The sequence below is a fragment of the Erinaceus europaeus genome, chromosome 1 (assembly GCF_950295315.1).
Source record: "Erinaceus europaeus chromosome 1, mEriEur2.1, whole genome shotgun sequence".
Taxonomy (NCBI): Eukaryota; Metazoa; Chordata; class Mammalia; order Eulipotyphla; family Erinaceidae; genus Erinaceus; species Erinaceus europaeus.
The window spans coordinates 97,992,050-98,240,152 of record NC_080162.1 but is presented as its reverse complement, the minus strand read 5'-3'; the positions used below and the strand labels follow the sequence as shown (position 1 = coordinate 98,240,152).

The 248,103-nt window shown below is 40.1% G+C and overlaps 3 protein-coding genes and 1 pseudogene across 16 annotated transcripts; 1 reads left to right on the top strand and 3 right to left on the bottom strand.

The window, feature by feature from the left end:
* Window positions 1–11,842: 11,842 nt before the first annotated feature.
* LOC103116593 (olfactory receptor 13A1-like) lies at window positions 11,843–12,829 on the bottom strand. Its single transcript, XM_007526510.2, has one exon. It carries the CDS (start codon window positions 12,827–12,829, stop codon window positions 11,843–11,845), a length of 987 nt encoding a protein of 328 aa, XP_007526572.2.
* Window positions 12,830–26,083: 13,254 nt separating this feature from the next.
* LOC103116580 (olfactory receptor 13A1-like) lies at window positions 26,084–26,902 on the bottom strand (annotated as a pseudogene).
* An 18,301-nt stretch (window positions 26,903–45,203) lies between these two features.
* On the top strand, window positions 45,204–90,729 carry ALOX5 (arachidonate 5-lipoxygenase). 2 transcript variants are annotated; one of them, XM_007526496.3, is made up of 14 exons: window positions 45,204–45,428; window positions 53,198–53,396; window positions 59,323–59,404; window positions 67,005–67,127; window positions 74,389–74,495; window positions 76,505–76,677; window positions 79,637–79,783; window positions 83,879–84,082; window positions 84,801–84,887; window positions 86,853–87,031; window positions 87,298–87,419; window positions 87,940–88,040; window positions 88,311–88,481; window positions 89,737–90,729. In XM_007526496.3, exons 1-14 carry the CDS (start codon window positions 45,279–45,281, stop codon window positions 89,914–89,916), a joined length of 2,025 nt encoding a protein of 674 aa, XP_007526558.1. In that variant the 5' UTR covers window positions 45,204–45,278; the 3' UTR covers window positions 89,917–90,729. The 2 variants fall into 2 exon arrangements, with proteins under 2 accessions (XP_007526558.1, XP_060047766.1); XM_060191783.1 differs by lacking the exon at window positions 67,005–67,127.
* An 8,114-nt stretch (window positions 90,730–98,843) lies between these two features.
* On the bottom strand, window positions 98,844–237,099 carry MARCHF8 (membrane associated ring-CH-type finger 8). 13 transcript variants are annotated; one of them, XM_060191693.1, is made up of 9 exons: window positions 236,955–237,099; window positions 191,838–192,017; window positions 126,814–126,864; window positions 109,877–109,975; window positions 105,669–105,751; window positions 104,583–105,425; window positions 102,983–103,169; window positions 100,690–100,837; window positions 98,844–99,940 (listed from the first exon to the last, which is right to left on the bottom strand). In XM_060191693.1, exons 2-9 carry the CDS (start codon window positions 191,937–191,939, stop codon window positions 99,636–99,638), a joined length of 1,818 nt encoding a protein of 605 aa, XP_060047676.1. In that variant the 5' UTR covers window positions 191,940–192,017; window positions 236,955–237,099; the 3' UTR covers window positions 98,844–99,635. The 13 variants fall into 13 exon arrangements, with proteins under 13 accessions (XP_060047676.1, XP_060047693.1, XP_060047683.1 ...); XM_060191710.1 differs by having other exon boundaries at window positions 236,998–237,099; XM_060191700.1 differs by having other exon boundaries at window positions 236,498–237,089.
* Window positions 237,100–248,103: the final 11,004 nt, after the last annotated feature.

Below are 248,103 nucleotides of genomic sequence, written 5' to 3'. Positions count from 1 at the left end.
GTTAGTACTTGAGATGTATATTGATATTTTGATAGCTTGTGTCATCATTTTCATTGGATCCTAAGAAAATTTTAATTTCTTCCTTGTGCTCTTCTTTGACCTAGTAGTTGTTAAGTAGTATACTGTTGACTTTTCATGTTTTGGGTCTTTTACTAATTCCCTTTTTGCTTTCTCTAAGTGAGAAAGTGGGGTGTTGCGTTCTCCTATTACTACTGTGTTTTTTTGTTTGTTTTTTTTGTAGATTTTTCAGTATGTTTTTGACGTTTTTATATGACTCTTAATTGAGTGCATAGATTTAATAGTTGTTAAGGCTGCTTGGTTAACTGATCGTTGAAGCATTTTGTAATGCCCATGTTTATCCTTTATTACTCTATTATTTTAAAGTCTATTGTGTCAGAAATGAGAATAACTGTTCTTGCCCCCCCCTTTTGTGGTCCATTAGCTTGTATGATAGTTTTTCATCCTTTCACTTTGAGGCTGTGTTTGTCTTGTTGAGGTAGGTGGGATTCATGCATATGATTGGGTTGTGTATTCTAATCATCTTCCTACTCTGTCCCTTTTAGTGGATGAGTTTAGGCCATTGACATTTATTAACATTATGGATTGAGATATTTCAATGCCATCATTGTTATAAAATTTTTTAAAATAGGTTTTTTTAGCCCCCAGAGTTATGACTGGGGCTCAGTGCCTACACCACGAATTCACTGCTCCTGGAGGCCACTTTTTTTCCCTTTTGTTGCCCTTGTTGTTCATCGTTGCTGTTGTTATTATTGTTGTTGTTATTGCTGTTGTTGTTGTTGTTGGACAGGACAGAGAGAAATTAAGAGAGGAGGAGGAGATAGAAAGGGGGAGAGAAAGATAGACATCTGCAGACCTGCTTCACTGTGAGGTGACCCCCAGCCAGGGCACTAACCGGGATCTTTGCTCTGGTTCTTGTGCTTTGTACCATGAGGGCTTAACCCACTGCACTACTGTGCAGCACCCCTGCAATCTTTTAAAATAGAATCAAGAGAAAATAGATAGATAGAACAGGTTAATAATAAGCACACAAATTAAATAGTAAACAAATTTCCCTTAAGAACAAATGCCTGAGGCCAAATGGCTTTAAAAGTAGTAGATACATAGATCAGTGCAACAGAACTAAAAGCCCAGAAATAAACCCTATACCTATGTATATCTAATATTTTATAATGGGGTTCAAAATTTTAATTGGAGAAAGGAGGGTCTCTTCTATAAATGGTGCTGGGAAAATTGAGTTGAAATGTGCAGAAGAATGAAACTGAACCACTACATCTCACCAGAAACAAAAGTAAACTCTAAATGGATCAAAAACCTAGATGTTAGACCAGAAACTATCAAATACTTAAAGTATTGGTGGAACACTTTCCCACCTAACTCTCAGGGACATCTTTGATGATACAAATACAAATGCAAGGAAGACTAAAACAAAAATAAATCAATGGGACTACATCAAATTGAAAAGCTTCTACAAAGCAAAGTGAACCCAAATGAAGAGACTCTTCACAGAATGGAAGAAGATCTTCACATGTCATACATCAGACAAGAGTAATAGCCAAAATATATAAAGAGTTCACCAAATTTAGCAACAAAAAAGCAAATTATCTCATTCAAAAGTAGGGGAAGGATATAACAAAGTATCACTACAGAAGAGATACAAAAGACCAACAGACATATGAAGAATTGCTCCAAGTTATTCATTGTCAGTGAATTACAAATAAAGACAATAATTGTGGGACTATGTGAAAGCTTGGTAGAGCTTAGGAAAGCTCTCCCCATCCTTAGATGGAGGTCTGGAAAGACACCCCGCTTGTTAGCCTCTCTCATAGAGATGAGCCAAGAGGGAAAAGTCTTCAGACTCAGCTTTCCCTTGTTAGATCTCAAGCTCACAGAAATCTCACAGTTTCTCCCTACTAGCAGCAGGCCACATGGCTGCCTGCTTTAAGGTTCATTTACTCAAAGTTCATCTCACCTTCTGATCACAAAGGAGAAAACACTCCTAACAGTGTCCTTGATGTCCTTAACTTACATCGAGTCTTGTTCTTCCTTATCTATCTCACCTTACTGGCTTAACCCCTGTTCTTCTCTCAAATGCCTTTGGGTAATTAAATGCCTGCATCAGGAGACTAATTGTCTTTACCTTTATGTATCGCATCAATTCTTGTCATACCAGCCCCCTAACATAGGGGCAAGCTGACCTTTAAGAAACCTGTAATTTCTGATGTATTTGAAAAATGTTCTTTGTTTAACTTTCTATATATACCCAAGACCACCCCTGAATAAATCATGTGTTTGTACCAAAATGCTCCCCGATGTCTCTTGTCTAGATCTTTGAGCCCCTTAGAGCCAAAGAGGGAGAATCGGTAAGCTTACCTCCTGGCCAGAGCCACCCCATGTGAGCCCCAGAAAATAATGATAATTACCCCTGTAATGATAAATTGTAATGATAATTACAAATAAAGACAATAATAATTATTATCCCTGTGATAATGTTATATATCAGAAACAATAGCAACAACAAATGCTGGAGCAGTTGTGAGGACAAAGGAAACCTCCTCCCTTGTTAGTGGTAATGTAATTTGGCCCAAGCCCTGTGAAGGGCAGGCTGGAAAACCCTTACAAGGCTAGGACCTTTGTTATGACCCAGTAATGTCTCTTCTGGGTTTGTATCCTAAGGAGTTAACACACTCATCCAAAAAGATATGTTTATACCTATGTTCATAGCAGCACAATTCGTAATAGCCAAAACCTGGAAGCAACCCAGGTGCCCAACAACAGATGAATGACTGAGAAAGTTGTGATATATATATATATATAAACAAGGGAATACTATGCAGCTATGAATCATAAAGATTCCACCTCCTCCCACCCATCTTAATGGAGTGTGAAGGAATTATGTTAAGTGAGACAGACCAGAAAGAGATACAAGTATGAGATGATCCCACTCATAAACAGAAGTTGAGAAAGAATAACATAAAGTAAAACATGAAATAGAATTTGACTGATTTGGGAGTATTGCACCAAAGTAAAAATCTCTGGGGTGAGAGGAAGGGTGGATTTTTAACTCCACTGTATGGGGGAGGGGGAGGGACACAGACCTTGGGTGGTAGGAATGGCTTTAATATATACTCTTGCTAACTTATAGTCTTATAAATCACTATTTAATCAATATGACAATTGAAAAATCAAGTCAAATTCTCAAATATTTTAATCCATAGACTTCAGTTCTGAGTCTATATTTCTTCAATCTAAGGACTTAATGTTTCAAATGAGTAAATGGATTGAATTTTAACACTAGACTTAAATTATTAATGCATTTCTAATAATAGCTTTTTTGAAATATTAAATTGCCTATAATCTTTGAACAAGGACACAAGAAGTAACCCATCTTGTCAGTATATAATATATATTTATTTGTAAATAACTTTAAATGACATAAATCATGGTTATGGTCTTATATGGTACAGTAAATCCTAACCATGGGATTTTCAAAGTGAACCAAGTTCCCAAATAACTTGGTTTTAATATTAATTTTCTATTGCCCTCTTAAACTCTAAGGCACCAAGGAGACTTTCTCATTCTCTATAAAACCCATATTTCTTTCAGTTCAGGAACCTCTGGGGCTTTGCTTGTTTCCCTTTATACTTTTCTTGATTCAGACCATTTGATACTGCTTCTACTGATCTCAACCAACTCAATGTAACCAGTGCCACCTCGACATGTCTCACTTAGGACTGTGTCCAGAGATTCTAGGCCTGGGATGTCAAACCTTCAGTTCCAATACTCTGGTGAGACATTTTATAGCTCATAGGACTCCTTAGTTCCATTTCAGGTGATGCACTTCCTAACAGTTATAGAACCTAGATACAGACCAGGGTCCATAAGATAGGTCACATGGGCACACGTATCCATAAGCTGGGGGAAAAAATATACCTTAAAATAAATGTGTGCAATCTTCTATAGTGACTCAATAGATGCAATAAGCAGGTACAAAGACCTAAAAATGACACCATAAAGTACTCAATCAAATATTTTCTACTTAGACATAGATACCCTACTCACTTACTTTCTATTTTACATCCCTCAATCACTCTAAGTCTAACATTGTCAAATAAAGTAAGGACCCTAAAATCTGGTAAAAGACTAGAGACTGGTACACTCTGATGACCATTTTGGTCACTACCAAGCCACCCCATCATCCAGGGTTCTATTCAGAACTATTAGCAAACATCAAGCAGCTCAACAGAAAAAAAAATGAGGAAAAGGTCTAGGTAAACACTTATCCAAATGAGACATACAGGAACTAACAAACACATGAAAAAGTGCTCAGTGTTACTAATTATTATGGAAATTCTAATTAAAACTACAATGAGTCACCACCTCAGACAGGTGAAAATAGCCTAAGTCAAAATTATTGCAAACAAGTGCTGATGATGATGTGGTGTGAATGAATCTCGGATTCATTTGTGCTGGGAATGCAAACTAAATGCAGGCCCTTTGGGGAAAAGAAATGCAATTAATTAAAAAATAAAATGAGGCCAGGTGGTGACACACCTGGTTAAGCGCATGCATAACAGTGTGCAAGGACCCAGGTTCAAGCCCCTGGTCCTCACCTGCAGGGGGAAAGCCTCATGAGAGGTGAAGCAGAGCTGCAGGTGTCTCTCCACCTTTATCTATCTGTCTCCTCTCTCAGTTTCTCTCTCTTTCTCTATCCAATAATAAAATTAATAAAAATGTAGGTCAAGGTGATTCTGTTAGTTAAAGAAGAAAGTGAAAATCAATAGTTTCCCCCTCACAAGTAGAACATAAAACAAATGAATATGAAATAATAATTATAATAATTAAAAAATTAACTCATACGGGGGTCGGGCGGTGGCGCAGTGGGTTAAGCGCATGTGGCGCAAAGTGCAGGGACCGGTAAGGATCCCGGTTCCAGCCCCCGGCTCCCCACCTGCAGGGGAGTCGCTTCACAGGCGGTGAAGCAGGTCTGCAGGTGTTTATCTTTCTCTCCCCTTCTCTGTCTTCCCCTCCTCTCTCCATTTCTCTCTGTCCTATCCAACAACGAATTGCGTCAACAAGGGCAATAATAATAACCACAACGAAGCTACAACAAGGGCGACAAAAGGGGGGAAAAAAATGGCCTCTAGGAGCGGTGGATTCATGGTGCAGGCACCGAGCCCAGCAATAACCCTGGAGGAGGAAAAAAAAAAAATTAACTCATAGACTATGGAAATTAAAGGGTTTTGCTGGGGTAAGAAAAAAAAGTTACAGGGAATGTAGAGGTAGGGGGTTAATTTTGGTGTACTAGTTCCATAACTTTGGTGAGGTATGTGACCAGTTTCATAAACATACATAAGTGTGAAACTATACCTGCAATTTTTTTTTATAAAATTGCAAACAATGTTAAATTAGTTTTGTTAAAGATCAGAACATTCTTACTGTGTTTCATAAGGAGGGTATCAACAGGATGAGCCAAAAATTATGCAAAAGTTGAATTTCAGAGTCCAAGGGCAACAATAAAGTACATTCATGTAGAAAGAGCATTACAGTGATCAAGGAAGTTATTTTTTGTGATACTTTTAAAGGTTTATATTTCTGTGGGGAAAAGACCAGACCACTGCTTTGCTCTAGTTTACAGTGGTACCAGGAAAGGAGTCAGAGATATGGGGACCTCAGGCATGTAAATCATGTGCTTCATCACAGACTCCTGAGGCCTCTGTGATATTTATATGTATAAGAGTATTTAATTGGATTGATTTATATTAGAGATGGTCTTCTTATTCTAATGTGTTGTCATAATAATGTAATTAAAATAATTTACATTGCTTGTTTCATGACTTAAGTAACACTGATCATTTTTAGGAATGAAATATCAGAGTAACAACTTTTGAGAAATATTTATTACTCTAACTATCCCCATTCAGAGATAAGCAAACAGAGACCCAGCAAGGGAAGCACTTTAGTGATGACACAAACAAGCCTCACTGATAACTGAATCATGAAGAATGATAAGTTATCTTCTCTCCAGTATCAACAAACGTAGTCATTGAATGTGTCAGTTGAAAAGAATATTGATAGTAAACATCTGAGATTGATAAATCAATATATCATTTAAAAGAAAAGTGAAGACTGGGGTTTTTTAAATGTTACAGTATGATTATTATAATCCCAGTAGCACTGCAAAAGAAATATTCTATTTAAGAGGAAAAAAATTAACAATTTTCTGTCATTTTTAGTCCAACACTTAAATATATTTAAAACACCCTCAAGTTCCAGTCCTAGAACATGATGGCAGAGGAGCACCTTGGGAGGGGGGTCAGGTTGATAAATGGAAAACTGAGAAATGTTACATATGTAAAAACTACTGTATTTCACTCTCAACTATAAGCCATTAATGCCCCCAATAAAGAAAAACAAACAATCAATAAATATGTCCTCCTTTCTAGACTTCTAGTCAGTCCTCAGTATAAGCAGAGGGTTTTAATGTAACTTTCTCCAGTAGGACCCACCTCATGTCATTATGAGTCCCATTAGTGACAGTTACTGCAACTGTGTTCCTGACACAAGTTACAAGCCACTCTCCGAAAACAGACTGAAATATTTTGATGGTAATGATGCCTTACAGGTATCATGGATGTTTGTATGGGAGTGGCACTGGTAGACATAAGTTGGGGATAAGGGGTAGGGATTTGTACCTCATGGGCAGACACATGGTACATTGTCCATACATAAGTAGTAAGGCAGGACTCAAATATCCCAGATGTTTGGGTTCCAAATAAAACTCTAATGTTCAATAGCTCTTAAACATGAAGTATGGCTGCTTTGTGCTTCTTCTTCCACTAAACTAGAGGACAGGTAAACAGAAAAAGGGTATACTGGTCCCTCAGTCTGCCCTTAGAGTCTATAGGTCCTGTGCCTTTATCTGTGGGATTTGGGAAATCCACTGCCTTAACACCCAAATGAAGTTGAGTAATGATGGTGAACTCAACTAGGCCTGCAGCGCTAGCCAACAGCCAGGGTTCATGTAGGGAATTTGCAGGCTGGGGATTGAGGGTGGTGAGAACCGCCTGTGGAAAAACGGGTGCCTGGAGGAACAGTCACCCCATCAGCCTCCCCCACCCAGGGTAGAGCAGAGGGGCGTTGGCTCTCCAGGGTTTCGTCCTCCCTATTAACCTCCCCTGCCTCACAAGGGCCCCACATTCTCCTTATGTTAACATACTAGTTCTCTTCTTTATTCTCAGACCATTGTTCTGTTCAGTCAAGCAGTAACCAGAAGCCCCCTCAAGGCTTTCCTGCTTCCCGCTATTTTGGCCACACATGGCTCCATTCCCTCCTGCTCACACAAAGACCCCCTCTTTTTCTCCCTCTCTCCCTGTGTACCTACTGATAATCCCACTTCTTCATTTCCGACCAGCTCAGCAATTACTGGAAAAAACCCTTGCCCATTCCTGACTACCTGGCGCCATAATGTATAAGGTGAAACAAACTGCTTCCTTCTACTGCCCTCTGCATCCCCCTACCACCCTTTATATTCTCTGTTCTGCCGTTCAATAAATGGGCTGTCCACTGCCATAAGCCCCCTGGGGTGATCTCTGGTCTCCTCTCTTGCCGCAGGTCTCAGAAGTACCCCAGTCATGCTTGCCCCTGCTGCAGTCTCAGGACAAGTTCTCATCTGCACCCCTCTGGTGGCCAACGGGGACGGTCACGCAGAGAGAGCTGACCCGAGATAGGCCCCCCACGAGAAACCCGGCAGGTTCATTGATGCTGTTTCAAGTAGCAGAATTTCCTGTTTGAGTATCAATATTATTTCAAATGTATATTCTACATTTTCCTTTTTTAATATTTTTATTTATTTATTATTGGATAGAGACAGAGAAAATCTGAGAAGGGAGGGGGTGATAGAGAGGGAGAGAGACAGAGAGTCACTTGCAGCCCTGCTTCACCACTCATGAGGCTTTCCCTCCTGTAGGTGGGGACCAGGGGCTACACTGTAAGTGCACTGAAATGTGAGCACTTAACCAGGTGCACCACCACCTGGCCTCTTATTCTACATTTTCTTTATGGAGTTTTTCATCAATACACATGCATGATGTTTTCATATATTATTATAAATAATGCTACAGTAAATATGGAAGTGCAGACATCTCTGGATCACCCCTGCTGCCCTAAGCTAACGTGGTCAGAAGAAAACATCATAATGGTTATTCACCAACCACTCAAATGAAAGTCCACCTCTAGTGCTATTCTCACAGCATTTTGTCTCAAAATCATTGTCTTTCCCCCCCAGAATATTAATAGCCATTCATCTGCCTGCATTTTGTAGGAATTCATTTTTTTCTATCTTGTCTTTTTATTATTTATTTATAAAATGGAAGTATTGACAAGACCACAGTCTAAAAGGGGTACAATTCCACACAATTCCCACCACCAGAACTCTATATCCCATCCCATCCCCTGATAGCTTACCTATTCTTTAACCCTTAGGGAGTATGGACCCAGGGTCATTATAGGGTGCTGAAGATGGAAGGTCTGGCCTCTGTAATTGCTTCCCTGCTGAATATGGGCATTGGCAAGTCTATCTGTATTCCCAGCCTGTCTCTCTCTTTCCCTGGTGGGGTAGGGATCTGGGGAGGTGGGATTCCAGGATGCATTGGTAGGGTCATCTGCCCAGGGAAGTCAGGTTGGCATCATGATAGCGCCTGGAACCTAGTGGCTGAAAAAGAGTTAAGATGTAAAGTAGAACAAATCGTTGACTAATCATAAACCTAAAAGCAATAATATTGCAAATGAAGATTTGGGGTCTCCATTTTGGAAAAAGCTAGTAGATCTATTTTAGGTATATTCCAAGGGCCCCATGACTTTACTAGTTTTTGCCTGAGATTGACATTTAACATGCAGGTGACCTAAGTCATTGTATGGGGAGATGGTGTTATAGTTGGAAAAGGGGTGGGAAAGCTGGATCAGGGGAGTAGCTTCCAAATATGGGAAAAGTATATAAATATTGTTAACTATAGATGCCACAGATTTGATCTGGGGCCCATAGTCAGCACAGGAGCCTATGTAACCTCAGCATCTCTGGAGGTCTGATATGGCATTCTGTGGTCATGGCTAGGAACATTCCAGGCTGCATTAATTTCAGAGCCCATCATCTTCGGGTGGTAGATAGAATATGTTGTCTAACCTCCCTTTGGAGAATGGAACATTCCCTGCCCTTGTTGATCCATGTTAAGTGCAAGGTCCTATAGGGGCCCATGAAGGGGTCCATTATGTTTTTCCTGATGGAGATGACCAGTGACAGTGGTGAGATGGATCCACTAGAGGTCTAGGCCCACCATGTCTGTACAGGAATCCCAGGACTCCCTGACCAGGGTCCCAGGTAATGGGATGGCCTGATAGTGACTAAAGAGTCATCATTAAAGTATGCCAGTCTCTTGCCTTTATTCAGCTTTTGTAGTCCTTATTTTGTATGACAAGGTTAGCTTTGGAGTGACTGAAGGACATACAGTAGGAGGTAGGTGAGGAAGGTATCAAGGTCTAAGTAGCAACTATTTCATTAGGTACTTTAAGGTGTCTTTTTAGGTCTTTCTGCCTGCTTGCTACATTTATTGACTCACTGCAAACTATTGTGCACTTCTGCTTTAAGGTATATGTTTTCCCCCATCCAAATCATTTTCTATCTATCACCATCAGTGTAGCCCTATCTTCCTTCATCACCACAGGAGCTCTAAATTCCCCATGTGCACTCTCTCATGGGAAGAGGAACAGGGGCAGTGACTGGCCTTCTCCCTTACCTGCTCATCCCCTTTCGCAAACACAGACAAAATGACAACAGGGGGACCTGAACATCTGGAATGGTGAATTGACATCTCCAAGGTTCAGACCCCAAGCCCAAGACCCAGAAAGTACAAGATAATGGAAAGTAGTGACACCTAGCATAGCAACTGCCTGAAACCATTTCTCAGTCATACTGGGATGGGCTGATCTCTGCAAAGGGACTCTGCCTTTTATAAGAGCAGTAAGGCAACTTCCCTGAGTGACAAGTTTTATATTTAGTGGTGGTAAGGCACCCAAAGCCATCTCTAACTACCCAGGTGAAGTGGGCCTTATCAGCTTTCTATTCCAGGAGAACTTTTGTGGAGGTAAAGTGAGGGAAGATCAGAAGAAGCTTGAAAACCAGTATCTGCATCCTAAAGTCATCAATGACTCTTGCAGTGAGCTATCTGGTGCAGCCTGAAGACACTGTTGTACTCCACAGTGAGATAACCTTTTGCCAAACCTACCAGATAGCCACTTCATCAACCCAGAACTGTAGCCTCACCCAGCCCTCAGCACAGCAGAGACTCTTAAATGCAGAAGCACGTGCAACACCAGTACAGTCACAGCCTGCCCACTTTTATTTTTATTTCTTTATTGGGGGATTAATAGTTTATAGTCAACAATAAAAAACATTAGTTTATACATGCATAATATTTTCTAGTTTTCCACATAAAAATACAACCCCCACTAGGTCCTCCTCTACCATCATGTTCCAGGACCTGAACTCTCCCCCACCCCACCACCCCCATCCCAGAGACTTTTACTTTGGTGCAATACATGAACTCCAGTCCAAGTTCTGTTTGTGTTTTTCCTTCAGGTCTTGTTTCTCGACTTCTATGAGTGAAATCATCTTATATTCATCCTTTTCTTTCTGACTTATCTCACTTAACATGAGCTTCTTCCCACATGAATATCCTTAGTTTTATCTGCTCTGATTCTGACTATAATGATAAGCAATATCTTTTATTTGACGGAAAAGATTCAGATAAATATTTTTAACTTGGTTCAGTTTCCTTTAATTAATCATGTTAGAGAAATTGCTTTTCAGTCCAGTTTTTTCAATAGCACAGAGCACAAGCTCCAGATCTGTTGTAATTACAAGTTGAGGACTGGTGACATTCTATTCTGAAACTATGAGAGATTTCATTGCTGCTTAAGGTGCTGCATACTTTTAAGAAGAATCAAATTAGACATCACAATGCTAGATCAATGAGTTAGGGCAGATCCTTATGATTTGAAAGTAAAGAAGGAGCAATAAGTCTTGTACATGTTTATAAAAGCACAGCCTATGCATCACATTTTACTGTTGGAATTAACTGTACTCTAACCAAAGCCATAATTACATTTGCCCCTACTCATCAAACTGTATGAATAATATGTAAGCAGTCCACAGAGTTCTATACAGGTATAAAAACAAAGTCACAATTATAATATAACTAGTTTATAAGAAAAGGAAAGCAGAAACCAGTTTTTAGAATCAGGAACTAATTTTATGAAGTCTAACTGACCCCAAACAAATACTTGAGGTATGATAGTAGGAATGGAGGATTATTGGGAGTCAGTGGTCATCTTAAAATATTTTAATCTCTAAATGGTGTAGGGCACATTAACTCTTATCTGGCACACTTAAATACTAGGAATGATAAATACTTGCAGTCTAAACATTGTACATCCAAAATAATATGGGAAAAAGAAAAAAAATCTCATACAGTTGCATATCTAAAGGAAAAAAATTTTGCCAGAGTGCTTTATTTCCCTCACAACTTGGTATTGACCTAACTTTGCAGTGAGACGCATAATCCTACTCTTGAAGACATGTACAACCAAAGCTTTCACACCAACTATCTTCAGGGGAACAGAACTCCAAGCTCTTCCATGTATATGTTCTATTGGGATGGAGAAGACAAGTCTAACAACCTTCCAGTACAGATACCTGCTCCTACATACTTACAGAAATGTCAGCTCTTACTAAATTTGCAGTCTCTGAAAGAGCACTCAAAAACCAAAATTACTTACTCAAGAGGGGTAAAATCTTCCTGACACCTACTATGACTGCCTTGTTTCTTAAAGTGTAGATGAGGGGGTTGAGAGTGGGGCTCAACATGGTGTACAGCACACCTGCCAACTTGCTCTTCTCTGCATTGTAGCTGGAGACAGGACTTATGTAGGCATAGAATACAGCAGTGTAATACATGCACACCACAATGAGGTGGGAAGAGCATGTGGAAAAGGCTTTCTTCTTCCCTTCTGTGGTTCTCATCTTTAGGATGCTGGAGATGATGAAAACATAGGACAGGATAGTCAACAGGAAGTTCAATATGCAATAAAATGCATCAGCCAGTGCAATCATGACGCTGTTCACATAGGTAGAGCTACAGGAGAGAAGTAACAGGGGAGGGGCCTCACAAAAGAAATGAGTGATGACATTGGGGCCACAGAAATTCAAGCGCAGCATCAGCCCTGTGTGAATTGATCCATTGAAAATAGAGAGCACCCATACAACAGTGACCAACATGATGCAAAATGACTTGGTCATTATGGTGTTATAATGCAGTGGGTAGCAAATAGCAGCATATCGGTCATAAGCCATGACTGTGAGGAGGAGCAGGTCAAAAGAAGTAGCCCATGTGAGAAAATACAGCTGGGCCATGCACTCTCCAAAGGAGATGTTGTTTCTCTCTAACATCATACCCTCCAGGGCTTTGGGCATGATGGATGAGGTACAGATAATGTCCAAAATAGCCAAGTTGAAGAGGAAGAAGTACATGGGGGTGTGGAGCCCAGGGCTGAAGGTGATGGCTAAAATAATGAGGATGTTACCTGCCAAAGCCACAAAGTAGATGAAGAGTAAGCAGCTAAATAAGAGCACCTGGAATTCTGGGTGTTCCGAAAAGCCCTGCAGATTAAACTCTGTTACCAGAGTCTGGTTACTCATGGTCCTCAGGTTGAGAGGGATTTCTAGTGCTGTCAGATGAATTTCCACCCACAGCTTCATGTGATTTCAGTGCTAGGAAGAAAAATAAGAAATGTTCTAAGAAAAGCTGCTACTATATTTCATTCCTATTTGGTATAATATAAGCAATATTGTATCATTGTATAGCTGTCAAGTCATATTAATCAAAGCAAGCCATTGGAATGACAATAGGTAAAAGATATGAACATCCATTTCATCAAAGTACAATTTTGTTTGAAACAAAAATAGTAGCTTTGACTTTGCAGTTAATTTGAGGATATTGAGACAATTGCTGCTGTATATATTTATTTGGTCCTATTATCTATTTGGTACCTATTACCCTACAGTCTTTTGGGTAACTCTTGGTTAACTGAAGAGACCACTAAGAGGTTCAAAAGTGGAGACTGACTAAAAAGGAACAGAACTGGGCCTGCTATCTTATGTCTCCATGCAAGTTTCTGCACTTGGTCCACGGAGATATTTCAATGAGTTGAACACGGAACTTGCCTGCTTGAGACTTTGAATTTGATTCCTAAACACTGTCTTACAATACTGCTGAGCAGTGCTCTGGTCTTTTTATATTTCTCGTTTTCTCACATAAAAATAATTTTGTATTAAAAAACATTTCCACACTTTCTGAAAGAAATACGCTGAGGTCTGACCCCTACTCTCTCAGAAAGAACCTGTCTCCTTGAAACAGATGGAAGGGAACTGCTAGGAACAAGTAGACCCCTCATCCATACAGGAAAAACTTATTCTGTTCCTGCCTGCATGGGACACATCTGAGAACAGCCAGAAATATCCCTGAATACATTAATAAATCTAAGACTACCAGGCTTCCCTAAACTACTAAAATATCACTGAGCCCAAACCCTATATAAGGCCCTCCAGCATGTCCCAGCCTGGTTCCTAAATTTCTTCTTGTCTGGACTTTCTCACTTCCCTAGGGCTACTAGTCTCTCCCTGGTTGACCTCACTCACTTCCCTGACCAGAGCTCCTAAGATCCTCTGGCTACTAAAGCCTGGCAGTTCAAGCTCTCCCTTGCTTACTACATTAAAACTTTCCTTTGTCTACACATATGACTCTGCTTATCCCATCTTGTCTAACATCTCCAACACTTTCCACTAATAAATTTTCTATGATTTTAACCACTTAATGTTGCCTGTATTCACTTATATAGTCCCTTCCACAGTGGAAAAAAAAGACTCAAATGCTAAGTGAAACATATGGAGAGAGAGATACCTATAACCAGACACTGAGAAATTGTGTATGAGTCTATCACCAACCATTACTAGAGCACCAAGGAAACATATTATGAAGAGAAACTTAAAACCCATTTTTCTCTTTGATTTGCTCCAGAGTGAGCACAGAAGAAAATAAACTGTAATATAATGGAAGTTTTGAATAGGTGCTGAGCACAAAGAAGTGTCAATAACCTCATTCACATTAAGAGAACAAATAAATTATCCCTCATATAAAAAATTACCTTCGTATGAAAATTTCCAGAGCATAGTCTTCTCACCCAAATGGTCAATAGGGAAATTGAAAAGTCAGATGCCCTAAACTTCCTATCAGAGTGACAATGAAATTCAACAATATTGCCAGAATTTAACCAAATATATGAGGAGAAAAGAAAACAAGTCCAGACTTAATTAACAAATTTAAACACCCATTACACTAAAAGAACATGGTTTCCCACACATAAGGTGATAGATGTTTAAGCAATTTCAATTTTTCATACCTACCAAATGCTTTAGCATTCTAGTTTTAGAGAAAACCAGGGCAATGTTCTTGTATAATTTTATCATGTTAGAGAAACAGCACAAAGTGTTGTTGAAATCCATGAAATCAAAAAGTTAATTTCATTGCACTTCCATAAAAACAGGTTGAATTCTCTATAGAAGAAATTTTTTATTAAAGTTTTAGTTTAAGACCAATTTACTGATCATAATTTCACAAATGGAGGTCATTTAATTAGCAATGAAGAAGTTGACTACTTTTGTTATTTTTATTTATGAAGACATTCTAAGATTTTCAAAGACACCAGAGTTTAATGTTCCTCTATTCAATAAGAAGGTGAATATTCTTAATGATACCTACCTCAAAAGCTGAAAAGCAAAAGTCAGAAAAAACTGGCATGTGCTCTTTACAGACTTACTCTGAAAAATACTTTGAAAATGACAGAGTCCTAACTTTTCTATTTATTGTCAAGTCACAAAGGCTCAGGTGACTTAGCCTCCTCACATAGAGCATTAAACAAAGTTATGATCCAGTTCAAGGCTTTTGTGATTCCTCCTTAAAATACTAGCTACACAATTTAACCTTCCACATCCAATAAAGAACATGCCAAAGAAAACAAGAATGTGGTTTCTCTCCTCTCTTCTCCTGGGTCAACTAGGAATACCAAAAGAGACCACCTGGGACAGCAACAAGACAGGACTAGAAAGACTTCAGGAACCCACCAAATAAATGGTGAGTGCAAATACATGTGGCTCGTGGACAGAGAGGAGCCTAGGGAGAAATTAAGTGGCTGGTAATAGTCCGGCAGTTTACAAGTTGAGACACCACCTCCAGTCTGTTTCACCAACAAAAAGATGGCTGAAGGAAGGAGAGGACTCTCCTAAAACTCACCAAATGCAGCTTAGTTTGATCATAACATTGAATAAATGTCTTTTAAAAAATAGAAAAAAAAAGAAAACAAGAATGGGTTTGACCATTTATTATGATTGATGTATAGAAAGCAAACCTTAAACTTTGAGCCAGATTATTGGCTCTTTATTCCATTTGTTCTCAAGTAACAACAAAACACTCTGAAAGATCCACAAACATTATTCACTCAAGGTCAGTTAAAAGTCAAACCTGTTTTATAATGAATGATTCCAATTAAGCTGATTTAAGAGTTATAAGCAGACTATTCTTAATCTATAGTATCAATTAAATGAGCCATTTTCAGAATTATTTAATTACCAATATAAAAGTAGTTCCAAGTACTTCTTGGTGGAGCAAATAGATTTTAATGTATAGCCATCTGTTTTCTGTCACCCACAACTGAGCTTGGAAACATAGTAACAAGGAAGCAGCAAGCAATCCAAGACAAGAGCAGTTTATACAGGGTGAAGGCTTTCTTCCCCTGTTTAAACTGATTGTGTCATGACTATGTGACTCATCCTTGGAAAAGTTTGTCTCTCTCAATGGGAGACACTTGGGAGAGATGTTCACAGTTATTACCCTATAGGAGAAATTAAATTAAGTGCCTCTTGAGAGAAGTGAGCCAGAAAAGTGAGCCTCACTCTAGAGGTTCCAGGACTAGGGAAATATAGGCTCTATAGAGGAAGCGGGAGGTTTCTGCTGTCTTAGGGTTTAAGAAGGCAATAGATAGTATTGCTATAATCATATTATTTGGCAATTGGGTTGACTTTGAAAAAATCCCTTTGTTGGGATTTGCTGTATCATACACAGCATCACCATAATTTATGTCTTTGATATTATTTGTATATAGCTGTGCCATCAGTTGCTTCTGTTCTCCCTGGTCTAAGCTTTTAAGAGAGTTACCATATCAAAGACTCAGCCTATGGTCTGACTAGCATACTTTAATGATGACTCTTTAGTCACTATTAGACATTAAGCCAGCCCCCTTCTACCCCCCCCCTGCAGCTCCATTGCTGACACTATGGCCTATTTAAACAATCATTGTTTTGCCTGAAAGATTCCCCACCCATTCCTTTGATCTATCTTCTTTCTACCTTGAAACCCACCCTGCCTGCAGGGTACATTAATCCTGCCAGTTAAAACCCTAGCAACTGTTGCTATGGAAGCTTTCTACCTTCCCACTCTTTCTTTTCTCCACCCTCTTTCCCAGCCATCTCCGTTCCCAACTCATGAATAAAGAATTGTATTACCACAACACCACGAGTTCCTGGTCTCTCTCCCATGATGCTAGCCTGGCATTTTGGTGCACCAACATGGGACCTACCCCCTGACTTCTACAGACATACGAAGGTGCCCCAGCCCGCAGATAAATATATGGCCACTTGGATCTTTGCAGCCTCATGTTTAATGAAGGCACTGTGGTTCTTTTTCTCCCTCTTCTTATTTTTCTGAGACCCCTCTGTCATGGACAACCATCCTCCTTATCAAGAGGATTCTAAAACCCTCTACTCCTTTTTCACTAGACAGTTTCTCTGTCATGGGGACATTTTGCTCTAGGCCACACCTTGGTTCCTCTTGACTGTGATCATAGCACTTGGGAGATGTGCAAGCCCCCTCCCGTATCTCCTGTGGAGAAGGGTGACTAACTTGCAGAGCCTTCTCCAGAACCTTGGTACTCCCCAAGACTGGAGATGCACGGTTTGTTCCACCCTCCTGAGTCCATTATTCCTTCAATTGGAAACCATTTTTGGGAATGGGTGCCTGCAGCAATCCCATAGGAACAGTGAGAACCAGCCTAACTGGGATTTTGACGCCCTTTTTGAAGTAGGATGTCCTCCGGGACTCATAATGCAACATAGCAAGATCTAAAAAATCTGGTTCACAGAGCCCAAAAAACAAAACCTCCCTACTGCTTCTCTTCCCTCGCTCTCTCTGAATATCTCAAGCTTGCTGTCTGCCCCCTCTGCTTTCAGTTGTGTTTTGTAAGAGAGTGATTTGAATGACTGAATTTTTTGTACGACCCATTTTGCTCAGAGTACTCTGAAACTTAATTGACTTTATATAAAAATGCTGGACACAGCCGTGATTTCTTTTTTTTTTAATAATTTATTTCTTTATTGGGGAATTAATGTTTTACATTCAACAGTAAATACAATAGTTTGTACATGCATAACATTCCCCAGATTCCCATTTAACAATACAACCCCCACTATGTCATTCATCATCCGCCGTGATTTCTGGAGACGTTCAGAAACAATCCTAAAAAAAATTTTTTTTTCCTCTTGATTTTTTTTAAGTCTTGGAATAAATGTGAAATGCTTAGTCTTGAAAACTGTAAAGATGGTTCAACTAAGACCATACAGATCTAAATTCGTGTTTGAAATGATATGTCTTCATAACAAAAGTTTTTCTTCTCTTGTGTGTTAAAGACTACATGTTTATGTGTGTGTTTGAGGTTTGGTAAACATTAACTTTAAGGTTAAAATTGTAACTTTGGAGCTACATTCTTACCAGGCAAAATTAAATGAAGGAGTTTTCAACACGATTCTTATAAAGGTAAAATTAATTTGCTAAAGTAACTGAGTATTTAAGGTAAAAGTCTAAATATTTAACGTGACAATTTATCATCTCCAAATTAAAATACAAATTCCTATACAGGACACTTTTGGAGGGCCCTCCAAAATGCCCTGTGAACTAATCTTGTGGAAATTAATCCACAACAAATCTGGCATTATAAATGTTCTAAGAAAAATTGTCACTGACATGTGTTAACTCTCTAAGTAACCTGAGTTTGTTTAAAGTCTAAGGTAAAAATTAGTTAAAATCAATATATTTTAACTAAATTTGGTCTGAAGATCCTGCTGTACAGAGACTGCTACACGAGGTCACATAGGATGACCTTTAAACAAAATTATAAAGATAATTAAACCAATTCTAATCATCCAGTTATCAATTATATTCAATGTCTAACTTGTTATAAGTTTTTTTCTTCACAAGTAAATGATTACAGCTATGCCAGGCCTTCACATGAAGAAGCATCTGTTCGTATGGTAAGATATTAAACTATATAAGAAGTCCCTCCATATACAACTTATGTAAATTAACAACAACATTCACATATTTTCTACACTTAACTGATGTATCTCATTTTGCCACTATAGGCCTGCCTTTGTCAGCCAACAATTTAAAGACTTTTCCCCTTTATAACATCAACCATACTACAGACATCTCTTACAACCCCCACAGACAAATGGTTGTTGAGAAGGCCCACCAAACACCTAGGCCCAATTAAAAAAAGAAAAAAGGGGATACATCCCCCCAATATTCAGTAGGCTAAGGCACTAACTACATTAAACCTCTTTTAATATCTATAAAAATTCAAACCAGATGCCCTTCTAACCATGGGAAGCAGATTTGTAGGTGTTTCTTTCACAGGAATCCCCAGAGATCTATTTGGACACCTGTCCTCTGACATTGCCCACAAGATGGCATGACTACAATGCCCCTCCTGAAACCAGTGATGTGGCCTGGCATGATCTGGAGAACCTGATTCACAGACTCCAAAGGACAGAACTTTCTTACTGCCTTTCTCTCGCCCATCACTGTCTGCCCTTCCTGTTTCTGCTTTACCTGTCACCTTTTGGCGGTTACAGCTCACTCTCTACAGAAAAGCAAACTTCCAGTGGCTGTCCTCCCCCATTGAGATAGATGTGCTGCATTTCTTCCCCTGGTCATTGGCATTGGACTGACTCTTTTATTGGACTTGCTGGTACACCTCTTGGACACTCCCTTTGCACTGCTGGGCTTCTCAAGGACTGACTGCAGCAGTCCGTGGACTTTGCAGCCAGCTGTCTTGGGACTCTACAATGCCGAATAGACCCTTTGCCAGACAGGCCACAAGCCCCTTCACCTGGCAGGCCACAAGCCCCTTTGCCTGGCAGGCCAAACACCCCCTTGCCATCAGGCCCTGCCCCTCAGAGGCAGGAAACACCCCCTCTCCATTAGGCCTTGCCGTTTGCCGGCAGGAGATGCCCCTTTACCATCAGGCCCCACCCTCTCTGACCATCAGGCAGCCTCTCTCCGCCTACCAGGCCTCTTTTCAGTCTCATGCTATCCCTTGCTACTCTTTTTATCACTCCCTGTCTTATTCCAGTTCCTTCTAAAACACCTGCATGATATAGGTTTCTGTTCACCCCTACACTGCTATTCCTCTGAAAGAAATGGAGTCTTTTACAAACATTCATCCATTTAAATATGGCCATTAGAAAGAGGAAGATGCCGGAAAATTGTGAGGATGTGGTTGAGCTTGGCAGGGCTTGAACCTGAGGGGTGCATCTATCCTGCTAGTCTCTCTCTCTACCAAGAGGTTAAGCAAGGAGGGGCAGTAGTAACCCCAAAGGTGTGCCTCGCCCTATCAGACTCCCTGCCTCAAAAAGCACCCTGTATTCTTGATACTACAGCCATTAAATAAAAAGAAAAGGGAAATTTTGGGGCCTTAAGCCAGCCCCCCCCCCCTGCTCTGTTCCATCCTCCATTGCTGATACTATGGACTATTTACATAATCATTGTTTTGCCTGATCTATCTACTTTCTACCTTGAGACCCACCCTGCCTACAGGGTACATTAATCTCACCAGTTAAAACCCTAGCAAACATTGCTACGGAAGCTTTCTACCCTCTAGCTCTTTCTTTTCTCCACCCCTTTTCCAAGCCATCTCCGTTCCCAACTTGCAACTTCAAGTTTTACCCTATAAAGCCCACTTCTGCTCCTGGTTTTGCTCTGTTCTCTCTCATGTCCCGACCTGGAGAAGGGCTGGTGTGCAGAGTGGGAGGTGGCCATTGCGGTTCGGCGTCATGTGGCTTAACCTGCTGTGCTGACACCCAACTATGGAGATCCCGCATGAATAAAGAATTGTATTACTGCACAACCACAAATTCCTGCTCTCTCTCCCGCCTGCAACACTAGCCCAGCAAGTCACTATCAGGCCACCCCATCAGCTGGGGCCCTATTTGGGGAGTCTTGAGATTCCCAAAGAGGCATGATGGGCCTAGACCTCAAATAAATCCCTCTCTCTACTTAATTACCAGTCATCTCTATCAGGAACAACAAAACAGACCACTTTGTGAGCCCCCATAGGACCTTGCCCTCAACTTGGATCAACAATGATAGAGAATGTTCCATCCTCCGAAGGGAGGATGGACAACATACACTATGCTACACCTGAAGAAGATAGGTCCTGATATTGGAGTATCTTGGAATGGTCCTACTCATGACCACAGAATGTGAGCTCAAATCTACAGGGATGCAGAGGTCACATAGGCTCCTAAGCTGAATAGGGGCCCCAGATCACGTCAAATCAATGGGGTTTACAGTCAACAATATTTATACACATTTTCCATATTTGGGAGATACTCTCTTCCCAGATCCAGCTTTCTGGTCCTTTTTCTAGCCATGACATCATCTTCCCAGACAATAACTAGGATCCACCTGCATATAAGATTTCAGGCTCAGGGAAAAAAAGCTAGTATAGCCAAAGGCCCTTCAGAATATAACTAAAATATGCCTACCAGCTATCTACAGAACAGAGACACCCCCCCCAACTCTTCATCTGCACTATTCTAGCCTTTATGTTCATGATTAGTCAACAACTTGTTTGGCTTTATATGGTAACTCTCTTTTCAGCCACCAGGTTCCAGATGCTAGCATGATACCAACCAGACTTCCCTGGACAGACAGCCCCACCAATATGTCCTGGAGCTCTGATTCCCCAGAACCCTGCCCCACTAGGGAAAGAGAGAGACAGACTGGGAGTATGGATTGACCTGTCAACACCCATGTTCAGCAAAGAAGCAAAACAAAAGCCAGACCTTCCACCTTCTGCATCCCACAGTGACCTTGGGTCCACAATCCCAGAGGATTAAATAATAAGAAAGCTATCAAGGGAGGGAATGAGATAGGGAGTTCTGGTGGTGGAACTGTGTGGGGTTGTACCCCTCTTATCCTATGGTTGTGTCAGGATTTCCTTTTTATAAATAAATAATAATAAAATAATATAATAATAAAAAAAAAATAGTGCCTCTTAACTAGGTCCTTGATTCTCAGGGGTATACATACAAAGGTCAGTTCACACCTCTGATGTAAATGTGTGTAAAGGATGCAAATCTGAGCAAAGTCAAATGTTAACTTCCAGTTTGAAGAACAGAGTGGTTTATTGGGGACAACAAAAATGCACAGTGGATGGAGAAGTAAGGGGTTAACTTTGGTACACTAGAGCCATAACTTTGGTGGAGGTATCGTGAGTTTTATACACTTAGGTAAGTTTGAAAATATTCCTGCATAATTTTATAAAATTACAAACAATGTTAAATCATTTTTTCTAATATAAGAATATAATTACTGAGTTTCATAAGGAGGGTATCATCAAGATGAACAAACATTTATACAAAAGTTGAATTTAATAATATTGAATGAAATTTTAGCCAACCGGATACAGCAGTATATCAAAAAGATTGTTCATCATGACCAAGTGGGGTTTATCCCAGGCATGCAAGGTTGGTTTAATATATGTAAAACAATCCACATGATCCACCACATCAACAAAAGCAAGACCAAAAACCACATGGTCATATCAACAGATGCAGCAAAAGCCTTTGACAAAATATAACATCCCTTTATGATCAAAACACTACAAAAAAAATGGGAATAGATAGAAAATTCCTGAAAATAGCGGAGTCTATATATAGCAAACCTATAGCCAACATATTACTCAATGGTGAAAAACTGGAAGCATTTCTACTCAAATCAGGTACTAGACAGGGATGCCCACTATCACCATTACTATTCAACACAGTGTTAAAAGTTCTTGCCATAGCAATCAGGCAGGAGCAAGGAATTAAAGGAATACAGATGGGAAGAGAAGAAGTCAAACTCTCGCTATTTGCAGATGACATGATAGTATACATAGAAAAACCTAAGGAATCCAGCAAGAAGTTTTTAGAAATCATCAGGCAATACAGTAAGGTGTCCGACTACAAAATTAACATGCAAAAGTCAGTGGCATTCCTCTATGCAAACACTAAGTTAGAAGAAGATGAAATCCAGAAATCAATTCCTTTTACTATAGCAACAAAAACAATAAAATATGTAGGAGTAAACCTAACCAAAGAAGTGAAAGACTTGTATACTGAAAGTTATGAGTCACTAATCAAGGAAATTGAAAAAGGCACAAAGAAGTGGAAAGATATTCCATGTTCATGGGTTGGAAGAATTAACATCATCAAAATGAATATACTACCCAGAGCCATCTACCAATTTAATGCTCTCCCCATCAAGATCCCAACCACATTTTTTAGGAGAATAGAACAAATGCTACAAATGTTTATCTGGAATGAAACAAGACCTAAAATTGACAAAACAATCTTGAGAAGAACAGAACTGGAGGCATCACACTCCCAGATCTCAAATTGTATTATAGGGCCATTGTCATCAAAACTGCTTGATACTGGAACATGAATAGACATACTGAGCAGTGTCATAGAACTGAGAGCCCAGAAGTAAGCCCCCACACCTATAGATATCTAATCTTTGACAAAGGTGCCCAGACTATTAAATGGGGAAAGCAGAGTCTCTTCAACAAATGATGTTGGAAAAAATGGGTTGAAACATGAAGAAGAATGAAAATGAACCACTATATTTCACCAAATATAGAAGTAAACTCCAAGTGGATCAAGGACTTGGATGTTAGACCACAAACTATCAGATACTTAGAGGAAAATATTGACAGAACTCTTTTCTGCATCAATTTTAAAGACATCTTCAATGAAACTAATCCAATTACAAAGAAGACTAAGACAAGCATAAACCTATGGGACTACATAAAATTAAAAAAGCTTCTGCACAGCTAAAGAAACTACTACGCAAACCAAGAGAGCCCTCACAGAATGGGAGAAGATCTTTACATGCCATACATCAGACAAGAGGCTAATAACCAGAATATATAAAGAACCTGCAAATCTAAACAACAAGACAACAAATAACCCCATCCAAAAATGGGGGGAGGACATGGACAGAATATTCACCAGAGAAGAGATCCAAAAGGCTGAGAAACACATAAAAAAAATGCTCCAAGTCTCTGATTGCCAAAGAAATGCAAATAAAGACAACAGTGAGATACCACTTCACTCCTGTGAAAATGTCATACATCAGAAAAGGTAACAACAGCAAATGCTGGAAAGGGTGTGGGATCAAAGGTACCCTCCTGCACTGCTGGTGGAAATGTCAATTGGTCCAACCTCTGTGGAGAACAGTCTGGAGAACTCTCAGAAGGCTAGAAATGGACCTACCCTATGATCCTGCAATTCCTCTCCTGAGGATATATCCTAAGGAACCCAACACACCCATCCAAAAAGATCTGTGTACATATATGTTCTTGGCAGCACAATTTGTAATAGCCAAAACCTGGAAGCAACCCAGGTGTCCAACAACAGATGAGTGGCTGAGCAAGTTGTGGTATATATATACAATGGAATACTACTCAGCTATGAAAATCGGTGACTTCACCATTTTCAGTCGATCTTGGATGGACCTTGAAAAATTCATGTTAAGTGAAATAAGTCAGAAACAGAAGGATGAACATGGGATGATCTCACTCTCAGGCAGAAGTTGACAAACAAGATCAGAAGAGAAAACAAAGTAGAACCTGAAGTGCTGTTGGCATATTGCACCAAAGTAAAAGACTCTAGAGTAGGTGGGTGGGGAGAATACAGATCCAAGAAGGATGACTGAGGACCTAGTGGAGGTTGTATTGTTATATGGAAAACTGGGAAATGTTATGCATGTACAATCTATTGTATTTACTGTTGAATATAAAACATTAATTCCCCAATAAAGAAATTTTTTAAAAAGTTGAATTTAAGAGCCCAAGAGCAACAGCAAAGTACTGCCACATGGAAAGAGCAATATCTTCTTCAGTGATCAGGAAGTTACTTTACATGATATGTATAAAGGTTTATTTTCCTGAGGGAAAGACAAAGACCAGATCTCTATTTTGCTCAGGTTTGTGGTGGTACCAGGAAATGAACATGAGCTTCATGGGCCTCAGGCATGTAAATCATGTGCTTCATCACTGACTTTGATATTTCTACATCAAAGAGAATTTCACTAGATTAATTAACATTACAGCTGGTCTTATTCTAATATATTGTCTTAACGTAATTAAAATGATTTTCATTACTTCGTTCATGATAAATAACAGAGTATTTTTAGAAATGAAATATAAGAGCAATAACTTTTGTGAAATATTTGTCACTCTAACTATCTCCACTTCAAAGATAAGCAAACAGAGACTCAGCAGGGACAACACTTTCATGATGACACAAATAAACCTCCCTGATAGCTGAATCATGATCAAAATAGATAAATTATCTTCCCTCCGACACCAAAATATGTATTGTTTGAATGTGTCAGTTGTAAAGAATATTGATACTTAATATATATTTGTGACAGATAAATTAATATGTCATTTAAAAGAAAAGAAAAGTAAAGAATCAGAAGAGTTTTAAATGTGACAGAGTAATTACTATAATCCCAATAACACTGCAAAAGAAATAGGTTATTTAATATCCAGAAAAAATCCATATTGTGTTGTCACTTTCAATCCAGCAAATATATCTTTTGAATCTGTTGTTTGTAACAAATATTGATATTCCATATACATTTGTGATAGATAAATCAATATGTAATTCAAAAGGAAAGTGAAGAATATTCAGAGGTTTTTGTTTTGTTTTGTTTTTAATGTGACAGAGTGATTTCTATAGTACCAGTAGCATTGTAAAAGAAATGGGATATTTAAAGGAGGAACAATCCACAGTGTTCTGTCATTTTCAGTCCAGCACTTAAATTGGTTCAATATCTCAGTGACTGGGTCTTCAACAGGAGACATTTGAGGTCAAAGTCAAGATAGCTGCATGAAGATAGCACCTTGGCTGACTCTTCTCAAAAGTGTTTCTTCAAATACTGGCAATTCTAAATGGAAGCAGCATTTCCAGACCAGTAGGAAAGTATAGTGGAGGGGACAAAGAGAAACCATGGTGGAAATTTATGAATTGGCTAAAGGGTGCTGAAAAGGACAAAGGAGAGCTGAGCAGTGATTCTCCCATTGCATCCCTCAAAATCCACTGACTGGCCAGAGGTGGTTTATTTGGGAAACAGGAGTAACCTGAGAAAAAGTGTCCCCTCCCATCCTGTGGAGTCAAACTCATCAAGCAAGAGTTCAAGGCTGAACCTTTTGTCAGAATGTGGGGTGGGGCAGCGTTGGGACACACGACTCAACTGAGGCACAGACAATAATAACAAGAAAGCTGACAGGCTGTTGGGTCTGACCACTGAAACAATCAGATTAAACTTTATCAAACTAACACCCTCCCCAACTATGAGTATATATATATATATATTCTATTAATCTGTTAGTTCCTTCCCTGGTTCTCTGTGTAACTCCCTCTGTTGGTTGCATTTTTCTTTCCTTTCCTTTCCTTTCCTTTTATATGAGCAGCTGTGCTCCCCTGCTAGAACCTACCTTATGTTTCTGTTCATTAATCCTTTCTTAAATAAAAAAATTTTAAAAATAAAAATAATAATAAAAAAAAGAATACAGCAGTGTAATACATGCACACCACAATGAGGTGGGAAGAGCATGTGGAAAAGGCTTTCTTCTTCCCTTCTGTGGTTCTCATCTTTAGGATGCTGGAGATGATGAAACCATAGGAAACGATGGTCATCAGGAAGTTCAAGATGCCATAAAAGGCATCAGCCAGGACAATCATGATGCTGTTCACATAGGTGGAGCTACAGGAGAGAAGTAACAGGGGAGGAGCCTCACAAAAGAAATGAGTGATGACATTGGGGCCACAGAAATTCAAGCGCAGCATCAGCCCCGTGTTAATGGATGTGTTGATAACACAGAGCACCCACACACCTGTGGCCAACATGCTGCAAAATGACTTGCTCATCATGGTGCTATAATGCAGCGGGTGGCAAATAGCTGCATAGCGGTCATATGCCATGACTGTGAGGAGGAGCAGCTCAGAAGATGCAGACCATGTGAGAAAATAGAGCTGGGCCATGCAGCCCCCAAAGGAGATGGTGTTCACCTCTGACAACAGACCCTCCAGGGCTTTGGGCATGATGGATGAGGTGCAGCTAAGGTCCATAGTAGCCAAGTTGAAGAGAAAAAAGTACATGGGTGTGTGGAGCCCAGGATTAAAGGTGATGGCTAAAATAATGAGGATGTTACCTGTCAAGGCCATAGTGTAGAGACAGAGGAAGCAGCTGAATAAGAGCACCCAGTATTCTGGGTGGTTTGAAAAGCCCTGCAGAATAAACTCTGTTACCAGTGTCTAGTTACTCATGGTCCTCAGGTTGAGAGGGATTTCTAGCACTGTCAGATGAATTTCTACCCACAGTTTCATGTGATTTCAGGGCTATTGAGAAAAATAAGAGGTGTCCTAAGAAAAGCTACTACCGTATTTCATTCATATTTGGCATGAAACAAACAATATTAAATAGCTGTCAATAAGTTTTATTAATCAAGGCAAACACATAAAATTACCACAGGGAAAAGACATGAGCATCCAGTTCATCAGAGTACAATTTTTTTAAAACAAATATAGTGACTTTGAGTTTTGCAATTTTAGCTGAGGATACTGAGTCCATCTGCTGCTCTGTCACTTTATTTGGTTCTCACCATAGTCTTGTGGGTAATTCTTGTTTAACTGAAGAGACCACTATGAGGCTCAAAAGTGGAGACCGACTGAAAAAGTACAGAGTTGGGCCTGCCATATTATGTCTCCATGCAAGTTGCTGCACTTAACCTAAGGAGATAATTCTACGGGCAGAAAATACAACTTAACTGCCTGAGACTCTGTTTGATTCCTCCACACTGTTCTAGCATACTGCTGAGCAGTGCTTTGGGCTTTCTATCTCTCTCACTCTCTCCTATAAAAATTAAAAGTAAAAAGTATTAAAAATAAAGACTTCCTGGGCGGGGGAGACAGCATAATGGTTATGCAAACAGACACTCATGTCTGAGGCTCCTAAGTCCCAGGTTCAATCCCCCGCAGCACCATAAGTCTGAGCTGAGCAGTGCTCTGGTGTTCTCTCTCTCTCTCTCTCTCTCTCTCTCTCTCTCTCTCTCTCCATCTCTCTCAAAAATAAAATTAATAAAAAAATTTTTATTAAAAAAAATAAAGACTTCCACACTTTCCACTATTAATTTTCTAGGATTTTAACATAAGAAGTGAGATACCTATAGCCAGACACTAAGCAATAGTCTGCAAGTCTATCACCAACCACTAACTGAGCACTAAGAGAAACTATTATGAAGAAAATCTTAAATCTTATCTCTTCAGTTAGCTCCAGAGTAAGGACAAACAGTAAATAATCTGCAATATAATAGAAGTTTTGAATAGGTACTGAGCACAAAGAAGTGTCAGCAAACTTATTTACTTTAAGGTAACACATTAGCCCTCATATAATAAATTACCTTCCTATTCTAATTTCCACAGCACACAGACAGTCTTCTCATCCAATTGTTCTATAGGAGATCAAAAAGCCAAGACTTCCTATGAGAATGACCATGAAATCTCTATTGAACTGTTGCCAGCCATTTCATCCTCTGGAAAAAAACAAAGACATTGTCTCCTGAGATTTTTGGAACATGGATTTAATTCAACAATATCACCAGAACTTTACCAAAGATACGAGGAAAAAGAATAGGATTTGAGGTGTAACTGACAAACAAACACATATTACGCTGAGACAACATGACTTCCTACATGCAAAGTGATAGGGCATTTTTGAGCATTTTGAACTTCTCATACTTACCAACTCTTTTAGCACTCAGGTTTTAAAGAAAATTGGGAGAAAGATCTAGTATGGTTTAGTCATATTTGAGAAACAGTACAAAGTGTTATCAAAAATCTCTGAAACCACAAGTTTATTTCATTGGGTTTCCATAAAGATGGGTTGAATTCTCTATAGAAAATAATTTTATTAAAATTTTATCTGATGTCCAATTCACTGATCATAATTTCACAAATGCATTATTATTTCTTCCCTAAGTCATTTAATTAATAGTGAAAAAGTTGATTTGTTATTATTATTTATACAGCAGTCAAAGATTTTCAGACACTTTAGTTTAAATCTAATGTTCCTCTATTATATAAGAAGGTGAATTTTCCTATTGATGCCTTACCTCAAGAGCTGAAAAGAAAAAGTCAAAGAATTCTAGCATGCATTCTATACAGACATCCTCTGAAAAATACTTACAAGATGACAAAGTCCTGCCTAGTTTATTTATTGTTAAGGCACAAAGTCTCAGGTGACTTAGCCTCCTCACATAAAGAAGTAGATATTAAAGTTAGTTTTCAAGCCTTTTATCATTCCTCTATAACTCTTCTCCCATCCAATAAAGAACATGCTAAAGAAAACAAGAATTTACATGGTCGTTTATTACGACTGATAAATAGAAAGCAAACCTTAAACTTCCAGACAGCTTATTTGCTCTCTATTCCATTTGCTATCAAATGACAACAAAACACAATGAAAGAGCCACAAACATTATTGACTCAAGGTCAGTTAAAGCACAAATATGTTTTACAATGAATGGTTCAAATTAATCTGACTTAAAATTGTAAGACATTTTCTTAATCTGTTAGATGACATAATAACATGGGCCATCTTCAGAATAATCCTAATTACCTTTATAAAAATAATTTACCACATCAAAAAGGACAGCAGCAACAAATGCTGGAGAGGATGTGGGGACAGAGGAACCCTTTTACATTGCTGGTGGGAATGTAAATTGGTACAGCCTCTGTGGAGAGCAGTCTGGAAAACTCTCAGAAGGCTAGACATGGACCTTCCATATGATCCAGTAATTCCTCTCCTGGGGTTATACCCCAAGGACTCCATAACACCCAACCAAAAAGAGGTGTGTACTCCTATGTTCATAGCAGCACAATTCATAATAGCTAAAACCTGGAAGCAACCCAGATGCCCAACAACAGATGAGTGGCTGAGAAAGCTGTGGTATATATACACAATGGAATACTATGCAGCTATCAAGAACAATGAACCCACCTTCTCTGACCCATCTTGGACAGAGCTAGAAGCAATTATGTTAAGTGAACTAAGTCAGAAAGATAAAGATGAGTATGGGATCCCACTCATCAACAGAAGTTGAGTAAGAAGATCTGAAAGGGAAACTAAAAGCAGGACCTGATCAAATTGTAAGTAGGGCACCAAAGTAAAAACCCTGTGGTGAGGGGTAGACATGCAGCTTCCTGGGCCAGTGGGGGGTGGGAGTGGGTGGGAGGGATAGGTCACAGTCTTTTGGTGGTGAGAATGGTGTTTATGTACACTCCTAGCAAAATGTAGACATATAAATCAGTAGTTAATTAATATGAGAGGGGGAAAATCAGTTGTACATCTCAAAGTTTCTCAAAACACAAACTGAGTCTTTTTAATATATAGGCTGTGTATTTGATATGCGGACTCTCTCAAAAGCCTAGACCAAGTAGATTAGAAGCATCCAATAGCACAGCTATATACAAGATACTGGATACTGTACAGCAAACCATAACAAAAGAACTTTTCAAAGTTAACCCAATTACCAAATAATGTGATGATAACATTAACTATCGATTGTCTTTTTGAACCCTAAGACAGCAGGAACCTCACATCTCCACTATAGAGCCCCTACTTCCCCCAGTCCTGGAACCCTTGGATAGGGCCCACTTTCCCGTATGCCTCTCCCAATCCATACCAAATAACATTGCATCTGCCGATCACAACCTAACCAACGCAACGATTGCCACCTCAACATGCTTCACCTCAGACTGTGTCCAGAGACTTCACATGTGGAATGACAGCCCTTCAGCTTCATTACTCGGGTGAGACCTTTCCTTTTATAGTACACTCTAATTTCATCTCAGGTGGTTCACCTTCTAACAAAGTCCCATAACCTAGATATACACCAGTTTCTGTGAGAGAGAGCTTATGTTCACACGTATCCATAAACTACTGCAAAATATATACCCGAAAGCAGAAGTACACTAGAGTTTGCAGTGAGTACCTCCCTAACACTTCCTCTCCACTATTCCAAGCTTGGGATCCATGATTGCTCAACAAATTGTTTGGCTTCGTATGTTAACTCTCTTTTCAATCACCAGGTTCCAGATGCCACCAGGATGCTGGCCAGGCTTCCCTGGATTGAAGACCCCACCAATGTGTCCTGGAGCTCAGCTTCCCCAGAGACACACCTTACTAGGGAAAGAGAGAGGCAGACTGGGGGTATGGACCGACCAGTCAACGCCCATGTTCAGCGGGGAAGCAATTACAGAAGGCAGACCTTCTACCTTCTGCAACCCACAATGACCCTGGGTCCATGCTCCCAGAGGGTTAGAGAATGGGAAAGCTATCATGGGAGGGGGTAGGTTAAGGAGATTGGGTGGTGGGAATTGTGTGGAGTTGTACCCCTCCCACCTTATGGTTTTGTTCGTTAATCCTTTCTTAAATAAAAAAATTTTTAAAATAATAATAATAATAATTTACCTTTTGGGGCAAATAGACCTATTTTCTGTCACCTACAATTGAGGTGGGAAACATAGTGACAGGGAAACAGCAAGCAATTCAGGGAAAGAGTAGTTTATACATGGGTAAGGCTTTCTTCCCCTATTTAAATTGATTTTTACATTGAATTTGTGAGTAATTCTCAGTAAAGTTTGTCTCTGTGTATGGGAGACACTTGGGAGAGATGTTCATAGCTATTATCCTAAGTGGACCCTAAAGGAGCAATTAAATTAAGTGCCTCTTAACTGGGTCCTTGGTTCTCAGTGGTATGCATATAAAGGCCAGTTCAGACCTGATGCCAATGTGTGTAAAGGGTGTAAGTCTGAGAAAGGGCAAAATCTGACTTCCAGTCTGCAGAATATTGGACAGGACAAATGGAGGTCATGGTTCTCCACATAACCTGCTCACACACAGGGAGTGGGGAAGGTGTCCTTCAGACAAATTTCATGAAATAGACTTCTCCATGGTCTCCTGTATTAACCACCCTGACCTTCCGAGATGGTTTGCTTACCAGCATCACTATTACCTTGGTTCCCTTAAGAAGCTGAACCTTATGTTTGAACTCAGTGGGGAGCCATCTGAATCTGCCTTACTGGAGCTTATAAGAAAAATTACATGCCACCAAGCTGGATGGAATGGAAGAATTCTTAGAAATATATAACCTGCCAAAATTGAATCAGGAGGAACTACAAAACATAAATAGACCAACCACAGAAAAAGAAATTGAAACAGTTAACAAGAACCTTCACAACAATAAATGTCCTGAACCAGATAGATGGCTTTACAGATGAATTCTACAAACCTTCCAGAGGGAGCCAGGTGGTGGCGCTGCAGGTTAAGCACACATGGCACAAAGGGAAAGGACCAGCTTAAGGATTTTGGTTTGAGCCCCAGGCTCTCCACCTGCAGGGGAGTCACTTTACAGGCAGTGAAGCAAGTCTGCAAGTGTCTGACTCTCACTCCTCCCCCTCTCTGTCTTCCCCTCTTCTCTCCATTTCTCTCTGTCCTATCCAACAACAACGACAGCAATAACAACAATAACAATGATAAACAACAAAGGAAACAAAAGAGAAAAAAAAAACCCAAAAAAATTAAAAAAGGTAAAAAAAAAAAAAAAACCTTCCAGAAAAAGTTACCTCTACTTTTAAAATGCTTCCAAAAGATTGAAGACAAGGAATGGAGCTTCTGCCTTCTATGAAGCCAACATCACCCTGATACCAAGAGCAGATAGGGACATAACAAAAGAAGGAAAACTAGAGAACAATATATCTCATGAACATAGATGCTAAAACACTGAACAAAATCCTAGCCAACCATATACAGCAGTACTTTAAAAAATATTTTTCATCAGGAGGACCAAGTAGGATTTATTCCAGGGATGCAAGGCCAGTTCAATATACGTAAATCAATCAATGTGATTCACCATGTCAAAAAAAAAAAGAAAAACCAAACCATATGATCATATCAATAGATGCAAATAAAACTTTCAAAACCCAACATCTTTTCATTATCAAAATACTACAAAAATAGGATTAGATGGAAAATTACTTGAGATAGTGGAGTCCATATATAGCAAACCTATAGCCAATATTATATTCAATGGGGAGAAGCTGAAAGCATTCCTACTCAGATCAGTTACTAGACAGGGCTGCCCATTGTCATCATTACTCTTCAACATAATACTGGAAGTTCTCACCATAGTAATCAGGCAAGAGAAAGGAATTAAAGGGATATATACTGGACAGGAAAAAGTCAAACTTTCACTATTTGCTGATCATAGGATAGTATACACAGAAAGACTGAAAGAATCCAGTAGAAAGCTCCTGGAAATTATTAGGCAATATAGTAAGGTATCAGGCTACATCATTAACATACAAAAATCAGTGGTACTCCTTTATGCAAACACTAGGTCAGAAGAATAAAATATCCAGAAATGATTCCCATTCCCTATAGCAACAAAATCAGTAAACTATCTAGGAACAAACCTAACCAAAAGGTGAAAGACGTATATATAGGAAACTCTGAGTCACTATTCAAAGAAATAGAAAATGTTACAAATAAATGGAAAGATATCTCATACTCATGTATTAGAAGAAGTAATGTCATCAAAATGAATATTCTCCCCAGAGCCATATACAAATTTAATGTGATACCCATCAGGGTCCTACCTTTTTTCTTCAAGAGAATAGGACAAAAATTACAAACATTTATTCTGAACCAGAAAACACCTAGAATATAAAAATATTGCTTGCTACAGGTGACATGATAATATATAGAGAAAACTCTAAATTTTTTGCCCTAAAAAAAAAACTACCACAAACAATGAATGAATTCAGTAATATGGCAGAATATAAAAATCAATACACATAAATCTGTTCCCCTAAGGTTGTAGACATGAGCCAACCATCTTCTCTATAACTATCTGTCCACATTTTTACAATAGTTGCCCCTTCTTTTTCTGATTCAATCCTCTCTTCCCCTCTAAACCACTCATAACATCATAGCTATCTCGATATGTCCCTCTCCTTTTCCTTCTCTCTCACTGGGTGCTGATGGAGCTGAAGTTCAGAGTCCTCTTATCTTCATCCTATCACTTCTCCCCAGCTGGGAGTGCAAAATCATTTTCAATGAAAGAAGTTACCTGGATCTATTGAACAGGACTAAGTCAGATTCAGACAATTACTTATTGCCAGGACTATAGGAAAATCAGGGTTTGTTTTCTCCTAAATTTGTGAGACTATTTCTATTCTCATAAAACTTCACTGAATGAATTGTACCAACATAGTTATCCCATCTCCACTTTTTGTTTATTTGTTTATTTTCACCAGTACTGCTCACCTCTGGCTTATGGTAGTGCTGGGAATTGAACCTGGGAAGTTTGGTGCCTTAGGTATGGAAGTTTCATTTATTTTTTATTTTTGTATAATCACTATGATATCTCTCCTGTCCTCAGTATCTTTTTATTGTCTGTTTTATATATTGATCAACACTGCTACAAACCAGAATTATCATTAAGGCTTGTGTACCTCTACAACTCTACTATTCCAGACTCTTTTTTTTTTTTTGATAGATGGTGACAGACAGAGAGATGGAGAATGTGAGAGACAGACTGATAGAAGAGATAGTAGAAGCGCTACTCAGGCTTTCATGAAGCTTCTCTGTGGGAACTGTGACTTGAACAGAGATACTTGTACATCATAAAGTGTGTGTTCCACCAAGTAGACAACTACCTGACCCCTGAATATTCCCCTTCACTTTTGAAGTGTGTACACGCAAATTATTCTGAAGTTATACTTCTAGAAGTGAAGTGCAAACAAAGTCTTCCTAAATGAACTCATACATTAATAGCTAACAATATGTTTTAATATTTTATGTTTATATATTTATTTATTTATTTTCCTTTTTGCTGCCCTTTTTGGGTTTTATTGTTGTTGTAGTTATTATTGTTGTTGTTGTCCATGTTAGATAGGACAGAGAGAAATGGAGAGAGGAGGGGAAGACAAAGAGTGGGAGAGAAAGACAGACACCTGCAGACTTCACTGCCTGTGAAGTGACTCCCCTGCAAGTGGGGAGCCGGGGGCTCGAACCCGGATCCTTACTGGTCCTTGCGCTTTGCGCCATGTGCACTTAACCTGCTGCACTACGATCCAATTCCCGCTAACAATATTTTTAATCATACAAGCTAACTTAAAATTCAAAATGGTCAAATGAAGTAATAATAAATTCTGGTATCTTTCTTTTACTCTATCATGTAGCTACAGTAAGTAAAACAGTTTGATAATGAAGCAGGAATAGGCAATCATGAACTGAAACTCTCATTATAAACCCAAAGAACTGTGGGAATTCAAAGTAAGATAAATTTTAAATTTCAAAGCAGAAATGAAAAATACACTTTCTGATAGGTAGAGTAAGAACAATGACTTCCATCCTCTCACCTTAATGCCAAATGAATTTTTTTTTTTTCTGGGTGTATGGTAAAATATATACAACACAAAATTGGTGACTCGGGAAGTAACAAGTGACTGGAGTAATGGATTTGAAAGCATGAGGTCTTGAGTTTAATTCCCAATACCACATATGCCAGAGTGATACTCTGATTTTTCCCTCTCTCTCTTTCTCCCCCATCCCTCTCCCTCTTGTTCATGTTAGTAAATAAATACATCTTGACAAATAACCATCTTACTTTTAGGAGCATAGCTGAGTCACTTAATTCACACTGCTGTACAGCCATCATCAACAGAGTGTTCTCTTGTTCTAAATCTGAGTCTACCCTGCTTATGATAAACAATAACTCCCATTTCTTCTCTCTTTTCAGAACTTAATAACAAATTTTTCATTTCTCTATTTATGAAATTGGATGCTCTAGATACCTATGTATGTGATATCACATGATATTTATTCATTTGTGACTGACTTATACTCAGCATAACTAATCTTTAAGGTTCATCCAGGTTTTAGCATGTACCAGAATTTCTTCCTGTTAAAAGCCTGAATAAAGTCACATTGTTTTGCATATATATTACACTATCTATCAATGAATGTTTGGGATGCTGCAATCTTTTGACTATTGTTATTGGTAGCATGAACATGTGTGTGCACATCTTTTTTTTTTAATACCTGCTTTTAATTGTTTTAGGTTTATTCTCAGAGTAAAATTTACTAAGGAGATGACAACCTGACAATCTTTTGTTAAAATATTCAGGATCTGCTGATTCAGAGTTTTAGTTATAAAATGTCAGACTTTCAAACTAAGGAAAAGACTAAATGGGATAACATTCTAGAATCTTAATGGTTTTCCTTAGCAAGATGAAACCCCTAACAGGATAACAGGAGGGACTTGTTAATTTGACTGCATAAGGGGCTTGTGGTGGTACACTTGGTAGTGCATACACAGTGGATTTGTAGTGCGGTCACCCAGCCTCAGCAATAACCCTGGAGACAAGAAAAAAAAAAAGAAAGTTGATCACATAAATTTTTCTACAGAGATATATACTCTCAACAAAAGCTATTTGCACTGTATGATAAACAAATAAGTAATTTATTGACATAGCAAGGGTTCATGAAAATAATTGAGGAAAAGAATGACCACACAAAATTAATATTTAAGAAAGGCCATTCAACTTTCCAAAAGACAAGAGTGTATTTTTTACTTAGTAAAGATGAAATCTCAAAATAGTGTGGGTGTAGTTATGAAAACATTTCCTTGGTTGGCAATTAGGCAATATTTGTCAAAATCTCTTGACACAGTAATTTCACTTCTAGGCATTTATTTTCTATTACTATGTTTATCCTGTAACCACAGATTTTACAGTTCCTTAGTGATAGTTCTATATTTAAATGGCTTCAATGCTTACTAACAGTAGTTTCTTTTAATCACAGCTTCTTCATTCTATATACTTTCTTTTGATTTCTTTCTTTTTTAGAATATTTATTTAATATGAGAGAGAGGATAGGAAAGGGAACTGGAGCATACTTCAGTATTTCTAGTGTTAAGGATCAAACTCAGGACCTCATGAGAATCTTGTGCTCTACCAACAAGCAAATGCCTTTCTCACTATTGACATCGCCTCTCAAATGACTGAATTTTGCTGCATCTATTTCAAGTGAACAGTATTTAAGATTTCGGCACATATGAAGCCATTATCACAATCAATAATATTTACAAATTTATCACTCTCAACAATTTTCTAATGTTTTTGGTAGTTAACTTTTTAAAAATATTTATTCCCTTTTGTTGCCCTTGTTTTTTATTGTTGTAGTTATTATTGATGTCATTGTTGTTGGATAGGACAGAGAGAAATGGAGAGAGGAGGGGGAGACAGAGAGGGGGAGAGAAAGATAAGACACCTGCAGACCTGCTTCACCAACTGTGAAGCGACTCCTCCGCAGGTGGGGAGCTGGGGGCTCGAACCAGGATCCTTACGCTGGTTCTTGTACCTTGAGCCTCTTGCACTTAACCCACTGTGCTACCACCCAACTCCCTTGGTAGTTAACTTTTTAAAATTTTTTTATTAAATGTTTTCTAATTTTTAAAAATATTTTATTTATTTATTCCCTTTTGTTGCCCTTGTTGTTTTATTGTTGTAGTTATTATTGTTGTTGTCGTCGTTGTTGGATAGGACAGAGAGAAATGGAGAGAGGAGGAGAAGACAGAGAGGAGGAGAGAAAGATATACACCTGCAGACCTGCTTCACCACCTGTGAAGCGACGCCCCTGCAGGTGGGGAGCCGGGGTTCGAACCAGGATCCTTATGCCGGTCCTTGTACTTTGCGCCACCTGCGCTTAACCCGTTGCGCTATAGCCCGACTCCTGGTAGTTAACTTTTAATATGTAACCACTGATCTGCTGTTACCATCATAATCAGTTTGAGCATTCACTGCAAGCCCTTTAGACATTTGCACTTATTATAACTCACTTCTGACTTTTCCAGGTATTATATTATCATTATATTGGAGTCCATGTTTTAAGACTTTTCTTCCCCTGGGGCTGAGTGCCTGCATGACAAATCCACCACTCCTGGTGGCCACTTTTTCCATTTTATTGGCTAGAATGGAGAGAAACTGAGAGAGGAAGGAGAGACAGAGAGGGAGGAAAGAGACAAAGACACATGCAGATCTGTTTCCCTGCTTGTGAAGAATCACCCATGCAGGGGCTTCGAACTCAGATCCTTGTGCCAGTCCTTGTAATTTATACTATTTACACTTAACCAGGTGTGCGCATCCTGGCCACCAAGACTTTTGTTCGAGTGATACTTTCTTGGATGTTGATTACAGTCATCACATACTCGAAACACAGAAACACATATGTGTAATGCCACTCAGATCTCTAAACCTGGGGTTCCTTCTCTATAAAATTGAGTAATGACTTTTACTTCCTGAGGATGTTGTAAAAATAAATGAATGTAAGTACAGCATCTTAGCACAGAGTGCTTAGAAAAAAAATTACTTCCCCCTTTCTATGCCTACATGTCACCACAAAGTCCTGTTGCGAGGAGCACATGTGAAAGTGAACAGAAGTGGCAAGGTCTCACAGTTCTCAGTCTCCAGTGGGAGATAACTGTAATAAGTAAGAGAAGACATAAGATGTCAGGCAAGGGTAAACACAAAGAATAAAGTTGATGAGACAGGAGGATGGGTCTTTCAGATGGGTCTTAGGGAAGACTTCTTTGAGAAGGGATGAAGGAGCCAGGAGGTGGTGTACCTGGTTAAGTGCACACATTACAGTGCACAAGGACCCAGATTTGAGCCTCTGGTCCCCACCTGTAAGAGAAAAGCTTCACGAGTGGTGAAGCAGGGCTGCAGGTGTCTCTCTGTCTCTCTCCCTCTCTAGCTCCCCCTCCCCTCTCCTTATTTCTGACTCTCTCTATCCAATAAATAAATAAAGACAATAAAAAATAAATTTGAAAAAAAAAGAGAAGAGACGCTATTGCCCTAGTCCCTGGGAAAGAAATTTTTCCTTATGGTTGTACCATCAGGGCTCTCAGAGATAATCTTTTATAATGATCTAAGAATAAAAATGTGAGTTAAATTTCAGACTTCCTCTCCTTTTTTGAAAACAAATATCCTAATAACAAATATAATAAGTCAATCTGAATCATTTTTAAATTTATTAATTTTCTTATTTACTTTTTATTTTATTGGGGGTTTCATAGTTTACAGCACAGTTGCCTACACATGGGCACAGATTCCCAGCTCTATGTGACAGGTGTCTGTAAAATACTCTCATTTTGGGGTCAGGTGGTGGCACACCTGGTTGAGTACACATGTTACAAAGCACAAGGACCTGGGTTTGAGCTCCTAGTCTCCATCTGCAGGGGGAAAGCTTTGAGAGTGGTGAAGAAGGCTGCACCTGTGTGTGTGTGTGTGTGTGTCTCTCTCTCTCCCTCTCTATCATCCCCTTCCCTCTCAATTTCTGGCTGTCTCTATCTAATGAACAAAGATTTTTTTAAATTATAAAAATTGCTTAAATTACAAAAAAAAGGACACAAAAATTGAGAAGGGAAGTGGAGACAAAAAAGGGAGAGAGACAGATTGACACCTGCAGACCTGCTTCACCACTTGTGAAGCATCCTCACTGCAGGTGGGGACTGGGGGCTGGAACTCAGTCTGCATAATTCCTATGTGCCCTTAACCAGGTGAACCACCTCCCAGCCCCTGAAAAATGACTATTAATATAAACCTGAACTCAGACCCTTCCCAGTTAGCCAGAATATCAAGGCCATGTTGTTCCACTGGAGTGACACACCTATTCTGATTCATTTATGTCCTGTTGCCCAGCAGTAGCTACCGGGCTGACATACCACAAGATGAGTTCCATGAGTCAGTGAATTATGAGACCAGCTAGAAGGAAGTTGGAACTGCATTCTTGCATCGAGCTCATGTGGCTTGTCTATTCGCTAACCACAACAGCATGCTTTCCTAGCAAGCCACAGACTCTCCAGTAGCTTAACCCACCAGAGATACTTACAGTTTCTCTGTGCCTAGCAATGTGCTTGAAGACCAAGGAATGAATAAGATATTTTCCCTATCCTCAAATACTTCCAAATACGGTGAGGAGGTGGAGATGGAACCAAGAAGTGAGGGGAAAGAGTAAATATATGCTTAAAAATGGAACAAATCAAAGTTTGTGGGGGCTGATTTAGAAGTATAGAGAAAAAGGAAGAGTCAAGGAGTTGAAGTTTCTGGTATTAGAAATCTGAAAATATTTTTTAAATTCTGTTACTGAGAATGTGACTAAGTGGCAGAGTACAAGACTTGCATGAAGGGGTTCTGAGTTCAATGCCAGAGTGATGCTCTTGATTTTCTCTTGATTTTACAGTGCAACAGGAAGAATGAAATACTTGGGAATAAATTTAAATTAGGTAGAAGATCTTACACATGAATCTATAGGGTACCAATAAAGTTAATACAAAAATAAATAGGAAGATATTCTTCAAATGAGATCTTATAAGGATATAACCTTGGTGTAAGTTCTTGTAGATCAAGAAATGGAGAGGGAGAAGTAGAATACTCTAGGCCAAGAGAAAAAAAAAAACATAAGTAGTTTGCTTTCATGAACTGGGTATAATGGAGGAATGGAATGAGGTTAAGGTTTAAATCCTATATAATCTCACTGTTTCTACTGACATTAAAATAGTTTCTGGCATGAGTCGGGCAATAGCGCAGCAGGTTAAAGTGGCATAAAGTGCAAGGACCGGCAAAAGGATCCAGGTTGGAGTATCTGGCTCCCCACCTGCAGGGGAGTCGCTTCACAGGCGGTGAAGCAGGTGTGAAGGTGTCTTTCTCTTCGCCTCCTCTCTCCATTTCTCTCTGTCCTATCCAACAACAATGACATCAATAACTACAACAATAAAACAATAAGGGCAACAAAACGGGGTAAATAAATACATATAAAAATAGTTTCTAGGACAAGTGTTCATTTGTCTTATGACTTTAGGAAAATTCCTAGTAAAAAGTTATTTAAATAAATAAATAAATAAATAAATAGAATTCAAATTTGCCTGAAAGGAAAACTTCCTCTAGATAGCAGCAACATCTCCTCACTGATGTTTTCTATCATTCTGCCTCTCATCAGAGCCCGACTTACAGACTTCAGGCTTACTTACCATGTTGCCACAGCCACATTAGCCAGTTTCTTACAATAAATCTTGTCAAATGTACGCATACTATTCTGTTTCTGATGGGACCCAGACTAATACCTAGGATAAGCAGAGGAATTATGAGACTCTCAACTTTTCTCTGTCCTAATAAAATAGAAAGAAGGGGGGAGGAAAAATGGTGATTGGGAGCCATGATTTCTGGTATAGACAACAAACCCCAGATATAACCTGTATGGCAATAAAAAAATTAAATATATATATGTATATATATGCTTAATAACATCATTAGCCACTAGGGAAGTGTGAAACAAAAACTACTAACCAAAACCACAATGAGACATCATATAAATATAGTTGGTTAAGGATATGACAAAAATGAATCTATTATATAACTAATGAAAATATAAAATGGTACTGCCGCTTTGGAAAATAATCTGACACTTCCTCAAAATGAAAAATGTCAGGCCTTAAAGCCAGCACCACCACCCCCACCCCCCCCACCCCGGCTATGCTTCATGTTCCATTGCTGACACTATGGTCTATTTACATAATCATTGTTTTTCCTGAAAGATCCCCACCATGTTATCCCCTCAGGGTATTGCTAATTCAGTTAAAACCATTGCAACAGTTGCTAAAGATGCTTCCACATTCCCAGCATGCCTTGTTTTCTCCACCCCCTTTACTATCCAATCCCATTCCATTGCCACTTCCATGTTTACCCTATAAAGCCCACTGCTGTTCCTGGTTTCCTGGTTTCACTTTTTTTCTCTTGTGTCCTGACCTGGAGAAGGGCTGGCATGCATAGTGGGAGGCAGCCATTTTTCTAGCTCCATGTGGCATAAACCCACTGTGCTCACACGACTCTGGGGCATCTGCATGAATAAAGATTTGCATTCCCGCTCCACCACGAGTTCCTGGTCTCTTCTCTCTCCAGGACGCTAGCCCAGCAGCAAAACACAGAGCTACCATATGATTCTACAAGTCCATGCTTAATTTTCTTCCCAAATGCAAATAAAGCATGTGTCTACTCAACAATGTATTTGTTTCATCATTATTCATGATAACCCCAAATTGAAATCAACTCAAATTTATATCATCAGATGAAAGGATATACACAAGAACACGTCGATGAATTGGATATTATTCAGCAATAGAGAGAAGCAAATAACAATGGTGCAACATGGATGAATTTTGAAAAACTTCAACTACATGAAAGACACTAGTCACATGTTACATGATTCCATTAATATTGAATATCTAGGATAGGTAAATCTGCTTGAAGTACTTTTTTCTGGCTGGAGAGGTAAAAATAAAAATCAGAAGAGACTACTATATGGGGTATGAAAATGTTCTAGGCTGACTGTGGTGATGGTCTCACAACTCATTTAATATAATTAAAAACTAATAAATTGCATACATTTTAAAATGAAGGAATTAGAGGCCAGGCATGCTGCAACTGGCTAAGTACATGTGTTACAGTGCACAAGAAGCCAGGTTCAAGCAAGTGCAGGGGTAAAGCTTCACAAGGAATGAAGCAGTGCAGCAAGTTCCTCTCTGTCACTCTCTCTCTCCCTCTCTATCCTCTTTACCTCTCAGTTTCTCCCTGTAATATCAAATAACATTAATAAAATGAGTGAATTTGCAAAACCTCTAATTTGAAGAGTTGTATTCATTCCTATCTTTAATATATCATTATTTACAACAACCAGGAACTGGAAACAATCTAAGTGTCCAGGGATAGATAAATGTACAAAGGTGTGATATATATATTTATATATTTAAATATATAGTTATATATGTGGGTATTATTCTACTATAAAGAAAGTGAAATCCTACCATTTGAAACATGACTGGACTTAAAGGATATTGTGATAAGTAAAATAAGCAAGATGTAAAAATAATAATAAGTAAATAATAAAAATAATAATAAGTTTAAAAAGCAGATATAGTATGGTATAAGAGAGAAAAAAAACTAAGCTAAAAGACAATAATAAAGTTTGAGGCTTTGTGACCAATTACTGGCTACATAAAGAGAAAGAGGAAGACAAGGCTAAGGGGAAGGAAGTCTTAAATGAAGACAAGGGAACACTCATTGAGAAATTATTTCAATGATGTACACCTGAAGTCTACATGATGTCATAATGCAATGATATTTCAATAGAAAAAGACATGACTTTAAATAATAATTATATTACTAACTCCAACTCTGTGAAATTGATAAGAATTACAGGAAGGAACAGAGAGAGGGTGGGAGAGGTAGATAGAGGAGTCTCTGGTATACTAGCCCCAGAACCTTGGTGGTGGGTATGGTAAACATACATAGGGTGTGAAACTATACTTCTGTAATTTTATCATATTGTAAACCACTTAAATCAATTAAAAAAAGGCCAACTCATCATCTATTCTAACGTTTAGTTTCATGATTAATCAACAATTTGTTTGGCTTTATATGTTAACTCTTTTTTCAGCCACCAGGTTCCAAATGCTAAGATGATGCCAACCAGACTTCCCTGGGCATATGAGCCCACCTGGAGCCCCACTTCCCCAGAACCCTGCCCCACTAGTATGGATCGACCTGCCAATGCCCATGTTCAGCGGGGAAGCAATTACAGAAGCCAGACCTTCCACCTTCTGCATCCCCATAATGACCCTGGGTCCATACTCCCAGAGGGATAGATAATAGGAAAGCTATCAAGGGAGGGGATGGAATATGGAGTTCTGGTGGTGGAAATTATGTGGAGTTGTAGCCCTCTTACCCTATGGTTTTTGTCAGTTTTTCCTTTTTATAAATAAAAATTAAAAAAAGAGAAAAATAAAATGCTCAAAGTCAATGATTATCAGAGAAATGCAAATAGAGATAACAATGAGATCCTACTTCATTCCTGTGAGAATGCCACATATCAGAAAGGACAGTAATAATGCATATTGGAGAGGCTACTAGGGAGATGGGGGGAAGGAGCCCTTCTACACTTCTAATGGCAAAGGAAATTGGTCCAACTCCTGGAGAATATTCAGAAGGCCAAAACTGGACCTACCCTATGACTCCAGAAATTCCTCAGTTGGGGGATGTATCCAAAGGAAACAAACGAATCCATCAAAAGAGACCTATGTACACCTATTCTCATAGCAGCACAGTTTATAATAGCTTAACCTTGGAAGAAACCCAGATGTCCAACAACAGATGAGTGGCTAAGAAAGTAGTGGTACACATTCACAATGGAATACTACTCAGCTGTTAAAATTGATGAGGTCACCTTCACCTCATTTGGGGGGAAGCTTAAAGGAAACATGTTAAATAAGAGAAGCCAAGCAATGCTGGACTATAAATGAGGCAGTAAGATGATCCCATCTGTGTCAGAGGGGAATAACTTTAGCTACAGAATTAGATAGACAGTGCAGATATGGCAATGGAAGCAGCCTACCTGGCCATCAATTTCTCCAGCCTTGTTATGAATGGTGATGCTGGATCAAATATTTCTATATTCTCTACAGTGATAATTCATTATATAATTTTGTTTCCTTTTTAAAGAAAACCAGTGGCTATTTTGTTCTTAACTTGAAAGGCAGTTCTAATGTCATTTTTATTTAACTTTTTAATTTATTTATGTAATTGTTTTATTTTGTATAGTGACAGCGAGAAATTGAGAAGGAAGGGGAAATGGGGAGAGGGAGAGAGAGACAGGAAGATTAGAGAGAAAGAGAGGGAGAAATAAAGAATCAGAGAGAGGAAACTGTGGCACTGTTTCACCACATATTAAACTTCCTTCTTGCAAGTGGGGACCTGGGGTTTGAACCTGGGTCCTTGCACATGGTAATATGTGTGCTTAATTAGGTGTGTCAGCCTACCACCTCCCATCAGGGTTATCTTTGATACCTTCTTCATGGTGTCCTGGAACATACTGAGTTCCCTTTTGGTGCTTTTTTCATTCACTAAACCTCCACTATGTCCAGACACTTCCATATCCTACAATTTGCTGAAAATCCTTTTGGTGCCTTTTTTTTTTTTTTTGGAGGAGGAGGAGGGGGGAGTGGGGAGTGTGGATGTCTTTTGATGAATAAAAGCCAAATCCATTGAAGTCTGACCTTTTCTCCCACCTAGAGGTGGAATGGCTGATATATTCTTCCCACTCAGAGTAACAGTCTTATCAGACCATGCAGGAAGCAGGACTGGATATCAAGTGCAATCCAGGATCCCAATATAGGGATGCTTATCTCTTGACCCACTGCTCAAAATAAAGCTAGTGACTGGAGGCACAGCACCTCTCATGCCATGAATAATACATGATAACTCAGTTCATTGTTGAATGTATAGACAGCCAGTGAATGGATGGATAGATGAATGGAGGAGAAGGTGGAGGCTGAGAATGCTCCAATAGGCTGACAGCTAAAGCAAATACCAAGCTTAGCAGACTAAATGCAGGAATGGGTGAGTCCTACTGAGCTGGTGGAAATCTGGGCAGCCGAAGCTGCTGGAGGGCGGGGCCAGAGGCAGGGGTAACCTCAGCAGTTGGGCCTCCAGTGGTGGGAGGAAGTGTCCATTCCAGTAACTGCAGAAGCTCTTTGGACCTGCTGCTGGCTAAGGCTCCCAGCATTAGTACCTCTAGTTGCTAGTCACTATGCCTTCCTACACCGTCACTGTGGCCACTGGCAGTCAGTGGTTCGCAGGCACCGATGACTACATCTACCTTAGCCTCATGGGCTCTGCGGGCTGCAGCGAAAAGCATCTCCTGGATAAGCCCTTCTACAATGACTTTGAGCGAGGAGCGGTAAGAGATCCCATTCCTTACCATCTGTGTGCATTCAAGGCCAGGGGATAGTCCAGCTACTCCTTCTAGGGCTAGGGCTGTGTGGGAGCATGCCCAGGACCCTGTATTTGTGGCTGGTAGTCCAGTGTGCTATTAGAAGGTAGGGGAGTCTTCTTTGTTGAGCTCTACAAGGCACAGCTGGGAGGAGTTCCATTTCACAAAACAGAGTCTGAGAGGTCCCTTAGCTGAAGAAGCACCCATAGGCAGCATTATTTGTGTCCTCATTTCTAGGCTTCCTCTCAAGAGTCTTGGGGATGAGGTTGTGCACTGTTCCCTGCATATTTTTGCCCTGCTGTGAAGCACAGACGGGATTTCTGAGCAACTGTAAACAGTGGGGAGAAAACACAAGAAGGGGAATGCAGTGGAATGAATTTTTTTTTTATTTAAGAAAGGATAAATTAACAAAACCATAGGGTAGGAGGGGTACAACTCCACACAATTCCCACCACCCAATCTCCATATCCCACCCCCTTCCCTGATAGCTTTCCCACTCTCTGTCCCTCTGGGAGCATGGACCCAGGGTCATTGTGGGTTGTAGAAGGTGGAAGGTCTGGCTTCTGTAATTGCTTCCCTGCTGAACATGGGCATTGGCATCTTTTTTTAACATTGGGCATCTTTTCTTAAAAGATTTTATTTATTAATGAGAAAGATAGGAGGAGAGAGAAAGAAAGAGCCAGGCATCACTCTGATACATGTGCTGCCAGGTATTGAACTCAGGATCTCATGCTTGACAGTCTAGCGCCTTAGCCACTGTGCCACCTCCTGGACCACTGGTGGAATGAATTTCATCTGTGTTTGACTACTAACTCAGTCTATCCCTTTCTGCGCCTCCGTTTTTCCTCAGTGTTGGCTTCAGACTGGTCCTGGAGTCCTGAGGGAACTAGGCTCAGCTTCTAGCTAGTGTCCCCAAACCAGAGTAGTTTATATTGGAGGGAAAGAACAAAAAAAAACCCAAATGAAGAGAAGCCTTTTTGCAAATCTTGAGATATCACTTGCTCTCAGCATGTTCCAGCACCAGAACATTTAGCAATGTGTCCAACTCAATTATGAGTATATAGGAAGTGTTCAGTAGGTGCAAGTTTAATGGTTCTGACAGTGTAGGTGTCCAGAGAATATCTGTTCCCTTCTACTAGCACCATATCCTGAACCAAGCCAAAATAATGTACTCCTCAAAACTGTCTTCTTCACTGCCTAGTTGGTCATTAGGCCACACTTTATGAAATTGCTTAGCTGAGTATTTTTTGGCACACAAACTAGCAATTTCTTATGGTTCAACCACAGATCTCTGGATAAAATCCATGCAGTTATTTTTAGGTCTGCATAGCCTAACATAAGTAAATAATAGCTCACTTCTTTTTCAGATCTAAACTCAAACTGCACTAAATTTCTATCCAGATATCTCAGAACCTTTCTATAGGTCAACTTAATACATAGCCAGGTTCAATATATTAACCTGATAGGGCTCTCATCAAGAAAGGTTATGTTCTGGGTATAAAAACAACCTCCTATTGCTTGGTTTTTCTAATCAGCATTCTGGCTATGAACATTAATGCATCAGGATTAATGGGACTTCTATCGGGAATGAGTTTCTGCCACTTCTAAAGCACTTTCATTTAATTTCACTTATTCCAATTATTTTATAGATGTAAGTGGGGAGGAATATTGGGCACAAACAACTTTCACTTTGTAGGTGGGTGCAGCAGGGGGACTATTTTCCTTCTCACACAGTGAAAAGTCTACATGCAGCACAGGGAACCCTAGCTAAACCCCTTCGAGGAGGAAGCACAGTGGTGTGTGGTCATAATAGGTCATCACAAGAGGGATGAAAGCTCTGTTCTGTTCATTGTTCTCTGCTTTATTTCCTCTACCCTGAGAACTCATTCAAATAATATCATGATTAAGCATCTCAGTAAAACTAAAGGCAAATTTCAGGAGAGCTTTGCATGTTGTATTTCCATGGCAGTGAGGGAGTATTCGGGAGTGGCTACTCACAGTAGGGAATTCAGCTGGGCCCCAAAACTTTTTTTTTTAATTAGCTTTTGAGAAAGTTCCTGTTGGTGCTGTTACCTCACACAATGTCTTTCTCCACATGACAGGCCACTTCCTCATTCTCCAGTCAGTATTTCTTCAAGATTAAGGTGAAATAAAGCTTAGAGAACATATACTGAGAAGATAAATCTATCCCATTTTACACAGAAAGAAAGTGTTAAAATCATCTTGGGGAACAATGATACTGTTTCCAGGCAACTAGACTATTTCTACTTCATTCACTGCTATGTCACTGGCAGACAGGAACAACATAATTTGTGGGCCCTTATAGGACCTTGCCCTCATTGTAGAAGAACAATGGTAGAGACTGCCCCATTCTCTGAAGAGACACTGGACAACATACTCTGCCATTCAAGAAAGATGGGTCCTGAAATTAGTACAGCCTGAAATGTTCGTAGCTGTGACCATAGAATGCAAGCTCAGACCTACAGGGATGCAGAGGTTACACAGGCTCCTGTACTCAATATGGGCCACAGATCAAATAGATGGGGTTTACAGTTAACAATATTTATATACTTTCCCCATATTTGGGAGCTACTCTCTTCCCTGATACAGCTTTCTAGTCCTTTTTCCAACTAAGACACCATCTCCCCAAACAACACCTTGGGTCCACCTGCATGTTAGCTGTCAGACTCTGACAAAAACTAGTAAAGTCATGGGCTTCTTGGAAGATACCTAAGCTAGACCCACTAGCTTTTTTTTTTTTTAAATGAAGACCCCAAATCTTCATCTGCAATATTCTTGCCTTTAGGTTCATGACTAGTCAGCAATTTGTTCTGCTTTATATCTTAACTCTTTTTCATCCACCAGGTTCCAGATTTTACTAATACCCCTATGAATCATGCATATTTCAGTCAAATAAGGGACCAGAGTTATTTTTCTCAGTATATTAAGTGATATATGCCTGGTTATTCCTATCAGAGTACTTACTGTATTGCAAATCAGTACAGGACTAGGAAGCAGAGTTCTTTGCTGGTGAGATTGTCCTGTAAAATGTCACTCTTTGGGGACTGTGTGGTGATGGACCTGGTTAAGTACACACATTAAAGTGCATAAGAATGCAGGCTCAGAGGGGGTCGGGTGGTAGTGCAGTGGGTTAAATGCACATGGTTCAAAGCGTAAGGACCAGCATAAGGATCCTGGTTCAAGCCCCCGGCTCCCTACCTTTAGGGGAGTCACTTCACAAATGATGAAGCAGGTCTACAGGTATCCATCTTTCTCTACCCCTCTCTGTCTCTCTCCATTTCTCTCTCTGTCCTATCCAACAACAGCAATAACAATAATAACCACAACAATGATAAAACAACAAGGGTAACAAAAATGGGAAAAAAAGAATGCAGGTTCAAGCCCATGGTCCCCGCTTGCAGGAGAGAAGTTTCATGAGTGCTGAAGCAGTTCTGCAGGTGTCTCTCTGTCTCTTTCCCCTCCCCCTCAGTTTTTCTGTCTCTATCCAACAGTCAATAAATAAATATAAATAAACTTAATTTTTTAAAAAGTCATTCTTCCATTGATTCTTCACTATCTGCTTGGGAAACTCAGAATGTGGACCCAGAGCCCAGCTAAAGCCTAGACAAATGTAACAAATTGACTTGTTTCTTTACTTCTATCAATTTAAAGTTTGGAGGATATTTCAATAGATCTGAAAATTTCTGGGAAGTTTTTGTTTTTAACCCATTTTTCATCCCATGACAGAAGTTCTAGAAAAGCTAAGGACAATGGAGTGATATTGTCATTGAATAAATTCAGAAAGTGTAATAAACCTTACAACTACATAGTTCTCTTTTCCCAACATCAGTATCACTTTCTTTGGAGAATATTAATTTATAGGATTATTATTGCCAGTAGAGTACATTTCCACATTTCTCCATCAAACCATCATAATGTTCCACCATAGGGATTTGCTCCCCTATCTCCCCTTACTGTCCCTCCCTTCTCCCTACTGAGTCCCCAGATCTGCAATAAACCATCCCCTATTAGAACTTAGCTTGTGCTGTCCTTTGTCTGGTTTCTTAGAGCTCATCTATGAGTAAGATCATATAGTATTCACCCTTCTCATTCTGTCTTATTTAACTCAACATGAATTCCTTTAGTTCCTGCCATGTTGTAGAAAAGAATATTTTTTTTGTCTTTTATAGTTGTACAGTATTCCACTGTGTATATATGCAGACCTTTCCCACTTCCCCTCATATCCCATCACACTGCATATTCAGCCTCTGTAAGTCTTTCCAGTGATTTCATCCTGAGTGAAACTCCAGGGCTGTCCACCATACACCTATAGAAATGGGGAAAGGTGGAAGATGTGGAGGATCTCATTCTCCTAGGATTTCATATACCATGGGTGTATGAAAGGTGGCCTTCCTCTCTTTCTTTTTTAAATTTGTATTTTAGTTATTTATTATTGTCATTATTATTATTATTACTATTACTATTACTATTTTGGCACCAGGGTTATTTCTGGGGCTTGGTGCCAGCACAAAGAATAAACCACTTCCAGTAGACAGTTTTTCTTTTTTTTTTCTTTCAGTTTTTTTTTATTAGATAGGACAGAGAGAAATTGAGAGCAGAGGGGGAGATAAAGAGATGGAGACAAGACCTGCTTCACCACTCCTCAAGCAACCCCCCTGCAGGTGGAGAGTGGGGGGCTCAAATCTGGTAAGATAAGCATTTGTGCTTATATTGTGCCTCGTAATATAAGCATTTAACCCAGTGCAACACAACTCACCCCCCTCCACTTCTCAAAGAAGATGTGCTATCTATTCCTTGCCAGACTTACCCCAGATGGAAACCTGGTCTTCCCTCTGAGATTCTTCCTTCTAATACCATCTCCCTACCCCTTTGTATCCAAGAGGTTGAATTACTCCTTCCCATGAGAGTGTCCCATCTGTTACATTTGAATGGCCTTCATTTTCTCCTTGTTACTTTAGGATAGCTATAACTCAACCCCCACTTCAGCCTTCTTGGCACTCCCTCTGGTATGACTGTCCATCCTTCCGCTTCAGGTGCCTTAGAGCCACAGGAACCTCTTCCCCTGGAGCAGCTGCCACAGGCCCACCCCAGGCTCACCACATGCTGACTTCCTTTTGCTTGCCTATGTTACTGGCACCCAAAGTTCCTCCCATTACCTGTGCTCCACCCCCACAGGAATCTCCTCCAGGTTTTGATCCAAGAATACTAAACTCACAGACTCCATTTATTGCCTGCCACATATACTTCTGGATTCTTGATTTGAAACTGGGATTCTTGATTTGAAGTCTGGGATAGATTCCCTAGTAGAGACAGGGATATGCTGCTTCACAGCTCCTCACAGCAAGGTGGGGACCACTGGCAGGTGCATTCATTCCCCAGAGTCCTCGTGGAAGAATCAGGTGATTCTCATGATAGGAGCTGGTGGCCTGATATTCATATCACTGCGATTTCTTAAGTCTTGCCAACTAGGAACCATCTCCCTTTGTCAGGTGCAGAAAGAGAGCCCCAGAGAATAAAGCAATCTGACTGTTCCCATGATCAATGGCTTTGACTCTGGAATGTGAACACTGGGTCTTGAGACTGGTCATGCTACATCCCTAATTACCCATTACCCAATATTCAGTAGGCATATCTGGCTGAGATCTCTGCAGATCCCCATGTCAGATGGAGGCCAGAGTAGGGAGTAGATTGAACAAATGTCTTGTCTTGGATCACCAGGTCCAAAACAAGAATGGGGGTTCTGCTTCTCTGGATAGAGATTGGGTTACTTATCCAATCAGAACCTTTCTTCTCTCGCCCACTGATGCTTCAGCTTGGGTTCTTCCTTTTCTCCTTGCCTCGAGAAAACATTCAACAAAAGCTGCTTCCTTCTTACTCCCCTTCCCCCAGTTCCTCAAGTTGCCTAGCCATTCAGTGGGACCCCCCACTTATTTCCACACCTAAAGCTGATGGCTCATTCCCAGGCCTCTACACTATGTTGTATGGACAGACCTATACCCTCAGTTTGAAGACCAAGTGGCCTCACCTGAGACCCCTGCTTTCCTGCAAGATACTGCCAGACAAGAGTGTCCTTTCACCCTGCAGGACAGAGCATTCTTATAGGACAGATGCACGTTCATGTATGTATGTACAGGACTTGAAAGTGGCACCCTAGCACACAGGTGTGGCTCCCCTGTCCTCAGAAACTGTTTCTAAATGAGTGAAGAGCAGACCACAGGCACAGGTGGCAAGCTGCTGCTGTCTGGCCACAGGTGTCTGTCATCAGCAGCAACCACAGCATGCAACCTGCTCACCATGCACAGAGGCAAGAGGCTTGCTGAAAATGCCCAACTTCCCATTCTTCCCATGGAGTCTTCCAAGTAATTATCTGGTAGCCTACAGGGTGAGGAGCAAAAACACTGATGTGTGTTATAAACGTCCCTCCACTTATGCCACTATCACACTGAGAACTCTAAGATCTGCTGCCAATGACAAAGAGAGAAAGAAAGAAAGAGAGAAAGAAAGAAAGAAATGGAGGGAAGGAAAAGAAAGGAAAGAGAGGAAGAAAAGAGAGAGAAAGAAAGAAAGAAAGAGAGAAAGAAAGAAAAGGAAGGAAGAAGGAAAGAGGGAAATTTGGCTTGACAGTATCCAATCTAAAGCTTCCCAAACTTGCTGACCTTTAGAACCCCTGATGCTGTGTTTGAGCCCTTTGTCATTCTTTGCCCCCCTGCCATGAAGGTTGCAGATCCAGATCCAGATCCAGTGGCTGTGAAAGGGCTGCAGGTGATGGTCAATGCAGAGTTCAAGTTCTATGCAGCTTGAGATGGTGCCTTCTAGTGGCAAGGCCAGCTTTTACCCACCCCTATGCCACAGATATTTGTGAACTTTGTGTCTGATTCTATTTTGTTGGCATCACATCGACTTAGTGCAATTCAGGTGCCCCCGAACAACTTGAACTTGTGTGACTTCTCTTGAATCTGGTATTCCCCATTTCCACTCAGTTATTTACACTGATGAAAACCAGGGTGGGAGGGGGCAGTGAAACAGCTGTGCTAGGAAGTATTGGATTGGAATACATTTCTGTTGATAAATAATTGAACAAGAACTTGTTAAACCTCACTATGCAAGTCATAACTGCCTCATGCCTCCCCCCAAAAAGAAAAGTTACAGGCACCTCTAACAATTGTCAGCAAGCCCTTTGCAAATAATAAAGGGCTGCCCCTGTGTATTGCTAATTTGATCCTGCCATTTTTTTCAGGGCTTTTTTTTTTCTTTCTTTATTGGATGGTTGATGGTTTCTAATTATAACCTATAGACACATAGGTACAATTTCTCATCTCCCTGTGATAGGTGCTTACAAAACACTCTCAACTGATTACTGATTTTAACCTCTGACAGAAAAGATCAGAAGCCCCACTATCCTTTTAAGTAGTGGGTAGCTGAAGCAGACCATCACCAACTACGGCCTAGCTGGGAGCATGGGGGACTCCACTTGATTCCTATGCAGATAGCAAAATGCCACTCTCAAAGCAATGCCATCCCTCATTGAAAAGATTTCCATCCTTATAAGGAGCAGGCCCAGGACCTGGTCACCTCTGCCAGCCAGGGTATAGCACAAAGGCTGGCTGCAGACAGGCACTCTGCAGGTGTCTTGGCTGAATGAACTAAAGGATAATTTCAAAAATCTAACCCCCAGATGGCCTGGTGTAGTGTGGCTTGCTTTTTCTCCTTCTCAGGTTGATTCCTATGATGTGACAGTGGATGAAGAACTGGGTGACATCCAACTGGTTAAAATTGAGAAACGCAAGTACTGGCTTCATGATGACTGGTACCTGAAATACATCACCCTGAAGACTCCCTGTGGTGATTACATTGAATTTCCCTGCTACCGCTGGATCACAGGCGAGGGAGAGATCATCCTGAGAGATGGACGAGGTGAGCAGTGGCTCAGGCCCCTTGCACTTGGGCTTCCCAGAAGCCAAAGGGACTTTCAGTGCCCCCTCCTTCCTCAGAAGTTATATTTGTGTGTATACTATCAATTCCAGCAACAGTTGAGCACCAATTTTCTGCCTCCTTGCACCTGCACGAGGTATCACCTCCATGGAGTAGTACTAAGCTCCAGGCCACATGACCACCCACTTCTTCCTCCCTGTGATATAAGTCATGAGGGGAAAGATTCTGATTTCACTTTGACACAGGACAGTCCCTAGTAGCAAATACCTCAGGGCCATGTCCTAGAGAATGGTTCTCCAGATGTCAAGTTCATGGCATCAATTTCCAGATTCACAGACATACAGTTGGTCCATACTATCAACTGTGAGGTCCCAGTAGAACCAGGGCTTCAGAGCAGCCTCCATGAAGGCCTAGGAAGAAATGGCATTGACCAAGAATGCCCTCAATGCCAGCTAATAGGGACCATAGGTAGACCTATAGTCACCTATTATTAGACCTGAGTTCAACTTTTCACTGAAAAAGAAAAGGACTAAATTCTGCTCTCTACATTAAAATCCTTAAATGTGTAGGCATTAATGTGGAATTTCCTTCTGAGGGTATTTTTAATAAGAGAAACACAGTTGACCTGGTATCTAGAGTAAAAGAGAAGCAGATGGCAGAGGCCAGTAAAGGCCACTCTCCGAGTGACTGTCCATTGCAAGCCAGCCTCTTAACATGAGTAAATCCGTGATTGTTAAAATGCCATTTCACTTCAAGTCTAGCATGATAAATTTTTGGATGCCACACATCTGTTAGAAAAATGAGAGAAAGAACCCACACATACACATACACATACAAATGACAGTGACAACATTTAAGACTTCCTGTTGAAAATGTGTTCCCTGGAACTAGTTGTTTGTCCTTCTGAAGTTTATCAGGGTAAATAACTAAAACAGGGATGACTATCAACTTTTCTTTTTCTAGAGCACTGCTCAGCTCTGGCTTGTAGGGGGTGCATGGGATTGAATTTTGGATTTTGGAGCTTTAGGCATGAAAGTTGCTTTCATATTCATTATTATCTCCCATGCCCTCAACCTTATCTTTTTAAGCTAATAAAACCAACAGGGACTGAGTGGTGGTTCAAGCCCTTGGTTCCCTACCTGTGGGGGGTGGGGGGACATCTTTACAAAACAGTGGGGTAGTGCTGCAGGTCTCCTTCTCTGTCTCTCTCTTCCTGTATGCCTCTCTGCCCTTCACTATCAAAAAGAAAAAAGTAATAAACAAATAAAGAAGAAAGGAGGAAAGGAATGAAGGGAAAGAGAGAAAGAAAGAAAGAAAGAAAGAGAGAGAAAGGAAAAAAGGAAGGAGAAAAGAAAGAGCAGAGAAATTTGATTAATAAATGGTTGCTCTGAAATGGTGGTGGAGTTATGCAGACACTAAGACCCAAGAATAACCCTGGTGGGGAAAAAAAAGAAAAGAAAATACAAACATCAAAGGAAGAAAGTTCTTTCTCTATCTGGTGTTCTTAAAAACCATCAGTCCACATCCCACTGTTTCTGGTATGAAATTTAACTTAAATAAACAAATTCCTGTGCAAGGATACAAGTTCAAGCCTCTGGTCCCCACCTGTAAGGAGTAAGCTTCACAAGCAGTGAAACAATACTGTATCTCTCTCTCTCCTCTCTCTCTCTCTCTCTCTCTCTCTCTCTCTCTCACCCCTTCCTTATATGCCCCCCTTCCCTCTCCCAATTTATGTCTATCTCTATCCAAAATAAATATATAAAATACAATAAATATTTTGTGAGTGACTTTTAAAATATTTAAAACAAGGGGAAAAATTCCAAGAATATTTATGAACTAAATTGCTGGGGCTAGGTGAATTTTTGTTACCCCAACCCCATAACAAGAAAGAGATCATAAAATTTCAACTTGTCTTGTAGTGACCAGAATGTGCATAACCAGGATCTCCCACTCCTCCTCCTCCTCTCTTTCTCTCTTCTAGAAAATCATTATTTCCACATCTCTTGTCTGCCTCTCCTATACAAAGTCTCAATTATAGCCCTTTCCATAGACTCATCTTTCCAGGAAAGCAAACAAACACATAGTAATTTCAAATTAGGATATGTAGAATGAAGTATGAATATGTGATGGGGTGAGGAGGGAAAACCAAAATCATCCAGAAAGGGAGAAATCTGGGGACAGAACTCCCTCTAGGACTTTTGTGGGGTTAAGGGGTCTGTGATCCTCAGTCATGCTGCAGATAGTCTCTGAAGACACTGCAAAGAGGACCTGGGAAACACATGTCCTCTCTTCATTTTTCCATTACTCTCCACTCTCTAGCCATGACTCCCAGTGGCTGAGTCTAACGAAAAGCCCAGTGATGCAATTCATTTCAGTCACAAAATATCAGGGACCTTCAGGGACAGGTAAAGTTGCATCATGCTTTAGGAGGGACTCACTGAAGTTATCCAGCCTCTTCCACTTACATATTGTGCAATGATCTTGGGGACTATTAAATATTCTTTTGTTGTTCATGATCTTGTGGGTAAGGAGTTTAGGAAATGTTCACTTGAGAACTCCCTTTGTGAGCCATATGGCATCAACTGAGTAAGGCTAAGAATATAGAGAATTTACTTCTAAGATGCTTATTTTTCCTTAACTTATTTTTATTGTTTTATTAATTGTAGAGAGACAAAGAAAAATCCAGAGATAAGAGGAAATAGAGAGGGAGGGAGACAAAGGGAGGGACAGTTGTAGCCCTTGATTCTACAATTTTGAACTTTTCCCTCAACAGGTGGGGCCAGGTGGGGTACTTAGGCATTATAACATATGCTCTCAGCCAGGTGTGCCACTGCCTCTCTTTTGTCTTTTTTTTTTTTATACTTACGTATTTATTCCTTTTTGTTGCCCTTGTTGTTTTTTATTGTTGCAGTTATTGTTATTTTTATTGATGTTGTTTGTTGTTGGATAAGACAGAGAAAAATAGAGAGAGGAGGGAAAGACAGAGTGGGGGAAAGAAAGACACCTGAAGTTCTGCTTCACCGCCTGTGAAGTGACTCCCCTAGGTAAGGAGCCAGTGGCTTGAACCAGTGTCCTTTCAATGGTCCTTGCGCTTTGCGCCACGTGAGCTTAACCTGCTGCACTATTGCCCGACTCCTCTCCCCCCCTCTTTTTTCTTAGTATGTTGCTTGGAGTTCCTTGGCCTCTTTCTCCACATGCCATCTCATCCTTTAAATATGCTCGGTGGGGCTTAAACTTCTCACACATGGTAGCCTCTGGGTAGTTGCATGTTTTAGGTGGTAACTGGCTTCCAAGATCAATTACTTCAAGAGACAGAAAGTAGAATCTGGCAGTCTTTTCATATCTGGACCTGGATACTGGTGCATGTTAACTTCCGCTATATTTTACGGGCCCAAGTAGTCACAGAGCCCAGCCAGCCTGAAGGAGCACACAGACCCAAGCTCTCAATGGAAAGAATGTCAAAGAATCTTTAATCCACCACATTGCACAACAGTTTATCCTTAAGACAATCTGTAAAAGAAGAACAAACTATTCAGTTACTTTCTGAATTATTTAACTTCCTCAGCCTAATATCTCACCATTGCACTTTGAGTGAACACAAAGGGGAAGGAGTCTCCCCCTAAAGCATTAATAAGAGTCTTTTGCAGATTATCTTGTGAATCTTGCTGCAGTGAGTTCAGACACTGTTACCCACCATGTTTTTAGAGTTCCACCAGTAACTGGGACAAAATGTTCTTGGGATGGGGCCAGGAGAAATGGAGCTATATAACTCCCTTTGAAACTATTGATCTGTAAGGAGGTAAGGTGAGGGTCAGCAAGGCAGCTCACCTGGATAGTTCACTGTTTTGTCATGAGTCCAGCCCCTACCATACAGGAGGAGTGTTGGTACTGTGATATATTTCTCTGTCTCCCTCTGTCTTTGTCTTGTCTTTCTCTTACTATCTGAGAGGAGGAGAAAGGAGGTAAGATGAGGAATTTATAGTAAAATATTTACAGACTTTGATGGCAGTGTGCCATCCAATTATTCTATGACTGCTGCATAGAATAATAAAAATAGAACTTGTATTTTGATCATCTTTGGTTTATTTATTATACTTACTTATAGTTCATTTATCATAATTTACAAAAATATCAGTCTTGAAAATTGTTAAGTTTTAAATAGCAGCACATGTACCAGAGTTCTTGGGCACAAAGATCTTTAGCAATCTTAGACCTCCCTTTTCATAAGATGCTCTGAAATCCTGCTGCTCAGGTGACCTTGACTGTGTCCACTGGCTTTAACCTTACACTGAATGATGAAGGGTAACTACAATCTGATCTCTCCTCCTCTAAATGCCCTAAGAAACATGATTCTATCCTTAAACACACCCACTGCTGAAATGAGAAATGAGATGCCTTCAAATCTTGAACACTGTCAGAGAGGTGGCTCTGTGGTAGAGCATATCTCTTGCATGGGTGAGATCCTTGATATAATACCTGACACCAAACAATGAAAAGAAAGAAAGAAAACATCTAAACTAGAGCATCACCAGTGGTGGAACAAGATTCTGGTATCTCTTTCTCAAAAACATGTATGACGAAATTAATTAAGGACAGGCTTAAATACAGAGATTCCCTCAAGACGTTCAAAAATACAGATTTCCAAGGGGGTCCATGAGTTTACTAGTTGTTCAGCAGAGAAGCAATTACAGAAGCCAAAACTTCCACCTTCTGTATCCCATAATGATCCTGGGGCCATAATCCAGAAGGATAAAGAATAGGGAAGATATCAAGGGAGGGGATTGAATATGGAGCTCTGAGGGTAGGCACTGTGTGGAAATGTACCCCTATTATCCTGTAGTTTTGTCAATGTTTCCATGTTATAAATTAAAATTAAATAATATATATGCATTTCATATAATACAATTAGCTCACTTTTGGGTGTTTACCTTAAGAATTCTAAACACTAATTCGATGACATGTAAGCTTCCATTTCATCAAGTATTGTAAGACCATGTGAAGAGTTTAAAACAAACAAAATGCTCATTTACAGATATATAACTAGTCAATTTGGAAAAATGTAAACTTCCATTTCATCAAGTATTGTAAGATCATGTGAAGAGTTTAAAACAAACAAAATGCTCATTTACAGATATATAACTAGTCAATTTGGAAAAAAAGGAAAGGTAAAATCCCACCATTCACAACAACATGGATGGACCTAGATGCCCACTAAGAAATGGGCACCACTGTGCCTTCCAGAAAGAGAAAGAGACTCATCAGCCAGCTCTATAAAACCTGTACATGTTACTTCAATAACTACATTGTGCATTTAGACCTGATTTTCTAGTCCTGAGGTACAGGCTCCATGCTTGCTGAGTAAGGAACTGGATCTATCTTTTATAAAGGGAATAGATAAGAGTACGAAATTTAAGTCTTGTGTTAAATATTCACTAATTAGATGTGTCATCTTTTTTAAAAATATTTATTTATTCCCTTTGTTGCCCTTGTTGTTTTTTATTTTTTATTGTTGTAGCAATTATTGATGTCATCATTGCTGGATAGGACAGAGAGAAATGGAGAGAGGAGGGGAAGACAGAGTAGGGGAGAGAAAGATAGAAACCTGCAGACCTGCTTCACCGCCTGTGAGGTGACTCCCCTGCAGGTGGGGAGCCGGGGGCTTGAACCAGGATCCTTATGCCAGTCCTTGCGCTTTGTGCCACATGCGCATAATTGGCTGCACTACCTCCCAACTCCATAGATGTGTAATCTTCTATTCCTCCTTCCTAAATTCCACTTAATTCACTATAGCACAAAGGGATCTTATGGGGCTTAAATAAGACAATGCATGATATAAAGCATTCATCAGGGGCAGGGTGTCTATTTTGGAAATCATTGGGCTGTTCTCACATTTTTCCTTTCCTCACAGCAAAGTTGGCCCGTGATGATCAGATTCACATCTTGAAGCAGCACAGACGTAAAGAACTGGAAACACGGCAAAAGCAGTATCGGTGAGTTATGAATCAAATTGAATAACTAAGATGTCTTCTCTTTATTTTCTTTCTTCAATATTTTGTTTATTGAGAGAGATACGAAGAGATACACAGAGAGTCCAGAACACTGCTCAGCTCTGGCTTGCTGGGAATTGAACTTTCAAAGCCTCAAGTGTGAAAGTCTTTTGCATAGCCATTATGTTATCTCCCCAACCCCTAAGATTTCTTATATTTGGGTAACACTATTTTTGTGGCCTACTGTTAATGATCTACCGTTGATGGTAAGTGATGGCCAAGCCTACAATGAGGCTACCTGTGTTCCTCCTCCATCTCTAAGCTCCACCTCACACAGACCAGAAAGAATGAAGAAAGTTATGAAAAAAACTTAGAATCAACAATATTGGCATTTGGTAGGAAGAGAAGGGTAGTAAAATCTCAAATTTACCTTGATCTCCCATCTCCCTTTGTAGGGATTGCCTTACTTTTCACAACATTAGTACAAAATTCAGTCTTACTATACTACGACTGTAAAACTGACACATAAACTATAGCAGTATTGACAAATAGCTAGCTAACAGACCAAGAAAAGAGGAAATTCAAGTTATGAAGTTAGACATCAAAGCAGATCATTAAGACTAACCTCACAGAAAGTGAAATGAATGAAAGGAAATACTAGGAATAGATAAAATTCCAGACATTAGCTAATTCAAGTGAAATGGACAAAGAGAAAACTGGCAATATCATAATGTAAATCATAATTCTTCAATAAAAGGAAAACATTATAAGCTACTCACAAAGAGATTAATTTAGCAATTTTAAAAGTTTCCCACAAAGAACCATCTCAGGTTCAGATGACTTTATTGACCACATTACTAAGACTAAACACACACAAGCACACACACACACACACACACAAACACACACACACACACACACTACTGGCAGGATAGATCTTACAAAACAATTTGGGGGGAGACCAGGCAGTAGGGCACCCAGTTGAGCACACATGTTTTACCCTGAACCAGGACCCAGGTTCAAGCTCCCAGTCCCAACCTGCAGTGAAGCAGGCCTGTAGTTATCTTTTTTTTTTTCTCTCCACCTCTATCCCCCTTCCCTCTCAATTTCTCTTTGTCCTATCAAATAAAATAGAAAGAAGAGAAACAAAGAAAAAAAATTACAAATGGGAGCTATGGGTTTGTAGTGAAGCCAGCACCAAGCCTTAGTGATAACCCTGGTAGTAATAAAAAATAAACATAAAAATAAAACAATCTTTCAATGTCTAGTAGCACTGAAGTTGTATCGTAATCTACAGCCTAAGTAGTAGATTCCTAGATCCAAATCTGCGTGTGTGTGTGTGTGTGTGTGTGTGTGTGTGTGTGTGTGTGTGAACCTGAATACGAAGATGTACAGAACAGTATTATTTGTGAAAGAGAACAAAAGAAGGAGGAGAAAAGAAAAAATTAAGGACTTCTGGTCAAGTTGGTAGTAGACTACAAGTCCCATTTCATTTTGCCTCCACCGCCATAACAAAAACTACAAAATACATAGAAAAGCCAGCAAAGAAACAACTTTGGAAGTTCAGATAAACTAACAACAAAAGAAAAATTCCAAAGCATGGGGTAGAAGATAGCATAATGACTTTCATGCCTGAGGCTCTGAAGTCCCAGGTTCAATCCCCTGCACCATCACAAGGCAGAGCTGAGCAATACTCTAGCAAAAGAAGAAGAAAAAGAAGGAGGAAGGGGAAGAAGGGGAATGAGAAGGAGAGGAAGGAGAGGAAGGAGAGGAAGGAAAGGAAAGGAAAGGAAAGGAAAGGAAAGGAAAGGAAAGGAAAGGAAAGGAAAGGAAAGGAAAGGAAAGGAAAGGAAACTGCATATAGTACCAAACCTTCATGGCCAGGCAGTGACGCACCTGGTTAAGCACAAATATTACAGTGCACAAGGAGACCCAGGTTCAAGCCTGTGGTCCCCACCTGCAGAGGGTAAGCTTCACAAATGGTGAAGTAAGGCTGCGGGTGTCTCTCTGTCTCTTTCCCTCTTAATCTCCCCCTCTCCTCTCAATTTCTCTCTCTGTCACTATCCAATGAAAAAATAAGGTGTTAAAAAAGAGAAGAAAAGAAAAATCCAAGGATCCAGACAATGAGAACAAAAAAACCTTCACAGCAAAGGTAAAGACCCACTCCCCATTCAGTTTTATACTACCCAGCCAGGTTCCCGCTGCAGCAGTCATCCATCCTACTGGGCTCAGTACTGCTGCCCACCAGGCTAGCTGGCTGCTTATGCTGCTGTTACCCTGGATGGGCTTCTGCCACTGTTGGTCTTAGCAGCCTGCCTGCCGCCACTGCAGACACCCAGCCTCTGACACTAACCAGCCTCCTACACTGACTCTACTACCAGCACCTCCACTGCTGATGCCTACTACGGTCCTGTCCTTGTTGTCTTTGTGATCCAGATACCTCTGCTGCCTGCCCAGCACACACTACCTCTATTACAACTCTGTGTCCGCAACTTTACAGCAGTGAAGAAAAAGAAAAAGGGAAATAAAGGCTACGAGTCACACAGCTATTGCAGGTTACAGAACTCGGCTTCTAGATCAATGGGACCCTGCCAGTGAAGCCACAGAGAAGCACCCATAGGTACAGACTACTAGAGTCCTCTCACTAGGTTATCTACAGCTGCAACCTCAAACTTCTGACTTTGTGAAATCATAATTATACTGTATTAGCCAGGCACTTGTGACTCTGAATCCTTGGTCACTGCTTAGGCCGGCTCAAACAAAGACTATTGACCCTGTTCTCCTCAGAAAGTCAAAAATAATGGGAACATTATGAAGAGAACACCTACAATGATGAGCCAAGAGAGTAATTTGAAGAAAAAAAATCCCAAATTGAGCACAGCTAAATAGACTTCCTTATGAAGACTTCAAAGGTATGGCCCTAAGGATGGTAACCAAATCAAGAAGATCAATGCAAGAGAACTGAAATGTATTTAAAAAAAATGACGAGAGAAATTATAGAAAGTTTTAATGAAGAATGCAGTACCGAGTTCAAATAAATGCACATCAGAGTGAAAACCTACAGGATGACAGTAGAAAATAGGAAGAGAAGGTAGAGGAAACCACCCACCCCTATAGGGAAAAAAAAAAACACAACACTAAATCAAATGAAGATAATATAACGGAGTTAGAGGAAAACATCATGAAGAACAATGTACATATCATAGGAGTAAAGAAGAACTAAAAAGGCAGAGAGGGACAGAATTTATATTTAAAGAAATACTAGCTGAAAATTTCCCTCAAGTTAAAGGAGACAGACCCTCAGATTCAGGAAGCTCTACAAACTCCCAAGAATAATGAATCCAAAGTTTACCAAGGCACATAACTAAAATTGTAAATATCAAAGTCAGAGACAAAATTCTGAAGACTGGGGGCCAGGTGGTGACACACCTGGTTGAGCACACACATTATAGTGCACAAGGACCTGGGTTTGAGTCCCCAGGACCCACCTGTAGGGGAAAAGCTTCATGAGTGGGGAAGCAGTGCTGCAGGTGTCTGTGCCTCTCTCGTTCTCTACCTCCCCCTACCCTCTCAATCTCTGGATGTCTCTATCCAATAAATAAAGATAATTAAGGGGACCAGGCAGTAGCACAGTGGATTAAGCGCACATGGAAAGAAATGCAAGGACTGGCTCAACGATCCGAGTTCAAGCCCCGGCTCCCCACCTGCAGGGGGGTCACCTCACAAAAGGTGAAGCAGGTCTGCAGGTGTCCATCTTTCTCTCCTTCTCTGTCTTCCCCTCCTCTCTTGATATCCAACAACAATGACAGCAATAAGAACAACAATAACAACAACAATAATAAACAAGGGCAACAGAAGGGAAAAAATAGCCTCCAGCAGCAGTGGATTTGTAGTGCAGACACTGAGCCCCAGCAATAACCCTGAAGCTATATATATATATATATATATACATATATTTTTAAAAACTTTAAAAAATTATTCTGAAGACTGCTAGAGAAAAACAGAGTAGCCTCTAAGAGAAAACTCAGAAGACTATCAAGTACTTTTTCTATAAAAATTCAAAATAAAGAATAGGAAAGCTATCAAGGGAGGGGATGGGACATGGAGCTCTGGTGGTGGAAACTGTGTGGAGTTGTACCCCTCTTATCCTATGGTTTTGTCAATGTTTCCTTTTCATAAATACAAAATTTTAAAAAACAGAGTATTAAAAATTCAAAATGCTATCATTAAGAACTGGCAGAGTCTATTCAGTTTTAAATGGAAAATATTTTCACCAAAGAGTACTTTATTCTGCTAGTTCATCATTCAGATTTGAATGAGCAACAGAGAGCTTTCAGATGAGCAACAAAAGGAATTCATTACCACTAAACTATATTGATATATTAACTGTGTATATGATTAGTGGTTGATAGTACAGTTATTGATATGAGTGCAATTCCTCATCTCCTCATAATAAGTGTCTGTAAAGCATTCTCACTCCCAACTGAAGCAATTAATTTTCTGCCATCATGTACTGGACCCCAGAGCCCCACCACAAGTTCCATCCCTTTGCCTCCTTTCTCCAGAGTTCTTTGCTTTGATGCAATACACTATACCCAATCCAGGTTTTACTTTCTGTTTTCCCTTTCTGTTCTTGCTTCTTAAGTTCCACTTATAAATGATATCATACACTATTCATTCTTCTCTTTTGGCTTATCTCACTCACCATGATTCCTTCAAGTTCTACCCAAGAAGAAACAACACTGGTTATTTCATCATTTTTAACATAAAAAATATATATATTTTTATCTAAGTTGCTGAAATTTGGGGGCTATTATGAAGTGTGATGTTATGAACATAGGTGTGCATATATCCCTTTGGATAAGTGTCTTTATTTATTTGGTTATATCCCCAGGTGAATTGCCAGGTAACATTGTAGGTCCATTTCTAAAGTTCTGAGATGTCTCTAGACTGTTTTCCACACAGATTGGACCAATTTGCCTTGCTACCAGCAATATAGAAGAGTTCCATTTTTTCCTCATATCCTCACAAGCATGTGATGTTTCTATTCTTTACAATGTGTGGCATTCTTACAGGTGTCAAGAGCTATCTCGTGTTTGTCTTTATTTGCATTTCTCTGACAATAACTTTGAGCATGTTTCTTGTGTATCTGTTGCCTTTTTGGATTTCTTATTTCTTCTTTGGTAAAGAATCTATTCATGTAAAATCATGCGGGGCTTGATTTCACTGCTCTGGAATGCTCTACAGTCAGATAGAGAAATAGAGAGAGAGATTCCATGGCACTGAAGCTAAACCTGGTGCCATAGTGCCACCAGGTGTTTCTGAGACCTGAACATAGGCTGTGCACATGGCAAGGCATACACTCTACCTGGTGAACTAACTCCCTGGTCCCTTTTTCCCTTTTGCAATGTAATTCTCTCTTAGCTTCTGGAAAATAATTCTTGTGTACATTTATTTTCATAAGTGATTTAATAATGGTTTAAAAGATCATAACGTTAGAGGTACACAGTCCCATTACACCTCCCACAATAGTTCTGTACCCTTCACAACCCCCATTTTGCCACTGCATTTGATAAGTTATTTATATATGTTGGTTACTAGCCCTATGTCTGATTTATAGCATGTAGAAATCTCCTGTTCTATAGGGAGTCTCTTGGTTTTGTTGGGGTTTCCTTTTATTGCATGTGTATATTATTAGCCGTTTGTCTCTGAAGAGGCAATTTGCTGCATTTGTCTGTTAATGTATGCCTCTTCATGTCCTTCATGTCTTACCTCTCTGTAGCACCTTATGGGAAACACCTCCTCTACCAGGGAGAGGTGAATCCATGCTGTGTCTTTTACACTGTATTATGACTTTTAGCAGAATCTAGGGAGAGGGGCTTTCTGGTGAGATTGTCCCTTTCTTATATGTAATAGTTATTTTTCTTTCTCACTCAATGTATTTGTTCTTATCAGACCCCTCCTCTTTTTTTTTTTCATTCAGGAAACATTGAAGTTTGCCCTATCTTCATTGTCTTGGAATTCCTCTTTCAAATGAACTCTCAGACTTCCAGATACTAATTTGGAAGTTAAACTAGAACTAATAATAGGCTGCAATGTGTCAGGAATCTGGTGACTCCAGCTGGTCCTTTTCACCATCAGCCAAACGAGAGATAGAAACATGTTTAGCATCAAAGCAAGGAACTCTAGGGAATGCATGTACTAATCCTTCAGTGGTATTCAATATTTCCATCCAATCACACAATATATCTTTCTACCCATCCAAATCTTTTGTAATGTTCTTCAATAGAGTTTCTTTTCTTCATAGAAGTCTTTCACATTTTCAGTAACTCTATGCCCAGGGAAATCAGAGCATTTATTATTCAGAGTAGGATATTTTTATGTTGGTAAATAAGTATTACTGGGACAAAGATAAATTGCTTATCTTTTAAAATTCTTACCTGTTTATATATATTATTTAACTTATTATTGACTCTGATTGTTTTACCTAATCTTTTTAGTCACTAAATTATATGATCACATTACCTAAATGATAGTAATTTAGACTACATTTATTTATCTATTAATCTTTCCTTATTACATTACTAGAATTTCCATAACAAGTAATGGTGGTAAAGATAGGAAACCTTTCTGAGTCCTTGCATGAGTTTTCACATGCATCTGATATTTGTCTACCTAAAAATATACTTGTAGTAGTACTACACAGTTTTACTATGCCCCTGTAAATTGACACACCAATAAGTGGGATAGAACTGAGAGCCCCCAAATAAATTCTCACACATATGGATAGCTATTTTATGATATAGAGGCCCAGAACATAAAATGGAAAAATACAGTCTTTTTCAATAAATTTTGTTGGGAAAATTGGATAGTTTTATATATATATATATATATATATATATATATATATATATATATATATATGAATAAAACAGGATTGTTACATCTTATCATGCACCAAAGACAATTCCAAGAGGATTAAAGACTTGGGTGTTAGAAAAGAGAGTATTAAATACACAGAAGAAAACATTGGCAGAATACCTGATGTCAACTTCAGTAATGCCTTCAGAGACTGGAGTCCAATGACTAGGAAAACAAAAGGAAAAATAGACCAGTGGGACTATATCAAACTTAAAAAAAAGAAAAAAGAAAAAAACTTGTGGGCAGCAAAAGGAACCTCACAGATAAAAACCTACTGAATGGGAGAAGGTAATTATGCACCACACATCAAAGGGTTAATAGCTGTATTTATAAGAATTCATAAAACCTCTATCTTTTGAAAAGCACCAGTATGTGTTTTAGCTTGAATTTTTTTAGATTGATTTCTCTGTTTTAGGGAAATGACAGTTCTATTGGTATAAGCAAAACAAATAAAACATGTTTATTAAAAAAAAAAAAAGAATTCATAAAACTCAAAAACAAAAACACCCCAGAACATTACTCTATCTCAGTAGACCCAAGAATTAAAAAGTGGGAGGAGATAGAGGGGGGCTGCAACTTATAGTGGAAGGAAATAACAATTTGGTGGTAAGTGAGGTGTGCAAAAACCTCTCTGGAGGTGGTGTGAGACTGTACCCCTCTAACATTTTTTTTTTATGTTCAGGTGGGTGGAGTGGAACCCTGGATTCCCTTTGAGTATTGATGCCAAATGCCACAAGGATTTGCCCCGTGACATCCAGTTTGATAGTGAAAAAGGAGTGGACTTTGTTCTGAACTACTCTAAAGCGTAAGTTTGTAGAGGGTTAGGAATCCTAGCAACTTTCTAGAGGCCAGGAACAGAAGTGGGACCCTCACTGTCTTCCACTCCTGGAGCTGAGGGGTACATGAGAGAACTCTGTGGCCTGGTGAGAGATGATAATAAAAATGCAACTGATTTCTCTGAGCTTCAGTTTACTTCATCTGAACAACAAAGCCACAGCTTCTATTCATAAGAGAAGCTTCTCTCTAAAGACAGTATTGGTCTTCACCCATTCTTGGCAATGAGGGTCAGGCTGGCCAGGACCCACTTCTCCATCATCATAATCTGTGGAGCACCTGCTTCCTCTAACCAGTCCCTGCCCTAAAGGGCTCATACAGAAACTCTCACTGTCTAGGTGTCTTCTTATAGGGTTTAGAAGGCTTCATATAGAAGGACATCTGACCTGGCTTTGCTGCAGTCCAGATGAGTATAGACACTGGTGGGGGGGGGGGGCTGGGGAAGCAGATTCAGGGTGCTCTGAGAAAGAGACTACCAAATACAAAGGTATGACATGGTTGAGCCTGCTCACAGAACCAAGTGAATTGTGAAATTTCCTAATGTTGCCAAAGGAGCAATTTTTTTTTTTTTTTTTTTTTTTTTTTTTTACTATGACTTACTTTTTGTAGCCTGGAACTTGACTGTGGGTGGTTAGTGAGGATGATAAGGGGATTCCTTTCTTCAAAGGAAATTGTGAAAGAGTGTTTCTTCCTAATAGAGTGTGAAGAAGGGGGCAGGCTTATTCAGGGGTGCTGGGGCCCCAACCACTGCAGCTTCTTGAGGGGCCACCTTCCTCCCCCCCCCCCGGGGGGCACACAGAAGCATGCTGACCACCCCACCACTGATGACTTGCTGTTAAGGCAGTGTCAGAAATGCTTTCACAGAGAACAGGGGTGACAGCTGGCTTCTGTGGACCTGGACTTGAAATGTTCACTGAGAAACAGTAGGTGCAAGAGGAAGCAGAACTGCACTGCAGAAGTCTGATATGGCAACCTCTGAGGATCAGATAGATTACAGAACCCAGAGGCTAAATGAGGACAGAGAACCAGAAATCAGGGGAGGCTGAGGCATGTGATATGGACAGACTTGAGATCCAGTCTTAATTTAGTCACAGAAGGGACAGGCTGAGGGGAAAACCCAGGGCATCCATGACCTTGTGCATCTGACTTAGAAAGAAAATAGGCTGATCATTAACAGGGGAAAGTGGGGGAGAAAGGTTTTATAGAAAAAATGAGTCTAGTTTAGGGTCAAACTGAGGTTGAAAACAGCCTCTAATTGCAGGGTTGGTAAGTGAGGTGGGACATGCAGGCTCAAGACTAAGCAAAGAGCCTTCAGTAGACTTTGAGGCCTGCCAATAGTGGGGCAGAGGAAAAGGGCATCTGGCCAGAAGGCAATTCAGACAGGAAGGATGGAAGAGCAGTGTCTTATGTCAGTAGCTCCCTACCACCACCACCCTGCTTCATTAATGTATCATCAGCTACTTGTTCCAGTTTGGACAAAAAAGAAATTAAATATATACAGGGTAAATCCTTGAGAGCAGTTGATGGTAAAGGGAAGGAAATTGCAGGCAGGCCCCTGAGAAATGCAGAAGTCTAAAGAGAGGAGATCAAGGGTGTGAATGGGGGGGTGGGATCAGAGTTCTTCTGCAGAAAGGAAGAGACTGAAGCTGTCTGGTGAGGCCTGGATGGGAGAGGGGACTTAGAAGCTGAGAAGCAGCAAGAGAGGGCAGGATAAAATGGTTCTTGGCCCCAATAAAGGAGTTCATAAATCAATATTAAATCATTAGCAAAATAAAATAAAGAAGAAGATCACAGTCTCATGGAGATCAAACTATGTCTATCTTATCATGGTAGCATGTCTAAGATAATCCTTGGGGAAAACCTGATGCAGGGGAGGACATGACTTTGGTGAGGGGTAGCATTGGAAGACAAAAAAGTTTTCTAAAGGTCCAATATGGGTCTTGAAGGTCACACATTCACCATACTAACTGGATAAATGAAAAGATGCCATTAAGATATTAAAGGCAGTGAGCTTTGATAGTCCAGAAACACTAGACTGGGAGACCTGTCTAGGGACGTGGTTCTGAGGCTACCAGGGTAGGGGGGTGGGCAAAGGTCCCAGGGTTTTTAGGAGTTGAGGTCTGTGCTTCAAATCCTCAGGACCATGAAGGTTTAAAGCAAAGACAAGGTGTGAGATCCTCTATTTTAGTGTCAAGAAAGGGGTTCGCTGTTAGATGCTTTTGATCACTCTAGAAGAATCCGGCTTTTGATCACTCTAGAGAATCCGGCATGAAGCCCAGCCAGTCTATCTTGGCATTACTCTCGATCGCACTCTGTCATTTCACGAACATCTCATAAAAACTGCAGCAAAGGTGGGCGCGAGGAATCACATCATTGCAAGACTGGCCAGCTCCTCATGGGGCGCGAGCGCTTCCACACTACGATCATCATCTCTGGCATTATGCTATTCCACTGCAGAATACTGTGCCCCAGTATGGTTCCGTAGCCCCCATGTCCACTTGGTCGATTCCAAATTATATTCCTCCATGAGGATAATTTCTGGAACCATCCGTTCCACCCCGGTTCCATGGCTGCCAGTTCTTAGCAACATCGCCCCGCCAGAAATTCATCGGGATGCGGCATCATCTAAGTTCATTTCCCACCTCTATGCTCGACCGGACCTGCCAATATACGCGGATATCTTCGCCCACCCTGTCCAACGCTTGACGTCTCGTCATCCAATCTGGTCCCCTACGCCTACACTGAACTTCTCTGTTCCAGACTCTTGGAAACAGAGTTGGCAGTCAGCTGAGGTAAAGAACAAACACCTCATCACAGACCCCTGCAAGCGTCAACCCGGCTTTGACCTAGCACGTTATGATTGGGCCCTCCTCAATCGCTATCGAACAGGCCATGGCCAGTGCGCCGCTATGTTCCATCGCTGGGGAGCCAGAGACGACCCGAACTGCCCCTGCGGCTCCAGACAGACTATGACCCACATAGTCAATGACTGCCACCTCTCCAGATTCAAAGGAGGTCTTGAAACTTTACATCAGGCTCAACCTGACGCTGTTGACTGGGTACGGAAGAAGGGCAAACACTAGAAGAAGAAGAACTCTAGAGGTTTAGGGCTGACCAGGGCCCTTTGGGTGCAATGACTCAGATGTCACCAGTGCCATGGGTGATGGCACTTGCAGTGACTTGAGAGGAGAGGAAATTAAGGAGAATCAGAGTCTACATAACAGTGGGGTTGGCGGTGGGGTGGGGCACAAAGCCAGCATGGGGGTGAAGATCTTCCTATGAACTGAGTGCATAGGATAAAGGGGAATGAATGAACTTGGCAGGAGGCCCTGGGGGAGCAGGGGAAGCCAAGTGCTAGGCTACTGACTGAAGTGTGAATTTAGCCACTGGAAGCCCCAGAACTAGAGCCATGGCCAAGGCCAAAGGCTACAGACTTTAATATAAACAGTAAATAAAATCATGATACTGCTTGTCAGTATCTGTGGAACTCTTCTTACATACCAAAGCTTTCTATACATCACAACAAGCCTGTGAGGCAGGGACAATTGTTCCACTTCACAGATGAGTTTAGAGATTTGCCCAATAACACCTGGATAGCAAGTGATGGGACTGGGATTTGGCCCAGGCCCCTAACTCTCTGTGCTGACCAGCACCCACCTCAGATGCCTTCTCTTGTCTCGTCCTGAACTTGCATGTGGACACCCAGTCTTAGCCAGGATTTTTGTGTCCAGACTCCAGAACACAGAATGGGGCTCAGAGACTGAATATCTCATCCCCTAGTAGTCTGATGGGGAAACAATGCCCACCTCTGCTGGACAGCCCCCTCTACACTCATAGACCCTGACAGAGATAATCCACATCTTTAATAGCTAGTTTGCAACACCAAGTCTGTAGTTGTCACAACAATAATAGCAATGGCAATAATAACAATAATGACAACAAAAAGTGGGGGGAAATGTCCTCCAGGAGCAGTGGATTTATCGTGCAGGCATCTGAGTCCCAGCAATAACCCTAGAGGCAAAAAAAAGAAAAAGAAAGAGAAGAAAGAAGAAAGAAAGAAAGAAAGAAAGAAAGAAAGAAAGAAAGAGAAAAGGAAAGAAAGCAAGCTGAAGCCTAGTGCTGAGGCATCAAAGAGATCTTCCTCAGTGAGCCTCTGGCTCTGGGCAGCTCAGTTTCCATACCACTTTAGCAACTCCCTTTCTCAAAGCCATCTGCACTGCCTAAAATGATGTCAACTCTTCTCAGTAAGATCTGTCCCTATGGAAGACAGTAAAACTGTGAAATGGAAAATGGAGAAGCTGCTAGAAAAAGCAAAGGTCAGGAAGGCAAAGGAAACAAGAACACTCCCCTAATACTGGCACAGGGCTAAGTGAATTCACACTTGACTGTGTTTTTCTGGCTGAGTAACTACTTGGTTGTGTCTTTATCTGGCTATGTCTTTGCCTGAATGTTCCTTTAACTTACTGAGTCATCTGGCTCTGTGACCAGGAATGAGTGAGGAGTTCTCTCTGGGTTAAAAGTTTTTCTTTGTGCAGTTACAGAATGTGGAAGCTCCTATATCCCAGTTATCTATGGGTGTGTAGAAATAGTTCATCTCTAGGTGACATGCAAATACTTTCCTCCTAACGCCATTCCTTATTATTATTATTATATTTATTTCTTTACTGGGGGATTAATGGTTTACAATCAATAGTAAAATACAATAGTTTGTACATGTATAGCATTTCCTAGTTTTCCACATAACAATACAGCCCCCACTAAGTCCTCTTGTGCCATCATGTTCCAGGACCTGAATCACTACCACCCCCACCCCAGAGTCTTTTACTTTGGTGCAATACACCAACTCCAGTCCAAGTTCTGCTTTGTGTTTTCCCCTCTGATCTTGTTTTTCTTTTCTTTTTTTTTTTAAATTTTTTATTTAAGAAAGGATTAATGAACAAAAACATAAGGTAGGAGGGGTACAACTCCACACAATTCCCACCACCCAATCCCCATAACCCACCCCCTCCCATGGTAGCTTTCCCATTCTCTATCCCTCTAGGAGCATGGACCCAGGGTCATTGAGGGTTGCAGAAGGTAGAAGGTCTGGCTTCTGTAATTGCTTCCCCGCTGAACATGGGCATTGACTGGTTGGTCCATACTCCCAGTCTGTCATTCTCTTTCCCTAGTAAGGTGTGTCTCTGGGGAAGCTGAACTCCAGGACACATTGGTGGGGTCTTCAATCCAGGGAAGCCTGGCCAGCATCCTGGTGGCATCTGGAACCTGGTGATTGATCTTGTTTTTCAACTTCTGCCTACGAGAATACCACTTCTTCTTGGATCTGTAGTTTACTCTGAAGACATCATACCCAACCCTGTTTTCTTTAGTTTTTGTATGTGTGTGTCTGTGTGCCAGTCTTCTGTTTAGAGACACAGCAGGAAGGCTGTGACCCTTTTGGGGCTATGTCTCACTCCCAGTTTCCCCACAAGTTCACTTGTAATGGGAGACACAGCACAAAGAAGAGAAGCGTTTGCTAAATTGATAGAAGACTCAGAGGAGAAAAGGGGTCTTCTGTCAGCAGGCAGCATGTGCTGACTGTTCTACCTGATGCTTTTCCTATCCCTGGTGGGGCCACCAGAGGGCAGAGCAACTCCTGTTTGTCTGTGGGATTCCCACCTTCGGTTAGAATTTACTGCTTTCAAGCATGCTTGATGACTGTGTCCCGAGTTATCCAGATTCACTGTGGACAATGCACCAAGCCTTGGGCATTGAGAGAGATTGTTCACCATGTAGGGTGTGCCACTTATCATGAATGTGGTCCAGATTTAAGTCCCAGCACCCTATGGGAGTTCTGTAGTACTGGGCATGGGGGGGGGGGGTCCATTGCTGTGGTTTTTCTCCTATTCTCTATCACTCAGTCTCTGTCTCTGTTTTCAGTCTTTTGGCTTTGCTGGGTAGGAGAGGGTAGGAAGAGGCTTCATAGATCCCAGATAAGGTTGCCAAAGACTGGGTGCAAGGTGGACACTGGGTCATTTTGGGTTTGGACTCCTTCCAGGGCGAGGGTCTTGACTATCATCCCTCACCTTTGGAGGAGAGAACTGGACAGGAAGGGCAGTCCAGTATCAGATCATCTCAGCATGTTCTCCCAAACATCTACACTATACCTCTCAGGCTATGATCAGTGCTACCTGGGTCCTCAGTGCCCATCAGCTGCATACACCTTTTCTCTCCTGTGGAGTACTTCAAACAGCAGACACAGATGGTTTAGGCTCATCAGCATTGCAGATATAACATCAGGGTCTTGTCTGTGGGATCCCTACCTTCTGGGGATGCAATGGCAGAATCTGAAATTAAAGGAGGAGTCAGAGTTCTAGGATATACTCTAGACATGCTCACCCTACATGCTCAGGAGAGGAAGAGAGGTATGAGGCATTCCTGGAGGAGGGACCCCCACATACAGAGGTCCTGTGTCAGGATGCGCAAAGACAGCACATGTGGGGGAGGCCTGGACTTTGGAGGATCTGCTAGCTACATGCTCACAGCAGGAACAAAATACGAACCTATTATGTGCACTGACCCAAATTCCCAAAGCTATGCCCTGTGCCATGCTGGGGCATGTAGCAGTCTCTTTCTTCTTTCTCTTTCTGGGAAGTCTCTTTCTTCTCCACACCTTCCCCCAATCAATCCAGCCTCCTCCAGGAAGCTTCTGAACTTGCCAGGCCACTCAATTCTCACTCCTTATTACATGCAACCTGAATTTTTTAATTTATCAACCCCTTAACCTAGGTTATTCTACTATCCTGAGGAGTGAGCATTTGGGCCAAGTTTGGGCAGAAAGTAAATAGAGGGTTAAACTCAACTGAACTGTTCATGCCACTCCAACCCCTAAAACTTAGGGGAATCTCCATAGAGTAACTACATAGAGGACATGGTCCTCTGTCCCTGAAAACTTGCAACTTGTTGAATGAATGAACACACAGAGCACAGTTTGAATGGAATTAGAGACATGGATTGAATTAGAGACACCATAGACTGTTCTCATGGACAAACAGCTGGTCTCTTTCATAGGGGAGTTGCAGTGGAGAAAGTGAGTACTTATTTTCTTCCTGGCTCAACTAAACCATCAGCTGTCCTCTGGGTGCTGCTTGCAGGGGTGGGGGGGTATCCTGGTGAGGACACACTTTGTGAAGAGGCTGTGCAGAGGGAGGTGGGCTTGAGTATGGATGAAGGATAACACTACATCCTCTTGGCAGGATGGAGAATCTCTTCATCAACCGTTTCATGCACATGTTCCAGTCATCCTGGAGTGACTTCCATGACTTTGAGAAAATCTTCGTCAAGATCAGCAACACTATATCTGGTAATATATATATTTATTTATTTATTCCCTTTTGTTGCCCTTGTTTTATTGTTGTAGTTATTATTGTTGTTATTGATGTCATTGTAGTTGGATAGGACAGAGAGAAATGGAGAGAGGAAGGGAAGACAGAGAAGGGGAGAGAAAGACAGACACTTGCAGAAGCGACTTCCCTGCAGGTGAGGAGCCAGGGGGCTCGAACCAGGATCCTTGTGCTGGTCCTTGCATTTTGCGACACTTGTGCTTAACCCACTGCACTACCGCCCCACTCCCAGATCTTAACCTTTTTTTTTTAGCAATTACAAAAAAACAAACAAACAAACAAAAACATTAGCTTCTTTTAGACTAGGATGTATTTGTCAGGTATTTTCCAAAGATGTCAAGGAAGAATGAAACAGTGACAGAAAGAGAACAATACAGGAATGAAATCAACACATGAGAGAAAACTGCCTTTGCCTACTCCTCTGACCTCCTCCTTCCTTCTCAACCTTCCTACTCTTCCATTCTAGATGAAGGCCCCTCTGATAAGTACAGTATTCTGTATCAGATCTCTAGAACTTACCCAGCTTACTGAACTGAAACTTTATTCTCATTGATTACAGACCTCCAAATTCTCTCTCCCTAAATCTCTAGCAGTCAGCCATCATTTCTCTGATTCCATACGTTGGACTATTTTAAGTATTGATCTTTCTGTGGTTTATTTCACATAGCACAGTGGCCTCCAGATTCATCTATGATGTCACATTCTACAGAATGTCCTTTTTTAAGGCTGAATAGTATTTCACTGTGTGGACATATTATATATCTTGCCCAATGTAGATGGGCTTTTACATTGCTTTCTACATCTTTCCTGTTATGAATTAATTCTGAAATGAACATAAGAGTAATTATCTCTTCCAGATCCTGATTTCAATTATTTTATAAATATACCCAAAAGTAGCATTGTTAGATCATAGTGGTTGTTCTCATTTTAATTTTTTAAAGCACCTTCATACTGTTTTCCACAGCAGCTGTATATCTCTATCCCATCCACAGTGCATGAGGGGTCCAGTTTCTCCACATCCTTGCCAACATTTGTCACCTTTTGTTTTAATTTTCTTTTTTCTGTTCTTTATTTGTTATTTATTTTTCTTTTTTTAAGAACAGCTATCCTGGAAGATGCAGGGTGTTCTCTCATTGTGGTTTTGATTTGCATTTCCCAGAAGATAAGTGATGTTGAGTTTTCTGTAAATCTACTGATCACTTGCTTATCTTATTTGGAGAAATGTCTATTCAAGCCCTTTGCCCCACTTTCAATTGGGTTATTTCCTATTGAGTTATGAGTTTTTTTAAATTTTTATATTTATTTCCCCTTTTGTTGACCTTGTTGCTTTTTATTGTTGTAGTTATTATTGTTGTTGTTATTGATTTCATCATTGTTGGATAGGACAGAGAGAAATGGAGAGAGGAGGGGAAGACAGGGGGAAAGAAAGATAGACACCTGCAGACCTGTTTCATACACCACTTGTGAAGTGACTCCCCTGCAGGTGGGGAGCTGAGGGTTCAAACCTGGATCCTTAAGCCAGTCCTTGTATTTGGGGCCATGTTTGCTTAACCCACTGTGGTACCGCCCAGAGTTATAAGAGTTTTTAAAGTAAGTTTAAAGATAGTCCCCTGGTAAATACATGATTATTTCATAAGCTACCTTTGCCTTATTGCTTTGTTGACTCTGCTTCTGATGGACAAAAAGCTTTTAAGTTTTGTGCAATCCTATTTATCTGCTTTTGCTTTTGTTCTGATTCACTAAGGACCAGCTCAGGAAGGGTAGGGTGCTTCCATGACCTGACCCTTTTATGGACAGGGGAACAGATCTTTAGGCTGAGTGGGTGGGACCTGTGGTCAACCAGCTGTCCCGTGAGTGCCTAGGGTAAGGGACCCAGCAGATACTCTAGTCCATGGTCAGGGTCAGGAGGACCATGTTCTGGGCTGTCTGCATCCATTGCTCAGACTGAGCCATTGTTCTCTCCCTATAGAGCGGGTCATGAGTCACTGGCAAGAAGACCTCATGTTTGGCTACCAGTTCCTAAATGGCTGCAACCCTGTATTGATCCAGCGCTGCACCAAGTTGCCCAAGAAGCTCCCAGTGACCACAGAGATGGTGGAGTGCAGCCTGGAGAGGCAACTCACTTTAGAAGAGGAGGTTGAGGTAGGATCTTGTTGACTGGGAACATTGGCCAAGGCCTGAGGCCCAGCTCAGATGAATTGGTCCATTCTTTTAGGTGGAAATCACTTCCTGCTGACTAGTGTTCATGCCCCCCTCCCCAGGTCACTTACTTCCAGGCTTATTTGTCTGGCTGATAGTGAGATACACACTCCTCAGTGAAATGACCTCTTTCCTGTTTCTGAGCCTTTATGAACACTACAGCAGCCCAATGCAGGAGGAGGAACTGAAGAAAACAATTTCCCATGATGTTAAAGCATGGGAGAATAACACCAATATTTTCCATATTGATAAGTAAAAGAGCAGAGGTCAGGTGGTGGCATGTTGAGCATACTTGTTACCATGCACAAGGCCCCTGGTTCAAGCTCTCTGTACCCCACCTGCAGGAGCAAAGCTTCTAGAGCAGTGAAGCAGTACTGCAGTCTCTCTCTCTCTCTCTCTCTCTCTCTCTCTGTCTCCCACTATCTCTCAATATCTATATTTCCTATCAATAATAATTTTTAAAAGGAAGGTAAGATGACTGCTAGGAGTGGTAGACTCATTGTTCAAACACTGAGCCCCAGCAATAACTCTAGTGACAATAAAAATGATAAGTAAATAGGCATATAGATAGATAAAGAAACTAAAAGAGCTCCCTCTGACTAGATATTATTGAGGCAGGCTGTAGACACAGGGCCTAGCCTTGCAAAGGTAATTATTCTGGAAAAGAAACAAGCACAGGCTTTCTGGTTTTCAGGTCTAGGTTACAGGCCTCCCTTCAGTCCCTATATTGGATCCTCTCAAAATGTGGAGATTGGGTTATGGGAATTGTGTGGAATTGTACCCCTCTTATTCTATGGTTTTTGTTAATGTCTCCTTTCTTAAATAAAAAAAAAAATTGACTGCTAGCCATTTCTTCTGCACGTTAATCACTAAAGGTTACTTCCACTCTGAATGCCCAGTATTCCAGCCCATACCAGAAAGCCATTCAGTCTTGTAACCCACCAGCCTGGATGTCTCCACTTTCTTGACAAGGTAGTAAGGAGCCCTGCCACATATTCTCCTGAAACTTGCTTCTCTCCACCCTTCATACTCATCCCTATCCCACAAAAATCATGGACTGACTGCTAGAGCACATCATAGGCAGCAAGTGACTGCTTGGACCTCTCCTGTCTGAAAAGAAGGGATGGCGCTGGCTGTTATAAGCTAACTTTTGTCTTTGGTCTCTGCAACCAGGAATTATACCAGTGTGAAGTGGCTACAGTTTTCCCTCTACCGTCAGAGTTATGAATATGGCACTCACTTGAGCACCAAATAACTGTCATGTCACAAACAAAATTCCCCTATTCCACCCCAGACTGCAACACCTGCCTCTGTTACATAGTTAAAAGACTTTAGAAGAATGGCCATTTGCCCGCTACTCAGAACCTTCAAATTCTGACTTGGTCCTTGCTAAAGGAAGCCTCTGTGATCTGAGTGGGTTTTCTCTAGAAAACTCACAGAAAGTTGCATAGAAAGGGCAACTTTCTAACTTCCTCAAGTTCCACACACATCCATTTGTATATTGAAGTATAACAATTACAGAAAAGAGCAGCAATTAGGAGTGTCAGCAAGTTCAGTTATTTTAACCAAGTGATCCTACTCAGCCATCAGCCTCAGACCAGGATATAGAACATAAAACTTCTACAGCCCCCAGCCCCCACAAGCACACCAGAAAATTTCCCCTCCACCCAAAGCTCCTCCCCCAACCTTGTAGACCCTTGTATCTTCCACTTATGTAGAGACCCAGGCCTTTGTGGATTCTACCCCTGCAAACTCCCTGCAGAAACTCCTAGTCTCCTGTCCCTATTCTGTCTCCCCTAACAACAGTGACCCTTACCCCTGATTCTGACCTTACAGCTTGCTTTGTTTTGAACTTTATTCCTATGGAAACCTTCTATTTCACACTCTTTGGTATTTATTTCCTCTTGTGTATTTCATCTAAACTCTGTCTGCTTCCTTCTTATTGAATCGTTCCTTCAGGTTGTCTTTCAACATCGTTTTTATCATTTTATTTTACTGCTACCAGAGTTATGACTGGGGCTCAGTGCCAGCACTAAAAATCCACCTCTCCCGGTGGACATTTTTTTCTCTTTTATTTAATTTTAATAGGAGAGAGAGAAATTGAGAGGGGAGAGGGAGATAGAGAGGGCAAGAGGAAGAGAGACACTTGTAGACTTGCTTCACCACTGATGAAGCATCTCCCCTGCAAGTGGGGAGTGGGGGCTCAAACCCAGGTCTTTGTGTATGGTAATATGAAGCCTTGCCTTCATCTTTCAACATCTTTTAGGATGGTGATGCAGATTTTAGATACAAATATATATATATATATATGAAATTTGTGGGGGCCGGGCAGTAGTGCAGCAGTTAAGTGCACATGGCACAAAGCACAAGGACCGGCGTAAGGATCCCATTTCGAGCCTCCAACTCCCCACCTGCAGGGGGGTTACTTCGCAGATGGTGAAGCAGGTCTACAGGTATATGTCTCTCCCCCTCTGTCTTCCCCTTCTCTCTTGATTTCTCTCTGTCCTACCCAACAACAACAGCTATAACAACAACAATAAAAAAACAACAAAGGCAACAAAAATGGGAAAAATGGCCTCCAGGAGCAGAGGATTTGTGGTGCAGGCACCAAACCCCAGCAGTAACCCTGGAGGCAAACACACACACACACACACACACACACACACACACACACACACACACACACACAATTTCCACTGTCTTTTTAAGACCTTATCAAAAGAAAATCACCAAAACCTTGTGAAAATGTAAGTTGAGTCAGAGAATGAAGGAGTTGTAAATTATAAATTTCCCTGAATTGTTGGAGACTTTTAAATCAATCTATTCCTCCCTCTAGAACTGCTTGTTAGATCCCTCCTGTGGCTGAAATTGACTTGGAAATATTTGCTCTTGTGCCCTGCAGCAAGGAAACATTTTCATCGTGGACTTTCAGCTGCTAGATGGCATTGATGCCAACAAAACAGATCCTTGCACATTGCAGTTCCTGGCTGCACCCATCTGCTTGCTGTACAAGAATCTGGCCAACAAGATTGTGCCCATTGCCATTCAGGTAGGCTGCCTGACCCTGCTGCTTTCAGGAATGACATACAGCATGAACATCCAAGAGGAGGAGGTAGCTGAACCTCACAAGTACTGTAGGGGATGTTCAAAGCTGACGGCCTGCCAAGTGGACAGGAAAAATAAGAACTTAGGGCTTTCTGCCAGCTGTCTATGAAGAGCAGAAAGGGCTCCACTTCCCAGGATGCTCTTGAGAAATTTCTGGTAAGGTAAAGTACCTCACCTAACCTACTGCACTACCTAACACGGCATCCTGGCAAGGGGCCCCAAATCAACATGCTTTTATGGAATAGGCATAAGTAGGCATAGGTGGTAGATACATTGAGGTCACCATGAGGACACAGGAGCTATGGAAGGCTCAGATGCTACCTTCACAAGTAGACTAGTTCTTGTTTCCACTAAGGTCAATGGAGGAAGAGAGGGACAGTTTAAGGGAGCAGCAACACATTTACAAAGCTAGAGGGTGAGGGGTAGATAGCACAATGGCTGCACAAACAGACTCTCATGCCTAAGGTTCCAAAGTTCCAGGTTCAATCCCCTACACCACCATAAATTAGAGCTCTAACAAAAAAATAAAATAAAGTAAAAAGCTAGATGAAATGGATAAAAGCCTAGTAGTATATAGCATAGAAGAAACTGTTTTTAAAAAATCAGTTTCCAAATAAACTGATAGATACTGGGTCCTTATGATAAGCATATATGCAACTTTAGTCAAGCTTTACACATCACACATTTCCAGATACAGGTGTATTGGCCCATGAATTAACTCAGTGAGGATGAGATGGTCTTAACGCTGAAATCTGATACAGGCAGACTTCCAAATAAAATTAAAGACCAGGGGCCCAGAGATAGCCCACCCAATAGAGTCCACACATTACCATCTCTAGAACTCTTGAGTTCAAAGCCCCCACTTCACAGGAGCATTCCATGGATAGCAGCAGGGGAGCTCTAGGAATTGTAGAGCAGTGCTAAGGAGTGTCTTCTCTCACCCCACTCTATGCCTTCCTCGTCTCTGCCTCAATAAACTAAGTGGGACTCTGAGCTGCTTCATAGTATCACACATGCGTAAGGCCCTGAATTCATTCCTAACTTATAAAAATAAGTTTAAAAAAAAACCCTGAAAAGTCAAAGTTACAAATATATATATACAAATTTATATATAAAATCTAAAAATATATTATCAAACTGAAAACTATAACAGTTTAATAAGTGACTTACATGTCATAACCAAATAGTTTATTTCAGATGCTTCAAACTAGCTGTATAATTGGCTAAAGCAATGAGAAAAAATGTTGATTATGTTAATTGATACTAAAAGTGTTTTTAAAAGCCTTTCGGAACTATAAGTAATGAAATTTAAAGTAATAACTTAATGAATCTATTCCTGTATGCTGAAGAGATGGAGGAAATTAAAAAATGGAAACTCTAAAGCTATTCTACAAAAAAAATCATAACTAAAATGTGGTACTACCGTTGTCATTCTACAATGTACTAGAGATTTTATAAGTGATTAGCAAGAAAATAAATAAATCAGGAAAAAGGCAAATGCTAATGACTGCACTCATATTATAGTATATAAGAGGGCCAGGTGGTGGTACACCTGCTGAGCACACACATTACAGTGCATAAGGTCCCAGGTTCAAGTCCCAGGTCCTTACTTGCAGGGGGAAACTTCACAAGTGGTGAAGCAGGGCTGCAGGTGTCTCTATTTCTCTCTATTACCCTCCCTCAATTTCCCTCTGTCTCTTCCCAATAATAAAATTAAAATATTTAAAATAAATAATAATAAATTCTTTAAAAATTAAATAAGTAAGGTATATAACAAACTAAACAAGCAAAATAGCTCACTTGGATAGCATGCTGCTTTTCCTTGCATGTAACCCAGGTTTGAAGCTGGCTCCCATTGCACTGGAAGAAGCTATAATGCACCCCACCCCACCCACAAAAATAAAATAAGGAACTCATCGCTTCACACTCAACAGTAAAAAACTGAAGTTCCACTCTCATTGCTGCTATAACTTAGTATTAGAAACCCTACCCATAACAATTAGGCAAATCTAGGAAGTTCTTCCTGCACCTTTGAAAAGCACACCATTTTATCGAGGTCCCAATCCCCAAAGCGGTGGAGGAAGCTTACAAAGTAGACAGAAACAGACAAAGGTAATCTTTTACATAATTGCTATACATCTTCCATACTGTGGCCTTGGTAAGAAAGAGGAGAACTAATGCCTGGTATGTATCAGTCTTGAGACAGCTGAATTTACTCCCTAGTCATCAGTTTACCTTTGCAACCTTGTCTCAGGTCCATTTGCTTAGGAATGTGGAGGGGAGGAGGGGTAGCAACCACAGCCACTGTTTTAATTGCCAGGAAAGCAAGCACAAAGGAAATGCAGTCTTAGGCTTTATGTCTCCGTATTAGAGGAAAGGACCTCCACCAGACACATAGATTAAAATATCCACATAGGGTAAATCAGGAGAGTATGTACTCTGTGTTCATCTATTTTCCATAATACAATGTCATATATTAAAAATGAAAGAAACGGGGAGTCGCGGTAGCACAGTGGGTTAAGAGCACATGGCGCCAAGCACAACCACCTGCATAAGGATCCCAGTTTGAGCCCCCAGCTCCCCACCTGCAGGGGGTTCACTACACAGGCGGTGAAGCAGGTCTACAAGTGTCTATCTTTCTCACCCCCTCTCTGTCTTCCCCCTCCTCTCTCCATTTCTCTTTCCTATCCAACAACAATGACATCAATAACAATAACAGGAAATAAATATTTTTTAAAAAGAAAATTTAAAAAATAAAAAAAATGAATGAAACAAGTACTGGAGAGGGTGTGGTTAAAAAAAGGAACGGGAGTCCGGCGGTAGAGCAGCGGGTTAAGCTCAGGTGGTTTGAAGTGCAAAGACCGAGGTTAGGGTCCCCACCTGCAAGGGAGTCGCTTCACAGGTGGTGAAGCAGGTCTGCAGGTGTCTATCTTTCTCTCCCCCTCTCAGTCTTCCCCTCCTCTCTCCATTTCTCTCTGTCCTATCTAACAAAGACAACAACAACAACAACAATAACTACAACAATAAAAAAAACAAGGGCAACAAAAGGGGAAATAAATAAATACACAATATTTTAAAAAATAAATAAAAGGAACATTAATACACTGTTGAAGGAATATAATTTGATTTAGACTCTATGAAAAACAAGCTATAGATTCCTTAGAACATTGGAAATGAACCTACCATAAGAACACAAAAACACTTATCCAGTGCCAAGAGATGGTTCACCTGGTAAAGTACATTTAGGGAGATTTTTTTTTTTTTGCTATGGACCCAGGTTCAAGCCTCTGGTCACAACATGAGAGTAACATGCAAGAGGAAGCTTTCTGAGTGGTTACACAGTGCTATGGATTTTCTCTATTTCTTTCTCCTTCTGTGCTTTTCACTCTCTATCTGAAAAAAAAAAAAAAAGAAAGAAGTATACTGGGGGTATAGAATTGTACAGGTACAAAGCCCCACCGAAGCCCTGACTCATAAGGACAAAGTAAGCACTTGTCTAAAGATATTTATCCACACCTGTGTTTATTGCACATAATTTGCAATATACAAAATGCAGTAGCAACTCAAACATCCAACAACCAAGGAATGGTTAACCCATGTGTCAGTAACTACACTGTAAACCACTAACCTCCCAATAAAGTGACAAAAGATATAACACATTAGAAAGAAGAAAAAGAAAGAAAGTTACAGTATATACACCATGGACGGGAATAGTTAGCCTATGGGCCATATAAAGTCCACAAAATCATTTGGTCTGGTTCTGCCAAGAGAACTGCTGCTTTCTTAGCAACAGTAGGTGCCAAATTTTAAGTGGATACGTTTATATGATGTTATCAATATCCAAATGGCCCTCTGGAGAAAAAAAAATATTCCCCGCCCCGACAGTGATTACTTACTACTGTGCAGTAAGTGTGTGTCCAGGTCAAGCCAGATGAGATCCAGGGGTTCCTCAACAGTATGGGAAGTTTCTTGCTGTCCACATCATTCATCTTGTTTCAATTCCTTGTAATATATCTTCTTTCTCCAATATATCAATCAGCTCAACCAAGTCCCAGGAGAAAAGAACCCCATTTTCCTTCCATCTGATGCGAAATACGACTGGCTTCTAGCCAAAATCTGGGTGCGTTCCAGTGACTTCCACATCCACCAAACCATCACCCATCTTCTGCGCACACATCTGATGTCTGAAGTTTTTGGCATTGCCATGTACCGCCAGCTGCCTGCTGTGCACCCTGTTTTCAAGGTACAGCAAGCTACTACCTCACCTGGTGAGAGAAGGCTTCTGGGTATATGGGGGAAAGAGGAGACAGGAAGCTGACATACAGCCCTGAAGCTTAGAGAAATGCTTGGGGAGAAGAGAGTGGCAGGCAGGGTAGTAATGACTTTTAAAGTAGAAAATAGCTCTGAGCCTGAGGGCACAAAACCTTAGCTTGACTTGACACTGATTGGCTCAGGAGCAGAGTTTAAATAGCTAATTAAGTTCAGGCTAAGACTTATCTGACCTCTAATGAATCTCCACAGTCTTTCTTTTCACAGATCTTATCAGCACCAGCTGCTAAGTCTAAAAATAGTTTAGCATTTCTCTGTTTCCTGGTCTGTAAAAGAGATCAAATATTGGTGTGTCATGGGATTATAGTCAGAATGGAAATAGGTCATGCAGTCAGAGAGCAGCAAACAACGCCTAGCACACCGTTAGGCTTACTACACAAGTTGACTGGGTGTTGCTTATATCATTCATGTTGCTAAGCATCAGAGCTGCATCCCTTGGCCCTGAGCAGCTACTCAGCAATGAAGATCAGCATCTCAAACTTTACTTCCTCTCAGAACATTAGCATCATCACCCCATCATAGCAGGCTGGGTTTAAGAGAACTGAGGTTCTGCAAAGGGGAACCCAAGGAGGTGCAGACTTGGTCAGGAGATGTGGGCAAGCCTTCCCTGAGAACTTTTGCTACTCCATCAGCTCCTGGTGGCCCATGTGCGCTTCACCATCGCCATCAACACCAAGGCGCGTGAGCAGCTCATCTGTGAGTACGGCCTCTTTGACAAGGTGAGCACCTCCCACACCCTCGTTACAAGGAGAGGACCCATCTCTCACAGCCTCAGCTCCTCTCCTTCATCCAGATTTCCTCTTAGAAGATCAAGCCCACCTTGTGGAGGTGGCAGGTGGAGGTCAGAGAAGCTGGGGGGGGCTGGAGATGGGAGCTGCCCAGAATGATAGTTTCCCAGTGTCTGACTCCTTTTTATTCAACTTCTGCTCTCCACCAGTTCTTCCTCCTCAGTGTTGTCCCCTGTCGCCTCCTCACCCCTCCCATCCTCTCAGGTGGCCATAAGAGTGACCACTTGTATGTGGGTGTAGACTCTGCTTGATGGTACCTTCTGTTCACTCCTTATGTACTATGACCCTGTACCTCCCCTCCCACTCTGCCACCCATCACTCTGAGCATAGCCCCCCACACACACACATAACCTTTTCTCTAGTGCCTCAGTTACTAACCCAGTCACCCCCTAGCAGGAACTTAGGTCCAGATCCACTCCTCATCTTCTCTTAGGCAATACCCCAACCCTGTAATGACCTCCCCACCCCACTGTAGTCTTGCTAAACCTAGTTCCATAAGGCAGCCATGACCCCATGACTTACCTCCTGTCTCACCTCCAGCCAGATGACCACTGCTACTCAGCCACTCTGTGTGGCTGAAAACAGCAAAACCCAACTCAAAGCAGCTAAACTTAGCAATGGAGGAACCTAGCTCAAAGATCTGGATATCATAGGAAAGAGGAAGACTCAGGTCGAAATGAACCCTAGGACTCAAATGCCTTCATGGTCCAAAACCTTTGTATCTGCATCTCTTTAAACTGTGTTGGCTTCATTCTTGTTGACAAGTTTTGTAGCTAGGCTTCCCCCACTGGAGAGAAGACAGGGCCTGTCACAGTGAGCCCCATGCTCTTGTTCTCACACACAGAAACCATTGCCTCCTACCCATCCAAGTAAAATAGAAAGTTCTGAGAAGCAACTGTGACTGCCTTTCCTAGGTTAGACAGCCACCCTGGACTAATGTTGGGCATCCTAACATCCAGTTACTCCTTTGGAAATTCTAAGCCTTCCCCTAAGTCACTAATGCTCAGCCTCCACATGTATATTTGCCTGCATCTCAGCAGCTGGAATGAGGAGCTGGAATGAGAGTTGCTCTTCTAGATTTGTGGACCAGAGCACATAAAGGACTTTTGCACAACTGTGGATTCTGGGCCTAGGATCTGCCCCCTTCTTTAGCCCATATAATAGGCCACAGAGAGCAATGCTGGGACTCTGGGCACACTGTTGCTTGTCCAGTGCCTAGGAATTCTATCCACTCACAGCCTACTGCCCAGATGCCCTCCTTGTGACAATAATGCCTGAGGCCAGGCAGTGGAATATCTGGTTAAGTGTACATGTTACAGTGTGCAAGGTCCCAGGTTCAAGCCCCTGGTCCCCACTTGCAGGGGGAAAGCTTCACAAGTGGTGAAGCAGAACTGCATGTGTCTCGTGGTTTCTTATCCCTCACTATCTCCTTCTCCCCCTCAATTTCTCTGTCTCTATCCAATAATTAAAAAAGAATTAGTTCATACTCCCAGAGGGATAAAGAATAGGGAAGCAAGCAAGGGAGGGGACTGGATATGGAATTCTGGGGTTGGGAATTGTTTGGAAATGTATCTCTTTTATCCTATAGTCTTGTCAATATTTTCATTTTATAAATAAATAAAAAAGAGTGCCCCTCTTCCTCCCAAAGTTGCCCCAGTACATACCACTTCACTTCAGCTCCTTGCATTAGATGGAACAGCTCTTCACTGTGGCCTCCTCATGGGGCAGCCCTTGGCAATCTCTGAGATAAACCCACTCCTGCTCTACTTCACAGCACATGGGCTTCCCCTTCCATGTCTGGACACCCTTTTCCATTGCCTCTGGTGAGCTTTGGACCCTGGAGATGGTATGGAGAACTGGCTTCATCTCATGCCACCTTCTCCCTTCCTACTCAAGGCCAATGCTACAGGGGGCGGTGGACACGTGCAGATGGTGCAGAGGGCCATGCAGGACCTGACCTACAGATCCCTGTGCTTCCCTGAGGCCATCAAGGCCAGGGGCATGGAGAGCACAGAAGACATTCCCTACTATTTCTACCGGGATGATGGGCTCCTAGTGTGGGAAGCCATTAAGACGTGAGTGCTTGCTAGGGCTGTGGGGCCTGCTCTGTTGGCAGGTGGGTGGGGGGCTAGAAGAGGAGGGAACATGGACACTGATGGGCTAGGTTAAGACACCTGGACAATTGAGTGAGAGTGATGGGGCCTGGCTTAGTCCAGTGTTGGGACAGTGATGGATGGGTGTTGGGGTAGGGGTGGCATACCAGATGGGGCAGGGGAGCCTGAGTCTGGATACTACAGAGTCAGTGATACCACTCCTAGCATGGCCCTTCGTCCTGAGCCAGGTTCACATCTGAGGTGGTAGACATTTATTACAAGAGTGACCAAGTGGTGGAAGAGGACCAGGAACTGCAGGACTTCGTGAATGACGTGTATGTGTACGGCATGCGGGGAAAGAAGACCTCAGGTAGGACCCCCCCCACCCCACCCCTAGACACACACACAATTTGTACACCCTCAGCTCTGCTCAGGTAGGACCCCCCCACCCCACCCCTAGACACACACACAATTTGTACACCCTCAGCTCTGCTCAGGTAGGACCCCCCCCACCCCACCCCTAGACACACACACAATTTGTACACCCTCAGCTCTGCTCCTGGTCCTCGCTTATTCTCTCCCCTATACTTCTGACTTCCCTTGAGCAACTAGAGCACACGACACCCAACTTCGCACCTACCTAGCCCACCTTGTTGGGGTCAGTGTTGCTGAGGGATGCCATCTTGCTAAATATCCCTCATGAGGTCAGCAATAGGGGGCACTTTGCAGCTCCCTGAGAGCCTAGGTCAAAAACATCTGAGGTGCTGGGCTAAGCTGATGTCCACTCTGTGCCTCTCTATGCCCATGCTGGGCTCTCTAGGATGTACATACCTATCTACCAGTTGAGTGTCTCTCCCTGGGGCCTCAACCAGTTCACGGTTCTGCCTTAGGTTTCCCCAAGTCCATCAAGACGAGAGAGAAATTGTCAGAGTACTTGACTGTGATCATCTTCACAGCATCAGCCCAGCATGCTGCGGTGAACTTCGGTCAGGTGAGCAAGAGCGAGTGGGGTGGGAAAGGATACTTGGACCCCACCTGGCAGCTTGGGGCATAGACTGTCCCTCTTTATAATCTTCCCAGGGGGATTTGGTGTTCCCAGACTGGATTTGCTCTCTATGCTGGGGGGGGAGGGGTGTTGTGGCTGGTCTGCTTGGACCCTGCTGGAGTGGGAGGAGAGAAGCAAGGAGGTGTGGCTGCCTTCCCCATGGGCAGGTGTGAGCATGGCCAATCGCAAGTGGGCTGTGGTTGGGTGTCACTGCAGTATGACTGGTGCTCCTGGATCCCCAATGCTCCCCCAACCATGAGGGCTCCACCACCAACAGCCAAGGGTGTGGTCACCATTGAGAAAATCGTGGAAACGCTGCCAGACCGCGGCCGCTCCTGCTGGCACTTGGGTGCAGTGTGGGCGTTGAGCCAATTCCAGGAGAATGAGGTGAGAGCAAGGTCTTCCCACCCATGCACATGGGCAGGGTGTCCCAAGGTTTAGTGCATTCATCAGCCTCAGCCTCAGGGTTTTGTGATGCAGGGCTCAGACTGGACATTTGTTGGCCAGAAGGCCTGACTTCCAAGACTGCAGGGACCCACAGGGTACTTAGGTCTGAATCTGCTGGAGCTCAGGTAGGGTGGTACACATGTTTCCCAGGTGAGATTCTCACCAAGAGTACGGTTCCACTCCTCCCAGCTATTGACAAAACTCATGTGAGTTTCTCCTGGTTTCCCAGAGTTTCCAAAGCATTCTTCCAGACATTACCATACACACACCTTGTTTCCTTTAACACTGAAAGTTGAGTCTGTTAGTAGACATCACTCCAGGAGATTAGATTGGTGCCTCACAGTGTGACGATCTGAAGGCATCCAACCCCCAAATTCTGAGACAGTTTACTGGTCATTAAAGCTACTTCAGGAGCTTTGTTCATGTGTTAGTCCCTCCATGCTACTGCAAGTGTGTGTACAGTAGCACCTATATTCAGTGTGGATTCCAAGAGGACCAGAGGAAACATTTATAGTAGAAGGTCTTGGTCAAAGAATGTTGAGATGCACCCTCCACAAATAAACCAAAAAGTCTATATGTTTCTTCTATACTTTGCCAGTACTAGAAATTCTAATGTTAATAATCCAAAGATTATTAACATACTTTTTGTTTTGTTTAATATTTATTTATTTACTTATGAGAGAGAGGGAGAGAGAAAGAGAAAGAGCAAGCGTCAGAGTGTCAGTCTGGTATGTGCATACTGGGGACAACTCTAGTCACAGTGCCATCTCCCAGGGAACCTTTTTTTGTTGGTTTTTTTCCTTTTTTTCCTTAGCTTAAATTTCCAGACACCTATATGAGTATTTAAAGGAGCACACCATGCCCACAAGGCCTGAGGCAGACCATATATGGGCTGGAGAGACCAGCACTGGCCTCTGGGCCCTTGAAGCCGGGAGCTCAGATGGGAAAGTGGAGGGTACTGCCCTGAGCAGGACCCTGCAGTCACACTCACACACCCCAGCTAGGAAACACCACATTCACCTCCTAGAAGTGTGGTCATTTTTCCCCATTCATCTGTAAGGCCCTAGCCCAGAAGCATTGTCCAGATACTAAGCAGGCCTGCACCTCTCATGAGCTGGTATGGAGGGGGAGAGACGTTTGCCTGTTTATCTACTCTCATCACAGATTAATCTGTGTGTCATGTCTGGGCCCTCAGCTGTTCCTGGGCATGTACCCAGAGGAGCATTTCATCGAGAAGCCTGTGAAGGAAGTCATGACCCGATTCCGCAAGAACCTCGATTCCATTGTCAGTAAGATCGCTGAGCGCAACAAGAACAAGAAGTTGCCGTATTACTACTTGTCCCCAGACCGGATTCCCAACAGTGTGGCCATCTGAGTAGTTGTCTGAGCCAGTTTCAGCACCCAGACTCCACAGGCAGCCCAAGGGGGCAAGTCTGGAGCAAAGGAAGTGAGGATGGTGGCCAGATCTCCTGCCACTTTGCTCCTGTGAGGCCCCTTCAGAATTCCTGGGAAGTCCACCCTCAATACCAGGTTAACTGGCTCCAAACTGAAAAGTTGCCCCAGGTTTGGCCATACTAGAGCTAAACTTTGGTGTACTGTCTTGCTTATTCTTTAATCTGTAATGAATCCCAGTTTGGGGAAGGGTTTTTGTTCTTGTTTTTGTTTTTGCCACTAGGCCCACAAAATTCCTCCTCTCCTGGTGGACTATTTTATTCCTCTTTATTTTTAGTCAGAGAGTGAGAGACAGCAAGAGAAGAGACATCACAGGACCACCACACCATCCATGAAGATTTCCCATGCAGGTTTTCCATGGATCCTGGAACCTGGGTCCTTGAACATGGTGAAGCATGTGCTCTATTGGGTGAGCCATCTCCTGCTCCCCCCCAATCCAGTGTTTTTATCAAAGTATAAAAAGACCGCAGGGTCCCCTGAGACACAGTAAAGTGTTGTGGAGCTTCTTGTACTCAATCTTGTACTTAGCCGACTCTTTCATACCAGTAAGTGACCATGAGTCAGAACTGGTAGGTTTTGTTCTTGTTGGAGAAAAAGAGTGATTTTCTATTTATGCCTGGTCTACCTTCTTGCATTATGGTAAGCTCTTGGTTTTTGTGGCTCTTGTAGCTGATAAATTCTTGTTGAATAAATTTAACAAAAAGGTTTTTATAAAAATAAAGCTCATTTAATATAAGCCTCTTTTCATCTTGTATGTTCCAATCACCCTAAATAGCTCATAACCCATTCTCCTCCCTCCCCCCGCCCCCCGAAAAAAAAAAGGTCCTGATTATTGTGATGGTTAGCCTTCTTCAGTCTGGATGGACTGAGTAGTTTGGGCAGATAACATGGCCTGGAAAGCCAAGCCTCAAAGTTTTTGTTTGTTTTTGTTTTGCTCTGCTTTTGCTACCAGAGTCATTGCTGGAGTTTGGTACCTACACAATCATTCCAATGCTCCTGGAGACTTTTTGTTTGTTTGTTTGTTTGTTTCCTTTGATGATAGTGATAGAAGGAAGTATCAATACATATGAAAAGAGAAAGACACCTGCAGCGCAACTACTTCAAGCTAATCTCTTCTTTGCCCAGAAAGTGCCTCTCTCTTCAGAACACACCCCATGTGTCATCCCCTCTGGATGGGCATTGATCATTGCCCAAACTAAGCTAGTCTTTCACCCCAGGGCTGTCTCTTCCTTAGAACCAGTGTGCTTAGTTATTTCTGTGCCCCAGTGCTGACCCAAATCTGGCATAAGACATAGCCTTCTACTCTTTCTCTCCACAGGCTTGAGTTCCTGATCTGCTGGACTTTCAGATGTCTTCCACACATGCAGGGGACATCTGGTCAGGTAGATGCTGCCCTATCGCTTTGACTCTAAGAGGCAGGGTTTTTCTGGTTGAGACTTCCAGAAGAATTTTCAGTTTAAGAAAGGAATCTTCTCTCTTCTCTCCTCTGATTCTCCAGAACTGGCCTTCTCAGTTTTGGATACAGGTCAGACTCACAGTCAATGTGCAAGAACGGACACAGGGTCACCTATACCTTTGACACTACATGCATCAGTACCTGTAGCAGCAACATTCACATGACTAAGAAATGACAATTATATAAAGTGTCACTTGAGGTTAGGACCAGGGCTGTGGCACACCCAGTAAAGTATACATACTTCTTGTGTAAGGACACAAGTTCAAGTCCCTAACCCCTACTGCAGAGAGGAAGCTTCACAAGTGGTGAAGTAGTGCTGCAGGTGTCTCTCTTTCCATATGTGTTGATATTTCTCTGTCTCTATCAGAAAAGATAAAGGAAAAATGGCCACCAGAAGTGGTAGAGTGGTTGTGTAGGCACCAAGCCCCAGTGATAACTCTGGTAGCAAAAACAAAACAAATAAGTAAATAAATAAAACATTTGAGACTTTATAGGCTATATTATCTGCCCCAACTCCTCAATCTTACACTGCAGTGGAACATCAGCTGAGTATGTGAATGAGTGAGTGGGCCTGGCTATATACAAATGAAAGCTTTTTTTTTTTTTTTTAAATAAAAACCAGATATCTTGCCTGCCCACAGTAGTTTGCTGTCCTCTACAACAGATTTAAAGTGATCCAGATGACCTTACTAATGTGTCCCAGAACCTCACCTTTCCAGAGCCCTATCACACTAGAGAAAGATAGAAACAGGTTGGGGATAGGTGGGTATGGAGTCACCAGTCAACGTCTATGCTCAGTGAAGAAGCAATTACAGAAGTGCAAAATCCTACCTTCCACACCCCCAAAAAATGTTTTTCTTTTTGGTCCACACTCCTATAGGGGGAGAAATGATAGGGGAAGATGACCAGAGGACTCTGAACTTCAACTCCATCTGGACTCAGAGAGAAGAGAAAAAAGGGCATTCGGAAGTAGTGATAAGAGTAGGTGTGACTTAAAAAGGAAGTCAAGTACAACACTAAAACAACAAGGGCAACAAAAGGGAATAAAAATAAATATTTTTTAAAAAGGAAGTCAAGATCATAAAAAATGGGCAAATGTATATGAATATTTACAAAGTTATAGAAATATTAGTTAACCCATATCTGCAACCTTAGGAGGACTACTGTAACTTCCAGTGGAGGGAACAGGGATATAGAACTGTGGTGCTGAATTATAACCATTATCTTATAATTTTGTAAACCAATATTATCACTAATAAAATTAAAAATTAGTAAATAAAGGGGCCAGGTGGTGGCAAACCTGGTTAAGCACACATATTACAGTGCACAAAGACTCAGGTTTGAGCCCCTGGTCCCCACCTGCAGGAGGAAAGCTTTACGGTTAGTGAAGCAGGGCTGCAGGTGTCTCTCTGTCTCTTCCTCTCTATCTTCTCCTTTCTAAATTTCTGTCTCTATCCATTAATAATTAAAATTTTAGAAAAATTAGTAATAAATAAAGTGCCCCCAGAGGTATTCCACTGGCAACTAACACCCATTACTCCTTGGCAGGTGCCATGGAGCATGAAATTCCAGACATATTATTGCCTTAAGTCTTCCTGCAACAAAAGATACCCTATCTGGTATCTTTAGCCAAACTCACAAAGTTCAGAGAGCCCGTGTCCTAGTGGCCCTCCTTCCAATGACAGACCTAAACCGTTTCAGCTGCTTGCAGCAACATTTTCCTTTAGAAACTTCAATAGCTCCATTCGTCTTTTTATTTATTTATTTATTTGTTTATTTATTTATTTATTTATTTAAGAAAGGAGACATTAACAAAACTGTAGAATGAGAGGGGTACAATTCCACACAATTCCCATAACCCAATCTCCACATCCCACCCCCTCTCCTGATAGCCTTCCCATTCTCTATTTCTCTGGGAGTATAGATCCAGGGTCATTGTGGGTTGCAGAGGGTGGAAGGTCTGGCTTTTGTAATTGCTTCCCTGCTGAACATGGGCATTGACTGGTCGATCCATACTCCCAGTCTGTCTCTCTCTTTCCCTAGTAGGGTGGGTCTCTGAGGAAGTGGCGCTCCAGTACACATTGATAGGGTCGTCTGTCCAGGGAAGGCTGGTCAGCATCTGGAACCTGGTGGCTGAAAAGAGAGTTAACATACAAAGCCGAATAAATTGTTGAACAATCATGGACCTAAAAACTGTAATAGTGCAGATGAAGTGTTGGGGGTATTCCCTGCATGCTCTTGTGTACTTCTGCTTTCAGGTATATATTTTCCCCTAGTTTATGGGCACAGGTGAACCTATGCTCTATCTCAGGGGACCTGGACTATATCTAGGTTTGGGGACTTTATTGGGGAGTGGGATACCTGGAATGGAATTAGAGAATACTATGAAAGGAAAGGTCTCACCTGAGTGATGAAGCTGAAGGGTTGTCATTCCACACCTGAAGTCTCTGGTCACAGTCTGAAGTGCAGCATGCTGGGGTGTCACTCGTTGTGTTGATTAGGTTGTGATCCGTGGATGCAATATTATTTGATTTGAATTGAGAGCAGCATGCAGAAAAGTGGGCCCCACCCTAAGGTTCCAGGACTGGGGGAAATATAGGCTCTATAGTGGAAATGTGAGGTTCCTGTTGTCTTAGGGTTCAAGAAGACAATGGACAGTTATTGTTATCATCACATTATTTGGTGATAGGGTTAACTTTGGAAAGTCCCTTTGATAGGATTTGGGGTATAGTACCCAGCATCTTGTATATAGCTATGCTGTCGGTTGCTTCTGTTCTCCCTGGTCTAGGCTTTTGGGAGAGAACATATCAAAGACAGCCTATGTATTAAAAAGACTCAGTCTGTGTTTTAAGAAGTTCTAGACATATCATCAGTTTTTCACCTCTCATATTAATTAAATAGTGGTTTATATAATGTTTACACTTTAATAGGATTGTACATAAACACCACTCCCACCACCAAAAGACTGTGTCCCACCCCCACCCCCCCCACCATGCCGGGAAGCCCAATGGACACCCTCCCACTCACCACAGTATTTTTACATTGGTGCCCTGCTCTCAATTTAATCAGATCCTGCTTTTAGTTTCCCTTTCTGTTCTTCTTTCTCAACTTCTGTTGATGAGTGGGGACATCCCATACTCATCTTTAACTTTCTGACTTAGCTGACTTAACATAATTCCTTCTAGCTCTGTCCAAGATGGGTCAGATAAGGTGGGCTCATTGTTCTTAATAGCTGCATAGTATTCCATTATGTATATGTACCACAGCTTTCTCAGCCACTCATCTGTTGTTGAGCACCTGGGTTCCTTCCAGGTTTTAGCTATTATGAATTGTGCTGCTATGAACATAGATGTACACACATCTTTTTGGTTGGGCATTATGGAATCCTTGGGGTATATCCCCAGGAGAGGAATTACTGGGTCATATGGAAGGTCTATGTCTAGCCTTGTAAGAGTTCTCCAGACTGCTGTCCAGAGAGGCTGGACCAATTCTCCAAAGAATTCAGGAAAGGAAGATACATTGGCAAGGTATATTTGCACTGATACCAGTTTCCTGGTAGCCTAGGAGGCAAATTCTCCTGGGTCATGCTGGCTGCAGGATGTCCATGACTATTGTGGCCTCCCTCCTTTCAATTCACACACACACACACACACACACACACACACACACACACACAGATATGCCTGCCCTCAGCACTCAGGCCTCCTCAGAATAGTTTGCAGTCTAGAGACTGGAGGATCAGTAATACGACTCAGGAAACCCCAGTTCAATCCAGATACTATAGGCAAATTGTATCACCAGCACTTCTGATGGTTCTCCTTGGTTCTCTTATTCTACTGGGTTGTGTTGAAATAGGATGGTAGAGATAGCATAATAGTTATGCAAAAGATATTCATGCCCGAGGCACTGAAGTTCCAAATTCAAACCCTCGCACCACCATAAGCTAGAGCTGAGAAGTACTCTCTGATCTATTCCCTCACTGTATCTTTCTCTCTGTTTCTCTCTCATTAATATAAATAAAGTATTTCTAAATGGTTTACCAGATAAGGCTAGTTAAACTCCAGTGGTCACATAGCCATACTCATCCTGAGCTTAAGCCAGGTTTCTCTCAGGTGGTGAGTCCACATAAAGCCTCAATGTTTAAAAATGAGCAAACTGGTATGGAATATTTGTTTTCACTCCCTTGCCCACCTACCTTTCAGAACCCAGAGGCACACCGACCAATATTGGGGTGCCATTCTCCTTTGCTGGAACAGGTTGAAAAAAACAGACACCTGAAAGAATTGCATGATTTTCTCCTAGACATGCAAGTCAGAGGAACCTGGAAAGGGGACCAAGACCACTGAAGTGCCTGACAGTGTTCCATCCCCTTTGCAGGAAAACACATTCATGGCAAATATCCTTTTTAAAGAAATGCTTTATTGCTGCCATTAGACACCCCCTTTGTATAACAGAAACAACCCCCTCCCGTACATAGAATTATTCAAGTGGTAATACTGAGAAACAGTGAACAAACACAAAAGGATAGAAAACTAGACATTTAAATAACTAGAAACTTTCTAAGAAAAACTTCAAATATGAAGTGCCTTTCAGAAACTACACAACACATGCCAGTGTAAATTTCGTTGTTGTTTTTTTTTAATTAACAATCAAGTTTCTATAAACACAAACTCTAAACAGGTCATTAGGCTGAATGACTTAATTACTTCCAAAATGAATATGAATCCGTGTGTGTGTGTGTGTGTGTGTGTGTGTGTGTGTGTAAGGGGGTCCTGGGGGGGTTATTCCTTGGGCTAGAGGTGGAAGCTGCACATTTCAGATCAGATGCAAAACAGAAAAAATTCCAGAATGTGTATTTTCATCAGGCCAAATATCCAGCACAGTGGAGCTTCATAGCCTCTGTTCTCTCCAGTGCGACAGCCAACCACCAGGCAGCTGACGAAGCTCCAGTCTTTGAAGGCTCTTCCTGGAGTTCTTGTACTACCTGCACCTTGTACTCAGCTAGCACGCAGGTTCTGGAATAGAAACTAGACCCATGAGCTTGAAAACAGTGGAGTGAAGCAAATAATAAGATGAAGAAGAAGGAAGAGGAGACATTAGAAACCTGGAGGAAGAAGAGACCATTTTACAAAGTCCCATATGTTTCCTTCTGCAGGAAATCCATAAAAATAAATTTGGGTACGAAACCAAATTACTGCAGGCAGTTGAAGTCAGAAGCCCTTGAGCCATACAGTAAGTTTGGGAAGCAAAAGCCAAGAAGATTTGCTGGTGACACCTCTGAGGCCACTTCCCTCTTCCCATGTCTGGCCCATGAGTTACCAATACTTCTTTGCCTTGAGACCTGCAAGATTACCCCACATTTCATAGATGATATGTCCAAATACTATTTTCACACTACATCCAGGTACAATATAAGAGGAAAGTGGAGAATAAATAGTGCCCCAAATAACTCAGAGGGCCAAGTGACAAGAGACTGAAGGAACACTCAATGGATCCGCTTCCCCCACTAGAGGGCAGGACAACACAACCTTGCCAGGGCTTCATGCCTTCACTGTTAAGTGGTTAGAGGACCAGAGATAAGAGATGGAGCTAAGAGGTTAGAGATGGTTAGAGGTGGTTAGCTAGAACCTGCAAGAAAATGGAAAGTCAAGGGGTGACTATATGTTATTCCAAGAGAGGAAAGATTGTAAGATGGACTCACAAAACAGAGGATTTTGTAGAGCCTGGCTGGAGGTAAAGAGATGGTTCCAGACCTTCCTGAAAAGTGAGAGGACTTTCACATGGGAATTTTGGGGTATGGGGCAGCAGGAAATTCATGGTTATAAAGGCACCTTTACCATGGGGGGGGTGCCAGTCACAACGGTGCAGTCCCAGGATAACTTCTACCTCAGCATACTATCCCTCTATAGGATTTGATTCCCTCAGGAGTAAAGGAAAAGGGTTCCCACTTAAAAAAAAAAAAATCCATCCCAGAGGCTGGTAAGATGTGTACCTTAGTGTGCACAAAGTCTCAGGCTGGAGCTCCAGTGCCAAGCTCCACAGATGGCTGAGCTGCGCTATAATGTCTTTCCATTTCTTTGTGTCCCTCCTCCCCATCCCTACCAAGTAATCATAATAATTAAAAAAATGAAAATCAGTCTGAGAGTGATGGCGTCACATGTGTGAGGCTCTAGCACTGAAAAAAAAAAAAAGAAAGAAAGAAAATAAACCCATCCCAGTCTTCACTTGATCAGTCACCTGCTGTTAGAAGTCAGGAGAAACAAGGGACCCTGTCCGCCGAGCAATTCTTAAATGGTATGAGAAGGGCTGACCCAGCACTCAGCTCCCCTGAGTGGCTAGTCTATAGCTGCCTGGTATCTCCCAGGCTGAGAAGGGGTGTGGATAAGTGCACTTTGGGGCACAGTGAACACAAACCCAGGCTAGATGTGGCCTGGGAAACAGAGGGCAGACTGGCCAGCCAGAGGAAGGTGTCCTGACTTTCAAAAAATAAAAACCACAAATTTACACTCTCAAAGGGAAAGGAGACATCTTGTGTTTGCTTCATCATCTTAACATGGTAGATGAGGCACCTAAGGCTCCAGAGACTGGGGCAGGACACACCAGAGGGTTCACACTCCCCCACATGCACCCCAGAAGGTTCTGTGAATGCAGAGTTGCTTGGAGAAGTATCTGAACACACACGTCATATTGCAGACCCTCTGGACCTATTTTCTCAGAGATGACTCTTACTTTCCTGGTTTGATGAAACTGGTTTTGATAAATGGACTTTTGAGCAAACTTTTTAAAAGGACAAAAGCTATTTGGTAGTAGTGGTCAGGGTTTTGTTTTATGAAATATGTTCAGGAGATAATCTCAGATGACAGAATAGACTGATTGCAGGGTCCAGGGTCCCCAGAAAAACCTCTTAAGTCCAGTTAAGGTGAAAAATGGGTGAGAGTATGGCTGGGGCTTGTGGCACAGTGAGTTGTGCCAAGCCACTGCTCACTTCTAGCCTTTGTCTCCCCCATCTGCTTCCTTGTCCTGAAATGAACCACAAAATCTTCCAGTAGCAGAAGCTAACAGAGGTGTCAGGAATCTACAAACTCCTGCTGGGATACACTCTGGACCAGGGTGACTCCTGCTTAATTTCTCGATATAAAGCCAGAGCAGAGCAGAAAGGCATAATTATCTGTAAAGGAATCATTATTAAATATTCAGCTTCCCCCCCCAATTACTCATTTCCTCTTCTTTTGTGTAGATCTCATAAATCCCTTTTCTCAGCACTGACAACAACAGGTGAGGCCTATGACATAAAAGATGTGATACACCAGGCTCAAACCACGGGAATTATACTCAGATTGCCACTTAGTTATCTATTAATTCTAAGGAAGTGTTATGAAAAAGCTTCAGACCTATTCTCCCTGTTTTATAGTAATATGTTTCTTTTATTGAGAGCAGATATCACATGTCTTAGAATATATAAGGCAAAAAGGGTGTGTGATCTAGTATCATGTAGAAGACATAATCAAAATGAGGAAGGGAAGGTTTCCATATGGGATGTTCTTGAAGAGTCAATCCAATTGGACACACATATTACAAAATAAAGATACTCTTTTAGTAAAGTGCTGCTTGCTTAGTGAATCACTTGTCACCACACACAAAGCACCGGAACCCCCACCCCCACCCCGCCATCTGTCTGTAAGAAATGCCACCAGCAGCCCTGGCAGAAGGAGCCCATCTCTTCAAGCTATTCCTCCTGAGCAGGGAACTCTCTCTCACCTTAGCTAGAGAGTCCCAAACTCAATGTCATGGGTTGAGACTGCTGCCAACTGGGAGAAGATATGTCCTGGGGCCTGGATGTCATCCTGCTCCTGCTTTTCCTTCAAGTCTTGAGTTTTAGTCACTAATCCTACTCAAGACTAAGGGCCAGAACCCAGCCAGCATCCTGTCACTGTGTGATGGGGTCTCCCACTCTCCCTCCCCACTGACATGCTGGCGGAAGTAGAACCCAGCTGTTTAACAGCCTAAGTGAGGGTCATCCAGCAGATTTCACTAAGGAGGTTTTAGAAAAGGAGAAGCCATTAAAAAAAAAAATCATCTGCCCAGTCTATGCTATTAAAGGACATAAGAAAAGGTACACAATTGGCAGTAAACAATTTCCTTCAGCTGTTCATTGGATGTCCAGGAAAACTATACCCTCCACACAATCAGACGTGAATGATTTCTGCTCCAGTGTCTTCAGGTTCTGTGCAACAAGAAGAGTTTGTTTCAGAATGAGGGATTCCACATCCATCTTTATTTTCAAAGTTGGGCTCTGTTAGTGCAGGTTTTTCAAAAACAGTCTTTTTGCTTGTTTCTGGACAGTTCTGAACATAGATTACTCTATTATAAGCCTTGAGTCTCTTCCATAGCTGTACGTACACTTTGCACTGAACATACATAAAAAGAAGTCCTCCAGTAAAGCCAATGGCCACAACCACCAATTTAGTCCAAAAGGGCCACTCAAGGATTCCTGGAAGAGAAAAGTTCCAGTTAGCCTTTCAGTAGGCTGTATTTAAGAGCGAAAGTTAATAATACACAACTCCTGAACTTCCCATAACCAGTGGATTCTGAATTCATCAACATTGGCTTTCATCAAAGGAGGCAAAGTATCCACTACATTTTATATCATTCTCCTAGGAGGCAGTTTCATGGAGATTCTTACTCTCCATATGTTTATATCTTTTAACTAGGGTAAAACAAACAAACTACCCCTCAGGAAAAAAAAGAAGAAGAAAAGAAAAAAGAAAGAGGAAAAGAAAAAAAAGGTTATAGCAACAGAAACATCCAAAATTGATATATAGAATGCTTCATAACTGATGCCTCTTTCTTCCATTTTTTTTTCTTGCCTCCAGGGTTATTACTAGGGCCCAGTGCCCACACTATAAATCCACTGCTCCAGACAGCCATTTTTCCCCCATTATATTGGATAGGACAGAGAGGAAATTGAAGAGAAAGGAGGGGAAAACTAGAGAGAGCAGAAGAGAAAGATAGATACCTGCAGCTTATGAAGTGTCCCCCTGCAGGTGAAGAGCTGGGGGCTTGAATCTGGATCATTGCATGACTCCTTGTGCTTATTATTGTGTGCGCTTAAGTGGGTGCACCGCCACCCAGCCCCCCAATCAGCCTCTCTCTAGACAGACATGTGAGGTTTGATTTGAAACTCAACAGCAATCCCATCCCCAGCCCCTGGGGTGCCATCCAGGAGCTCTGGGCACTTACCTGTTGCCTGCCCCTGCTTGATCTCCTCAGCTGTGCGGTCAATGAGCACATACAAGGACCAGACCACACAGGTGATGGCGATGACATGGAAAGTCACGGAGCACATGATCTTCCTCCGCTCACTGGGCGTCATCTGCAGCTTTTCCCACTGAAAAGACAACACACATGCACGCACACATGCACACACACACACACACAGCATGAGACTCAGGCTCCCAGACATGAAAGCCTACAATCCCGGCAAGAGCACTGCAGATGGAAAAGAGTGGCTTCTCCCCTTCCCCTTTTCCCAAACTAGATGATTTCCCCAGACACAGTCACTGTCTTTCAACCATTTGGCTTCAACCAGGTACCAGGCACTGATACTGTGTTGACAGCCAACTTTCTATGCAATGGAAAGAAGCTGGGATCAAGATGAGCTATGAATTCTCACTAGCAATCCCGTATCCACTTATTCTTGCAAGCAGGCATTATGTGGTTTGATAGAGGGTCCTATGGTTTCAGTCCTAATAACAGCAGGTTGGCACCCAGGTGGGACATTTTAAGGATTTCTGAGTTGCTGGCATGGGCAAGGGGAAAAAAAAAAGGGTTGATGATGCCACAACACACTAGCAGATGGGTCACACTACATCATGAAGGTGATGGTGGAAGGCGCTCACTCTTTAGTCCTCTGCTACTTTGGCAGCAACAGCTTGGATTCCGTGCTAAGAGTTCCTGGTGCTAAGCAGTCTTTGCCAGGCCCATATCCTCTAGAAGCTCATTAATTTACTCCAAATAGCCAGATTTTCTTTCTTATTTACTGGTTTCCGAATCAGAAGAAAACACATAAAGGTAGAGAAAGAGAACAAAGTGTAAACACTCTGCATATTCTCTGCCAGACCCTCACACACAGCCTTTCTGGGGGAGTTCTTTTTTAATGCACGGTAAGCTTAAAATACAGCCTCATGGGTTTTCTATATTGGTCAATGTCATAAGACTCACTTGCGAAACCGGACCAAGTAGGAAGGTACCCAATAAATTACAAGGCTTTCATGAGGCAAAACATTTTTAAAGATGTCTTTTCTAACATCCAGATTCTTGCTGTGGTGGTTTGATACAACACCTTCATTTGGCCTCCTTCTTAAAACACTCCAATGCTGCCTGCCTTCCTGCTGTTTCTGAAGACACACTCTGTTCAAGCCTTTTACACTCTCCTGCAGAACTCACCCTCACCCTTTTGCCGTATGTTTTTCTCCACAGACAGCCTGACCGCTCTGAATTCCTTTCACCTCACCTTCAAATACCACTCCTTCAAGAACTACTTCAACACCCAAGCAGCTTACAATGCTACCATCAGTCCTGTTCCCTGGCACTCTTGGTTTACAATGAACATTTTCTCAGATGTCTGCCGTGCTCTGTAACTATCAAGTGCTGGTGCCTGATTCTGATGTTCTTAGTAATTTCAATACTAAAGTCTCGAGACAAGTCATTTATTCTTCCAAACAAAACCTTATCTGCTGGGCATACAGGAGACTTTATGGGGCAGTTGATGTTTACATAGGAGGTAAGTGCCTGGTCAAGCTCCTTGAAGAGGAAGCAGTAGCATGGAACATGATAAAAGTTGTCTTTCATATAATGTCTGTGGACCCTTTCTCTTTAAAATAATTTTATCTATTTATTAGATAGAGACAGAGAGAAATTGAGAAGGGAAAAGCAGCTAGAGAAGAGAAGCAGAGAGACACCTGCAGCCTTGCTTCACCACTCATGAAGCTTTCCCACTGCAGGTGGGGACCAGAGGTTTGAACCTGGGTCCTTGCACACTGTAATGTGACCACTTTAACCAGGTGTGCTATCATCTGGACCCCCTGTGGATCCTTTCTTTTCCCATCTGCCCTTGTACCCTCCCATCAAGCAAACATTTATAACAGATATATACAAATAATTTGACTGTGATACCTTGTGCTTTGTTCTGGGAAATCATACTAGTCTGTAATGAGATTTTAATCATAGGCAAGACAAACAGTTAAGATATAAAGTGTCAATGCCAACTAAGATGTCACAGAGCAGTCAGTATTCAAGGGCCTGATGACTAATACAGATAAGCCTTAGTCTGAAGAAGAAAAATTTGATTGAATAGTCAAAAAGAGTTTCTTTCAAAGGGGGAAGGGACTTGGAAACTGATACCAGAAATAACAATAGCAAAAGTACTGGGCCTTGTTAAAGAAATGAACAAAGTAAGCCATGGCTTCATCCACTGTAAGGTGCTAACACTTGGCCTGGAGGCACTTGTTTCAGAGAGGTCAAAGTCCCTTACACGTACTTTTCTCAATGGCTTTAGCTTGGTCTCCATGATGAACTCATACTTGCAGAGCTCACAGCAGCGTGTGTCAGAGCTCTTAATCCACTGCTGAAGGCAGGCCTGGTGTACGAAGTGAAGGCTCCCTGTGCAGTGGCAGGGGGTGATCAGAGGGCTTTCATCATCCCCTTCACAGTGACAGATCCTAAAGCAAAAGGAAAGCCAGTCATTACAAGCAGGGCCACAGGGCAGAGAGACCGACACTTTAGTGGAAGGTCAATCCCCCAAAGAAAACTCCCAGACACAAACATCATAGGATGACTACAGGCACGAAAACATAACAGACACAAATTAGGACAATTACTACAGACTAAAAATTTCTAGCTTACCGCACCAACATGGAAAGTCTGGATGGCATTTGGCATCAGAAAGGAGAAAATGATATAAAAAATGACAAAGTGGTCATTTTGGGTAAGAGTTAAGAAATTTGCTTTTGGATGAATATAAGGCAAGATAGAAGCATCTTCCAGAGCATAAGATGCTACAGTAATTAGAGGAAAACAATCTGTGTTAAATAAAACCAGTATTCTATCTTCCCAAATTACCAGTAACTTTAAAAAAATGATGAAACTTGCTTTTTAGCTTAATTGCTGGCTTCACTCCTTTACATACAACTACACATTTCCATCTTCTTTTGGAGGTAAACAGAGAAATCATAATACCTCTCTTGAACCTTAAGACAAAACACCATTATAACATGCAGAGCCACTGATAGCAACAGATGGACATTTTTAAGCATTTCTTAACCCTAGGGATAATACATGCAGCAGGATGCGCTAACCTCAAGGAACTTAACAGACTTTTGAGAAGCCGAAGGGTCTTTTTTTCCAGCAGCTAGAGGAATACCTAGCCTGAAATGATCTGGACTTGGACCCTAACTAGGCTCTCAGATGTTTATTCTGTGAGAAGGATTTCTAACCCAATTATTAGAAATACTGACAGCAGATCTCAGAGAAGGAAGGCAGGAAAGTTGAAGTGGGGGAAACACATGAGAATGGTAACAAAAAGTGAATTTTTAAAGATCTGCAGATTATACAAGGATACTGCATAAGAAAAGAAGATAAAGGAGGGGAATGAAGATAGGGCTTGGGTTAGAGGGGGCTGCAAGGAAGTCACAAAAAGGGAAATAAGAAAGTATTGAAGAACAGACTCTTCCACACATATTGTGTTGTAGGTGAAACAAAAGGTAAAAGTGAAGTCAGAAGGGACAGCCAAGGCTTAAAATCTAGACCATCATCATGCTGGAAGTCTGCAGATACTATTTTTTTCTTTCAACTTCTTTATGAAAATTCTTATTTTTAAGATGAGTCAGCTTAGCCTTTAATATGTGTAGCTCCTCTTTTATTATCTGTAAAACTATCTTGGAACCCCCATGTCATAAAATTTGGTTTTGTAAATGATTATCAAGATTTCAGTCTTCTGGAGAAAACTATTACCCACAATACTCTGCAATTGCCTATTGCTTCATTTTTCTGAAACTTCACATATTAAAGGAAGATGAGGCTATGGAGGTGTGGGGAGCAGAGATGGCCAAAATGGTGGTTCTTGGAAAACCAACCTGCAGGCATCCCCTGAAGTGGACACAGGAGAGGCAGGAGGGCATTTTTCAGAGATAGGAGAAGGACAATCCAGGTCACTGTCCTTCTCCACTGAGCAGAGAGGTGCCCGAAGGACCTTGGTCCTCAGTTTTGCAGATGTGCTGTCCTCAAAGACATCGTCATCTCCCATTTCATCGAAGCAGAAGCCTGTACTCCCTGCCAGCCCACTGGAGGAGTTGGCAGTGTGCAGGTGAGTGGCACAGCTCTCCAGCTCATGGAATCTGTGCAGGCTGCTGGCACTTGAGCCATGTGATAATGAGAACAGGTACCGGAGCAGTCGTTGACTTCTGGATAAAGCCTCACCATCCCCTTTCTCTTCCAAAAGCGGGGTATGCACACCCCCTTTGCCAGCTTGCACCTTTGAGGCTGTTGAACGATGGGCAGACAGGGACGAAACACAGGACTGTTTGGAACTAGTGACAAGTGAGTGGTTCAGTGTTCTTTTATCTTTATGATGGAACCTGCTAATGGTGAGACACGGGTCTCGAGGGAGCATCAATTTGCCTTCAGAGCAAGTCCTCTCCACGTAGTCAAAACTCCCCATTGTCTCCTGGGTCTTCTCACCCACATCGTTTAAGGATTTTGAGAACTTTAGTGTTCTTGCTTTGGTATTCTTAGGAGGCTTCAAGGCCTGGACCCATTCTGAACCATAGGAATTTCTCTTTGATGCCTGTAATGTGTCTTTACAGATAACTGTCACAGTGAGCCCTGGTGTCAGAGAACTCTGGCAGTGAGGAACTTTCAAGACAACAGCAGACTGCACAGGACTGTGGTGACAACATTCAGAAAACACTGCACTGGAACTGCATGCAGAGAACAGTGGAATAAAAGCACAGAAAGTAAAAAAACGATTTTAGGAGGACAGACATCAAAATGAAGAAATGAGACTCATGTGGTTACTTGGTGAATAAAAAGCACATAAAACTGAGCTGTTTAGAGCAAAGGCATATTGACCAAGCAGATAGGAAATTGAGACCCTACAGACACTAATGCCAGTTTCCAGGATGTACGTGAATCATCACGGCATCTATGAAGCACAGTGTTACCTGCAGATGTCCTGATTGGATGGTGTGACAGAAGAGCGAGTGAAGGCGGACACTGGAGTTGATGCCAATGGAGGACCTCCAGCCTGCAACAACACACATTCAGTCAGTTTTCAGGAAGAGTCAATGGGACCAAGAATACCATCTCCTTCTGAATGCCAATGGATAAAGCATCTAAGAATGTCTACTATTTCCTTCTTCTCAGTGAGCAACACATACTAGGCTGTCTAACAACAGGAGCAAGGTAAATCAAACAACACTCTTCTTATCTGTGGATAAAAGTGTAGCCAAGAAGTACTTGAGACTCTGAAAACACCACCACCAATATCTGGCAGATTCAGTGGTAATTTATTCCCTAAAAATCTAAATTCTATATGTCCATAGATAAGAAAGGAAACCAAGTAGGGTATGTGCAAATGGAAAAGAAAGGTGAAGTACCAACTCTACCCACAAAGGCTTCCCCCATCTAGTACTTTTAAACCAAGTTCTCGGGATGATCCTAATCAAAGCTGGCAGGGCATAAGGGCTTTTGTCTCCCTCACAACCTCACACAGTTGATCCAAACAATTGCTGCTCTGCTAGAGATCTTTACCTCAGGGCCAGGGATTCCACTTCCCTCTCTTTTTCCCCCTCCTGTTTCAATTTCTCTCTGTCCTATCCAATAAAAATGGAAAAAAATAGCTGCCAGGAGCAGTGAATTCATACTGCACTGAGCATCAACAATAACCCTGGAGGAAAAAAAAAATACAGTAGTTCTCCAAAGATTACAGATATGAGTTAACTATTATTTCTACGACTATTTCTCTATATTTATATATATTTCCCATTTTTTTCTATGGTCCTGCCTTCTCTTCCTAAGTCACACCAACACCATTTAACTACTTTTGAAGGTCCCTCCTTTTTTCCTCTTCTCTCTGGAGAACCTTCTTATTCACAGCCTCACTAGTATTTGTTGTTTCTGGGCTTAAAAAATTCATTTTTTATGTGTGTGGGGGGGTAATGGTTTGTAGTACTGTTATTGACACACGGGTACAATTTCTCATTTCCCATTATAGGTGCCTACAAAACATTTTCACCAGGGGCCGGATGGTGTACACTTGATTAAACTCACCAACTGGTCTAATTTATTTGAGACTGTTCTTAAAATATATTTTAAGATTTATTTATGAAAAAGGAAAGGGAAATAAACCTGAGTATTCATCAGTTCTGGCAAAAGACTGTGTCTAAAACTAAACCTACAGTCTCTGGAGCCTTAGTGGTTTTATATATTTTCAGGCCACATCATTGGATTTATATATGCTGATGAGTTAGGTTGTCTTGATGTGTTTATCTTTTGATCATTATATAGTGCCTGTCTCTTGTTATCATTTGAAGTCTATCTGCCTAGTGTAAGTATGATGATCCTTGGCTTGTTTAGGTTCCCAGTACAGTTGTTTTCCAACCATTACTTTGAGCCCATATTTATCTTTGAAACACATACACGACCTGAAAAGAACAAAATGTTAATTTTTGTTTCCTCATCCATCATGGCACCCTGTGCCTTTAAATCAGTGAATTCAGGTCATAGATGTTTAGTGAGATTATGGATGTGAACGAAATAACTATGAGTTTTCTGTGTGGATTGTGGACCTTTTCTGCAGTTTACCTATGACTTGATTTCCTTTTATATAAATACATTTAGTATTTCACAAGGGGTCAGTTCAGTAGTCATTACTGTAGCTGTTGTTGAGCCAAAAAGTTTTTTCTTCCTTCAAATTTATCTTCAGAAGGTAGAATATTCATTTGCAGCATTTTTCTAGCCTTCTATTCCCTTTGGGCTTCTATATATTTTGTTGAGAAATCTGCAAATAATCTTAAATAATTACTCTGGTAATTATTTATTATTATCTGGTAATGACTCTCTGCTTTTCTTTTATCATTTTACTGGGGAGCTACCGATTTACATATAGGTATTGGCACATGGGTTCAATTTCTTATCTCTCTATGAATGGTGTCTGCAAAACATCCTCACCTACAACCTGGGTCCTTCCATTATCATTAACCAGGACATCAAAGCACCATCCCTCCAGCTCTTTGCTTCATTTTCTTCCCTAGAATCTTTGCTTTGGTGCAATATACCACACCCAATCTAAAATTTGTTTTACATTTCTGTCCTTGTTTTTTAAGTTTCATTTATAAATGAAATCATTGCTGGGTCCGGGGGGGGGGGGGGTCCATTTCTAGTGTTCTGAGTAATCTCCAAACTGTTTTCCCATGGGCACTATGTAAGGAATCCTGCCCCCACCCCCACGCTGCATACTTATAAACACTTGACTGTTTGCTTCTCTTTTGCTGCCCTTACTATTCTTATTTTCTTTGGTCTGACATTTTAATTATGATATGTCTTGATGTGTAGTTTTTGGACTTATTTTGTGTAGACCTTTTGAACTTTGAAAAATATTTATTTGTTTATTTATTGTACAGAAGCAGAGAGAAATAAAGGAGGGGAAAGAGCACTACTGTAGCACTACTTCTCCACTCAAGAAGCTTTCTCCCCTGCAAGTGAGGGCCAGGGGCTTGAACTTGCATTGTAACATGTGTGTTCAACCATGTGTTTTGAGCTCTTTAAATATGAATGTCTGTCTCTTTTATAAGTTTGGGAAGTTCTCCGCTATTGATCCCTCATAAGATTTCTTCTCTCTTCTTCTGGAACCCCTATGACATAAAAGTTGCTCCTCTTGATGTAGTCCCATAGGTCTCTGATGGTTTTGATTCTATTTTTCTCTTTTATCGGTGGGGGGGGGGGATTCTCTTTAAATCTCACTGATTTTTCCTTTGGCTTTTGATATTCTGCAGCTGACTTCCTCTGCGGTGGTATTATTATTATTTTAAGCTAAATTTTTCTCACACTTTCTCTTAATTTTCACAAATCCTACTGATAATCTCTTATATTGCTTTCATTTCTGTATAATTTGAACTGCTGTTTTGAAATCATCATTAGGAAAACTGGATAGCTTGGTGTAGTTGATATTTTCTTTCATATTTCTGTTTTGACCTATTAATGTGGATGAGTTCCTTTGTTTCTTCTTTATATTAGAAGCTCCTTGAGTGTCTTCTTCAAGGGTTTGTGTAATGTGGACATAAGTGAGTACTAGTTTTCCTGGCTCCTGGGGTGTAAATGCCTACTTGTTAAGTCATTGGGCTTAGCCTGCATGGGTGGTACATTCCAGGTATGGCTGAAGAATAGTTTTCTTAGATTAGACAAAGTATTTTGCATGTGGAACTATTATTGAGCAGATACTTCTCATAAAGGGCCTAAGGAGGAGAGGTAAACCTTTTTCAGGAAGGGCCAGAGGAAATGTTTGTGTGGGTCACAATGAAGTGGAGTTTAGGAAATTGCTGTGCGGATCTCTGTGAGGGCTACAGTTTCCAAGGCAGTCAGAAACTCTCTTAAAAGACAGGTAAATGCTACACCTAGTCACTCTGAGAGGGAGTACCTCTCATGAGTCCTACCAAGTTAAATCAGAACTTGCTCCTCCCTGGACATTCATTTTATATACAGATAAAGTAGGTATACATTCAGGGCTTTGTGATAGCCTGTACTTTCAGTGTATTTTTGATGGGTCTGGAGCTAAGTGGTTGGTTTCTGCTAAAGGGACTCTGGCTCTTAATACCTACAAGTGAAACTGGGACCACTGAATAGAGCATCTGAGAGATCCTGCACTTCTCACACTGGTCGGGTGAGGATGAGGCCAGAACGAATGCCTATAGTAGAAGCTCACATTTTCCACAGTGGCTATGCTGCTGATGTGGCTGTTATAGCTATTCACAAGTGACTGGAGACCAAGGTTGTGTCAGCTTTGGTTTAGTCAAGTGAAACTGGGTGACTGGGTAAGACTGTGTCACAGTTAAAAAGAAACATGCTTTCCTCTTTGTTCACCAGTGAATGGGGCCAAAAACCAAAGCTATTGTGCCTGTGTCTTTTTAACCTCGTGGAGTTTGGGATGATAGGATGGGGCTATACTGCTGCTGCTACAAGTTAATGCATGTTCTTCAAGCACTCTCCTCTCTGTTTATGATTGGTTAAAGCCCATGGCAAGGACTATGGTACCTTTTTTGGTCCTGGGTCCCACAGGACTGGAACTGGTAGCTGGTACATCCACATTGGTGCTTCCCACATATCCCGTGCCCTCCCTGAGGTTCCCTTGTCCTGCAGTGATGATATAACTCACCTCAGTGTCCTTGGGAGAAGGAAGTGCACACAGTTCTCTAGAGGGGTGCCAGGAGGTGGATGTGTCTGCATTTCCCTGGAGGGCAGCAGAGGTATTTATCTGTTAGAGGGATTTCAGAGACATTGCCTTCAATGTCTATTGCTACAGAGATTATATTCCAACATTGTGTCTGTGTGATGCTCTTTGGGAAATAAAAAGCAAAAATAGTGAATACTAGCATTTTTCTCCTGATTTATGTTCAGTAGTTTCTTGCTTCTCTTTCTAGCACTGAAATAGTAGAATTGCTAAACTGGGACAGCTGGAGGAGTAGCTCATCCTTTTTCCTGGAAAAATGTCCTTATCTTAGAAGTTGCTTCTAGCTTGTAGCCTTTGCTCCATGTTGGGGTTTCTTATCCTGTGGAGGCATATCTCCCTCACCTCTTCACATGGATTTCATGAGTATATTCTTTGCTATAGATACTTGTCCCAATTAGCTTTAGGATGGTTTCTGTGCAGTTTAATGCAATTTTTACTGGAGATTCCCTATGACCTTTTGATATAATACACAACAGATCAGTTCTCTCTTGATCCCCAGTTAAAGCACTGATTTAAATCCAATTTATCCTAATAAAACCTAGCTTAAGAAATTAGATGTCGGGAGTTGGGTGGTAGCGCAGCGGTTTAAGTGCACGTGGCACAAAGTGCAAGGAGCGGCGTAAGGACGAGCCCCTGGCTCCTCACCTGCAGGTGAGTCGCTTCACAGGCAGTGAAGCAGGTGTGCAGGTGTCTTTCTCTCCCCCTCTCTGTCTTCTCCTCTTCTCTCCATTTCTCTCTGTCCTATCCAACAACAACAACATCAATAATAACTACAACAATAAAACAACAAGGACAACAAAAGGGAATAAATAAATAAATATGAAAAAATAAAAAAGGAATTAGATGTCATTATCCACATTCATATGCTAAAACTATGTAGCATTCTTCAATTAGCATATCCTTAGAGTCACACAAATATCCATGTTTATTTTATAACTGAACATGCTTATGGACATTGGGCAAGTATATCTTCTTTTTTTATTATTATCTTTACTTATTTATTGGCTAGGGACAGACAGAAATCAAGAGGGATGGGAGTGACAGAAAAAGAGGGAGACAGAGAGACACTTGTAACACTGACTTATCACTTGCAAAGGACCAGGGGCTCAGGAAAGGACCAGGAAAGGACCCCTCAGGAAAGGACCAGGGGCTCAAACCTGGGCCCTTGAGCATGTAACATGCACTCAGCCAGGTGTGCCACCACTCAGCCATGGGTAGGCATGTTTTCTTTAAAAGCATTATTGATCAAAGTTCTTATGAATTTAAAGTTTATTTTGGAGTCATAAAAAGTATATTGCAAAAATAACCTGTAACACTTTGTCATGATTTTCCTGAAAACAAATTAAGGCATATCTCAGGGCGCACATGGAAACTATACTGTTGTATTCCTGTTGTACAAAACATCCTTCTCTACTTCCTCCTATAAATGACTCCCAAGAAACCAGGAAAGGCTTCATGACTGAGACTTCTCTGTCCACTCACAGAATAGATACAGGTTTTACTGTATAAAATCCCTGAGATAAGGGACGGGCGGTGATGCAAAGTGCAAAGTTTCTCCCAGTGTGGTGGGGACTGGGTTTGAATGTTTGATGCACTCGTGTCAAAGAAGGTACACAATTCAGGTGAGCTACCTTGAAAACTTGGATCTTATCAAGAGAATGAATACTGGTATCCCAGGGTCATATCCTAGGATAAGGCAGATCTCTGATAGGAAGATGAAATCAAGAGAAAACAACTTCTCACTCCTGTTCTGAGCTACAAGTTATCCATGTCAAACAGGGAAGTATGAGGTAACCACAGTATCACATGCCTGTCATGGTTTGCAGTGGCAGTGGGAAAAAAAGAATCTCAGAGAAGTAAAAATCTGTATCAAGGAAACAGTCAGTCAACAGATACACACCCTGGTTTCCCACTTCAAGTATCCCACAGAGAACACACACAGGGTCCTGCCTGAGCTTGAAGTAGAGCTACCAAGCCTGTAAACCAGTGGTGGCAGTCCCAAGTCCTTGCTCTGTTTATCTAGGAATCAGAACAGTCTCAGAATCCTCTGTGTTCCTTCCCTTATTTCACCCTTTCTAAACACACACGCACACGCACGCACACACACACACACACACACACACACACATATGCATACGTTATTTGAGCAGATAATATGTAAGCCTCAAGGAACTCCCCAATAACATGTAATTTCAAAGAAAAATTAAATCCACTTATTGGTATTTTATAGAAGTATAAATCAACAAATGGCTTATCCTGGATTACTAATTTCTCAGTGAGAGCAAGGAAACAAGTAGAGGGCCATGCACATGGTCTAGGTTTGAGCCCCAACACCATATGGGGGTGCCAAGGGGTGCTATTGTTTCTCTCTCCTGTCTCTCCCTTCCTCTTTCCCTTTCCTTCCCCTGCTTCATACATATCCTATATGAACATGAAGCTAAATAATTTTAACAACTAGGTTAAAAAGGATTTGAAAAGTTGACATGAGAGAGATGAAATTATATGTATGTGAAGCTTTATTGCCAGGAGAGAGAGAGAGAGAGAGAGATCATGATTCATAACTTCCATGAGTTTCTTGACTGTCACCAACTAAAGAAGAGCATGTGGCAGTTTCACTAATCTGAGAAAGAAAAGGGGGAAAGGACACTCAGAAGTAATAATGCATGTTTTGAATGTTGTTCTACACATAGAATGGCCATCAAAGCACAGCACTGGCAACTTTAAAGAGCTTAAGTTGTTGCTAGAGTCAAGTTGAGTCACACCATTTTTCTATGGTCCTGCCTTCACTTCCTATACTTAACTGATTATATTCATGAACAACAGCAATGGCAAAAAGAAGCCTATAGATTCAGAAATGGCCACAGAGTCCAGCTAGAGCATCCCAGGGGACTGGGACTGCAGTCACCTCTCAGGAGCATGGAGCACTGGACAACCCTTGTGCTCTCTCAGACAACATTGGATAGAGTCACATGAGGGAGGCTGTGGGACAGTATTAGCCAAAAACTGGAATAGAAGTATCCACATTATGGAGTGAAAACCCTCTCTGTTTCATAGGGATCAGATCAAGTTCCTAAAGTTCTTCACTGGATTTCAAGAAAGACTTTCCAGTCATGAAAAGGAATGCAATATCATTGTACTTTCTTTTCTATTTTTTCTTTTCTTTCCCTCCCCCCTCCCTTGTAAAACTTCCCTCTTTTTTAAAATGTTGTAATCAATTATGCTAGAAATTCTGGATACTGTTCATGCCTAAATCTCAGTTGATTTTATTTATTAGGAATGACAGCAATTTGTTTTACTGTTCTTAAGTAACTTAGTGGCTACCTTTCCTACCAAACTCATTGTCTTTAAATTACTTTATCAAGGCTGTCAATAAAATAAGGAAAAGAAATTTTTCCAAATATGCTTGGGAAAAGTTGGAAAAGGAAAGTTCCCTTCCTTTAATAAGAAAGTAATGCCCTTGGAATTGTTTCAAAAACAAGTTCATCAAGTAGATGTCTGATTCATAGTGGGGACTTAGAAATTTTACTTGAGGGGGCTTCAGGGATAGAATACCATTTGCTTTCTTTTTGCTTTAGTTCACTGCATTGCCCCATTCCACTAGATTAATCCCTACCCTCCCTTCTCTACCACGTTCTTCCTTCTCTGTTGGATCCCTCTCCATAACTGGACCTTCTTTTCATTTACCATCAAAGCTACTTTTAAACAACTGGGGCCTTGGGTCCATAACAAAAGCAAATGTTCCCAACTAATCTGAGTCACCAACAGGTCTAGTTTGAGTTCATTTGTTTTTATTTCATAAGAAATTCAAGAAATAACTAAATAAGTTGCATAAGTAGCCAGCAAATAAGGCCCATGGTTACAATAGAAATTACAGTCTGGAAGTTGAGTTTACATTTCAAATTAAAGTACAGCAAGTCGATGCTTAGAAAAGTGAGAAAGCACAGGTAGCTATTAAAATATGAAAATATGCTTAACTTCTAACAATAAAGACTTGGAGATCAGAGGGTGAATGGTAGCTCATCAAGTAAAGTCCATATATTACAATGTATAAGAATCATGGTTCAAGCCCCCAGTCCCTCCCCCTCATCTTTGTTTATTTGTTGGATAGAGACAGCCAGAAATTGAGGGGGAAGTGGGTGATAGAGAGGGAGAAAGTCAGAGAGACACCTGCAAACTGCTTAACCACTTGCAAAACTTCTTCCCCCTTGAAGGTGAGGAAGGGATGCTTGCAAACTATAACATCTGTATTCAACCAGATGCACCACCACCCAGCCCCCAACTAGCCCCCATCAGCAAGGAGGGAAGCTTCATGAGTTATGGAGCAGTGCCATGGGTGCCTTCTCCTCTCTCTTTCCTTCTCTATTTTTCTCACTTTCTGTGAAACAAAAAAGGCTGCCAGAAATAATGGAGTTAGGCAGTCATCAAGCTCCAGGATAACCCTGATGGCATAAGAGACAAACAAACAAACAGAAACTACATATGATATAACATCATAAACAAAAGAAAAAGTAATTAAATATCTCTGTTGGCAAAAGTTTAGGTTAACAGGTTTATTGGTGGGACATCAGACTGATAAATCTCTAGCAGATGGCAATTTGGCAGCTTCTCTCAGAATAACAAATGCACATACTCTTTACCTCAGTATTCCTTCTACTAGGAATTCATGCTTACACATATGAACAAAGAGGTTCTACTGTATTGTTCACAGTGGCAAAGGCTGGTCTCAAATTCAATGTCTGTTAGACTGGAGTTGATGAGAGACTGGCATACCTTAACGATGACTCTTTAGTCACTATCAGGCCACCCCATCAGCTGGGGCCCTAGTCGGGGAGTCCTGAGATTTCCAAACAGACATGATGGGCCTAGAACTCAAATAGATCCCTCTCTCCATTGTTACTGGTCATCTCTTATCAGGATCAACACAATAGACCCCTTTGTGGACCACCATAGGACCTTGCCCTCAACATGGATCAACAATGGCAGAGAATGTTCCATCCTCTGAAAGGAGGCTAGATAACATAATCTACCTACCACCTGAGGAAAATGGGTCCTGAAACTGGGGCAGCTTGGAATGTTCCTACTCATGACCACAGAATGTGAGCTCAGATCTACAGGGATGCAGAAGTCATATAGGCTCCTATGCTGAATATCAGCCCCAGATCAAATTGATGGGGTTTACAGTCAACAATATTTATACACTTTTCCCATACTTGGGAGCTACTCTCTTCCCTGATCCAGCTTCCCAGCCCTTTTTCCAAACATGACATCATCTCCCCAGAAAATAACTTGGGTTCACCTGATGTCAGGCTCAGAAAAAAAAAAAAAAAACCTAGTATAGTCATGGGCACTTTGGAATATACCTAAAATAGACCTACTAGCCATCTACAAAACGGAGACCCCAACTTTTCATCTACATTATTCTATCCTTTAGGTTCATGAAAAGTCAACAATTTACTTGGTTTTATATGTTAACTCTTTTTTCAGTCACCAGGTTCCAGATGCTACCATGATGCCAACTGGACTTCCCTGGGCTTATGACTACACCAGTGTGTCCTGGAGCCCTGCTTCCCCAAAGCCCTGCCCCACTAGGGAAAGATGAGGCAGGATGGGAGTATGGATTAAACTGTCAATGCCCATGTTCAGTGGGGAAGCAATTACAGAAGCCAGACATTCAACCTTCTGCACCCCACAATGACCCTAGGTCCATACTACTAGAGAGTTAAAGAATACGAAAGCTATCAGGGGAAGGGATGGGATGGTGGTGGGAATTGTGTGGTGTTGTAACCCTCCTATCCTATGGTTTTTGTCATAGTTTAATTTTTTATTTTTTTAATTTTTTTTAATATTTATTTTATTTATTTATTCCCTTTTGTTGCCCTTGTTGTTTTATTGTTGTAGTTATTATTGTTGTTGTTGTTGTTGGATAGGACAGAGAGAAATGGAGAGAGGAGGGGAAGACAGAGAGGAGGAGAGAAAGATAGACACCTGCAGACCTGCTTCACCGCCTGTGAAGCGACTCCCCTGCAGGTGGGGAGCCGGGGTTCGAACCGGGATCCTTATGCCGGTCCTTGTGCTTTGCGCCACCTGCGCTTAACCCGCTGCGCTACAGCCCGACTCCCCATAGTTTAATTTTTATAAATAAAAATTAAAAACAAAGACTGGAGTTGACTGAGCCAATATTGGCACATCAATAGGAAGGCAGTCGTGGGGATGGGATGCAGAACTCTGGTGGGGGGAATTGTGTGGAACTGTACCCCTCTTATCCTATCACCCTGTCAATCATTATTAAATCAATAATAAAAAAAATAATGAGAAGCTTGCCATGACCACTAGTCAGTACAGAGAGGGCACAGCATAGAGAGTCATACTATGTGCACTGGACCATCAATAGAATGCTGAACACTTCTAAGTGTCCTAAAAGTGGTTTCTCAGGAAACATGGAGAGAACATTGGTAGAAAGGATGCAGATTTTCATGGAGACACCTTGCAACCATTAACTGCACCACTTTTACCATGACATTGATACTGGTTATGTTTCCTCGAGTGCACTCATGCTTCCAGTCTCTGCCATCTTCTCTAGTCACTGCCCAGAGAAAGAGGTCTGCTTTTAAGAATTCATGTGATTCTACTGCTACAATATAGCAGGGTGATGAGGGTGATATTACAACATATCTACAGATTCTGGACATTAGGGTGGAACAGCTTGGGAGATCATTTTATAACATTTTATTATCAGGCTACTTTACATTCTATTTGCTGCTCAGAAGGTTACTAAATTTACTGCTCTACAACCTCACCAATGGGTCCTGGAACCTTCCCTCTCCAGAGGCGTAAGATAGAAACAGGCTGGGGGTATGGATCGACTTGCCAACACCCATGTCCAGCAGAGAAGCAAAAACAGAAGTGTGAAGTCCTACCTTCTGTTCCCCAAAAAGAATATTGGTGCATATTCCCAGTAGGAGAGATATGATAGGGAAAGATGAACAGGGGCTATGAACTCCACCTCTATCAGGACTCAAAGAGAGAAGAAGAAGAAGAAGAAGAAGAAGAAGGAGGAGGAGGAGGAGGAGGAGGAGGAGGAGGAGGAGGAGGAGGAGGAGGAGGAGGAGGAGGAGGGGGAGGAGGAGGAGGAGGAGGAGGAGGAGGAGGAGAAGAAGGAGAAGAAGGAGAAGAAGGAGAAGAAGGAGAAGAAGGACAAGAAGGACAAGAAGGAGAAGAAGGAGGACAACAACAACAACAACAAGAAGAACAAGAACAAGGAGAAGGAGAAGGAGAAGGAGAAGGAAAGGAGAAAAGAAGGACATTTGGAAGTAGTAATAGGTGTAGGTGTGACTTAGGAAAAGAAAAAGACAGGTCCCCCCACAAAAAGGAGGGGGGAAATATGGAATATATACAATATTGACAGTTATAGAAATAATAGTTAACCCATATCTGCAACCTTGGGAGAACTACTGTAGCTTCCAATGGAAGGAATGGGGATACAGAACTCTGGTAATGGGAATGGTGTAGAATTATATCCCTGTTATCTTATAATTTTATAAATCAGTATTAAGTCATTAATAAAAGAAAAACAATAGCGAAGTTTTGTGACACAGAAATCTGGTGGTGGGAACTATATAGAATTATACCCCTATTATCTTACAATTTTATAAATCATTATTAAATAAGTATATATTTTAAATTTACTTCCCTCCAGCTCCTAAACAAAGAGACAGCGATCTGTTTCATTACTGTCAGCTCAGCAGACCTGACCTCATACAACAAAGTCAAACAAAGTCTCTTGGTCTTTAGACACTGCAATGTTTAAAATGTGAAGTCTGCATTTCAGCAAACTTTCTGCTTAGCATAGAAGTTACTTTGTGAAAACAAATCTTCCTTATAATAGACTCTGATTTCTATAAATAAACACCCAGTTGTAGTCAACTTCCAAAATGAGCTACAATTAAGTGGGGAGAGGCCAGTTCTGTGGCTTCTCTGATAAATACATGTTGATTCGTGATGAAAGGCTGTGCCAAGAACAAGCTTTCACAATGACAGTTAATTGTTCATTAAAAAGTAAACATAAAATATATATACAACATAGGATTCATGGAGAGAGACACACAGTAAAAACTACTGAATTGCCTCACTAGTACTACACTGAACTCTTTTCACTGATGACTTAGAGTCAGAATTATGTGAATAGCAACATACACCCAGTACAAGGAGGGGTAATGTATTATAGAGGCAAGACAACAGCTAAAAGAACTCTCTCAGGGCTCATCTTCTGAAGCAGATCTTTACACTGCAGTTAGCGACCTTACAAAATCATCTTGCTTTTGATAAATTACACTAAAGGCAATGAGTTCTGCACAAAGATGACTTCATATTCCCAGAAACTGCAAGAGTAATTATGTAATGGTCCCCAAACACTGGAAATACCATGGTAAAAAGGTTATGCTGAGTTATTCACCACTCAAAACTTCACTACTATGGACATTAAAATAGACATTTATCTCACTTTGTCGCATGCATTTGACATATATTTTACTTTCTGAGAACTCTCTCTTGAGACAATTCTCAAGTGGTAGCAAAAGCACTAGCTTATGATATCAAAGTCCTCACTGTGTATCTTAGTGCCACTCTTCTGAGCATTCTACCTCTCAGCATGGCAGTCAAATCACTTAAGAATCAGGTCAATAATCCATAGAGTGGCTATAAGTATCAAAAGAAAAAAAACTTCAGAAAAGATGCAGAAATGCAACAGGATCACTTCAGGACCACCTCCACTATGAAACTAGTTTTCCACATAGACTATCATTGCTCAATGATTTGAAGATTAAATTGCAGGTACTCTAGCAATTAAATGACCTCATTATAACAGAGGATACTACTGTCTAGTCACTTAGGAAAAAAAAAATAAAAAACCTAGGCTTATCATGTGGCCAGCCATCATGATTTTCCCAGGCTCTTGCTAACCCAGAGTCTGGGAAATGTGACCAACAGGAACACAGGAAATAAGAAAGATGACACTAAACTGAATGCTAAGGGTTTTCTCCTAAAGCTAACTAAATGAGCTAGACAGTGACAAATGAACCAAGTAATCTTTTAAAGCAGACACACTCCCATCCAAAATAAAAAAAAAAAAATTTTCAGAGGTCTCCTGAAAATCTTTCTGCAGGCCTCAAAGTCCAGGCCAGTGTCCCTCTCTGTTCTGCCATAGGTCTTCACCTCAAAATGGTGATTTCTTTCCCTAATTATTATTTACTGTTCTTGTACCTAGTTCAAGTCTTTAACATTTATAAAACTTTATAAAAAATGTTTCTAGAATAATATATTAACTTAGAAGCTGATGCTTTTATCCTAGAGCTAAGCCCACAGTAGTGCTAGGCATGTGTATACTTCTTGAAAATGAATAAAACAAGTACACTTTGGAATCATAATATATCTACCAATCTGCCTAAAACAGAGTTTCTGAAACTTGTTGGTCTCATTGAGACTCTATGGAGGATCTCTTCATTGAAGTTCCTTACTAGGGCTGCCAAAGCTGTGTTTATGTGGGTTATATTGATCAGTTTTTACTTATGTTAGAAAAATTTAAATAGAAAACCACTAGCACACACTTCACAGTGTTAGGACATGCTATCTCACATGCCACTTAGCCTGTCAAAAGTCCAATGAATACTTGTGAGAATGAGACAGAAAGATGCAAACACACCTATCCCCTACCCCATCACTCCTCAAGATCAATTTTGTTTCTTTTAATAGAAGGTGAAAGGTAGGAAGAGACAGAGAGGGAGAGAGGTACAGAGAGGAAATACACATCCAGCACTACTCTACTGCTCATGAAGGTATCCCACACACACACTGCAGATGGAGATAAGGAGCTTAAATCTTGGTCCTTGCACATGATAATATGCTCTACTGGGCGATCCACCAACTAGCCCCTCAAAATAAAACATGAAGGAGAAATGAGAGTTGGCAACCCCTCATGCATCCAGTTAGAGGGAACGACACATCCAGATAAAGGTGTATAGGTGGGAAGGTCATTAGCCTGTTTGAAAATTACCAATGTGTTTTATTACTAAGTATTATTCCATCATTCAGATAAAATGCTTTGTTTATCCATCCATGAACTAATAGGCACTACATTGTTTCAACTTTGTGACTTCCATCTGATGTTATGAACATTCATGTTCAAGTTGGGTGAATATGTGTCTTATTTCTCTTAGGTGAATAACTGCCAGTGAAATTGCTGAGCCACATGGACGCCTCTATTTAAACATTTGAGGACTTGCTCAACTGCTCCTAAGAGAGCTGCCTACTATGAGGGTTTCAAGTTCTTCAAGTTCTCATGAGCGCTGATCACTTGTCTATTTGATTAGAGTCTATTGTGTATGAAGTGGTATACTTTCTCATTAAAAAATTTTTATTTATAAAAAGGAAACATTGACTAGACCATACGATAAGAGGGGTACAACTCCACACAATTCCCACCACCAGAACTCTTTATCCCATCCCCTCCCCTGATAGCTTTCCTATTCTTTAGCCCTCTGGGAATATGGACCCAATACTTTTGTCACTTTGATTTGCATTCCCCTAGTGACTTCTTCTTCTTCTAGCGTTTGCCTCTAGTGACTAATAATGCTGAGTATCATTTCATTCGTGATCAAGACATGTGTACACCTTCTTTAGAGAGATGCCTATTTCTCCATTTAAAGAGATAGTAACTGCCTTTTCCTACTTTTAAGTTTAATGATTTGTCTTTTTTTTTTTTGTTAGGTTATGAAACTTTCTTAATATATGCTAGATACAAGACCCTTATGTCTGTGGTTTACAAAATGTGCCTTCTTTTCTGTGAATTGTCCTTTCATTTTTGTGGTGATGTACTCTGAAGTACAAAATTTGAAAAAAATAAAAATTTGACTTAAAAAAAACTTATGTGGTCACTGTGCCTAGATTATGATAAGCAAAGGGACAGTCATTGAATGAGGAGATAAGTGACCAAGACCAGATCATTCAGATCAGGAACATCAAGGCATGACTTCAATCTCATTTTAAATGGAGTGACTTTGGTGGTGGGTGAGATATGGAACTATATCCCTGGTGTGATCCTGTAGTTCACTATTAAATCACTAATAAAATAACTGTAAAAATAAATAAATGGGGGCCAGGTGGTAGCACGCTGGGTTAAGTGTACATAGTATGAAATACAAGGACCCCAGTTCCCCACCTACAGGCAGGAGGGTCACTTCTCCAGTAGTGAAGCAGGTCTACAGGTGTCTATCTTTCTCTTCCCTTCACTATCTTTCTCTCCTCTTTCAAGTTATCTCTGTCCTATCCAATAAAAAAATTAAAGGAAAAAAATGACCACCAGGAACAGTGGATTCATAGTGCTGGCACTGAGCCCCAGTGATAAATCTGGAGGCAAAAAAAGAAAAGAAATAATCAAATGCAATGAAAACTCACTGAAGATTTTAAAAGAGAAGTATGATTCTACTAATTTGATTACTGAAGTGGGGGGGGTAATTTTAGAGGAGGCAAAAATTTAAGTAGATTATGGCAGCACTACACTGACATCTTAACAGTTAAGGATGGCCTTGCTGAAGAAGAGAACAGTAGGCTATACACAAAGCATCTAAAACAATTTCATGCAACTATTTTGTTAACAAAGGCATACTTAGCACCTTCAAGGCTAGCTTCTATCCTGAGCTCCAAAGAATTAGAGGTAAATAAAATGGGGCTCTATTTTCAGTGAGTACCCCCCCCCAACACTTCCTCTCCACTATTCCAACCTTTGGGCCCATGATTGCTCAACAATTTGTTTGGCTTTGTATGTTAACTCTTTTTTCAGCCACCAGGTTCCAGATGCCATCAAGATGCCAGCCAGGCTTCCCTGGACTGAAGACCCCACCAATGTGTCCTGGAGCTCCGCTTCGCCAGAGACCCACCCTACTAGGGAAAGAGAGAGGCAGACTGGGAGTATGGACTGACCAGTCAATGCCCATGTTCAGCGGGGAAGCAATTACAGAAGCCAGACCTTCCACCTTCTGCAATCCACAGTGACCCTGGGTCCATGCTCCCAGAGGGATAGAGAATGGGAAAGCTATCAGGGGAGGGGATGGGATATGGAGATTGGGTGGCGGGAATTGTGTGGAGTTGTACCCCTCCTATCCTATGGTTTTGTTAATGTCTCCTTTCTTAAATAAAAATAAATGAATATCACCTCAGAGTGTATCCAGAGACTTCACGTGTGGAATGACAACCCTTCAGCTTCATTACTCGGGTGAGACCTTTCCTTTTATAGTACACTCTAATTTCATCTCAGGTAGTTCACTTTCTAACAAAGTCCCATAACCTAGACATACACCAGTTTCTGTGAGAGAGAGCGTATGTGCACACGTATCCATAAACTACTGCAAAATATATACCTGAAAGCAGGATTACACTAGAGTTTGCAGTGAGTACCTCCCTAACACTTCCTCTCCACTATTCCAAACTTGGGATCCATGATTGCTCAACAAATTGTTTGGCTTTGTATGTTAACTCTCTTTTCAATCACCAGGTTCCAGATGCCACCAGGATGCTGGCTAGGCTTCCCTGGATTGAAGACCCCACCAATATGTCCTGGAGCTCAGCTTCCCCAGAGACACACCTTACTAGGGAAAGAGAGAGGCAGACTGGGAGTATGGACCGACCAGTCAACGCCCATGTTCAGCGGGGAAGCAATTACAGAAGCCAGACCCTCTACCTTCTGCAACCCTCAACGACCCTGGGTCCATGCTCCCAGAGGGCTAGAGAATGGGAAGGCTATCATGGGAGAGGGTGGGTTATGGGGATTGGGTGGTGGGAATTGTGTGGAGTTGTACCCCTCCTACCTTATGCTTTTGTTCACTAATCCTTTCTTAAATAAAAAATTTAAAAAAAAAATGAATAAATAAATAAATTAATTAATTAAATGGGGCTCTAATTCTTTGGAGCTCAGGATGGAAGCTAGCCTTGAAGGTGCTTAGTAGTTCCAAAGAATTAGAGGTAAATAAAATGGGACTCTCCTCCACCGGGGAAAGAGAAACAGGCTGAGAGTATGGATCAACCTATCAATGCCCATGTTCATCGGGGAAGCAACATAAGCCAGACCTTCCACATTCTGCACCCCATAATGGCCCTGGGTCCATGCTCCCAGAGGGTTAAAGAATCGGAAAACTATCAGGAGAGTGGATGGGATATGGAGTTCTGATGGTGGAAAATGTGTAGAGTTGTACCCCTCTTACCCTATGGTTTTTGTCAGTGTTTCCTTTTTATAAATAAATATTTAAATAAATAAATAAATAAATAAAATGGGACTCCTATGATCATGGCGCTTGATACATGTGTTACATATTTTTGGCCCTAAGCTTGATCTCTGGCACCATGTAAAATGGCAGAGCAGTAGTGACTCTCTCCCTCTCTCCCTCTCTCTCTCTCTCTCTCTCTCTCTCTCTCTTTCCCAGCCCCCTGTGAGTAAGAGAGTCAGACTTTCTGACTCTCTTACTCACAATGAAAAGTTTTTCAATTAAAAAACCTGGAGAAGATAATTAGGATGGACCACTAGGAAGATGTGACAAATTTCAGGAAACTTTGCAAATGTAACGGAGGTTCAAAAATGATATCTACGTATATTATTACTATTAACATGAAACAAACTGTAACACTAGGTGATGACTTTGCCATCAGAATTGCTTAAATGTCCCGCCATTCTTCCTTTATTAACTCTTCTTTGAAGATCAGACCTGTTTGTCCATTTTGATTAAAAGCAGGTAAACCACCACAGATTACCCAGTCTCTTGCAAGACCCATCTAATCTGCTTGTTTGCATTTTTGGAAGTAGAATGTAGTTTCTAGGGGGCTGGATGGTGGCACACCTGGTTGAGTGCACGTGTTACAGTGTACAAGGACCCAGGCTCATGCCTCTGGTCCCCACCTGCAGGCGGAAAGCTTTGTAAGTGATGAAGCAGGGCTGCAGGTATCTCTGTCTCTTTCCCTCTCTGTCTCCCCCTTTCTCTCAATTTCTGGCTGTTTCTATCCAATACATAAATAAAGATAATAAAAATTTAAAAATACAGAATGTGGTTTCTAAGGACAAGCTGGTACATGAGAGACCACACGTAAACACTGAAATACTCAATCACTGTAACAAAATCTAGGTGAACACTGTGAGTCAACATCTAACTTCATGCATAAAACCCAGGAAGGGGTAAATGGTAAACTGCAGAAGCATGCAGAGAGCGAGATACTGATTAACACGAGCACAAGCTAACACTGAATCCAGCTGGAGGCTGAGTTAGCAGAAAAAGTCTAACAAAGACAAGGAGACTTCCAGATAGCATAAAACATGCCTGTGTTGTGACTTTTCTTTGTAGCTTCTACTTCAAGCATACAAAGCACCTGCACATGTCCACTACACTAGAAAAAATAAACAGGTCTGCATGTAAAGTCAAAAAGTGACTTTAAAACAATAAGTTTGTTTAATAATTAATGCAATATGAAACTGCGTCCTCAAAATGAAAGTTACCTTTCACAGCACTCCTGCCTTATTTTCCCAGTATCCTTTAACTTGTTCAGGCCTTATCAATTTCATGTGTCCTATTTCCTTCTTGAGAGGCACATATTGCAACAAGAATACATGTGGATGGGTTTACAGGAAAGTTTGTGACTACACCTCTTGAGATTTTCCTGTGACCCCTAGTGAAGTGTGCCGTGGTTACTGTTGTATCAGACTTCTCACGGGATCTCTTAATGTTTACCCCTAGGTAATATTTATTTTAAAGAGCATTGTTCTGTCTTTGATTGGTAATAAGCTAATAATAACTACTGAAACTGTGTTCCTAAAATGGCAGGCAACTGGACATGACTACATTGTGTTAGACATAAATTAAAAATTCCATACTCTGGGGGCTGGGCAATGGTACACCTGGTTGAACACACATGTTGTGACATGTGCAAGGACCCGGGTTTGAACCCTTGGTCCCCACCTGCAGGGGGAAAATGTTTGCAAGTGGTCAAGCGGTGCTGCAAGTGTCTCTCTCTCTCTCTCTCTCTCCCTCCCTCTCTACCTTCCCCATGCTCTCTCAATTTCTGGCTGTCTCTATCCAATACATAAAGATAATTACATTTTTTTTAATTCACACTGTTTTCCAGAAATTGCTTTACTGACATAGTAAATATATTACAAATGCTTTTGTAGAAAGGAGTAATGGGCAGAACCAAGCTTAAGACACCCCAGCCATGTTTCTGCTTGCCTTTTACCTTCAAGGCTAGTGGGCCTAAAATACATTACAAGTTATGATTTAGAAGGAAATGTACAATAGCACATCACCCAGTAAACCGGATGATCTAATGATCTCAAAACCCCACCCTCTTTACACCAAAATCAACCTCCCATTTCTTCAAGGTCCTCATTCTGTTTGTCAGAAAACCCATCACTTTTTTTTTTAATTGCCACCAAGGCTATCACTGGGGCATGATGCACTATAAATCCCCTGGTCCCAGTGTTCATTTTTTTTTCCCTTTCTATTTTATTTGACAGGACAGAAAGAAATTGAAAGGAGAGAGGGAGATGCAGAGGGAGAGAGAAAGACAGACACCTGCAGACCTGCTTCTCCTCTCGTGAAACTTCCCCTGCAAGGTGGAGATCAGGGGCTTGAACCCAGGTCCTTGCACATGATATTATGTGCACTTAACTTGACGTGCCAACTTCCAAGTACTACCCCCCCATCACCTATTTTTTAAATAGACAAGACAGAAGTTTCAGGTAACTCCCTCTGTGTTAATATTCACTGAAATAAAGAGACAAGAAGGTTGATTTGAGCTCCTGCTTTCATTACACTCTTGGGTGGCTATAAAGCAGTCTTGCTCTTGTTGCAAAAGGTAGTATAACTGTGTCTGGTTTTCTGTCTTTGATCAGTAATAAGTTCTGTCTTTGCAGGTCCTCAATCAGTTTCACAGCCATCAAGAACTACCTTGACCTATTCAATCTAATATCATGGGGCAAAATAATCTTTGGCAAGATTCTGTTTAGTAGTAGGACCTTGTTGTCACACAATTCCATGCAAATACTGTTTCCAAGACAGTTATGAAGGTTGTACTGTAACCCTAATTTTACTCAGAAGTACATTTAAGTTCAGAGATGTGTCCATTCTCAAGATCACAAAATAAGCCCTCTTCTATTTAATCCAAAATCCCTTATATAGGTGTCTGCAAAATATTCTCATCCCCAATTAGGTCCTTTTCCACCATCATGCATCAGCGCCCCCTAAGCACCAGCTCCAACCTCCTTCCTTCACTCCTTAACTAGAGTCCTTTGCATTGATACAGTCTAGTTTAAAAAATAGGGTGATAGGAAGTATCTGTACATTGTGTAAACTAAAATGTCACATACTGTGACTACAGATTTCAGAATATTTACAAGGGTTGAAATAGCAAATCTGGCTGTTTGACACTGTTCAGCTCTCTTAGTCGGGATCTGAGTCAGTGTTTGGCTAACTGACATATACATGAGGAGGTCTATTTCTGCAAAGAATCTGTGTGGACACACCTATGTGAACAACAAGTTGGTCAGAAACCACATCTCGAGTGAGAGATGAGCAGTGCATGGAAGCAAGCTCATTGCATATGACACACTGTCTGCTGGCTCCTGGGTCACCCAAGCAGCTGAAGTGCTTTCTGGCAGGCTATTCAAGTAATTGCCCACAGGTGTGTCAGGTGTTATTGGATAACCAGTCCACCCTTCTTGGCCTTATGTCTTTTAAAAGAATAAACAAAAGCAAGTCAGGTATAAGAATACAAAAAAAAAAAAAAAAAAAAAACCCAAACCTCAAAAATAAAATATTTTAGAGGTACTCTACCTTAGAAATGTTACTTGAGTGACTCATGGAATGTTCCAAAGCCTTCTCATTCTACAAGAAAACCAAACAGATATTAAGCATCAGGTTTTGGTGAAAACATGCAAGTGACAAGTACTTGATAATAACAATCCTTTTGACAAATCATTTCTTCAGTTAGAAGCTGTTGAATGCAAACCATTACTAGGTACTGGGTCAGCTAGTATATGCTGAAGAATTTGGCAAAGATGAATAAAATAGTAGCCCCTACTGTTAACAATAAAAGTGCAGGAATATGGAATTGACTACAAATGTAAAAGGTGACATATGTCTTGATAGCACATTCAAGAAGAGAAACTGTTTATTATTACATGTGCTGAGATAGCCTAATTCTATGAGCAGCAGCTGTAGAGTGGGGAAGAAGAAAGTGGGCAAGTTCACAGTTTGACTGGCTGTCAAAGTGTTGGTTACTTACCAGGAAAACTGCATTGCTCGCTTCCAGTCTATTAAGCCTGTTTCCCCTCAAGAAGTCTACTCAAAATTAGCCAATCCCTCTCTCTTTCCTTCACCTTCCATCAACTTGTCTTGTATTAAGTTGTGGTGTATATTCATACAGTGGGATTCACCTTCTTTGCCTTACCTTGGATAGAGTTTGAAGGAATCAGGTTAAGTAAGATAAGCCAGAAACTGAAAGATGAATATGGGATGATCTCACTCATGGACAGAAACTGAGAAATAAGAAGAAAGAGGAAACACAAAGCAGAGCTTGGACTGGGTCTAATGCACCAAAGTAAAGGACTCTAGGAGAGAGGGGAGTATTCAGCTCCTGGTGTGTGATGGTGGAGGAGTAGGACCTAGGCTGGGGGTGAGAGTGTTTTGTAGAAAATCGAGAAATTTTAAACATGTTATCAGCAACTGTACTAATGATAGACCATTAATCCCACCCATAAAGATGTCATTTACATTACAGACACTGTAATTTCAATGTTGAGTTGAATAAGAGCTTGCTGAATTTGTAACTTTGTGCGACCAAAGGGTTCTGTAAAGAGTTTGTGTATTGCACCAAAATAAAAGACTGTGGGGTGGGCGGAGGTTTTGGAACATGTTGGCAGAGGAGGACCTAGTGGGGGTTGAACTGTTATGTGGAAAACTGGGAAATGTTATTCATGTGCAAACTATTGTATTTTACTGCCAATTGTAAACCATTAATCCCCAATAAAGAAAATAGAAAAAAAAGAAAGAAAAAAGGGGGAAAAAGGGTTCTGTAAAGCCTAAACTCCCTTTAAGAGTGCCTAGTGATAGAGGTATTGTTTGTCATCTACTATAATTGGAATGTCACTATAGCTGAGTGAAGTGGGATATAAATAAAACAGTCTTTACAAAAAAAAAAAATCCTTCCTCAACATTTGTTAACCAGAAAATTCTATCACTGAATACTCCAGCCCTTAGTCTCAAATTTCATCTTAATTTCTACTGTCAACACCTTAGGTTAGGTTTCATTTCTTCATTTCTCACTAGGAAATAACTTGAATAGCTTCTTAGGTGGTCTTTGTGCTTCTAAATTGACCCCACTGATACATAATTGCTATCAGCTGAATTATGTACTGTCTCAACACACTCCCTTCTCAGACATTAAAGACCCAACCCCTAGGCCTAAAAATGTGACCAGGAATGAGGAGGTGGTTCAGATGCAGAGTGCCCACCTCATGGGATCTGGTGTTTGATTCCTAGCACCAAATGAGCGCAACAAGAACCCCATGAATGGTGGTATAGTGTTTTCTCTCCCCCCACCCCAGCCCACCCAACTCAAGTTGGACGTGCTAAGATCGACCCAGTCTGGAAAAGAGAAATTTCCCATGAGTGGTCATCCCACTTCCGTTTATCTTGTCCATCTCCAAAACTCTCTCCCTTTACTGTCTGAACTGGAAGACGCTTTGAAGAGGGTTAAACCGGGAACGGCTGCTGGCTATGATAACATCACCCCAGAACTCATTCTTAACTTGGGCCCCGCGGCAAAGAAGTGGCTCACTACATTCCTGTCCCACATCTTGGAATCCGAATCTATGCCCAAAATTTGGCGTCGTGCGAAGATAATACCAGTTTTGAAACCAAAGAAAGACCCAACACTGGCCGCCAGCTATAGACCAATTTCTCTCCTCTCTGTGTGTTACAAACTCCTTGAGAGGCTGCTTCTGTCACATATTTCTCCTCTTACAGAGAAATTTCTATCACCCACCCAAGCTGGTTTCCGCCCAGGAAGATCTACCTGCAAACAAGTCCTGGCCCTCTCAACTTACAATGAAAATGGATTCCAGAAGAATTTAAAGACGGGTGCTGTCTTTGTTGATATCACAGCAGCCTATGACACGGTCTGGCACCGTGGTCTCCTAGTCAAGATCTTAAGATGCCTGCCTCCATGGGTGGCCAACACTATATCGTTTCTTCTCTAAAACAGAAGATTCCGGGTGCCTCTGGGTGACAAGTCTAGCAAATGGAGACTTGTCTCAAGTGGCCTCCCCCAGGGCTCTGTTCTGGCTCCTATGCTATTTAATATTTACATCAATGACCTTCCAGAAACTTGTTCAAGGAAGTTCATCTACGCCAATGACATCTACTGTGCTACTCAGGCATCCAAGTTTGACATCCTCGAGGAAACACTCACGAAAGACATGTCTCTGATAACTGATTACTGTAAAAAATGGCGACTAATCCCTAGCACTGCAAAAACGATATCATCTGTTTTCCATCTACACCATGCCTCGGCCTCGCGTGAGCTTAATGTGCAGCTTGACGATACAAGAATCAGGCATGAAGCCCAGCCAGTCTATCTTGGCGTTACTCTCGATCGCACCCTGTCATTTCACGAACATCTCATAAAAACTGCAGCAAAGGTGGGCGCGAGGAATAACATCACTGCAAGACTGGCCAGCTCCTCATGGGGTACGAGCGCTTCCACACTACGATCATCATCTCTGGCATTATGCTATTCCACTGCAGAATACTGTGCCCCAGTATGGTTCCGTAGCCCCCATGTCCACTTGGTCGATTCCAAATTATATTCCTCCATGAGGATAATTTCTGGAACCATCCGTTCCACCCCGGTTCCATGGCTGCCAGTTCTTAGCAACATCGCCCCGCCAGATATTCATCGGGATGCGGCATCATCTAAGTTCATTTCCCACGTCTACGCTCGACCGGACCTGCCAATATACGCGGATATCTTCGCCCACCCTGTTCAACGCTTGACGTCTCGTCATCCAATCTGGTCTCCTACGCCTACACTGAACTTCTCTGTTCCAGACTCTTGGAAACAGAGTTGGCAGTCAGCTGAGGTAAAGAACAAACACCTCATCACAGACCCCTGCAAGCGTCAACCCGGCTTTGACCTAGCACGTTATGATTGGGCCCTCCTCAATCGCTATCGAACAGGCCATGGCCGGTGCGCCGCTATGTTCCACCGTTGGGGAGCCAGAGACGACCTGAACTGCCCCTGCGGCTACAGACAGACTATGAGCCACATAGTCAACGACTGCCATCTCTCCAGATTCAAAGGAGGTCTTGAAACTTTACATCAGGCTCAACCTGACGCTGTTGACTGGCTACAGAAGAAGGGCAAACGCTAGAAGAAGAATCCCACCCAATCTACGTTTTTTAATTGGGCAGGGGTTATGGCTAGTTGATAAAAACACATGTGTATATCTCTTTCTGGCTATATTTGAACATGACTATACCTGGATAATATGGTCATTCAGATGGCTTCAGTAAGGTCCTAACCCAACATGCTGCTAGAATAACAGAAAATTAGAATGCAGATAAATTAAAAAAAGAAATCTGAAGACACAGGGAGAAGGCAGCTATCTGGCAAACAGAGGGGTCTCAGCAGATGCTAATCCTGCTGACATCTTGATCTCATACTTACAGCTTCTGGAAATGTGATAAAATTAATTCCTGCTGTTTAAGCCACCCAGTCTGTGATACTAGGTCATGGCAGCCCCAGTAAAGTTAGTGTAATCTTCTCCACTGTAGCTCCCTCTGAAAAGTTGATGTTTATAAAGTAAATCTGATTTTTTTAATGAGAGAAATGTTTTATAATTACAGTTGTTGTCTGAGGGTGCATATTTTATTTTTATAAATGAATAACTTTATTTATATAAATAAATGCATGAATTCACTCCTTCTCACCCTAGACCAAATATAAAAATATTAGGAATAGAAAAGATGATCTAAAAACTTTAAAATTAGTCTCTCTTCAGTTCAAATGCCATGTAATAGCCACGTCCTCAGACCTCACCACAGGTTGCAACATAACTAGCAGGTAAAATTCCTTGGTCTAGCAGATTTAAAAAACAGTTAGTGGATTATTTAGAAAGCTCCTTTGATGAAGTTGATGTCACTCTGCAAGAGTCTCCTTGAAGAGAGATAGTCATCAAGAAAATTTTTTATTTGGCACTTGCTTTGGCAAGGCTGGCTTTTTTGTCTTTGTGTTTTTGCAATATTCAGAGTATTTTATTGTACGTTCTCCCTGTGTTATAAGTGTGAATGCAAATAGAAGTTCATGTCTTTGATGTGTAATATGCTACAGATACAGCTATTGAGTGTTTAGTCTCAGTGTAATGTTTCTTGGTGATTAATTAGCCTGTTAACTAGATAGTAATATAAAGTGTGTAAAATATGCTGGTAATGTGTTATCAGAGATTATGAGATTGATGGGGTTTATAGTTAACAGTATTTATATATTTTTCCCAAATTTGGGAGCTACTTTCTTTCTTTCTTTTTTATTTTTTTTAACTTACTTGGAGAAATTCTTTAACTTCTTTTTTAATTTATTTTTATTTATTTTTATTTAAGAAAGGAGACATTAACAAAACCATAATAGCTAAAACCTGGAAGGAACCCAGGTGCCCAACAGCAGATGAGTGGCTGAGAAAGCTGAGGTACATATACACAATGGAATACTATGCAGCCATTAAGAACAATGAACCTATCTTGGACAGAGCTAGAAGGGAGCTACTTTCTTTCCTGATTCAGCATTCTAGTATTATTTCCAACTCTGAAACCATCTCCCCAGACAATACCTTTAGCCTACCTGCATGTTAGCTGTCGAGCTCAAGCAAAAATTAGTAAAGACATGGGCACCTTGAAATATACCTAAAAGAGACTTCCTAGCTATTTTTCCTAGCTTTCCAAGCTTCCTTCCTATTTTTCCAAAATGGAAACCTCAAACCTCATCTGCTATATTCTTACCTTTGGGTTCTGGATTATTAAACAATTTGTCCTGCTTTATATTTTAATGCTTTTCAGCCAACAAGTTGCAAATGCTACCATGATGCCAACCTGACTTCCCTGAGTTGAGGGGGCAGGCAACCTCACCAATGTGTCCTGGAACCCCACCTCTCCAGAGCCCTGCCCCACTAGGGAAAGAGAAAGGCAGGCTGGGAGTATGGATCGACCTGTCAACACCCATGTCCAGCGAAGAAGAAGCAATTACAGAAGCCAGACCTTCTACCTTCTGCACCCCATAATGCCCCTAGGTCCATACTCCCAGAGGGAGAAAGAATAGGGAAACTTACAAAGGAGGGAATGGGACACGGAACTCTGGTGGTGGGAACTGTATGGAACTGTACCCTTCTTATTCCACAATTTTGTCAATCATTATTAAGTCACCAATAAAATAAATTTAAAATAAGACTACTTCCAAAAGGTCATATTATTTAGAAATTTCAGAGAATCATCATATATATATATATATATATATATATATATATATATATATATTGATTGGTTGATTCCTTTTTGTTGCCCTTGTTTTATTGTTGTAGTTATTATTGTTGTTGTTGGATAGGACAGAGAGAAATGGAGAGAGGAGGGGAAGACAGAGAAGGAGAGAGAAAGATAGATACCTGCAGACCTGCTTCACCGCCTGTGAAGAGACCCCCCCCTCAGGTGGGGAGCCGGGGGCTCGAACCAGGATCCTTAAGCCTTCGTTGTTCTTTGCACCACTTGCGCTTAACCCAATGCACTACTGCCTGACTCCCCAGAGAATCATCTATTCATACATTCACTCATGAGCAATAGAATCCTTCTTGTCTACACAGCAGGTAAACCAAATCCATAGTCATTCAAATTTCACCAGGTCAGGGATATATTCTGGGCAAGTACAAGAGCATTGCTGTATGTATATACAGTTTTAAAAGTCATTTACTGATGATAAATTATTAAATTAAAACAATGCTGTCATATGCCTTATCTGTACTATAGAAAATCATCATCATATTACTGACTGCCTTACAATAAATGGCTGGCCAGTTTAACATCCCCTGAAAATCTACAGATAAATTCTGCAGCAACATAGTTCTTAATCTAGACACTACTGAATCACAGAGAATGCATAATAGAGCAGTGAGAATCCTGTTAAATAACATTATAAAATTAAATAACATTATAAGTCCTGAATGAGATCTAAAAGTTGTTTGTTATTAATAGTAAACTACAGTTTCATAAGTGGTGAAGCAGGTCTACAAGTGTCTATCTTTCTCTCTCCCTACTTGCCCCTCCCCTCTCAATTTCTCTCTGTCCTATCCAAAAAAAAAAAAAAAAACTAAACAAAAACTAAACTACAGTAATAAAATGCAATGATATAAATCCCTATTCTGTTTTCCTTATTAGAAAAATTCTACAAATAATTACTCAAAATACACAGATGTTTTAAAATCTGAAATCTGTCAATATTTAAGATTGCTTTTCCTACCATTTGATTCTAATTCAGTTCCAATACACTGAATTTAAATCTTTTTTCCCCCAAAACAGAGACATTTATTCAGACCTAATGAAAAATCTAGTTAAGTTCAAGACTACAACAGAACTATTTTCTAGAATAAAATCCAAGGACTCATTCAAATCAATTTATGTTTATTCCATACTTATCTACCATGCACATAATATGAATTCCAATAATTCTGACTCCTAGGTCTATGACAATGATAAAATTATTACAAAAATGCTTTGGAATAATGTCTTGATGAGGAATGACAACTAGGAAAAAGTTAGAAGAATGATAAAAATGTAAAGTACACACACAGATTTTATCAAAGTAGAGACCTCATTCTTTCCCACAGTCAGAATGGCAATGTTTCTGAAATGAATAGCATGTATCAAGAGCTGAAATTAGACATACCAAGGAGATAAAAGTCCCATCCTAGTTCAAGCTAAACCTAAGCTTCAATACCCAAATTGAATTTTGAAATTGAATTGAATTGAAAATTGTATTTATTTATTTAGTTAGTTAGTTAGTTATCGGATAGAGACAAAGAGAAATTGAGAGGAAAGGAGGAGATAGAAAGGTAGAAAGACAGACACCTGCAGCCTTACTTCACCACTCATGAAACTTTTCCCCTGCAGGTGGGGACCAGGGGCTTGAACCTGGGTCCTTGTGCATTATAATATGAGCACTTACCAGGTGTGCCACCCCACCACCACCAAGTAAGATCTCGTTACTTATACTAACATATTCATTTCTGCTTAATGGGTCCCACTGTCTTGTAGCCCAGGGAAACTATATTAAAAAAGGAAAAAAAAAAAAAAAGCCTAACTGTAGCCTCCTTCACAAAGACACCAGGATACCAGCACTATGACACCACACTCTTCCCTGATTCTCCCTCATCCCCATGTCTCTTTGCTAACCTCCTTGTGTCTACATTATCATGACAGCAGCTGAAGAACACAATTCCTCTCAAGTTTTAACTCACTTAGATGAGTTTTTCTCCAAAATTGTGTACTTTAATCATTCAGGGACCTTACTAAAATGCAGAGACTGAAATCTGTTAGTTCTGATTTACACTGAGATCTTGCATTTACAGTAAGCTTCCAGGTTACTTTCATGCTACTAATCCTCAGACCACACTTAGCAGAAGCTAGTTTCACTCTAAATCCTGTGGCAGAATAATTCTTTTTTTTTAAAGATTTTTTTATTTTATTTATTTATTTTCCCTTTTGTTGCCCTTGTTGTCTTTTTTTATTGTTGTTGTAGTTATTATTGTTGTTGTTATTGATGTGGTTGTTATTGGATAGGACAGAGAGAAATGGAGAGAGGAGGGGAAGACAGAGGGGGGAGAGAAAGATAGACACCTGCAGACCTGCTTCACCGCCTGTGAAGCGACTCCCCTGCAGGTGGGGAGCCGGGGGCTGGAACCCGGATCCTTACGCCGGTCCTTGCGCTTTGCGCCACCTGCGCTTAACCCACTGCGCTACCGCCCGACTCCCGGCAGAATAATTCTTAAAAGTTATGACTTTCATTTGAAAAAGTGAATCATATCTACTACAGAATTAAATTTCTGTGTAAAAGATCATAGTGCATTTAGTTAACCTAATACAAATTATCAAGTCATGAAACAGACTGATATACAAGTAGAAAAGAATGTATCTGAGCATGTGTGAGAGAAATGATTTATTAATGCAAGGAGGTCACCAAATCACAAAGGTAATGAGAAACTCTGTTGTAAAGGCAGGAGAAAGACATTTCATGATCCAAGCAGACCATGGCTGGCTCCAACAGAATATACCTTGGTGGTGGAAATAATATGCAAAGTTCACAAAGACTAAACAGCCTGGTGATTAGAAGCCAAGAATTAACAAGAAAACAATAAGATAAGGTGCTGGAGCAAATCTTTTTGAATTTTAATTAACGATTTAACATATATTTACAAAATTATGAGATAATGGGTATAATTCCACAACTTTCCCACCACCAGAGTCCTATGTATCCATTCTCTCCCATGGAAACTGGCTTAGTTTTACCAAGATCACAGATATGGGTTGACTATTATTTCTACAACTATATATCTACATTTATATATATTTTACCCATTTAATCTATGATTCTGCCTTCTTTTCCTTTCTAAACCACACCTACTACTTCTGAGTGTTCTTTCTAACCCACCACACACACACCCTTTTTTTTCCCTCTTCTCTCTGGTTCCTGATGGAATTGGAGTTCAGAGCCCTCTGGTCATCTTCCCCTAACTTTTACCCTTCTGGGAGTATGGACCAAAATTCTGTATGAGGTACAAAAGGTGGGAGGTCAATACATACCCCAGCCTGTTTTTATCTTTCCCTGATGGTAAGTTTTTAAACTCAGTGAAAATGAGTGAAACAATGGAATTTCATTTGGGAATTTCCCTGAAACATGGCCAGAGTCAGTCATTAAATTAAAAAAAAATTTTTAAATATGTGAAAAATTATTCTAACTGCCTACTATTGCCACTAAAAGAACTCCAATTTTGTTCTGAGAAGAAACGAACTCAACTCCACACTCTCACTTTCTCACATTTTTTTTGTCCTAGAGAAATACGGAATGCGATTAGGTACACCAACAGATGCATTAGTGTATCAGCAGGAAACAAAAAGTAACCAAATACATAATGCCTAAAGACCAGAATTTGATGGAGACATTAATCTATGCATGCAAGATGCCAATTAAATCACAGTAGAAGAAAAAGCAAAGGTACGTATCTTATTGACATATTGAAAGAAAAAAATTTACTGAATCAGAAAAAAATAATGTCAACTAAGACTCTAATAATCCATTGCTAGGAGATACAACTTAAAAAATAAACATTAAATAAATCATATACTAAAAGCAAATAACATCAGATAGTAGTTAGAAATTCCAAGAAATATTGAAGATTATATATATGTCAAATAAAGATTATATATAGTTATATAAAACTAATTATTGATATTGATATTGCCCTGATATTGGGGCAGCTTGGAACATTCATACTCATGACCACAGAATGTGAGCTCAGATCTACAGGGATGCAGAGGTCACATAGGCTCCTAAACTGAATATGGGCCCCAGACCAAATCAAATAGATGGGGTTTACAGTAACAATATTTATACACCTTTCCCATATTATAGAGCTACTCTCTTCCCTGATCCAGGTTTCTGGTCCTTTTTCCAGCCATGACAGCATCTCCCCAGACAATAACTTGGATCCACCTGCATATCAGATTTCAGCACCAGAAAAATAAATAAATAAATAAATAAAACCAGTATAGTCAAGAACCCTTTGGAATATAACTAAAATAGGCCTGCTAGCTATCTACAAAACAGAACCCCGCCCCCCAACTCTTTATCTGCACTATTCCAGCCTGTAGGTTCATTATTAGTCAACAACTTGTTTGGCTTTGTATGCTAACTCTCTTTTCAGCCACCAGGCTTCAGATGCTACCATGATGCCAACCTGACTTCCTTGGACAGACAACCCCACCAAAATGTCCTGGAGCCCCAATTCCCCAGAACCCCTCCCCACTAGGGAAAGAGAGAGACAGGCTGGGAGAATGGATTAACCTGTCAATGCCCATGTTCAGCAGGGAAGCAATTACAGAAGCCAGACCTTCCACCTTCTGCATCCTACAATGATCTTGGGTCCATACTCCCAGAGGGTTAAAGAATAGGAAAGGTATCAAGGGAGGGGGTGGGACATGGAGTTCTGATGGTGGGAATTGTGTGTACCCCTCTTATCCTATGGTTTTGTCAGTGTTTCCTTTTTATAAATGAAAAAAACTTCCAAAAAATTATGTAAACATATAAAATTAACTATAAAAACAGTATACATATTGCTCTCCTTTATTTTTGTATTTTTTTAAATATAAAAATATCTTCCCAGACAATATTTAAATTTTTTTTATTTTTTATTTTTTATCTCTTTTCTTGGTGGGGTGGCACTCTGGGGAACCGGAGCTCCAGGACACATTGGTGGGGTTGTCTGTTCAGGGAAGTCAGATTGGCATCATGGTAGCATCTGGAACCTGGTGGCTGAAAAACAAGTTAACATATAAAGCCAAACAAGTTGTTGACTAATCATGAACCTACAGGCTGGAATAGTGCAGATGAAGAGTTGGGGGGGGGGTCTCCATTTTGTAGATAGCTAGTAGGCCTATTTTAGTTATACTCCAAAGGGCCCTTGACTATAATAGTGGTTTTTTGTTTGTTTGTTTGTTTTGCTTTTGGTTTTTGGTTGTTTTTTTCCCGAGGCAGAAATCTGATGTGCAGGTAGAGCCAAGTCATTGTCTGGGGAGATGATGTCATGGCTGGAAAAAGGACCAGAAAGCTGGATCAGGGAAGAGAGTAGCTCCCAAATATCGGAAAGGTATATAAATACTGTTGACTGTAAATGCCATTGATTTGATGTGATCTGGGATGCATATTCAGCTTAGGAGCCTATGTGACCTCTGCATCCCTGTAGATCTGAGCTCACATTCTATGGTCATGAGTAAAAACGTTCCAAGCTGCCCCGATTTCAGGACCTATCTTCCTCGGGTGTAGCATAGAGTATGTTGTCCAGCCTCCCTTCAGAGGATAGAACATTTTCTACCATTGTTGATCCAAGCTGAGGGCACTATCCTATGGGGGCCCACAAAGGGGTCTATTATGTTGTTCCTGATAGAGATAACTTGTAATATTGGGTAGAGGGATTTATTCGAGGTCTAAGCCCATCATGCCCAAACAATATTTTTAGCCCACCTGCATGTTAGCTGTTAGGCTCAGGCAAAAATTAGTAAAGTCACCATGTTCAGTCCATGTTTCACTTTGTGCAATATATATATATATATATATATATATATATATATATATATATATATATATATATATATATATTAAAGTCATGGGTCTCTTGGAAAATACATAAATATACTTCCTTCTTCCAATAATGAAGACCCTAAATATCTTCTGCTATACTCTTAGCTTTATTATTTCTAGTTATTAAACAATTTGTTCTGCTTTATGGAAATCTTAATGTGTTTCAGCCACCAAGTTGCAGATGCTACCATGATGCTAACCTGACTTTTCTGGGCAGACGATCTCACCAATGTGTCCTGGAACCCCACCTCCCCAGAGCCCTACCGCACTAGCGAAATATAGAAACAGGCTGGGGGTATGGATCAACCTGTCAACACCCATGTCCAATGGAGAGGCAATTACAGACAACAGACCTCCCACCTTCTGCACCCCATAAAGAATTCTGGTCCATACTCCCAGAGGGATAAAGAATAGGGAAACTTCCAGTGGAGGGGAAGGGATGCAGAACTCTGGTGGTGGGAATTGTATGGAATTGTATCCTTCTTATCCTACATTCTTGTAGATCATTATTAAATCACTAATAAAAATAAAAAGAAAACATGTACATAATTATATCATTGGGACTACAAGTTTAACATACTTGACTATAACTAACATGAACTGAATATGTGCAAAATTTTATTAGACTATGGAATAAACACCAAAGGTATATTCAAGCCGACAAAAATAAAACAGTGATAAATTACAAATACTGTTGAAACAGTAAGCTCTATAAGTATGTGCATTCTCTCCATTTTACTTCTTTAAAAGAAACTCATATAGAGTAGTAACAGCAATATACTGTTTGGTTTGTAATACATACAGAGTTACTATGTATGATGGTATTAACAGAGAAAGGGGATGTGACCAGGTTAAACAATAAGGTGAATAAAGGGAATTCTTATATACTTTATTTAAATTATACTAAAATAATCTGAAGTAGGACCTGTTAAGAAGAAAATGTATTATAAATCCTAAACAAATATCACCAAAATAATATTTAAAATCAAAATTAAAAAGCAAGAGGAGTGGGGGTTGTATTGTTGTGTGGAAAACTGAGAGATGTTATTCATGTACAAACTACTGTAGTTACTGTCAATTGTGAAACATTAATCCCCTAATAATGAAATAAAAAAAACAAGGAGTTGGAAATATGAATAGAAAGCTGAATCAGGAAAGAGAGCAGTTCCCAAATATTGGTAAGGTATGTAAATATCATTAACTGTAAGCCCCATCCATCTGATCTAGGGTCCATATTCAGTGCAGGAGCCTGTTTAACCTCTGCATCCCTGTAGGTCAGAGCTCGCATTCTGTGGTCATAGCAAGGAAAATTCTAGGCTGCACTCACTGAAAGACCCCTCTTCCTCGAGTGGTAGAGTATGTTGACCCAACCTCCCTTTTGAGAATAGGGCAGTCCCTACCATTGTTGACCCATATTGTGGGCAAGGTCATGAAGTGGCCCACAAGAGGGTCCACTATGTTGTTCCTCATGAAGAGGACCAGTGACAGCAGAGAGGGGGATCTGTTAGAACTCTAGGTCTGGGACCCCGGTGGTGGCACACTTGGTTGAGTGCATCCATTAGTGGTCTAGGCCCATCATGTCTATGTGGGAATCCCAGGATTCCCTGACTAGGGCCCCAGGTGATGGGGTGGACTGGTAGTGACCAAAGAGCCATCTTTAAAGTATATTGGTCTTGTGCCCTTACCCAGCTTTTGTAGCCCTTACTTTATCTGACATGGTTGGACTTAGACACCATCTCTGTAGACAATACACATGCATGTTAGCTGTCAAGCTCAGGCAAAAATTAGTAAAGCATGGGCTCCTTGGAATATACCTAAAATAGACTTCCAAGATTTTTCCAAAATGGAGACCCCAAATCTCATCTGCTATATTCTTACCAATTGGGTTTAATAACAATTTTTTATTAAACAAATTGTTCTGCTTTATATTTTAATGCTTTTCAGCCAACAAGATGCAAATGCTACCATGATGCCAACCTGACTTCCCAGGGGTGGGGGGCAGACAACCTCACCAATGATCCCTACCTCACTAGGGAAAGATAGAAACAGGCTGGGAGTATGGATCAACATGCCAAAGCTCATGTCCAGCAGAGAAGCAATTACAGAAGCCAGACTTTCTACCTTCTGCACCCCATAGTCATGACTATGGGTCCATACTCCCAGAAGGATAAAGAATAAAGCTTTCAAGGGGAGGGATGGGATACAAAACACTGGTAGTGGGAACTGTATGGAACTGTACCCCTCTCATCCTATGCAGGAAAGTAGAAGCAGGAAAAAACAGTAAGATTCAAGGAAAGCAAAAGGTAAAATTGCGTAGAATCAAATCGTATTAATAGCAACACCATGTGGCCAGTAAAGCACACATGTTACCATATGTAAAGACTTGGGTTGAAGCTCCTGGTCCCCACCTGAAGGGTACCCATGAGCAAGTGGAGCAATGATGCAAGTGACTCTCTTCCTCTCTATCTACTCTTCCCTCTTAATTTCTCTCTAGCTCTGTCAAAAAGACAGAAAGAAAAGGACCAAAGAGCTGTAGATACATCTAGTAGACACTGAGATCCAGTGATAACTCTAGTGGCAATAAAAAATAACAACAATGATAATAGTGCTAAGTATAAACAACCCAGTCAAAAGGAAGATTTTCATCCTGGATTTAAAAAAAATGCAACTGCATACTCTGCAAAGGAGATTTACAACTACATATTAGATTCAAAATTACAAATAAAAGGGAAAAGTAATATGCTGGGGTATAGGCTATTTTAAAAGCACATACCCTGCTATGCATGAAGCCTTAGGTTTGAGCCAAAACACAACAGACAAATTTGGAGCTCTGTGGATGGTATGCAGGTATTATATTATTATCTCTCTTCTTTACATATACCTACCTCTATCCTCTCATTTCTCCCTCAAAGGATAAAGAGTAGAAAATTGGACTATGGAAGCCACTAAGTTATACCATACATGTGCAACCTGGGTCCTTATGCATAGTAATATTTGTACTCTACCAAGTCACCCACCTCCTGGACCCCCACTGAAATTCATTTTTCATGATTTAATTATACATTACATACAAGGAATCTATTTCAATTGTGTAAACAGATTAAAAATAAGAGAAAAAGACACACCATGCAAACATAAAATAAATCATATCAAGCAGGAAACCACCCAAAATTCCATCAATTGATGAATGAATAAACAAAATATAGTACAGTCATGTATTACTATTCAATGAGGTTATATTTTGAAATATATACCATTAGGCAATTTCATCACTACATAAATGCCATTCTCTGTGATTACAAAATCCTCATGTGTATAACCCATTACACACCTACTCTATGTAGTACAACCTACTGGAATCACAGTGTAGTAGGTGGACACATTGGTGACCAAAAAAGTCATACTGTTTATACACACAATGCAATAATTTGGCCATTAAAAGTAATGTAAAAAAGGAGTAATGGGGAAAAAACAGCCATACTGTTTATACACACAATTTGGTCACTTTTACCTCAGTGGCCTAGAGGTGGGGCTGTGTGAGTCTCTTTGCATAACCACTGTTTTATCTGTGCCCCACCCTGCTTTATCTCTTGGTCTGGAATGAAGGATTAAGCTAAAAAGCCTATTTATAGTTGAAAGGCCCTCAGGACCCCATAGCCTACAGGGAAGAAAAAGAACAAAAGAGGCTTTTAAGCCACTGTGCTCCAACTCAGGGATTAAAATACTATTGAAAGAACTGTCAATTTCCACAACTGTGAATCCTTTAATTACCTTATTTAGACACAAGTCAATCCAGGCAAGAGTGATCAGTAATTTGAAAAGTACTGAGAGAGGGACCTCATAACACATTATATAGAATGGTTAAAACAAGAAGAAGAAATATTGGAGAAATGAACCAGAACAAGAGTCCAGCTAAAAGCTCCCCAAAGGTTGAAGCACAAAATAATGAGGTCAACATCCAAACACTAGTTAAGGAAAAAGTCACAGGAGTGAGAAAGGAGTCTGAAAGAACTGTCATCAGAAATGCAGAAACAACAAATGAGACTCTGGAAGAAAACTCTAATTACATCAAGCTTATTAGAGAGCTGAAAGATGAAAGAGCTGAGCTAAGAACACAACTAGCTGAACAAGCTAAACAGTATCAGAACAGTATAAAAAAATACATGAACTCCAGAAAACAGTAGAGGAGAGAGAGAATACAATAAATGAGGCTGAACACAGAATTAGCAAGATCAAGAACAAATTAGAGACAACTAAAAAAGAAGTAAGAAATCTCAAAAAGATCTTAATAGATACTGAAAACAACAGCAGAGACCTATGGGATGACTTCAAAAGAAATAATATATGCATTATTGCCTTACCAGAGGAAAAAAGAGAAGGAGGGGAAGGAAGCATTCTACAGGACATAATAGCTGAGAACTCCTCTAGTCTAGCCAATATTAAAGACATAAAGGTTCAAGAAGACCAGAGGGTCCCAAACAGAATTAACCCAGACTTAAAGACACCAAGACACATCATATTTAGAATGGAAAGTAATAAGGATAAAGAAAGGATCCTGGGGGTGGAAATAAGAGGGCAGACTGAGAAGTAGCTTCTGGTCTGAGTTCCAATGACAACTGTTAGAAACGGTAGGATTTTTTGCCTTCAGCAGGACAGTGAATTTGGGGTCCTAGCTGTGACAACAGGGGGCGAATATAGCCCAGTATGGGTTAGAATATAGAGAAAAAAGAAAGGAAATTTTTTTTTTATTATTCCGGAAGTGCACCCCTGCACCCCCCAAAATCAAACCCTGGGAGCCAGAACGCTGCTCCCAGCAGACTTCCCTGCTGAGCTTCTTTCTTTACCAAGATTCCTAGCTCAACAGGGGTTCCATTCCAAGTCTATTCCTTTCTGAAACCCTTGGCCTTCTTTCTTTCTAAATGGTCAATTGGATCTACAAAAGGGAAAGACTTCCCTGAGGTGTTTTTTTTTTTTTTTTTGGTTTTTGGGTTTTTTTTTTTGTTTGTTTGTTTCACTTCCTTAACAATCAGCTGCCTCTGCTCAGGCAGCTTGAGGCAATCTGGGACAGGGTTTTTTACCCAGCTCTATTTTATTATTAATATTAAGGTGTATCTCTCACCTCCTTTAGGTTGACTACAATTAACTCTTAGTGTATTTTTCATTGCTAGGGGACTGAGCATCTTATCCATTGTGAGAGGAACTTGTTTCACTACTCCTACCACATCTACCCATTCTCCCCTTCTCCCTCCTCCTAGCTAATTAAAAAATAAAAAATAATTAATTAATTTAAAAACTTTCACTGCTCCTATATTACAGTTCATTTTCTTATCTCTTTTTTCTTTTCTCTCTCTTGTCTTTCTTACTTTTTTTTTCTTTTTTCCTTGTCTTCCTTTCTTCTTCCTCCTTCTTCGGCTTTCTGAATTCACTGATACTCGTTTGTGAATTATTTTGGGGAAGAAATCTGCTCAGAGTGTACTCTCTCTGTGTGCATCTCTGCTCTACTTCCCTTTCTCCTCTTTCTACCCCTAGAAAATACAGTGGATAGTAGATTTGCATAATTGTCTATTCTTGCTATCCCTTTTTTCCTTTCTCTTTCTTCTTCACTTGGACTTGGTTGCTATTTTTTCACGGACTGGAGAAATTGTTTGGCTAACTGGTAGTGGTGAAACTGCTTCAATCCTTGCTCCAGTTACTAGTGTAATTTCTGAGGTTGGTGATTGCAATTGTCATAAAGGTATTTAGTACAGTGTTGTTTGTACTAAAAACACAAAAACTGAGGAACAATAGAACATAAAAATGAGAGACACATTAATAAAAAAATGGGTAGATCAAGAGCAAATAAAACTGCTACTAAAATGAATGAAGACAAGAGACCAGAAGAAACTACAAATCAGCCAGAAGTAACCATAGATAAGAAAAGTATGCAAGCAATAATAAACTTATTAATCACAGAAATGAAAACAACTTTGGAGGAAAGGAATGGCAGTATTAGGGAAACAACAGTTGAGACCCCCCCAAGGAAAATAACGATTATCTTGAAGCAAATAGAAAACTGAAAGCTGAAATAGCTGAACTGAGGAAAGAAGCTGAGAGGAGGGAAAGCAGAAAACAGAATTAGTCAGACAGAGGATGAGTTAGAGAAAACTAAGAAAGAAGTGAAAGAGCTCAAAAAGAGATTGAGAGACACTGAAAACAACAGAGACATATGGGATGATCTCAAAAGAAGTAACATTCGTATAATTGGCCTGCCTGAGGAAGAAAGGGAGGAAGGGGAAGGAAACATTCCAGAGGAAATTATAGAAGAAAACTTCCCAGACCTAAATAAGAGAAAGGACATTAAGATTCAAGAGGCCCAGAAAGTCCCAAACAGAATCAACCCAGACCTGAAGACACCAAGACGCATCATAGTCACAATGAGAAGAAGTAAGGATAAACAAAGGCTCGTAAAGGCTGCAAGAGAAAAACAAAAAGTCACATACACAGGAACACCCATAAGAGTATCAGCAGACTTCTCCACTCAAACTTTAAAAGCCAGAAGAGAATGGCAAGATATCTATCAAGCCCTGAATGAAAAAGGGTTTCAATCAAGGATAATATATCCTGCTAGACTTTCATTCAAACTAGAAGGAGGGATCAAACCTTCTTAGACAAACAACACTTAAAGGAAGCAATCATCACCAAACCGGCCCTGAAAGAGGTTCTAAAAGACCTCTTATAAACAAGAACATCACTATAATACTTGCCATATATCAGAGCAAATAAAAATTCATTGAACAATGACACTACAATACATTAAATCCATAATATCAATAAATGTCAATGGCATAAACTCACCCATCAAAAGGCACAGAGTGGGAGAGTGGATCAGAAAACAGAACCCAACCATATGCTGCTTGCAAGAATCCCATCTGACACAACAAGAAAAAAAAAAGTGAAAGGATGGAAAACTATCATACAGGCTAATGTACCACAAAAAAATGAAGGAACAGCCATTCTCATCTCAGACACAATAGATTTTAAATTAAATAAAGTAATAAAAGATAGGCAAGGACATTACATAAAGATTAGAGGATCAATCAGCCAAGAATATTTAACAATTATTAACATCTATGCACCCAATGAGGGACCATCTAAATACATCAAGCACCTTCTCAAAGAACTTCAAAAATACATCAATAGTAATACAATAATAGTGGGAGACTTCAATAGCCCACTCTCACACTTAGACAGATCAATAAAGCATAGAATCAACAAAGATACAAGAGAATTAAATGAAGAGATGGTCAGACTAGACCTCCTGGACATCTTCAGAGCCCTTCACCCCAAAAAACTGTAATACACATTCTTCTCAAATCCACACAACACATACTCAAGGATAGACAACATGTTAGGCCACAAAGACAGCATCAATAAATTCAAGAGCATTGAAATAATCCCAAGTATCTTCTCAGACCACAGTGGAGTAAAACTAACATTTAACAACACACAGAAAATTATTAAAAGACACAGAATTGGAAACTAAACAACATACTCCTTAACAACCACTGGGTCAGAGATTCACTCAAGCAGGAAATTCAAATGTTCCTGGAAACAAATGAAAATGAAGACACAACCTATCAAAATATTTGGGACACAGCTAAAGCAGTACTGAGAGGGAAACTTATAGCCATACAATCACATATTAATCAACAAGAAAAATCTCAAATAAATGACCTTATTGCACACCTCAAGGACTTAGAGGAAGAGGAACAAAGGAATCCTAAAGCAACCAGAAGGACAGAAATCACCAAAATTAGAGCAGAAATAAACAACATTGAAAATAAGAGAACCATACACAAGATCAATGAAGCCAAATGTTGGTTCTTTGAAAGATTAAACAAAATTGACAAAACCCTAGCCAGACTCACTAAACAAAAAAGAAAGAGGACTCAAATTCATAGAATTGTAAATGATAAGAGGAGATATCACAACTGACACCAAAGAAATGCAGAAAATCATGCAAAACTTCTATGAAGAACTATAGGCCACCATGCTAGAAAATCTGGAAGAAATGGAATAATTCCTAGAAGCATAAGCCCTTCCAAAACTGAACCAAGAAGAACTACAACATCAAATTGAATAGCTTCTGCACAGCACAAGAAATCATCGCTCAAATAAAGAGACCCCTCACAGTATGGGAGAAGATCTTCACATGCCCCACATCTGACAAGAAGCTAGTAACTAAAATATACAGAGAACTCACCAAACTTAGCAACATAAAAGCAAATGACTCCATCCAAATATGGGCAGAGGATTTGAACAGAATATTCACTACAGAAGAGATCCAAAATGTTAGCAAACACATGAAAAATTGCTCCAGGTCACTGATTGTCAGAGAAATGCAAACAAAGACATCACTGAGATACCACCTCACCCCTGTGAGAATGGCATACATCAAAAATTACATCAGCAACAAATGCTGGAGAGGTTGTGCGGACAAAGGAACCCTCCTACATTGCTGGTGGGAATGTAAATTGGTCCAATCTCTGTGGACAGCAGTCTGGAGAACTCTCACATGGCTAGAAATAGACCTCCCATATGGCCCAGTAATTTCTCTCCTAGGGATATATGCTAAGGACTCCATAACTACCAACCAAAAAGTTATGTATACACCCATGTTCATAGCAGCACAATTCGTAATAGTTAAAACCTGGAAGCAAACCCACTGTCCAAAAACAGATGGATGGCTGAGAAAGCTGTGGTATAGGTACACAATGAAATACTATGCAGCTATTAAGAACAATGAACCGATCTTCTCTGACCCATCTTGGATGGAGCTAAAAGGAATTATGCTAAGTGAGCTAAGTCAGAAAGACAAATATGAGTATGGAATGATCCCACTCATAAACAGAACTTCATAAACAGAAGTTGAGAAAGAAGAACAGAAAAGGAAACTCAAAACAGAATCTCACTGAGTTTGGAGTAGGGCACCAAAGTAAAAGTCTCTGGGTGAAAGGTGAGGGTAGAAGATCAGCTTCACTGGGGAGGGGGGGCATGCGACACAGAATTTTGGTGGTGGGAATGGTGTTAATATACACTCCTATTAACTTATAGTCTCACACATTACTATTCAATTTATAAGAGAGGTGAAAAATGGATCAAATGTCTCAAACTTTGTGTTGCATAGACCATAGCTCTGTGTATATGTTCCTTCAGTCTAAGCACTTAAGACTTCAAACATGTAACTAGACTGAATTTTAACAGTGTGCTCAAATTGTTAATACATTTCTAATGACTTGCTCTTTGAAATATTAAATATCCTAAAAGCTTAGACCAGGGAGAACAAAAACAACTGATGGTGTTCCTTTATAAGATATAGCTATAAGTAAAAAGCATAAAAGGACATAAATTATGGTGATGTCTTGTATGGTACAGCAAATCCTAACAACAGGGTTTCCAAAGTTAACACAATTGCCAAATGACTTGGTGATAGCTATAACTATCTATTGCTTTCTTTCTCTTTTTATATAAATCTTTTTTTTTACATTTATTTAGTTATTTTCCCTTTTGTTGACCTTGGTTTCTATTGTTGTTGTAGTTATTATTGTTGTTGTTATTGATGTCGTCGTTGGATAGGAGAGAAATGGAGAGAGGAGGGGAAGACAGAGAGGGAGAGAAAAAGAGAGACACCTGCAGACCTGCTTCACCGCTTGTGAAGCGACTCCCCTGCAGGTGGGGAATTGGGGGCTTAAACCAGGATCCTTATGCCGGTCCTTGCACTTCATGCCAGGTGCGCATAACCCGCTGCGCAACCGCCCAACTCCCTATCTACTGCTTTCTTAAACCCCAAGACAGCAGGAACCTTCCCTTTTATCTATAAAGCCCATATTTCTCCCAGTCCTGAAACCTCTAAGGTGAGGCTCACTTTCCTGCATGCTTCACCCAATTCATGCAAACTGATACTGCATCTGCTGATTCCCAACCTAATCAATGCAACCAATACCATCTCGGCATGTTTCACTTTGTACTGCATCTAGAGATGTCAGGTGTGGAATGTGAACCCATCAGCTTCATCACTCTGGTGAGACCTTTCCTAGCTCATAGGACTCCTTAAATTCATTTCAGGTGGTACACTTCTTAACAAACCTCAAAACCTAGATATAGACCAGGGTCCATGAATTGGGGCATTAAGTACATACATCCAGGAGTTGGGGAAAGACATATACTTTAAAGCAAAAGTGCAAAGTAGTTTGCCATTCCCTTTCCAAACAGATCTAAATTTCCTACTCTTGTTTGACCTTTCATAAGGGTGAATCTCACTCTCTTTTCTAGGGCTGAGTGTGAACTTTTTTAAACAATCACTTTAAAGAGCCTTCGTATTGCTACTTAGATCCAATTGGTCAATTCTACATGCTAATGTCTGCTAATTTCCTAGTAATTGGTATCAAATTATATTACAGTTAAATTGCTATCAGTTTATTTATTGCTAATCAGTGCCAAAGAATTACATCAAATATTAGACAATAGATCTTAGGCCTGGGTTTGAGGCTCAGATCTTAAGTTTCTGTTTGTTCTCTACCTAGAGGGTCTCTGGTCTGTTTTATCTCTTCTTAGAGGAATCTTGTCTGGTTAAAATAGTTAAAATAGGGTGGGGGAGACAGCATACTGATTATGCAAACAGACTCTCATGCCTGAGGCTACTAAATCCCAGGTTCAATCCCCTGCACCACCATAAGCCAGAGCTGAGCAGTGCTCTGGTGTTTCTCTCTGTGTATGTCTCTCTCTCTCTCTCTCTTCATCTCTCTCAAAAATAAAATAAATAAAGATTTCAAAAAAATAGTTAAGATAATTCTGAATAGTCTTCCTCATTGGTGCAACTTAACAATTGATGACTGGCTTACAAACTGGCTCTGGACTGCTGATTCTGAAATTTTTATACTGGCTATTTTTGTTTGTTTTATATTGCTCAATATGCAAATTGTTGATTAATTGACTGAATTTGACTAAGGTTTATACAGTTAACTCTAACTTGTGCTGGCATATTGTCAAATGAGAGGCAAATGGAAAACTAACCCAATTAAGTTATTAAAGAATAACTTCCTGCCTTAGTGAAATTAAGATATCCTCTACAGAAGAGGTAGAGAAAAGAGAAAAAAAATTCCCGATGCTAAAAGGGAGAAGGAGGAGGAGGAGAAGGAGGAGGAGGAGAAGGAGGAGGAGGAGGAAGAGGAGGAGGAGAAGAAGGAGAAGGAGAAGGAGAAGGAGAAGAAGAAGAAGAGGAAGAAGAAGAAGAAAACAAGCACAGTGACATTTGGTTTAAGATGAAATTGTTGCTTGGTGTATCATCACAGGGGGTTTAAGCTGGACAAATAACATAGGTTTTGCTAAACGCCACACATATGTGCAAGAAGTACTGAAATCACTTATGAACAAAAAGCAAAAAAGTGGTATTAAACTTAAAATTTTTATAATAGGTTTCCAGATTTCTAGTAAAAAAACACATCACAGACACCAAATAGTAGCTCATCTGTGAGAATAGTTTTCAGTGAAGTGTCTATGGTAATTTCTTTACAGTAATGCAAAATGCATTACTAGTTATCTTCAGGAAAACAATATAGTCCAACTTTATAGTAATGTATAATATCTGCTTCATTAACTGTTATACTTTTACATGACAATAATGAAGTAACAAGCAAATAGAACATTAATGAAATGATCAAGCATAAGACCCTAACGACTAATCCTCTGTCCTAAGACCATTTGAAGAAGACTGATCTTGAAATGAATGCAGCTTAGAATGTTCCTAGCTATAACCAGGGTTCTGGAGAGGTGACTTCCTGGGCAGATGACCTCACCAGTATATTCTGGAACCCCACCTCTCCAGAGCCCTGCTCCACTAGGGGAAGACAGAGACAGGCTGGAGGTATGGATCAACCTTCTAACATCCATATTCAGTGGAGAACAATTATAGAAGCCAGACCTCCCACCTTCTGCAACCCATAAGGAATTTTTGTCCATACTCTCAGAGGGATAAAGAATAGGGAAGCTTCCAATGGAGGGGATGAGTTACAGAACTCTGGTAGTGGGAATTGTATGGGACTGTACCCCTCTTATCCTAAAATCTTGTTGATCATTATTAAATAACTAATAAAAAGAAAAACAAGAAAGTGTACTCCTGTGATGACAGTTTTGTAAGTCAACATTTCCCCCAATATGGTGATTTAATAATAACATAATTTTTATTATTTAAAATAGTTTAAAAGCTATAAGTGACATTTCATGAGAAAATGTATATCCAATTTGGCCCAGTTTGATCTTTACTATTCCTGTTTCCACAGCTCGAGAGCATCTCATCGCTTCGGTGAAGTTAACAGTGGCAACATTCAAATATAATAAGATAGACAAGCAAATGGTGACATTACGATGTCCCTGCCAAATGAAATAACACGTCTGGCCCGAGGCACATGCATATGCATACAAGTGCACACATACACACACACATACATGCACATACACCATACTACCAGCAGACAGAACAAAGACCCTTTGTTAATGTTCCACCTGCAATGCATTTTCTACCCTATGAAAAGCTAAAAGATATTCACAAAAGGAATGGTCCCAGCAGAAAGGACCAAAGTCCCTTCTGATATCAATACTTACTCTGGAAAATACAATGGAGATTGGAACTATGCTCACTAAAATTATAAACAAAGTTGTCTTTCATAAGATTTTCTAAAAGTAATAATTCTACAACTCAAAATTATATGACATCAATCAATAAATTGCATTTTTACATCAACAGTAAGAGGATGTTACAAAAAAGGGAATAGCTTATAGACATACAGATACAAAAGAAAACCCCTATAATTCATATACTTAGATGCTTATTTAGCTTTAGAATGCTTTTTTTTTCCTCAGAAAGAAGTCCTTAAAATTGTGGAAAGTATATAATTTAAATGGAATTAAATTGCCCAGCTGCTCTTGGTAACTTCAATAGTGAGGCAATCTTGAACAATTTTGGTTCATCTGTATATATTTGATCCACACAGTTTATGGCTATCCTTCACTAATGAGTAATCTAGCAACTGCTGACAGGGCACTTTTCCTACCTGAAGCTTCATTTTCCAGTAAAATGCATCAGTAAGTCCTCATTGTAGCTCTCTCCAGCAGCATGTTTCCGGGTTCAGCCTGCACAGCAGCTGCCTCCCTATAGCAGGCAGCAGAAGCACTTCATTGCTGCTGGACTTGTGTGGGCTTGCTGGAGCCCGCAGCATTCATTCCTGTGATCAAACTGGACTAACTACTTCCTCCAGCTGATTTTCAAGGAACTAGGTAATGAATGAATAATTCATGACAAATCCATTCCAGCAACCAATTTCTGCTCTATGGTCTACTCTGCAACAATCTGCAATGTAAAGATCGGAAACCATACTTGCTGGCATGCAAAGAATGAGAGTTCAGTTTTCTAGTTAGTGACAGTAAATGGTACCATTTTGCTCTTTTTTTCATACTCACCTATCACCCAGACTTACTGAGACTTTTTTATTTTAAGTGCAGAAAAGGTAAATGATTAACCACAGATGTCTGACAGAGCAAAAAAGAAACGGAAAATCCCATAAAGCCTTTCCTACATAGTGAATGCTGGCTGTAGGAAAGGCAGAAAAAGTGCTTGCCCAGAGATCAGCAGGTCAGTATTTACATTTAGCAAATGACCAGTTTCTGCAAAGCACAGAAAATCATACTGCAGTGGGGGAGGAGAGCTTTCAGTATCAATGCCAGGAAATAAATTGCTTCAAAGGGGAATTTTCCTGGTCTCTCAGGCTAGAAATAATCTTACATCTCACTGGTATTCTTCAAGAAAGAACATGAACATTCATATTCATCAGTCAGTGCTTACACATTTCCAAATGAGTGATCTCTAAAGCTGTCAATCCTCTACAATTAAAACACAGAATTCCAAGAGGAGGTTAAACATCAATAACAAAAGGAAGGCCTATACTGTCTGTTTTGCCTGCAGAAATCCAATCCCACGCCTATCAATTTTACCTGTTCCAAAGCTGTATTTCTTTTTCTTACCGTGCTTCCTCTAAAAGTTCAAACTTTTTCTCTCTCTGACTTAATTTTTCACCCATAAATATTCTACTCACAGCAGTATCTAACTTATTTGCTGTGCAGATTGGTACTCTGTGTGTCTCTGACCTCGTATTTTCCCCTTTCATCTCAACCTGCGATTTTATTGCCATTTCTGAGCCTTTCATTTTATGAAACTCAGGTTCTTAACTGCTTACCAGTTAACAGTTACTCAGAAATTCCTTTCTTTTCTGGAAGGGACATTTTTATGCCTTCTAGACACAGGCTGCCTCCTCCTGCATGTACTGGGTCTTTCTCTCCATCTTCTCAATGTATACATCTGTACATGTCTCTTCATTAGCTTATGCTTCTGTGGGGTGCCTCTCTATAGACTAGGGAAATTCTTCCCCCACCTGGTTACTTTCTAAGCTGAGGCTGCACACAGGCCTGTACAGGTGTATTGATGTTCGTGGAGCATGAAAAGGAAAAGTAAAGCCAGATCAGTTGAAGCTAGGGCTGTCAGCGACTGAAAGCCTCATTTCTTTTTATTTTCTATTTAATCAATCAATCAATCAATTATAATCAATTTTGCCTCCAGAGTTATCACTGGAGCTCGCTGGTGGCACTATGAATCCACTGCTCCCAACAGCCTTTTTTTTCTTTTATTCAATAAGACAGAGAGAAATTGAGAGGAGAGGGGGACATAAGGAGAAAGAAAGATAAGACACCTGCAGACCTGATTCACCACGTGTGAAGCATTTCCCCCTTCAGGAAGGGAAGTCAGGCTCCAAACTGGGTCCTTGCACAGGTTCTTGTGCTTAGTACTATGTGCATTTAATTGGGTGTGCCATCGCCTGGCCCCCACATTTATTTTAAAAGATACAGAAAGACAGAAGTCCAGTGAGAGAAAGTGAAAGAGGCCATAGCACTGAAGCTTTTTTCAGTTTTGGGGAGGACCTGGCTCGGATTCAGCTCATACACACAGCAAAGTAGATACAATCTAGCCCCCACATATACTTTTCCCATATTTATATTATTTACCTCCCCCCAAAACTCTTTCATGCCCTCAATGTTTATGAAATTTCATTTCCGTCAACAATAGCCTGGAGAAATTGTTCTTTCTCTCCCTGGCAGTGATACTTTTCCCTACAAATTGTGACTATCCAGTCTTCATACTAATGTGGTCCAGGGATGAGAGATAAGACAGTCCCTTGCAGCTCAAAATGTGTACTTTCTTTGACTTGTTGTTGTCCAAAGAGATCTGCTGACAGATGTCTACTTAGGTCAGGTGTTCTTCTAATTGTCAGTTTACTGATAAGATATCCCACTCTAAAGTGGTTTATCTGCTTCTTTCTCAATCCAGACACACTAACATAACTCTCCTGTGCTCCACATAGCATCAGTTTATTTATTTAAGAGAGAAACACAGCATTAGTCTGGCACATACAATGACAGGAACCAAACTAAAGACCATAAGATTGAGAATCCAACACTCCATCTACTGTGTCACCTCGCAGATGCACAACAAGGATTCTGTTTGTTTTGTTTTGATTTTTGCCACCATGGTCATCACTGGGGCTTGGTGCAGGCACTAGGAATCCACCGCTCCAGGAATCAATTTTTACCCTTTTGTTTTTTTAAAGATTTTATATATTTATTAATGAGAAAGATAGGAGAGAAAGAACCAGACACTCTGGTACATGTGCTGCTGGGACTGAACTCGGGACTTCATGCTTGAGAGTCCAATACCCTATACACTATGCTTTTCCCATATGTAGGAGCTGCTCTCTTCCCTGATACAGCTTTCTAGTCCTTTTTACAACTGCGATACCATCTCCTCAGACAATAACTTGGGTCTGCATATCAGATGTCAGGCTCAGCCAAAATAACATTTTTACATGTTCTGGGAAAGAGTTCCAGCCACCTAAAATTCCCAGTGATCCTATAGGACTGCCTAGATCTAGTTACTCTACTGCCACAGCCATTCAATATTTTTTCAGTTTTGTTTTCACTTTTCTATTCTCTCAGAGAACCTCTGCACAGTGTAGTTATTCATGTCTCTAAGTTCATACTTCAACTCATGGGAATCGTCATTTCTCTCACGGACCATCACCTGCTTCCTTTGAGTCTGTTATTGGGTATGTTTCTGCCAGTTTTTAATCCACTTGATATTCATGTAGTTAATACTTAAAGGATGGATATTTTGGAAAAAAAAAACTGGACACACTCTGCCATATTAAAACAGAACTCACACTACTTTAAGACAAAAAGAAAAACTGATGTGGTCATGTCACAAATGCTCTTAAGAGGTGGGAGATGATGCAATGCAGCAATTAAAGCCAAAGTATGCTGTGCCATGGATAAAGCCCTGGACTTGACCCTCCAGGCAATACAGGGGAATGTGATAAAGAAGACCAAGGATGATAAGCTATGCCTTAATGGCTGGTGTTCTCTCCCTCCCCCCCTTTTGTTTCTCTTTCTCTGTTTCCTTTTTTCTTCCCTCCCTCCCCTGTCCACCTTGTACTTTCTAAACACACAGAATGAAAATTGGACAGATGAACCATGAACACATGATGCCTTGAAGACATTTCCTGGCAGAGCCCAAAAAAAAAAAAAGTTCTAATCTGAAAAATATATATGGAATATTATATGGAAAATAAGTACCATTACAACAAAATTACTGTTGGTCTCTGTGGAAAGCTGACAACTGTGAGTTTATAAAGGAGTCTGTGAGTCAGTACAGAAAATTTGCATTTCCAGTCTCCTTATAACAAGGTTAAAACCTTTTGACACAGACTTCTGGAATGGGACAAGAACAATTGTTTTGAATTTTTTTATTCTATAGAATAAAAAGTCTATAATCTTTATTATTGGGGAGATTCATGGTTTACAGTAAATACAGTTGATACGTGTGTAAACTTTATAAGTTTCCTTCAAAAGATTCTCACCCTCAGCCTAGGTCCTCCTCCACCATCATGCACCAAGACCTGAAAGCCACCCCCGCCCCCTGCAACACAGAGTCCTTTACTTTAGTATGATACACCAAACCCAGTCTTGAGGATATGCATTACTATGCACAGGTTCAAACCCCTGGTCCCCATCTGCAGGGAGGAAGTTTCACAAGTGGTGCTGCAGTGCTGCAGGTGTCTCTACATCTCTCTCCCTCAATATCTCCCCCATAGCTCTCAATTTCTCTCTGTCCAATATAATAAAAAATTAAAATAAATATTAAGAATCACAATCATTTTTAAAAATCTTCAGGCAAATAACTGGTTGACAAGTCATTCAATCACTAAAATGGTTTGTTAAGGACTTTTTTTTAATTAGGATAGAATATATCTGTTCCCTTTTCATACTTTCTGTAGACTCCGTAATCAATTTCATACATCCAAGAATATTTTAAATGGTTAGTATTAGTAAACTCCTTTCTCTGTTTTTTCTTTACCTTATGTAAAATCTCCCAATTTCATCTCTCCTTGGGGCACATTTGAAGCTTTCTACCTGAATCTATATAACCCAAAAAGCAATTCCTTTTATCCGAAACAACATCTACAATGTTAGGAGATATCTACCTTGAGATACAATAAACCACAGGAAGGAATGACACTGCAGGCAGAGACAATATGGGTTCTCAGCTATGTCCTTGATATTTAAAATTATGAACCACCTTTCATATGAGCAAGTAAAGCTCTTTTTCATTTAAGTGAGCCTGTGTTGTTCATTCTGTTCCTTACAGCTGAAAGCATCCTAACAGATGATATCTGAATTATCCTGTTACAATATTAATCCTTTTTTGTCAGCATGTACATTTAAAGTAGAACTTGGACTGGGCTTGGTGTACTGCACCAAAGTAAAGGGATTTGTGTGTGTGTGTGTGTGGGGGGGGTGGCTTCCAGGTCCTGTTGCATGATGGTGGAGGAAGACTTGGGATGGGGGTGAGAATGTTTTGCAGAAAACTAGAAAATTTACGTATGTACCAAAACTGTACTTACTGTAAATCATTAAACCCCCCTAATAAAAAGCTAAATTAACCATAATAAATTATTCACAAATTAATTTAGAATTTCAATCTGATCATTAACAACCAAGAGTGGTTCAGGATACATGGGAAAAAAGTGAGTGATTCTCAGATTGTGTAATAAAGACATAAAAATTGTCTAATCCTAAATAATCCAGAGTGGGGGGGAGAGAGATAGAAGCTCTGACTGTTTCTCTTCTTTTTCTCTAATAGAGAACCCTCCAGACATTTCCAAAGACAGGTCAAATATATTCACTCTGCTGAAAAAGGTCTCCTAATTACTATCAGGCTCATCCTTTGGAGGGAAATGTCTATGGAAACTTTAAATGACTATGGAGGAGCCATTCATAAGAATTCCATCATAGGGGCTGGGTAGTGACGCACCTACTTGAGTGCACACATTACATTGTGCAAGTACCCAGGTTAAAGCTTCATACAAGATACTGGGTACTATACAGCAAACTCTAACAAAAGGACTTTTCAAAGTTAACCCAATTACCAAATAATGTGATGATAACATTAACTATCCATTGTCTTTTTGAACCCTAAGATAGCAGGAACCTCACATCTCCACTATAGAGCCTATATTTCCCCCAGTCCTGGAACCTTAGGATAGGGCCCACTTTCCCGCATGCCTCTCCCAATCCATATCAAATAATATCACATCTGCCGATCGCAACCTAAGAAACACAACGATTGCCACCTCAACATGATTCACCTCAGACTGTGTCCAGAGACTTCACATGTGGAATGACAACCCTTCAGCTTCATTACTCTGGTGAGACCTTACCTTTCATAGTATTCTCTAATTCCATCCCAGGTGGTTCACTTTCTAACAAAGTCCCAAAACCTAGATATAGACCAGGTTCTGTGAGAGAGAGCATATGTTCACACTTATCCATAAACTGGTGCAAAATATATACCTGAAAGCAGAAGTACACTAGAGTTTGCAGTGAGTACCCCCCTAACACTTCCTCTCCACTGTTCCAACCTTTGGGTCCATGATTGCTCAACAATTTATTTGGCTTTGTATGTTAACTCTCTTTTCAGCCACCAGGTTCCAGATGCCATCAGGATGCCAGCCAGGCTTCCCTGGACTGAAGACCCCACTAATGTGTCCTGGAGCTCAGCTTCCCCAGAGACCCACCCTACTAGGGAAAGAGAGAGGCAGACTGGGAGTATGGACCAACGAGTCAACGTCCATGTTCAGCAGGGAAGCAATTACAGAAGCCAGATCTTCCACCTTCTGCAACCCACAACAACCCTGGGTCCATGCTCCCAAAGGGATGGAGAATGGGAAAGCTATCAGGGGAGGGGACGGGATGTGGAGATTGGGTGGTGGGAATTGTGTGGAGTTGTACCCCTCCTACCCTATGGTTTTGTTAATTTATCCTTTCATAAATAAAAAATAAATTAAAAAAAAAGAATTCCATCATAGGGGCTGGGTAGTGACACACCTAGTTGAGTACACACATTACATTGTGCAAGTACCCAGGTTCAAGCTTCTATTTACCACCTTCAGGGTAAGTTTCACAAGGAGTGAAACAGCTCTGCAGGTGTCTTTCTCTCACACTGCCTGTCTCTCCCTCCTCTCTCAATTTCTCTGTTTCTATGAAAAACAAATAAAAATAAATTTTAAAAAGAATTCTGTCATGGCACAAAGCAGTGGATGCTAGGCAACTTCTCCCAACTTTCATAAAAAGCATGCATCAAAGTTGGACTTCCCAGAGAAAATCTGATTCTATGAACACAGTGATACATGCAATACTGAAAAGAAAACCCCAAGTGAGACAGAGCTAGAGTTTGAGGCTTGATTACAAGTGTACACGTCCAATTGTTAAAGTTCCAAATGGGAATTTCAAGACTCTTAAGCAGCTGCAATGACATGTCTTTGAGAAGCAGGAAGTATATAAGGAAAGTACCAATAATCCTGCCTATCTGTTGTCAACACCCATTCATGTATTTTCTCTGCTCTAAAGACCCCGACTAAATGAACATTTGCTCCCTATGCTTGAAAGCTGTTTCCTTAAATGATGCTTTATACTCTGAGTAAGACGTCTAATTTGCTTTCATGGGGTCAGGGTCAAAGATCTCTAAGAACCCAGTATGATTGGGCCTTTCAAATGGGCCAAATTTCCATAGTACTTAACAGATTGTCCCTGCAGATATCCTTTGGGAAACTATGAAGTATATTCACATTATCTCTGCATTACTATACTGCTCTAGTTTGCTTATCTCAGCTCAAAAGCAAACTGTGCCCTCAAACACAAAGATAGCTTCCCAGCTCAACTCCTTGTCTCATTTACATATCACATTCAAGAAATTTCCTGAATACTAGTAGCAACACAGTACTCTAGCCAGAACATCTCTAACAGTCATGCACTAAAAACAACCTAGCTTCCAAACACTGTATTTATCAGAGGACCTGAGAACCTGGCACTTTTATAATAGAAGTCTTAAGAATCCCACTACTAAAAAGCTCACAGAGATTAGCTGACAGGCAGTGCCCATAAAATAAACTTTGCCACATTTTTTTAACTGCCAGATTAAACATTTTTTACCTGTTCATTTTTTTTAATGTGAAATGTTTGCAAGAGTAAAAACACAAGTCTCTTTTTAAATTATAATTAAAAATATATACAAAGGGAAATACACACACACATGGGCATTGCTCAGCTCTGGCTTATGGTGGTGCCAGGGATTTCACATGGAATCTAGGGACTTAAGGCATGAAAACCTGTTTCAGGATTTAACTCAGTCACGGTTACATTTAGTATATATAAACCAATCGATGTGATCCACCACATCAATAAAAGAAAGACCAAAAACCACATGATTGGGAGTCAGGGGGTAGAGCAGTAGGTTAAGCACAGGTGGCGCAAAGCTTAAGGACTGGTGTAAGGATTCCTTTTCGAGCCCCCAGCACCCCACCTGCAGGGGAGTAGCTTCACAAGCAGTGAAGCAGGTCTGCAGGTGTCTGTCTCTCTCACTCTCTGTTTTCCCCTCCACTCTCCATTTCTCTCTGTCTTATCTAATAACAATGACATCAATAACAACAATAGTAACTACAACAATAAAAAAACAAGGACAACAAAAAGGAATAAATATTAAAATAGAAATTATTAAAAAACACATGATTATATCAATAGATGCAGAGAAAGCCTTTGACAAGATTCAACATCACTTTATGATCAAAACACTACAAAAAATGGGAATAGATGGAAAATATTTATAGATAGTAAGGTCCATAAACAGCCAACATCACACTTAATGGTGAAAAACTGAAAGCATTTCCCCTCAGATCAGGTACTAGACAGGGACGCTCATTATCACCATTACTATTCAACAAAGTGTTGGAAATTCTTGTTATAGCAATCAGGCAGGAGCAAGGAATTAAAGGCATACAGATTGGAAGAAAAGAAGTCAAACTCTTCCTATTTGCAGATGACAGGATAGTATACATAGAAAAACCTAAAGGTAGTTCACTTTCTAACAAAGTCCCATAACCTAGATATACACCAGTTTCTGTGAGAGAGAGCTTATGTGCACACGTATCCATAAACTACTGCAAAATATATACCTGAAAGCAGGACCACACTAGAGTTTGCAGTGAGTACCTCCCTAACACTTCCTCTCCACTATTCCAAGCTTGGGATCCATGATTGCTCAACAAATTGTTTGGCTTCATATGTTAACTCTCTTTTCAATCACCAGGTTCCAGATGCCACCAGGATGCTGGCTAGGCTTCCCTGGATTGAAGACCCCACCAATGTGTCCTGGAGCTCAGCTTCCCCAGAGTCACACCCTACTAGGGAAAGAGAGAGGCAGACTGGGAGTATGGACCGACCAGTCAACGCCCATGTTCAGCGGGGAAGCAATTACAGAAGCCAGACCTTCTACCTTCTGCAACCCTCAATGACCCTGGGTCCATGCTTCCAGAGGGATAGAGAATGGGAAAGCTACCATGGGAGGGGGTGGGTTATGGGGATTGGGTGTTGGGAATTGTGTGGAGTTGTACCCCTCCTACCTTATGCTTTTGTTCACTAATCCTTTCTTAAATAAAAAATTAAAAAAAAAAAAAAAAAGAATCCAGCTCTTAGAAATTATCAGGCAATACAGTAAGGTATCAGGCTATAAAATTAACATATGAAAGGCAATGGCATTCCTCTATGAAAACACTAAATTAGAAGAAGAAATCCAGAAATCAATCCTTTTACTATAGCAACAAAAACAATAAAATGTCTAGGAATAAACCTAGCCAAAGAAGTGTAAGACTTGTATACTGAAAATTATGAGTTACTATTCAAGGAAATAGAAAAAGACACAAAGAAGTAGAAAGACTTCTTTCTATTTGTTCATGGGTTGAAGAATTAACATCATCAAAATAAATATATTACTCAGAGCTATATACACATTTAATGCCATCACCATCAAGATCCCACCCAATTTTTTTAAGGAGAATAGAATAGAAGCTACAAATATTTATCTAGAACCAGGAAAGACTTAGAATTACCAAAACAATCTTGATAAGAAAGAAAAGAACTGGAGGCATCACACTCCCAGATCTCAAATTGTATTATAGGGCCACTGTCATCAAAACTGCTTGATACTGAAACATAAATAGACACAGTGACCAATGGTATAGAATTCAGAGCCCCACACACTGTTCTCTTTTTTTTACCTTGTTATTTTTCTTTTATGAATGAAGCAATTCACAGTAAGTTGTCAATATTATTCATGTTATCACTAAATATGTATTCATGCAATTTAGCATTCTCTTATATAAATACAGTGCTGGGGCTGGGTGGTGGTGTACCTGGTTGAGTGCATAAGTTCCAACTCACAAGGACCCTGGTTTGAGTCCCCGGTCCCTACCTGCAGGGGTAAAGTTTTGCAAATGATGAAGCAGTGTTACCAGTGTCTCTCTGTCTCTGTCCCCCTCTATCTCTCCCTTCCCACTCAATTGCTGGCTGCCTCTATCCAATAAATAAATAAAAATAATTTTAAAAAATACAGTGCCATTCTACATATAAGAAAATTAATCAATTTTAAAATTTTTTAAATTTTTTGATAGCAGGTAAAAACAGAAGGGGAAGAGAGAGAGAAATAGAGAGAGATAAAGAGACAGAGAGAGAGAGAGACACCTGTAGCACCTTGCAGGTGAGGACTGAGGGTTTGAATCCGGGTTTTCCCACATGGTAATATGTGCAATTCACATGGTGTCCTACTACCTGGCCTCCTAATGCTTAATTATTATCTATCATATAGACAATATTCAGTTTCCCCAGATGTCTCAGACAAAAGTACCTGCTTAGTCTACCTAGTTGGTTGCCTCAAGGTTTACAAATTAATTTGGCTATCATGCCTCTCTTCAAATCTAAAATAACAGCAGACAACTCAATCCCCCAACACTTCATGTACTGGAATTGTGTTCAGGTTTGTCTCTCTTGCCTCTGGTTCATCTAAAAGTCTCCTATGTATAATAAATATAATAAAACTTTAAAAAGACTCGTACTAGTGAACTGTAGCTTATCCACATTGAGCAGAATTATAAATCACACTGATTATCTCAAGAGATCTTTGCTCTCAGGGAAAATATAACAATGAACCTTAGGGTACTGTGTGAATCATCTGAGTATGTCTTTCACAATGTGGGTGTGTAACTCTGCTTATATTCATATATGCTAGCTATACAGCTAGTAACAAGATTGTTCCCAACAGCCTATCTCATTCATGAACAAAGCCCTGAGGCTAAAGATATTATTAAGACATTCTTGTATATAGAAGCTCTTAGTTATTCACATATTACCAGGATACAAAGAACTAAACAGCAATTTCCTGCTGTTTTAAACTATTAGAATTCTAAAACGTAGTAAAGGAAGAACTTCATAAGTAAATGTGAAAAAAAATACACAAACTCAACACTAGGATGACTGAATGATGTGGGTGACATTTCATCATCTATGCAAAAGAAGCAAGGAAGGTATAAACTATTCCAAAATGCAGCAAGCAGTGAAGGAACCTGTTTGCACAAAGTGCTGCTGTCACCCGATAAGGAATGTCAGTATGGCACTGAGTCAGATGGTGGCTCTTACTTCCTCCGTGTCATGTCACACACCCTTTTTTCTTCACAGGCTAGTCATTCCAACTGAAAAGTTAGACTTTTCCTAGGGGCTCCTTTATTATCCATATGCTATCATTTCTGTAATTGACATCATTTTATTTTGAGATTTCTCTCAAAAGATTTGAATATAGCTGGATTTTGGAAATATCCAGTTGCACCATCCTCAAGACACACACACACACACACACACACACACACACACACACACACACACACACACACACACACACACACACCTACCCTCAAATTCACTATCTCTTCTGATAATATGCCACCCCATCTTCTGTAAAAATAGACAGATAAAGTGATGTCTCCTTATTGTCCAAGCAGGATTCATTTACTCATTGACCAGCACAGCCCATCAGTGACCAGCACTGTCAAGGATCATACCTCCTATATGTTCTGATGAAATTTACTCATATATCTCACCTCTAACATTGTTTCCTTGGCCTAATAAAACATTATGTGGACTAGGACAGAAGCAATAGCCATCTAAGGCAACCCCCCTCAAACTCCCTCACTAAAAAAGATGGCAAGCTTACTAAAGCAGAGCTTCAACTGTGTCACTCCCTGCTTTATATCTTCCTTGATATCTCAGTGCCCTCAGCATAATATGGTAACTTTGCCTTATGCATAATATGGTAACTTTGCCTTATGTTCCCATATGCACACTACACATTCCAGAGATTGAGGGGTTTTTTTTCTTTTCTCTTCTCTCCTCTCCTCTTTTCTCTCCTCTCCTCTTCTCTTGAAAGAGAATATACCACGTGTTCTTCAATTCCCTAAGAAATTTGGCCTCTCTGCTCCTGAAATGGTTCTCTAGCTTCACCTAATTCCTATATCTTAAAGCATTCATCTTTGAGGTATCCTCTTACAGAAAATTTCCCCTATCATCACAAGACTGAGTCAGGGAATATTTTCTGAGCCCCTAAATTTACCACAACTAGACTGTCTGTCTACTTTTCCTGCTAGCAATAGAAACAATGAAGGCACGGACTACAGTTGTAGTGTGAGGTCTTACAGAAGCACAGGACCCAGGAGAGATCTATGTAGTACAGGGGACATCTTTTTTTTCTTTTTTTTTCTTTTTTATTTAAGAAAGGATTAATTAACAAAACCATAGGGTAGGAGGGGTACAATTCCACACAATTCCCACCACCCAATCTCCATTTCCCACCCCCTCCCCTGATAGCTTTCCCATTCTCTATCCCTTTGGGAGCATGGACCCAGGGTCATTGTGGGTTGCAGAAGGTAGAAGGTCTGGCTTCTGTAATTGCTTAGGGGACATCTTTGTATCTTGCCACATACATGTGTAGTGTTCGACACATAACTATTTAGTGGCTGCTTACCAAATATTTTTTCAAAGAGTGAATAATGAAGACACAAGATAAAGACTTAAGGACACAAACAGAAAAACATTTTAACTGAGTTCAGTACAGACTAGCTAAGTGCTGTGGTAGTGGAGACATAGAGGGTGTGGAGCTAGGTGGGGTTATTAGGAGGTACATGTGGTTTAAAAAGATAAAGCTCAGTAGCTGGCTGAAAAGATATCGAAGAGCAAGTGAATACCATGAGTATGGAGGTTGGGTCTAAATATCAACTATATAACTTGTCGACCACCTATCAGGGAACATTGGATACCCATCCATGAGAATGGCAATAACAGTGCCTCCTTCATAGTTCCTACATGAAGATCAAATGAATTCAGTAAATTAATATTTATAAAGGCCAGGTTTTATACAAAACAAGCATAATAACATGGTGTTTTAATTAAATAAGACAAATTTAGTGGTCACCTCACTACTTAGAGGCTCTAAAAACTGGCACATATGAAGTGAGTAATTAATAAATAACTGTGGTGCATCACTTATATAACTGTGGCGCATCACTTATATACCATACCAAACATACTGCTAAATATGATGAAATTTTCACATCTAACTCTGTAGGTAGTATTTACAAAAGAACTATTTATATATATTCACAAAACTCATGGTACACTGGAGTAACTAGAATTTCAGAACTGCCTCTAAAATAACCACACCCAACTCCCATCTTCAAACACAAAAATCCTGGAGAAAAATCCTGAGAAAGAGAAACCTGTCTTTGTGCGCGCTGCGGAGAAGAGAGAGAGAGGAGGTCCAGAGCAAAGAGGGAACACAAATCTTTGCGCTGGCACCTCGGAGTTGGGTGCCAACATGGCAGATGTGACTGCACAATTTCCCAGCAGAAACCAAGATGCTTTCATGCTATTTATATCATTTCATTTGTTTTTGTCTTTTCTTGGTCTTATCTGATGCCAGTGATTGAACCCAGGGTCTCATTATGTGTGCCATACTGTAAAATAACCTCCTTGGCCCTTAAAAACACTTTTAACAACTACCAGGTGGTTTCACCCATATGTGGAATATAGGTGACTAAAGTAAATGAACTTGCAAAAAAAGTCACTAGTGAAATGGAGGAAAAGAATAAATAAATAAAGCTTAAAATCAGAATGTTCAGCAAAAGGGTAGAGCTAAAGGAAAAAAGTTTGAGTTACATATTTACAGAAACAAAAGAAAAGCAAAAAGCCTAATACAAGGATGGTAAAGTATTAAAAAGTTAAGTTTGTGTAATAAAAATAAGTAGGCATTAAAATTAAAATGTCAGTAGACTTGGATGAAGAAATGATTACTGAATGTGAAGAGAATGCTGAATTAATCACCAAAACCATAACACAGATAGAGAAAGTATAACAGAAGACAGAATGAGCTTTATTCTTAGAAAGAATGAAGGAAACAGGGAGCAGTCTCCTCAGTATTTGAGAAGACAATGATAAGAATTTTCCATTCTTACACATTATTAAAGACAGAAATTTTCCATTCTCATTCATTACTAAAGAACACATGATTCTCAAATGACAAAGTACACATGAAGTCTAAGAAGAAATGAAACCAACAAAAGCAAAACTTGCCACATTGTTAAAAAAAAAAAAAAAAGACAGTTCTGGTTGCCATGCACTGAGGAGGTAAGGAGGCTTGCTAATCAGCATTCTGTGTACTTTGACATATGGCTCTTTCAGTCTTCCACCTAGATTCAGGTTCCTAGGGGTCTCGGTGTCTCTCTCTCTCTCTCCCATTTCCTGATGTATAAATGAATGGAAAAATAAGTGTAAAGTATATTTATAATCATGTGAAAGCATTTAAGTGGAAACAAAATAATATAGAAAAACAATATACAGGGTCAAGTGACTTAAGGCATTTCTTTTGGACGTGTTTCTCCATTTGTATAAAATAAAAAATTGGGGATGGGTAGTGGTGCACTTGGTTACAATTCTCAAGAATCCACACTCAAGCCCCTGGTCCCCACATGCAGGGGTAAAGTTTCATAAGCGGTGAAGCAGTGATGCAGATGTCTCTCTGTCTCTTTCCTCTCCCTACCTCCTCTCAATTTCTGTCTCTATCCACTAAAAAATAAAATTAATGAAATAAAATAAAATAAAAGATCCATCTCTGTTAAGTTGAAAGCTATAATTATTACTTTATGAAATCTATTACTTTTTAAAATATCTATATTCAAAAGAAATTTGATTTTCTTTTTTTTTGTTCAACAATTAATAGCAGAAAACTTGAAAAATTATCTGTCTCCCAGTTGTTTAGCTCACCTAGGACTGCCACAATAAAATAGTAACAATCAACAAACTACAATCATTGAATTCTGCAGTGTTACAACTACAAGTATATGTATGTATCATGTGTATTTGATTTATATATAGCACATTAAACTGACTGAAAATGCTTCACTTATCATATAATCAAACTAGACAGGATTTACATCTATCACATGGACTACTATCTGGCAAATGTCTATTATTCCAACATTATAGAGGACAACAGTTATTCTTAGCATTCTTCCTCTATCTCTATACATTAAGTAAGCAAAAAAAAATCAACATTTATGTGAGAACTTGCAGAGAAAAGCAAGCTGCTAAAATGAGATCCAGTATTACTGCACTTTGATTACAAATATTTAAAGTACCAACACCTTGAAACTTGAAACTGTACACAATTTCACCAACATTTAAACCTGTGTGCAAAAGAAAAGGCAACAGTTTAAACTGATCAGCTTGTATTTAATATTTGATAATAGCATAGTATTTTAACCTCCACAAAGATCTAATGAGATCACTCTTGTATTATCAAGGAAAACTACCCTCTACAAAGATGAAAATAACTGTTAGTCAAATTTGCTTCTTAAACAGAAAATGTGTTACAACTTTCTCTAGCATACTAAGAGTACTTCCCAGTATAATACAGTGAAAGTTCAGATTACCAGACAGGAAAACACACTTGAAATCAGGGTTGCAAAAAAAAAAAAAAAAATCACTCCAGGGACCAGGGACAGGTAAACAGATGACAGAAGTTTCTAGGTATGAGATTATTAATCTCTTGGGAACTCTTACAGGTAAAATAGATGTATGATTCAAGAAGCCATCTGGATGATCTCACAGAAGGTGATGCAGTAAGCTGAGAAGATATATTTTAAAGATACACACTCATATCTGTATTTAGACATACTTTTGTGAGGAAACTAAGGGTGGTCTGAAAGAGAACAAGTAGAAATTCATCTTTGTAAACTATCATGTGTGCCACTCTCTGCTAGTTTAATGACTCTCTTTTTAATTGTAAAAGTCTAGTAGGAGGAGGTATCTAGTATATATCTCGTATAAAGCAGGTGTGTTTAAACATCCCAGTCTCCAGGTTCCTAGTTAATGCCTGAACCTGCTTTGTGTCATTAAGCACAGCTTGTTCTGAGGGTCCCTTTAAAACATCTGAGATGGTGCTGACTCACTAATTCCCAGGGCAATACTTCTCTTTTCTGGATTACTGGGGATATGAACAAACTGTAATTTCTCCAGGATTTTTGTGTTTGGAGATGCGTGCGCATGTTACAATGTGCAAGGACCTGGTTTTGAGCCTGTAATCCCCACCTGCACAGGAAAAGCTTTGCAAGAGTGTCAAGCAGTGTTGCAGGTGTCTCTCTGTCTCTCTCCCTATCACCCTCTTCCCTCTCGATTTCTGGCTATCTCTATCCAATAAATCTATAAAAATAATACAAAAAAATCTAGCACAGAAAATAGAATATTAGGTGCATGGTGATCATGCCACAAAATACTGTCACCACTTATGACTGTGGGGCCATCTTTCCTTTTTTCATTGTCATATTAGAGGAATAATGATTTACAAGGCAGTTGGTTGCCACATGAATACAATTTCTTATCTCCCCATGACAGGCGTGTGCACAACACTCCCACCACTGACTTAAGTCCTCCTACCCCACCTTGCATGGGATCCCCAACATCCTTTCAACTTCCTCCCCTGACTCTACCCCCAGAGTCTTTGCTTTTGCTGCAACAGACCCAACCTAGTCCCAGTTTCACCCTGTGCTTTCTTTTAGCCTCCTTGTTTCGTAAGTTCCCCCTGTAGGTGAGATCATTCACTATCCATCCTTCTGCTTATGGCTTATCTCACCATAATTCTTTCAAGTTCTATCCAAGATATGACAAAAGAGAAGATTTCATCATTTCTTATAGGTGTTCAGTCATCTGTGTAATACACCGCATCTTTCTTAACCAATGTCATTGAGTATCTGGGTTGCTTCCAGGTTTCGGCTATTACAGATAGTGCTGCTATGAAAACCAGTATGCACAGAAATATGTCAGGTAGCCACAGAGGCAGTATTAGCTTCTAACATATAAAAATTTCATAACAAGTAAAATATGTTTAGATGATTACCCTGTTGTTTCAGACTTAATCCCCTGTTGATTTCAGAAGCAAGACTATGAGGCCAAAAGAGCCAGAAACAGCACTATTTATAATACACAACTTTTAAAAATATTTTTATTTATTAGATAGAGACAGAGAAATCCAGAGGCAAGGTAGAGATTTAAAAAAAAAGAAAAGAAAAGAAAAAAAAAGACTCCTAAAAGCCTAGACCAGGGAGAACAAAAGAGTGGTATATATATGTAGCTATAAGTAAATAGCATAAAAGGACATAAATTATGGTGATGTCTTGTATGATACAGCAAATCCTAACATCGGGGTTTCCAAAGTTAGCCCAATTGCCAAATGATTTGGTTAAAGCTACAACTATCTATTGTTTTCATAAACCCTTCCCCTTTAACTATAAAGCCCATATTTCTCCCAGTCCTGAAACCTCTAAGGTGAGGCTCACTTTCCTGCATGCTTCACCCAATTCATGCAAACTGATACTGCATCTGCTGATTCCCAACCTAATCAATGCAATCAGTAACTCCATCTCGGCATGTTTCACTTCGTACTACATCCAGAGATGTCAGGTGTAGAATGTGAACCCATCAACTTCATCACTCTGGTGAGACCTTTCCTAGCTCATAGGACTCCTTAAATTCATTTCAGGTGGTACACTTCTTAACAAACCTCAAAACCTAGATATAGACCGGGGTCCATGAATTGGAGCATTAAGTACATATATCCAGGAGTTGGGGAAAGACATATACTTCAAAGCAAAAGTGCAAAGTATTTTGCCATGAGTCAATAAATGTAGCAAGCAAGCAGAAAGACCTAAAAAGACACCTTAAACTACTTAATGAAATAGTTTCTACTTAGACCTAGATACCCTCCTCACCTACCTTCTATTGCACGTCCCTCAACCACTCCAAAGCTAACCTTGTCAGACAAAGTAAGGACTACAAAAGCTGAATAAGGGCAAGAGACTGGCATACTGTAATGATGACTCTTTAGTCACTATCAGGCCACCCCATCATCTGGGGCCCTAGTCAGGGAGTCCTGGGATTCCCACATAGACATAATGTGCCTAGACCTCTAACAGATCCCTCTCATCACTGTCACTGGTCATCTCTATCAGGAACAACATAATGGACCCCTTTGTGGGCCCCTATCATTGTGGCCCTCATTGTGAATCAACAATGGTAGGGAATGTTCCATTCTCTGAAGGGAGGTTGGATAGCACACTCTGCCTATCATTTGAGGATGATAGGTCCTGAAATTGGTGCATCCTGGAATGTTCCTAGCCATGACCATGGAATGTGAGTTCAGACCTATAGGGATGCAGAGGTTACATAGGCTCTGTGCTGACTATGGGCCCCAGATCAAATCGATGGGTTTACAGTCAACAATATTTATATACTTCTCCCATATTTAGGAGCTACTCTCTTCCCTGATCCAGCTTTCTGGTCCTTTTTACAACTATGACACCATCTGCCCCAGACAATAGCTTAGGTCACCTGCATATCAGATGTCAGGCTCAGGCAAAAACTAGTTTGGTCATGGGCCCCTTGGAATATACCTAAAATAGACCTAGTAGGTTCTTCCAAAATGAAGTCCTCAAATCTTCATCAGCAAAATTCCAATCTTTGGGTTCATGATTAGTCAATAATTTGCTCTGCTTCCTATCTTAACTATTTTTTCATCCCCCAGGTTCCAGATGCTACCATGATGCCAACCGGACTCCCAGGGCAGAAGACCCCACCAATGTGTCCTGGAGCCCCACTTCCCCAGATCCCTTCCCCGCTAGGGAAAGAGAGAGGCAGGCTGGGAGTATGGATCGACCTGCCAACTCCCATGTTCAGTGGGGAAGCAATTACAGAAGTCAGACCTTCCACTTTCTGCACCCCATAATGACCCTGGGTCCATAACCCCAGAGAATTTAAGAATAGGAAAGCTATCAGGAGAGGGAATGGGATATGGAGTTCCAGTGGTGGAAATTGTACCCCTTTTATCCTATGGTCTTGTCAGTGTTCCCATTTTATAAATAAAACTATTAAAAAAGGAAGTAAAATATAGGGGCCAGGTAGTGGTGCTGGATGAGTGCACATGTTACAATGCACAGGCACCCAGATTCAAGCCCCAGACTACATCTGCAGGTGGTAATCTTCACAAGTGGTGTAGCAGGGCTGCAAGTGTCTCTCTATTTCTCTCCCTCTTCTATCCACTAAATAAAGATAATAAAAATAAAATTAAAAAAGAAAAAAAAAGGAGAGAGACAGACACCTGCAGCACTGCTTGAGCACTTGTGATGCTTTCCCCAGCAGGAGTTGGGGGGTGAATCCAGGTCCTTGAACAATATCTCCCCAGCCCACAAAAGAAAATTTCATTTTATGCTGTTCTGCTTAAATATAAATGAATCCCTGAAGCATCTTTATGTTTTTCTTTTTAAATGATTACTCTGATATGCACAGTTCGAGTATTCATATCAATTCAGTTTAAAGTACCACAGGACAAAAAGTTAGAAAGAAAGAAATAAAGAGAGAGAGAGAGAGAGAAAGGATGGAAGGAAAGAGAGAGAGAAAGAAAGAAAGGAAGGAGAGAGAGAGGGAGGGAGGAAGGGAGGGAGGAAGGAAGGAAAGAAGGAAGGAAGGAAGGAAGGAAGGAAGGAAGGAAGGAAGGAAGGAAGGAAGGAAGGAAGGAAGGAAGGAAGGACAGGAGAAAGCATAAGCAGATAATCCCCCAAATCACAGAGCACAGTGGAGGTTCAGGATAGAAGTGGAGGAGTCTGGTCACAGACAACCGGAAGCCTAGAAGCCAAGAGGAGCTGAAAGAAATCCACAAACCTGACTGACCAACAAGTGATAAGTGTGAACCAGAACAAGAAGATGAAGTTCTCATCTTCCAAATTCCCACAAGCTCTGTGCTTCAAGATTTGACAGCTGCCAGAGAACTCCATGATACAAGGACCTAAGTTGGGGCTGAGAGAATTCTACAGACACCTATCATGCAGAGACAGGAAACTGTGCCCACGTGTCTACAACTATACTGTAAATCACTCCCCCACCCCAATAAAGTGATTAAAAGTAAGCAGGCACTCTCCCCTCCACCCTCCTCTGCACACAATGTATGGAGTTTTGAATGCAAGGAATTCCAGTGAAGTTCACAAAATTATAAAAAAAATGTATTTCTGGTCAAGTTTGAAATTTGGTTTCCTGGAATAATTAAGTTGCACCCATACTCAAAAAGCTTTGATTTGAAAATAAAATATGGAAAGAAGGGGGCAGAACATCAACTATTCTTGTACAGATCGAGGTAAAAGTGATGTGGTTCTAGATCTAGCAAGCCATTTCTTCCTAAGTCAGCAAAGTCTGAAGCAGCTGTGGCAGCTTCTCTAATCACGGTAAAGACTGAGTTTGTTGTTGTTTTGTTTGATTTCTTTCACTAGAAGTTGCAATAATAATTTTATGACTACTCAGTTCTGATTTCATTGGAGAAATCTGAGTGCTGTGGGCTAGAAGTTTTTTTTTCTTTTTCTTTTATTTTATAATTTTTATTTATAAAATGGAAACACTGACAAGACCATAGGATAAGAGAGGTACAATTCCACACAGTTCCCACCACCAAAACTCCATATCCCATCCCATCCCCCTAATAGCTTTCCTATTCTTTTTTTTTTAATTTGTATTTATAAGAAGGAAACACTGACAAAAACCAAAGGATAAGAGGGGTACAACTCCACACAGTTCCCACCACCAGAGCTCTGTATCCCCTTCCCTCCCCTGATAGCTTTCCTATTCTTTAACCATCTGGGGGTGTGGACCCAGGGTCATTGTGGGATGCAGAAGGTGGAAGATCTGGCTTCTGTAATTGCTTCCCCACTGAACATGGGCATTGACAGGTCGATCCATCCTCCCAGCCTGTCTCTCTCTTTCCCTAGTGGGGTAGGACTCTGGGGAAGTGGGGATACAGGACACAGTGGTGGGGTCGTCTGCCCAGAGAAATCTGGTTGACATCATGGTAGCATCTGGAACCTGGTGGCTGAAAAAAGAGTTAACATAAAAAGCCAAACACAATGCTGACTAATCATGAACTTAAAGGCTGGAATAGTGTGGTCTCCAGTTTGAAGATAGCTAGTAGGCCTATTTTAGGTATATTCCAAAGAGCCCATGACTATACTAGCTTTTTTTTTTTTCTTTTTATGATCCTGACATCTGATATACAGGTGGACACAAGTTATTGTCTGGTGACATGATGTCATGGGTGGGAAAAAGGATCAGAAAGCTGGATCAAGGAAAAGAGTAGCTCCCAGATATGGGAAAGGTGTATAAATAATATTGACTGTAAACCCCACTGATTTGATCTGATCTGGGGCCCATATTCAGCTTAGGAGCCTATGTGACCTCTGCATCCCTGTAGATCTGAGCTCACATTCTGTGGTCATGAGTAGGAATGTTCCAGGTTGCACCAGTTTCAGGACCCATCTTCATCAGGTGGTAGGTAGAGTATGTTATCCAACCTCTCTTCAGAGGAGGTTCATGATTAGTCAACAATTTGTTCTGATTTATTTCTTAACTCTTTCAATCTGTAAGCAATTCCCTATGCTTAATTCTTCCCTTAGGCAGAGGAGAGGGAGTTTAGATAGCATAATGGTTATGCAAAGAGACTTTTTTTTTAAATTATTTTTTCAATCAAGGGAAACAGAATGAGGTCTTGTCCATGTATGCACATCTGGATTTGAATCCAGGTGTGGCTTTAACTCCAGAACTATATGTCCTAAGCTCTATTTGCATTTTGGCCTCTTTAAGTGTATACACACATCTTAGAAAAACAATCACTATAGCTTTGGGAAATACTATTACACTTTTCATTTGAATGATCTCACTTAAGATCTTTTTTTTTTTTTAGGTACTTTTTTTTGGCATAAGCAAAGAGACTTTCATGACTGAGGTTCCAAAGTCCCTGTCCAGTCCTCCACACTATCAGAAACTAGAGCTGAGCAGTGCATAGTCAAAAAAAAAAAAAGTTTTCTCTTTATATTGATTGGTTAGGATGCTGTTTCTTACAGTGACCCTGAAGACCTGTTTATAACAAGGTAGAATGGACATTAATTTTGAAACAGAAAATATATCTTACAAAAATTGAATTATTTCATTTTTACCACCACCAGGGCTATCAGTGGGATTCAGTGCCTACAGGGTGAATCCACTGTTCATGTCTTTCTTTTCCTCTCCTTTCCTTCCCCTCCCCTCCTCCCTCCCTTCCTTCTTCCTTCTTCCTTTCTTTGGTAGGAGAGAGAGAAATTGAGAGGTGATAGAGATAAGAAGAGATAAAGAGGGAGTCAGGTGGTTAAGCTCACGTGGTGAGAAGCTCAAGGACCGACATAAGGATCCTGGTTCGAGCCCCAGCTCCCCACCTGCAGGGAAGTCGCTTCACAGGCGGTGAAGCAAGTCTGCACATGTCTATCTTTCTCTCCCCCTGTCTTCCCCTCCTCTCTCCATTTCTCTCTGTCCTTTCTAACAATGACAACATCAATAACAACAACAATAAAGAAAAAACAAGGGCAACAAAAGAGGAAAATAAATAAATAAATAATAAGTAAGAGATAAAGAGAGACACCTGCAGACCTGCTTCACTGGTCTTGAAGCACCCTCCTGCAGGTGTGGTGCTGGTGCCCAAACTTAGGTCCTTGAACCTTGTAAATGGTAAGATGTGGGCTCAATCAAGTGACGTACCCCCAGCCTCCTCTGTGTATTTAAATATTTTTCATTTTATTTATTTACATATTTATTTGTTTTATTTGATAATCCAGAGAGAAATTGAGGGAAGAGGAAGAAGAGGGAGAGACTGGGAGACATCTGTATCACAGCTCTTGAAACATTCCCCCAGTAAGTCGGGACCATATGCTAAGTAGCATATGCATTTAGCCAGCTGCATTTAACCAGTCCTCAAAACTGTGTTTATAAACATATATTTCATGACCAAATATAAAATTGCCCTTTAGATATTTAAAAAATACACATTAGATGTGGTCTGGGAGGTGGTGCAGTGGATAAGGTATTGGACTCTCAAGTGTGAGGTCCTGAGTTCAGTCCCTGGCAGCACATGTACCAGAGTGATGTCTGGTCCTTTTTCTCTTTCCTATCATTACTAATAACTAAATAAAATCTTTAAAAAGTACATATTAGATTAAAAAATTAAGCCATAACATTGGCCAACTACATGCCAATTAGTGTGTGTGATATAGTCCCAAAGAAGAGAATACCTGAAAAATATTACAAAATTATAAACTCAGAAAGTTTAACAAATACCAAAGGAACAAAAAGATGAAGAAGGGAGAAGGTGGGAGGTGAAAAAAGTCATTACTAGTTGACTGATGCTACATAAAATGCTGAAAAGTCCTTTATATAGAAGGTAAATAAAAGATGAGGAAAATCATAAATCGATAAATAGATCTTTCTTACTAATCTACTTTTTTCTTTCATACATGCGCGTGCATGTGCGCGCACGCGCGCACACGTACACGCATACACACACACACACAATGTGTGTAATATATAAAAAGCAATCAAGGCAGTTTGGTAGCGCAGCGGGTTAAGCTCACGTGGTACTAAGCGCAAGGAAAAAGCAATCGCATAAAAGCTAGGAAGTGAAAAATGAAAGTTTTTACAAGTATATTTGAAGTAGCACTACATTCGAGGATACTTTGTGACAAGCTTAACACTATTATCACAGCAAAAAATAGGGTGTTTTTTTTAAAGCATTAAAGAATTAGCTTATATTCAATAAACAGAAAAATACATCTTTTTAAAAATTTTATTATCTTTATTTCTTGAGAGCTTGTTTGGAGGTTCTAGCAGAGGAGCGCAGCTACTCCTATACACTCGACCAAAGAGAGGTCTGTCTCTATTCTGGGAAGGCCGTCCTCTTTGACTGAGCAGGCAGCTTTGGGAGGGACGCACATGGAGCGGTGAGGGAGGAAGGGGACACCCGCCTAGCCAGCCAGATCAGCCGAATCAACAATGGCGATCAATGGGGTGACAGATGTCGCAGCCAGATCGCCCTCACATCCTATCTTCATTTCTTAATTGGACAGGGACAACCAGAAATTGAGAGGGAAGAAGGTGATAGAGAGACCGAGAGACACCTGCAGTCCTTCTTCACCATTCACAAAGCCTTCCCCCTGCAGGTGGTGACTAGGGGCTCGATCCTGGGTCCTTGTGCGCACTGTAGCATGTGCACTCAGCCAGGTGCACCATCACCCGGCCCCAAATCTCTCTTTTTTTAAAGGCAATTAGGAATGTCAAGGAAATAGCTAACAGAGATAACAAGTAGAAAACAAAATAAGAAAATTTAACCTAATCTCATTAGACATAAATGACCTGAGCATCCAATAGATGCTATAGCATAAAATTATAAGGCTTTTGCTGGGCCAACAGGATAACAACAGCTCAAAGCTAAGCCAGTGAGAACCTCCAGGCTTAGGACATTTACAGGTAAAAAAAAAAAAAAACTGTCAGCATTATAAATATCAAAATAATTATCAGAGAAAAGGCTTCCACACTTGGCAATTGAATAAGACAGAAATCTACCCTTGCTGTCAGGGTGGCTAGTGACACTCTCCTTCCTCTGTTTTCACACAAACCCCAATTTCTATGGAAAGGTAGATGATCAGTACTTAGCAACAAAGCAGTTGGCTATCTCTCTTCTGACCTGCCTCCCTCTGTCTCACCTGTGAGTCAGGTGACTCCTTTTTTAACTGTCAACACCTCCCCTTTTCTTGGTAACTACTTCTTTTTAAAAAATTTTTTTTTTATTTAAGAAAGGATAATTAACAAAACCATAGCGTAGGAGGGGTACAACTCCACACAATTCCCATCACCCAATCTCCATATCCCACCCCCTCCCCTGATAGCTTTCCCATTCTCTATCCCTCTGGGAGCATGGACCCAGGGTCATTGATGGTTGCAGAAGGTAGAAGGTCTGGCTTCTGTAACTACTTCTTAGCTTGTTTATTCCAGTGATTTCTGGAACCTTTGCTGTATACTGCTTTATTATCTCCCAGATCCTTTGTGCATCTCTATCCAAGAGATGTCTTCAATAGAGACCATCCAAAAGAAACAAACCTCAATAAATAATAGAAGAATTTAAGTTATTCAAAATATGCTTTAGACCAAAGTGGAGTTACATTACTACCTAATAAGAGTAAGATGTCTGGAAAGTCCTGAAATTTTGGAAATTAAATAACAAACAAAATAACCCAAGCATTAAAGGGAAAAATTAAAAGGAAATTAGAACTTTTTTTTTTTAACTGAATGAAAATGAAACAGAACAACTGACTTTGTGGGATGCCATCAAAGCAGAACTTGGGACATTAGACACCTGTGTTAGAAAATAAGATTTCAAATAAATAAACCTGACCTTTACCTTAAGGACTTAGAAAAAGTGCAAAGCGCAAGGACTGGCGTAAGGATCCGGGTTCGAGCCCCCGGTTCCCTACCTACAGGGGAGTCACTTCACAAGTGGTGAAGCAGGTCTGCAGGTGTCTTTCTTTTCTCTCTCCCTCTCTGTCTTCCCCGCCTCTCTCTATTTCTCTCTGTCTTATCCAACAACGACGACAATAAGAATAACTACCACAATAAAACAACAAGGGCAACAAAAGGGAATGAATAAATAAATATTAAAAAAAGATTTTTAAAAGTTTTAAAAGAAGAACTTAGAAAAAGAAGTGCCAAATAAACTCAAAGAGAACAGAGAAAATAAATAGTATCAAAGTAGGGATCAAAGAAATAGAGAAATAACAAGAAAATTTATGAAACCAAAAGAATTGTTTAAGATGACCAGCAAAGTTCATAAACTTCTGCACAGATAATTAGGGGGGGGGGAAAGAGATCCAAATTAGAAATATCAAGAATAAAAGATAGAGGGTCATTGGTATACACATATTACCATGTGCAAGGACTAGGATTTAAGCCTCCAGTTCCCACCTGCAGGAGGAACTTTATGAGTAATGAAGCATGGCTGTATCTCTACCTCTCTCTCTCTCTCTCTCTCTCTCTCTTTCTCTCTCTCTCTCTCCCTCCCTCCCTCTCCCTCTCTCTCTCTCTCCCTCCCTCCCTCTCCCTCTCTCCCTCTCCCTCTTTCCCTCTCCCTCTCTCCCTCTTTCCCTCTCTCCCTCTCTCTCCTTCTCTCCCTCTCCCTCTCTCTCCCTTCATCTCTCTTTCTTCTCTCAATTTCTCTCTGACCTCTCAAATAAAAGAAAGGAAAAAATGGCTGCTGAGAATGGTGGATTCATCATTCAGGCAGCAAGCCCCAGCAATAACAACAGCGGCGATATAAAAGTAAAATAAGATAAAATCAATAAACTATATAAGGTCATTATAGATTCTATATCTGTTTTTTTAAAACAAGGTCCACAAAATTTAATCTTTTTATCTGAAAACTTCATATCCATATGCTAAAGTCCTAAAGCCCAATGTAGTAGCATTAGGTCATGGGACTATGGAAGATCATGTCAGGAAGGCTTAGTCCTGACAAATAGATCAATGTCCTTATATAAGAGACCCTGGGCCACTACCATGTTGGCTATTAAACTCAAGCAAAGATTACTAAGATATAGATTCCTAGGAACATTCCTAAAATAAACTTCCTAGCTTCCTCCTACCCTAAGGTCCCTATTTCCATCTGCTCTTTTTCTATTTTTTTGGTTCCTACTTATTAAACACTTTTTCCTGCTTTATATCTTACCAATTTTCAACCACCAAGTTGCAGATGCTGCTATAATTCCATCCTGACTTCCCTGGGCAGATGACCTCACCAATGTACCCCAGAACTATATCTATTCAGAGCCCTATTCAGAGCCCACTAGGAAAAGACATAAAAAGGTTAGGGGTATGGATTGATATGCCAATGCCTATGCCCTACAGAAAAGCAGTTACAGAAGCCAGAACTCCCACCTTCTGTAACCCATAAGGAATTTTGGTTCATACTCCCAGAGGGATAAACAACAAGGAGGTTTCCAATGGAGGATAGGGCACAGAACTCTGGTGGTGGGAATTGTATGGAATTATACTCCCATTATCTTACAATGTTGTAAGTAAATATTAAATCATTAGTAAGAACAAAACATAAAAAAATAAAGTGATGGAAATCTTGGAAGTGTATCTCAGCCCAGCCTCAAGATGACTGCAGTTTATGAGAGACCCTCACACACTTGTTTAAAAGGCCCACAAATATTGTGAAATAATAAGTGATCTATGTCATACATATTTGAAGTAAATTGTTATTCTGCAATGCAATAATGTAATAAAATAAAATAAAAACTAAAGGAGACCTTGGGGATATCCCTTGTACCTTCTGTAATGAGCAAATTCAATGAAATGGTTGTAACTTGGAACAAGGCCCATCTGTAGGACTTACAGCTTCCACATCTGTGAGAAATAAATTCCTGCTATTTATGTATGATTTATACTACTCAATCTGAGTATTATTAGTCATGGCATCCCAGAGATACAAACTAAGATGATAAGGATAATTATAAACAGTTTTATACCAGTAAATTCATCAGTAAAACCTACTAATTCTATGACACAAACTTTAACATTCATTTAAAAAGAAACAGATGATGTGAATAACCTGTATTAATATTTAAAGCCTAGTTACAATTTTTTTTACAAAAAATCCAGAAGTAGATGGTTTCATTAGTTAATCCTAACAAAATTTGTGTCAAAGAAATATCCTAGGGGCTATGCAAAAATGCTCCCATATTCAATCCCCAGTACTTTTTTTTAAAGATTTTGTTTATTTATTAATGAGAAAGACATCAGGAGAGAAAGAACCAGACATTACTCTGGCACATGTAATGCCGGGGACTGAACTCAGGACCTCAGGCTTACCCACTGTACCACCTCCTGGACCACCAATCCCCTGTACTTTCAGTAAACTAGAGCTGAGCAGCACTCTGGTAGGGAGAAAGGAAGGAAGGAAATAATAGTAATAAAAACAAAAACAACAATAATAATAGTATCAATAATGATAATAATAGTATCAATAATGATAGTATCAATTCTATTTAAACTCTTGTAAAATAATAAAGAGGAGGAAATAACCTTCCAATCACTGAATGGAGGTGGCATTCTACTTATCACAAAATCACTTTTAAAAACAGATATAAAAGTCACCAATTAAAATAGGACAATATATTAAAAGTTTAAATACCATAATCAACTGGTTTAAACTAGAAATGTAGGGTTCTCTAGCATTTATAATAATCTATCAGAGACATAATTATATGGGTCAACTGTACAGGATTAAAAGATAGCTATGAAACATTATTTCAGGGAGTGTCTGTGAGAAAAATTTTAATTCTGTCACAGAATAGCAAGCACACTATTTTCTTGTCTAATAAAATAAATCAAAAGAAGATAGCCCCTTCAGACTAAATGTAGGTGTCTCATTCAATCCATCAGTTTCCCTAGTTATCAAGCCTTCAGTATGAATTTTGCTGTCACTTTTCTGATTCCTCAAAAACATCAGAGGTACATTCACATTTGATCATTAAAATTACCAAAATATATTTTTTCCACATATATTTGGTCTTCTTCCATAGTTCTTGGCTCATAGCACACACAATGTCTTGGACTTTCCTGATTGTTGAGAATAACAAATTTATCTCTGACTGTGGTAACAAAGGTAAGTTTTAGAAATACCAGAGGATGGGGCTAGTTGCCAGAGAAGCAAATAGAAAATAGAAGGTAGAACTTCCAGTCCCACTCCATGCCCTCCAGGGATGAAGGAGAGGCTGAAGATTTGATTTAAAGGTTGAGTGCTAACTGCCAGTGGCCAATGAGTTAATTTGGTGTGACTATGTAATGAAGTTTCCATAAAAACTCAGGAGGTGGCAGCTCTGGAGAGCTTTCTGGTTGGCCAGCATGGTGATTTGAAAAAAATATCCACCCCACCCACCCAAAGGGCATGGAAGATGCAAGCCTCCTCTCTCTCTCTCTCTCTCTCTCTCTCTCTCTCTCTCTCTGTGTGTGTGTGTGTGTGTGTGTGTGTGTGTTTCTTTACCAGAGCACTGTTCAGCTCTGGTTTATGGTGGTGCAGGAGACTGAACCTAGGATTTTGAAATCTCAGGCATGAGAGTTTCTTTGTATAACCATTATGCTATCTACTCCCACCAACAAACCTTTTCTCTGTACTCTGTACTATGCCTTAAGTGTTCATCCACCTGGCTGTTAATTCCTATCCTTTAGTACCCTTTGTAACTAACCAGCTTTTTTAATGAGCAAAGAAGTCTCCTAAGTTTTGTGTGTCATTCTGGCAATTTAATCAAATCTGAGGAGGGTTTCCTAGGATTTATGGTCAGTCAGTCAGTCAGAAACAGAAATTAATCTGGACTTGCAAATTCTAAATTCTAAAGAGGGGGAGTGGGTGTGGGAAATATAAATGGTTGGCCAGAAGCCCAGGTAACCACATGGAACTTGCCTGGGGCTTATGATCTGTGTTTGAAGTGGAGGGCAGTCCAGAGTCTGAGTCACTTTAACTTGTGAAATCTGATGCTGTATCCAGGTAGGCAATGTCACAATTAAGTTGAACTTTTAGACATGTGGTTAGAGTGGAATAACTAAATGTCTGTCAGTGTGAGGGGAAAAATACCATACACAGTCAGTGGAAATTAATGGGAAGGTCACACACCAACTGTACAGATAAATAGGTAAGTTAAAACAGCATGTTCTATCTTACTATTCATCAGAAATATATGACTAATATCCAGACCAAAAAACTGAAAACATATGATCATCTCATGAGACTGAAAACTTTTTGAAAAGAACTCTTGACATGTACCATAATAACTGTCCAACTCTTTACATTACAAGACAAGTGCAGCTTCTAATTTCTTCTTTTTTTTTTCTTTTCTCCTCCAGGGTTATTGCTGGGCTCAGTGCCTGCACCATGAATCCACCGCTCCTGGAGGCCATTTTTTCCCCCTTTTTGTTGCCCTAGTTATTGCAGCCTCGTTGCGGTTATTATTGCCATTGTTGACGTTGCTTTGTTGTTGGACAGAACAGAGAGAAATGGAGAGAGGAGGGGAAGACAGAGAGAGGGGGAGAGAAAGACAGACACCTGCAGACCTGCTTCACCGCCTGTGAAGCGACTCCCCTGCAGGTGGGGAGCCGGGGGCTCGAACCGGGATCCTTACGCGGGTCCCTGCGCTTTGCGCCACGTGCGCTTAACCCACTGTGCCACCGCCCGACCCCCGCAGCTTCTAATTTCTTTTTTTTTTTTTTTTTAATTTTTTATTTAAGAAAGGATTAGTGAACAAAGGCATAAGGTAGGAGGGGTACAACTCCACACAATTCCCACCACCCAATCCCCATAACCCACCCTCTCCCATGATAGCCTTCCCATTCTCTAGCCCTCTGGGAGCATGGACCCAGGGTCGTTGAGGGTTGCAGAAGGTAGAGGGTCTGGCTTCTGTAATTGCTTCCCCGCTGAACATGGGCGTTGACTGGTCGGTCCATACTCCCAGTCTGCCTCTCTCTTTCCCTAGTAAGGTGTGTCTCTGGGGAATCTGAGCTCCAGGACACATTGGTGGGGTCTTCAATCCAGGGAAGCCTAGTCAGCATCCTGGTGGCATCTGGAACCTGGTGATTGAAAAGAGAGTTAACATACAAAGCCAAACAATTTGTTGAGCAATCATGGATCCCAAGTTTGGAATAGTGGAGAGGAAGTGTTAGGGAGGTACTCACTGCAAACTCTAGTGTAATCCTGCTTTCAGGTATATATTTTGCAGTAGTTTATGGATACGTGTGAACATAAGCTCTCTCTCACAGAAACTGTTGTATGTCTAGGTTATGGGACTTTGTTAGAAAGTGAACTACCTGAGATGAAATTAGAGTGTACTATTAAAGGAAAGGTCTCACCCGAGTAATGAAGCTGAAGGGTTGTCATTCCACACGTGAAGTCTCTGGATACAGTCTGAGGTGAAGCATGTTGAGATGGCAATCGTTGCTTTGGTTAGGTTGTGATCGGCGGATAAAATATTATTTGGTTTGGATTGGGAGATGCATACGGGAAAGTGGGCCCTATCCAAGGGTGCCAGGACTGAGGGAAGTAGGGGCTCTATAGTGAAGATGTGAGGTTCCTGCTGTCTTAGGGTTCAAAAAGACAATCAATAGTTAATATTATCATCACATTATTTGTTAATAGGGTTAACTTTGAAAAGTCCCTTTGTTATGGTTTGCTGGACAGTACCCAGTATCTTGTATATAGCTGTGCTATTGGAAGCTTCTAATCTACTTGGTCTAGGCTTTTGAGAGAGTCCGCATATCAAATATGTAGCCTATCTATTTAAAAGATTCAAGTTTGTCTTTTGAGAACCTTTGAGACATACAATTGATTTCCCCCTCTCATATTAATTAACTACTGATTTATATGTCTACATTTTGCTAGGAGTGTACATAAACACCATTCCCATCACCAAAGGACCGTGACCCATCCCTCCCGCCCACTCCCACCCCCCACTGGCCCAGGAAGCTACATGTCTACCCCTCACCACTGGGTTTTTACTTTGGTGCCCTACTAGCTTCTAATTTCTAATAGCTATGTTGCTAGGATAATAACACAAAACCTCTTAAATTCTTGCCTAGTAAAATTCAAGGTGGCCAAGAGAATTTATTGGTTGTATAAACTAGCACCTAAAGATAGACTCCTTGTCTCCCAATCTGTGCCAGATTAGGAGCCTAATTTCAGTAACTGCCAGTTAGGAAACCCAAATAGTTTAATCATATTGAGAAAACCCAGATTTCTGCAAATTTTTACTTCCCTGACTTAGCTAAAGAATCCATTCATATCCTCACTTGTTCTTACCCCCATTCTTCTTTTAAAACACTTAGTCTAATATTTATTCAATTCTGGACATAAAGAGATTGAATTCAGTCCATATTAGAGTTCCTTCTCTATTGCAATAATTATTAGTAAATACACATTTGTCTTTACCACCAACTAGTTTGTAGTTTTATCTCTGACAAGTCACAGACAAAAAACAATTGACAAAACCATGATCCATTCCTGATCAAAGCTCTCAGAAAAATAAATAAATAAATAAATAAATAAATAAATAAATAAAGGAACATGGGGGCCAGGCGGTGACACACCCAGTAAAGTATACATAGTACTAAGCACAAGGACCCAGGTGTGCGCCCCCCACTTCTCTGTCCTATGGACTAAAGTAGAGAAAAAAGGTGGGGGGAAGGAGGGTGGAGGTAGATAGCATAATGGTTATGCAAACAGATTCTCATGCCTGAGGCTCCATAGTCTCAGGTTCAATCCCCTGCACCACCATAAAAAAAAAAACAAACAAAAAAAAAAAACTGAGCAGTGCTCTGGTAAAAAAGGGAGAAAAAAAGCCCTCCAAGAGCGGTGATGCAGGCACTGAGCCCCAGCAATAAACCCAGAGGCAAAAAAAAAAAAAAAGTAAAACCAAAAAAGGAACTTCCACATGATAAAATGCATCTAAAAAAAAGAAAAGAGAAATGAAGCAGGAGGTAGCGTGCCTAGCTGAGCACAAGGACCAGGTTCAAGCCTCTGCTCCCCACCTGTAAGGGAAGCTGCTTCATGAGCAGGTGTTTCTTTCTCCCTCTTTGTCTCCTCTCTGTCTCCTTCCCCTCTCAATATTTCCCTGTGCTAGCAAAGGAAAGAAAAAAAAAACATAGTTAACATCATACTCAATACTGAAAGAAGCAATGTCCCCCGCCCCTCCCCACCTGTGGTAGAAACAATATAAGGCTGTCTATTTTCACTACTTCTGCTCAATAGTTTTCACAAGGGAAGAGTTAAGAAGACAGAGGGAAACATCCAGACCAAAAAAAAAAATAGTATGAATCTATCTTGATTTTCATAGAAAACATGATCACCTGCAAAAGAATTTCAAAGAATCTACAGAAAAGACACCAAAATAAACACACTTGTGAAAACTGTAGGAAACAAGAGAAATCCACAAAAGTATTTCATTTGTATTTAAGAGCAGTGAATAACAGGACATTAAAATGTAGAAAAAAATTAGAACAGCATCAAAAATACAAATTACCTGACGATAAAGATAAATCTGGCAAAAGATGCTAAGACCTATACAAGGAAATCTATGTAACAATAATCAAAGACTAGATAAAATTTAAGAGAGATATATTTATTCTGTGAGTCAAGACTCAATATTATTAAACTATCAGTTATTCCCCAAATTAAACTATAAAGTCAGTAAGTGCAGATTCCTAGCAGACTTTTTGGAATTTGGCAGTCTGACTTTAAATGGAAATTAAAAAAAAAATAGGAAACAAGTTTGAAAAAGACCAATATGTATTTCAAATTTACTTTATTTGATAGGACAGAAAGAAATTGAGGAGAGGCAGAGACAGAGAGATACCTGCAGCATTGCTTCACTGATTCCTGCCTGCAATCTGAGTCCTTGAACATGGTAACATAAGCACTCAAGTTGATGACACTACAGTATTAGCAGAACATATGCAAATATATTCATGGAACACAAGATTCCAGAAATGTACACTGTTGTAATTTACCTTAAAAAGGGTTTGGGGAGCTGTGGCAGGTAAAAGGATTGACAGTGGGGAGCTGGGAATGGGTTTAAACAATATAAGGTTTATTAGGGCATTACAAAAGCATGGGACATATATTTAGATACACAAAGTAAGCAATTATCATCAGGAGTTAAGAGTAGGCTAGGCCCAATTACCAAATAATGTGATGATAACATTAACTATCGATTGTCTTTTTGAACCCTAAGACAGCAGGAACCTCACATCTCCACTATAGAGCCCCTACTTCCCCCAGCCCTGGAACCCTTGGATAGGGCCCACTTTCCCGTATGCCTCTCCCAATCCATACCAAATAATATTGCATCCGCCGATCACAACCTAACCAACGCAACGACTGCCACCTCAACATGCTTCACCTCAGACTGTGTCCAGAGACTTCACGTGTGGAATGACAGCCCTTCATCTTCATTACTTGGGTGAGACCTTTCCTTTTATAGTACACTCTAATTTCATCTCAGGTGGTTCACTTTCTAACAAAGTCCCATAACCTAGATATACACCAGTTTCTGTGAGAGAGAGCATATGTTCACACGCATCCATAAACTACTGCAAAATATATACCTGAAAGCAGAAGTACACTAGAGTTTGCAGTGAGTACCCCCCTAACACTTCCTCTCCACTATTCCAAGCTTTGGGTCCATGATTGCTCAACAATTTGTTTGGCTTCATATGTTAACTCTCTTTTCAATCACCAGGTTCCAGATGCCACCAGGGTGCTGGCCAGGCTTCCCTGGACTGAAGACCCCACCAATGTGTCCTGGAGCTCAGCTTCCCCAGAGACACACCCTACTAGGGAAAGAGAGAGGCAGACTGGGAGTATGGACCGACCAGTCAACGCCCATGTTCAGCGGGGAAGCAATTACAGAAGCCAGACCTTCTACCTTCTGCAACCCTCAATGACCCTGGGTCCATGCTCCCAGAGGGATAGAGAATGGGAAAGCTATCAGGGGAGGGGGTGGGTTATGGAGATTGGGTGGTGGGAATTGTGTGGGGTTGTACCCCTCCTACCTTATGGCTTTGTTAATTAATCCTTTCTTAAATAAAAAATAAATTTAAAAAACTAGAGAAAAAGAAATAAAGCTATGTAGACAAACAGTAAAAAAAAAAAAAAAAAAAAAAGATTAGGCTAGGTCCATAAAGTCTGAGTACAGTTATCAAAAGTTTAGTCCCATAAGATAAACAATTATGAGTTGAGGTATAGGTTGCTCATGGCTGAAGAGGGGTCTAAAAGTTTACCAGCTAACCAAGTCACACATGTTCAGTTCCCAGGAGAAGTAGCCATGGCGGATACCTGGAGCACCTCCACCAAGATGCTTCTGACCAGGAGAAGAAGCAGCAGCCAAAGAGAGACAGCTGCTCCAAGTCCCTTGCTTTTATACAGTCCCCTGTGTCCCAGCCTCAGGTTGACGTCATTTGTATGCTAATAGTCCCCAACTCCTGTTGGAGTCACAACAGTACACAAATGTACACATGTGCCTCAGCAAGTGGCTTAAGGTAATGCAACCAAAAAAGACCAGTCAGCTTAACACCTATTACTGAAGCAACTGAATATTCACATACAAAATCATTAAATCTATTAAATAATATAGAATTGTATATTCAAAATAGATCACAGACATGTAAAACCCAAATTATGAAATTTCTCAAAGAAAACACAGAGACTATTTTGCCATAGGAAAAGAGTTCTTAACAAACTCCAAAAGTACAATGCAATGCAAACTCCAAAAGGACAATAGAGCAAGGAGAGGATAAAATTGACTTCACCAAAATGAAAAACGTTTTGAAAGACAAAGGCAAGAGAATAAAAAGACAATTCAGACAGTGGGAGAACAGACTTGCAAAAAATATTGGGATGTGTGTGTGTGTGTGTGTTTCTGTACCTGGAATAGAGAATGCAGAACTCTTTTCCACATAAATTTTAAAGACATCTTCAATGAAACAAATCCAATTACAAAAAAGACTAAGACAAGCATAAACCTATGGGACTTTTCAAAGTTAACCCAATTACCAATTAATGTGATGATAACATTAACTATCGATTGTCTTTTTGAACCCTAAGACAGCAGGAACCTCACATCTCCACTATAGAGCCCCTACTTCCCCCAGTCCTGGAACCATTGGATAGGGCCCACTTTCCCCATATGCCTCTGCCAATCCACATCAAATAATATTTCATCTGCCAATCACAACCTAACCAACACAACAATTGCCACCTCAACATGCTTCACCTCAGACTGTGTCCAGAGAAGACTTCAGGTGTGGAATGACAACCCTTCAGCTTCATTACTCGGGTGAGACCTTTCCTTTCATAGTATACTCTAATTCCATCTCAGATGGTTCACTTTCTAACAAAGTCCCATAACCTAGATATACACCAGTTTCTGTGAGAGAGAGCATATGTTCACACGTATCCATAAACTACTGCAAAATATATACCCGAAAGCAGAAGTACACTAGAGTTTGCAGTGAGTAACCCCTAACACTTCCTCTCCACTATTCCAAGCTTTGGGTCCATGATTGCTCAACAATTTGTTTGGCTTTGTATGTTAACTCTCTTTTCAGTCACCAGGTTCCAGATGTCATCAGGATGCGGCCAGGCTTCCCTGGACTGAAGACCCCACCAATGTGTCCTGGAACTCCACTTCCCCAGAGTCACACCCTACTAGGGAAAGAGAGAGGCAGACTGGGAGTATGGACCGACCAGTCAACGCCCATGTTCAGCGGGGAAGCAATTACAGAAGCCAGACCTTCTACCTTCTGCAACCCACAATGACCCTGGGTCCATGCTCCCAAAGGGATAGAGAATGGGAAAGCTATCAGGGGAGGGGGTGGGTTATGGAGATTGGGTGGTGGGAATTGTGTGGAGTTGTACCCCTCCTACCCTATGGTTTTGTTAATTAATCCTTTCTTAAATAAAAAAGAAAAAAAAAAAAACCTATGGGACTACATCAAATTAGAAAGCTTCTGCATAGCAAAGAAACCATGATCCAAACCAAGAGACCACTCACAGAATGGGAGAAATTCTTTACAAGCCATACATCAGACAAGAGGCTAATAACCAGAATAAATAAAGAGCTTGCCAAACTCAACAACAAGAAAATAAATAACCCCATCCAAAAATGGGGGGAGGCCATGGACAGAATACTCACCACAGAAGAGATCCAAAAGACTGAGAAACACATGAAAAAATGCTCCAAGTCTCTGACTGTCAGAGAAATGCAAATAAAGACAACAATGAGATACCACTTAACAACTGTGAGAATGTCATACATCAGAAAAGGTAGGAGCAGCAAATGCTGGAGAGGTTGTGGGGTCAAAGGAACCCTCCTGCACTGATGGTGGGAATGTCAATTGGTACAGTCTCTGTGGAGATCAGTCTGGAGAACTCTCCGAAGGCTAGAAATGGACCTACCCTATGATCCTGCAATTCCTCTCCTGGGGATATATCTTAAGGAACCCAACACACCCATCCAAAAAGATCTGTGTCCACATATGTTCTTAGCAGCACAATTTGTAATAGACAAAACCTTGAAGCAACCCAGGTGTCCAACAACAGATGAGTGGCTGAGCAAGTTGTGGTCTATATACACAATGGAATACTACTCAGCTATAAAAAATGGTGACTTCATCATTTTCAGCCGATCTTGGACGGACCTTGAAAAAGTCATGTTAAGTGAAATAAGTCAGAAACAGAAGGATGATCTCACTCTCAGGCAGAAGTTGAAAAACAAGATCAGAAGAGAAAACACAAGTAGAACCTGAACTGGAAATGGCATATTGCACCAAAGTAAAAGACTATGGGGTGGGTGGGGAGGGAGGGAAAATACAGGTCCAAAAGGGTAACAGAGGACCTAGTGGGGGTTGTATTGTTATATGGAAAACTAGGAAATGTTATGCATGTACAACTGACTGTATTTACTGTCAAATGTAAAACATTAATTCCAGAATAAAGAAATTAAAAAAACATTTTAAAAATATAAAAAAATAATGTTACTATAAAAGAAAGAACAAAAGAAAGAAAGAAAGAAAGAAAGAAAGAAAGAAAGAAAGAGAAAGAAAATCTGGAGGGCTTATTAGGATGCAGAAAACCTCGGATGTTCCACTTCTAACAAGTTCCCAGGTAATGTCCATCATCTGTGGACTGTATTGTCAAAATAAGTATTGCCTACTGTACAAATATCATCGTCATCAGCATCATCACTGATATTGTCATTTACTTGAGTGTTACCCCACACCAGCTTAGAGGTTTTTTCTCCTCTGTAGTCTTTCCATATCTCCATCAACCTTAAAGAGAAATAACTGTTCTCTTGCCTAAGTTCCCTAGTGATTTATGAATAGAGCAGCAGATCACCTGGTAGACGTATGTGAGAGCTGTCAGTCTGCAGGCATTTTGAGAATTATGGATATATTCATAATCTTGACTGCTGAGGTAGTGCAAAGTGTGTATATATGTCATGACCTATCCAATTGTCTATTGTCTACATATGTTAATTATACATTAATAAAGCTATTTAAAAAAAAAGAGAAAGTGTTAAGCCACAATGTAAGAATATATGCAAGAAAGAAATCAGTCAGGGTCACAGTGGAGTATGATGACCACTTGATGGAGGATGAGGTGTGTTAACACCAAACTTGAGGATATGTGGAACTGTACCCTTGTGATAAAATAATCCTGTTAATTAACATTTCCTCAATAAAGTAATATAAAAAGGAAAACACTCAGGCCTGGAAGATAGCATAATTGTTATGCAAAAGACTTCTCATGCCTAAGTTTCAGAGGTCCCAAATTAAATCTCCACCAATAACATAAGCCAGAGCTGAGCAGTGCTCTGGTAAGGATGGGAGTCAGGGAGGGAGAAAAAGGAGAGGAAAAGAAACAGGCTCAAGGTCAGGAAGAGAGAGCACAGGATTTATAAGTTTGAGACCCCAGAAGGTCCAAATTCAATCCCCAGCACTCCTATATGCGAGCCCTGAGTGATGTTCTGAGCTCTCTGTTTCTCTCTCTTATAAATAAATTAATAAAGAAGCAATTAGATGGGAACAGACCAATTAAGAACTTCCTTGGATAGAAGCAGCAGCAAAAGATACCAGTGCTGGGCCAGCAAAATAGGGTGATTTGGAACAGGTCCATCTAAAAGGACAAGGAAATGAAAAATCCCAATATGAAAAAATATAATAGCCAAGAGAATATGGAAATTTAACTTCTAGAAGTTCCCTCTGTGACAGAATTAAATGCACAAGAAAAGATTTCAGAATCGAAATGTTTTTCACAGAACTTTAGTGGTGAGTGCAGTGTGGAACCATAACATTGTACTTTTAGTAACTTGTAAACCATCATGAAATCACTAATAAAAATTATATTAATGGCAGCACAGAAGTTTGGTGAAAAGTGCAGTGTGGTGTTATACTTGTAATCTTACAATTATGTAAACCACTATTAGTCACAAAAACTTAAATTATATTAAATTTAAAATTTTTCCCACAAAAATAACAACTGAGAATTCCCTCACACCAACAATAGTAACATACTAACCAAAACCTCTTTTAACTATAAGAAAAAACAAAATATTCTTTAAAAAAGATACTGAATTTTATTGTTTTTTTAAAAAAATTTTGCCTCCAGGGTTACTGCTGGGGTTGGGTGCCTGCATTATGAATCCACTGCTCCTAGCGGCCATTTTTCCCTTTTGTTGCCCTTGCTATTTATCATTGTTGTTGTTGTTATTGCTGTCGTTGTTGGATAGAAGAGAGAGAAATTGAGAGAGATGGGGAAGACAGAGAAGAGGAGAGAAAGACAAACACCTGCAAACTGCTTCACCATTTGTGAAGCGATCCCCTGCAGGTGGGGAATCAGGAGCTCAAACTGGGATCCTTAAGCTGGTCTTTGCGCTTGGCGCCATGTGCACTTAACCTGCTGCACTACCACCCAGCCTCTGAACTTTATTATTTTTTTAAGTAGGGTCAAAATGAAACCCAGACTTCACATGAAAGGTAGGCACTCTACCAAATGAGCCACCTCCCTAGCCTCTAAACAAACAATATATATATATATATATATATTTTTTTAATTTTATATGACTCTCTCTGCAGTTCACTGCCAGCACTACAAATCTACCACTCTTGGTGGGCATTTTTCCCTTTTATTTATTTATTTTTTTGTTAATCTTTATCTTTTTCTTGATATGGCAGAGAGAAATTGAGAGGGGTGGGAAAGATAGAGAGGGAGAGAGAAATACATACACCTGAAGACATGTTTCACCATTCCTAAAGCATTCCCCCTATAGGTGGGGAATGGTGATTTGAACCCAGGCCCTTGCACATAGGAACCAGTGTGCTAAGCCAGGTGTGCTACTGACGAGGCCTGTGGAGAAACTTCTATTGAAATGGAAGACTCTGTGTGTGTGCTTTTGGTATCAGGGTTAATATTGGCTTCATAGAAAGTGGAAGGAAGGGGAGTCGGGCAGTGAAAGAGAAGGATAAATATGAAATGATTTCATTCATGGACAGAAGTTGAGAAATAAGAACATGAAAGGGAAACACAAAGTCAGGCTTAGACTCAGTATTACAACAAAGTAAAGGATTCTGGGAAGGAGGAGGTTTTCAGGTCCTGGTGCATGATGGTGAAGGAGGACATAGCTGGGGGTGAGAGAGTTTTTGCAAAAAATTGAGAATTTTACAGATGTATCAACTACTATATTTACTGTAAACTATTAACTCCACTATATATATATATATATATATATATATATATATATATAATGTTTTTTAAGGCAATGCTATGGCCTCCCTCTTGTGCTTTCTCCTTCACATGTACAATCACAATAAACAAGTCTTGGAATGCTAAAGTTTTTCCCATTACCTGCTCTTCCCTCTCCTTTTCTTTGGTCTTACTTCTGTATACTCTAATAGAGGCGACATCCTGGGATGGAATGGCAGAAATCTGATGCAGTGGCATGCTCATCCCAGCCTCCTGTCTGATCTTCTTCTTTACTGAAGAGAGTCTCCAGTGGTAGAGTCATTTTGGGCCATGAATTTCAAGCTGAGACACAAGAAAATAGAAAAGACATGACTAAAGTACATTTCAAATTCCTAACAGTGAGAGCAATATTTAATACTTACATTTATTTACATTTAAACATGTTAGAATTTATACATACTTCATCTTCATTTTTTAAACTTTTTTATTATCTTTGTTTATTTATTGGGTAGAGACAGCCAGGAATCAAGAGAAAAGGGGGGGGGAGCAAGACACCTGCAGCCCTGCTTTATCACTTATGAAGCTTTCCCCCTGTAGGTGGGGATGGGAGGCTTAAACGTGGGCCCTTGTGCACTGTAACATGTGCGTTCAGCCAGGTGCACCACCACCCAGCCCTGAAAGATCTTCCTTCCTTCCTTCATTCCCTCCCTCATCTTTTTTTGTTTTCTTTTTGCCAAATCACTGCTCAGCTTTGGCTTATGGTGAGGCAGGGGTTTGAGCCTGGTACCTAGGAGCCTCAGGCATGAAAGTCTCTTTGCATAACCATTATGCTATTTATCCCTACCTTCATCTTCAAAAAAGACAGATATTAGTGCCAAAGGGGGAACATCCTAATTTTTCCTGTAAAAGCATATTTTCATGTGAGCACGTTTTTCCATGTGAGTTCCTAAGAGAATTTTCTACTGGATTATTACATTTTAAATATAACAGCATCATCCTATAATAAGAACATTTTTAAGTTAAACATTCATTTTCTTGAATAAGCAGTTATCCTGGCATAAATAGTGATATTTTCTTAATGCTGCTACTCTTAAATTCACATAATGGTAAGATTAAGAATTAAAAAATATAAAATACATCTCTGATATTTATAAATCATGTTTACTCCTCCAAAGGTCTAGACTCTCTAGGTCTGTAGCTGCCAAACGTTCCCTGTAAATGATCATAATTAAATAGTCTATGCATTATGAGCCATATTTGTCATAAATCCATTCATCAGTTATAGAATAAAGGCAGTCATAATTAGTATCAATGAATGGGAATGGTTCTGTTGGAGTAAAACTTTACTTACAGAAAAAGATGATTAATCAGATTTGATCCATTGGGCTGTTGTTTACTGGTCTCTGCTCTAAAGGATTTTTCAGGAATAATGAGAATTTTCACTGACATTTTTTGAACCATATGGAAAAGGTTGCGCTTGGGTAAAACAATTTCTGAGTAAGATTCCATGGTTCCAGGCACCCTGACACATTCTTTTTTTACTTTTGTCTATGTTCTTCCCAATTGTCTAGTAATATTATTTTGTGTTCTCTTATACTACACCCCTGAGATCTTATCAAATGCTGTATGCAAAGCTTATTAAATATGCACCATCCAGATTATCCATAAGGGTTAATGCAGGAGTGTTGCATGTTGCTGGAAGTTTTATAAAGGATGGATACCTTGAAGAAAAAGATTAAACTTTTAATTTGGGGGTTTCCATTTATTAATAATTTATTGAGGAGTGAAACAGTAGGCAAGGACAGTAAATAGTAGGGACTCAGAACCCTAAGGTCACATTAAGTAGAAATCATGGATTTTCCCTCTCTCGGAGCTCTACTCTGTATTTGTGAGGCTGGTACCTCCTTTGATAATGTTGTTAACCAAGCTATAGAGCAACAAAACTCACAAAAATAATTTCTCTCATCCTTTTCTGCTCAAGTAGTCAAACAACATAAAGAAGTAATTAAAGAGAAGGGATTAACATGTATGAGAAAGTGAACTTAAATATTCTTTATAATTTAGCTTTATAATGAGTGATCACTAACAACAACAACAACAAAAAAAAAAACTAAAGTAGATGATGTCAGTGTGTAGATGTTAGAGCTCCAACTACCACTCTATTTCAAATCTTTGATGAGCCAAGTAGGCACTGTGCCCTAAACTTCTCTTGAATATTTAGGTTTGTGTCATAAAAGCAAGAAGCACTTACTGAGTTGTCTTACACTCTCTGAGAAATTACAATAAGCAGTGGTGAGCAGTTTTATCATCATTAATACATTCAAATCCTCTATCACTGATGAATGGACTCTTGGTTAAACTATCCATGCCTAAAGCCCCAGCACTTATCATGTCAATAGCTGCCTTTGGTGTTTCTGGTATAATCATCATTATTACATCATTGGTACATATCCATGACAAGCCTGGGGAGGGCCATTCACAAAAGAGAAACATCAACATGAGAGGTGTTTTTTTTTTTTTTTTAGTATTTTTGCTTGGCTTTTAAAAGCTCTCGATCCTTAAAGATATCTAACCTACTCTTCTAATATGTACCCCTTGTAACAGACCAGAAATTTTGCCTGAAGCAATTCCTCTCTAGTGCCAGACACATTTAAAATAATGATATTCATTTTAAAAACCAAACTAGAGAATAGACTAAGCCATTTTGGAGGGCACTGAGAATTGAACCCAGGGCGTTCATAACAACCACTTGTTCTCCCTCTGAGCAATATCCCAGTTCAGACCATGACTCATATGAAAAGTATAAAGCAAGTATCACTCATACTATTTTCACTGCATAAATTCAAAATGTCTATATCTTTTCACTCATTAAGTGCAATAATTAAACTCCCTCACTATGCCTAATAATCTATGCATGATCACTTTGATTCCACAAAAGTCAAAATGCAAAACATATCACACCTAATATGAGCATCCCTATATAGAAGAAATGGACTGATAAATCCTGGGATGTCAACCCTTCAGCTCCATTACTCTGGTAAGAGCTTTCCTAGATCACAGGACACACCTTAATTCCATTTCTGGTGGCACACTTCCTAACAAAGCTATAGAACCTAGATAAAGACCAGGGCCCATGAGCTAGAGCAGTTGTGCACATGTATCCATAAGTTAAGGTAAAATATATATACCTTAAAGCAAACGTGCAAAATAGTTTGCAGTGAGTCAATAAGTGCAACAAGAGAGTAGAAAGACCTAAAAAAGATACCATAAAGGTACTTAATCAAATAGTTTCTACTTAGACCTGGATAACCTCTTCACCTACTTCCTATTTCATTTCCCTCAATCACTCTAAGGCTAACCCAGTCAGATAAAGTAAGGACTACAAAAGCTGAATAAGGGCAAGAGACTGGCATATTTAATGATGGTTCTTTTGGTCATTACTAGGCCAACCCATCATCTGGGGCCTTAGTCAGGGAATCCTGGGATTCCCAAACATACATGATGGCCCTAGACCTCTAGCAGATCCTTCTCTCCACTGTCACTGGTCAGCTCCAACAGGAAGAGCATTGTGGACCCTCTTGTGGGCCTCTGCAGGGTCTTGCCCTCAATGTGGAACAAAAATGGTAGGGACTGCCCCACTCTCCCATGAGAGTGGGCTGGAGTTGGTGTATTGCACAAAAGTAAAAGACTCTGGTGGGGGTGGAGGAAATCAGGTCCTGGAACATGATGACAGAGGAGGACCTAGGAGGGAGGTTAGAGTGTTACGTAGAAAACTGAGAAATGTTATACATGTATCAACTACTGTATTTTACTGTCAACTGTAAACCATTAATCCCCCCAATAAAGAAAAAAATATTTTCCTTTGTGCTATCACTAATTTTCCAGATGAGATAGAGGTGGTGATGGCTGTTATATTAACATCTTCTGATTTTGAGAAAAGAGAAGAGAATAAAGTAGCAACAGAAATGCTAAATCTTAAATCTATTTAATACTAATGATGTGATGTTGGACAAACTGATAAATCTCAATAACTGTCTCTTTTAACTTCTTTATTCGAGAATTGTTTTACATTCAACAGTAAATACAATAGTTTTCACATGCATAACATTTCTCAGTTTTCCATATAGCAATACAACCCCCACTAGGTCCTCTGTCATCCTTCTTAGACCAGTATTCTCCCCCCTCCCACCCCAGAGTTTTTTACTTTGGTGCAATACGCCAATTCCAGTTCAGGTTCTACTTGTGTTTTGTCTTCTGATCTTGTTTTTCAACTTCTGCCTGAGAGTGAGATCATCCCATATTCTTTTTTTTTATTAGTGATTTAATAATGATTGACAAGATTGTCGGATAAGAGTGGTACAATTCCATACAATTCCTGCCACCAGAGTTTCACATCCCATCCCCCGCATTGGGAGCTTCCCTATTCTTTATCCCTTTGGAAATATGGACCAAAGGTCTTTATGGGGTACAGAAGGCAGAGGTCTGGCTCCTGTAATTGTTTCTTTGCTAGAAATGGGCATTGACAGATAGATCCATAACCTCCACCTGTTTTTTATCTTTCCCTAATGGAGTAGAGCTCTGGGAAGTTGAGGTTCCAGGACATATTGTGAGGGCTTTTCTTACATAAAACAGAAAGGTATTATCTCTATTCAGTTCACAAAGTTGTTGTGAAGATTAAGTAAAATTGTATCCATATACAGAAATCTAAAGGCTCTTAACATCAGCACTTTTTCCAGCCTGATTTTTCAAGCATTGGGGAAAATTTCTCACAGTCTCACAAAGGTTCTTTTGTGTGTTTTGACTTTCCTGTACTATTTGTTATCTTTATTCTCACACCAGACTGACACAACTGGGACCTCAAATGCCTTCTGGTACTTCTTTAGGACCATTAACAACATGTCTCTGAAGAGAACCAAGTTTTACAATGCCATTCCTTTAAAGGGGAGAGGTAAATAACCACAGTCCAGAAGATTACCAAAAACCAAGTTGTTCTATGTGATTTCCAGACAGTCAAGATAAATGACGATTTTGATCACAATACTGGTGACAAACACAGATAACAAAGAGGCAGTCAGGAAAAGACAAAAGACATGACATCTGTAAACTCCCGGGGGGGGGGGGGATGGTCACCCAAGTACATATGCCTCCCTGTACCCATACTCACAAGGTGCCAGGGAGTACCCTGATCTGCCCCCACTGAGTTGTTGAAACTTAATCATAAGTATGATCCACATAAAAAACGAGAAGTTTACTTGGTAGAGCACACAATCACAAGTTTAAGGACCTAAGTTCAAATTCCTGGTCCCTACACAAACAGTGTTGGCAGGTATCTCCTCTCTCTCTCTCTGTCTCTCTCTGTTTCTCTCTCTCTCTCTCTTCCTCCCTCTCTCTCTCTGTCTCTCGCTCGCTCTCTCCTTCCTGCCCCCCTCTCTCTTTTCCTTTCCCTTGATATCTCTTTCTTTCTGTTTACCTGTATCAAAAAGAAAAAAAAAAAGGCTTCTGGGACAGTGGAGTCATTTTGGCACCAATGATAATGCTGGGAGCAAGATAAAAATAAAATAAAGAGAATCTTGTGCACAGCAGTTAACAGACACTGTAAGTTCACCCAGTAGAATACACACTTTACCATGAGCAAAACTCAGGATTCAATCCCTGACAACAAATGGGAGCAGCACGAACAATATCAGGGCACTCCAAGTATAGTGGAGAGGGTCTGAGATGTCTCTCCACCCGCTCCTATCTATATGGCTGGCTCTCTCCTCCTCTCCCAATCTGAAATTAAAAAAAAAAAAAAAGGAAAATCCACCAGAGATAGGTAAAATGACATATGCATGAGGTTCAAGTGTCACACATACACACACAGAGAAAAGCAGGTGGCCAAATTACACACACTTTATAACTATGTTAATACACACAGAAGTTAAAAAAAAAATCCTAGAAGGAAATTCATAAAAATGCTAACTGCCAATTTAGTGGTGTGAAAATATGTCTTTTATTCCTGTATTTTATAAACCATCAGCAATTTAAAAAAAAACAGTTTAAATGTGTATTTTGGAAGAATTAAAAACTCAAACCATTTGTGGGTCAGGCAGTAGTGCGAAACGCAAGGACCAGAGTAAGGATCCCGGTTCCAGCCCCTGACTCTCCACCAGGGAGAGTAGGGGAGAGTAGGGGAGTCGATTCATAAGAAGTGAAGCAGATCTGCACGTGTCTTTCTCTCCCCATCTCTGTCTTCCCTTCCTCTCTTCATTTCTCTCTGCCCTATCCAACAATGATGACATCAGTAACAAAAACAATAGTAACTACAACAATAAAACAAGGGCAACAAAAGGAAATAAATAAATATTTTTTAAAAACTCAAACCATTCATCTCATATAGGCTGATGACAGTCAAAATGTATTATTAATACACAACTCTGAAAGGGCATGTTTTATAAAATAAGTACTCTTATTAAAGCTTACTGAAATTCAATTCTAATTTTCTTACAAGAATAAAATAGAAAGATGTGTTCTCAGGACACCAATGCTGTCAACTATTACAATGCTAGCTTTTTGTTTGTTTTTTTGTTTTGCCTTTTCACTCTACCGCCTATTGTCTATTAGCAATGTTTTATTTCTTGAATGGTTCTTACAGAATTCTGCTGCACAGAGGTCTTATATTTTATACATTCCCTTTATGGACAACTAACCTATACAAATATTTAAGCACTAGACATCTTTGTGCATTACTGCATTTAGGAGGCTATTTCTATAGAGTGAATTATTAGACTTGGAATGACTAGGTTAAAGGCATCTACTTTTTAACTTCTGCTTACTACTTTCAAATTGCCCTCCAAGTCCAGGAAAACAAAACCAAAAAGCACACACATAAAGGAAAACCAATCAACCCTCCCTCCAAAACACAAATGTATTTTATTGCTGCTTTAATTTGCATTTCTTCTCTTTTTCTTAATTTTTCTTTATAAAATGGAAACACTGACAAGAGCATAGGATAAGAGGGGTACAATTCCACACAATTCCCACCACCAGAACTCCATATCCCATCCCTTCCCCTGATAGCTTTCCTATTCTTTAACTTTCTGGGAGGATGGACCCAGGGTCATTATGGGGCGCATTTCTTTATGCATCATAATTTATATACTTTATTGGGGGTTAATGGCTTACAGTACAATTGTTGATATAAAGGTCCAACCTCTCATCACTCCATGGTAGATGTCTAGAAGAGAATTACTCCCCCAACCTAGTTCCATTTCCCCCTTCATACACCAGGACCCCAGCACCCCTCTATCCTGTCCTTTTCTCACCTTCCTGAGTCTTTTGCTGTGGTGCAATCCACCAAAAGCAATCGAGTTTCACCTTGTGTTTTCCCTTGCTATTCTAGTTCCTTTTTAAAATTTTTTTTAATTTTCTTTTTGTTTTCCTTTTTATTGTTGTAGATATTATTGGTGTTATTGATGTCATCATTGTTGGATAGGACAGAGAGAAATGGAGAGAGGAAGGGAAGACAGAGAGGGAGAGAAAGATAGACACCTGCAGACCTGCTTTACCGCTTGTGAAGCGACTCCCCTGCAGGTGGGGAGCCGGGGGCTGGAACCAGGATCCTTGAGCTGGTCCTTTATACTTCCTTATTTTTAAGGTTTTCCTCTAATATTTCTGTAGTCTTTGTCCTTAAAGCACAGGATAGTGTGGGAAAAGTTCACTGGGATTATGTTTTGCCTTGCAAGCAGTCCAAGGTTGAGCCCCGCCACCACATGGGATATCATACCACTAGAGGAAACTCACTCTTCTATAGGATTGAGTGAGTGAGTGAGTGAGTGAGTGAGTGAGTGAGTGAGTGAGTGAGGTGAGTGAAAAAAGCAGCCACAGAGTGGTGACAATGCATGTGTGAAGTCATAGGGATAGATTACCTTTCTTTGCTGTGCTTTATTACAACTACTTTTACTCCAAAAGTACTGATTTTGGAGACAGAATTATTTGGTGTGGTACAAATTTTGAGACCCAGGTGGTAGAAGGGGTGTCGGTGGCATACCAGGTTTAAATGCACATAGTGCAAAGCGCAAGGTCCTGCCCAAGAATCCCGTTCCAGCCCCTGGCTCCCCACCCACAGAGGGGGTCACTTCACAAGTGTGAAGCAGATCTGCAGGTGTCTCTCTGTCTCTTTCCTTTTCTATCTCTCTCCCCTCTCAATTTCTCTCTGTCCTGTCCAGTACAAGGAAAAAAAAAATGAACACCAGGAGCAGTGGATTCATAGTTCAGGCACCCAGGCCCAGCGATAACCTTGGAGGCAAAAATAAATAAAATAAAATAAAATTGTGAGACCTTAATAATATGCTCATGTCATATTATTTCAAGTGTGTATACTTTCCACAAAATGTGACTATACTGGAATGGTGTTTACACACAGCAATATGGAATGCCCAGTACTTAAGTGCTGGCAAACAGAAGCATAACTCTGTAACATGGCAAACAAAGGGAGGTTAGCACTTGTCCACTGTCAGGAAAGATGAGCTTCTTCCCAGAATATAGAAGGCTCTCGACTGTTTAGTTTTTTTTTTTTTCAATATATCATTGTCCTGAGACTACAACAGAAAGATATCTATGATAAGGAACTCTCATCTTTCATAAAACAGAGAACAGTTAACAATGCTTACTAGTTCATTTTTTCTCTCTCTTATGGTTATGAACAAAACTCTTGTTCCAAAATAGTAAAATCCTTCTTTACACCAGAGAAGAATGATCATTTCTCTCTTAATAGAGTTTCTTGTATGAAAGAAGTTTGTGTGATTCAGATCCAGCCACAGATCAGGTATTTTTGCTACTTAAAACAATAATTATGGGGCCAAGCAGTGGTGGATCTGGTTGAGTACACACATTACCATGCACAAGGATCCAGGTTCAAACCCCTAGTTCCCACCTGCATGAGGGAGGCTCCACCAGCTGTGAAGCACTGCTACAGGTGTCTTTCTCTTTCTCTGACTCCCTCTACCCTCTCAATTGCTCTCTGCCCTATCACAGAAAAATAAAAAATAAGAAAAAAATTAACGAAAGTTAAATTAAAATTAAAAAGACAAATGTTCACTGTAAAAGTTCCCCAGATTCCTGCCAATAATCCTACACACTTGCCTGCTGCCCTAACCTTGCAAGGATTATGCAAATTGTATATCATGCAGTTCAAAAGGTGAAGCAGATAGTTTCAAGTAAATTCTGGGAATTTACTTGAGCTCATGGCCTTTCTCACCTGGAAATGACAGATTGACTTCTTCTCTTCCAATCTGTATCCCTTAATTCTTTGCTCTTGTCTGATTGCTTTGGCAAGAACTTCCAATATTGTGTTAAGTAGTAATGATGATAGTGGACAGTCCTGTTTAGTTCCTGATCTGAGGGGCAATGCTTCTCTACATTGAGTATTATGTTGGCTGTAGGTTTGCTGTATATGGACACCACTAGCTTAAAGAAATTACCATCTATTCCCATTTTTGTAGTGTTTTGATCATGAAAGAATGCTAAAACAATATCAGAACAGGGTAACAAAATAGATGAACTCCAGAAAACAGTAGAGGGGAGAGAGAATACAATAAATGAGGCTGAAGACAGAATTAGCAAGATCGAGAACAAATTAGAGACAACTAAAAAAGAAGTAAGAGATCTCAAAAAGAGATTAAGAGATACTGAAAACAACAGCAGAGACCTATGGGATGACTTCAAAAGAAATAATATATGCATTATTGGCTTAACAGAGGAAGAAAAAGAGGGAGGGGAAGGAAGCATTCTACAGGACATAATAGCTGAGAACTTCTCTAGTCTAGCCAATATTAAAGACATAAAGTTTCAGAAGCCTAGAGGTACCCAAACAGAATTAACCCAGACTTAAAGACACCAAGACACATCATATTTAGAATGGAAAGTAATAAAGATAAAGAAAGGATCCTGAAGGCTGCAAGAGAAAAACAAAGAGTCACCTACAGAGGAAAACTCATTGAGATTAGCAGCAGACTTCTCCACACAAACACTACAGGCCAGAAGAGAATAGCGAGATATCTATGGAGAGTTCAATAAAAAAAGGCTATCAATCAAGAATATGGTATCCTACTAGACTGTCATTCAGACTAGATGGAGGCATAAAAATCTTCTCAGACAAGCAACAGTTGAAAGAATCAACTATCACCAATCCTGCCCTGAAAGAAGTTCTGAAAAGTCTCCTATAAATGTTAGACCACCATAAATAGGCCATATAATGAACACTATAAAAATATACAAGAATGGCATTTAAAATATCTTATTTGATATCAAAAAATGTCAATGGCCTGAATTCACCTATAAAGAGGCACAGAGTAGGAAGATGGATCATAAAACACAACCCAACAATATGCTGTGTACAGGAAACCCACCTAACACAAGAAGACAAACACAGACTCAAAGTGAAAGGATGGAAAACTATCATACAAGCCAATGGCCCACAAAAAAGGGGATAAACAGCTATTCTCATATCTGACATGATAAGACTTTAAAATCTGCCGGACTAGCATGAGGATATTTTTTCCCAGGCACGTGCTCTCTGGGTTGGAGAGAACTCGCCTGGAGCCAACCTGGGCTGCTGCTTACTCAGCAACACGAGAGAGCAGGAACTCGTGGCAGAGCAGGAATGCAATGCCTTTATTGATCAGAGACACAATGCTTTTTATATCTTAGAAATCAGAAATGACAAGTTGGAAAAGGGGATGGAGAAAAGGAAAGAATGGGCTAATGGTAGAAACCCCCTTAGCAACTGTTGCGAAGGTTTTAACGGGTTGGATTAATTAATACCCTGAAGGCAGGATGGGTCTCAGACATAACAATGATTATGTAAATAGACTATAGTATCAGCAATGGAGGATGGAACAGATGGGGGGGGCTGGCTTAAGGCCTGACAAAAATCAATAAAATTTTAAAAGATATGAGTGGACATTACATAATGGTCAGAGGATCAAGTCAGTCAAGAAGACTCAACAATTATTAATATCTATGTACCCTATGAGAAACCATCTGAATACATCAAACATCTATTGAAAGAGCTAAAACAATATATTAACAGCAACACAACAATAGTAGGGGAATTCACCACCCCACTCTCTCAACTGGACAGATCATCCAGGCAGAAAACCAATAAAGAAATGAGGGAGCTAAGTGAGAGATAGATAAACTAGAACTAGTGGAAATTTTCAGAGTCATTCACCCCAAAAAACTGTAATACACATTCTACTCAAGTCCATGTGGGTCATTCTCAAGGATAGACTATATGTTAGGCCACAAAGAAGAGACTCAGCAAATTCAACAGCACTGAAATCATCCCAAGCATCTTCTCAGACCACAGTGGAATCAAACTAACACTTAACAATCAACAAAAGATTAGTAATAGTCCCAAAATGGAAGCTCAATAGTCACTACTTAACAACTACTGGGTCAAAGAAGAAATAAAGAAAGAAATCAAAATGTTTTGAGAGTTCAATGAAAATGAACACACAAGATACCAAAATATTTGGGATACAGCTTCGGCAGTACTGAGAGGGAAGTTCATATCCATACAAGCACACACTAGGAAACAAGAAAAACACAAATATACAGCCTGATTGCATATCTTAAAGACCTAGAAGAAGAACAAAGGAACCCTAAAGCAACCAGAAGGACAGAAATAAGTAAACTGAGGGCAGAAATAAATAGCACTGAAAATAAGAAAACCATACAAAAGATCAACAGAAGTAAATGTTGGTTCTTTGAAAGAGTGAACAAAAATGACAAACCTTTAGCCAGACTCACAAAGTGAAAAAGGGAGAACACCCAAATAAATCAGATTGTAAATCAAAGAGGAGATGCCACAACAACACCACAGAAATTCAATATATCATGCGAGGCTTCTATGAAGAATTACATGCCACCAAGCTAGAGAACCTGGAATAAATGGTCAATTTCCTAGATACCTATGGACTGCCACAATTAAATAAAGAAGAACTACATAACATGAATAGGCCTATCACAGCTAATGAAATTGAAACAGTTATTAAAAACCTTCCCAAGAATAAAAGTCCTGGACCAGATGGTTTTACAAATGAATTCTACAACATTTTCAAAGAAGAACTAACACCTCTACTTTTAAAAGTCTTCCAGAAGATGGAAGACACTGGAATACTCCCTTCCAGCTTCTATGAAGCCAAAAGCAGACAGGAACACAACCAAAAAATATATATATACAGACCAATATCTCTGAGGAACATAGATACTAAAATATTGAACAAAATTCTAGCCAACCTAATAAAGCAGTATATTCAAAAGATTGTTCATCATGACCAAGTGGGGTTTATCCCAGGGATGCAAGGTTGGTTTAATATATGAAAATCAATCAACATGATCCACCACATCAATAAAAGCAAGACCAAAAACCACATGGTCATATCAAAAGATGGAGAGAAAGCCTTTGACAAAATACAATATCCCTTTATGATCAAAACACTACAAAAAATGGGAATAGATGAAAAATTCCTGAAGAGAGTGGAGTCTATATATGGCAAACCTACATCCAACATCATACTCAATGGTGAAAACCTGGAAGCATTTCCCCTCACATCAAGTACTAGACATGGCTGCCCACTATCACCATTACTATTCACCATAGTGTTGGAAGTTCCTGCCATAGCAATCAAGCAGGAGTAAGAAAATAAAGTCATAATATGCTCGCAAGATGGTGACTGAGAAGCTTCTAGTGGCTTGAGCTCCTACAACATCTGCTGGAAACAGTAGGATTTTTTGCCTTTAGCAGGACAGTGAATAAGGGGTCCTAGCTGTGACACCTAGGAGGTGACTATAACTCAATTTGGGTTATAAAATAGAGAAAAAAGAAAGGAAAAAAATTTTTTAAATTATTATTCCCGAAGCGCATCCCAGGCCCCCTATAACCAGACCCTGGGGGCCAGAAAACTGCTCCTAGCAAGCTCCCCTGCTGAGCTTCTACTTTACCAAGATTCCTGGCTTACAAGGAGTGTCATTCCAATTCCAATCCTGTTTCTTTCTGAAACCCTTGGCCCTTTTTCTTTCTAAGTGGCCAATTCCATCTATAAATATTCGACCAAGCAGACCCTTACACAGAGAGGGAAAAACTGCCTAAGATGTTTTTTGTTTGTTTGTTTTATTTTCTTAACAATCAGCTGCCTCTGCTTAGGGGGCCTGAGGCAATCTGGAGCCATCCAACCTGAAGACAGGACAGGTTTTTTACTCTATTCTATTTTATTATTAATACTATATATATTCGTATGCCTTTCACCCACTCCTTCAGGTTGACCAGAATTAACTCTTAGTGTATTTTTCATTGCTAGGGGACTGGGTGTCTTATCCATTGGAGGAGGAACTTGTTTCTCTTTTCATACTTCTCCTAACCACTCTACCCCTTCTCCCTCCACCTAGCTAATTAAAAATAATAATAATAAATAAATAAAAACCTTTCTTTTCACTGTTCTTTAATTACTGTTCTTTTTCTTATTTTTCTTCTTTTCTCTCTTTTTTTCTTTCTTTTTTTTCTTTTTCTCATTCTTGTCATCCTTTCTTCCTTCCTCCTTCGGCTTTCTGAATTCACTGATACGCATTTGTGAATTATTTGGGGGAAGAAATCTGACTCAGAATGGACTCTCCCTCTGTGTATCTCTGCTCTACTTCCCTTTCTCTGCTTGCTACCCCTAGAATATACAGTAGATAGTATATTTGCATAATTGTCTATTCTTGCTATACCTTTTTTCCTTTCTCTTTCTTCTTCACTTGGATTTGGTTGCTATTTTTTATCGGCCTGGAGACATTGTTTATCTAACCAATATCAGTTAAACTGCTTCAATCCTTGCTTCAGTTGCTATTGTAATTTCTGAGGATGGTGATTGCATTTCTCATAAAGGTATTTAGTATAGCATGGATTGCACTCAAAAAAAACTGAGGAACAACAGAACATAAAATTAAAAAAAAAACATTAATAAAAAATGGTTAGATCAAGAGCAAATAAAACTGCTACTACAATGAATGAAGACAAAAGCCGAGAAGAAACTACAAATCACCCAGAAGTAACTATAGATAAGAAAAGTATGCAAGCAGTAATAAACTTATTAATCACAGAAATGAAAACAACTTTGGAGAAAAGGTCTAGTGATATTAGAGAAACAAGAGATGAGACCCTCAAGGAAAATACCAATTACCTTGAGGCTAATAGAGAACTGAAAACTGAAATAGCTGAACTGAGGAAAGAAGCTGAGGGAAGGGAAATCAGACTAGCAGAAGCAGAAAACAGAATTAGCCAGACAGAATATGAGCTAGAGAAAACTAAGAAAGAGGTGAAAGAGCTCAAAAAGAGATTGAGAGACACTGAAAACAAAAGCAGAAACATACAGGATGATCTCAAAAGAAGTAACATTCATATAATTGGCCTGCCGGAGGAAGAAAGAGAGGAAGGGGAAGCAAACATTCTAGCGGAAATTATAGAAGAAAACTTCCCAGACCTAAATAACAGAAAGGACATTAAGGTTCAAGAGGCCCAGAAAGTCCCAAACAGAATCAACACAGACTTGAAGACACCAAGATACATCATAGTCACAAGGAAAAGAAGTAAAGATAAAGAAAAGATCATAAAGGCTGCAAGAGAAAAACAAAAAGTCACATACAGGAGAAAATCCATAAGACTATCAGCAGACTTCTCCACTCAAACTCTAAAAGTCAGAAGAAAATGGCAAGATATCTATCGAGCTCTGAATGAAAAAGGGTTTCAACCAAGGATAATATATCCTGTTAGACTTTCATTCAAACTAGATGGAGGGATCAAAACCTTCTTAGACAAACAACAGTTAAAGGAGTCAACCATCACCAAGCCTGCCCTAAAAAAGGTTCTAAAAGACCTCATATAAACAGGAAAATCACTATAATACTTTCAATATATCAGAACAAATAAAAATTTGTTAAGCAATGGCACTAAAATACATTTAATCCATAATATCAATAAATGTCAATGGCTTAAACTAACTCATCAAAAGGCACAGGGTGGGAGGATGGATCAGAAAACAGAACCCAACCATATGTTACTTGCAAGAATCCCACTTGACCCAAAAGATAAACACAGACTTAAAGTGAAAGGATGGAAAACTATCATACAGGCTAATGGACCACACATACACACACACACACACACACAGAAGGCAGGAACAGCCATTCTCATCTCAGACACAATATATTTTAAATTAAATAAAGTAATAAAAGATAGGCAAGGACATTACATAAAGATTAGAGGATCAATCAGCCAAGAAGACTTAACAATTATTAACATCTATGCACCCAATGAGGGACCATCTAAATACATCAAGCACCTTCTCAAAGAACTTCAAAAATACATCAATAGTAATACAGTAATAGTGGGAGACTTTAACACCCACTCTCACATTTAGACAGATCAACAAAGCAGAGATTCAACAAAGATACAAGAGAGTTAAATGAAGAGATGGTCAGAATAGACCTCTTGGACATTTTCAGAGTCCTTCACCACAGAAAACTGGAATACATATTCTTTTCAAATCCACCTAACACATACTGAAGGATAGACCACATGTTAGGCCACAAAGACAGCACCAATAAATTCAAGAGCATTGAAATCATCCCAAGTATCTTCTCAAACCACAACAAAAATCCTGGACCAGATTGATTCACAAACAAATTCTACAAAATCTTCAGGAAACATTACCCATACTTCTAAAGCTTTTCCATAAGATTGAAGAAACAGGGACATTCCCTTCCACTTTCTATGAAGCCAACATTACCCTGATGCCAAAAGCAGATAGGGACAGAACAAAAAAGGAAAACTACAGACCAATATCTCTGATGAACATAGATGCCAAAATATTAAACAAGATCTTGGCCAACCGGATACAACAGCACATCAAAAAGATTGTTCATCATGACCAAGTGGGATTCATCCCAGGAATGCAAGACTGGTTCAACATACATAAGTCAATCAATTTCATTCACCACATCAATAAAAGCAAAGCCAAAAACCACATGATTCTATCAATACATGCAGAGAAAGCCTTTGACAAAATCCAAAACCCATTCATGCTCAAAACTCTACAAAAAAATGGGAATATACAGGAAATTCCTCAAGATAGTGGAATCCATAAGTAGCAAACCTACAGCCAACATCATACTCTATGGACAGAAGCTGAAAGCATTCCCCCTCAGATCAGAGACTACACAGGGCTGTCCACTGTCACCATTACTCTTCAACATAGTATTGGAAGTTCTTGCCATAGCAATCAGGCAACAGAAAAAAATCAAAGGAATACAGATTGGAAGGGAAGAAGTCAATCTCTCATTATTTGCAAATGATATGATAGTATACAGAGAAAAACCTAAAGAATCCAGCAGAAAAGTATTGGAAGTTATTAGGCAATAGAGCAAGGTGTCAGGCTACAAAATCAATGTACAAAAATCAGTGGCATTTCTTTATGCAAACACTAAATCTGAAGAAGACATCCAGAAATCATTCCCATTCACTGTTTCAGCAAAATCAATAAAATACCTAGGAGTAAAGCTGACCAAAGAAGTGAAAGACTTGTATTCTGAAACTATGAGTCGCTATTCAAGAATATAGAAACTGATACCAAGAAATGGAAAGACATTCCATGCTCATGGATTGGAAGAATAAATATTATCAAAATGAATATTCTACCCAGAGCAATATACAAAGTTAATGCAATACCCACCTATCAAAGTTCCACCAAGCTTCTTTAAGAGAATAGAACAAAAACTACAGTCATTTATCTGGAACCTGAAAACACCTAGAATTGCCAAAAACCACCTTGAGGAAAAGAAACAGAAATGGAGGCATCACACTGCCAGATCTCAAACTATATTATAAAGCCATCATCATCAAAACAGCATGGTACTGGAACAAAAATAGGGACACAGACCAGTGGAACAGAATTGAAATCCCAGAAATAAATCCCCACACCTATGAACATCTAATCTTTGATAAGGGGTCCCAAAGTATTAAATGGAAGGAGGCTCTCTTCAACAAATGGTGCTGGTTAAACTGGGTTGAAACATGCAGAAGAATGAAATTGAACCACTTTATCTCACCAGAAACAAAAATCAACTCCAAATGGATCAGATGTTAGGCCAGAAACAATCAAATACTTAGAGGAAAACATTGGTAAAACACTTTTCCACCTAATCCCCAAGGACATCTTTGATGAATCAAACCCAATTTAAAGAAAGACTAAAGCAGAAACAAACCAATGGGACTACATCAAATTGAAAAGCTTCTGCACATCCAAAGAAACTATTAAACAAACAGAGAGACCCCTCACAGAATGGGAGAAGATCTTCACATGCCAGACATCAGACAAGAAACTAATCACCAAAATATATAAAGAGCTCAGCAAACTTAGCCGCAAAAAAGCAAATGACCCCATCCAAAAATGGGCAGAGGAAATGAACAAAACATTCACCACAGAGGAGATCCAAAAGGCTAACAAACATATGAAAAACTGCTCTAGGTCACTGATTATCAGAGAAATGCAAATCAAGACAACACTAAGATACCGCCTCACTCCTGTAAGAATGGCATACATCAAAAAGGACAGCAGCAACAAATGCTGGAGAGGATGTGGGGACAGAGGAACCCTTTTACATTGCTGGTGGGAATGTAAATTGGTACAGCCTCTGTGGAGAGCAGTCTGGAAAACTCTCAGAAGGCTAGACATGGACCTTCCATATGACCCAATAATTCCTCTCCTGGGGTTATACCCCAAGGACTCCATAACACCCAACCAAAAAGAGGTCTGTACTCCTATGTTCATAGCAGCACAATTCATAATAGCTAAAACCTGGAAGCAACCCAGGTGCCCAACACCAGATGAGTGGCTGAGAAAGCTGTGGTATATATACACAATGGAATACTATGCAGCTATCAAGAACAATGAACCCACCTTCTCTGACCCATCTTGGACAGAGCTAGAAGGAATTATGTTAAGTGAACTAAGTCAGAAAGATAAAGATGAGTATGGGATGATCCCACTCATCAACAGAAGCTGACTAAGAAGATCTGAAAGGGAAACTAAAAGCAGGACCTGATCAAATTGTAAGTAGGGCACCAAAGTAAAAACCCTGTGGTGAGGGGTAGACATGTAGCTTCCTGGGCCAGTGGGGGGTGGGAGTGGGCGGGAGGGATGGGTCACAGTCCTTTGGTGGTGGGAATGGTGTTTATGTACACTCCTAGCTAAATGTAGACATATAAATCAGTAGCTAATTAATATGAGAGGGGGAAATCAATTGTATGTCTCAAAAGTTTCTCAAAAGACAAACTGAATCTTTTTAATATATAGGCTATGTATTTGATATGCGGACTCTCTCAAAAGCCTAGACCAAGTAGATTAGAAGCTTCCAATAGCACAGCTATATACAAGATACTGGGTACTGTCCAGCAAACCATAACAAAGGGACTTTTCAAAGTTAACCCAATTAACAAATAATGTGATGATAATATTAACTATTGATTGTCTTTTTGAACCCTAAGACAGCAGGAACCTCACATCTTCACTATAGAGCCCCTACTTCCCCCAGTCCTGGAACCCTTGGATAGGGCCCACTTTCCCGTATGCATCTCCCAATCCAAACCAAATAACATTGCATCTGCCGATCACAACCTAACCAAAGCAACGATTGCTACCTCAACATGCTTCACCTCAGAATGTATCCAGAGACTTCACGTGTGGAATGACAACCCTTCAGCTTCATTACTCGGGTGAGACCTTTCCTTTAATAGTACACTCTAATTTCATCTCAGGTAGTTCACTTTCTAACAAAGTCCCATAACCTAGATATACACCAGTTTCTATGAGAGAGAGCTTATGTGCACACGTATCCATAAACTACTGCAAAATATATACCTGAAAGCAGGACTACACTAGAGTTTGCAGTGAGTACCTCCCTAACACTTCCTCTCCACTATTCCAAGCTTGGGATCCATGATTGCTCAACAAATTGTTTGGCTTCATATGTTAACTCTCTTTTCAATCACCAGGTTCCAGATGCCACCAGGATGCTGGCTAGGCTTCCCTGGAGTGAAGACCCCACCAATGTGTCCTGGAGCTCAGATTCCCCAGAGTCACACCCTACTAGGGAAAGAGAGAGGCAGACTGGGGGTATGGACCGACCAGTCAACGCCCATGTTCAGCGGGGAAGCAATTACAGAAGCCAGACCTTCTACCTTCTGCAACCCTCAATGACCCTGGGTCCATGCTCCCAGAGGGATAGAGAATGGGAAAGCTACCATGGGAGGGGGTGGGTTATGGGGATTGGGTGTTGGGAATTGTGTGGAGTTGTACCCCTCCTACCTTATGCTTTTGTTCACTAATCCTTTCTTAAATAAAAAATTAAAAAAAAAAAAGAAACATGCAGAAGAATGAAATTGAACCACTTTATCTCACCAGAAACAAAAATCAACTCCAAATGGATCAGATGTTAGACCAGAAACAATCAAATACTTAGAGGAAAACATTGGTAAAACACTTTTCCACCTAATCCCCAAGGACATCTTTGATGAATCAAACCCAATTTAAAGAAAGACTAAAGCAGAAACAAACCAATGGGACTACATCAAATTGAAAAGCTTCTACACAGCCAAAGAAACTATCACACAAACAAAGAGACCCCTCACAGAATGGGAGAAGATCTTCACATGCCGTACATCAGACAAGAGACTAATCACCAAAATATACAAAGAGCTCAGCAAACTTAGCACAGAAAAGCAAATGACCCCATCCAAAAATGGGCAGAGGATATGAACAAAACATTCACCTCAGAGGAGATCCAAATGGCTAACAAACATATGAAAAACTGCTCCAGGTTGCTGATTGTCAGAGAAATGCAAATTAAGACAGCATTGAGATACCACCTCACTCCTGTAAGAATGGCATACATCAAAAAGGACAGCAGCAACAAATGCCGGAGAGCCTGTGGGGACAGAGGAACCCTTCTGCACTGCTTGTGGAAATAGAAATTGGTCCAGCCTCTGTGGAGAGCAGTCTGGAAAACTCTTACAAGGCTAGACATGGACCTTTCATATGATCCAGCAATTCCTCTCCTGGGGATATACCCCAAGGACTCCATAACACCCAACCAAAAAAATGTGTGTACTCCTATATTCAAAGCAGCACAATTCATAATAGCAAAACCCTGGAAGCATCCCAGGTGCCCAACAACAGATGAGTGGCTGAGAAAACTGTGGTATATATATACAATGGAATACTATGCAGCTATTAAGAATAATGAACCCACCTTCTCTGACCCATCTTGGACAGAGCTAGAAGGAATTATGTTAAGTGAGCTAAGTCAGAAAGTTAAAGATGAGTACGGGATGATCCCACTCATCAACAGAAGCTGAGAAAGAAGATCAGAAAGGGAAACTAAAAGCAGGATCTGAGAAAATTGAAAGTAGGGCCCCAAAGTAATAACCCTATGGTGAGGGGGAGGGTAGACATGCGGCTTCCTGGGCCGGAGGGGGGTAGGTGGGATGGGACACAGTCTATTGGTGGTGGGAATGGTGTTTATATACACTCCTATTAAAGTGTAGTCAGATAAATCACTAGTTAAATAATATGAGAGGGGGAAAAACTGATTGTATGTCTCAAAGTTTTTAAAACACAGACTAAGTCTTTTTAATATATAGGCTATGTCTTTGATATGCGGACTCTCTCAAAAGCCTAGACCAAGTAGATCAGAAGCAACCAGTGGCACAGCTATATACAAGATACTGGGTATTATACAGCAAACCCTAACAAAAGGACTTTTCAAAGTTGACCCAATTATCAAATAATGTGATGATAACAATAACTATCCATTGTCTTTTTGAGCCCTAAGACTGCAGGAACCTCACATTTCCACTACAGGTCTATATTTCCCCTAGTCCTGGAACCTTAGGGTAGGGCCCACTTTCTCACATGCCTCTGCCAGTTCATATCAAATAATACTGCATCTGCTGATCGCAACCTAATCAACCCAATGATTGCCACCTCTACATGCTTCAGCTCAGACTGTGTCCAGAGACTTCAGGTGTGGAATGACAACCCTTCAGCTTCATTACTCAGGTGAGACCTTTCCTTTCATAGTATTCTCTAATTCCATCCCAGGTGGTTCACTTCCTAACAAAGTCCCAAAACCTAGGTTCTTTGAGATAGAGCACATGTTCACATGTATCCATAAACTACTGCAAAATATATACCTGAAGCAGTAGTACACTAGAATTTGCAGTGAGTCCCCCCTAACACTTCCTCTCCACTATTCCAAGCTTTGGGTCCATGATTGCTCAACAATTTGTTTGGCTTTGTATGTTAACTCTGTTTTCAGCCACCAGGATCCAGATGTCATCAGGATGCTGGCCAGGCTTCCCTGGACTGAAGACCCACCAATGTGTCCTGGAACTCCACTTCCACAGAGACCCACCCTACTAGGGAAAGAGAGAGGCAGACTGGGAGTATGGACGGACCAGTCAACGCCCATGTTCAGCGGGGAAGCAATTACAGAAGCCAGACATCTACTTTCTGCAACCCACAATGACCCTGGGTCCATGCTCCCAGAGAGAGAATGGGAAAGCTATTGGGGAGGCGATGGGATATGGAGATTGGGTGGTGGGAATTTTGTGGAGTTGTACCCCTCCTATCCTACAGTTTTCTTAATGTCTCCTTTCTTAAATAAGTAAAGAAAAAGATACAGAAAAAAAAAAAGAAATTAAAGGCATACAGATTAGAAGAGAAGAAGTCTAACTCTCCCTATTTGCAGATGACATAGATACATAGAAAAACCTAAAGAATCAAAAAAAGCTTTTGGAAATTATCAGGCAATACAGTAAGATTCAGGCTACAAAATTAAAATTCAAAAGTCAGTGGCATTCCTTTATGCAAACACTAAGTTAGAAGAAGATGAAATCCAGAAATCAATTCCTTTTACTATAGCAACAAAAACAATAAAATACCTAGAAATAAACCTAACCAAAGAAGTGAAAGACATGTATACTGAAAATTATAAGTCATTACTCAGGGAAATAGAAAAAGACACAATGAAGTAGAAAGATATTCCATGTTTATGGGTTGGAAGAATTAATATCATCAAAATGAATATACTACCCAGAGCCATATACAATTTTAGTCCTCTCCCCATCAATATCCCAACTACATTTTTAGGAGAATAGAAGAAATGCTACAAAGGTTTATCTTGAACCAGAGAAGACCTAGAATTGCCAAAACAATCTTGAAAAGAAAGAACAGAACTGGAGGTATCACACTCCCATATATCAAATTGTATTACAGGTTCATGGTCATCAAAACTGCTTGGTACTGGAACATAAATAGACACACAGACCAGTGGCATAGAATTGAGAGCCCAGAAGTAAACCCCCACACCTATAGACATCAAATCTTTGACAAAGGTGCCCAGACTATAAATGGGGAGAGTAGAGTCTCTTCAACAAATTGGTGTTGGAAAAAAAAAAAAAGGGTTGAAACATGTAGGAGAATAAAATTGAACCACTGTACTTCACCAAATACAAAAGTAAATTCCAAATGGATCAAGGACTCGGATGTCAGATCAGAAACTATCAGATACTTAGAGGAAAATATTGGCAGAACTCTTTCCCACATAAATTTTAAAGACATCTTCCATAAAACGAATCCAATTACAAAGAAGACTAAGGCAAGCATAAACCTATGGGACTACATCAAATTAAAAAGCTTCTGCACAGCAAAAGAAACCACTACCCAAACCAAGAGACCCCTCACATAATAGGAGAAGATCTTTACATGCCATGCATCAGACAAGAGGCTAATAACCAAAATATATAAAGAACTTGCCTAACTCAACAGCAAGAAAACAAATAACCCCATCCAAAAATAAGGAGAGGACATGGACAGAATATTCACCACAGAAGAGATCCAAAAGACTGAGAAACACATGAAAAATGCTCCAAGTCTTTGATTTTCAGAGAAATCCAAATAAAGACAACAATGAGATACCATTTCACGACTGTAAGAATGTCATACATCAGAAAAGGTAGCAGCAGTACCCTCTTGCACTGCTGGTGGGAATGTAAATTGGTCCTACCTCTGTGGAGAATAGTCTGGAGAACTCTCAGAAGGCTAGAAATGGACCTACCCTATGATCCTGCAATTCTTCCAATGGGGATATATCCTAAGGAACCCAACACACCCATCCAAAAAGATCTGTGTCCACATATGTTCTTAGCAACACAATTTGTAATAGCCAAAACCTGGAAGCAACCCAGAAGCCCAACAACAGATGAGTGGCTGAGCAAGTTGTGATATATATACACAATGGAATACTACTCAGTCATAAAAAAACGGTGACTTCACCGTTTTCAGCCGGTCTTGGATGTAGCTTGAAAAAATCTTGTTGAGTGAAATAAGTCAGATATAGAAGGATGAATATGGGATGATCTTATTTTCAGGCAGAAGCTGAAAAACAATATCAGAAGGGAAAACACAAAAAAGAAAACCAAAAGTCAAATCCAAGTAGATCAAAGACATGGACATTAAACCACAAACAAACACTCAGCAGAAAACACTGGCAGAACACTTGGTGATCTATGCTTCAAAAATGTCTTCAAAGACTCAAATACAACAGCAAAGAAAACAAAGATAAATGCATCAAATTGAAAAGCTTTTGCACAGCAAAGGATGCCACCACCCTAATAAAAAGACATCCTACAATTTAGGATAAAATTTTTTTAGCTTCCTTTTATTTTTAATTATATTAGTGATTCAATATTGATGTACAAATTACAAGATAACGGGTACAACTCCCCATTGTTCCCACTACCAGAGTTATGTATTCCCATTCTGAAAGAATATCTTTATATAACACACATCAGGTAAAGGACTAATAACTAAAATATATAAAGAATTCAGTAAACTTAACACTAAGAAGAAAAATCCCATTAGAAAATGGGACAGGACATGAATAGAAACTTCACCAAAAAAGAAACCCAGAGAATCAACAAACACATGAAAAAATTCTCAAAGTCACTGATCATCAGAATAATGAAAATAAAGACAACAATGAGACTCTCTTTTAGAACTGAGAGAATGTCATACATTAGAGAAGACAGTAACAACAAATATTGGAGAGGATGTGAGGGGAAAGGGACACTTTTCCACTGCTTGTGGTAGTGTACATGGTCCAACCTTTGTGGAAAACAGTCTAGAGATTCCTCAGAACTCTAGAAATTGATCTATGCTATGAGCTGTCAATTTCTGCAGGGCTAGCTTCACGGGCAGGAGACAGACGACCAGGGACTCATGGCTGAGCTGGGAAGCAGTATCTCTTTATTCATGTGGAATGCAGCACAATCTAAGCTATCTAAACTATCTATAATCACAATCCTGTCCTTATATATATATACTTGCCAAGTAGGGTGGAAACAGGATGTGACGTAGAGAGGGTGGAGCGAAAAGAGACTGGTGCAAATCAGGGTATACTACGAGAGGGGGCAGAGCAAAAAGACATCATGAACCAGTAGGGATTAAACCAATGCCCTGCAGGCAGGAAGATGCTTAGTTAACAGTGGTTATGTAAATAGAATACAGTGTTAAGCAGGGGGGGGATTAAACCAATGAAACAGAAGGGGTTTTAGAAGCAGAATTAGAAGCATACCAACAAATTTCTTTCCAGAGGATTTACCCAAAGGAAACAAAAGCACATATCAGAAGACATCTATGCAGTGGTCAGGGAGGTGGCACAATGATAAAGCTTTGGACTCTCAAGCATGAGGTCCTGAGTTCGATCCCCTGCAGCACATGTGCCAGAGTGATGTCTGGTTCTTTCTCTCTCTTCCTATCTTTCTTATAAGTAAATAAAATGTTTTTAAAAGAATAAAAAGAAGAAGGATGAGGAGGAGAAAACATCTATGTATACCTATGTTTATAGCAGCACAATTTTTAATAGCCAAAACCTGGAAGTAGACCAAATGTCCAAAGGTAGATGAGCGGCTAAAAATACTGTGGTATATATACATAATGGCATAATACTCAGCTGTTTAAAAATGATGAGGCTGTCTCCTTTGAGAAATCTTGGATGGAACTATAAGATATCATATTAAGTGCGATCAGCCAAAAACAGTAGAACAGATACCACATGATCTCACTTATAAGCAGAACACAATGAACAGGGACAGAAAGGGAGAACACGGAATGAAACGTGGACTGGTCATGGTGTACTGCATCAAAGCAGAAGACTTTGGGGAACAGAGGGATAGTGGAGTCCTTGTGGAGTGGGGTCCTAAGGCATAACAACAATTTATTTATACGTTAACAACTGCACTATAAAGCATGTATACCCCTCAATAAAAAATTAAAGAGGCTAACTTTCATTTTTAACTAACCTAGATATTTCCTATAAAATCATCTTTTGATTAGAAAAAAGTAGTTTAGATAAAACCAAACTTTACTAGATAGTATGACAGTTTGGGTTAGTTTAAACATTTTGCTAAGTCTTGGTAAGGCATGTTCAACTTCAATTACTTACAGACAAGAACTTCATAGTGCTTAATTTTATCACCAATTATAATGTTATTTCTGTCAGGAAGTTATTAAATATTTACATAAAAGTAATAATTTGACAGAAATTATATCTAGCATTCAGAAACATAGTCCTTATTTATGACTATAAACACTTAATACTTGAATCAGAATTTAAAAAGTCACTGTGACAGAATATATTAGAAGCAAACATAGACTAGAAAAAAAATTGCAAAAGACACATCTGGAAAAGGACTATTATTCCAAATATAAAAAAAAGAACACTTAAAATCTAATAATCAGAAAACAATCTGATTTTAAAAAACAAGCACACGACCTTAAGAAAAGACTCTGATGATGAAAAAAAAAAAAAGAAACCAAATAACTTTATGAGAAATTATTGAATATAATATATCATAAGGGAACTGTTCACATGTGTGATGCAGTGAAAATTATAAAGCATTGCTTAAAGAAATTAAATATTTCAATAAAAACTATGCATCTTGTTTGAACTCTATTCATATTCATAATTATTGTTACAGACATTGGTCTTTTGATTCTAAACTATATATGGAAATGTAAATGAGCTAACCAGCAGCCAAAACAATCTTGAAAAAAAGGTTGACTAACTTAAACTATATTACTTTAAGGCTTATTATAAAGCTATGGTGATTATCAAAATATGGTAGTGGGCTAAAGATTGATATATAAATAATAAAAATCATGGGACTAAGGGCCAGGAGGTAACTCATCCAGTAGGTACTCATGTATCTTACTGTGTATAAGGCCCCAGGTTCAAGTCAAAGCACCAGGAGGGAGTACAATGAACATAACCAGGGAGAATTCCATGGATGGTGGAGCTTTAAGGTGTCTCTCTTCTCTCTGGTATCTCTCTCTTACCTTTCTCGCTTCTTTCCTCTCCCTATTCTCTTAAAATATGAATAAATAAATAATAGGCAAACCCAGGAAGTCATTCAGTGGAATTGAATATGCACAAGGCTAAGCTCCACAGGCACCAAATTAGAAAAAATAATAATAATTATAACAGATCCACATTTATATTGTCAAGTAGTTTTCAAAAAAAGCACCAGCCCACTTCAATCTGGAATAGAGTCATTTCAACAAATGATGCTAGAGAACTGTATATTCATACAGGACAAGATTAATTTAAATTCCTATCTCACAGCATAAGCAAGGCATAATCTGAAATAACTGTGAATCTAAATGTAGAATCCAAAACTATAAATCTCTTAAAAATAAACACAGAGAAATATCTTTGCATTCTAAGCATTAGCTAAGCCGTTTGACAAAAATTCAACACATGGAAAGACACCAGAAAGTACATCCATGGTGTTCAATTAACTTTGGCAATAAAAATATAAAGTCAGTTTTTGTATTTATATGTACACACATATATATGTGAAACTAGAGATATATGAGTATAGATATATGTGATATAGAAACATAAATATCATACACACATATATAATCTAGCTCTTACCAATAAAGGGTCTATATATAATGATACAAAAGTTGCAGTAAGCATAACATGCACTCAGTTATTGTTCCCCGCTAAAACAAAGTACTTCCTTGAAAAGAAGCTGAATCAGGAGCCGGGCGGTAGCACAGCGGGTTAAGAGCAGGTGGCGCTAACAAGGGCCGGCATGAGGATCCCAGTTCGAGCCCCCGGCTCCCCACCTGCAGGGGAGTCGCTTCACAGGCGGTGAAGCAGATCTGCAGGTGTCTGTCTTTCTCTCCTCCTCTCTGTCTTCCCCTCCTCTCTCCATTTCTCTCTGTCCTATCCAACAATGACGACATCAACTACAACAATAACTACAACAACAATAAAAAGACAACAAGGGCAACAAAAGGGAAGATAAATAAAATTACAAAAAAATATTTTTTTAAAAAAAAAGAAAGAAAAGAAGCTGAATCAAGGGCAAAGGCACACAAAATAAGTGCTTTGAACACTTTATTACACTAAAAAGCAAGTAAGTGATCAAGTTGCAGGGACATAAAAAAGGGCATGAGAGTCAGCTTGAAAAGGTTCACACAGTTCACATCTGAAACAACTGGATAAAAAATAATTAGAATAAGGAATTATATACCACTTAATAAGAATTTACCTAATAACTGACTCACATAAAGTAGTGGTGAAGGAAGGAAATTTCTCTATCAGGATGCCAATTACTACATACAAAAGGAAGTATTGAATTGAAAGTTATCTTTGGATGCTAAACCTGTGAAAGTTTGATGAGGAGCAGGATATTTGTGTGATGCCAATACTTACTAGCTTCAAAGGAAAAACATTATCTTGGCACTGGAGATACCTGGCAAATAGCAATTTACCCACCAATCTGATGTTATCACCAATCTGAAAGTAAACTAACATTGTGACTTCAAGTATACTGCATGAGAAAAACAAAACTTTTGTGCTATCACTATCTAAAATGATTTAAGTTGAATCTGAATCTAACCACAATAAAAGTTTAGACAAACAAAAAATTAAGACATTGTAGAAAAAAAAAAAAAAAAGGTCTCTGGGGAGACAGCATGATGATTATGCAACTGATCATGCCTAAGTACCTAAGGTCTCAGATTCAATTCTCAGCACCACCATAAACTAGAGCTCAGGGGTGCTCTGGTATGCTTGTGTCTGTGTCTGTATCTCTGTTTCTCTGTCTCTCTCTCTTTACAAATCATAAAGAACTTAAAAGAAAAACACCTCGTCTATACTCTCTTAAATATCAATGTCAAGAATGACAAAGCTAGATCAAGGAACTATTCTAGATTAGTAGAGATGAAAGAGAAGAGAGAAATAAAGACAGAGTAATTTTTCATTGGATAATGGACAATAAAAAGAAACAAGCAATAAAGGACATTATAGAGATAATTTTCAAAATTCAAATATGAACTCTGAATTTGAGAAGTGGGTATTAATTATTAAATTTCCAAACAAAAAATTTTACTGTGGTTATATAAGCAAATTTCCTGGTATTTAGGCAAAATTATTTTAAACTCAAATGAATCAGGAAAAAAACATTCAATTTATGCATAGAGAGTGTCAAAGTTAATAGGGTAAGACAAGAGAGGAATCTTAGTAAAAATATATGGAAATTCTTTCCAGTTTTCTTGCACATTCAGTAAGGTTAAAATCACATCAAAATGAAAAGCCACACTGAGCAAGACAACTACAAAATGGAAAAGTATTTTTGATAAAGACAACAGGCAAAATATTACTTCCTTTAATATATACAAATCAGGGGAGGGAGGAGCTGTAGCATCTCAAAACAAAAAAAGGGAAAAGGGCATGAATAGTTAATCAACAAATGCAGCCTTGGCACGGCCCCTCAGCCCACCAAAATTTATTTGCTTCTTCTGTGAAATGGTGTTTCCCAGCGAGTCCCAATACAAAGTTCTCATTGTTTTTCTTTTTCTTTTTAGTTGGAGATAGACATAAAGGAAGAGACACAGAGAGTGGGGGGAGGGGACACCACAGTACTTGAGTTTCCTCCATAGTGGAACCTAGACCCTACCAGGTGAGGTGTCTCCCTACCACAGCTAATAAATATTTAAAGGAAAAAAGATCAGGCGATCTTGGATGGACCTTGAAAAAATCATGTTGAGTGAAATAAGTCAGAAACTGAAGGATGAATACGGGATGATCTCACTCTCAGGCCGAAGTTGAAAAACAAGATTAGAAAAGAAAACACAAGTCAAACCTGAAATGGAATTGGAGTATTACACCAAAGTAAAAGACTCTGGGATGGGTGGGTGGGTGGGTGGGGAGAATACAGGTCCATGAAAGATGATGAATGACATAGTGGGGGTTGTATTGTTAAATGGGAATCAGGGGAATGTTATGCATGTACAAACTATTGTATTTACTGTTGAATGTAAAACACTAATTCCCCAATTAAAAAAAAAAAGTAAGTAACAATAAAACATCAACCTCACTAATATTTAAGCCACCAAAGAAAGACAAAAGGAAAATGTTTTCTATCAGTTAAATAATTTCCTTTCTTAAAAACATATGGAAATGGCAAAGAGGCCCTAAAATAACCACCTAACACCCCATCAGTGGGTGAGTTAACTGGCACCTTTAGTAAAAAAAAGCTCAATATGAATCAAAAGCCTAAAAATTATCCATATCATCTCATTCAAAAATCCTACTTAGCTAATGACACTAACCTAAGGGGAAAAAAATCCATCTGCATGTTAGCTGTCAGGCTCAGGCAAAAATTAGTAAAGTCATGGACCCCTTGGGCTATACCTAAAATAGACTTTCTGGCTTTTTCCAAAATGGAGACTCCAAATATCATCTGCTATATTCTTACCATTGGGTTTCTGATTATTAAACAATTTGTTCTGCTTTATATCTTAATGCTTTTCAGCCAACAAGTTGCAGATGCTACCATGACGCCAAACTGACATCCCTGGGCAGATCACCTCACTAATGTGTCCTAGAACCCCACCTCCCCAGAGCCCTGCACCACTAGCGAAAGACAGAAACAGGCTGGGGGTATGGATTGAGCCCATGTCCAGAGGAGAAGCAATTACAGAAGCCAGATCTTCCAACTTCTGCACCCCATATTTTGGTCCATACTCCCAGAGGGATAAAGAATAGGAAAGCTTTCAAGAGAGGGGATAGGATAGGGGGTTCTGGTGGTAGGAACTGTGTAGAACTGTACCCCACTTATCCTATGGTCTTGACAATATTTCCATTTTATAAATTAAATAATAAAAAATAATAGGAAATCTTCCAATGGAGGGGATGGGATATGAAACTCTGGTGGTGGGAATTGTATGGAATTATATCACTTTTATTCTACAATCTTATAAATCATTATTAAATCAATAAAAAGAGATCTTTTAGAAGGATACATACCATAGCAATTTTTTAAAAATAGATAAATGATCAAGGAAATGTTTAAGTAAATTAAGATATAACCATAAATGCAATAAGAATTTCATGTTATTTGTAAAACAAACGGTAAGAGGGGCTGGGCGGTAGCACACTTGACTGAGTGCACACATTACAGAGCAAAGGGCCTCATGTCTCCATCTACAGAGGGGAAGCTTCATGAGCGGAGAAACAGTGCTCTGTGTATTTCTCTCCTCTATCTTTCCCTTCCCTCCTAACTTCTCTCTGTCTCTATCCAAAATAAATGATAAATGATAAAATATTTAATGTAAATAAATGTTAAGGGAATAAGGTTTAAAGGTTAAGCCTGGTGAAGTAAAGAAAAAAAAAGCATTACATACAATCATTTATAATAAATGTCAATTGTTTGATCATGAATATGAGCAAATCAAGTGAATTGTCTTTTCCAGCTTTGTTTACCTATAAGAGCTCTAGCTGCCCCGCTCTCATCACCTGTCCCCACCAAAGACAGAGCTACCAATCCTTAAAAGAGGCATCATTTCTGGTTACCCGTCTAGCTTTCTCAGCACTTAGTGTTCCTAAGGGCATGGCATCATCCCCAGTTTCACTCATTAAGCATTGACTGCTTTTTTTTTAAATATTCTCTACCTCATCTCCCACATGCAAAAAAAAAAAAAAAAACTACTAAATCTTGCTATTGACATCTCCTAAGTAAAAATCTAAATTAAATCTAGAAGTTCATAAAGAGCTCTGCTTTTTTCAAACAAAAACACTAAAGAGAAAAAAAAAAATCCCTCGAGCTTTTGTTCAAAACTCCAGACTCCCAAGGCAAGCTTCCAAAAACATGAAGGAAGGACATACCTGATCAAGTTGTCAATGTCAGGACCACCACCACCGTCTTTATCAGTTCACTTTTCTACCAGGGACCACAGCTTTAGAAGTCTAATCATTATATGCCAACAAAAACGTACCCATCTGTGTGCTGCAGAGCTCAGCCACTACACCCAGGGCCACACCTGACTCCAGCTCTGCCCTATTCCCCACTGATTCCACCTTCCACTTGGCAACTTTCCACCCAATTAGCTGAGTGGAACACAGTGAAACGGAGGAGGCCATAAGCAAGGCTGGCAACATGGAGAAACTAGACAAGAATAGGATGGCCACAACTGTGGCAGAGGATAAGTCAGTGGTTCTCAACCAAGGTGGTTTTGTCAACCAGGAGACTTTTAGCAATAGCTTGAGAAGATTTTTTTTTCAATCTCCAGACCTTTGAGTAGCTGCTCCTAGTAAGCAGAACTCAGGATGCTGCTACGTAAGAAAGCCAGCACACATCAGAAAATTAGCCAGCCCCAAATGTCAATAGGTATAGAAGCATGTCATAAACAATGTGATCCATGAGTACAACAGAGTACAATCCTAACTCAACAGAAACAGGGCCATCAGTTGGCAAAGGGAGACTTGAGAGGCAGTTTAGGAAATGTAACCTGAATCCTCCTCAAACAGAAGCTAAGGGGTGGGGCAGAGGGGGGGATAAAAAACTTCCTTTGATGACCAATACTCCACTTCAAAAACTGGGAACAAGCACATTATATATTTGGTGGTGACTATGGTGAGTTTACAGAGAACACAAATAGGTATGAAACTGCAGTCACAGCATTTTACAAGACTGAACTCTAATGCTAAGTCAGTTAAAAAGCGTATCATCGGGGGGCTGGGTGGTGATGCACCTGGTTGAGCGCACATGTTGTAACATGCAAGGACCAGGTTTGAGCCCCCAGTCCCCACTTGCAGGGGGGAAACTTTGCGAGTGGTGAAGCAGTGCTGCAGATGTCTCTCTGTCTTGCTCTGATCTCTACCACCCCCTTCCCTCTTGATTTCTGGCTGTTTCTATCCAATAAATAACAATAATAAAAAAATTAAAAGAGTACCATCATTCAATTTTTAAGACATCTTTTTTTTCCGGGGGCCAGGTGGCGATGCACATGGTTAAGTACACATAGTACAAAGCACAAGGATCCAAGTTCAAACCCTGGCCGCCACCTGAAGGGGAAAAGCTTCACAAGCAGTGAGGCAGGTCTACAATTGTCTATATTTCTCTCTCCCTCTCTACCACCCCCCCATCAATGTCTCTCTATCCTATTGAATAAAATGGAGGTGGGGGAAAATGCCACCTGGAATGGTAGATTTACAGGCACCATACCCCATCAGTAACCCTGGGAGCAAAATTAATTAATTAATTATCTTTTCCCCCAAAGGCCTGATCCCCTGTATCTCCTCTATTTCTTCAAAGACTATTTCACAGCAGAAACTGTGAGAAGATAATATTATCAAAATTGCCCAGACTGGTAAACATTTCAAGAACTTGGCAATGTATCACGTAGTTGCTGACAAATTTAACTATGTATCTCAGCAGGTCCTAAGAACCCAAACTGGCAGTTCCCAACTCAGCTTAAAAGTGACAGCAAAGATCACTCAAAAAGAGAAAACAATAGTGCAGCTGTTCCCAGAAGAGTCATCAGAAATTATATAACTCAATAAGAGTAACATTTCAAAACTGAGAACACTACATAGACTGATCTTCAACAACAGAAAAATTGCAGACAAAATGAGAATGCAGTAGACCAAGCAATAGTTCACTTGACTATGTGTGAGGGCCTGGGTTCAAGCTTATGGCAACATATGGAATCACCATGCATAGGGGAAGGTGCATGGACAGTGCAGTGGTGTTGTGGTCTCTCTCTCTCTCTCTCTCTCTCTCTCTTTCTCTCTTTCTCTCTCTTGCTCTGACATTAAAGGCAGAAAAATCTACTAGGAGCAGTGAAATCATATAGGTACAAAAAAGTCTCAGTGGAAACAAAAATAGTATATGGATAGGGGAAGCAGCTTAATAGTTATGGAAAAGACTTCCATGCCTGAGACTCTAGGGTCTTGGGTTCACTCCTCAGCACCACCATAAACCAGAGCCCAGCAGTGCTCCAGTCTTTCTCTCTGTCTTTCTCTCTGTAGCTCTTTCATTAAAACATAACAAAACAAAATATTTTTATAAAAGCTTTTAAATAGTATTTAAATTGTTAAATTACCAAATTGCTGGTTATCCAGTTAAAGGATCTGACCACCATGGTATGTACATTATCTTTTCACTATTAATTTTAACCATAGTATCTCATTGTGAGTCCCATTTATGGGAGACCAGGAGGTTGGATGAGTGACCCATCATCACTCCTAAGGGATAAATAAATTTGGCCTGATTATGAAGCATCATCTGCCAGTATAAACTTGACCTGTGTCTCTTTCAGATACAGAAAGGATCCAGCAGTTAAGGTGGTCTGTTTTGATGATGGCCAGGGACAACTGTAGAAATGTTAATTCAAAAGCACTTTCCCTCCAGCTGCAGGTCCTAGTTTTGTCACAGATTAGAGTCAAGTGAAAAAGATTAATTATCCTTTTTTTTAAGAGAGGGACAATAAGGCAGAGAGAGGAAAAGTGAAAGAGGCCATGGCACTAAAGTGACCTTCAATGTAGTGGGGGCCAGCTTTCAACCTGGGTCATGTACATGCAAAGCAGGGCAGTATCCAAGAGAGCTACTTCACTGACCCCTGTTTTTTGTCAGTTTATTTGTTTTTACCAGAGAACTACTCAACTTTGATTTATGGTGGTGCTGGGGATTGAACCTGAGACCTCAAGTGCCTCAGGCGTGAAAGCATGTTTGCATAGCTACCTTGCTAGCTCCCCAGACCAAGATTTAATTATTCTTGATGCACCAGTCTATAAATTTCTGCACTAGTCCCAAACAGGAAAAAAAAAAACTATAAGAAGTACTTATGAAGACATTATAGAGTCTGAACACCAAAGATAAAGAAAATATCTTGAAAACAGTGCAAGAAAAATAATGCTTTAACTATAAAGGGAAAGGCATTGAAATGATACCAAATGCTTCATCAAAAATCAGAGTTCAGAAAGAAAAGATACAAAACCTTTCAAGGACTAAAAGGAAAATTGAATGTAAATGATGTGTCTTCTTAGTTTGTACACACACACATGCGAAAAAAAAAAAAGTTGATTTGATCCAAATACACAACTAGGAGTCATTCAGAGATCCTGAACTTTGAACTCATGGCTGTAAAAATCTTTGTACAAAGACCCTGTACTTTTGAACTTGTTGGATAGAGGGTTAGTGCACTCCATACCCAGAATGAAACACTTGGAGATGAGTGTGGCCAACTAAAGCAAAGAAAATGCTACTTATCAACCACAGCTTCCTGTTGCTAGGCAAAACAGAAGACTGCATTTTCTAACCTCACTTGCAGTTATGTGAGAGGACATGTTACTGATTTCTGGTCAATATGATAGTTACACAAACCCCTTCCTGGCCAGGTCTTTCAATACACCCACTGGCATTTTCCAGACATCTATCTCTCTTTCTCCCTTCCCCTCTCCCTCCCCTGCTCACTTCTATTACCATCTTGAAGATCTGATGACAGAGTTAGCATCCAATTTCTGATGCGTTTGTCATAAGGAAGTCAATTTGCCCATAGAAAAATGGGCAAATATATATATATATATATATATATATATATATATATGTTATAGAATAACCCATATCTGTGACCTTGGGAGAACTACTGGAGTTTCCAATGGAGGGAATGGGTATACAGAACTCTAATGGTGGAAATGGTTCAAGATTATACCTCTGTTATCGCATAATTAAATTAAATAAAATTGAATAATAATAATAAAATGTCAAGTATATATTCTCACTATTGTTATTTCTTTTTTAATATTTTATTTATTTATTCCCTTTTTGTTGCCCTTGTTTTTATTGTTGTAATTATCACTGTTGTTGTTACTGATGTCGTCATTGTTGGATAGGACAGAGAGAAATGGAGAGAGGAGGGGAAGACAGAGAGACGGAGAGGAAGATAGACACCTGCTTCACCACTTGTAAAGTGGCTCCCCTGTAGGTGGGGAGCCGGAGACTTGAACCAGGATACTTATGCCAGTCGTTGTGCTTTGTGCCATGTAAACTTAACCCACTGCGCTACCACCCGACTCTCGCTATTGTTTTATTTCTACAACATAGCACAGCCAATGCTTTCAAAAGTTGTGGGTTCATACAGATCATCTTGGTTTGATGCAGTATTTCTAGGATGTCACCCAAGATTCTACATTTTTTTTACTTTAAAAAACAACAACTTTATTAAGATTCAACTCACATACAACTTACCCATTTAAATATGCAATCAGTGCACTGATTTTCAATATGTTAGCTTAGCTGTGAAACCATCACAACCATCAATTTTAGAACATTTACATCATGTTCATTCCTAAAATTGTACCCTGAAGAATCTACTCTTCTTTTTCTCCCATTTCTACCCCTACCCAAGTCCCTAGGTACTGTAAATATACTTCTGATCTTTACATTTATGTGAAAGTAAAGTTAAAGTTTAATCAAATAAGAGTAACTAAAACTAGATAGTAACAGATTGTTCAAAACCGAGATAACAACACATACAATTTTACTTTTATTAGGGGAAGAAATGGTCTACAGTAAATGTAGCTGTTCATATATGTGGAAAAGTTCTCAGTTTTCTGCAGAATACTCTCACGCCCAGCCTAGATCCTCCTTTACCATCATGCACCAGGACCTGAAAATTCCCCTGCCTTCTCTGCCCACCAGAGTCCTTTACTTTGATGCAGTACACCCAACCCTGTCCAAGTTCTACTTTGTATTTCCACTTCTGTTCTTATTTCTCATTTTCTTGACTGAGATCATCCCATAGTCACCTCTCTTCTTCTGGCTTATCTCACTTAACCTGATTCCTTCAAATCCCATCCGTGATGAGGTGAAGAAGGTGAATTCATCATTCTTAATAGCTGAGAAGTATTCCATTGTGCATATAGTTGTGCTACAACTTTCTTAGCCACTTATCTGTTGTTGGACACCTAGGCTGCTTCCAGGTTTTGGCTATTACAAACTGTGCTGCTATGAACAATGAAACACACTTTGAAGAGTAGACCCTAAACTAGCAAGACTAATCCAATGTGGGAGAACAGACTTTTTTTTTTTTTTTTTGCTTCCAGGGTTATTGCTAGGACTCGGTGCCTGGCACTGAGAATCCACTGCTCCTGGAGGCTATTTTTCCCCCATTTTCGTTGCCCTTGTTGCACTTGTTGTTATTATTATTGTTATTGATGTTATCAATGCTGTTGTTGTTGGATAGGACAGAGAGAAATGGAGAGAGGAAGGCAAGACAGAGAGGGGGAGAGAAAGACAGACACCTGCAGACCTGCTTCACTGCCTGTGAAGCGACTCCCCTGCAGGTGGGGAGCCAGGGGCTCGAACCGGGATCCTTACCCAGTTTTTGCGCTTTGCACCACCTGCTGCTTAACCCACTGAGCTACTGCCCGACTCCAGAGAACAGACAATTCTTTGGAGAAAAGAACAGCCAGAGAAAAGATCCCACGCATAAAGACATGGGAGGTGGGTAGGGCTATTCCCACACAACAACAACAACAACAAATCCTTGCTCTAAAATGAAACTTGAGGCTGTGATATGTTACAAGATAGAATGTGTGCCTCATCGTGCACTGGGTTCTAGGTATGAATACACACACCACAGCAGAGCATCACAGATAGAAGCACGGTAACTGCATGGGTGGTGAAGTTGAACTATGGTATCTCTTGCCTCACTCTATCTAAAACAATGTAAAATTTAGTCAACAGTAGTATCACACATTCACTACATTTTCTTTAAAAAAAAAAAAAAAAAACATCTAAGAGGACTACACAGAGGCACATCCAGTTGAGCACACATATTACCATGTGCAATGACCTAGGTTTAAGCACCTGGTTCTCTCTCCCCACAGGGTGAAAGCTTCACAAGTGGTGAAGCAGGGCTGCAAGTGTCTTTCTTTCTCTCTCCCTCTCTATTTCCCCTTTCCATCTCAGTTTCTATATCTATCCAATAAAATTAAAAAAAAAAAAAGATATCCTATGGTGCCATTTAAACCCTTGCTTTTTTTGTTGTTGTTGTGCAATGAGACTTTACACAAATACAATTCCAATTCCACCACTCCTTAACAATTTTCTTTTTTTTATTTCAGACAGAGAGAGAGAGAGAGAGAGAAGAAGGAGGAGGGGGGGAAGGGGGAGGGGATGGGAAGGGGGAGGGAGGAGGGAAAGAAGGGAGATTTTCATTTTATTCTCCTTAGGAAAAAAGAAGAAAAGAAAGGAAGGGAGAGAGATCACAGCACTTTTCCACCAACCATAGGGCTGGCTTCCTCTGGTGATGTGATGCACCCATGTAGTATGAAGGCTTAAACCAAGAGCCTCATGCACTGTAATCTATGTTCTGCCACTTGAGTGAGCTATCTCCTGGCCCCAGACCTTGCTTTATAAAAATTAACTGTCTTGTTATATAATTTATATATAAAAAAATGGACCTGTTTCAAGTGTGCTGTTTTGATAAAAATATATGTAGTAGTAGGGACAAAACAGTGCCACGCCCAATTAAGCACACATATTACCATGCTCAAGGACCTGCGTTCAAGCCAATTGCTCCCCACCTGCAAGGGGGATGCTGCACAAGTGGTGAAGCAGTTCTACAGGTATCTATCATTCTCTCTCCCACTCTGTTTCCCCTCCCTTCTCAACGTCTCTCTGGCCTGTCCTATCAAGTATAACAGAAAGAGTGCAAAAGAGCAAGGGAGGGAGGGAAGAGAAGAAGGAGGAAGGAAGAAAGAAAAGAAGCAAGGAAGGAAGGAAGGAAGGAAGGAATTAAGGAAAGAAGGAAGGAGAGAAAGGAGGGAGGGCAGGAGAATTAAAAAAAAAAGGGGGGGGGAAATGGCTGCCAGGAGAGGTGGATTTGTAGTGCCAGAACCGAGCCCCAGAAATAACTCTGGTGAATATATATATAATTAGTAAATAACTACCTAATAAAAATCAGACAAAACATTTTCATTATGATATAAAGTTTCCTCTTGCCCCCTGTGCAGCCACCTTGCCCTGCTTCTGACCCATGACAATCACTAACCTACTTTATTATAGATTAGTTTTGTTGGCTCTAGGAAAAATATAAATAGACTATACAGTTTGCATTCTTTTGTGTCTGGTCTCTGATTCAACATTTTTAATGCCCTACTGTGACATTAACAGTAGTTCCCTTTTTTCCTCTGAATCTTATTCTTCTATATCCTTATTCATAGACACCGGACCAATTTCAAGTTAAGTTCTCTGAACACTGATGCATACAAGCCATTTGTGATGTTATGTTTCCCTCTTCTACCAGAGTGGAATTGATGGTGTATGTGAAATTAACAGGGATCTGGCAAACTCTTCCATAGTTATTGATATCACAATAAACTCATCTCATGTTAGTTTTTATTGCTCTACGTTGTAACAATATTATTAGTCGTTTCAGTTTTGATTATTAGTATAGTCAAGAAGATGCTTATAACCTTATCTTCATTTCTCCAAATTATTTAGCTATATGTGGAGAAAGTTTAGCATGTCTATTAGGAGAAAAATCAAGAAATTATTTCATCAAGTTTCTGTCAAAAACTTCCACCAATTTTTCAGTTTGGGTTTTCTATCTCTATATTATTGATTTATAGACATTCATCACCTATACTGGACAAAGATCCCTTTACAGTTACATGAATTCAAATATTTGCCCAAAGCTGAAACATTTGGTTTAATAATCTCTTTTAAGTACAGAAGTATTTGTTTAACTTTTACTGTCTAATGTTTTTTGTTTGTTTTTCATGTTTTTTGTATCATATGTAAGACCAAATGGATTTCTTCTCAGACTAAGAACAAAAACATGAATTCTGTTTACCACATTTCTCATAATATTGGACTCTAAATAATAATAAAATATAAACTTCTCTTAACTATAATCCTCGCCCTGCAATTAAGAGATTACTTTAAGAATGTATTACTACTTATTATTATTAACTGTGGTTAAAAAATAATGGACTAAAATGGTGGATGATTATGATTAATTAATTTAATCAGCACTGCTCTCCACAATACCAAAATTAAAGATAAAACATGATTAAATAGTGCCACCCCATGAGTTAGCAATTTACTATGACTAACAAACATTTATTATCTCGGAACTATTTTGGTTCAGGAATCTAGCCACGCTTAGATGATTAACTGGCTCATGATTTGTTTGTGTTTGTTTTTGGTCTTTGTTTTACTAAAGCACTGCTTAGTAAAGTGATGGTTTGTGATGGTACTTAGGATTAAACCAATGTGGGACCTTTGGTGCCTCAGGCATGAAAAACTTTCATTATGGATCCTATTCTATCATAAAGTGACAGTCAAGCTGTCAGACAGACAGTAGCATCTGACAGACTTGATTCTCTCCCCAAGGGAGAAAGAAGGGATTTGCTTCTGAGTTCACTCATGACTGGCTGTGGGTGAGTCTTGGTCTCTCACCTCCTAAGCTTCTCCAAGAGGCTGCTCATAACACTTTTTGTTGTTGTTGTTTGTTTCCTTTTTCTTTGTCTCTTTCTTTCTTTTTAATATTCAGGGTTTTCTTTCTATTTTATATTCTAATTTATTTATTTTTAGGTAAGAACCAGAGATAGAGAACACAGCACTGGAACTTTGATTAACGCAGTGTGGGTCAGGTTTTTGCTGTTGTTGTTGTTTGTTTGTTTGTTTATATATAAAAAGGAAACATTGACAAAACCATAGGATAAGAGGGACACAACTCCACACAATTCCCACCACCAGAACTCTTTTTCAGCTATGGGGCCTCCAGTATGCATGATTGCATTGCTCTCAGTGTCTTTTGTTGTTGTTGTTGTTCTTTTGTCTTTTGTTTCAGTTCAAAGATCTAGAAGGAAAAAAAGGGAGGCAGACCACAGGACTGAAACCTCCCCCAGTGCCATGGCTCTCTATATAGTGCCAGGGCACAAACCTCAATCACGTGTACAGCAAGGTAGGCACCCTATCAAGTGAGTAATCTTCTGGACCTTATCAAAATCCTTAAAAATATATAATAGCACATGGGTTGGTCTCATGTTCTGTTATACATTAACATCACCCTGGATTCATGTGCTAACACTGCATTAAAAAGTTGTTTGGGGCAGGGGTAGATAGCATAGTGGTTATGCAAAGAAACTGTCATGCCTGAGGCTCCAAAGTATCAGGTTCAATCCCCTGAACCACCATAAGCCAGAGTTGAGCAGTGCTTTGGTGTTTCTCTGTCTTTCTCTCTATGTATCTATCAAAAATCAATAAAATTTTTTAAAGTTATTTGATTTTAATTAAGCTATTTTTTTAGTTTTATTGGTGAGTTGTGTTTATGCTGAACACAAAATTTTGCTTGATTTGTTCTTATAGAACACAGGATAGCATGTACACAGGATAAAAGCAGGAAATATTATTTGTTCCTTGTAGGAAATTAAAGTAGCACAAGTACATGGGGAAACAACTAGACAAGATTTAGTAAATTTATAAATTGCATATTACCAGTATGAAGTAACTCTAATCTTGGGTGTTTGACTGTGGGAAATTCTTACACTTAGAAAACCACAGGTAGAAACTTAGGAGAAAACCAACAAATGTGGATTTAAAAAATCAGTAAGTTAAATATAAGTAGGAAAAGTCAGAAATTATGCAGTATTATTTCATTTCTATAGAATTCAGAAGAAAACAAGGTTTTGAGATGTATACACATGAAATAATTATATATATATTTTTTAAAAAAACAAAGAAATGGTAGTCAATTCAGTATGACAACTATGGCTGAGTGAGAATGGAGGATGCCCAATAAGGAAAGTCACACACATGTCAGTGGCATGGATAATATACTATTCTTAAGCTTTATAAATGCAAATTACATATTTTGTAAGTGTTACATGGCTCATGCATTTTTTTTCAAAGAGCTAGCAGATAAATAATTTTAAAACATAATTATGGCTATGCAATGCTTATATTAAAAACATATTCCTTATATAGCCGAATTAAATAAATTATATTCAAAAAAACAATGGCAACCAAACTATCTCTAGGGCTAAGTGAGGATATGGTGCTAATGGGGGTAGGGGCACAGAAGTCATGTGGAAGGTGTGATGATTCACACACACTGTGTGTTTAATTATACCCCTGAACCTGTATGATTTTGTAAAACACTTCTAAATCACCAACAAACATTTAAAAATTAAAGTTAAAATACTTACTGCCTGTTAATCTCAAATTCAGATTTAAAGTGTCAGGTTTTTATTTGCCAAACCTAACTGGACTTAAAAAGTGGTGGAGTAATCAAACTCATTTCTTCACTTTGTAGCACAATATAAAGTCAAATGAAGGAAAGTGACTTGACTAAATCTAAACCAAAGACCAAGTAAATTGGGTTTGCTTTGCAATAAGAAAACACACTTGGGAGCTGGGTGGTAGCACAGCGGGTTAAGCTCACGTGGCGCCAAGCGCAAGTACTGGCATAAGGATCCTGGTTCGAGCCCCCAGCTCCACATCTGCCGAGGAGTCGCTTCACAGGTGGTGAAGCAGGTCTCCTCTCTCCTTTTCTCTCTGTATCTAACAACAATGACATCAATAACAACAACAATAATAACTCCAACAGTAAAACAAGGGCAACAAAAGGGAATAAATAAAAAAAGGAAAAACACACTCCACTAGATTGCCTTGAATTCCATTCATAACCTCATCAACATCCAAATCTAGTTCACTTCATAGTGGATAAACTATAAAAGGGTATGGATTTCCTCTTTTGATATCAAACTTCCAGTTCCAGTAAATTTCTTACTAAGTCTAGTCTCCAAAAGCAAAAACTTTGAAAGCATGCCTTTCTCTGAAGTTAGAAAAAAAAACAACACTATGTGTTTGCCTATAAACCATAGCCTCATATTCTGTTTATATGTTTACTCACTATATTAAAAAAAAAAAAAAACAGGACTTCCTTTTCTTCTAAACCCAGTTGGCTCATATGAGAAAATTCTCTTTGTTCCAGGGTTTCAAGACTTGTAATACATACACATTATTACACTAATCTAGCAACTGAATTCATATACTCTCCCAACTTTCTTATTCTTGGTGGAAATGCGGTAAGCCCATTAAGTTAGAATTCAAGTCTTGCAAGAAAACCTTCACTTCCATTCTGTGCCTGATTAACCAAAACAGAAATGACCAGCAATAAATACATTTGCTTTCTGATAACTGAAAATGAGATGTAAGAAAATAATAATTGTCAGTGAGCATACAGATGAAATTGCATTAAAGGAGGAATAACAGAAACATACATGGATTCCTTTCCCTCTAATATCAGAATAACAAACACAGGTGCTAGAGAGGAATCTTGATCTGTAGAACACATTTCTCGCATGTCTGAATGCTAGGTTCGATCCTTTGCACTACTTTTTTTTTTAATATTTATTTATTTATAAACAGGAAACACTGACAAAACCATAGGATAAGAGGGGTACAACTTCACACAATTCCCACCACCAGAACTCCATATCTCATCCCCTCCCCTGATAGCTTTCCTATTCTTTAACCCTCTGAGAGTATGGACCCAAGGTCATTGTGGGATGCAGAAGGTGGAAGGTCTGACTCCTGTAATTGCTTCCTCTCTGAACATGTGCGTTGACAGGTAGATCCATATTCCCAGCCTGCCTCTCCCTTTCCCTAGTGGGGCGAGGTTCTGGGGAATTGGAGCTCCAGGATACATTGGTGGGGTTGCCTGTCCAGGGAAGTCTGGTTGGCATATGATAGCATCTGGAACCTGGTGGCTGAAAAAAGAGTAAACATACAAAGCCAAACAAACTGTTGATTAATCATGAACCTAAAGGCTGAAATAGTGCAGATAAAGAGTGTGGGGGGGTGTCTCTGTTCTGTAGATAGCTAGATAATAGGCATATTTTAGTTATATTCCAAAGGGCCTGTGGCTATATTAGTTTTTTTTTTTTTCCTGAGCCTGAAATCTGATGTGCAGGTGGATTCTAGTTGTCTGGGGAAGTGATGTCATGGGTCGAAAAAGGACCAGAAACCTGGATCAGGGAAGAGAGTAGCTCACAAATATGGAAAAGGTATATAAATATTGTTGACTGTAAACCCCATCAATCTGATGTGATCTGGGGCCCCATATTCAGCTTTGGGGCCTATGTGACCTCTGCATCCCTGTAGATCTGAGCTCACATTTTCTGTGGTCATCAGTAGGAACATTCCAAGCTGCCCCAATATCAGGACCCATTTTCCTCAGGAGTAGCACAGAGTATGGTGTCCAGCCTCCCTTCAGAGGATGGCACATTCTCTACCATTGTTGATCCAAGTTGAGGGCAAGGTCCTATGGGGGCCCACAAAGGGGCCTGTTTTGTTATTCCTCATAGAGATGACCAGTAACAATGGAGAGAGGGATTTATTTGAGGTCTAGGCCCATCATTCCTGTTTGGGAATCTCAGGATTCTCTGAATAGGGCCCAACTGATGGGGTGGCCTGATAGTGACTAAAGAGCCATCATTAAAGTATGCCAGTCTCTTGCCCTTATTCAGCTTTTGCAGTCCTTGCTTTCATAAGGATAGCTTGGGAGTGAGTGAGGGAAGTATAATAGGAAATAGGTGAGGAGTGTATCTAAGTCTAAGTAGAGACTATTTCATTATGAACTTCATACTGTTTCACTGTAGACTATTGTGAACTTTTGCTTTCAGGTATATATTTTGCCCTAATTTATGGATACATGTGAACATATGCTCTATCTCACGGGACCTGGTCTATGTCTAAATTTTGGGACTTTGTTAGGAAGTGAATCACCTGGAATAGAATTAGAGAATCCGGAAAGGAAAGGTCTCTGCACTACTTATGATAGAGCACTGTTGTGGTCTTTAATCTCTCTTCCCCTCTCTCAAAATAAATCTTTTAAAAAGTAATATATATCCTGGGCTGGCAGGGGGCTACTGGGATACACAACTGTGACGGTGGGTGAGGTGTGCAACTGTAGCCCAGTAATCTTACACTCTCATAAACCATTATTAAGTCACTAATAAAAATAAATAAATAACAAATACAGAAATGCTCAACTTTGTAACAGCAACCTCTCTATTCAACCTGCAATCTTTGAGGGAAGGAGAGAGGAAACACTGAGGCAAAATGCTTAGTTATTATCCTTTTTACACACCAGGTTTCCAAGTAAGATTTTGTTGAAAGAAAGACGATTCTATTGCATTTCAACGCCGGAACGAAAAAGAAAACAAAAACAAAAAACAACCAGTAACATAAAACTTCATAACTTTCTCTTATGAAAACTTCACCTAGGCGAACAAGAATCCAAATCGTGTCCGACGCATGATTTAAAAACCATACAGTAAAAATACAATACACACAAATGATCTACCTACGCTTGTCTGCAGATATCCCTCGAGATCACTGAAGTCCTCATAGATCACCATGTCCAGACTTTCATTTTACAGAGTGGAAACTCAGGCCAAGGCGAGCGCTGGCTTGCCCTAGATCTCATTGCCCGACAGGGGCAGGACTTGTATGGACTCCACGCAGGCAGCTCTGGGCCCTTGGCGCCGGCTGGAAGCTGCAGCCCCGGCACAGGCCGGCCTTGGAGGCCGCCTTGAGCCCGGGGACTGCAAGGCCCACAAGCGAGGGAAGCAGACTCTTTTCAGCCGCCTCTGCGGCCCAGGGCAGCTCAGACCACGACCTCAGAGGCTGGCCCCGCCTGGCCCACCTGTCGCAGCCTGCAGTCACACCCCCTGCCAGACTGGGGCTCCGTCTGTCCGGCAGCTGACAGCAGCCCCAGCGCACTGCGTGGACTACGCCCGCCTGGAGGCCGCAGTAGTTACCTCAGGTGGGCGCTGAGCTCGCAGCCGGGCCGCCCCGGCCTACCTGCAGCATGCCGAAGACGCAGCAGGTCCCCAGCTCAGCAAGGCAGGGCCTGCTTACAATCCCAGGCAGGGGGACGGCTCCAGGCTCGTCACGTGATGCGCTCGTCACGTGTTCACGCTGGGGCTGGACTGGAGCATTGCACAGCGGAGGAGACAATTCCCCAGGTTCCTTCTCGCTGCCATCAGATCGCACTTAGACAACGAAAAGGGAAGGACTCCAATCTGCCTTCGTCCTCTGATGACCCCCTGGACTTGATGGCACTTACTATTCGTGTTTCAGAAGGAGAAAGAAATTCGATCAGGCGTTACGATGTTGGAGAAAAAAAATGGGAAGTATTTCCAAACGTAAAGCTAGCAGGTGGAGAGGGGGAAGCGGGGGATACATTAGAATGGTTTTGCTTCCCATAGCAAACATCTTTTGTGCCTTGAAGTGAATGAATGACTGTGCACAAAGTTTACATCCCACCCTATCTTTAACAAAAAAAAAAAAAAAGTGAGGATAGTTCATGGTACTTCCAATTTTTTAAAAATTGTATCAACGATAGTTGTGGGGATTCGCCATTATGAGACACAAAGAACTCAATATATTTTTACTAGCATTCAGTTTTTGCCCACGCAACCAACTGTACTAATTATAACTATTTCTTTGTTTTCAATGACTGTTTCTAACAAGTCTAGTTTTCCTGTATCAAACTTTGCAGACGTGAAGCTTCAGTTATTGTCAAATTCCCCGATAGTACTCATTGTAAACTGCATAAAAGGCTAAAAGCTTCTCTCGTTAATTTATGAATTCATTAGTGAATTGTGATCTTTAACTGCAGATATTCCAGAATTTTTCTACTGCCCAACAGTGAGATATTGGATAATCAATACAATTGCTATCTCCATGCAACTGATCACCTTACATATTTGACTGTCTAAAAACAAATTGACAGTTTCAAAACAGTGAACTCAAAATAGTTTCTTCTGGGGGTCGGGCGGTAGCGCAGCGTGTTAAGCTCAAGTGGCACGAAGCGCAAGGACTGGCCTAAGGAGACCGGTTTGAGCCCCCGGCTCCCCACCTGCAGGGAAATCTCGTCACAGGCGGTGAAGCAGGTCTGCAGGTCTTTGTCTTTCTCTCCCCCTCTGTGTCTTCCCCTCCTCTCTCCATTTTTCTCTGTCCTATCCAACAGCGAACGACATTAACAATAACAATAATAACCACAAGGCTACAACAACAAGGGCAACAAAAGGGGGGAAATGGCCTCCAGGATCAGTGGATTCATGGTGCAGGCACTGAGCCCCAGCAATAACCCTGGAGGCAAAAAAAAAAAAAAGTTTCTTCTTCAATACAGAAAGGTCTCTCATACTTTCCATTTCTATAACATCTACAGTGTAATATTACAGAATATTACAAAATACAGTAATGAATTTTCTGCATAGTCATCTTTTTTTTTTTTTTACTATGGATAGTAGATTACGAGGTCGGTTTCCCACAATTTGGATAAAATATTCTGCTGCTTCTGGAAGAAGATATTTCATTAATTCAAAAAGAGTAAATCTTATCTGTATGCCTTATGCCAAGACAATTCTGGAGACACTTTAAACTGCCTGTATTGACAGGTGCCCACAATGTGGCACTGCTGGTAAAGCACCACATATGTTCACATCTAATTATTTTTTGTTTGTAGCATCAAAGGCAGAAGAAAAAAAAGGTAGAACTCCAATGGTGGGTCTCCCTTTCCTCCGATAGCTGTCTCTCTCTCTTTCTCTTGCTCTCTCTTTCCCTCTCTCCCTCCTCTCTTTCTCTCTCCCCCTCCCTTCCCTCTCTCTCTCTCGTGTTTGAAAATATGGAAAATTGGATGCTTGAGAAACAACCTGTTACACAAACACATGTGCCAGAGTAATGCTCTTATTCCCTCCCCTTCTCATTTTATTTATTTTTATTTAATTTTTTATTTATAGAAAGGAAACATTGACTAAACCATAGGATAAGAGGGGTACAACTTCACACAGTTCCCACCACCAGAACTCTGTATCCCATCCCCTCCCCCAATAGCTTTCCTATTCTTTAACCCTCTGGGAGTATGGACCCAAGGTCACTATGGGATGCAGAAGGCGGAAGGTCCAGTTTCTATAATTGCTTCCTCTATGAACATGACAGGGCGTTGACAGGTAGATCCATCCTCCCAGCCTGTCTTTCTCTTTACCTAGTGGGGAAGGGCTCTAGAAGAGGAGCTCCAGGACATCTTGGTGGGGTTGTCTGTTGTCTGTCCAGGGAAGTCTGGTTGGCATCATGATAGCATCTGGAACCTGGTGCTTGAAAAGAGAATTAACATACAAAGCCAAACAAATTGTTGAACAGTCATAGACCTAAAGGCTGGAATAATACAGATGAAACTTGGGGGGGGGGGTCATCCATTTTGTAGATATCTAGTAGGCATATTTTAGTTATATTCCAAAGGGCCTGTGGCGGATCTAAGTTATTGTCTGGGGAGATGATGTCATGGCTGGCAGAAGGACCAGAAAGCTGGATCAGGGAAGAGAGTAGCTCCCAAATATGGGAAAGGGGTATAAATATTGTTGACTGTTACCATTATGGTTATTGCAGAAAATCCACCACTTCTGGCAGCCATTTTTCTGTTGTTGTTGTTGTTTTTTCCCTTTTGATAGGACAGAAAGAAATTGAGAGTGGAGGGGAGACAAAGAGGGGAAAGAAAGACACAGAACTGCTTCACATCTCGTGAAGTATCCCCCCTACAGGTTGGGAGAGGGGGCTCAAACATGGGTCCTTGTGCATGGTGATATTTAAGTTTAAATAGTGCACCACCACCCACCCACCCCTTCTAATAATGTTAACTATTTGTGGTCTTTGTCAAGAGTAGTAGCATATGAAATCAAAGTCTTGGGAGGAAGGAAACTAAGAATTTGTTTATGGACGCTAGGCCTTGTGGGCAAGAAAATCAGGTCTAAGTCATATATACCCAGTCAGTTAAGATTGACTCTCCATCAAAGGGTAATTATATTTAACCACTTTTAGTCCAGTTAGAATTGATCTAGGCCTGGGATTTTTGCCACCTGGATCAGAGTGGAGTATAAACTGTTAATAAGGAACATGCAAAACTTGGAAGAAGTCTTTGCACATAGAATAAAGACTTTCAGTAAGGGAACAGCTCACAGCTAACAAAGGCTCACTCCAAGGGGCATACTGGTATTATGGAGGTAGTTCACGCCAAATCATGTTTATGTTGATGAAGTGGCATACTCTATTACCTTTCATATACTATAAGCTACATAGGGAAACTTGTCTTCCTTTCATGAATTTTTGTGGGCAAGAAAATCAGGTCTAAGTCATATACCCAGTCAGTTAAGGTTGACTCTCCATCAAAGGGTAAGTATATTTAACCACTTTCAGTCCAGTTAGAATTGATCTGCAATCAACAATGTGCATAATATCCATGATAGAGGATACTGACAATGTTGAGGACCCTGTAGTGACATTTATTCTAACATGATGAGTATGAATCAATGATGAATATAAGAAATAGTGAGGGGCATGCAGAAGTAAAACAATACTAAGGTGTTGCAAAGCTGTGCTATGATGAAACAAGCTTTGAATGTTTCCTAATTCTAAGTCCAAGTGCCCTTCCTGTGTATCAGTACCTATATAATATGATTTCACTATATATGCTTATACTTTCTTGATCTGGCCTTCCAAAGCAATGCTAATGACAATTCAGCTTTGTATAGTATTTGGTAGACTTCAAAATAGATATCGTAGGATTTGCAAATTATTCAATAATTAGATATGAAAAAACAAGATAGTAGGGTAAATTCAGGCATTTTTGGTCCTGAATAAACAAATTAATACAGTTATAAGTTGCTTAAGGAAGTATATTTACAGATTGCATGAAAACAAGAATGGTATTATACAAAACTAAAAAGCTTCTACACATCAAAGGTTAAATTATCTGTCTTAACGGCTTACCATATGAAACATACCAGAGGACTGAGTGGCAGCTTACCCAGTCGGATGCACATATACCCGTGTAGGGGACCATGGGTGCAATTCCTTGAAGCTCCATGAATGGTGTAGCAGTACTTCAGATGTCTCCCCTCTAGTTCTCTCCCCACTTTGTCAAAAAAAAAAAAAGCTGAATAGTGGAGTGATTCCAGTGCCACATCTCAATGATAACCCTGGTGGAAAAAACACATACTAGCTAATTAATTACTGTCTATTTTCTAGACACAAGTTACAACACTGATAAAATTTTAAAACACTTGAGTATTTGAAATTCCCATGTTTGAATGGCTAAAGTGGACTATACTTGAAAAGTATTTCAATTGACTTTAAGTTAATTTTTTTGCAGACTTTTAGTGTTAAAACTAGCTCTTTTCAGTTATATAAAACTATGGTGTAGAGAATGATACCTTTTATTTTTATAAGCCATTGTTAATAACAAATAAATGGCTTTAAAATGTCATTTTAGTTGTGCTAAAATACCCAACATAATTTCTTAACTAGTGTTTAACCAGACTTAACAAGGCATTTTGCCAATTATTGGGATTGCAAAGGTAGATCTGAGGCCTCTAAATTATCATATCTCATTAACATTTTCTTCTGCGAATTTTGGTTCAGACTCCCAGAGGGATAAAAAATAGGGAGTCTGGGGTCTGGGAAGTGGTGCAGTGGATAAAGCATTGAACTCTCAAGCATGAGGTCCTGAGTTCAATCCCTGGCAGCAGATGTACCAAAGTGATGTCTGGTTCTTTCTCTCCACCTGTCATTCTCATAAATAAATAAATAAACTCTTAAAAAAAAAGAATAGAGAATCTCCCAATGGAGGGGATAGGATATGGACCTCTGATGGTGGGAATTATGTGGAATTGTACCCCCTTTTTCCTACAATCTTGTTATTAAATCACTAATAAAAAAGATTTCTTTTGCAGCACTAGGGTCTTGAACTTGCAAGTTTATACTGCTCCAGAAAAGATTTTAGATGAAGACAAGGAAAAGATATACCAAACTACTGCCAACCATCTATGACACTTTCTCTGGTACCTGCATGGTAAAATGGATTAAACCTGGGGCTATGAACATAGTGAGTCCTGAGGCCTGTGGATTTCATATGAAATCTCCCTACCTAGTGTAGGAATATAAATCATAAATAAAAACAATAGTGAAAAGTCACTTTTTTCCCTCCAGGGTTACCATTTGGGCACTATGCTATACTATGCATCCACTGCTCCTGGTGGCATTTTTTTTCCATTTTATAGGATAGGACAGAGAGAAATTGAGAGAGAGGAGGGGGAGATAGAAAGGGAGAGAGAGTAGGAACATTCCAAGCTGCCCCAATATCAGGACCCATCTTCCTCAGGTGTAGAATAGAGTATGTTGTTCAGCCTCCTTTTGGAGGATGGAACATTCTCTACCGTTGTTGATCCAAGTTGAGGGCAAGGTCATATGGGACCCCACAAAGGGGTCTGTTTGTTATTCCTGATAGAGATGACCAGTAACAATGGAGAGAGGGATTTATTTGATGTCTAGGCCCATCATTCCTGTTTGGGAATCTCAGGACTCCCCAAATAGGGCTCCAGCTGATGGGGTGGCCTGATAGTGACTAAAGAGCCATCATTAAAGTATGCCGGTCTCTTGCCCTTATTCAGCTTTTGCAGTCCTTGCTTTCATAAGGATAGCTTGGAGGGAGTGAGGAAAGTGTAATAGGAAGTAGGTGAGGAGTGTATCTAAGTCTAAGTAGACATTATTTATGAACTTTATACTGATTCACTGTAGACTATTGTGTACTTTTGCTCTCAGGTATATATTTTGCCCTAATTTATGGATATATGTGAACATATGCTCTATCTTACAGGACCTAGTCTATATCTAGATTGTGGGACTTCATTAGGAAGTGAACCAACTGGAATGGAATTAGAGAATCCTATGAAAGTAAAGGCCGAAGGGTTGACATTCCACACCTGATGTCTCTGGACACAGTCTGAAGTGAAGCATGCTGAGGTGGTACTTGTTGCGTTGATTAGTCTGGGATCAGCAGATGCAATATCATTTGGTATGAACTGAGAGAAGCATGCAGGAAAATGAGCCCCACCCTAGAGGTTCCATGGCTGGAGGAAATACTGGCTTTATGGAGGAAGCGGGAGGTTCCTGCTGTCTTAGGGTTTAAGAAGGCAATAGATAGTTATGTGGTAATTGAGTTAACTTTGAAAGATCCCTTTGTTAGGACTTGCTATATTATACACAACATCACCATAATTTATATCCTTTGACATTATCTGTATATAGCTGTGCCACCGGTTGCTTTTGTTCTCCCTGGCCTAAGCTTTTAAGAGAGTTATCATATCGAAGACTCAGCCTATGGTCTGTGCATTAAAAGGTATGAGATATTCAATCAATTTTTCCCTTCTCATATTAATTAAATAGTGATTTCTATGACTAAAAATTAATAGGATTTTACATAAACACCATTCCCAGCACCAAAAGACTGTCCCATCCCATCATCCCCCCTCTCCCCCTTGAAGTCGAACATCCACCCTTACCCTCAAACCAGGGCTTTTACGTTGGTGCCCTACTCCGAATTCAGTCAAATACTGCTTTGAGTTTCCCTTTCTGTTCCTATTCATGACCACAGAAAGTGAGCTCAGATCTACAGGATGCAGAAGTCACACAGGCTTCTAAGCTGAATATGGGCCCCAGATCACATCAAATTGATGGAGTTTACAGTCAACAATATTTATACCTTTCCCATATTTGGGAGCTACTCTCTTCCCTGATCCAGCTTTCTGGTCCTTTTTCCACCCATGATATCATCTCCCCAGTCAATAACTTGGATCCACCTGCATATCAGATTTCAGGCTCAGGAAAAAAAAACAAAACACTAGTATAGCCACAGACCTTTTGGAATATAACTAAAATATGCCTACTAGCTATCTACAAATGGAGACTCCCCAACTCTTCATCTGCACTATTTCAGCCTTTAGGTTCATGATTAGTAAACAATTTGTTTGCCTTTATATGTTAACTCTTTTTTCAGCCACCAGGTTTCAGATACTAGCATGATGCCAACCAGACTTCCCTGGACAGGCAACCCCACCAATGTATCCTGGAGCTCCAATTTCCCAGAACCCCGCCCCACTAGGGAAAGGGAGAGGCAGGGTGGGAGTATGGATCTACCTGTCAATGCCCATGTTCAGAGAGGAAGCAATTACAGGAGTCAGACCTTTCACCTTCTGCATCCCACAATGACCTTGGGTCCATACTCTCAGAGGGTTAAAGAATAGGAAAGCTATCAGGGGAGGGGATGAGATATGGAGTTCTGGTGGTGGGAATTGTGTGAAGTTGTACCCCTCTTATCCTATGGTTTTGTCAGTGTTTCCTTTTTATAAATAAAACTAAATTTAAAAAAGGGAGAGAAACACCTCCAGACCTGCTTCACAACTTGTGAAGTTTCCTTCTGCAGGTGGGGAGTGGGTGCTCTAACCCAGATCATTTCACGTGTCCTTGTGCTTAGTACTATCTGTGCTTAACCAAGTGCACCAATGCCAGGCCCCAAAAGTGACCATTCTCTATGACTCAGACTCAATATTTAATACCCCATTAGGAAAAGGTAGAGACAGGTTGGGGTATGTATGGATCCAGCTTTCAACATTCATGTCCAGCAAAGAAGCAATTAGAGAAGTCAGGCCTCCCACCTTCTGCACCCCATAGAGATCTTTGGTCCATACTCCCAGAGCAATAAAGAATAGGGAAGCCTCCAATGGAGCAGATAGGACATGACACTCTGGTGGTGGAAATTATATGAAAATTGTACCCCTCCTATCCCACAATCTTGTTGATCAAATTTGAGTCACTAATAATAATAAAAAGTTGAAAAATAAAACACAAAGCACAACTTAGACTGGGTTTTCTGTACTGCACCAAAGTAAAAGACTCTTGAAGGCAAGGTGAGGAGGGTTCAGGTCCTGGAACATGATGGCAGAGGACCTAGTGGGGGTTAAAATGTTATGTAGAAAACTGAGAAATTTTACACATGTACAAACTACCATATTTTAGTGTTGACTTTAAACCATTAATCCCCTAAATAAAGAAAAAAGACCTCATTTTTGAAAATAATTTGTGGTAAAACTTTAAAGAAGATGTGTTATAAAGACTCAGGAAATAGATAATCAAGTGTCAGGTTTACATACAGGAGACTGATTTTTTTCATGTGGGATCATCTGTTTTAATGAAACTCACTATATATTTATACACGAAAAGAAGAAAATGAAAACAAAAAATAGATATTACAGCTTAGTCCTCCCTCTGGGTTGGAGGGAGGACTGATTTCTTACTGCATATATTAAACAGTGGTGTCAAGATGGGAGGTGCATGTGTGTGTGTGTGTTATCTATATGAAACTATCTTGCATGAAATACATATTTTCATTTATTTATTAGAAGCAGAGGGAAATTGAGAGGGGAGGGATAGAGAGGGAGAGAGACAGACACCTGCAGCTTTGCTTCACTACTTATGAAACTTTCCCCCTGCAGGTGGGGACCAGGGGCTTGAACCTGGATCCTTGCACAGTGATGGGCACACTTAACCAGGTGCACCACGGCCTGGCTCCTGAAATACATGGTTTTCTAAAAGATTATTATTATGAGAAAAACCATCTGGTAGTCGTCCTTCACAGTTTTATTTAATGAGTACAATCACCTCCAGTTCCATTGATTTTTGTCCCAAATGATATAATGTCATTCTTTCCTACTGCAGAGTAGTTGTGTATGTGTATATATGTCTGTGTGTATTCCATGACTTCTTTATCTAGTGCAAAATATGAACTTGCAAAAAAAATAATAAGGTAGCCAGATTTTCCTTGTACAATATAAGAGCTAGGGGAGAAGACTGGGGAGGGTGACTTATATGTGTGGATATTAAATTTTATTCCTGAAATCTGATAATACTATAAAACAATGATTAATCACAAAAATAACAGAAAAGATATTTTTAAAGTTTTTATTAGTGCTTTATTATTGATTTACAAAATTATGATAACATGGGTATAATTCAGCACCATTCCCACCACCAAAATTTTATGTCATCATTCCCTCCACTGGAAACTACAGCAGTTCTCCCAAGGTTACAGATATAAGTTGACTATTATTTCTATAGCTATCTAACTCTTGTTGTATATATTTGACAGTTTTTTCTATGGTCCTGCCTCTATTCCTTTCTTTTATTTTTTAAAATTTATTTTTAAAATAATAGAAAATATTGACAAAACCATATAATAAGAGAGGTGAAATTACACACTTTTCCCACCACCAGAGTTTCATATCCCATCCCCTCCATTGGAAGCTTTCCTATTCTTGATCTCTCTGGGAGCATGGACCCAGGGTCATTATGGGGTGCAGAAGGTGGGAGGTCTGGTTTCTGTAATCGCTTCTCTGATGGACATGAAGATTGACAGGTTGAGCCATACTCCCAGCCTGTCCCCATCTTTCCCTACTGGGGCAGGGTTATAGAGAGGTGGGATTCCAGGGTACATTGGCGAGGTCATCTGTCCAGGAGAGTCGGGTTGACCTCATGGTAGCATCTACAACTTTGTGTTTGGAACGTGTATCCCTTTGCTTCCTCCTTTCTTGTGGGACTTGGCTCAGTAGTTCTTGTAAGGCGGGGTTGATTGTGGCAAATTGCTTTAGTTCTTGAGTCAAGCGTTGGACAGGGTGGGTGAAGATATCCGCGTATATTGGCAGGTCCGGTCGAGCGTAGACGTGGGAAATGACCTTAGATGATGCCGCATCCCGACGAATATCTGGCGGGGCGATGTTGCTAAAAACTGGCAGCCATGGAACCGGGGTGGAACGGATGGTTCCAGAAATTATCCTCATGGAGGAATATAATTTGGAATTGACCAAGTGGACATGGGGGCTACGGAACCATACTGGGGCACAGTATTCTGCAGTGGAATAGCATAATGCCAGAGATGATGATCGTAGTGTGGAAGCGCTCGCGCCCCATGAGGAGCTGGCCAGTCTTGCAATGATGTTATTCCTCGAACCCTTTGCTGCAGTTTTTATGAGATGTTTGTGAAATGACAGAGTGCGATCGAGAGTAACGCCAAGATAGACTGGCTGGGCTTCATGCCGGATTCTCGTATCGTCAAGCTGCACATTAAGCTCACGCGAGGTCGAGGCATGGTGTAGATGGAAAACAGATACCGTTTTTGCAGTGCTAGGAATTAGTCGCCATTTTTTACAGTAATCAGATATCAGAGACATGTCTTTCGTGAGTGTTTCCTCAAGGATGTCGAACTTTGATGCCCGAACTGCCCCTGCGGCTACAGATAGACTATGACCCACATAGTCAACGACTGCCACCTCTCCAGATTCAAAGAAGGTCTCGAAACTTTACATCAGGCTCAACCTGACGCTGTTGACTGGCTACGGAAGAAGGGCAAACGCTAGAAGAAGAAGTTCTTGAGTATTTGAGAAAACCTTTATTTCTCTCTCATATTTGAGGGATAATTTTGCAGAATACAATATTCATGGCCAGAATTCCCTCTCCTTTAGAATTTTGAATATGTCATTCTACTCTCTTCTTGCCTCTAGAGTCTCTGCCTTTGTATGTAAATTATTTCCTTTCCCTAGCAGCCAGCACATTTCCCCCTTGTTGCTGACTTTTGGTAGTTTTACAATAATGTGGCTTGGTGTTGGTCTTTTTGTATTTATAAATCTGGGTGATCATTCTGCCTCTTGAATGAGAATGTTCTGATGGTTTTCTAAGTGAGGGAAGTTCTCAGCTAAAATTGCTCTGAAAATGGACTCTGGGCCTTTGGCCTTGTCCTCCTCAGATATACTTATCACTCTTATATTTGATCTTTTGATGGAGTCTGCAATTTCACAGAAAGATGCTTCAGTCTTTCTGAATCATTCCTTTCCCTCATCTTTTGATCTGAATTGAGTGAGCTGGCCTTATCTTCTGTATTGGCCATTATTTCTTCTGAATGTGTGGATCTACTTCCTAAGCCTTCTACCTGGGCATAAATTGCAGTTAGAGTGTCTGTTATTCCTGGAGTTCTGACTGAAGTTCTCCTTTCAAGATTTGAAGATTCTTAGTGATCTCTGATAT

Bases quoted from the DNA above. Each gene is read 5' to 3' on its own strand.
- LOC103116593 (XM_007526510.2), bottom strand. From the start codon at position 12,829: ATGAAGCTGTGGGTGGAAATTCATCTGACAGCACTAGAAATCCCTCTC.
- ALOX5 (XM_007526496.3), top strand. From the start codon at position 45,279: ATGCCTTCCTACACCGTCACTGTGGCCACTGGCAGTCAGTGGTTCGCA. The intron at 74,496-76,504 runs GTAATATATATA...CTCTCCCTATAG, and splicing joins GATCAGCAACACTATATCTG to AGCGGGTCATGAGTCACTGG. The intron at 84,083-84,800 runs GTACAGCAAGCT...CTACTCCATCAG, and splicing joins CTGTGCACCCTGTTTTCAAG to CTCCTGGTGGCCCATGTGCG.
- MARCHF8 (XM_060191693.1), bottom strand. From the start codon at position 191,939: ATGAGCATGCCACTGCATCAGATTTCTGCCATTCCATCCCAGGATGTC. The intron at 105,426-105,668 runs GTAACACTGTGC...CTCTGCATGCAG, and splicing joins TCCAATCAGGACATCTGCAG to TTCCAGTGCAGTGTTTTCTG. The intron at 103,170-104,582 runs GTTGGTTTTCCA...CTTTTGCTTTAG, and splicing joins ACTTCAGGGGATGCCTGCAG to GATCTGTCACTGTGAAGGGG.